This window comes from Melozone crissalis, unplaced genomic scaffold (assembly GCF_028551555.1).
Source record: "Melozone crissalis strain CALT ecotype California unplaced genomic scaffold, PUWL_Pcris_2 ptg000092l_1, whole genome shotgun sequence".
Lineage (NCBI taxonomy): Eukaryota > Metazoa > Chordata > Aves > Passeriformes > Passerellidae > Melozone > Melozone crissalis.
In genome coordinates this window covers 1602642-1881921 of record NW_026535869.1, presented here as the reverse complement: position 1 = coordinate 1881921, position 279280 = coordinate 1602642, and the positions used below count along the sequence as shown (strand labels likewise).

Below are 279280 nucleotides of genomic sequence, written 5' to 3'. Positions count from 1 at the left end.
CCCCAGCACTTCTTAAGGATTTAAGGACATACAAATACTTAAGAACATAGAAATATTTAAGAAGATAGAAATATTTAAGAACGTAGAAATATTTAAGAAGATAGAAATATTTAAGAACGTAGAAATATTTAAGAAGATAGAAATATTTAAGAAGATAGGAATATTTCTGATGCTGTTTATTGTGATCTGCCCTTGCCTCCCCCCTCCTGCTGCTCCCACTGCCCAAGCCCAGCACGGCCTCGGGGCTCTGTCAAAATGAATTTTGTGATTCCCACAAGGCTCCTAAAGCACCTGGGCTGCAAGGAGAAGGGGCAGCAGCATCTCTGTGAGTTCCCCACCTACAGCAGCATCCCCCTGGTGCTTTTCTGGCCTCCAGAGCCTCGCTCAGCACCGCACACGGGGCAGAGCCCCCATCCCAAACCATCGGCTGGGAAATCACGGGCGCAGAGCCGCCCCCAAACCAAACAGAAATGACAGAAATCAATCACAAACCACTCACTGAGGGAAAACAGGGTTAAAGCTGCCACTGAAAGGCTCTGGGAGCTGCCAGGGTTATCCCAGGTGGGAAATAAACCCAGCACAAAATTCCACCTTCCCTCTGGGCAAAGACATCCTGCGCTGAATTATCAGAAGATTTTTGCCCAAAAAAGCTTTGCTGCCTCTTTGCTGAGTCTGCCAAACCCAGCAGGATTTTAAGGGGTTTTTAAGAGGTTTTTAATGGCCTCTTTCTCCTCCCAGAGCAGAAGTGAAGGGCAGGGAAGGTGTAACACGAGCTCAGGGCTGCTTCTCACGCCCTACATTCACCGTTCGCAGAAGAGGCTTTCATTCCCAATTCCTGTTACTGCTGACACCAATTTACCTTCTGAGAACAGCACCTTTGACTGGAGCACACCAAGGCAAGGCCTGGGAGGTGTTTTAGAGCTCACGCTCTGCGTGCTCAGCTCACAAACCCATCCCAAACCCTTCCAGAAAAGCCACACTCAGCCGAGCCCTGTGGCCAACTCAGCACAGCAACCCAGGGGCTCCAGCACCTCCTTCCACACTCAGATATTGGCCCAGGCTTGCCAAAACTGGCCCAGGCTTGCCAAAACCAGGGCAAAAGCAAAATCAGGGCAAAAGTAAAATCACGGTGAAAGGTTGGGCAGCTGCAAAGGGTCTTTCAGGAAGGTTTTGACCTCTTGTGGCACTAAGGATGATTTTTGCTCATGTTCTGCTGCTCTGGATGGCACAAACTCTTGTTTCCACACAGCCCCCAGGCCTTGCCAGCCTGGCCCTTTAAACACCCAGCATTTCCTCAAGCCAAAGCTGTGATATTCCACTATCAGTTCAGAGAATCAAACTGCTTCGTTTAGCACACGAGCATTGACTCGGCCACCAAGGCAAAAGTTCAAACCCACACTGAGTCACGAGCAAAGCCAAATCCCCTTTGTCTGGCACCTTCTGGAAAACAATCACGCTGAGAGCACCCTCTGAGCACGAGAGTTTCGAGGGGGGACAGGACCCAGCAGCTTTGGCAGCATCCCCTGCCTGCCTTGCCCCAAATCCCCGCAGAGGGGTGGGCAGAGAGCTGCAGAGAACAATAGCGAGCTCAGAGTGTACACAGCAGCTCCCCTGCTTTCATTTACCTTTCTGTGGTCTCCTCCAAGGCTCTGGGAAAGCCCCCTGAGGGTGCAGCTGCTGCTGGAAGCTCGGGAGGTTTACTTTTCCCAGGACACGAGGGGTGCGAGGGCTTGGACAGCTCTGCCTGTGGGGCTGAGCCCAGAGCTCAGCTCATGGCTGCTCCCAGATCAATCTGCTCAGGCCATTAGGAGTTGGGGGAGAGGGGAAATAGGAAAAGTTTTGTGTTTTACTCAGTCCATTTGTGTTTTACTCACTCCACTGTGTTTTACTCACTCCATTTGTGTTTTACTCACTCCATTGTGTTTTACTCACTCCATTTGTGTTTTACTCACTCCATTGTGTTTTACTCACTCCATTTGTGTTTTACTCACTCCACTGTGTTTTACTCCATTGTATTTTACTTACTCCATTGTGTTTTACTCACTCCATTGTGTTGTACTCCATTGTATTTTACTCACTCCATTGTGTTTTACTCACTCCATTTTTGTTTTACTCTTTCCATTGAGTTTTACTCTTTCCATTGTGTTTTATTCACTCCACTGTGTTTTACTCCATTGTATTTTACTTACTCCATTGTGTTTTACTCACTCCATTGTGTTGTACTCCATTGTATTTTACTCACTCCATTGTGTTTTACTCACTCCATTTTTGTTTTACTCTTTCCATTGAGTTTTACTCTTTCCATTGTGTTTTATTCACTCCACTGTGTTTTACTCACTCCATTTGTGTTTTACTCCATTGTATTTTACTTGCTCCATTGTATTTTACTTACTCCATTGTATTTTATTTACTCCATTGTGTTTTACTCACTCCATCGTGTTTTACTCACTCCATTTGTGTTTTACTCCATTGTATTTTACTCATTCCATTGTATTTTACTCTTTCCATTGTGCTTTACTCACTCCATTTGTGTTTTACCCACTCCATTGTGTTTTACTCCATTGTATTTTACTCATTCCATTGTATTTTACTCTTTCCATTGTGCTTTACTCACTCCATTTGTGTTTTACCCACTCCATTGTGTTTTACTCCATTGTATTTTACTCATTCCATTGTGTTGTACTCCATTGTACATTATTTATTTACAGTATTATTTACAGTATTTATTTACTCCATTGTATGGTATTTACTCCATCGTGTTTTACTCACTCCATTGTGTTTTACTCCATTGTATTTTACTCACTCCATTGTATTTTACTCACTCCATTGTACTTTACTCACTCCATTGTTTTTCCATTTTGTTTTACTCACTCCATTTGTGTTTTACTCACTCCATTGTATTTTACTTACTCCATTGTATTTTACTCCATTGTACTTTATTCACTCCATTGTGTTTTACTCTTTCCATTTTGTTTTATTCACTCTATTGTGTTTTACTCCATTGTGTTTTACTCCATTGTGTTTTACTCACTCCATTGTATTTTACTCACTCCACGGTGTTTTACTCACTCCATGTGTGTTCCCTTCCATTTCTGCTGTTGCTGCAGCAATATTTGATCAAACCAGCAAATTCCTGGCATCAAAAAGCAGCCACAGCCCCTTCACTCACCAGTTTCTCTGCCCTGCAATAGCCATAGAGAGGAGGGCATGAGGAAAAAGGCATTTTGGTGTTTACAACAGCTCTGAGGAGAAAGTGCCATCTCCCTTTCAGGGTGGAATGTGATCTGCAGCTCCTGCAGGGCAAAGCTTCCAGCTCAGCCCAGCCTTGGTGCAGAGGTGCTCAACAGCATTTAAAGCACCCAGCTCGATTTTCTGCCACAAAAACCCCTGGGACACCGAACCCACACCCAGCACTGAGCCAGAGCATCCCCGTGACCCCAGCAAGAGCCTCCTCCTCCTCCTCCTCCTCATCCTCACTCTCACTGTCCCCAAACTCCAGCACGAACAATAAAAAACTCCAAATGACAACTAACAAACTCCAAAGCTCAAGCAAAAGCCATAATTTAGCTAAAACCAGAAGTTTGGCAGTCGGCATTTATATATTTATATATAAATTTATTTCTCTTAACGGAACTGCATTCCTTGGGTGAAGCTGCCACCTGCTGGTCCCCTCCCTGCTGCTGCTGATTAAGTCGTAAAATCAGGGGGAAAGCTCAAAAAAATAAATCAGAAACAACCTCGTTCCCCCCTCATTCCATGCAGTAAATAATGATTTGAAAAATAAAAGTGCAGCAAAGAGAAAGCTGTGATGTAAGAGCAGCATCCCGGGGCAAACAGAGAATTCTGCTCTGGTTTTTGCTCAGGACTCACAGGCAGATTTATCACACGTTGTATAAAATACCCCACAAAGCAGAAATTCCATCTGCAGACAGGAATTTTCTGTTAGCCAGCTCTGCCTGCAAACTTTTTCTTTAACCCAAATTTTTTTTTTTTTTTTTTTTTTTTAAAAAGAAGATCTAAACCACAGATGTTTAAAAGTTTCATCATCATGGCAGTAGCATCAACAGCAAGGAATGTATTTGAGAAAAATGTTCAAACCAGACATTGCCATTTAAAACTCTGATTGCTCCCTAACCATAATTTCTACACATTTTTGGATAATCTCTCTCCTCTCTTGCAGTGCAGAGAGAGATAAGGGTGTTTTCTTCTAGCCCAGATGCACAAAAATGATAAAAATAAAGGGGAAAAAAATAAAGACTTTCCCCCTGGAGGACTCAGCTGTGAAAATTCCCCACTCTCAGTGTCTGGAGCTCCCACTGGGTGAATTTTAATTGTGTTTAATCGAGGCAGAGAAACCAGCTAGAACTGAGCTGGATGATTCTGCTGCAAGAACCAATGAAGGCATTTAATTTCCCATTTAATTCTCCCCTTTGTTCGCCTGTCAACAGCTCTGCACACTCTGCAGTTATTTATTTTCCACACAATTTCACCTCTGAGGGTGCTGTGAGCCAGGGAAAGACTAATGAGGGGAGTCTGGCCTCAGGAATCCTCACCTGCAACGTGAGCTGGGGCTGCCACGACTCATTCAGCTCCTGCTCGCCTTCCTGCAACCCTGGGTGACCCAAACCTCCAAAAAAATCAGAATAAAGTCGATTATTACACTCAGTGTGAGGTGTAAATGAGCATTTAGCTGTGGCTATCACAGTTAAAAGCTCATTTGCGCTCTAAGGTGGGTGTTTTGTTGGAATACACAAGTTCTGCAAGGAGAATTTGGGGATTTCCCTTCACACAAAATGCTGAATGAGTAAAAAACCCAATGAAACAAGACTGGAACAAATCTGGCTTAAATTATTTCCTTTTTGCCCCCACTAGAAAACATCACTTCTAGCAAAAAAACCACAAATTGCAGGAATCCCTTCTGCCTTTCATGCTCAAGAACGTGTCAGATTTATAGGGATACCAGAAAATGAGGGGAAATCACAATGTAGGTGGGCAAAAGTGGAAATAAATTCTGCAGGAATTAAAAATGAGGGGTTTTACTTGTAATTCCATGTCCTGATGTCACTGAAAATTATCAACATCCAATGAAAATAACCCAGATTCTCTCTGGATGATGCTGTGACCTGGCCACTTCTAATCCAGCACTGGTTGTAACTGCAAATGTCACATTTTGGGAGACCTAAACCCAAATATTAAGACATATTTGTGGTTGTTTTTTGGATTCTTTTTCTATTCCTATTAAACAAGGCCATGTGACTTCCAAAAAAAGGATTTTAAGGTGGTTTTCTCTTTATAAAAGGGCAGAATTTTCTTATGGGGTCAGAGCTCCCTGTGGTTTGGATCACACCTTAAACAATGTTAAATATCATTTATTCCCTCCCAATTGCAGGCAGTGAGTTCAAGTGCATCACAAGTGAGGCCAGGTGAATAAATTGAGGGAAAAAAAGAGAATTTTTGGGGAGAATTTGCCAAAAACACCAACTTTCCATGACTGTCATGGAAACGCATGGAAACACAAAAATCAGATTTTTGGGGAGAATTTGCCAAGAACACCAATTTTCCTCAGCTGCAGAGAGGCTGGAGCAGAGCAGCCTTTCCTCACATGGAAAAGTGGAAAATCCCCAAAATCCTGACAGGCAGCAAAAGGAACTTTGCCTTTTTCCAGCAATAATTCATTTATCTGCAGCCTGTGGAAGGCGCAAGGTCAGGGCGCTGATATCTGCGTTCTGCTGAGGGCTCTCCAAAATTTGCATGGAGTTTTCTGTTCTGATAACATCAGAGGAAAAAAAAAAACAAAACACAAAAACCAACACAAAACAAATCAGATTGTGCTGTTTCAACCATCACTTGCTGCAAGCGAGGCAAACGTGGAATTTCCCCGCTAAATCTCTCGATATTGTAAAAATATTGTGACTCATTTATTCTGATGTTTCCTGTTCTGAAGCTTCTAAATGAAACTTCAGGAGCCAATACCCAAATGAGCTGAGGTGCTGAGTGTTTTCATCTGAGGAGAAATGTTGTTTTTCAGTTTCCCTCCCAAGCTTTGTCAACACCCGATGGATTTTCTCGGCGGCCGCAGCAAATGGAACATTTCAGGTTTTTCAGTCAGGCAGAAAGAGGCAAAGCACAGCAATAAATCCCATCCTGCCATTAAACCACTGAATGCTCAGAAAATGAATGAGCTTCTTGATTTTTCTGTCTGAAAAAAACAAAAAAAAAACCAACCCAAATAATCCAAATCAGGCCAATCAAACCCAAATTCACAGAGCATCCAGGTCAGGGCTCAGGGATGAAAGGTCCCTGCTCTTCCCACCCAATTTTTGTAATATTTTTAAATATCTGAATATTTTCGAAATTCTATCATAGATTTTAGCATCTCTCCAAAAATCTCAGGACTCGGGGAGCAAAAATTCAGCTTTTTGTGAAAATCAATCCTTTATGAGATATTAGAAAATGAAATTATTTACTCACATAACAACAATATCAGTAAAACAGCTGAAGTTTTAAAATCAGTTTGCTCCCGGGACAGAGATGATTCCTTTCCACAGAGACCTCAATCAGAGTTCAATTTTTTGGTGCATTTTAACCCAAAAAAATTCCATCCTGCAACCCTTCAGGAAGAGCCAGCGCTGCTGTGTGTGGAACAGAGAGACTGAAAGGCACCAAATTCTATTTGAAAGGCACCAAATTCTATTGAAAAAGCACCAAATCCTATTTGAAAAGCACCGAATTCTATTTAAAAAGCACCAAATCCTATTTACAAAGCAAGAAATCCTATTTGAAAGGCACCAAGTCCTATTCAAAAGCACCAAATTCTATTTAAAGGCACCAAATTCTATTTCAAAGGCACCAAACCCTATTTGAAAAGCACCAAATTCTATTTAAAAAGCACCAAATCCTATTTGCTCTCCAGAGATGCCTGGCAGTGCTTTGAGCCATTTTGTTGCAGAGATTTCAGCCAGATGCCACCTCCCAAACCTGGCACAAAGCTCCTCCTCGTTAGGCAATGAGCTAATTAAAATTAGCTCCAAAAGCTTTACAGCCCTGGTCCCCATCCTCTGTAATCAGCAGAGGTTTCTGGTTGATGCCCTGCCTTGGTTACTTTGGGAGAAAATTTAAAAGAATTCTCTAAAATTTGGGAAAAGACAGAGCCAGGCATGGCTGGGCCCTAGGAATTGCTCAGGAGGAAATTAATTTATTAATTAAACTTCATTTCAAAGCTCTGCCTGGAATTCCTGCCCAGCATCATCTCCCAGATGAGAGGAGATTTTGTATTATCCCTTTATTTTCTGAGACTTTGCATTTTCCCTGTATTTTCTGAGATTTTGTATTTTCCCTTTATTTTCTGAGACTTTGGCTCTTCCCTGTATTTTCTGAGGGAGAACAATGAATTAAACCTTGAATTAAACCTCCAGTAACATCAGCACAGCTCCCAGGAAACGCAGGAAACACAGCAAATAATCCAGTTTTAGAGCTTTTGCCCAAACATTCACCCATTGAGAGCAGAGAGGGAGCAGGCTGAGCCAGGCAGGACAGGACCTGTTTTATGGGCATTTTTCTGTTTTATGGGCATTTTTCTGTTTTATATTCCTTTTTCCTGACCCTTTGGATGTGGCTGCAGGCAGAAGCAGCTCCCGACTCACTCCGAATTCCACTTGTCCTGCAGGAAAAGTTGGATTTGCTCAATCAGGAGCAAATTACCAACTCTCTGAGAGAAGAGGGTGAAAAACTGAAATATCCCTGTGCTACTTCATCACCAAGAATTTTCTTTTTTTTCCCTCCTTCCTCTCCTTGCAACTGCTCTGGTTTATTTTCAAATTTTTGACATTTAACATTTATCTTCAAGAAGCAGCACCTGCAGTGGAGTGGGTGAGAGTATTTCTGTAATTAATTTATTTTTTAAAAAAGGCAAATACAAGGATTTCAGCTGCAGGGAAGGACTTGCAAACATGAGCTCGAGTGTGTTTGAGGTTTTAGAATAGACCACAAATATGACAAACACTGAGATTTATTTAATCTGCCAATCTCAAGGCAGGATTAATTCGTTTGGTGATTCTCCATTGGATCATAACAATTAAATTATTTCCATTAAACATAAAAACTATTTATATTAAATATAAAATTATTCATATTTAATATAAATATTTTAATAGTACAATTCTTTTATTTTTAATTACAATTATATTAAATATAAGATATAAATTTCAATTAATTAAATTCAATCAATTCAATTCAATTCAATAATTGTAATACTATAATATAAATATAGGCAATTCAAGGCAATTTTTGAGGATCAGATTGGGGATTTTTAAATATTTAAGATATTTATGTGGATTATGGCCTTGTTTTCCATGTCTGAATATCCCTGCAAATGGATATACATATATTATAGTGCTACAATTATTGAATTGAATTGAATTGATTGAATTTAATTAATTTAAATTTATAGCCTATATTTAATATAGATAATTTAAAATAATACAATTATTTATATTAAATATAAACTATAAATTTAAATTAATTAAAATCAATGAATTCAATTTAATTCAATTCAATAATCATGATGCTATAATATAAATATAGGCAATTCGAGGCAATTGCTGAGGATCAGATTGGGGATTTTTTAATATTTAAGATAATTATATGCATCATGGAATTGTTTTCCATGTCTGGCCATCCCTGCAGATGGGACCTCCCATCCCTGCACTATATATATATATATATATATACACACTTATTTATATTATAGTGTTACAATTATGGAATAGATTTTAATTGATTGAATTTAACTAATTTCGATTTATAGCTTATATTTAATCTAGATCATTTTAAAATAATACAATTATTTATATTAAATATAAACTATAAATTTAAATCAATTCAATAATTGTAATACTATAATATAAATATAGGCAATTCAAGGCAATTGTTGAGGATCAGATTGCAGATTTTAAATATTTAAGATATTTATATGTATTATGGAATTGTTTTCCATGTCTGGCCATGCCTACAGATGGAACCTCCCTAGAAATCCCCAAAATGTTGAATTCAGGTCTGGCTCCCGAGCAGTGGAAGGGCTCAGAAGTCCCTCAGTAACCTCTGCTGACTTCAGCATTTCCTGCCTGCCCGTGCAGAGGAAATGCAAATTCAGCCGGGGTTCCACAGGGCAGCAGAGAGAAATCATTTCTCTCCGAAAGGATTTCCATGAATGCAGAGTCACGAAAAGCTGTCACCCCCTCAGGTGACACCTCCCAACACCCTGATCTGACGGGGAGAAAAAACACCAGGTGGAGGTTTTTTAAATTATTTCTACATCAAAACAGGGGAAAATAAATCAGGGGGGAAAACCCCAAATATTTGTGGGTTCTTCTCACCTGGTTCTGCCCCTTTCAGGGCTTGTGGATTACTCAAAGATCTGAAAATTTCCTCCAGAAAATTCCATTCAGCACAAAATTCAGAGCATCCCCCACTCACTGGAGCTCGTGTTGAGCACTGGAAAAAGCCTTTAGGTTTTGGTGGTTTTTAGGCATAAATCCCACATAAAACTTGACCTGGAGCCAGAATTGGGGTGGGAAGGGATGGGAAGGGACTGGGGGACAATCCCAACGTTCCTGGGGTCGCTGCTCTCCCTTCTGGCTTTGTCCCACGAATTTGCTCCTCCTTCAGCTCTGATTTTTCGTCTTGGAATCACAGGAATGATAACAAAGAACCTGCATATTTAACCTGGCAATTGGTATTTCCCTCACTGGGTAAATATTGAATTCTTTGCCCTTTTTTTTTTTTTTTTTAGCCAAGATCCCCCTTGTGTGAGCTGTGTTTTCCATCGGCCTCTTAACCCTGGATAAAGAGGAGCAAATTCCAAGCGGCACCTGTATTTTTGCATTTTTCTCATTTCCCTACCCAAACTCACCCTCTGCCAGCTGCAAATCCAAGAAAATTGCATCATCCTTCACCTCAGCTGCATGATAAATGTCATTTTTTGGGAACAAGATGCTGCTTCCTGCAGGAATTCAGCACTCAGTCCATGAATTGGCTGAGTTTGCAGAGCCCTGCTGGAATCAGTGATTCCTGAATTTTAACTGATCTGTGGTTTGAAGGGAGAGTTAGGAACCCTTTTTATGAGAAGGAAACATTTTTGGGGGTATTTTTTATGGGTATTTCCATCCTCTGGCCAGCATGGCCCTAAAAACCTCAGCAATTTTAGGGCAAATTCCAAGCAATACCTGGAATTTTGCATTTTTCTCATTCCCCTACCCAAACTCACCCTCTCCCAGAAAACTGCATCATCCTTCACCTCAGCTGCATGATAAATGTCATTTTTTGGGAACAAGATGCTGCTTCCTGCAGGAATTCAGCACTCAATCCATGCACTGGCTCAGTTGGCAAAGCCCTGCTGTAATCAGTGATTCCTGAATTTTAACAGATCTGTGGCTTGAAGGGAAAGTTAAGAACTTTTTTATGACAATGAAACTTTTTTTGGGGGGGAAGTGTATTTTTTATAGGTATTTCCATCCTCTTTTTCCATCCACACTTTTTTAAATGGGTATTTTAATCCTCTGGCCAGCACAGCCCTAAAATCCCTCAGGTTTTCAGGATTGTGTTCCCATTTTTGTGTGCCTCAGCTAAAAGGATTTTGCTATAAAAAGATAAAATCTCTGATTTTAAAGAGTTAAATCTTTCGGGGCAGGAATTTTAGGGATTTAGCAGAAGGAAGTGGCGCTGAATTTCCCCAGCAAGGAAGGATGAGCTGCAGCTTTGTAGCCATGGAGAAATTAGGTCAGACTGCAGAAGACACAGAATGATTTATGCTAATGAAATATTAACTCCCAGCAAGGAGGGGAAGCTGTTGGCGCTTTCATGGGAACTGAGTGCTCGAGAAGAATAAAAATAATAATAATATTAAAAAAACAAAAAACAAAAACAAACACGTGGCAAGAAACCAACCCAAACAATGCCCAGGTTGGACTGGTTTGGGCAGAGAGGCTGATCCTCAAAAGCTGCCAGAGCCGTCATTTATTTGTTCACGGTTCAGGCAAATGAAAGCAAGAATAATCCCAAGGAAATCTCTCCCGTGGCAAAACAACACAATTTCTGTAAAATATATCTGTTTAATATAGCAATCTGCCTTTGGTGAGATGTTTCTCCTCAAATTTTGTGCCTCAGCTCAATGGAACAAAGGCCTGTCTTTTAAAATTCTGTCACAGCCCTTGGAGATCCATTGATCCCCCCACAAAGGAATTTAACGCCTCTGAATACATTTCTCAGCCTTGCTGATTAACAGGATGTACTTCCTTATTTTGAGGTAAATATCAGCTGTCACAATTTCCAAAGAAAACCAAAAAGGCAATAAAATACGCATCATTTAACAAATCAAATAGCCCAGCAGGCTCAGGAGTTTTACAGGGTTGGTTTGCAGGGTTCTGCTCTTATTCAGAGTTATTATGCAAAGATCAAATTTCAGAATTAAGAGTTAATTTTGGGTGTCATTAATTTGAATATTGACCATAAGAGGAGGGATTTTTTTCAGAATCCCAAGAAATTCCATTTCTACAGAAATTTTTTTTTGGGGTTTGCTTCGTGTTTCTCTTGAAATCAAAATTATTTATCCATTCCAAGCGACTCTCTGAGGTTGAGGATAAAGAATAACAATATTTTTCCTCCTTTTTCAGGCAAAGTGCAATAACTTTCCAAGCAATGACAACAATCCTGACCTTTCCCATCCCTGCAGGAGCAGCTTTGGGGAGCCCTCACCTGTTTTTCCCCACAAATCTCCAAATTTTATTTTCTGTGGCTTTTTCCTGTCCCCATATCCAACCACACGCAGAATAAGCAGCATTTTTATGCCTCAATAAAGTAATTTTTTCCCATTTTTCTGCAGCCATGAATTGAGTGACCTCAGTGGGAGTTGTTTCCCTGATGCTGAAGGAATTTGGATGGAGGCCACGGGCAGTGAAATCAAATCTGGGTGGATGGGAAAGGGCTCTGAAACCTGAGCCCAGATTAAACCCCATTGTTGTTTGTGACTTTCAGAGGACTCACATGGATTTAGGGCCTTTATTTTCTTCTCCCCACTTGTGTATGGCTTTAATTATTAACCCCAAAGAAGCAAATTTTCCTGCTGCCAGCTTTAATGCAGAGCAGGTGCAATTTGGCCCATCTTAATTCTGGTTTTATTCAGCTGCCCTGGCTGAGGATCAGGCTCCAAACTCTTAAAAATGCAGGTTTTTATGAACATTGCAGGTTTTTATGAACATTGCAGGTATTTTAGGAACATTGCAGGGTTTTAGGAACATTGCAGGGTTTTAGGGACATTGCAGGGTTTTAGGGACATTGCTGACATGCATTTCTGCTTTGGGATGAGAGCTTTGCTGAGGGTTTGGCTGTAGAAACAGAAAATTTCTGGCAAACACCATCAGTGATTTTTAAAGTGGTTCAAATCCCCTTCAAAAAGGAAATTCAGCACCAAGGGACTGAATTATACAGAAATAAAATTGTGAATAATTGAAATATTTCCCTCCCAGCTCAGTGTGGAAGTCCTGCTTTACTCTGGGCACTTTGGAGCTTATATTTAATATAAATATTATATATTCAACCTAAATTGATAACTTAGATTATATAGTTATAAATTATATTTATATTATTTAATTTAATTTAATTTAGGGAATTTAAATAATTTAAATTTATAGCTTATATTTGATATAAATAATTTGCATTTCATTGTTATGATCCAGTGGAGAATCACCAATTTTCTTCTTCCTGCCAGACCTGGGTCCCTGTGAAGTGCTCAGATTTTCAGGCACAAAGTCTCTGGAGAGCAAAACTGATACCAGCTCCATTCCCAAAGCTGCTGCACCAGGGAATTCCATGGAATATTTGGGAATTATTCTGTGGAATATTCAGGAATGATTCCATGGAATATCTGGGAATTATTCTGTGGAATATTTGGGAAATATTCCACAGAATATTTGGGAACTATTTCATGGAATATTTGGGAACAATTCATGGAATATTTGGTAATTATTGACTGGAATATTTGGAAATTAATCTGTGGAATATTTGGGAATTATTTCATGGAATATTTGGGAACCATTCTGTGGAATATTTGGGAACCATTCCATGGAATATTTGGGAGCTATTCCATGGAATATTTAGGAACAATTCAGTGGAATATTTGGGAATATTTGGGAATATTTGGGACTCCCAGATAGAAAAAAGTGTGAGGGTCCCAGCTCAGACTGCACCAGCTCGTGGTTAATGTCAGGCCAGCCCTGAAATTCCTGATTTAAGAGATTAGTAGTAGTAGTAGTAGTAGTAGTAGTAGTAGTAGTAGTAGGGGTGGTGGTGTCATCCAGGGGTTTGGTGCCTTATAATAACAATAATAATAAATTATAATAATGTGAAAATCCAGGGGTTTGGGGCCCAAATTCCCCATTTTGCCCACGTGCAAAACCTCGGTTGAAGCAAGGAAAGCTCTTTGAGGCCCTGAAGAGAGGAGCAGCTCCGGAGTGCTGCAGGAATCCAGAGGTGAGGGGACATTTCTTGTGCAAGAGCTGCACGGAGCCTGTTTGGCCTGGCTGCAGGCCAGGGCATTGTGTGGCAGCAGCAAAGCACAGAAATGATCCTTCAGAACAGCCAGCTGTAAATGGAGAAGCTCAAGCAGCCAGACTCCAGAAAAAATAAAGTGTTTTTGTGGCTTAATGTTAACCCTGAGCATCCTAAATTTGAGTTTATCCTCTGCTGGGCCTGGAATAGGCCTCGGCTTTGCTGAAAGTGGGATTTGGTGTGGATCGATTGAAATTAAATTTTCCAGCAAGCTGCAGGGACAGAAAAAGGGGAATTACCTGTGCCACAGGGGCCTGGTGTGTTTACATTTCTCTGATTTAAATTCCACCTTTTATGAGTCCTTTGAGCCCTCACCTGAGCTTTGCTAAACCCAGCTCTGTCCCTTCCTCCCCCTTTTGTGCCAGCTCCCAGTGGAGCTGTCAGAAACCAACACAAATGTCTGAGACATCAGCTTTGCAAGGAGGGAAAAGCATTAAAAATGGAATTTCTGCACGTGTTAAACCACAGGGAAGCCCTCACACACCATCCTCAAACATCAGATTTGTTCCAACATTAAATTTCCACTCCTTCTCCTCTGTTTCCCTTTTTGCAGGCCTTGTTTGGATTCTGATGAGGGTTTTTTGGTCTGAATCCCAGCACCATCTAGTGACACAACCCGGGATAGAAAAACATTTGATATTTCTATTTTACCTTCCTCTCGATTTTCTTGACCTCATTTTGCTTTTCACTCATCAAAAATTAAAATTCAGTTTCATTTTTACAACACGTCTCAAACCTAATTATTGCAATTTTCCCCTCTGCTTTCTGCTCCAATCTCCTTCAACCCAAATAACAGCACAGAAATTCCCAAACCACTTCAGGTAGCCTAAAAAAAAAAAGATCTGCATTTCAGAAGGAATAGAAAGTGCTGAGCTTAGAAATGCTTTCCCCCTGGTGCCCTGGAGCTGCAGTTGATGCCAGCACTCTCCAGCTGAAGGTTTTGTTTGAAAGATGAACCATCAGTGCCTTTCAGAGTCTGCAAATATAAATTAACATTTATTTCAGATCTCTTCAGTGCCCACACAAATGGATGTGGCCAATTCCTCTGCACTAATGTCTGGCTTTCACCGCAAGAGCAAAACCCCAAGGAGCCCCATGGGTTTAATTCCCATTTTTTTCTGTCTGCCTCCATGCAGCCAGTGCAGCCTGAGGAAATGAACCATTGTTCCTGCATCACCTCTCATTTCTGAGCTCAGGAGATGAGTGCATTTTGTTTCCAGAGGCATCAGGAGGAAGGGATGAAAAATAATGCCAAGAACAATCCCTGAGCCCTCTCCTGGGGAGGTGGAACTCTGAGCATTCCCATTAAAATCTAACAGGAACGTGGCCCCAGGACTTGGCAGAGTGAAACATCTCAAACCACTCAGTTCCCTCCCTTGGTTGCTAAAAATAATTGTGGCTAAAAATGAAAATATTCTGATTTCCAAGGGGCAGTGAGGTAACTGGTGTGGAGAGCCAGACTGGGCCATTCCAGCCCTGGAGGAAGGGCACTTTTATCATGGAATTATCATCCCAGCCTCTGCAGGAATGAGGAAATCTCCCCCTCTGCAGCCAGGGTGACTCAGCTGGGAAGGAGGAAGAGCTCAAGAAAAATGAAAAATTCCCTGATCACTGCAAACTCATCAGATCCAACCATTCATTCTCTGATGTGAGCCCACAATGCTGAAAATGCAGAGCAATTTCTGTAACCCAGCCCCTCCAAAAAATCAAAATTATTCCTCAACCCCTCTACAAAATCAAAGCTCGGAGCTCAGCAAAGTCCTCACTGCATCCCACAGCAGGGTTGAGTTCAGGGCTCCATTTTCCTCTGAATTTTCCTCTCCATCTCCCATTTCAGGTGCTCTGCTAAGAACCCAGCACTGATCAGCTGAGGGAGCAACCAAAGGAAAAGCCATCAAAATGCTCCAATAATAAGATTTATCCCTTTTGTCTTTCCATCCCTACTAGGCCTCCAAATTTAAACTTTTATCTGGATATTTGTGCAGTATAGATGGGTGAAAATCTCTCACTGAAATGATGAATAAAAAAGTTGATCCTGAGATATTTGGAAAGCTGGGAAGTGCTGCATGTCCTTTGGGATTGGGATGACCAATTCCATTTGGGATTAGGGGATCGATTCCATTTGGGATTGGGGGATCAATTCCATTGGGATTGGGGGATCAATTCCATTTGGCATGAGGTCATCATTCCATTTGGAATTGGGTGACCAATTTCATTTGAGGTGACCAATTTGAGGTGACCAATTCCATTGGGATTGGGTGACAAACTCCATTTAGGATTCAGTGATCAATTCCATTTGGAACTGGGGGGTCAATCCCCCATGTTGGGATGGGGTGATAATTCCATTTGGGATGAGGTTATAATTCCATTTGGGACTGGGTGACCAATTCCATTGGGACTGGGTGACGAATTCCACTTGGGATTGGGTGACAGACTCCATTTAGGATTGGGTGACCAATTCCATTTGGGATTAGGTGATAATTCCATTTGGGATGGAGTGATAATTCCATTCTGGATTAGATGATCAATTCCATTTGGGATGAGGTGACAAATTCCATTTGGGATTGGGTGACCAATTCCATTTGGGATGGGGAGATAACTCCATTTGGGACTGGGTGATAATTCCATTTGGGATGGAGTGACCGATTCCATTTTGGATGAGTTCATAATTCCATTTGGGATGAGGCGACTAATTCCATTCTGGATTAGATGACCAATTCCATTTGGGATGGGGTGATAATTCCATTCTGGATTAGATGACTAATTCCATTTGGGATGGGGTGATAATTCCATTCCGGATCTGTGGGCTCGGTGGAACAGCAGCACCCAGCGCTGGCAGCTCCTCCTGCCCAGGGGAGGTCACTGTTGCTGCACAGACGGGGCAGTTTTAGGTTGAACAGCGCATTTTAAACCTGGAACACCAGCAAACCCCTCCCACGGCAGCTCAGGGCTTCTTTCCTTCCTCATCTTTCCACAAATCCACCAAAAATCAACCCCACAACCGCATCACTCCCAGTGGAGACTGGTAATTCTGATAATTCCCAGGGCTGCACCGAGGGCAAACCAAATCCCATCCCCACGTGCCTCAAGGCATCAAAACCGGGCAGATTAAAATAATTTCTTCACCTTTAATCACCTGCAATTCAAGACCACACAGCTGAGAAGTCATCAACAATTAACTGCCTCTGATCACTGCATTAAAATTAGGAAATTATATCCCAGGGGAGAAGAGCTTTGCTTGGTCTGAAGAGGTGAAAACTGTGGAAAATTCCCCTCTGATGGGGACAGAGCCACCCCAGCAGCCCCGCAGAGGAGGAATTTCCTCACGGTGCAGCATTTCAGGGAGGTAAAAGCAGTCTGAACACGCCAGCAGGAGCTGCGGATCCAAGGAAAACATTTGGAGGTAACCATGGAGCAGCAGGAGGGATGAGTCAGGGGCAGGAAATTCTTGGAAATGGAACAATGGGGAGCACACTGCGGGGACAGGGCCATTGTCAGCCTCACCTGTGGGGTGCAGGGGCTGGAGAACCCTGGGGAGCTGGGAAGGGGCTCAGAAAAAGAGGCTCAGGAGGGACCTTGGGGCTCAGCTTGGAGAAAAAGGGGCTCAGGAGGGACCTTGGGGCTCACCTGGACAAAAGGAGGTTCAGGAGGGACCTTGGGGCTCAACCTGGAGAAAAGGAGCATCAGGAGGGATTTTCTGGCTCAGTCTGGAAAAAAAGGGGTTCAGGAGGGACTTTCTAGCTCTGCTTGGAGAAAAAGAGGTTCAGGAGGGACTTTGTGGTTTATCCTGGGGAAAAAGAGGTTCAGGAGGGACCTTGTGGTTTAGCCTGGGGGGAAAAGGGGTTCAGGAGGGATCTTCTTGCTCAGCTTGGAGAAAAAGAGGATCAGGAGGAACCTTGGGGCTCTGCTTGGAGAAAAAGAGGCTCAGGAGGGACTTTCTAGCTCTGCTTCGAGAAAAGGAGCACCAGGAGGGACCTTGTGGCTCACCTGGATAAAAGGAGGCTCAGGATGGACCTTGTGGTTTATCCTGGGGAAAAAGAGGTTCAGGAAAGACCCTGCAGCTCACCTGGACAAAAAAAGGTTCAGGAGATACCTTGTGGCTCAGCTTGGAGAAAAAGAGGCTGAGGAGGGACCTGGGAGCTCAGCCTGGAGCAAAGGAGGCTCAGGAGGGACCTCCTGGTTCAGCCTGGAGAAAAAGAGGTTCGGGAGGAACCTTATGGCTCACCTGGAGAAAAAGAGGCTGAGGATGGACCTTGTGGATCACCTGGAGCAAAGGAGGCTCAGGAGGCACCTTGGGCCTCACCTGGAGAATAGGAGGTTCAGGAGGGACCTTGTGGCTCTGCAAACTCCCTTCCAGGAGGGGAGGATTTGGGATCTCATCCCAGGGACAGGAGGAGAGGGAGCAGCCCCAAAGTACAGCAGGGAAGGACATCAGCAGGAATCTCCCCATGGAAAGCGTGGTCAGGCACTGGAAGGAGCTGCCCAAGGAGGTGTCACCCGATGAGGTGACAAACAAAACATCAGGAGAGGTTTTAAAGCTCATTCTTAAAGAGAATTGTGCATCTTTACAGGTGAACATAATCTGTGTAAATACATCCCGAGATAAGTGGATGGAGAGTGTTTAAAAGGCTGAGGAGTGTTTAAAAGGCTGAATAGTGAAGATATAATGAATATGTTTAAAATATAAATATATAGAATAATGTATAGAATAAAATAAATATCTAGAATAATGTATAGAAAAAAATACTATATAGAATAAAATATAAATATCTAGAATAATGTATAGGATAAAATAAATACATAGAATTATATATAGAATAAAATACAATTTATAGAATAATGTCTAGAATAAAATATGATATATAGAATAATGACGATATTTCAAATCCCTGGAGGTGCCCAAGGAAGGGCTGGGGGTGGCACTGAGTGCTCTGGGATGGGGACAGGCTGGGGATGGGTCACAGCTTGGGCTTGGTGACCCTGGAGGGTTTTTCCAGCCTCAGTGATGCTGGGGTTTGTCACAGTTGTGCCCCCTGTGCCCTCCTGCCCCCAGCAGGGATTTTCAGAGAAGGTTTTGTTCCTTTCTGAAGCATCACCCAGCTCAGGACACCGCTCCCAGCCACCCCAGGTGACCCCGCGCCAGTCCCGGCGTGGGTAATTAATTAACCAGGGAATTAATCGGGTGGATGTTTACTCCGAAAGCGTGTGACAAACCCCGCAGCGATGTCACAACCCCGCCGCCACCACCGCGATTGTCACATCCCCATTGCAGCGCTCCCCATGCAAATGGAGCCTCCACATCCCTGCTCTGCTTCCCGGGGGAAAATCCACCCATACCCCACTCCAATCCTTCATTTAAAATATCTCCAATATTCAGCCTTTTAAACACTCCCCATCCACTCAGCTCGGGATATATTTATAAAGATTAAATTCATATAATATATATCTTTATCTATTCACAATTCTCCTCATAGATGAGCTTTAAAATCTCTCCTGATGTTTTGTTTGTCACCTCAGCAGGCTCTGCAGAGCCTCCTCCTGCCTTTCTCCATCGCTGCAAACCAAACCCGCCCCCTCCCAAATATGCAAAGGAGGATTTTAATAAAGGAAACCTTTTGCAACAAAGGCAAAATCCAGAGGGAGAGACAGACAAACAGCAGAGGCTGTTAAAGTGGGCGTGTGCTCGGGAACATGTAGGAACAAGGGAGGAGGGAAGAGAGAGGATTCACCCTCCATCCAAAGGTAAAAAAGGAGCTCAACCCATGGGCAGCCCAGCCTGAACGTGCACAGGGTGAGAGGCTTTGCAGAGCTGCCCATTAGAAATCATCTTATTGCAAGGTTTTTTATTTTTCACTGAGAGCTTCAGTGTGCTGGCTATTTCTGCAGAGAATATTACAGCAGGAATCTGAATTGCTGCAGCAGGGTGTCAGGAATCAATCAGGAATCAATGAGGGTGTCAGGAATCAATCAGGAACCAATGAGGGTGTCAGGAATCAATCAGGGTGTCAGGAATCAATCAGGAACCAATGAGGGTGTCAGGAATCAATCAGGAATCAATGAGGGTGTCAGGAATCAATCAGGGTGTCAGGAATCAATCAGGAACCAATGAGGGTGTCAGGAACCAATGAGGGTGTCAGGAATCAATCAGGGTGTCAGTAATCAATCAGGGTGTCAGGAATCAATGAGGGTGTCAGGAATCAATCAGGAATCAATCAGGGTGTCAGGAATCAATCAGGGTGTCAGGAATCAATGAGATTGTCAGTAATCAATCAGGGTGTCAGGAATCAATGAGGTTGTCAGGAATCAATCAGGGTGTCAGGAATCAATCAGGAATCAATCAGGGTGTCAGGAATCAATCAGGGTGTCAGGAATCAATCAGGAATCAATCAGGGTGTCAGGAATCAATCAGGGTGTCAGGAATCAATCAGGAATCAATCAGGGTGTCAGGAATCAATCAGGGTGTCAGGAATCAATCAGGAATCAATCAGGGTGTCAGGAATCAATCAGGGTGTCAGGAATCAATCAGGGTGTCAGGAATCAATCAGGAATCAATCAGGGTGTCAGGAATCAATCAGGGTGTCAGGAGTGTTCAAAGGAGAAAAAAAAAATCCCCCCCAGAACAAAAATGATGTGATTTTTCCTACAGGTCAAACCTGACTTTCCTCAAAGCTCAGCTCTGTTTCTGCCCAAACCTGGCTTGATCCTCACCCCTGTCCCAGATGATTGGCACTGAAGACCCTCACCCGATCATATCCTCTTTTCTTACACCTTCAACACTTGAAATTTTCTCCCTTTTTTTAGAATAAAAGCACAGAGAGTGTTAAAAACCACAGAAAGCACTCAAACTGTGCAAGATAATGAAAATATTCCACACTCTTGTGTAAAAGACACAAGAAAGAAATCACTCAAACTGTGCAAGATAATGAAAATATTCCACACTCTTGTGTAAAAGACACAAGAAAGAAATCACTAAAACTGCACAAGATAATGAAAATATTCCACAATCTTGTGTAAAATAATGAAAATATTCCACACTCTTGTGTAAAAACCACTTTCCCCAGGTTTCACTGGGTAATAAATGAAACAGTTCAGCCCATAGGGAACTCCCTGTGGGAATCAGCACTGACTGAAGCAGCATCCACAAATCCTAGAAAGTCACTTTTGGGCTCTCCCTGTGCTTGCTGTGCAGGCTGGAGCCTGCCCTGCCCCGGTGGATAAAAGAGGACTCCATGCAGCATTATTAGAGTGTCCAAATTGAAAATTGCTCCTGACCAGGCAGGGATGGGGCTGGGCGTGGACAGCTCATGGCCAGCAGTGCCCGTTTGCAGAGCAACGCTCGTGGGAGCTGTTGGAAATTAGAGCAACAAAGGGTTCTTTCAAAATGTCAGGTGCCTGCTGAGGTTGGGAGCAGAACCACAAAATTCCCAGTTAAACAAACACAAAGCCTTGGAGACCTTGCAGTGTCCACGTTCCAAGGGGGTTTGTTGGTAGATTTGAGAATCCACTTCTCTTCTCATGGCTGAAAATTGCATTTTTGGCCCTTTCTCTGCCACAAAAAGGGCAATTCTTCACCAGAATTGAAAATCCACTTCTCATGGCTGAAAATTGCATTTTTGGCCTTTTCTGTGCCATAGAACGGTCAATTCCTCACCAGAATTGAAAATCTACTTCTCATGGCTGAAAATTGCATTTTTGGTCCTTTCTGTGCCACAGAAAGGTCAATTCCTCACCACTGCAGGTCAACACCTGCACCAAACCCAGGCCAATTCCTGCTTCACTGTGGATGTAATCACAAGTTATAAACAAGAAGATAAAACCACCTTACTAAAGATAAGGGCTGGAGGAGAACAGAAAGAGGAGCAGTCTCTGATGTGATTTACTGGCCAATAAATGCAGTGAGTCACTGCAGTCATTTCCTGTTTGCAGGAGGCCAAATTCTCCCACCTCGAATTGGAGGAGTTCCTGAACTGGTGGAGTTGGAGCTGGAGGAGTTCCTGAACTGGTGCCTCATCCTAGAGACTCGCACAGGGTATTTTCAGGATATTTTCAGGATATTTTCAGGATTACACAGGGATCTGTTGCACTGAGGGGCTGGATCCTGGCTCCAGCTCCTCCTGGACTCATGCAATCCATGTAAAGAAGGTGAAATGGAAATATTTCCCCAAAGAGAGCAGGAGGTGTCCTGTCACCCCGATTTTTTAAGATTTTCGGAGCTTTCTGATGTTTACACTCTTGTAACAAATTTTCTCACATACTTTATGTAAATAACTCGTTGTTTTGCATTCTTTTAGGGAGGATGGGAAATTTGATGAGCTGTTGGTTTGTCCAGTGGCATTGGTAGCACTGTCACCCTGCAATCCGCTGTTGCTTTTGGAAATCTATAAATGCTGGAGTCAGAAATTAAACTGCTCATTTTACCTTAAGAACAGCAGCATCTCCACATTATTTTATTTCATATAGTGAATTTATTTCCCACAGTGACAGTGCCCTTACAGGAAGGGACACCTTGTGGCTGTCTCTCTGTCAGACAGGCAAACACAATCCAAAAATTAAAATTTATCTGACAAATCCCTTTTCCTGGGACAAACTGAGGAGGGAACTCGCTGCTGGCTCCCTGTGCCTCCAGTCCCTGAGCTGCAGGAATTTCAGGAATAACAGAGGGTGCAGGTGAAGCCTTGTGGAATTTGCAGCAACCCTCATCAGGGGAGAGGGGATTAATCTGCCTCCATGTTCTCAGAAGTCTGATATATATTATATTATATTATATTATATTATATTATATTATATTATATTATATTATATTATATATTACATTATATTATATTACATTATATCATATTACATTACATTACATTATATTACATTACATTATATTACATTATGCTATACTAAAGAATATAGATAGGATACAGACAGAAGGCTAAAAGATAATAATGAAAAATTTGTGACTCCTTCCAGAGTCCTGACACAGCCTGACCATGATTGGCCATTAAGTAAAAACAATTCACCCAAGAGGATATAATTGGGTGAGGGTCTTCAGTGGCAATCATCAAATTGATTTTTAATTTTTGACCAATCAAAAATTGGTCAAAAATTGATTTTTAATTTTTGACCAATCAAACAATGACCAGTTGGTAAACAATGTCCAAAACCCATTCCAAAGCAGCAAAACACAGGAGAAGCAAATGAGATAAAATTGTTTTTCTTTTTCTCTGAGGCTTCTTAGCTTCCCAGGAGAGAAATCCTGGGCAAAGAGGATTTTTCAGAAAATGTGATGGTGCCAAAGCCTGGCCCCAGCCATGCCTCTGCCTCACCCATCTGCATTCATTAAAGGCAGCAATAATCTGTGGGGCAGGCAGCCAGGGCAGAGCCACTGCAATGCAGATCCGCTCCTGATTCCCTGCTTGTTCTACAAGTATCAAATCTCCTTTGATCAATACCTGAATAATCCTTTCGACACCCCTGAGCTGCGCTTGCTGCTCCCAGAGCAGAGAGAGCAGAAGATGGGATTGGCCAGGCCACTTTAAATCACAACACAAATGTCGTGTTGTTCTTTTAAATCTGCCCCGGAAAGCCTGGCTGCCCTCTGCCCAGGCTGATGGCAAAGATGAAAAGATGGAATTGTTTGGGATTAAATCTGAAATGCTTTCCAGGACACAGCCAGGGAAGGAGATGTAACTGATAACATCGTAATCCTTTTTTCAATCTAGCTACTTAAGAGAAATATCTGCTTGTTCAGTCGAAATGGCACAGCCCACAGGGTGAAATACATTTCCCAGGGACATGGCGATGGAGCTCAGATCTGACACTGAGATCTGGTGATAAGGAAACAGATTTCCCGTAGGAAGTGTCCCCATTTGTCACGGCTTAACCCCCGTGGCACCACACACCCCACAGTCACCAGGTCACCCCTGAGCTGGGAGCAGGTAAAAAAACCATGGTTGAGATAAGAACAGTTTAATACATGAAATAATGGAATGAAATTACCATACTTTCATTATCAGAGAGATGATTTCATTATCAGAGAGATAAATAAATAAACCCCAATTAAAACAATAAACACGAGGTCTCCCTCCAGCTGCTGCCCTGAAATTGGTGCCTCAATCCCCCAGTTTAAATATTTGGCACATTTTTCTGCAGGATGGGGTGTCCCTTTGGCCATGGCCAGCTGTCCTGGCCCTGCTCCCTCAGGGCTCCTTCTGCACCTCCTGCCTGGGAAAATTCCTTCATTTGGGGGCAGCACAGCTGGGCAAGCACTGCAGCATCAGTTTGGTACCAAATATTCTCCTGCTAAATCCAAACCATGTGCTGAGAACAAAACTCACTCTCTATCCCAGAAAAGCACTTGTGAGAACTCCCAAAACATTTCATTAAGGATCTCCTGTTACTTTACTCACTTGCACAACTCTGACTCAGAGGTTGCTTTTCCCTTCCCAGTAAATCAGAATTTTTTTTTTTTTTCCCCCCCCCCACTCTGTGAAACAGGAAAAAAAAAACAACTCAACTTGAAGTTAAGCGTTTTCTTGGGAAAACTCATTTCCTCATCAGCTGCTCGGGGTTGTAAGGAAAGAGGGTGGAGCCTTCCCAGGCTGCCATCCTCCAAACCATACCTGAGTATAAAGAGCGGGGCAGAACTGCAGCCAAGAAACGCTCAAAAGCTGCTTCCAGCGCCTGCTGGGATTCCAGCGCTGCTTTCATTCTTCCCCTGCTGGAACTTGCTGCTCCGAAGACAAGAGGGAAGCTGGACTCAGCTAATTACGTTGGAGGATTAATTACATTGTCACGGTCTCCATGTGATACTGGATTGTGATACTGGATTGACCTTTTTTTTTTTTTTTTTAACAAACAGGACGGGGGTTCTTTGCTTCCCCTCTTCTCTTTCATCTTTTTCTGCACGCACACACACGCAGAGTGGAGATGTTGCAGACAGTCTGCATGAGCCCTGAGCTGCTGCTCAACCAAAGCAAGAGTGAAAGTGAAATCTGTGGCTACAGCCCAGGCCAGGGCTCTCCCCTGCCTGGGGAAACCGCCAGCCCCAAGAGCTGCTCCCAGCAGAGCCCATCTCTGCCAGACTCGGGATTGACTGAGCTGAACGTGGCGAGCCCCAAGATCTTCCACCCTCCTCCTCCTCCTCCATGCAAGCCTCCAGGGATGCCTGCTCCTGCTGGTAAGAGAAAAATCTTTATTCCCATTCCCTGCTTTGTGCTCCTTGCCCCAGCTGGTGGGGCCTGGGGCTCTGAGCAGCACAGAGCAAGCTCAGCAATCCCTGGGATGTTCACATTCCCCCACCCAGGCTGGGCTGGATTTTGCTGTGTTCTGCTGCTGAGGTCAGAAATTCCAAAGGATGCCCAATATTCCATGCTTTCTGTCCATCCCCAGCGCTTTGCTGCTCATTTGCATCCTGAATTGCAAGTTTGGCTCTGAGCTAGCAGCAGGGTAATAGATGTGACCTTCTGAGTCATTAACATTTCAAAGTCACAGCGAAGTGTGGCTGGTGAATCAGAGTCCTTCCGTTCCTAGGAAATGTCTGATCTGTCGCTGGAAACTCTTCCCAGATAACAACATTTAGCAATCTTATTGGCTTGTTATAAAGCTTTTCAATATAACCTTTAAAATGCTCTTCAAACAGTAAATAATTCATTGCCAAAACACCAATCTATGAAAAAAATAACAATTTCTAGAACAGTCTGAGACACAAACTCTGCTTGTCGAGAGCTCAGTGTTTTGATTATTCAGTGCTGGGTGAAACACTGAGAAGTGCCAGAAATCCCAGCACAGAACAACAGCCCCATCTCCATTCCAAAGGCTCCATTTGCTGCTCCCTCCTGCTGCAGGGCTGGGAAACAAAATCACGCAACAAGAAACCACAGCTTGTGGGGCTGGTTCCCCTGCCAGGATTGCTGCTCTCTGCCATCCCAGGGTTAGGGAAATGAACCCACAAACACCAGAGGTTGGTGTCCAAAAAGGAGACAGAGGAGTCCTTTGGCTTTATTCCAATAAAGGCAGAGGCCATGGGGCATCCCCTGGGGTCTCTCCAATTTTTGGAGGGTGCAGCCTCCTTTTTATCCCAATTTCCAGCCACATTTCCCTTCTCTCTTTCCCCATTTCTGAGGTACTTGAGGGGTTCAGACTTCCCAAAACACCTGATACCAGAGATTTCCCAAAGATTTCCCTCTAACGTATAGCCCTGTCTTTTAATTTTGAATTCTTGTGGAATTTAGGGGGTTTTTCCCCATTTCTGAGGTACCTGAGAGGTTCAGACTTCCCCAATACACCTGATCCCAAAGATTTCCCTCTAATGTACAACCCTCCCTTTTAATTTTTAACTCTTACAGAATTTAGGGGTTTTTCCCCATTTCTGAGGTACTTGAGAGGTTCAAACTCCCCAGAACACCTGATACCAAAGACTTCTCTCTAATATATAACCCTCGGTTTTAATTTTTAATTCTTACAGAATTTAGGGGGGTTTTTTTTTTCCCCTAAATTGTTCCCTAAATGTTTGTTACTTTCATCTCTCAATGTCTAGTTTCATTTGCCAGCAAACCCACAGTTTATTTGTAAAAGCAAATCTCCTTTTCCATTCACCAATCAGTGGAATCCTTCCCATTGTTTCTTTTCCCTCCCAGTGCTGGTTTTGTCCAGCAGCAGCCCCACAGCTGGTTTGTAAATACAATTCCACCGTTCCTCTCACCAGGATCTGCACCATTCCCATCTGCTGAGCTCCCCTGCTTCCCCTCCTGGGCCCAGTCAGGTCCCACACTCAGATTTTGGTCAGGAATATTGGCTCTGTTGGATTTAACAGCACCAGGAGCTGCTGGCCCAATGCTCCTCTCTCATTTCAGGCTGTTGTGTTGTTTCATCCTGAGCTGTGTTTGATCACAAGAAGCTGTTTTTATTCCTCCTGCCACTGGCTGCAGTGGGAGCAGAAAGCTTCTCCTGCTCTCAGGATCCCACACTCTGCTTCCCTTGGAGCTTTCCCCATGGCTCATTTCCATATTTCATTGGGAAAACCCTGACCTGATGCATGAAATCTGTGATTTTTTTATTACTGAATGAATTTTAGGTAGAGGTTATTCCAGGCAGGGGGACACACAAGGCAAGGACGTGAATGCCAGAGTTACATAAAAGCTATTTCAAAAGCCAATGGATTTAAGCTCCTAATCTGGGCAAGTCTTTCAAGTTTGGGGATGCAGGCACCAGATGCGAGGAGACCTAACACAAACAATCACAGAGCAGCTTGTTTTGACAGAGAGAGAGCCTGTTTGGACAACGAGGTATATTCTCAAGTAACTGTTCCATTTCGGTGCAGAAAATCATTGTTTTACTTTGAAACTCACAAAACCTCCCAAACACACTGAGAGCCACGGGGCAGAGCCACTGGACAGAGCATCTCTATCTTAATTTTGATAAGATAGAGATGTTTTGAATTTTAAATTCTGCTCCTTGATGTTGCAGTGATAACAATTTCACAAACCACAGGACAGGAAAGGGCAAAGGCAGATTTACCACAGCACAGGAAAGTGAGAGTGTGAGAGGGACAGAGACCTAAACACTGCTGACACATTCCCCAAAAGCCAATCCACATTCCCCAAAAGCAAATCCACGCTCTGTGGCACGCAGGAAAACTGAGAAGGAATTCATTAAAGGAATTATTGAGCAGAGCCAAGGGAAATGTGGAAATTTCCCACAGTGATGATGAAGATGGGCATCAGAGCCCGTTCCCCAGGCTGACCTCACCCTCCCACCCTTCCCCAGCAGCTCAGACAATTGTGGTACTTTCAGCATCGTGTTGTGACTTTTCCAGACTCTGAACTTAGCTCTGATCCCCCTCAGAAGCGCTACATGGGTGTGAGAGTGAAGATGCCAGTGCGGGAGTTGCTGAGGAAAATCCGACTTTCCAAAGGCTTGGACCCAGCTCCAGGCAAGGTGAGGAATCCCCGGGGCTGGGAAGGTTCCTGCAGCATCCTGGGGCACGCTGGGTGTTCTGCAGGGTCACACCTGCAGCTGCTGCCTCCTGCAGCCATCAGTGCTTTTAAAAGTGGGGAATAAACCGAATTTCAAGCAGAACGAGGGCTGGGTAGGGGCAGCTCCCAGGCAGCGGCAGCAGAACCCATCCATGCCATGGGTGCTGAGCATCATTCAAGCAAGGCAAAGATGGCCCAATAAACAGCAAAAATATTGCTCCAGAACCTGCAAAAAGGAGCTGATGAACTGCCAGGCTGCTGTAGAGATCTTTATAAAGCTGCCATGAATTAATTACCCATGGAAATCTGTCCATCTGCAGCCCCTGCTGAGCAGAACCCATAGCTCAGGAGGCAATTTCCCCCTGTTCATGTCCTGATATTTGCCTCTGTCTCATTCCTCCTCCCTGTAAGCGCCTCACACTGAAGCTGGCTGGTTTTGTCTCCTCAGGAAGCCTCAGCAGTGAAGATGGCAGCCAAAGGATCCTCAGGAAAAACAGGTTTGGAAACACCTCCCTTGGTAACTGAGCCTCCTTTCCTAGTGGGATCATCCCTGTGGGGTACCCAAAGAGCCAAAGCGCTCCTGTCCATGCTCAGTGGGCCCTGCTGGGTCCCTTCCACACCACCCTGCCCGGCTTATCTGCCTCTTATCTGGGAATCTCTGCCCTGTGTGTGCCTCTGCTCCGCTCTGAACCTTTCCTTCCCTTTTTTTTCCTCCAGCAGAGAAGAGGAGATCTCACCCTTATACAGAGAAACAGCTTAGACAGGTATGCAGAACACCCTGAACCCCTCTGTGCCAGGCTCCTGGGGCAGAATTCCTGTTCTATCACCCAGGGAGAACAGGACACTTCATGTCTGCCTCCCTCCCCTTGCCTCCTCCTCCTCCTGTTGCCGTTTCAGAGCAAGCAGAGCGCTGGGCAAAGCCCCAGAGGCTTGGAGGACCTCGACATCCTGGTGGAGGTGCTGCAGGAGGATCTGAACCAGAGCCAGCTCGGGGAGGAGCGCCGGCAGCCCGTGCCAGACGGGTTCTGGCAGGGATTCACCCGGGAGCTGCAGAGCTGCTGCTGGCAGGGCAGGGAGGCAGCTCAAGGGGGACCAGCAGAGCTTCGCCCCCAGCCCTGGGGCAGAGATTGCCACCCCGTCCTGAGGGGACAGGCCCAGCCTTACCTCCATGGTCAGCAGGAGAGCACCCAGAGGTCCGGCTCGCCTGGGATGTTCTCCAGGACGGCCGAGGATGGGGGCAGCTGGTGGGTGCAGGATGGTGCCTTGAGCTTCCAGGAGGGCTTCTCGAGGAGTTCTCCATCCCAGGGATGTTTCCTGAGGAGTTCTCCATCCCAGGGATGTCTCCTGAGGAACTCTCCACCCCAGGGAGGTTTCTCGAGGAATTCTCTGTCCCAGGAAGGTTTCTCGAGGGATTATCCATCTCAGAAATGTCTCCTGAGGAATTCTCCATCCCAGGAATGTCTCCTGAGGAATTCTCCATCCCAGGAATGTCTCCTGAGGAACTCTCCTTCTCAGGAAGGTTTCTTGAGGAATTCTCCATCCCAGGAATGTCTCCTGAGGAATTCTGCATCTCAGGAAGGTTTTCCAAGGAATTCTCCATCCCAGGAATGTCTCCTGAGGAATTCTCCATCCCAGGAAGGTTTCTCAAGGAATTCTCCATCCCAGAAATGTCTCCTGAGGAATTCTCCACCCCAGGAATATTTCCTGAGGAGTTCTCCATCCCATGAAGGTCTCCTGAGGAATTCTCCACCCCAGGAATATTTCCTGAGGAGTTCTCCATCCCATGAAGGTCTCCTGAGGAATTCTGCATCCCAGGAATGTTTCCTGAGGAACTCTCTACCCCAGGAATGTTTCCTGAGGAATTCTGCATCCCAGGAATGTTTCCTGAGGAACTCTCCACCCCAGGAATGTTTCCTGAGGAACTCACCATCCCAGGAACGTTTCCCAAGGAATTCTGCCCCCCAGGACACGCCTGCAGTGCCCGGCTTGGCAGAGATGCTGCTGGAAGCTCCCAGGGGCTCTCCAGATGTGGAGGGACATTTGAGGCCGACCCCAAACTCCTTCACCAGGCAGGACCTCTCTGCCCTCTCCTTCTTCCAGTTCCAGCTGCACAGGGAGGAGAATTGGCTGAGGAACATCCCAGAGGAGGAACTGCTGGCTCCTGATGAAAATGGCAGCAGGTTTTACCCCTCTCTTTCTGTCCCAGTTTTTGCAGACAAAATTAGCAACTGCACTCTTACTGCAGAGAGCAATAAACCCTTAAATATCCCAAAATTTCAGCATTTTTCCAGCATTAGTATTTTATGCTTTAAAATCCACTCTCCCTGTTTCTTTTGGGGTATTTTAACTCCTCCCTTTGGGGTGTTTCAACCACTCCTTTTGGGGTGTTTCAACCACTCCTTTTGGGGTGTTTTAATTCTTCCTTTGGGGTGTTTTAATTCTTCCTTTGGGGTGTTTTAATTCTTCCTTTGGGGTGTTTCAACCCTTCCCTTTGGGAGGTTTTTATCCCTCCTTTGGGGTGTTTTTTACCCCTCCCTTTGGGGTGTTTCCACCATTTCTTTGGGGAGTTTCAGCCTCTCCTTTTGGGGTGTTTTGACCCCTCCCTTTGGGGCATTTTTATCCCTCATTTGGGGGGGATTTTAACCCTCCTTTGGGGTGTTTCTACCCCTCCCTTTGAGGTGTTTTTTACCCCCCCTTTAGGGTGTTTTAACCCCTCCTTTGGGGTGTTTTCTACCTCCCCTTTAGGGGGTTTTAACCCCTCCTTTCCCTTCTGCTTGTTCCCAACCGAGTTCTCTTCCAGGCTGCTGCACAAGGCTGTTGCCCAGGGAAGGAGGGCTCTGACTTTTGCCCTGGCCCAGAGATTTGCCTCCCTCAACAAGATCGACGAGAAGGATGCAGAGAAAAGGGTAGGAGGCTGATTTGCCACAAAAAACGTCATTTTTTATCACCTGCAACCCTCTGTCAAACCCCAGCCCAGCAGCAAGAACCCTCCCGCTGTCCTGGAAAAGGAGGGAAAATGGGAATGGGGAGGGAGTGATGGAGCACAAGTGGGATCAGAGCCCCAAAATCCCAACTCCCCACTTCATTATTTACAAAATATTGTTGTTTTAAAACTATTTTTGCCTTCTGTGCCCTTCTTCCCTTCTCAGACTGCTTTACATCTTGCTGCAGAAAAGAACCAGCACCTGATGGTGAGTGACCTGATCTCCCTGGGAGCCAATGTCAACGAGCAGGACAGCTCAGGGAAAACTCCCCTCCACCTGTGTGCACAGAACGGCTACCTGAGGGTTCTGCAGGTAAATTGGGTCTTAACTGGGTCTTTTTTGGGGCCAAAGTGGAGTAAAAGCAACTCATGCATGTTCTGGTGTTGGAAATAAGCTGGGGTGTTCCTTACATTTCTGTTCTGATGTGCTTACAGAGGGATTTGGTGTGGTGGTGCTCACAGGGGTCCCAGGAAGAGATGAGGATGTTGACTCCATGTTTCAGAAAGCTTGATTTATTATTTTATTATATGTATTATATTAAAACTATACTAAAAGACTAGAAGAAAGTATTTCATCAGAAGGGTAGCTAAGAATAGAAATAAAATAATAAATAGAAAATAATGAATTAAAATAATATTTAAATAATAAAGAAAATAATAAATAAATAAATAAAATAAAAATAAATATAAATTAATAAATAAAATAAATAGAAAATAGAAAGAAATAGAAAGAAAAGAAATAGAAAAGGAATTATAACAAAGGCTTGTGTCTGAGACAATGCAGACAGCTGGACTGTGATTGGTCATTAATTAGAAACAACCACATGAGACCAATCCCAGATGCACCTGTTGCATTCCACAGCAGCAGATAACCATTGTTTACATTTTGTTCCTGAGGCCTCTCAGCTTCTCAGGAGAAAAAATCCTAAAGAAAGGAATTTTCAGAAAATATCATGGCTTCAATTTGGGGATGGAAAGGGTATTTTTATGAGGGATTTGGGGATGGAAAGGGTATTTTTGGCAGTGCCAAGGCTCAGGAATCACCTGGATATTCCTCATTTCAGGTCCTGAAAAGCTGCAAGAACAACGGGATGTGTGTGGAGGTGGATCTGCCTGACCACCATGGTGAGAGGGCCAGCCCAAGCACGGGGCTTGGCTTAGATCCCAAATCCCCCAGCACAGATATTTTCCAGGGGTCAGGCGCTGGGTTTGACTCTGCCACGGTGTCCCACGCAGGTCTGACCCCCCTGCACTGTGCTGCCCTCGCCCACACGGGGCTGGTGGCAGAATCCCAGAGCCCCGGCGGGGACGGCAGCGCGGGGAGGCTCCTGAGGCTGCGCAGGGCCCAAACCCTGGAGGGAATCCTGTGCCTGCTCCAGATGGGAGCAAAGCCCCAGCTGCAGGTGAGGACCAGGCCCAGCAGATCTCCAGGCTGCCTTAAGTGTTCCTGTCCTTGTGCAACCACGGGATTTGCTGTCATCTGCAGGTCCTGGACTCCTGTCCAGCCTCCACCCCCTGCCTGAAGCTGGAGGAGAACACAGAGCTCATGTGTTTGCTTCAGACTCACCAACCCCAGGCACAGGATGTTCCTCAGCAGGTAACTGTGGCTGCTTTACACGGGCAGTGTCAATCCCATGATTAATTCCCAGGATTAAGCAAATATTCAGTGCTTAAAACAAAAAAAAAATGTTACATCTCTCTTGTCTTTTACAAGGTCTTTTTTGCTTCGGTCAGATAAGAGTTCCCACCAGAGTGCATGTAATAAATGTAATAATATAACGATTTCCATTAGAAATACGCATTTAAAGTCACTGAGGTTCTCCCAGAAGCCATCAGAGAAAACTGAAATCATTTTAGCCCGGTTCAAGTGGAATTTGACTGTTCTGGTCTCTCCACCTGTCCAGAGCTGCGGCCTGCTGGATGCTCCCAGAGGAATCCCCGCTCCTCCAGGTGCAGAAAACTCACCTGGACTGGGCTCCTTGTCATCCTCAGAGCTCCTTGATGTCCTTCTCGAAGGTATTTTGTGCTGGGGAGGAGAGTTCAGGTTTGTGGGGGGTTTGTGTGGCTCAGCAGCTGGAATGGAGTGGCTCAGTCCGGTCCCATCCCACGGAATCATTTGGGGTGGAAGAAAACCCCAAAATCATCAAGTTCAAACCTCCACAGCATGGAGATGCTGGAAAAGGTGCTCAGCACCTCATCCCAGCCTTTGGGTTCACTCATTTTCCTTGCAAACCTCCTTCCTCACCCAAAACCAGCCAGAAAATGAGGGAATTCATTCCTTCTTTAGCAGGAACAGCTGGGCTGGGACTGAGCTGAGATTCTTCTGCTTTGTTTCCTTGCAGGGAAATGCTGAGAGCTCTCACCACCTGCTCCTGATGGGCCACCTGCTGCAGGAGAAAAACCAGAGCACAAGCACCAAAATCTGGAATATTTTATGCTATATCTTGAATTGACTGCTGGAAAGATCTCACCTGGACCCAGAATTTAACAAACTGATATCCTCAGTGCAGGTTGTGCCAGGAATTCAGGGTTAGGTGCTCCAGGAAGAATTGCGTCTTCATTTTCTCACAAATTTGTGCTTTTCTGCTCAGGTCTGAGGTCAGTCTGAAGCTCTGATGATTTTTCATGCAGGTGTTTAGCCTAAGAAAAAGATTTTGACTATCCAGGCTTTAGTCTTGGGGTTTCAGCCTAAAACTAATCTCTACACTCCAAATTCAACATTCAGACTGAAAAGCTCAGTGATTTTAAACATGAGCTCTGGGAATTCAGAGCTTAATATTAAAAATATTTAATGTTTTCTGCAGTCTGGCCCTGAATTTGGCCAAGGCTCTCCAAAACAAAGCATCGTGCTGAGCATGTTTCTTCTACAAAAATCAAGCTTTTTATTGATGCAATCAGAATTTTGCACCCATAGTGGATTGGAGGTGAAGTCTGGGACAAAGTGTTTTGGATCAGCTCCTGTCTAACAGATCTAACAGAGGATTTTACCTGTATAAAATTGAAATCTAGAACAGCTTTTGAAATTCATTTTTTTAAAAAAAAAAGTTGGGAGAATAACAAGGAGCTGAAATAATCCCATACTGCCAGAAAACTGAGTTATTCAGTAGAATTATTATAAACTAGATAATTTTTATTTTTAATTATTTCCTCCCAGACTTACTCTCGTTCGGTTTTAACTTCTGGTTGCGAGTTTGCTGGTTTCTATGAAACTTCCCTGTTTGCTACATAGGGAGCAATTCTACTTTTACAGAACCTAAAAGCAAAACCACAACTGATCCAGCAGCTCCTCACGTGTCTCCTGTGGAGGAAAATGGGAGATTTCCACGTGAAGCCACTGCAGGATCCAGTGTTAAGTACTCAGCATCTTTGGGGAATGTTTTTAGTGAACCCTTTGCATTTGTTTCTTGTGAAAAAAGAGGAAAAAAAAATTGTTTTTGTGTTATGGGGTTTCTTCAAGTGTTAAGCTCCAAGAGCTACGTTGCACAAGGTGAATGAACTTGGAGGAGTGGCAGTGTTGAAGTGAATTCCAGTGGGGTTTGGGTCATATCCTATGATTCTGATGCCCTGAACAGCTGAAGAGTTCTCTTTTGTGTTTTCTCTAGTCTGAGATAAAATAATTCTTAATCTTTCAGTATTTCATTTAAAAAATCTATATATTATATGTTATTCTCATGAGGAGTTGCATAACTCATCCACCTCCTTCCACAGCTTTCCCTCATGTTTTAATAATCTAAGATCTTTTTTTTTCCCTTTTTGTCTCAGGTTTTATGGATATTTTTCCTCTCTGAATATTTCTCTCTGTCCCCTCACCACTGCCCATCCTTCTTTCTGTTTGTATTTTAACTCTCACTGAACTTTTTATTCATTTGAGGACGATTAAGGAAGAACTTCTGGGTTAGCTCAGCTTCCATTTGTGGGATTGAAGGGTCAGACCCAGCTCTTTATTTTCATTACAAACCAACCCAGAAATCCCACACCACGAGGGTGAAGCAGTGTGGAACAAAGAGAAGAGCAGCCATAAACATCTGCAGGGAAAAAAACCTGAATTTTCTCACAGTTTTTCTTAAAAAAGCATAGAAAACTCTCATTTAATAAAGGAACATTAATCTTTTAGTCATGGGAACCACTCAGGTGAAAGGACAGGAGTATTAAACTATTCCTATAGATATCATTTATTCAATATATTCAGAGGTGAACTCGCTTCTGCAGTGTATTCTACCACAGTTATCCATTAATTGCATTGTTAATCGCTTTACATTGTTTCATGCTCCTTCCTGTCAATAAATACATTTATTTCATGCAGTAACTTGGTTTTTTCTGTACTCTTCTATTCATCCTAAGATCACAGCAGAAAAGACATCGTGGAAAAGGCAAATTAAGCAGGGTTTGGAAGCTGAGAAGTGTGGGAAGGTTTTGTTATTATTTTGGTTTTTAGGATGGCAGAACTCCTCCAGCATCCCCCTCTCCCACCAGTAACTCCAATATTTCCCAGTTCCAGTAACTCCAGTATTTCCCAATTCCAGTAACTCCAATATTTCCCAGTTCCAGTAATTCCTGTCATTCCAAGGGGAAACAGGACCCAAATCCCTGGCAGGAGGTTCTGGAGGGATCCAGCTGCTCCCCACCCCTGGTACCTCACCCACAGCACAGACCCAGCCCCTGTTTGGTTTTCAGCCTCCCAAAAATGTCCTTGAAGCCCTGGTTTGCTGCACAGCCTCAGTTACTGCACCAAAGGCTCTTCCCCAAGAGTTGGGGATTTTGCTCAAAGAAATTTTTGCACCTCCCAGACCCCAAAATCCTCAGCTGAGGAGCACGGAGGATGCTGCCCACTAAAAGAGATTATGGGGGGCAGAGAACAATGCCAGGTTTGTAGCAAACCACAGGCAAAGAAAATAAATTATATATTTTTAAAAAACCCTAATTCCCTTAAAAATGGGTATTTTATGATTGGCTTTTTGCAAATATAAAAATGAATGTTATATGTGTTGTGTTAGAAAGTGATGCTGTGTTAATTCTCTTAAGTAGTGTGTTAAATATAGTTTTAGGTTATAATAAAATGTTAAAATAGAAACGATGCTATGTAAGATACTTTTTTAAAAGAGAGGAATGAGGCACTCTCACTGAGATAGCAGCCACAGGACACCTGAATCTTTCAGAGAAAGAGAATTTATTGCTCAATTATCAGAAGAAATGAACTTAACAATGCTGTCAGGATTCAGAGGCAGAAGCTGACACTGCCCAGCCAGAATCCTGTGTTTGAATGGAATTTATGCATCATGGATGAGCTGTATGAATATGCAACAGGCTGTTGCTTTTAAGGGTAAATCCTCTGTTCACGTGGGGCCTTTTTTGGGCTTATTTTGCCCAGAAAAGGTACCTGGACTATCCATAACTTCTTGTTTTTATTGTCTCATATTGTCCTAAATCCTAATTCTCCAAATTATTATTACTCTAGTTATATTGCTATTTTTCTAACCATTTTATTACCATTAAACTTTTAAAATTTTACAAACAAGAGATTGGCATTTTTCACAATATGTATCTCTATGACCACTGCAGGCTCCAGTCTTTCTGCTCCTTCCCTGGAGGATCTATAGCACTAAAAGGGGTTTTTTCGCAGCTCTGCTCAGGCTGCGATGAAACCATTGAAAGGATGAATTTCAACGAAGGAAAGAGAGGCTCCAGGACCAGCAGGAATGAATCTCCAGGGTTCCCGGGTTCTGTTCCACACCCAGGAGCCGCCGGGGGCTGTGACCTTTCCATGGAATGGTTGCTGACGGCGCAGGGCAGCCCCTGGTGAGATTTGATTGCTGATAAAGTTCTGCAGAACGCGGCAGGTCCCGGAGCTCGGGGCCGGGCTGGCGTTTGCTGAGTGCACGGCGTGAAACTCATCCTGGGACATTTCCCTGGGACAGAAATGTGCCTTCCCTTCCCTCGCCGCGCGCTGCTCATTTCCTCCTGTCTGCTTGAACCCAAAAACCTCAGCTGAATTCCCTCAATGAAGAAATAAACTTTCTTGTATAAAGAAATTACATCACTAAATCAACTGTGTAATAAATGAACTTTGGGGTTTAGCTCCCCACATCAGCTCCTCCCTTAGAAACAGAGCTGCAGAGAAAATAATCTATATTTTATAGTTTAATATAAATACGATCTATATATTAGATATAAATCTATATTATCTAGTTTAATATAAATACAATCTATATATTATATATAAATAATAATAATATATAAAATCTATTTACTATATATAATATATATAAAAACACAATCCATATAAATACACTGTAAATACAATCTATATAAATACAATCTATATATTAGATATAAATCTATATTATCTAGTTTAATATAAATACAATCTATATGTTATATATAAATAATAATAAATAATATGTGATATAAAATCTATTTACTATATATAATATATATAAAAATACAATCTAAATAAATACAATATAAATATAAATACAAATACAATATAAATACAATCTATATAAATACAATCTATATATTAGACATAAATCTATATTATCTAGTTTAATATAAATACAATCTATATATTAGATATAAGTAATAAATAATATATGATATATAATCTATTTACTATATATAATATATATAAAAATACAATCTATATAAATACAATCTATATATTAGACATAAATCTATATTATCTAGTTTAATATAAATACAATCTATATATTAGATATAAGTAATAATAAATAATATATGATATATAATCTATTTACTATATATAATATATATAAAAATACAATCTATATAAATACAATGTAAATACAATCTATATAAATACAATCTATATATTAGACGTAAATCTATATTATATCATTTAATATAAATACAATCTATATATTTGATATAAATAATAATAAGTAATATATGATATACAATCTGTTTATTATATATATTATATATATAAATACAATCTATATAAATACAATGTAAATATAAATACAATATAAATACAATCTATATAAATACATACATTAAAATATATATGTGTTTATATATAAATATATATAAATACAATCTATCTAAATACAATCTGTATTTTAGGTATAAATAATAATAAATATATTATATATAATCTATTTACTATATATATTATATATTATATATATAGGAAATGATAATGTTATTATATATAATACATAGATATATATTATATATTATTGCATTACACTATATTATATATATTCTAATAATATAGAATCAATTTTAAATCATGTATATATTTTAAATTTATTTTATTCTAATTATTTTAATATATATTAAAACAATAAATATTTCAATATATTTTATATTATATTTTATCTTTTTATTCTATTTTATTTTAGTTATTTTAACATATGATAAAATAGGATATAATATATCTTAAAATACTTTATATCTTAGATGTTATTTTAATTTTTAATATATATAAAAGAATACATATTTTAAATTTTAAAATATATTTCATATTAGAATATATTATTTTAATTATTTCCACATATATTAAGATAATATAGAACATATTTTTAAAATAATTTTAATATTCTATTTTTGTATTATATTTTCTTTTTATATTCTATTTTATTTTTATATTTTAATCTATCTATGAAGCATTCCTGTTTCAAAAACACAACTACACAACTACAGAGCCCAAGTGAAAATAAAGCCCTTCCAGTCACTGCCTTGTCGGTGGCACTTGGATAAATTCTGAGCTCTCTGTGGCCTCCATCCTCATCTGTTTAAATTTCAATTGTGACTCAGCTGCTTTTCAGAACTCCCTCAAAATAACCAATCTTCAGGGCTGGTTTTCGTTTTTCTAGCACAGAAATCCAACCAGGTTGGATTTTGCCAATCCGACTTTGGCTTGGTCCCAAAGTCACTGCCCAGCCTTTCCCCAGAAATTGTAAAAATTATTTCAGCGTTTATACAGCTCCTCCTCACGGGATTGTAAACAAGGGTTGTGTAAATAAAAATCTCCTGGAGCAGAGCCAAATCCTGCTCCGAGACATACCTGGAGAGGGAAGTTTATGTGGGAAAAAATAGGAGTTTGTAGGCTGTTCTTTTAGCCCATTTAATGGGGCAAAATTCAATTTCATTTAAATACAGGCTCATCAAATATTTGCACTCAACATATCCCACTTGTGGCTCCTTTTGCTGAGAAATTTCTATGAAATTTTACAGAGAAATAAGACAAAAATTTGGCTTATCTGACTTGCTAGCCATGGGTCTCACTGACAAATCAGGGCTGCTTGTTCATATGCAGTGGAATTATATTAAATCATTTCAAAAGCTGATGGCCAGGAAGGAAAATAGATTAAAATAGCTAAAATTAGCTTTAAAAAGGCTCTAAAACAGCTAAAAGTAGCTTAAAGTAGCTAAAAAATAAAAATAAAAAATGTGGAATCAAATTCCTGCAGGGAGCCAGGCTGCCCTCTGCTGTAGGAATAACACCGAGCTGCAGAAATCCTGCCCAAATTTGGGGTTGTCACCTCCAAAACCCCCCAAAAATCCTCCCAAACCAGGCCCCTGACTTGCACTGTGAATTTTAAAAACCACAGGGGGCAATCCAGCTGTGGATGATTAATTTTTTCATAGCAAATTCCAAAAATACGCTGATTTCTCGGCAGATTTTTTTGCTTTAGGCTGCAGAGGTTATGGTGAGAATATCCCAAAATCACAGCTGATCCCACACTAACTGCTGAGCCCTGGTGGGAAGGGGGATTTGTGGGGTGGGGAAAATGGTAAATGGGGTAAATGGGGCAAATAGGGTAAATGGTAAATGGGGTAAATGGGGTAAATGTGGATTTGTGGGGTGGGGAAAATGGTAAATGGGGTAAATGGGGCAAATAGGGTAAATGGTAAATGAGGTAAATGGAGTAAATGGGGCAAATGGGGTAAATGTGGATTTGTGGGGTGGGGAAAATGGTAAATGGAGTAAATGGGGCAAATAGGGTAAATGGTAAATGAGGTAAATGGGGTAAATGGGGCAAATGGGGTAAATGGTAAATGAGGTAAATGGGGCAAATGGGGTAAATGTGGATTTGTGGGGTGGGGAAAATGGTAAATGGGGTAAATGGTAAATGAGGTAAATGGGGTAAACAGTAAATATAGTAAATGTAGATTTGTGGACTGGGGTAAATGGTAAATGGGGTAAATGAGTATTTGTGGACTGGGGTAAATGGTAAATGGGGTAAATGGGGTGAATGAGTATTTGTGGACTGAGGTAAATGGGGCAAATGTGGATTTGTGGACTGGGGTAAATGAGGATTTGTGGACTGAGGTAAATGGGGTAAATGGAGTAAATGTGGATTTGTGGACTGGGGTAAATGAGGTAAATGGGGTAAACAAGGATTTGTGGACTGGGGTAAAGGGTAAATGGGGTAAAGGAGGATTTGTAGACTGGGGTAAATGGGGTAAATGAGGATTTGTGCACTGGGGTAAATGGCGTAAATGAGGTTAATGGGGCAAATGGTAAATGGGGTAAATGTAGATTTGTGGACTGGGGTAAATGGGGTAAATGAGGATTTATAGACTGGGGTAAATGGGGTAAATGAGGATTTGTGGACTGGGGAAAATGGTGTAGATGGTAAATGAGGTAAATGAGGTAAATTGAGTAAATGAGGGTTTGTGGACTGGGGTAAATGAGGTAAATGGGGTAAATAAGGATTTGTGGACTGGGGAAAATGGTAAATGGGGCAAATGGGGTAAATGGTAAATAGGGTAAATGTAGATTTGTGGACTGAGGTAAATGGGATAAATGGGGTAAAGGAAGATTTGTGGACTGAGGAAAATGGTAAATGGGGTAAAGGAGGATTTGTAGACTGGGGTAAATGGGGTAAATGGTAAATGAGGTAAATGAGGTAAATTGAGTAAATGAGGGTTTGTGGACTGTGGTAAATAAGGATTTGTGGACTGGAGAAAATGAGGTAAATGGGGTAACTGGTAAATGCAGTAAATGGGGTAAACGAGGATTTTCCAAACCCAGGGTTGCTCCAGGGACCCTGGCCCAGGAGCAAACTCCATCACCCCAAACCAGCCCTTCCCTGGCCTTATTCCACAGGAATATTCCTGGTAGGGCAGGGATATCTCTGCTCTGTGACCTGTGGGGCTCGGATAACTCCCATAAATATTTCACACCAATCTTTTCACTCTCCCTGCCATGAAATATTCAGCAGGGAAGGAAAGCTCTCCTCACCCCTCAGTCCTCACCCTCTCTGGCAGCTCAGGGCAGTAAATCCATGGCCCTTTTCCTCTTCTTTTTCTCTCTTTTTCCAGCCTTGCCTGGCATCAAGGGGGGAACACAACCTCAAAATGACGAGGAGTGCCCAAGTGGGGCTCACTGCCAGGGAGGAGAGCAGAGCCTGCCAGCCTGCCCAGCAGGTAAATGGGGATCCTTTAGCTGATTTTTTGCTTATCCATCACATATTCTGCAATAAAAATGCAGCCAGGCTGAATTGTGCTGCAATAATTCTCAGATAATTGATTTGGCTTGATGAAATTCAGGTGGTAACAGGTAAAAAAGCTTGGAGAGCAGATGCAGGGCACAGGATTTTATTGTCATAAAATATTGTCGTAAAATATTGTCAGTGTCCATCACATCTCAAAAGACCTCCTTTCTGCATCATGCAATTGAATTATGTTTAACATATTTTTATTTCAATATTTCATTGTTTAATATATTTTTATTTCAATATGTTTAACAATGTTCAATATATTTGTATTACAACATTTCAATACTGAATGTATATGAAATAAATGCAATATTTTGAAATACATTCAATATCCAATATATGAAGTATATTCTATATATATTAATATATAGAATATATATTGATAGATTCAGTATATTTTAAATATAGATTAAATTTCATATCTAATATTAGATGTTATACATTTTATATAATATGTATTTTATATATTATATATTTTTATATATCATATATCATATATCATATATCATATATCATATATATAAATTATATATAATATATAATTTTATATAATGTAAATTAATATATAGTATCTAATTATATATTATACAATTAATAGATTCTATCTATTTTGCATATATTATGTATTATATATTATATATTATATATTATATATTATATATAATAGAATTAATAATTATATATTATAGAATTCATATTATATATACAAAATCTATTCACCAGTAAATTATATACTTCAAACATCCAAACTAGGGAATATTTTGCTTGCAGCAGGATGCATTTAACTAATTTATAACAAAAACACACCTCAATATCTAGACTGCAAACTCATCTGTTCCAGCTGCTTTGCAGGGGTAAAACTGACAGGAATTCTTTGTTGTTCCCAGGGTATTTCTGCCCCGGAGGGAACGGCTCAGTGCCAGTGCCGTGCCCACCAGGGACGTTCAGCCCGGCCGGGGCAGCGGTGCCATCCCTGGGCTGCCAACCCTGCCCCGAGGGCTTCTTCAACCCCAGGGATGGACAGAGCTCCTGCCTGCCCTGCCCCGAGGGGTTCTTCAACCCCAGGGATGGACAGAGCTCCTGCCTGCCCTGCCCCGAGGGCTTCTTCAACCCCAGGGATGGACAGAGCTCCTGCCTGCCCTGCCCCGAGGGCTTCTTCAACCCCAGGGATGGACAGAGCTCCTGCCTGCCCTGCCCCGAGGGCTTCTTCAACCCCAGGGATGGACAGAGCTCCTGCCTGCCCTGCCCCGAGGGCTTCTTCAACCCCAGGGATGGACAGAGCTCCTGCCTGCCCTGCCCCGAGGGCTTCTTCAACCCCAGGGATGGACAGAGCTCCTGCCTGCCCTGCCCCGAGGGCTTCTTCAACCCCAGGGATGGACAGAGCTCCTGCCTGCCCTGCCCCGAGGGCTTCTTCAACCCCAGGGATGGACAGAGCTCCTGCCTGCCCTGCGGCTCCGGGGCTGTGCAGCCTGCAGAGGGACAGAGCACCTGCGTGTGCCTGGGGGCAGGACAGGTGTATCAGGTATGACTGAGCCCAGGACAGGTGTATCAGGTGTGTGAGAGCAGCTCTGTGTGTGCCTCAGCCCAGAACAGGTGTATCAGGTGTGTGTGAGCAGCTCTGTGTGTGCCTGGGGGCAGGACAGGTGTATCAGGTGTGTGTGAGCAGCTCTGTGTGTGCCCTGGACCAGGACAGGTGTATCAGGTGTGTGTGAGCAGCTCTGTGTGTGCCCTGGACCAGGACAGGTGTATCAGGTGTGTGTGAGCAGCTCTGTGTGTGCCCTGGACCAGGACAGGTGTATCAGGTGTGAGCAGCTCTGTGTGTGCCTGGGGTCAGGACAGGTGTATCAGGTGTGTGTGAGCAGCTCTGTGTGTGCCCTGGACCAGGACAGGTGTATCAGGTGTGTGTGAGCAGCTCTGTGTGTGCCCCAGGACCAGGACAGGTGTATCAGGTGTGTGTGAGCAGCTCTGTGTGTGCCCCAGGACCAGGACAGGTGTATCAGGTGTGTGTGAGCAGCTCTGTGTGTGCCTGGGGCCAGGACAGGTGTATCAGGTGTGTGTGAGCAGCTCTGTGTGTGCCCCAGGGCCAGGACAGGTGTATCAGGTGTGTGTGAGCAGCTCTGTGTGTGCCCCAGGGCCAGGACAGGTGTATCAGGTGTGTGAGAGCAGCTCTGTGTGTGCCCTGGACCAGGACAGGTGTATCAGGTGTGTGTGAGCAGCTCTGTGTGTGCTCCAGGACCAGGACAGGTGTATCAGGTGTGTGTGAGCAGCTCTGTGTGTGCCTGGGGCCAGGACAGGTGTATCAGGTGTGTGTGAGCAGCTCTGTGTGTGCCCGGGGCCAGGACAGGTGTGTCAGGTGTGTGTGAGCAGCTCTGTGTGTGCCTCAGGCCAGGACAGGTGTATCAGGTGTGTGTGAGCAGCTCTGTGTGTGCCCCAGGGCCAGGACAGGTGTATCAGGTGTGAGCAGCTCTGTGTGTGCCCCAGGACCAGGACAGGTGTATCAGGTGTGTGTGAGCAGCTCTGTGTGTGCCCTGGACCAGGACAGGTGTATCAGGTGTGTGTGAGCAGCTCTGTGTGTGCCCTGGACCAGGACAGGTGTATCAGGTGTGTGTGAGCAGCTCTGTGTGTGCCTGGGGGCAGGACAGGTGTATCAGGTGTGTGTGAGCAGCTCTGTGTGTGCCCTGGACCAGGACAGGTGTATCAGGTGTGAGCAGCTCTGTGTGTGCAGGTCTGGGGCAGTGTGTGGACACCAGATTTACAAATATTCTGAATTTCTCGTGGCGGCACCAACTGCGGGTCCCACAAAAGCCGTGTTTGAATTTGCAGCCCCGCGACTCTCGGTGCACCTGTCCCCCCGGATTCAGGAGTGCAGGGAGGGATGGCAACGCCTGTGCCAGGAAATCCTACCCCGTGTGCCGCGACTCGGCCTCCCGCAGCCAGGACGGGCAGTGCCTGACCAGGCGGGCATGGGCTCGCTACTGCTCACAGAAGGTATTGAGGTTTTTTATTTTATTTTTTATTAATCCCCCAAAACCAGCAGAAACACCCCAAGAATGCAAAATTCCCAAGCTCTCCCTTCACAGGCACACCCAGCGTGGTGCTCAAGGGTTATTTGTATTTTCTGAGGAGGTTTTCCCTCTTTTCTCGCTTTAGGAATCCACAAGATATTAGGATTTTTTTAATTTTTCGTTTTATAAATCCCCAAAACCAGGCAGAAAACACCCCCAAAAAGCAAAATTCCATGCTCTCCTTTCACAGAGCACACCCAGCATGGTGCTCCAGGTTATTTGTTTTTTCTGAGGAGGTTTTGCCTCTTTTCCAGCTTTAGGAACTCACAACATATTCCCTTTTTAAATTATTTTTTATTATTTTGTAAATCCCCAAACCAGGCAGAAAATACCCCCAAAAAAGCACAAAATCCCCAAACTCTCCTTCCCAGGGCACACCCAGCGTGGTACTCAAGAGTTACTTGTATTTTCTGAGGAGGTTTTGCCTCTTTTCCAGCTTTAGGAACTCACAACGTATTCCTTTATTTTATTTTATTTTTTATTTTGTAAATATCCTAAAAGCAGACAGAAAAATACCCCAAAAAAGCAAAATCCCCAAGCTCTCCTTCACAGGGCACACCCAGTGTGCTGCTCAGGGTTATTTGTATTTTCTGAGGAGGTTTTCCCTCTTTTCTCGCTTAGGAATCCACAAGATATTAAGATTTTTTTAATTTTTCGTTTTATAAATCCCCAAAACCAGGCAGAAAATACTCCCAAAAAGCAAAATTCCCATGCTCTCCTTTCACACGGCCCCCCAGTGTGGTACTCAAGGGTTATTTGTGTTTTCATAGGAGGTTTTCACTCTTTTCTCGCTTTAGGAATCTAGAAGATATTAGATTTTTTTTTTAATTTTTATTTCTATAAATTCCCAAAACCAGGCAGAAAATACCTCAATAAAGCAAAATTCCCAAGCCCTCCCTTCCAGGCTCACCCAGTGCGGTCCTCAAGGGTTATTTGTGTTTTCTGAGGAGGTTTGCCTCTTTTCCAGATTTAGGACATTCTGGCACTGCTGTTTTTCCTTCCTCTAGTTTAGTATTATATCTAATCCTAATTTACTATAATACCTAATTTATTGTAATAAATTATAATTTATTATGAGTTTTTTGTACAGAGAGAGCTCTCTGGTTGGTTGTTCATCTTCTGCAGCTTTAGCTTTGGTTTGGTTTTTGTTTTAAGGTCTAAAAGTCCCCTCTTATCTTCTTCTAGCTTGGAAGTTCACATTTTTTTTGTTTTATTTGAGGTAGTTTTGTGAGCTACAGGTTTTTTATGAGCACAGCAAATTAACAGAGTAAACAAGTTAAACAATTCAAAACAGCACACTTCCATTTGAAATGGATTTTTAATTTTTAACCTGATGTTTCAACAGGAGGTTTTGCCTCTATTCCAGCTTGGAAACTCACAACGTATTAAGTTATTTTTAATTTTTTGGGTTTTTTTTTTTTTTTGTTAAATCCCAAAGCAGGCAGAAAATACCCCTTTTGCCTCTTTTCCATCTTTAGGAAATTCTGGTTTTTAGGCTGTTTTCCCTCTCTCCCCAGGTCTGTGCTGAGCCCAGGGATTTCCGGGGCTATGACAAAGTCCTGGGGCTCTGCATTTGTCACTCGGAGAGCCTGGAGAGGATTTGCAATTCCCAGTGCAGAAAACACCAAAAATCCATTTTACAGCTCTCCTGTGCAGAGAAAAAACCTCAGCTTCTCATCACCCACAGCAACGGCAGCAAGGTGACAAAAATTCTGATTTTCGGCGTCCCTCTCTTCCATCAGGCTCTGCCCCTCCTTCCTTTCTGCTCAGAAAATCCTGGAATGCAACAACAAAAATAAATCCACACATGTTTTTTCTATTTCGCACATAAAATGCTTTTAAATTCTGGTTTAACCATGAAAAAACAGAAAAAAAAATCTGAATTATTTTCTTTCAGACTGCTGTTTCCTTGGACGGTTTAAGGAAAGTTTCTACCAAGACCAAATTTCTCTTGGAAGAATTTTGTGCTGCAGGACAACAAACCCACCCAGCACACATTGTGGAGATGAGTGGTGAGGGAAATTAATTATTGGGGTGTTTAATGGGGTTTGCTCACAAAAAGAATATTTGTGGGGTGTAAAACACAAATAACGAGAAATTTCCAGGTTTATTCCTGAGAAAAATGTAAATTTAGCACTGCACGCAAAATTTGTCCAGCTTGGTGTCAGAATATTCATTTGAAATTTGTGTATTTCATTTGAAATTTGTGTATTTCCAAAGGAAATTTGTGTATTTCAAATGGAAATTTGTGTATTTCAAATATAAATTTGTGTATTTACAAAGGAAATTTGTGTATTTACTGTAGGAAAAATATTCTGGGGTTTCCTTCCTAAATTACAATAAACAGAGCTGGAATCCCTTCTCAACTCCTTTACCTGCACTGATTTTAATAAAGATTTAAATGTAATTTTTTTTAATGTATATATTTTACCAGTTTGAATTTTGCCAAGTAAAATTCAAAGGTGTTAAAAAAATATTTCCCTCAGAATTCCAGATCCAGGCCAAAAAACAGCATTTGCACAGCCCGAAAATTGAATCCCAGCATCAGAAAAATCTCATTTCCCCCTGTGCAGGTTCATTGACTTCAACCAAAGGTTTTAATTTAAAAAAACAATTCAATTATAATTAAAATTTAATTTTAAAAGGCCCAAACATTTTCAAAACTGCCCTAGAATGTGAAGATTGTGCTGAAAAATGCTCCCGTTTGGGTGTAGGGCTTGGGGGCTTTGCTGAGCAGATGTTCTGGAAGGAAAAGCAAAATTCAGAGCAAAATTCAGGGTGAAACCCAGAAATTATTGATTTTTATTTTTTTGTACCTGTGCAGGGAAAGGATTTTTAGGGGTTTATAACCCTGACCCTCAGTTAATTCAGGACCTCCTGGTGCAGGATGAGGATTCAGCAGTTCGGGAAATGAATCCTCCCCCAGCAGCAGCGCCAGGTGAGATCTCCTGCAAAGCTCCTCAATTTGGCTTTAATAAAAATTAATTTAACAATTCATTTTTATTTTTATCCCATGCACACAGCCCCTACCCTGCCCTGCAGGGAACAGCAGGTAATTCCCTCAGAAAATGCCAAAAAAAGCAGAATTCAATGTACCCATGCTGCTCCCGAGTTCCTGCTGGGGCTTATATACATATATTATTTATTATTTATTTTAAAGTACTTAGAAATGTCTCTACTTTTCATTTTTAGATTTTAATTTTTATATTTTAAAATATTTATATTATGCATACATATATGCATAATATATATGGTATAGTATATATATATATATATAGTATAAGATATATAAAATTAAATATTTTTATTATATAGAAAGTTAAATTTGCATATATATAGGTTTTTATATATATAGTTTTATATATATAATATATTTTTATATATAGATATATAGCTATATTAATTTTCATGTATATGTAATTATATATACTATATATATATATGAAAAACTATTTATTCATATAACTATATATAATTTTTATGTAGATATAATTAAATATTATTATTATATATAAAATTAAATTTACATACATATAGGTTTTTTATATATGTAGTTATATATATGTAAAACTATATTTATATATAGCTATATAACTATATGTAATTTTTATGTATATGTAATTATATATAGTATATAAATATATATATAAAAAACTATATTTATATATAAAAATATACATATTTTTATGTATATATAATTAAATATTTTATCTACAAAATTAAATTTACATATATGTAAGGTTTTTATATATGTAGTTTTATATATAATATATATACAAAACTATATTTATATATAGATATATAACTATATGTAATTTTTATGTATATATAATTATATATAGTATATAAATATATATGAAAAACTATATATAAAACTATATATCATTTTATATATATAATTAAATATTATTATTATATGTAAAATTAAATTTACATATATAGCTTTGTTATATATAGTAATATGTATTAAAGCTATATATATAACTATATATAATTTTAATGTATATATAATTATATATAGTATAGAAATGTATATAAAAAACTATGTTTATATATATAACTATATACAATTTTTATGTATATATAGCTAGATATTATTATATATAAAATTAAATTCCCACTTTGATATTGGGTTTTTGATATATATAGTCATGTCTTTATTTATACATATATTATTTATTTACGAGTATTTAGAAATATATATTTTTAAATTTTAGTTATTTATTTTAATGTTTTTAAATTTCATGTATTTTATATATTGATTAATCGATTTTGTTTATTTATTTATTTATTTATCTATCTATTTTAATTCTAAGTTGATATATTTTTATTCATTTACGCACCCATTTATGAATATAAAATGGAATTTCTGTCTCCTGAGGCTGCTCTGTGCTCTCCCAGGTCCCCCCAGCCCCGAGGAGTGCAGGGAGCAAATCCAGAGCCCCCCGAATTCCACATCCCAGCCCCCGTTTTTGGGCATCCTGAACCCCATCACCTGCATCAGCAGCAGCGTCACCCTGCTGTTCCTCATCACCCCGGAGCATTTCCCCGTCTACGATGTGTGAGTACAGCCAGAAAATGCAGGAATTCCACACCAGCCCCCAGAAACTGCACATTTTCCTTTGTGATGTGTGAGTACAGCCAGAAAATGCAGGAATTCCACACCAGCCCCCAGAAACTGCACATTTTCCTTTGTGATGTGTGAGTACAGCCAGACCATAAAATTCTGCGCAAAAATCCACACAAATCCACACCAGCCCCCAGAAACTGCACATTTTCCTTTGTGATGTGTGAGTACAGCCAGACCATAAAATTCTGCACAAAAATCCACACAAATCCACACCAGCCCCCAGAAACTGCACATTTTCCTTTATGATGTGTGAGTACAGCCAGAAAATACAGGAATTTCACACCAGCCACCAGAAATTCTGCTCCTTTTCCTTTATGATGTGTGAGTACAGCAAGACCATAAAATTCTGCACAAAAATCCACACAAATCCACACCAGCCACCAGAAATTCTGCGCCTTTTCCTTTATCATGTGTGAGTACAGCCAGAAATACAGGAATTTCACACCAGCCACCAGAAATATTGAACCTTTTCCTTTGTGATGTGTGAGTACAGCCAGAGCATCAAATTCTGCCCAAAAATCCACACAGTTCCACACCAGCCACCAGAAATTCTGCTCCTTTTCCAGCACAGAACTGAAAGGAAACACAACAAGGAACAGGAAAATTCTCATTTTTAAACATAATTCTGTGTATTTTTACAGAGGGCTGTGCACGGTAGGAAGCAGTGTTTAAATAATTAAGAAATTCACAGTTACTTATTCCTCATTGAGAAATTCACATTTATTTATTCCTTATTAAGAAATTCGCATTTCTTTATCCCTCATCACCCCGGAGCATTTCCCCCCTTTATGATGTGTGAGTACAACCAAAACCATACAGGAATTTCACACCAGCCACCAGAAATTCTGCACCTTGTTCCAAAAGAGAACTGAAAGGAAACACAACAAGGAACAGGAAAATTCTCATTTTTAAACATAATTCTGTGTATTTTTACAGAGGGCTGTGCACGGTAGGAAGCAGCGTTTAAATAATTAAGAAATTCACATTTATTTATTCCTTAATAAGAAATTCACATTTATTTATCCCTCATCACCCCAGAGCATTTCCTCTTTTATGATGTGTAAGTACAGCCAAAAATACAGGAATTTCACACCAGCCACCAGAAATTCTGCTCCTTTTCCTTTGTGATGTGTGAGTACAACCAAACCATAAAACATCTCAGCTCATTTCATAGCAGCCATGAATTTATACATGGAACAACAAATGGAGTTTGTACATGGAATAAAAAATTGAATTTACACATGGAATCATAAATTGCATTTATATATGGAACAATAAATGGAATTTGTACATGGAATAATGAATTGAATTTACACACGGAATGGTGAATTAAATTTATACATGGAATAACAAATTGAATTTATACATGGAATAACATACTGAATTTACACATGAAATAATAAATTGAATTTACACATGGAAGAATAAATGGAATTTGTACATGGAATAACAACCTGAATTTACACATGGAATGGTGAATTGAATTTATACTGGAATTGTGAATTGAATTTATGCATGGAATAAATTTGTACATGGAATAACAAATGGAATTTTTACATGGAATGATGAATTGAATTTACATATGGAATAACAAGTTGAATTTATATATGGAATAACAAATGGAATTTGTACATGGAATAAAAAATGCAATTTATACATAGAATAGCAAATGGAATTTATACACGGAATGGTGAATTAAATTTATACATGGAATACCAAACTGAATTTACACATGGAATGGTGAATTAAATTTATACATGGAATACCAAACTGAATTTATACATGGAATGGTGAATTGAATTTATACATGGAATAACAAATTTAATTTATAGATGGAGTGGTGAATTAAATTTATACATTTACACATGGAATAACAACTCTGCATTTATAAATCTCCACCCATTTATCAGTTTTATTTTATCAAAATAGAATAAATAACAAGAAATTTTTCTATTTTCCCTCCTAGAGACAACCTGTTCAACACAAATGCAGAATTTGACTGGGGAGATTTCCGGATGCTGAGGGAGGAAATCAGAGAAATTCCCCGAAATTCCCCGAAATTCCTCCTGTTCCTTTTCCAGTTCCAGGCCCCCGGCACCTACGCGCTCCAGCTGAGCAGCAACAAGCACAAGAGGATGGTCGGTACCCTGAAAATCCTGCTTTTTATTTGGAATTTCCCCAAAATTATAAATACAATTGTAATTTAAAAAGTTGTATGTGAAATTAGAAAGCATGGAAGGCGTTTTGTGATCCAGGTGAAAGTTTGGAAGCTGCAGAAATAGCAGAGCGCATGTTTTCATAGCACAGGAATAAATGGGAGGAATAAAGAAATTCCTGCAAATCTGACCGTGTAACAGCAAAAAAAAATTAAATTATTACAAACATATGATATTACAAATAATTACAAATGGAAATAATTACAAATATGAAATTGTGATGTCGTGCAGTACCTCAGTGGGGGGACACAAAACCCTAACTGGAATTCTGGCTTTGTACCCTGAAAATCTTAATTTTTTATTTATAATTTGCCTCTTGGAAAAGCATTTGGTGCTCCAGGTCAAAGTTTATATGGGAGATAATAAATGGGAGAAAATAAATGGGAGAAAATAAATGGGAGAAATAAATAAATTCCTGCAAAAAATGAATTGAAATAATTCTAAATATAATTTTGTGTTGTCATGCAGTACTTGAGGGTGATGCCAGTGGGGGGACACAAAACCTTAACTGGATTTCTGACTTTCTACCCAGAAAATTTTAATTTTTTATTTATAATTTCCCACTTGGAAAAGCATTTTGTGCTCCAGATGAAAGTTTGGAAGTGCAGGAAGATATAAAAACCAATAATGAGTATCTTTTTATACCACAGAAATAAATGGGAGGAAACAATAAATTCCTGCAGATTGGACAGGCTAAGTGCAAAAAATGAATTTAAATAATAATAAATCTAATTTTGTGTCTCCATGCAGTACGTGAGGGCGATGCCATTGAGGGGACACAAATCCTAACTGGATTTCTGACTTTCTACCCAGAAAATCTTAATTTTTTATTTATAATTTCCCATTTGGGAAAGCATTTTGTGCTCCAGATGAGAGTTTAGAAGCTGCACAAGCAGCAGTGAGCATGAAATAAATGGGGGAAATGAGTAAATTCCTGCAAATTGTGCAGTGTAAGCGCAAAAATGAATTTAAATAATTCTAAATCCATTTTTGTATTGCCGTGCTGTATGTGAGGGTGATGCCATTGGGGGGACACAAATCCTAACTGGAGTTCTGGCTTTGTACCCAAAGAATCTTAATTTTTGATTTATAATTTGCCTCTTGGAAAAGCCTTTGGTGCTCCAGATGAAAGTTTGGAAGTGCAGGATGATACAAGAAACAATAATGAGCATCTTTTTATAGCATAGAAATTAATGGGAGGAATGAATGAATTCCTGCAGATTTGACTGCGTAAGTGCAAACATGAATTGAAATATCAATAAATCTAATTTTGTGTCTCCATGCAGTACGTGAGGGTGATGCCATTGCGGGGACACAAAGCCTAACTGGGTTTCTGGATTTGTAGCCAGAAAATCTGAATTTTTTATTCATAATTTCCCTCTTGGAGAAGAACTTCATGCTCCAGATGAGAGTTTAGAAGCTGCAAAAACAGCATGAAATAAATGGGAGATTGTTTCCGTCAGGGGGAAAACGGGGCGATTCCTGCAAACTGGACAGCGCAAGCGCCAGAAGTGAATTTCAATAATAATAATAATAAATCGAATTTTGTGTCTCCCGCAGTTGGTGCGGGCGCTGCCCGCGGGCGCTCGGTGCCCGCAGGCGGGGCCGTTCCTGCCGTGCCAGCCCCGGTTCGCGGTGCCCGCGGGCATCGCCCGGGCCCGGGGGCTGCGGCTGCGCCCGGAGCGGGCGGCGCTGGGGGCGGCGGCCGCGGGGCTGGCGCTGCTGCTGGGGGGCGCCCTGGCACTGGCGGTGAGTGCCGCAAATCCCGTTCATGCAGCCAATTTTATTAACAATTCATCCTTAACCTTTTAGAGAATTTTTGTCAATTTTATTTTGAATTTCGGGGAATTGTATTTTGAATTTTTGTCGATTTTATTTTGATTTTTTTTGTGCCTTTTATTTTGAATTTTGGTGACTTTTATTTTGAATACTTATACCTTTTATTTTGAATTTTTTGTGGCTTTTATTTTGAATTTTTGTGCCTTCTATTTCTAATTTTTGTCAATTTTATTTTGAATTTCTGTCAATTTTATTTTGAATTTTTGTTAATTTTAATTCGAATGTTGGCGACTTTTAGTTCGAATTTTTGTCAATTTCATTTTGTATTTGTGCGACTTTCATTTTAATATTTTTATGTTAATATTTTTCTAATAAATAAATAATTGAATTTTTTGTGAGTTTTAGTTTGAATTTTTGTGATTTTTATTTCGCATTTTTGTGATTTTATTTTGTATTTTTGTGCCTTTTATTTTAATATTTTTTATTATAATAAATAAATAATGTCATTTTTGTGACTTTTATATTAATATTTTTATTTTAATGTTTTTTATAAAAATAAATAAATAATGGGATTTTTGTGACTTTTATATTAATATTTTATTTTAATGTTTTTTATAATAATAAATAAATAATGGAATTTTTGTGACTTTTATTTTTAATTTTTTGACTTTTAGTTTGAATTTTATATGTTATATATGTTATATATGTTCTTTATGTTATATATGTTATATATATGTTATATGTTATATATATGCTATATGTTATATATATGCTATATGCTATAGGTTATATATGTTATATATGTTATATGTTATATATTATATATAACATATGTTATATGTTACATTTTATATGTTATATTTTTTATTAAATTTTAATTATATTTTTAATAACTTCATTTTGAATGTTCTGAAATTTTAGTTTGAATTTTGCGAAATTAAGTTTGCATTTTGTGCATTTTCTTTTGAATTCTGCGGCTTTTACTCAGAATATTTTGACTTTTACTTTGAATTTTCGTGAAGCGTATTTTGAATTTTTGTGAATTTTCTTTTGAGTTGTGTGGATTTCGTTTATTTAAATTTTTAGGGTTTTTTTTTAATTTAATTTTAATTTATTTAATTTATTTTGCATTTTCAGCGGCTGTGCCGGGGGCCGGGCTGGGCCCCGCGGGCTCTCCCCGGCCCCGCGTTCCGGCGGCGGCAGCGCCGCTCCCGCCTGCCCGGATTCCCCTGCTCGGCTCCGGCCGTGAGGAAACCTCAGCGGGCCGGGGAAACCTGCGGGGCTGCGGGGACAGGTCAGGCAGCAAAAACCCTAAAAACCAAAAAAAATCCCTTAAAAAGAACCCAAAAATCCCTAAAAACCCCCCTAAAAGCCCCCAAAAATCCCTTTAAAAAAACACCAAAATATCCCTAAAAAACCCCCAAAAATCCCTTTAAAAACCCCCCAAAAATCCTTAAAATCCCAAAACAAATCCCTTAAAACCCCCCAAAAATCCCTAAAAACCCCCCAAAAAATCCCTTTAAAAAACCCTAAAAACAAAAAAAATCCCTTTAAAAAAACCCAAAAATCCCTTTAAAAACCCCCCAAAAATCCCTTAAGAAAACCCCAAAAAATCTCTAAAACCCCCCCCAAAAAAAACCTAAAAACCCCCCCCAACCCCCCCTCCAAAAAAAAAACCTAAAAACCCCCAAAAAATCCCTTTAAAAAAACCCAAAAAATCCCTTTAAAAAACCCCAAAAAATCCCTAAAACCCCCACCCAAAAAACCACCCTAAATCCCCCCCAAAAAAACCCTAAAATCCCCCAAAATATCCCTAAAAAAACCCCAAAAATCCCTTTTAAAAACCCCCAAAAGATCCCTAAAACCTCCCCAAAAAAACTCTAAAAACGCCCAAAAAGCTCCCTAAACCCCCCCCCAAAAAAACCCCTAAACCCCCCCAAAATCCCTAAAAGCCCCCTAAAAAAACCCCTACAACCTCCCCAAAAAAAATCCCTAACCCCCCCAAAAAAACCCTAAAAACCCCCAAAAAGATCCCTAAACCCCCCCAAAAAAACCCTAAACCCCCCCAAAAAATCCCTTAATCCCCCTAAAAGAATCCCTAAAACCCCCAAAAAGATCCCTAAAAACCCCCAAAAAGATCTCTAAACCCCCCCAAAAAATCCCTAAACCCCCCCTTAAAAAATGCCTAAAACCCACAAAAAAATCCCTAAACCCCCCCCAAAAAATCCCTTAAACCCCCTAAAAAAATCCCTAAAACCCCAAAAAAATAAAAACCCCAAAACACCCCTGAAAACCAAACACAACCTAAAAGGCCTAAAAGCCAAAAAAAAATCCTAAAACCCCAAAAACCCTAAAAACCAAAAAAAACCCAAAAATCCCTAAAAACCCCCAACCCTCTAAAACCCTTAAAAACCCAAAAACCCCTAAAAAATCCTAAAACACAAAAAATCCCAAAAAAACCCCAAACCCAAGGGATTCTGCACAGACTGGAACCCAAATTCTGAGTCCAGGCTGCTGAATTCAGGGAGCCCCAGGATTTTGTGTTCAGAACTACCCTAAAACTAATAAAACATAAATAAAATTAATCAAAATGAATGAAATTAATGAATAAAAAATGAATGAAATTCCCATTTCCAGCCTGTTTCCCCAGGAGGGGGCAGCCCTGGGAGGAACAAATGGACCTGGAGGATTTTAACACCAAAATTTTCTTCGAGCTGCTGCTCAGACAATCCCAATCTGTCACCACCACCCTGGGCCACTTCAAAGAGGAGGTAAAAATTCTTATTTTCAATAAAAATTAAAATTTATCAATAATTAAGTCATTTTTTGCTGCTGCTTTTCATGTAGAAAAGCCTAAAATTGCCTATTTCTTTCTATTTCTGTGTAGAATATTTATTTCAATTTCCATCTCTGTCCTCATTTTATGAAATATTTTCTACAAGTGGGAAGAGGAGTTTTGAGTTAAGAAGAAGAGTTTTAATATAAAATAATTTGATTTTTCTTGAATTTTTGGAAAGTAAATTCAGCTTCCAGCTTTGACTTTTTATCTGTAAAATGAAAAAAAAATTGGATTTTCTGCACTGAAGAGCTGCAGGTTAAGCTGAGGAGAGATGAATTGATGATTAGATGAGTGGGTTATTTAAATTTTATTATTTAAATTCTACAGTAAATATTTTTTTTAATTTTATTTAAATTTTATTGTAAATATATTCATTTTGCTGCTGAAATCAATAGGAGAGCATCTCACAGCCCAAATCTGAGCCCACCTGTGGCACTTTGGGAAGGTTTTAAAGGCGGCAGAGGGAGCTGGATCACAGTGAGCATCTATAAATAAATGATTTTATTATTAAAAAATGAAATAAAAAGAATGAAACTATAAATAATGTGGAAGAATCATCATTCCCCAAGCTGCCATCGATGTGTTTACACCAAAAATTGTCCCCAGTTTGGGGTTCAGTGCAAACAGGAAAATTTCACCTGTTCCAAATGATCCTTTACTCCTAAAATCAGGTTTTAATTTAATTTATTTGTTAATTTTTATTGATTTTCTTTTTATTTTGTACCTCAGGCAAAGGTTGTGTATCACAGGGTAATGAATGAAATCTCCTTGCTGAAGAACCTTTGGCTGAAGGCTCTGAGCCCCCCAGCAAAGGGGGAGGAAGAGGAGGAGGAGGAGGAGGAGGAGGAGAGCACAGAGGCCAAAGAGCAGGTAGAGCTCAGCACGAGTTAGAGGTGGAATAAATGGAATTTTACATGGAATAACATTTAATTTGTACATGGAATAAATTGAATTTGTACATGGAATAAATTGAATTTATACATGGAATAACGAGTCGAATTTACACATAGAATGGTGAATTCAGTTTATACATGAAATAACAAAAAAATTGAATTTACACATGGAATGGTGAATTCAATTTACACATGAAATAACAAAAAACCCTGAATTTATACATGGAATAACAAGTTGAATTCACACATGGAATTACAAATGGAATCTATACGTGGACCAGTAAATTGAATTTATACATGGAATAACAAGTCGAATTTACACATAGAATGGTGAATTCAATTTATACATGGAATGGTGAATTAAATTTACACATGAATTAACAAAAAAAGTTGAATTTACACATGGAATAACAAGTTGAATTTACACATGGAATTACAAATGGAATTGATACATGGACCAGTAAATTGAATTTTACATGGAATAACAACTTGAATTTATACAGGGAATAAATTGAATTTATACATGGAATGGTGAGTTGAATTTATACATGGAATAACAAGTTGAATTTACACATGGAATAGTGAATTGAATTTATACATGGAATAACAAAAAAAAAATGAATTTATACATGGAAAAATAAACTGAATTTACACACGGAATAACAAATTGAATTTACAAATGGCATGGTGAATTGAATTTATATATGGAATAACAAATTGAATTTACACATGGAATGGTGAATTAAATTAAATTTATACATGAAATTACCAAAAAAATTGAATTTATACATGGAATAAGTTGAGTTTATACATGGAACAGTAAATTGAATTTACACATGGAATAACAACTTGAATTTACATATGGAATGGTGAATTGAACTTACACATGGAATAACATTTATACATGGAATAACAAATTGAATTTATACATGGAAAGGTGAATTAAATTTATACATGAATTAACACAAAAAGGTGAATTTACACATGGAATAACAAGTTGAATTTATACATGGAAAGGTGAATTGAAATTAATACATGGAACGGTGAATTAAAATTATACATGGAATTACAAGTTGAATTTACACATGGAATTACAAATGGAATTTATACATGGAACAGTAAATTGAATTTTACATGGAATAACAAACTGAATTTACACACGAATAACAAGTTGAATTTACAAACTGAATGGTGAATTGAATTTATACATGGGAAGGTGAATTGAAACTACACATGGAATAACATTGAATTTATTCGTGGAATGGCGAATTAAATTTATACATGGAATAAATTGCATTCTCTTCTAGAAGTTTTATGCACAGCCACGTAAAATGTCACTGTTGGTGCAGCAGATATTTCATATTTTATAAGCTGCAAAACATTGTCCATAAACAAGAGGTGACGCCCAAAACCTGCAGGGGATCAGAGCAAAATATCAAAAAATTTACATGAGAAAGGCGTTAAACATAAGGCAATATTCAAATCATATTTGCAACATTTTCATGAACTTGGAGGGTGAAAAAATCTGAGAGTTTGGGACAATAACCACTGGAAAAGGCTTTGAAATTGCTGCAGGATTTATTGGGTTTGGGATAAATCTAGAATTTAAGTTTTACACGAAAAGGCAGGGGATGCCAGGAGCAAAATATCAAAAAATTTACATGAGAAAGGTGTTAAACATAAAGCAATATTCAAACTATATTTGCAATATTCAAATAATAACTTGGAGGGTGAAAAAATCTGATTTTGGGACAATAACCACTGGAAAAGGCTTTGAAATTGCTGCAGGATTTATTGGGTTTGGGACAAATCTGTAATTTAAGTTTTACACGAAAAGGCAGGGGATGCCAGGAGGTTTGATTTTATAATTTAAAAGATGATAAAAGATAATCATCTTTTAATAAATTCAAATAATAGAAATAATCTTTGTGTAAATGTTAAATAAAAGGTTATAAATCAGGGCACCCCTGTGCTGTTCCAGGTGCCTCTCTCGGGGTGCCCCCGGGGATTTGGGGACCCCCAGAGCCCCAGGTTTTGTGGCATCAGCAAAATCCCAAATGATCCACGGGAATTCATCCCCCAAAAACTGATCCCGCTGCTCCGGTCCGTGCTCCAGCTGCTGCAGGAAAACAGAAAATTCAATTTATCGCCTGAGAGCCCAGGTGAGGCAGAGAAAAGCACTGCCACTCCCCTTTATTTAAGTCCTTTATTATTTGCGCTTAAAATCCACAAGATTCTCCTACAAATCAGATTTTGGTCCCGATTTGTTGAGGATCTCCTTGGGCTTAATGAGCAAATGAAATTGGGGGAAATTCACCCCAGTTTGGGGTGGGATGAGCTCCCAGCATCCCCTCTGCGGGGGAAATAAAAACTGAAATAATTCTGACTTTTCTTGCTTTTCCCACCACCCATTCACCTTGCCTACAAAATTCCCCGTGCCAGAAATATTTACTCAAAAACCACAGCAAGAGGGATTGTTTAATAAAAGAACATTTCTGGGTTTCCGTACCTCCTTTATGATTAGATTCTCTAGGAAAAATAAAATTTTAGTGCTGCTCACCAGCTCTAAATGCCACTTTTCCACACTTTGATGATGATTAGATAATCTAAGAAAAGTAAAATTTCAGACATTTCCTTCATTCTCTTTATAATAATTCACAGTGCCTCAACGGGGATTCATTGAAAAAGATTAAAATAAAGATGAGAAATGCTCAAAAAAATAAATAAAATATATAATGTACGCTCAATAAAAGTGTTTTATCCACTCATATTGTAGTGTAACCTCTTGGACCAAAAAAAGGCAAGTTTTTTGGCAAGAATTAATGAATCTAATTAAATTAATTAATCTAAAATTCTACTGTTCTTGCAGCAGAATCACACAACAAGTGGCTGATGAAGAAAAACCAGAATTTCCTTCACCCCCTGAGCAGTGGAAGGCACAGCCTTGCCCGGAAGGCCCAGTGAGCAGAATTTCCCATTATTTACCATTTAATCTCATTATTTCACTACCTTGTACAGTGAAATTTGCCTTTCATCCTGCGAGGATGAAACTTTAATACAAACTGCCGTTTCTTCTCTCACGATTTAAATTTTTCCCTGGTTTTTTTTTAGCCCTGGAGAGGAAATTGTCAATTCCTCGTCCCCTTCAGAGCTGGAGGACAAAGTGGACGCCCTGACCGAGGAGCTGCTGCAGATTGCAGAGGATGAGGAGCAGTTCTTAAACAGCAAAGGCAACGACGATCTGCTCTCTTATTACCTGGAAATCACCAGCCTGGAGAAGGAGAGCTTGGTGAAACAAATAAATGCTTTGGAAGAGGAAATAGCCCAGGGCAGGAAGGTGTGAGGCTCCAAAATCCCCGTGAGAGCTGAAATGAGGGATGTGGGACTCAGACAGCTCCTCAAAATGCAGTTTGTTATAAAGTGCAGTTTGTTATAAAGTGCAGTTTGTTATAAAGTGCAGTTTACTCCAAAATGCAGTTTATTATAAAATGCAGTTTATTATAAAATGCAGTTTATTATAAAATGCAGTTTACTCCAAAATGCAGTTTATTATAAAATGCAGTTTATTATAAAATGCAGTTTACTCCAAAATGCAGTTTACTCCAAAATGCAGTTTATTATAAAATGCAGTTTATTATAAAATGCAGTTTATTATAAAATGCAGTTTACTCCAAAATGCAGTTTATTATAAAATGCAGTTTATTATAAAATGCAGTTTACTCCAAAATGCAGTTTACTCCATCCAAGATGTCACAGCAGTCCAGGGTGAACGAGCTGCGCCCACAGCTGTCAGCTCCAGCTGCAGGCAGGCCTGGAGACCCTGAGTTTAGGTTACAAATCTACATAAAATAATATAGAAATCTATATAAAATAAATATAAAAATCTATATAAAATAATAAAAGTCCATAAAAAGGCATTTATACTTTTCTTTTAGTTGCAAATGCATTATATCCTTTTCTTTTGGTTACAATGCATTCTATACTTTTCTTTGCTGAGCATCTTCATACATTAGAACCAATCTATCCCTTAACTATTATCTCTAGCCTATCATAACTACTGTAATTACCATATTCATGTTCATTCATAATCACTAATAGTTTGTGCATTACAGTTTAAGCTAGAAGTTGTTTTTCAGTTTTCTTGCAGTAGAAAACTCTTTTTTTGACCTGCCACATTTGCTGACTTGTTTGCCTGTGCTCAGTTTCTGTTTAATAAAAATATTTCTTGTTTGAGGTGGGTTTATCCCTTGCTCTAAGCCATAAAAACCCTTCTAACTCACACACCCCTTTGCCTCCTTGGTTATCCAGTGAGACTGGCTCAGCAATTCTTTTCTTCTATATCAAAACTTGCTGTCATTTCTATTCCTTCTTCACATTGTACATTTAAAAATCTTTCTGCTAAGCACACATATCTGTGAGACTCTCTTGTCAAACTTTCATCGTTCTCAGCACTGCTCCCCTGCAACCCAAAGGAAATCTCTATTTCTGCTTTAATTCCAGTGTGTCCAACGCAAAGGAAATCTCCATTTCTGCTTTAATTCCAGTGTGTGCAACCCAAAGGAAATCTCCATTTCTGCTTTAACTCCAGTGTGTGCAACCCAAAGGAAATCTCCATTTCTGCTTTAACTCCAGTGTGTGCAACCCAAAGGAAATCTCTGTTTCTGCTTTAACTCCAGTGTGTCCAACCCAAAGGAAATCTCCATTTCTGCTTTAACTCCAGTGTGTGCAACCCAAAGGAAATCTCTATTTCTGCTTTAACTCCAGTGTGTCCAACCCAAAGGAAATCTCCATTTCTGCTTTAACTCCAGTGTGTGCAACCCAAAGGAAATCTCTATTTCTGCTTTAACTCCAGTGTGTCCAACCCAAAGGAAATCTCTATTTCTGCTTTAATTCCACTGTGTCCAACCCAAAGGAAATCTCTATTTCTCCTTAAACTCCAGTGTGTCCAACCCAAAGGAAATCTCTGTTTCTGCTTTAATTCCACTGTGTCCAACCCAAAGGAAATCTCTATTTCTGCCTGAATTCCAGTGTGTGCAACCCAAAGGAAATCTCTATTTCTGCTGTAACTCCAGTGTGTTTCTCCTCTCCTTCCCAAAGCTCACTAAATCAGGAGGCAGAGCAGTGCAGGGATTGAAGTGACAAGACTTTGGCTGCAGGAAATGACATTTCTGGCCACATCCCAGTGCTGAGAAGAAATATTGCTGCAAAAGCCCCGACTCAGAGTTTCCAGGAGCAGGAGCAGAAAATAGAACCACTCAATTCCTGGTGTGAAATAAATTATTCTTTCAACTAATGCATCACTCCACGAGGTGTTCTGAGGCCCCTGCAGCTGAGAGCTGCAGCTTTCTGATTTTATGACACAGCACAAACTGCAGATATGGTTACTTGGGTTAATTATAGCTGTTTAATTATACTCAAAGTGCAAGAAATTAATATTTTCCACCATTGAAACATCTTCTGAAGTCGCCTTATTCAGGTCTGTGGTGCCACCCACCCAGGAATGCCCCGTCCAGGCCATTCCTGCTCTTCAACCTGGGGAACCCATCTGTCCTCCCAAATTCCAGAGCCAAACCCCAAAACACGAAATATTCACTATTTCCCAATATCAGCTCAGCCTCCAGTGTAGATAAACAAGTGAGGGAAGAGCAAAGTCACTCAAAACCCTTTTTTTACCCCTATAAATACAAAACTCATGGGGGCACAGCAGAATTTAAATATTTTTGTGAGTTATTTAATACCCCAGACACTTCTGCTGGTGATATTTAGGTCTTGGCTCCTGACACCTCTGCCAGGAGGAAGCAAAGTGTTTTTCAAAGCAGCTTGGGGGTGTTTTTATCCTCCTTCACCTGCTGGTGTTTCCACCAAAAAAAACTCCTGAACACCCTCCAAGGCACCACCAGCAGCTGGCTTTGATAAAAAAACATCAGCAGATTTATTGATTTATGCATTTCCTTTTTAACTCACAAGCAGAGTCTCGCATTACATCTTCAATCTTATGTTAACATCAATTAAAAACATTTAAAACCCTGGAGGAAAAAAAAAAAAAAAAATCCCCCCAAAATATTCACAAATACAGAGTCAGAGCCAGGGATCAGACAGGAAGTGCTGTTTTTATGAGGTTTTGCAGTGCCAGCCTTCACCCCCTCACAAAACCAGGGCTCCAAAGTCCCCGAGGAGCCCTGGCTCTACCTCTTGGTGTTGATCCAGTGGTACCTGTCCACCCGGGGGCCAGCGAAGGCGGCCGTGGGTCTGTAGCTCCTGTAGCCCCTGTGCTGGCCAAGGTGGGAGCCCTCGGCCAGGTGGGGCTTCCTGTGCAGGTACTGCCACCAGGGAGCCGGGCAGAAGTCACCAAACTGGGCAGCAAAAGTGGGGAAAAGCAAGGTTAAAGTGTGCTGGGGAAGGAGGGGGAGCAGCCAGGACACCCCAATCCCACCCTGCTCCTTCCTGAGGAAGCTGGGGCATCATTGCTGTCTGCTCCCAAAGCTCATCCCACCCACAGCATCAATGAGGCTGGGAAAACACTCCAAGGACAAGCCCAGCTGTGCCCAAGTGCCACAAATTGTAAACCCTTCCAGGTGACACCATCAGGGCTGGTCACCATGGAACAATTCAGTTCTTCAAGCAGTTAATACGCTGCTCATCCCACCCACAGCACCACTGAGGCTGGGAAAGCTTTCCAAGGACAAACCCAGCTGTGCCCTAAGCCATGTCCCCAAGTGCCACATCCTCTAAATCCCTCCAGTGACTCCATCAGGGATGGTCACCACTCTATGGAACAATTCCATTCTTCAAACAGCTCATACACTGCTCATCCCAAAGCTCATCCCACCCACAGCACCACTGAGGCTGGGAAAGCACTCCAAGGACAAGCCCAGCTGTGGGCTGCTAAGCCATGTCCCCAAATGCCACATCCTTTAAACACACCCTCCAGGTGACACCATCAGGGCTGGTCACCACCCCATGGAAAAAATTCCATTCTTCAAACAGTTCATACACTGCTCATCCCACCCACAGCACCACTGAGGCAGGGAAAACACTCCAAGGACAAACCCAGCTGTGCCCAAGTGCCACAACTTGTAAACCCTTCCAGGTGACTCCATCAGGGCTGGTCACCACCCCGTGGAACAATTCCATTCTTCAAATACTTAATACATGTGGAGTGGTGTAATGAGAATTAATTGGAAAGAAATAGGGCCACAGATCCTAAGCTTTGTTTCACAAAGCATGGACAAGTGTGACACTTAAAACCAACTCTTATGGGAGAGTGACCCCACCTGCCAGGGCTGGAAAATCCTTCCAAGGATGAAATCACACCCGAACCTCCCCTGGAACAGCTCGAGGCTGTTTCCTCCCATCCTGTCCCAGGGAAAAGAGCTGACCCCACCTGCCAGAGCCCCTTGGAGGGATTTGAGGCTGAGGAGCTCCCGCAGAGCCCCGGCTCACCTGGTAGATGCTGTTGGGGTTGCTGACGGTGGGGATGGCTCTGGGCTCCCTGCTGAAGCTCTCCTCGTCCGAGGAGCTGCTGGAGTGATAGTCCAGGGCTGCCCTGCCCACGGCCAGGCTGATCTGCTGGGGAAGCTCGGGGTTCTCCTCCCCACCAAAGTGTGCCACGGTGAAGGGCCGGCTCCTCTCGCCGTACCTGCAAGGGCTCACCTGAGTGAGCTGCCACCATCACATTTCCTAAAAATCCCTTGGCCAGCATTTTCCTCCTGGGAGGCTGAGAAGCCTCAGAGCAAAAACAATTATCTGATTGCTTGTCCTGTGTTTTGCTGCTTTGGACTGCATTTGGAGATTGTTTACCCACAGGTGATTGTTTTATTAGTTTTTACTGTGAGTTGTTTTCACTCATTGGCCAACCAGTGCCAGGCTGTGTCAAGACTGGAGAGAGTCATTGGTTATCGTCTTTTTAGCATTCTGTAAGTATCCTTACTGTGTTCTTTAGTATAGTTTAGTATTTAATATAATTTAATATATAACATGTATTTATATATATTTTATATACTATATATAATATATTTAATAGATATCTATATACTACATAGAACACATTATATATGTGTATGTATATTATACACACATATATATGTGTATGTATATTATACACACATATATATGTGTATATATATTATACACACATATATATTATATAGACATACATATAATGTATAACATAATTTAATAATTATATAATATATATTTAATAAATAATATATCATCTAATATAACAGTGTGCTATACTATAAATAATATAAATTTATACATTTTTATATTTATATTATTATAAATACATTAAAATGTGTTACAGTTATATATTATATATTATGTAATTTAATATATGCTATATTACATTATAGTATAGCATGCTATATGCTGTACACTATACTATATTATAGTATACTATATATAGCATATAGTATACTATATATGTTATAGTGTGCTGTAATTTAATATAGTGTACTATATTAGAGTACAATACAGTATTATAAAATAACAAATGAGCCCTCTGAGAACACGGAGTCAGGCTCATCATTCCCCACAACCCCAGCACCAAGGCGTCCCCTGGAGCTCACCTGCAGCACACCTGGAAGGGATCCACCCACAGCGTCATCTCCTCGGGCAGCCCCAGCAGCTCGAAGGCCACGTCGCTCTGCACGCACGCCTGCTCCAGCAGCGGCTCCCGAGCCCGCTGCCTGTTGATCCTGATGCACCTGGGGACAGCAGAGATGTCACTGGGATGCCACTGCAGCCCTCCAGGGTCTAATCACGCAGAGCGCGCCCAAAATCTCAATAAATTGTCCCAGCACTTTTAACTTGTTGATGCAGGCTCTCACTCAGAGCCCCAGACAGAAACTCAGCCTCACAAGTTGATTTATCCGCTCAAACAGGATTTGATTTTAGTTCTCATCAATGAGCCAAGTCCCTGCTTTGAGTGTTTAAAACAAAATCATCCCAAAAAGTCACTCTAAGACCACCTGAATTCTGCATCCTGGGAGTCAGAGGCTACTTGAGGTGGAAGTCTTAAGACAAGTGTCTCAGTTCTCTAATCCCACATCTAGAGGTAAAAACCCCATTTCCACCTCCGTTCTCTGATCCCACATTTACAGGTTAAAAAAACCCAATATTTCCATATCACTTTTCCACCTCTAATCATACACTCACAGGTAAAAAACATTTTCACCTCAGTTTTCTAATCACATGCTTACAGCTAAAAAAAAATTCCACCACAATTCACTAATCCCACATTTACAGGTAAAAAGAAAAGATTGCCACCTCAGTTTTCCACCTCTAATCACACATTTACAGGTTAAAAAAAAACCAAAGTAATTTTCACCAATTCATTAATTTTTCCTTCAAGCTTAAGGGGTATCCTGGTGGTTCCCTCTGCATTATTTATTTCACTTTGAGGCCTCTTGGATGCCAACCTGAGCCCCTCTCACCTGAAGGCCTGGCCTCGGGAGGGGTTGTCCAGGTACCAGTGATTTTTGTACTTCTCAAACAGCAGCGTGGTCAGCTTGGCTGCAAACTTCTCCATTTTGTGCTTGCTCAGCCTGTCCTCCCTCTTCACCAGCTTGGTGATGAAGAAAACCGTGGCAGCAATTTCATCTTTCATCTTAAACCGGAGCGCAGGAGGTGCTGGAGCAGGGATGGAACAGCACAGCAGAGATTTAATAACATTAAAGCACAATCAGCTTCCAAAAACTGATGCTGCAAAATCCACACAAGCCAGGAGAGAAAAGCCCGACTGCCAAACAGCATTTTAAATTTAGTTTGGGATATTAAAATCGCTCTAATGCATTACTAGAAGGTACCTGCACTAAGCAAGTGAAGAGAAAATATTAAAAAAGAGTTTAAAAGATAATAGTTCCTATTTGTCACATATATTACAAGCAGTAGACTTTACCAAAGAGAGCTTTTAATGTAAAAAAGACCAAAAATATCACCTTTTCACCGCAGAGAAAAACTGATGCAAAATCAGTTCAGAACTGGTGCAAAATCCACACAAGCCAGGATAGAAAGGGCCTGGATAAGCCTGACTGCCAAACAGAGGATTAAATTTAGTTTGGGATATTAAAACCACTCTAATCCATTACTGGAAGATACCTGCACTAAGCAAATTGAGAAAATCAAAAAAGAATTTAAGATATAGTAGTTCTAATTTGTCACATACATTACAAGCAGCAGACCTTACAATTAGAGAGCTTTTAATGTAAAAAATCACCAAAAATCACCTTTTCACAGCAGAGACAGTAAAAACTTGAGATAAACTTCACAAACAGCCTAAAGAGGCACCAAAAAATCCAGATAAAAGCCCCCAGGGCCCTGGCTCAGCCTCACAGGAGCAACCCCAACAGCCAAAGTTTCCTCCCTCTTTCCCTGGCAGGGCTGGGTCAGGTTTTTATGGAACAGGAATCATGTGGAGCTGAGGGTTGTGAGGGCCTTCAGGTGTGCAGGAGCTGCAGGTGTGTGCTGGATTAATTACCAGCCTGTTCCAAAGATCTCCCAAATCTCCTTGGCTTCATTCCTGCATCAGCTCCTTCTCTGAGCTGACAAAATTGGTGTCCAGGGAATGTCAAAGAGCAAGATTTGCCACTTTAAAATGATGGGTGATACACATAATTTTAATTTTTAAGTTCTTCTCAGTACATTTAATCCACTCTGCATTTCCTAGACAATCCCAGACTCACAGATTGGGATTCCTCTAGGGATGACTTTGTCTTTCTGGCAAAGTCAGGATGTTAAGTCTGATTTCTTTGATTTCACATCATTTTTCCTCAATATCAGATTTTAACCTATTAAAAGCCATGACCTCTTCCTCTCACCTTTGATTTCCATTTATTCTTGAGCTGCTAAAGCAGCAGCAGCCATGGTAGGAAGTGCAGAATTTCCTCATCACTCCTCACCCTGCCCCATTTCAGCCCCAGGAATTCCTGAACCAAAACTGGCACAGCCACTAAAGAGCAGCCAACAAACTCTGCTCCCGCTCATCCCCAGCTGCATCCAAGCAGGAATTCCTCTCATCCCAGCAGATTTAGCAAAACCCAGCATGGACAGCCAAGCGTTCTGGCTGAGAGGAGGCAGGAGATAAATGAGGAGATGTTTGTGCCTTTTGGAGCATGATGCTGTTTTAATTCTTATTAGGAGCAGGGAAAAAAAACCAAACCACTAAAAACCAGTGCCTGGATATCCATGGGACTGATCCAGAGCTGCTGGAACCAGGAAAATGTGTCCAAAGGCTTGAGTGGGGCTGAAATGGGCCCCCAGCCGGGCAGGAGCATTCTCAGCCAGATTAAATGAGCTGTCCCTGGGTCAGCAGGCAAGCCCAGGCTTGAGGCAGGCAGGGCCAGACCCAGGCTCAGTTTCTGTAGTAACTGCAGCCCAAACCAAGAGCAAACACAGCTCCCCCAAGCACACTCTGGCTGGAGCCACCCTCCAGGACTTTTTTTGCAGTTTTCCTGCTTTAAAGGATTAAAAATAATGGGAATAAAGAAGCCAAATGCAATCTCCCCTCTGCACGGCGTTTGATTTTTGTGGGTGATGGATGGCAGGCAGTTCCTCCAGGTAAGCAGCTGCAGTTTGTAGATATTGATATAAAAATCAAGAAGGCTGAGTGATTTCCATAGGGAAAAGCATCCTTGGTGACAATCTGAGGGAAAAGCAGCTTGCATTTGTTTGGTCACTCCCCTGGGCACATCCACAAGCACCAATTCCATGGATTAAATCAGAGGCAGAAAAACCTCATACTTGAGGTTACAAATTTACACTCCTGTACTTAAGCCATGCAGTCTCTGTAAAAACAATTATTGTGGACTGGAGTGAACCAGAAGCTGATGCTGATCGCCACCACAAAAATTGTAAGGGTTTGAGTACTCCATATTGCTAAAATTTGATTTAAGATTTAGTGATTTAAGTAATAAAATAAACCTAAATATCCCCAGTGGTGTCGACCCAGGATGTTCTAAAATTAAACAACAAAGGAAAGACTGCAAAGCTCCCTGGGTTTATTTTATGAAGTCTAGGAGATGTTGCCATAAGTGTTTAAATTTTTTGGGTTTGCTTCCTCTGTGTGTGTGCCATGATTTTCAGAGCTGGCCAGATCCAAGAGATCCAATGGCTGGGCAGACCCCAAAAACCAAGAGAGAGGCGCAGGAGGTGGCACAGCACAGGCCCCTCACCCCTCTGAGCTCTTCTGGGGATTCCTGGTGGGAATTATACCAGGCTGGAGCCACAGGGTCACCAGCTGGGGCTGCCACCAGTGCCACCAGGGCTCACCCTTCCCTGAGACCGTTTGGGTGGAAATTCCAAACTCTGGGTGTGTTCCCCATGTTGGCTTTGCCCTTGGAAACCTCTCCTGCAACAAAGCTCCCACGGCTGGGGCCACCTGAGCTGTCCCCATGTCCCTCCGGTGGGGTGGCCATGGTGACAGGAGTACACAAAGCTCCCAGGCAGGGCTGGCCTGGGGACACTTGGAGCCAGGAGCCCCAGGGGAAAGGATGGGGGCATCCTCAGGGAAAAGATGGGAATATCCTCAGGGAAAAGGTGGGAACATCCCCAGGGAAAAGATGGGAATATCCTCAGGGAAAAGGTGGGAACATCCCCAGGGAAAAGGTGGGAATATCCTCAGGGAAAAGGTGGGAATATCCTCAGGGAAATGATGGGGGCATCCCAGGAGAAAAGGTGGGAACATCCTCAGGTAAAAGATGGGACCAACCCAGGGAAAAGATGGGAACATCCCCAGGGAAAAGGTGGGAATATCCTCAGGGAAAAGATGGGGGCAACCCAGGAGAAAAGGTGGGAACATCCTCAGGTAAAAGATGGGACCAACCCAGGGAAAAGATGGGAGCAACCCAGGGGAAAAGGTGGGAAAATCCATGGGGAAAAGATGGGAACATCCCAGGGGAAAGGGTGGGAGCATCCCCAGAGGAATTCTGCCAGGAAAAGGCTCCTGGGGAAGGGAGCAGGGAGGAATCTAAATACTAAATATATATATAAATATTTTACATAAATATATTTAAACTATATGAGAATATGAATAATAATAGAAATATGAATAGAAATATAAATATAGCTACAAATATAAATATATATTTATAGGATATTTATAATATGTTTATATATATCTAAATATGTACTTTTGATGTATATTTACATCTAATAGAAATATATATCTAATATATATATTTACCTCTAATTTTTATTGGGCATAGATGTAAATATGTGTATTTACATATAATGGAAATATATATAAATATAAATGTAAATATGAATGTAAATATGAATGTAAATATGAATAATATAAACATATCTATTTGGAATTTAGCAGAATAAGGATGATGTGACCAATATTTTGCATTATTTCCAATTCTGTATTATTTTAAGAGCATTTGGGGAGATGGAGACTATGAATATAACAACTGGAAGTTTTTTCTTTCGTTCCAGGTTTGAATTCCATGACTCCAGGAGAAGTGCTTGGTTTGCAGGCAGTGTAGTTAGCTGATTGTCTCCATCACCCACAATCACTAACTTCACTGCCACCAAAACAAGGCACAGCATTCCATTTTTCCTACTGCAAAATCATCAATAATGGGATTTATCCACAGCTTTGTTCCCAGAGTTTCACTTGCCCACAGCAGCATGTGCTGCACGTTGGTAACTTGAAGTAAAATCTTAGATTTCTTGAAGTTGGTGCTAAAATCCTCAGGAATTTTCCTGGACCAGGAATCCTGTTAGCTGTGTTATATTGGTTATATTGTGTTATATCTGTATACAGATGTGTTATATTGGTTATACTGTGTCATATTGGTTATATGGTGTTATATCTATTTATAGGTGTGTTACATTGTTAGCTGTGTTATATTGTTATGTGTGTCATATTGATTATATTGTGCTGTTCCTATATATAGCTGTGTTATATTGTTAGCTGTGTTATATTGTTAGGTGTGTTATATTGGTTATATTGTGTTATATTTATATACAGGTGTGTTATATTGGTTATATTGTGTTATATTTATATATAGGTATGTTATATTGGTTATATTGTGTTATATTGGTTATATTGTGTTATATCTATATATAAGTGTGTTATATTGTTAGCTGTGTTATATTGGTTATATTGTGCTATATCTATATATAGGGGTGTTATATTGTTAGCTGTGTTATATTGGTTATATTGTGTTATATCTATATATAAGTGTGTTATATTGTTAGCTGTGTTATATTGGTTATATTGTGTTATATCTATATATAGGTGTGTTATATTGTTAGCTGTGTTATATTGTTAGCTGTGTTATATTGGTTATATTGTGTTATATCTATGTATAGGCGTGTTATACTGTTAGGTGTGTTATATTGGTTATATTGTGCTGTATCCATATTTAGGTGTTATGACCTCTGAGAGCTCATTAGACCAGGCTGGAAGAAGGGACAGGAACAGGGACAGGCTCTGCCCTCAGCCTGGCCGCCAGGCAGTGTGGTTAGCTGATTGCCCAAAGCAACAATCACTAGCCACACAGCCAGGTGAACAGGTCTGGAACGCTGGGAGCAGGAATTGGGGAGCAGGAATCAGGCTGAGCACACCAGAGATCAGCACCAACAGACAGGCAGTGAAATAAAACATGACCTGCCCTCCTGTCAAGATAATTTTCCCAGTGATCCACCTCATTTCCATTAAAAAACATGAGGATAAAATGGATTTTTGGGTTTTTTCTCCTCCAAATTTGCAGGTTTTGACTCCCATTCTGACTGGGCTCAGCAAGGCCTCTGTTCTCACATCTCCCTCCATTTATTCTGGTGGAATAAATGAAATTAAAACCTGTGGTGGCAGCTCTTCTCCATCCTTGGAGAAGCCAGGCTGGAGTGGAAATGGCCTGAAAGGAGATGGAAACTTCTGCTGAGGCCCAATTACTGACCTGGTTAATTAGTGTGTCTCACCATATAAATAAAGCAAACTCAGATTTTCAGCCTGCCTCTGCAATTCTCCTTTTTTTTTATTCCTAATTTTAGTAAAGCACTCCCCATTTTTAGTGAAAAGCTGCGTTTGGGAACTGGAAGTGGACTGGAGTGGAAATGGCCTGAAAAAAGATGGAAACTTCTGCTGGAACCCCAATTACTGACCTGGTTAATTAGTGAGCCTCACCATCAACAGAACTCCCACAAATAAAGCAATCTCAGGCAAACCATTAAGCACAGAAATTGCATTTTCAGCCTGACTCTGCAATTATGATTTCTTTTATCCCTAATTTTAGCTCAGCACTCCCCATTTTCGGTGCAGAGCTGGGTTTGGGAGCCAGGCCAGGCAGAGCAATCTGCAGGAGGTGCTGAGCTCTGCAAACCTTTCCTGAGAGTCAGCAATCCCCCCTTCCCCATCAATAATCCCAGAAGGAATCTCATCCATCACCAGCCATTAGTCTGCTCTGAATTCTGCCTGCAGCCAGCAGCAGTTCACTGAGGCTTCCCTTTCTTTTTATTTCTTAATTTTTTTTCTTAATTCCTTGGAAGGTTGCACTTGATGGGTTTGGAGGGGTTTTCCAAGCAGGGATGAAAGCCAGGATTTGCAGCTTTGGGCAGCCATAAAGATTCATTTGAAGCAGTAAATGGTGTTACACAAATATAGGACACCCTAAAAGCATCCCATAAGTCTAAGAAAATTCAAATTAATGCAGCGGATAGAATAAGAATAATGTTCAGGTTATTGTCAGTCACGGATATTGCTTAGTGTTCAAATCCAGATTTCAGATTTGATTCAGATGTGAATAAATCCAAAGGAGCAAACCCTGGAAATTGTATAAATCTGGGAAGAGAATGTGAGTTCATCAAAAGAATTCCTTAAGCAAAGAGGATCCTGCAGGTTGGGGAACTCTGAAATTCCAGGCCAGGCACAGGAGGTAAATGAAGTTTAAGAGCGCTAAAAAAAGTTATTAAGGACAATTTTCTATCTCAAAACCACAAGAAACAAGGCAGTGAGTCTAAATTCCTCCGTTTAATATGAAAGGAATCTTGACAGCCTGGCCATTGTTATTTTTTCTATTTTTTATTTTTTATTTTTTCCATTGCTGTCTCCAAGTTTTTCCTCGCTGAAACACAAACACTCAGTTTATAACCAAATTACCAAACTGGCTGCTCCGCTCCCTAAAAAGCTCTCAGAAACTGGATTTGAGCAATAAAGCCAGAATTCCATTTGGGGATTTTTATTATTATCAGCAGTGAAATACAGATTCACTGATTTATAATGGTTTGGCCTGGCCTGGCCGGATGTTTATCAGGAGAATAAAATCCAGAAGTAAGAGGTCTGGATTCTATTAAGGCTTTTCCTTCCTCCTGCTGTAATTCCCAGGATACAAAGCAGAGACAAATGAGCTGAAGGTTAAGAACCAAATATCTGAATTAACACAATTTAATTCCTCAGTTGTACAGAGGAGCACTGAGATATTAAAGCTGATATGTGCAGAGATTGGAGAAATAAGCTGGAAAACAAGATTTCAAAAGGTACTTTCAGGAATGACGTCTTCATTTTGGACATAAAAGCCTCTTTTTTTTCCTTCCTCCTTTATTTAAGCTTTTCAGTTGGTTCCTATTAAGCACTTCCTCTTCTCAAAGTTTATTAAAATGCTGAACTAAGTCTGTCTGCTTGGCCCAAATTCCATAAACAGGGCTGGATGGAGAGCCTGGGCTGCAGGAATCAGGTGTGGAGCAGCTTCCCAAGAATCCATGCAGGAATCACAATTCCCTTGCTGTGCTTTCCCTTCCCAGGGCTAAAAACGCTGAAATTTTGGAGCCAATCCCAGGATTTTGCACTTGAAGTGATCCTTGTGGTGATCCCTTCCTACTCAGAATATTTAGAATAGTTAGATTCAAGAATACAGAATATAGAATGGAATATAGAATATGCAATGGTTCTGTAGTTAGATTTAGAGTAGTTAGCTTTAGAAAATAGCTAGGTTTAGAAAACTGGGATTGGGATGGATTAAAGAAGTCAGTGGTTGGCTGGAGCAACAGGAAACCATAAAGCTCATCCTACAGCAAATGCACATCTGGGAAAGAGAAGGAAAAACCTTTCCAAAACAAACAAACAAACAAACAAAAAAAATCTCCAGATAGTTAGATCTACAAAGCTGGGATTGGGATGGATACAATAGATCAGTGGTTGGCTGGAGTGACAGGAAACCATAAAGCTCATCCTGCTTCCCCACAGCAAATCAATCCACAGCTGGGAAAGTGAAGGAAAACCCTTTCCAAAAAAACCAACCAAACAAACAAACAAAAAAATTCCAAATAGTTAGATTTAGAAAGCTTTTCTAAATGTAAAAAAACATCAGGGATGGATAAAATAGGTCAGTGGTTGGCTGGAGTGACAGGAAACCGTAAAGCTCATCCCGCTTCCCCGCAGCAAACCCACATCTTGGAAAGCAAAGGAAAACCCTTTCGAAAAATAAATAAATAAATAAATAAATAAACAAACAAACGATCCCAACTGGCCAGCGCGGGGCCGGACCCGCCCGTGGGTGGTTCCCGGTGGGCGGGGGGGGTTCCATGGGGACATAAAGCGGGGTCGGAGGGATGCGGGCAGAGCCATGCGGGGCTCGGGGAGCGCGCTCAGCGCCGGGGCAGCGGCGGCTCCGCGGGGCCGGGACTGAGCCCGGGAGGAGGAAGAGGAGGGAAGGAGGCAGAGAAAGGAGGAAGGAAGGCAGGGAAGGAAGGAGGAGCTGTCGCTGTCCCGTCCCGTCCCGCGGAGCGATGCTGGCGGCAGCGGCGCTGTGCGCGGCCGCGCTGGGATGCGCGGCGGGGGCGCGGCTGCTCAGCGGTAAGAGGGGCTGGGGATCGCTGGGCATCGCTCCGAGATCGTGTAAGGTTCCTCTCTAACCCAAAAATATCCCTCCGGCCCCGCCACCCCCGCCTCTGTGGCTGGGAGGGTCGCGATGCGCTGTCGCGACACGGGCAGGGATGCTGTCGCCCCGCGGTGATGCAGGGAGAGGTTGGGTTCGGTCGTTCTGGGGATCTTCTCCAACTTTTCCGGCTGGTTTTCCCCGCCGCCCTGCCCCGGGCCGCTCGCTGGAGTCAGACCCCGAGCGAGGAGGAGATGAAGGGGAAGGAGCACAAGGAATCCTTTCAGGCTGGCTCGGAGCTGCGCATTCCGGCTCCCAAACCGAGCGCTGAAATCCAGCCAGAAATCAGCTCCAGCGAATTTCCTCTGCTGAAAGCAATGGCAATCGGCTGATAAGGCACAGACTTTCTTCCTCTATTTTTTTAATGAGGAAAGAATGTGTTTGTGTACCAGGGAAGAGCTGAGTGCAGTTTTTGTGAGGGTTGCTAGAGACTTGCAGGTTTTTAATGACACTCTGCTGTCTGTTTTCCTTTTGCCTCTCCCAGCAGCAGTGGACATTTCCCTCAGAAGAGGTAAGGGGCTTTGCCTTTTTCTCAGAGTGTCAAACTGCCAAGAGAAACACAGGCTGTGCTAGAAATGTATTTTTTAGTAGCGCTGTCATAGTAAAAATCCTGCTCCTGTTGTAATCCCTGTGCAAAATGTTAGCAAACTCCATTTCTGGCTATTTAACTGCTGAAAAATTCCAGTAGGAAAGGTGTTTAAACTCCCACTCCTCCAGTGACCAACATACAAGGATAAAGCAACGCCAGCAGTGATCCCACGGCAGGGTTTGTAGTGACCTGTCCTTGTATTATCCATTTGTTCCAAGCACACCACAAGTGTTGCTGAATGTTTTCCTTCTGTAAAAACATGTAGGTTAGCAGATTGTGCCTGCAAAGAAATATTTACTGAGCAAAACAAAGCTGTTTGTTTCCACAGTCTAAATATTGGGACTGCTCTGCTGAAAAAAACGCCCGAGTGCATCATTTTGGATGATGTGTCTTTTCACTTTGATCTTCCCTCGGAACCAAAATAAGCTCTGCTGCTCCTGCATGAGACAGTCCTTGGCTTGTGACAGCCTGAAAACAGACATTGTTTACTCCCTGGGCAGGCAGAAACATTGCAGAGCTGGAGATTGGGCTGTGGGAATTTAAATTGTGATCTCCAGTACAGATACTGAAAATGAAAGTTTGAGGTTGGATGTAAATCAGAAATTCTGCCCTGTGAGGGTGGTGAGGCCCTGCCTGGCCAGAGGGGATGTCCCATGCTGGGAGTGCCCAAGGCCAGGCTGGACTGGGCTTGGGGCAGCCTGGGATGGTGGGAGGTGTCCCCATGAGAGGGTTTGAAGTCCTTTCCAACCCCAAGTATTCTGGGATTCTGTGGCACTGCAATATCCATTGAAATATTGCACATAGATATATTATATCTATATTGCATATCTGTACCTCTATATTGAATATAGATATATCTATATTGCATATCTATATTGCAGAGATATAATATATATTGTATCTATACATCTATATTATATTATATCTATATTTATTGCATATAGATAATGTATATTATATCTATATTGCATATCTATATTGTATATTTATTCCATATAGATATAATATATATTTTATCTGTATTGCATATCTATATATCTATATTGCACAGAGATATAATATATTATATCTATATTATATCTATATATCTATATTATATTATATCTATATATCTATATTGCATATATATATAATTTATATTCTATCTATATTGCATATCTAAATTGTATATTTATTGCCTATAGATATAATATACATTTTATCTTTATTGCATATCTATATATCTATATTGCATAGAGATATATATTATATACATTTCATATCTATAGTATATTTATATTACATATAGATATATATTATTGCATATAGATACATATTGCATAAAAGATAAGTTCTTGCTATCTCTGCTTGTATAAGGAAATCTCTAATTTTGACCATTTAACTCCTTAAAAATAATAATAATTTTAAAAAACGTCTTGGAACCCTTGCCAGGGAACTTAGCTTTTTAAGAGGTTGCATGTGCCAGCTTGCTCTGGCACAGTGTTTCTTTGGGAGGAACTCCCAGGATCTGCAAATCCCAGAAAAATCACAAGAAGAGCAGGACATGAAAGGACCTAAACTTTGAGATTCAGCAATAAAAACTTGGAGATGCCATTTGCCAGCCTAGTAACACAAAAGCCTTTTACCCGTGTTGTATTTTCCACATAAACAGCACAAAACTCACGCAAACCGATGTTTTATTTTAATTTTGATGCCGTTTAGCGCCGTCCCTGTGACAGCTTTCTGTCCCTCCCTGCAGGGCAGACGGTGTGCAGGCGTGGGACGCAGAAACCCTGCTACAAAATCGTTTATTTCCACGACGCCTCCCGCAGGACCAGCTACGAGGAGGCTCACCTGGCCTGCAGGGCTGACGGGGGACACCTGGTCAGCATCGAGAGCCCAGCGGAGCAGAGGCTGATCGAATCCTTGATCAGGAGCCTCCTGGCCTCGGATGGAGACTTCTGGATTGGGCTCAGGAGGAGGAAGGAGGAGGGGGACAACAGCACTGAGTGTCACCGCTTCTACTCCTGGTCAGACGGGAGCTCGTCCAAATTTCGGTGGGTACATGGGGGTGCCACAGTGGGGCTGGCACGGGAATTCAGGATTTTGTCCAAGAAATCCAGGCAGGGATGTCCCAGCTGTCACTTGTGCTCCTTCGGTGTTGTGTTTTCTGAGGTCCCCATTGTTGGGAGGAATGTTACTCTGACTCCGTGTTCTCAGAAGGCTGATTTATTATTTTATGATCTATGTTATATTATATTACTTATACTAAACTATACTAAAGATTACAGAAAGGATACAGACAGAAGGCTAAAAGATAATAGTGAAAAACTCCTGACTCTCTTCTCAGAGTCTGACACAACTTAGCTCCAACTGGCCATTAATTTGATATGGATTGTTCAATTGTTCAATTCCATGTACATTGTTCAAAACAATTCACATGAAGGCAATGAAACAATCTCCAGCCGCATTCCAAAGCAGCAAAACACACGAGAAGCGAATCAGATAATTATTGTTTCCATTTTTCTCTGAGGCTTCCCAGCTTCCCAGGAGAAAAATCCTGGGCAAACAGATTTTTCAGAAAATGTGACGGTGGCACTTCTGCACCCATCCCATCACCCTCCTGGTGGTGCTCCATGGGAGTGGCTGCTTTAGGCTAAATTGATCATTTTTGGGGGCTAAAAGAGGGGAAACAACAAGTGGTGTGGCCTTAGAATCTCTGATCAGGCAGCTACAAATGACGTGAAGATTCCCGCACTGCAGATCCCATGAAGTTTGTACCTGATGTCCTGAAAAATGAAAAATTTTATTCCCCTGATGAAGATTCCTGCACTGCAGATCCCATAAAGTTTATACCTGATACCCTGAATAATGAAAATGTGATTCCCTTCCTGAGGGAATAACATTTTTTCCTGTGAGACAGCAAAATATTAGAGCTGCAGGATTTATTGCAGACATGTAAAACTAAGTTTTCACAGCACTTTTTAGATTTCTGCCTCCTTGTCTTAAGGAACCACAGGATTTGTTATAATTAAATTATAAAAGCAGCAACGCTGACACCAATTTGCATCCTTATATCAGACATGTAAAAACCACCTTGAAATTTTGACCTTTTTTGCTCTGGGAGCAGCCCATAAGGCATTTCAGTCACTCCGAAATGAACAAATAAAAGCAGGTTTTAGCATTATTTGATATCTTAAAGTCTCTCCCGTGGCTCAGATATTGGGGGTGGATAATGGGAAGCTGGAACCAGAATCTGCTGCTAAGAAACAGGCACGGCTTTGCTGCCTTCCATTGGTGAGACACTCTTCTTTCTGCTGAATGACAGAGCCAAGGAAAACACCAGGGGAGGAAGGAAGTGAGGGAGGAATAAAGCATTGGAATGGCTGGAAAAACACCATTTAAAATGGGTGTTCTCCCATGCTGAGAACCTCAGGAAATCTGGAATTATTTATGTCTTATCCATAATTTTTGGCAGGCAGAACATTGCTCGTTCCAGAATCAGTGGGGATTGAACAATTGGCAAAATCAGGGCGGTTTCAGAGGTGTTTTCTGAGCTGCATAAAATATCTCCTCACCAACAGTGATTTTACAGTGCACTGTAAAATCCTCCCTCCTGTGCATTGCCTGGAAAAGCAGCACAGGTGGCTGGTGGTGAGGTTTATTCTTGGAAAACAAAAAAAAGAAATTATCTGCAAGGCTGTGGTGGTGCATTTCTGACAGAGGAAGGCAGGTTCTGCTTCAGATTTTTAGTTTTCTTCATTAAATAGGTGCCAAAATCCCAGGCACTGAGACTGAGAGAGCAAAAATGATGATTTTTGCACAGGTTTAAAATTAAGTGTTAAAATTGAGCTCCTCTGCAAGGCTCAGTGAAGTCAGGAGAACTTGGACTTTCTCTGCACAATTGCAGCTCATTTTGAGCTATTTTATTGTTCAAGAAATGACCTTGTCTACGAGAAAATAGTGAATTCTAAACCCACATTCCTAAAGTTGTACCCAGGGACCAGAACTGAATCCTCGTTTCTGGTTTACTCCATGGTGTCCATGCTCATTGCCACTACATTTAAGAAATAAATTTGTTTCAAGATCATTATAAAAATCTGTTAATTGCACTAGCTGAGACCTTTTGGTAATGCTGACTGGGACAGGAAGGAGGGAAGGGAAATTGTGAGGAGCTCAGGCCTTTGCTCACTGATATTTGTAGAACTTGCTTGCAGGGTTTGAAAAATCTGAATTAAAAGGACAAACAACTGCATTTCATAACTCCCATTTTACATTTTCGGTGGAGGGAAATTTCCTTTCAGAGGCAATTTCCCTTCAGAGGGAGTTGCAATTGTGAGGAGCTCAACCATTTGCTCGCTGATATATGTCAAGCACTTTGCTTGTGGAGTTTGAAAAATCTGAATTAAAAGGACCAATAACTGCATTTCATAACTCCCATTTTCCATTTACAGTGGAGGGAAATTTCCCTTCAGAGGGAATTTCCCTTCAGAGGGAAGGGAAATTGTGATGAGCTCAGCCCTTTGCTCACTGATACTTGTTGAACACTTTGCTTGCGGAGTTTGAAAAAATCTGAATTAAAAGAACAAACAACTGCATTTCATAACTCCCATTTTTCATTTTCAGTGGAGGGAAATTTCCCTTCAGAGGGAATTTCCCTTCAGAGGGAATTTCCCTTCAGAGGGAAGGGAACTTCAGAGGGAAGGGAAATTATGAGGGGCTCCGCCCTTTGCTCGCTGATATCTGTCAGACTTGCTTGCAGAGTTTGAAAAATCTGAATTCAAAGAACAAACAACTGCATTTCATCCCTCCCATTTCCCCAGCGGAGCTGCAGGGTGTGCCACAACCCCTCCAGCTCTGCTTTTTTCCCCCTCCAAGCTGCTGGCAGCTGGCCCTGAGGTGGTTTTTGTGTGTTTTTCCCCAGGAATTGGTACGTGGACGAGCCGTCGTGCGGGGGCGAGGTGTGCGTGGTGCTCTACCACCAACCCTCTGCCCCCCCTGGGCTGGGGGGTCCCTACATGTTCCAGTGGAACGATGACAGGTGCACCATGAAGAACAACTTCATCTGCAAATACTCCCTGGGTGAGGAGGCCCTGTGGGGCTGCAGGCCTGCAGGAGGGGGAATGAGGAGGGTGGTGGGTGATAGGGAAATTATAGAGGGGCTTGAGGGCTGGTCTGCAAGACAAGCTGAATTAATACAATCAATAATAATTGATGATTAAATATTGAAGTGAAGGGAGACGACCCATCTTTGTTGATTCGGCATCGACTCCAATTTATTGATCAAATCAGCCACCTTTTATAACACTGTTAATTAACTTCATGCATATTGCAAAATTCGAGCTCACCATAGGTCAGAGATTACACATCAACCCCTCCTTTTGTTTTCAATACCAAGATTTGTGTTCTCAAAACTTACTTTTACTTTCCCAAAACAGCCAAAGATAGAATGTTCACCTGTTATGAGAAAACTGCCTGAGAACCCTGGTATGAAAGGTTCTCAAGGCCTTCATGTTTGTCACTTTTGCTTTCCCATACCTTATCCAAGGACAAGATATTTACTTGTTATTAAAAACAACCTGAGAACTTCTGCTGTTTACATAAACACGCCTGAGAACTCTTGTTGTTTACAGAAACAGGCTGTGAGAATTAGCTGCTTACAGCAGCCTTTTACTTTTCCATCAGCTGTATATTGTCATGGCCTTTTTCCTTCAAGCCATGTCTGAGCAAAAATCTCCAACAATTAAACAACAATTGATAATTAAATAATAATTGATGGTTTTCCAGTGTATCCATAGCAAGGAAGGAGACAAGGCTGTCAGCATGGGAACAGATTAGAAAAGATACCTGAAAATTTTTGTGATCTGGACTACGTGCATAAGTAGATGTGTATACTTGCCTTATTAAATTTCTGTAAAACTTACAGAAATTTCTCTAAGTTATACATAAATTCTGCGAAACAGAATTTCCGTTTCGCAGAATTTACAAAATTTCTGTTTTACAGAAATGCTGTAAACTTACAGAATTTTCTGTAACACTTACCAATTATATTGGCACTAATTGCCTTGCAGCAATGAATATAATCAGTTATTATGGTGTAGTTACTGATTTAAGATCAGGCTTTATTAAGAGTATATAAGCTGGAGAACAGACAGAATAAAAACTTTTTCTACTTACATACTGAGCACGTGTGTGTGTCACATCCAACCTAACAGGGACAGGAGAGCCTCCCTCAGTTTTTAATTTATTCAGCAAATCAGGAAAACATCCCAGTGTCCGTAGCTGCTTGTGGTTTGCATAAATTCCCTGGGGGTTTTCATGAGGGGTTTGAGGTCTCAGATAGGGGGAGAACACAGAAGAAATTGTGCATTTCACTCATGGGGAAATTCTGCATTTCTCTTTTCCTCCAGAGAAGCCAACGAGAGCTCCAATAGACAATTCCCGAAGAGGTGAGTTGGACAGATTTGTATGGGAATTTTTCTAAAATTATTAAAATATTTTAATCATTAAAGTAATTATTTCAATTATTAATTATTAAATTATCAGCCATTCATTGTCAAGGACACCCAAAAAGAATCTCCCCTGCAGTTTGCATTTCCCCTGTGCTGTTCCCTGCCCCATCCTGCAAGGAAAACCCCATTGCTGGTGATGCTGCAGGGATGGCAGTGCAAGAATCCCAGTGCACCTCACACATCTTTGCAGCTCCCAGCCTCTTCAATCTCCTCTCAGCCTCACTTTTTTTATTAATTAAAAAAAGAATCTGCAGAATTAATGAAGCTGCTTCTTTCCAGCTGTGGCAACAGAGGCCTGGAAGCCAAAGTTCCCAGAGGAACGCTGGAGGAAAGGTGCCAATGGAACAGCTGGGAGAGCCAGAGGTAAATTCTGCTCTCAAAACCTCATTTCAAGTGTTTGGCTCCAAGTGTGGAAGACTGAATATAGAAAACAACCTCTGGAAAAAAAACTTCCCTTAATATTTTCCAGGACAGAATAAGGAGGTTGCTCCGGAGGTAAAAATGTTCAAAATCCAAAGCTATGCCAAGTATTTTGGGTGTGAAAAAACCACTTTTATTATTTCAGTATTGTGAATTATATTATTATGTTTATTGTGAGTGTTTTACAGTGAATATTATATTATTATTGTGAATTTTATTATTATATTTATTGTGAATGTTTTGTTTGTACATCTGTGATAAACCATGAAAAACTTGCAATTTCTTCTCATGACCCTGCTTCATTTTTGCCCCCAGAACCCATTCAGGGCCTTGCCTTCATCCTGATTTCCAGCGTTCCTGTGCTGCTTCTCCTGCTGGCCATCACAGGCATCTCCTGCTTTTGGCTCTTCATGAAGAGGTGAGGGGAATTTTTGTGTTCTGAATTAGCAGTGACACCTTGTCCTGTTCACAGCTAATTTTACCATCCTGGAAAAAGCTCTGCACAGGAGCGTTTGCAGCCAGAGAAATGCTGAAAAACTGGTGTTGATGCTCTAGGCTGGGTTAATTGAGAAGTAAAATTCTATGTAAATCACATTTTTGTAGAGGAGGCCGGAAAAAATATCATCAAGATTACAATTTTGATGTGTTAACCCTTTTTAATAAAGATTTGAATTTCAGAAGTTCCCCTTCAAAAGCAAAAAATGCAGCAAATGAAAGGATAAGAATTTGGAGCAGAGAATGTTTAGCAATGTCCTCTCCTTGGTTTCTCTGTGTGCACAGCAGCTTGGAGGGGAATGCTGGCTGGGATTTTGGGAGTGTCAGGAGGAGTTTTGCTGCCCCAACCTCTGAGCTCTGCAGGTCGTGGGATTTCCCAGGAGAGCAGCCTGGAAAGGCTGGAATAAGGAATGTCCTGGGCCCAGCTTTGCTCAAAGCCCATCACCAAATCACTGTCAGAGCTCTGCTGTTGGTTTGTGTTTTCCTCTGTGTTATTTCATGGTTTTTCCCTTTTCCCTGCCCTCCCAAGGAGACGGGAGCTGCTGGTGCAGCCCTCAGTACGTCCTGGGATTTCCCAGGAGAGCAGCCTGGAATAAGGAACATCCTGGGCCCACTTTGCTCAAAACCCATCACCAAATCACTGTCAGGGTTCTGCTGTTGGTTTGTGTTTTCCTCTCTATTTTGTTGTTTCCCTCTTGCCCTGCCCTCCTCAGCAGACAGGAGCTGCTGGATGTGGCCCTCAGCAGATCCTGCCCGGAGATTTTCCAGGAGAGCAGCCTGGAAATAAGGAATGTCCTGAGCCCAGCTTTGCTCAAAGTACTGTCACAGTTCTGCTGTTAGTTTGTGCTTTCCTCTGTGTTATTTTTATATTTTTTCCCTTTTTTCCTCCTCAGGAGACAGGAGCTGCTGGTGCAGCCCTCAGCATGTCCTGGGATTTCCCAGGAGAGCAGCCTGGAATAAGGAACATCCTGGGCCCAGCTTTGCTCAAAGCCCGTCACCAAATCACTGTTAGAGCTCTGCTTTTTGTTTTCCTCTGTGCTATTTTTATATTTTTTCCCTTTTCCCCTCCTCAGGAGACAGGAGCTGCTGGATGTGGCCCCCAAGGGTGACCGGGCCTGGCTGCCCCAGCCCGGCAGGGACAGCCCCAGGCTGGACATCTCCAGGGTGCTCCACAAGCAGAGCGAAGCTGACCTGGCTGGGGCCAGGCCTGGCACGAAGAATTCCTCCTTCCGTGCCCACGAGGGGCTGCAGAGCCCCTGCAGGGACCCCCAGGACCCCTCCAGCAGGGGCTGGGTGACACTGGCCAGCACGGAGAGTGGCTTTGTCACCAACGACATCTACGAGCTCTGCGGGGACCGCGTGGGCCGGAGCAAGGAGTCCACCTGGGTGGACAATGAGATTTATGGATATTGAGGAAATGGACCTAAAAAAACCCCACTGGAGTTTGGATTTTTGGGTGTCAACGTGACTTTTCTTGCCCTTTCTATGCACTTGTTCAATAACAGGATGTGTGGTTTTGTGAGGGTCCCCAGGATGAGGGAAGAGATGAGAATCTTGACTCCACGTCTCAGAAGGCTGATTTATTATTTTATGATATATATTACATTAAAAGAAAATTATATACTAAAACTATACTAAAAGAATAGAAGAAAGGATTTCATCAGAAGGCTTGAAAGAAATAGAAAATAATAATAATAAAATCTTGTGACTGATCAGAGAGTCTGAGACAGCCAGACTGTGATTGGTCATTAATTAAAAACAACCACATGAGACCAATCCCAGATGCACCTGTTGCATTCCACAGCAGCAGATAATCAATGTTTACATTTTGTTTCTGAGGCCTCTCTGGAAAAAAGATCCCAGCAAAAGGATTTTTCATAAAATGTGTCTGTGACAGCAACGTGGACATGCAACTCTCCAAGGTAAAAAAAGAGAGAAGCTTAATTTCTGACTCCCAACATTTATAGATTTCCAAAAGTGACAGTGGACAAACCAACAGTCCATCAGATTTCTCCTCCTCCATAAAAGAATGCAAACAATCAGTTATTTACAGAAAGTGTGTGAGAAAGTTCATTACAAGAATGTAAACATCAGAAGGTTTAGAAAAACTTTAAAAAATCAGGGTGACAATGGTGTGTGTGGTGTTTGTCCCGGTTTTGCATTGTGCTCTTATTCTTCTATTTTCTGCAAGAATAGGGGTTTTTAAAGATCCAAACTGACAGGAATGTACAGATTTTGCTTTGCACCAAGGAATGACACATTAGTACCCCCCCATTCCTTTTTGTACCAAAGATATGCCTTGAAACTGAAGGACAATCCAAAATCCTTATTTATTTACAGACCTCGTCCTCCTCAAAGGTGCTACAAGTTCCCTGTCGTGTGTGATGGAGCTTTCCTGGAGATGCTGAACACGGCAGGTGGGGAAGGAACCCCTTGGTTTGCTTTGCTCGTGTGTGTGACTTTCACTGTGCCTATTAAATTTCTTTATCTCAACCCATGAGTTTGGTCATTTTTACTCCTCCAATTCCCTCCCTCATTCTGCTGGAAGGGGCAGAGACCAAGAAGTGAAAGGGGAACGACCGAGCAACCAAAGAGTGCTGGGCAGGAACACAAATATTTCACACCTTTTGTTCTGCAGGTGATGTTCTGGTTCCAGTCGAGCAACACTGCTGCAGGACAAGACTATGAAGCACCTAAATGTGTTTTGGTTGCCTAAAAGTTGCATGTAAATAAATAAATAGGAAAATTTTAAAAAATCAATTCATAAGCTGGGAGGAAACAAAGGTTTGGCAAAAAGTTGTTTTAAATGTGGCTGAAACAACAACAGCGCTGAGTGCAGGCATAGCCATGAATCTCTTCTGCCAAAACAGGCAGGAAGAAGTTTTCAGATCTCTGAGCTGCTGCTGACTGCTGCAAACACTGAAATGTTTCAGTTGTCACAGCTGCTTCTCACTTCCTAAATGTCCCAGGTGCTGTGGCTGCAGTGTCACAGCAGTTCCTCCACCAGGACATGGGGCAAATAAAGCCCTGAAAGGAGAAATCCCTTTAAAAAATAAATAATTTTCTAATTGCTTTGAAAACAGCATTCAGCGGGCAACAATTTCTCCTGAAAAGCAAAATCTTGATAGAGGAGAGTGGTCAGGGCTGGGCACTCACGGTATCTGGAGTTTCTAATGCAGTAATTAATGCAAATCAAGCAGAAGTCTGTCCACTTTTAATCCTGTGTTCCTGGCCTCCTTATTTTTTTCTTTTTGGCAGCTATCAAGCATCTTTTAGGTACTGAAAAAGAGGAAAATGAGGGGGAGAACTTGTCAGATGCTGGAGTTCAGCTGTGCAAAGCCAAATGTGTGATCCGACCTCTTGAGCCTCCGGTTGGGCTCGGGCAGTGGTCTGAACGAGCTGGGTGTTATTAAAGCGAGGAAAATTTATAAATTTTTATGGATTTTGTAAGTTTGACCCCTCCTTTGGGGCATCCCAGCTGCGGGAGGATGTGCGGGAGCAGCGACCACACGAGGGCATGTGCGCTCCACGTTGATGTCCTGGAAAATCCGCTCAGCCCCGTTTGGGAGGGGTTTGAATCCCTTTCCTTGCAGCAGAGCAAAAACCATCATCAGAAGCCCTGAAATCTGCCCTACAGAGGATGATTTTTATGGGTGAAGTTCCTCTCCTTGCGTTTTTAAGCCCTGTTTTTAAGCCCTGAACTTTCCAGCTTTGTGGTGAGGTTTCTGCAGTTGTTTTCCCTTCCGAGCACCAAAATCTGGCTCAGTCGTTCATTTCCATTAATCTGCTTTAATCATTCAAATCTGGCTTAATCATCAATCATTCACCCTCACCAGGATGAGGCTTGAAAGCGGGCAGGAAGCAAATAAATGTTTGCAGGCTAAAAAACTTCATTCGGGGTGACGTGACTGAGGAGTATTAGGTAACATTCTGCAGGAAAAAAAAGCAACTTTTGACACGCCGAGTTTGGATGCGAAGAAGAGGTGAAAGAGGAGTGAAATTTGGCAAGTGGCAGCTGGGGATGACACCATTTGCTGTTCAAAGAGGATTCTGGAAGGCTCTCTCACGTAGCCATCAATCACTGAAAGGGTGGATGTCTGACTAACCCCAGCCATCAGTTACTCACTGCCAGAACTTGTGCAGGGGATAAATCGAGCAGCAGCAGCTCCCTGCTTCTCCATGGCAGCCCGAGGCAGCAGCGTCATCCCCAAATGTCACTCCTTGGAGGGATCTCATCAGCAGTGAAGGACAAGCATTAATTTCTGCACGGAGACCTTCAGTTCCCTCTGCAGAACAGTCATCGCTGCTTGACACTCAACAAAAGGAACTTTTCACCGAGGATGAGGCAGCTTTACGTGTCAAACCTGCCTAAAAAGGGAAAGAATGACACGACTTTGTTCCTTGCGTTCTTCCACTCTTTTCCTCTTTTTTATGTTTTCTTTTTTTATCTGTGTCCACTCTGTGTGTTCATAAAGCTCCGTGGCTGATTCAACGGGCACGTGCTGTGCCACCAGCTTTGGCATGGGCCTGGTTTAGTCAGGGGAACTGAAAGATTCCAGGGGTGATTCCTGGTTCCCAAATGTCAGGAAGGCACCAGTCCTCCAGCCTGGGACGGAGCAGGGGAGAGGGAGGGACAGGCGTCAACTCAGAGAGCAAAGATTGCTGAAACAAACGGGGAATTAGAAAATGTAAGTGCATCTTGGAAATGCTCACTTAGTAAGTGCATCCTTTAAATGCACACTTACATTCTAAAGCAGAATGAGTGGACTCAGTGCTGAAAAGCAAATTCAGCACTGAAAAGCAAATCCAGCAGAAAGGGCCTTAAATTTCTTCACACATTCTCAGCTCTGATGGTCCTCAGACCATTTCAGGCCAAAGGGACCAACACAGCTCACAAATCTGCCTTTCCAAGTGTGCAGGGAATAAAAACAGAAGAATAATTCCCTGAGAAAGGACCTGCAAAAATCACCCTGCGCATCTGCCTGGCCACCTCAGGACATCACAAAAGTCATTTAAGGGCTCTATTCAAACACCCCTGAGACACTGCCAGGCTTGGGCCACTGGGAGGCTTTGAGCACTCTCTCGGTACAGAAATGCTCCATAATCTCCATTCTGGACCTCTCTGACACAGCTTTGAGCCATCCCCAAGTGTCCTGTGGCTGGGAGAAGGGCTCAGCACCTCCTTCTCCTCATCCCCTCCTCGGGAAGCTGCAGAGAGCCTGGGGTTGTTCCTCAGTATCCAAAAACGAGCTGGGCGTGTTTGGCTCACAGGAGGCTGAGGCGATGTCACCAAGGTCACCAAGGTGTACAAACAGCCCCAGAGGGTGTCACAGGATGGGGACAGGCTCTGTTCGGTGTGACAGGATGAGGAACAACGGTCAGAAATTTAAAAAAAAAACCCCAAATTCCACCCCAAAACGGGTCAGAACATCCCATGGAGGGTGGCTGGAGACACCCGAGGCACCCGGCCGCGCTGCGGTGCCACCTGCCCCAGGGACCGGGAGATGCCAGCGCGGAGGGGACGCTCCAGTGGGGACACAGCGCGGGCGCCGCGGCTGCCACCGCCGGGGCTGGTGGCACTGGCATTGTCCCCGCGCGATGTCCTGGTGCCGGTGTCACTGTCCCTGTCCTTGTCCCGGTCCCCGGTGTCCCCGGTCCCCCCGGTGTCCTGGTGCCGGTGTCACTGTCCCGGTGTCCCGGGTGTCCCGAGTGTCCCGGTGTCCCAGGTGTCCCAATGTCACTGTCCCTGTCCCCGGTCCCGGGTGTCCCGGGTGTCCCGGTGTCCCTGTCCCTGTCCCCGCGCGGTGTCCCGGTACCGGTGTCACTGTCCCTGTCCCTGTCCCCGTGCCATGTCCCGGTGTCCCGGTGTCCCGGTGTCCCTGTCCCTGTCCCCGGTGTCACGGGTGTCCCGGTGCCGGTGTCCCTGTCCCCGGTGTCCCGGTTGTCCCCGGTGTCCCGGTGCCGGTGTCCCTGTCCCTGTCCCCGGTGTCCCGGTGTCCCGGTGCCGGAGTCCCTGTCCCTGTCCCTGTCCCCGGTGTCCCGGTGTCCCGGTTGTCCCCGGTGTCCCGGTGCCGGTGTCCCTGTCCCTGTCCCCGGTGTCCCGGTGTCCCGGTGCCGGTGTCCCTGTCCCCGGTGTCCCGGTGCCGCGCCGTGCCGGGGCGGGCCGTGCCAGCGCGGTTGCCATGGCGAGGCCCCGCCCGCGGTGACGCGCGCGGTGACGCCGCTCGGTCGCTCGGTGCCCGCTCGGTGGCGGAGGGGGCGGCGCGGCCCCGGGGGCGCCGCGCGGAGCCGCAGCCGGAGCCGCCGCCGCCGCCGCCCCCCGAGCCCAGCATGGTGATGGCCGAGCCCCGGCGGCCCCCGGCGCTGCTGCCCCGCGGGCTCGGGCCCGTCCGCGTCGGCTTCTACGACATCGAGGGCACGCTGGGCAAGGGCAACTTCGCGGTGGTGAAGCTGGCGCGGCACCGCATCACCCGCAGCGAGGTGGGCACGGCGCGGGGGGCGCGGCGGGGGCCGCGCGGGGCCGGGGCCGCCGGGGCCGCCGGGGCCGGGGCCGGGGCCGCCGCTTTTGTCCCTTCCGGCACCTCCCGCGGGGACGCGGAGCCCCGGCCGCCGGCCTGGGGGGGTTCTCCCGCCCGCATCCTCCGGGCGAGGGCAGGAGAAGGCGTGCGAGGCCGCGGGGGGATGCCCGAGGATGTCACCCGCGGGATGTCGCCGTCCCCCCCTTCGGGATGTCGCCCCAACGGTGCCACCCCTGGGATGGTGGCATCGCCCCAGGGTGGTGGCGTCGCCCCAGGGTGGCACCCCGAGGATGCTCCGGTGCTGCTCCAGCAGCACTTTCTGCTCCCTGCGAAGGGTCGGACCTTGTGCTGTGCCTGCCGTGGTGCCCTGGGTATTTTGGGGTTTCCTGACCCCGGCAATGCTGGGTTATCTGTTTCAGCAGAGGAACTTGGTGTGTGTGTGTGTGTGCGCTGAATTCTTCAGCACGGCATCCTCCAACTTCACCAAATCCAACCATTTTTAGCCCCTTTGTTTCACCGCCCCCGTGTATTACCCGGTGATTATCGTGAATACCTGGTGCTTCACCTAAAACAGAAATGATTGTCAGTCTGCCTGGGTAAAAATGCAGTCGTGTTCACTTTAAAAAAAAAAAAAAGGAAAGAAAAAAAAAAAAAAAGAGGTATTTGATGAGAGTAATGGCTCTGGAGGATCAGCTTCCTCTTCTGTTTTAGGTAGTTTTAGTTGCTACACCTAGAGGTGAGCTTTTTGTAGGGCTCTCTTCTGGTCGCTTTCATTGTTGACTGAAGAGGTTCCTGCTGCTCTGTACTTGACCAAAGTCATTCAAAGCCCGTCCCAAGCACGGACTGGAAGTGAAACAGACCCGCTGTTATTCAGAGGGGCTGCAGGTATCCATCCATCACCGTGAGCTTGTGCGGGGAAATCATCCCTTGGGGAATGGGAGCATTCCTGAAATCTGGAGCTCAGCTGAGCACGGCGGTGCCCTGGCTGTGATTGATGAGCTCTGCATCGCAGGGACTGAAACAAAGTTCTCCTCTCGCCTCATTTCTCAAGTTCATCATCAACTCGGTTCCTTCTGAGCCCTTCCTTGCTCCTCGAGCGGTGCCAGCGCTGCCTTTCCAAGTTTGGGGCCATGTGCCAGAATTGCAAATGCTCCACTTGAAGATACTCGCTTGTCGTTGCTCCTCAGCCCTCGTTTCTTTGGCAGGCTTTGTGATGGAGATGAAAACTTTAATCTTCGTTTTTATGGTCGTTTTAGAGAGCCTGTTTGTTTAGCATTGTTGGAAATAACAGCAGAAAACACAGAGCTTAAAAAGCTCCCCAATTCCTGGATGGTTCTTTCGTCTGTGTCCTAAGGAACTGCTGAATTCTGGTATCCTGAATTTATTTTCACCAGTTTTTCTGTCCAGGCTGCAGCCTTTTCTCTTCCGTGGGATTTTTACAGCAAATTTGCCTGTGCTGGAGGATTTTTTAATCAAGATCTTTGATTTTTTTGAGCCAGCTCTGACTTCTGCAGCGAGAGATGCAAGAGTGTTTTTCTGGAACTGAATTGCTGACTTGGTTGCTGGAAGTATTTACACAATCTTTGAGGAAGGGGAACCCTGTTAAGATCACTTCTGGTGATGTCAGAGGAAATTAATTCCAGCCAAATACTCTTTGGAATAAGCACTTCCAGCTTGGAGCAGCTCACCTGATTGTTGGGTCCCTGAGCACCCAGAGTGGAAATCCTGCTTGGTAATGACTCCAGCCTGAAGGGTCTGCATATTTCAAGATTCATATAAACTGTTGCTTAAGTTCCAGTGGAAGAATATTCAGTTTTTAGGTCTGGAAGGGCTGTGCTGGTGCACCCTCAGGGCTGTGATGCTGCTGAGGTTTGCTAAAATCCTGTTTTAAAAGGGCTCCTTGTCAAAGTTTCTCCCGAATCTCTTGATTTGGACCCTTTAGATTCAGAACCTGTTTGTTGTTGGGATTTTCTAGCACTGGCACTTTGAAATTGTGTTTTATACGATTCTGACCTTTAAAATATTTGCTTTTTTTTAACACAACTCTGCCTAGCCAATAACCATCCAATTAAAAAAGATGGGCTCTTATTACCTTGAATGCAGCACCTATGGATTGTGTACAATCCACCCTTTCTATGGAAGGACTGCAGGTGAGAAAATAAAATCGTTGCCATAAATTGTGAGCAGAGGTGGAAATTAAATGGAAACAAACATGAAGCAGGTGAACAGCATGGAGTGTATGCAAACAAAATCAGAAATCAGAACTTGAATTTAATGCAAGTTCTAAACAACCATACAGAAGTGTGAAAGTTGGGAAACATGGGGGGATTAATAAAGATATTGAGTGATAAAGATATCATGAATAAATCAGTTAATTAAAGATATGAGGAATAGAGGTGCTGCCTGACTCTTTTTAGTGCCAGTCCACCCAGGTGTGGGACTAATAAAGATAAAAAGTGATAAAGATATCAGGAATAAATAAATTAATAAAAGATGCTAGGAATAGAACCTTTTTACTGCCAGTTCATTCAGGTGTGGGACTAGTAAAGATATTAGGTGATAAAGATATCAGGAATAAATAAATTAAATAAAGATATGTAGGCATAGAGGTGCTGCCTGACCCTTTTTACTGGCAGTCCACTCAGAGAAGGAATTAATAAACAGATGATTAAGATATCAGGAATAAATAATTCAAGCTATTAGGAATAGACCCTTTTTAGTGCCACTTCACCCAGGGGGGGATTAATAAAGATATTAGGTGATAAAGATATCATAAATAAATAAAATAAAGAAAGATTGTAGGAATAGAGGTGCTGCCTGACCTTTTTTGCTGCCAGTCCACCTGGAGGGGGATTGATAAAGATATTAAATGATAAAGATATTAGAAATAAATCAATTAATTAAAGATATGAGGACTGGAGGTGCTGCCTGACCCTTTTTAGTGCCAGTCCTCCCAGGGGAGGCTGAACCCGACCTTTGCCTGCCTTGTTTGGGCGTTTGGTGCCATTTGAGTGGAGGCCGTGTGGCAAATCCTGTGATCCCAGGGCAGCTCCTGCTCATGAGGCAGAGTGGGAATGAGCAGAGATTGTCCTGGGGAGGAGGAGGAGGAGAGCAGGGAACGGGAACAATAATGGGAAAGTTGGGAGAAGGTGGGGAGATTTGATTCCGGTGAAACGGGATGGGGATGGAATTGGGAAAAGGTTTGGAGTGTAGGGAAAAGGGAAAAGGTCTGGAGTGTAGGGAATTGGGAAAAGGTTTGGAGTAGGTGTGGAATATGGAGAAAGTTTGGAATGTAGGGAAGTTGGAAAAGGTTTGGAAGGTAGGAAAAAGGGAAAAGGTTTGGAATGTGGGGAAGTTTGGAATGTAGGGAATAGAGACAAGATTTGGAATGTAGGGAAAAGGGAAAAGGTTTGGAATGTAGGAAAGTTGGAAAATGTTTGGAGTGTAGGGAATAGGGAAATGGTTTGGAGTGTGGGGAAGTTTGGAATGTAGGGAAGTTGGAACAGGTTTGGAATGTAGAGAATAGAGAAAAGGTTTGGAGTGTAGGGAATAAGGAAAAGGTTTGGAAGGTAGGAAAAAGGGAAAAGGTTTGGAATGTGGGGAAGTTTGGAATGTAGGGAATAGAGAAAAGATTTGGAATGTAGGGAAAAGGGAAGAGGTTTGGAATGTAGGGAAGTTGGAAAAGGTTTGGAATTAAGGAAATGGGGAAAAGGTCTGGAATGTAGGGAATTGGGAAAAGATTTGGAGTGTAGGGGATAGAGAAAAGGTTTGGAATGTAGAGAAGTTGGTAAAGGTTTGGAGTGTAGGGAATAGGGAAAAAGTTTGGAATATAGGGAAGTTTGGAATGTAGGGAATATGGAAAAGGTTTGGAGCAGTGAAGGTGCTGCTTGGAAAAAGCAGGGAGTTTGGGAACCCACCCCTAAATCCTAAATTAACCCCTTCCCCCAGGATTAATCCCCTGCAGAGATTAATCAATCTCTGCTCGCTGCTCCCCAAGGGAAAATCAAAGCTGGCTCTCCTGTGCTCCCAGATGTGCCTTCACCTGGCTGCTCTTACAGGGAATTTGTGGTTTTCTCTGGAAGAAAGTCTGGAAAATGAGCCTGCAGGCCCTGGTTTGATCTGTGGCACCAGCTCAGGTGGGCTCAGGTGTTTGCAGAGTGAGTAACTCCAGCAGAGACAGCAGCTCCCTGTGCCACACAGTAAAATAAGGAGTTTTTCCAGACTGCAATAAGTTGTGTTGGTTAATTTTAATGCTTTTTATCTCTTTTAAGAATGTCCTGGGCCACAAACAACAAATCTGAATTAACATTAACAAATCTGAATTTCTGTAACCTGCAGGGACAAAGCTCTGTTTGAATGTGAATTTGTAACAGGAGGTTGTGTTGTGGTTTTGGTGGGGGTTTTTTTGTTTTTGTTTGGGTGTTTGCTTTTTGCCTTTGTTTTTCCTTTCAAGAATTGAATGAATAAAACAAAAACAATGGAAAGTGACAGTGGGAGTAGCTGAGGAGCAGAAGAACTTTCATCTTTCCTTGACAAGCATTTCATCCTCACTCCTTGGCAGCTGCAATTCCCAGATGTCAGGGGAGGATTGAGCAAACTCCCATTCCCTGGGCCCTCAGTGGAAGGGGGAAGGAAATAAGAACTAAGTGCAGTTCCTTGGGCTTTTAAATGAGAAGAAACCATTAAAACTGCAAAGTTACCTTGGATTTTAACTCCTTAAGGAGCAAAACCTGGTGGCAGGGGGAGATCAGGAATTCCCTTTTGGTTTTCCTTGTCAGGTGAAGGATGTGCTGACATTATATCTTGAAATTTGGGGGATTTTTGTTGTTTGTTTCAGACTGTTGCCAGTAATTGTTGGCAAGCTGCATGTTTAGGAACAAAACACACTTCTCACAGAGGAAACTGCTCTGTGCCTTGAAGGAGCTTCTCCACCTCTAAGAATTACAGCCCTTTTCCTGTCATCAAGAGACAGCTGAGCTCCAGAAGGAGCTGCTGAGTTCCCTGCTCCTCCCCACATCCTTGGGAAGGCTTTGCTGCATTTTCAGTACTTTCAAGTGGTTCTTCTGTAAAATCCTCCCCTGGTCCTGGCAAGATGAAGGTGCAGAATGAGCTGAGGTGTTTGATCTGCGTTTGAGTGGAGGAGCTGCCGCTCTGCTGTGGTTTATCCATTTTATGGATAATTTAATGCACACTTGGAGTTGCACATTTTCCTGGGAGTTGAGGAAAGAGACTTTTAAAGAAGGAAATTCAGAGTGATCTGAGGTTAACAAATAGTGAATTGTGAGCTCAGGTGGGCCCACAATCAGTGTTAACAGGTATATCCATATTAGCAGGTATAGCCATTTTATGGACAAATTTCATGCACACTTAAAGTTTTACATTTTCCTGAGAGTTGAGGAAGGAAAAGGGATTTTTAAAGAAGGAAAATCAGAGTGAGCTGAAGTCAATAAACAGTTAATTGTGAACTCAGGTGGGCCCACAATCAGTGTTAACAGGTATATCCATATTAGCAGGTATATCCATTTTATGGAAAAATTTCCTGCACATTTGGAGTCGTACATTTCTCTGGGAATTGGGGAAATAAAAAGGATTTATAAAGAGGGAAATTCAGAGTGAGCTGAGGTCAATAAATAGTTAATTGTGAACTCAGATGGGCCCACAATCAGTGTTAACAGGTATATCCATATTAGCAGGTATATCTATTTTATGGACAAATTTCCTGCACACTTTGAGTTGTACATTTCTCTGGGAGTTGGGGAAATAAAAGAGATTTTAAAGAAGGAAAATCAGAGTGAGCTGAGGTCAATAAATAGTTAATTGTGAGCTCAGGTGGGCCCGCAATCAGTGTCAGCAGATAATGAGGCTCACCTCCCCTGGATTTCTGTCTCCAGCCGCTCTCCCCTGTTCAAGAGTTTGTGAAATTCTGTCATCACTGGAAGCATTAGTGGGACTCTCATTGTTTGCTCCTGCTCCAGCATTAACACAGCGACATTCAGGCTGAATAAACACCATTTCTATATTCAGCATCTTTGGCATTGTTACCCTTTGCATGTGCAGGGGCTGAATTTTCACTTTCTTCTTGGTTTCAGCTTTAAATGTCTCCTATTGGAGCTTTTTAATCCCTTCAGCATCTAGAGTTATCTTCCCTTTGCATTTATTGGTTAAAACAAGGGCAGCAGGGCCAGGATGTGTTTTGTGAATTAGCTGAGATGTGTTTCCGAGGTTTGACTGATGAATTCCTCAGCAGAGTTTTTCCTCTGAAGGGATGAACTGCAGATCCCCTTCTATAACAGCATTTCAATTAATTAAACATCTCACAGCTGCAACTGCATGGATCCCCTTGGTTTGGATTGTTTGCGTGGAGCCAAGTTTTTCTCCTAAAATGTCATTTTGTGGGACTCAGATTTGTCACCTTGACTCCAGAAATGGGCATCATTAAGGTGATTTAGATCACTGCAGATTGTTGATTTAAGAGCACCTGGAGCACTGGCTTCTCTCACCTGTTCTGTGCCTTCCATTCCATGGAAAATCTGGGGGTTTTTTTCATGGAAAATCTGCTTTTTCTCATTGAAAATCAGTTTTTTCTCACTGAAAACCTGCTTTCCTTCACATGTTGCTGTGGGTGAGATCCCTGCAGCCCCTTGGAGGGACGCCAGACCCTTCCAGTGCTGCCCTGCTCTATTTTCCAGCCTGGGATTTGCATTTCAGAACTCCCCAAAAAGCCTCCAGTGACCTGGGGCTGCATTTTCCCCTTCCTAACAAGGGTGAACTCACCTTGGGGGAGTTTTTAAACCTCATTTTTTGCTCTTGGTCTGCAGGTGGCAATAAAAATCATTGACAAATCTCAGCTGGATGCTGTGAACCTGGAGAAGATCTACAGGGAGGTGCAGATCATGAAGATGCTCGACCACCCACACATCATAAAACTCTACCAGGTGGGCTTTTTTTTTTCCTTTCTTTCCCCCTTTTTTCCCTCTCTTAGCTCTGCTGAACAAAAATGAAGTTCCCTCTTAAGACCAGTTCAGCTTTAAATTAATTTTATGCAGAAGAAACTTTGAAAATATTTCAAAAATAAATAGTCTTTAATTTAATGGTCTATTTAAAAAATCAAACTGGTCTTTAAAATATTGATGTGCCAGGTAGAGATGGAGCCTAAATTTATAAATTTGCAGTTTATTATTTGATAATATCTCAGTTCCTTTCTGAATGAATGACACCACACAAAAGTGGCAGAAGAGAGGCTGAAAATATTTGAATAAAGTCTGAAGATCAGCACTTGGAGAGAGGGTGATGCTTGGGTGGTGCTCACTCCTTCAGTGCCTGGTTAAAAATGCATTTGATAAATGATTAAAATTTGATAAATTTTACTTTTAAAATTCATGTTGTCTCCCTGGTTTGCTTTTATTTGTGAGCAGTCCCTTGGGACTTTCAGGCCCATTCATAAATCAAATGCAAAATCAAATTCACAAAGTTCTTGCTGAAATGTTTCTCTGAGGTTGTTGAAATAAACCTTGAAATTGTCCTGAAATCTGAAATGACTTTTTCAACTTGGGGGTTTTTCTCAGTGAAGCTTGTGATTATTTTGTTTGTACACTTTCGAAGATTGTGAAATTCCAGGTGTGAGGCAGAACTTTCACAGCTTTAGGAGAGAACCATAAAAATAAAGATTCTTTTGGGTGGTTTTTGGCTTGTTTGGCTCTTCCCACGAGCCCTCATGTGTGATTTCTGCATCCACAGGTGATGGAGACCAAAAGCATGCTGTACCTCGTGACAGAGTTTGCCAAAAATGGGGAGATTTTCGGTAAGCAGGAGAATATTTCCATGTTCAGCTTTTCAGTGCGCTCCTGGTGTCTGTGTCAATATGGGTCTGTTCTTAGATTTCATATTTCTGTGCACCTGCAGAGTTAAAAACCTTTTGGTTTTAAATTCTATTTCCTCTGTTTCAGTGTTTTCCACTGCCTCTTGTCCTTTTGCTGGGATTTGTCTTGGGCCAAAATCCTGCTGCTTTGGCTGCGAATCCAAAATCACTTCTGGCTTCTATTTTATTATAATAAAATAAAAAATTATATAAAAATTATATACATATACATATAATGTGTATTATATGATACACATTATTATATATATTCAATATGTGTTATATAATACATATAGACTGCATATATACAATAGGCATTATATAATATATAATATGATAATTATATATATAATGTTATATACTATAATATATAATATTATAGTATATATCATATATAATATACATTATATGTATTACATAATACATATACAATAAATTAATATAAATATAATATAATCATAAATAAATATATAAATATATAATTATACTGAAATTAAGTTAATTTTTATTAAGAATAAAAAATATTTTTATTTTATTAAAACATATTTTTATTATTATACAATAGAAATATATAGACATATATTTTAATATTTTATAGAGAATCATAATAAAATTAAAAATTTATTACACAATATAAATATATATAATTATATATATCTTTATATACTTTTAAAAATAGAATTATAATAAAATTTTTAAAAACCCCAAACCCTGCTGTAGAAAAGTGTAGCCAGAGGGTGACAGCAGGCTGAGATAAATGTAGAAAATGTGGAGCTTTCCTGGCTGGGGTGGCTTTGCTGTTCCAGCCTCTCACGATGCCCAGGGCTCTGCAGCAGCTTCAGCTGTGGCTCTGTCCCAGCAGGTCCTGATGTCCCCAGCAGGTCCCTGATGTCCCCAGCAGGTCCCTGATGTCCCCAGCAGGTCCCTGATGTCCCCAGCAGCTCCTGATGTCCCCAGCAGGGTCTCTGATGTCCCCAGCAGGTTGTTGGTGTCCCCTGTAGGGTCCCTGGTGTCCCCAGCAGGTCGTTGGTGTCCCCAGCAGGGTCCCTGATGTCCCCAGCAGGTTGTTGGTGTCCCCTGTAGGGTCCCTGGTGTCCCCAGCAGGTCCCTGGTGTCCCCAGCAGGGTCCCTGATGTCCCCAGCAGGTCGTTGGTGTCCCCAGCAGGTTGTTGGTGTCCCCAGCAGGTCCCTGATGTCCCCAGCAGGTTAGCAGGTTGTTGGTGTCCCCAGCAGGTCCCTGATGTCCCCAGCAGGTCCCTGGTGTCCCCAGCAGGTTGTTGGTGTCCCCAGCAGGTCCCTGATGTCCCCAGCAGGTTGTTGGTGTCCCCAGCAGGGTCCCTGGTGTCCCCAGCAGGTCCCTGGACAGTGGCTGCTGTGCCCAGGGCTGGCACCGTGCCCATCCCTGTTTGCCCTCTGGTTAATGCACAACCCCTGGCGCTGCAGGAGGGACAGGGCTGATCCCAGTGCCAGGGGTTTGCTCTGGGTTTGGGATCTCTCAATGAATCCTGGCAGGGCCAGAAAAGCCGAGGCCAGCTTGGCTGCATGAATGTTGGGGAAGATGAAATGGGAAATATTTATCAATATGATTGTCTGGCAAAAGATTTGGAGAATATGGAAACTGTAAGTGAGATTGAAATGAAAGCAAGCTTTGAGATATTTTATTTGCTAAGCCACTGGAAAGCAATGGTGTGGCTGCTGAAGGTGATCCCCTTTTGATGGAACAACACCCTCTGCTTGCAGACAGGCCCAAGGGTCAGAGCAGACCCTGCAGCTTGGCAGAAGGGCCCAAAGAGGAGTTTTTAGGGTTTAAAATGTAACACAGGATGGTGATGTAATGATTCTTATAGGCTGCATGGAAATGCTGCAGGATTTGTATCTTGTACTAGATTGGTTAGTGAGAATTAGAATATTCAACACAGAAGAAGATTTATTGTATTGGAACGGGAATGTCGCTCTCTCTTTACCTTTTTATGCTCTTATCCTTCTACTCTCTTACCCTCTCATCCTCTCTCCCCCTCTCTTCTCTCGGGCCTGCTCTGAGCTGTGGCTGGCAGCTCCCAGCAGGGCCCTGCACTTGGCCCTTTGCAATGAACCCCAAATTCCAAGACCAGAAGAAGATTTCTTGTATTGTAACGGGAACCTCACCCTCTGATCCTCTCTTTTACTCTCTCATTCTCTCTTTACCACTCTCCTGCCTTCTTTCTCTTTACCTTGCTCTCCCTCTCTCATCCTGCTCTGAGCTGTGCCTGGCAGCTCCCAGCAGGGCCCTGCACTTGGCCCTTTGCAATGAACCCCAAATTCCACAACCAGAAGAAGATTTATTGTGTCATAATGGGAATAAACCCTGTTTGGTAGCCTCCAGCAGGGCCCTGCACTTGGCCCTTTGCAATAAACCCCAAATTCCAAGCCCTGGCTTCAAAAAATCTCCCATCTCCATCCATCCCCACCGTCCTACCCTGACACTCCTGCCATGAACTCGTGCTGCATTGCCAGCAAATGCTGGATTAACAGCTCGGGGCTAATTGAGTTTGTGCCTTCGATATCTGACTTCACCTTGCTGTCATATCATTTGTCAGTCACTCTGTGCCTGAGTGATATTTAGCTTGCAAATATTATGATCTCCCCTTACTGCCAGGCTTTTGTTTGTTCTTGTGCTTTGCCAAGTGAAACCAGCTGAGAGTGTGTGAGCTGGGGTGGGAGCTCTGGGCTGAGCTGCAGCGCCCACAGACCAGCTCTGACCACAGAGAAGAGTTGAAATGAAAATATTGCCAGAGTTACAGAGCCCCTAAATGATGTCTGCATTAAAAATCCTATGAAACACAGGCTAACAAAGACCCATAAATGGTATTTTAATTAAAAATCCTATAAAACACAGGCTAACACAGTCCCCCAAATGATATTTGAATTAAAAGTTTTCTAAAACACGGGCTAACAAAGCTCCCTAAATGATAGGTGAATTAAGTCCTATAAAATACAGGTTAACACAGCCCCTTAAATGATATTTGAATTAAAAATCCTATAAAACACAGGCTAACAGAGCATCCTTAATGATACTTAATTCAAATCCTCTGAAACACAGGCTAATAAAGCCCCCTAAATGATATCTGAATTAAAAATCCTATAAAATACAGGCTAACACAGCCCCCTAAATGATATCTGAATTAAAAATCCTATAAAACACAGGCTAACACAGCCCCCTAAATGATATCTGAATTAAAAATCCTATAAAATACAGGCTAACACAGCCCCCTAAATGATATCTGAATTTAAAATCCTATAAAACACAGGCTAACAAAGCCCCCTAAATAATGTTTTAATTAAAATCCCATAAAACACAAGGAAAAATCCCATCACCAAGGCAAGTTTGGAGCTGTGCTGGGCAAGGTGCTGCTGCTGGGATCTGATGTTGCACAAGTGCTGCAGAAGATAAAATTAATCACTATAAAATTAATCACCATAAAATTAATCCCAATAAAATCTCTGCTCTGGCTGCTCCTTGGCCATTACCCGCATTATTTTTGGGGTGTTCTGAGCCCATCCCAGCCCTGAATTTCTGATTTTTCCCCCAAAACAGGGGTTTTTAAAGCTGCTCCCTCAGCCAGCTGCTGCTGCTCCCCTTGTTTTTGTTCCTGAGGATAAATGCAGGTTTTGGTTTCAGGGCTGCCATTGGTTTTTACAGTGTAATCAAATATGAAAACAAAATGTTCTCTGTGCCTGTGACGCAGTGGAGAGGAGAGAGAGGTCGGCATGGGCACCTTTGGGCTGCTGGTTTTATTCCCAGAAATTTAAAAAAAATTACATTTATCCATCACACAGCCTCTGCTGAGGCTTCAAAGGGTGAGGTGTGATGGGAAACTTTAGAGGAATTAAAGTTTGAAGTGTTCAGGATGGTGAAGTAAATTATTCCAAGTATTCCCCATGAATTGTGGTGTGGAAATATTGTGGAAATGTTGACCAGGTAGCTGCAGAAGAAGGAGCAGAGAAGAATTTCCTCTTTTTTTCCATTTTTTTGGAGGGTTGAGTGGGAGAGCAACAAGGTGGAAACTGGTTTGAGTTCCCTTCTGCTAATTATTTGGGAGAAATTAAATTTCAGTGTTGTTGCTTGCTGCCCAGTCCATTTAAACCTGAATTGTTTGATTTATGATGATTTGAGTTCCCAGGTTGTGAAAATATTGACCAGGTTGCCATAAAAGAAGGAGCAGAGAAAAATTTCCTCTTTTTTCCCATTTTCTTGAAGGGTTGAGTGGGAGAACAACAAACTGAAAGTTGAAGTTCCTTGGTGCTGATTATTGGGAAGAAATAATTGAGTTTCAAGCTTGTTGCCTAAATCCATTTAAACCTGATTTCCTTGATTTCTGCAGTTTTATTTCTCAGATTTCCATGAGTGCTATTGTGAAAATATTGTAAAAATATTAGAAGTAAAAAAAATAATATAAGTAAAAAAATACTGAGCAGGTAGCCATTGAAGAAGGAATATTAAAATCTTATGAAAAATATGAACTATTATGCAAATGAAAATATATGAAAATATGATAAAAATATTGACCAGGTAGCTGTAAAAGAATAGAAAAATTTTCCTTATTTTTTCCATTTTTCAGAGATTTGGCTGGGAGAACAACAAGCTGGAGGCTGATTTTACTGGGGAGAAATCACTGAGTTTCACAATTGTTACTTGCTGCCCAGCCTGATTTAAACCTAATTTATTAGAGTTCTGCTCCTTTTATTTCCCAGATTACCAAGAAAATATTCTTAAAAATATGAAATATTAGGAAAATATTATGCAAATGTAAATATTGACCAGGTAGCTATGAAAGGAAAGAAAAATTTTCCTTATTTTTTCCATTTTTTCGGTGGGTCAGCTGTGAGATGAAGAGCCTGGAAAACTTTGATTTTCCTTGTGCTAATTTTTTGGGGTGAAACCATTAAAAATCAGCGTTGCTGCATGCCGTCCGGGCTGATTAAAGCAGATTTGTTAATTTGGGGTTGTTTATTCGTATTTCCCAGATTACCTGGCCAGCCACGGGCGCCTGAGCGAGGCCGAGGCGCGGCGCAAGTTCTGGCAGATCCTGTCAGCAGTGGAATATTGCCACGGCAGGAAAATCGTGCACAGGGACCTCAAAGCTGAGAACCTGCTGCTGGACAACAACATGAACATCAAAATAGCAGGTATTCCACTTGATTTTTATATAATTTTGTATAAAATCCCCCTTTGGTGCTGCCTGAGATTCCGTCGTGCTTTTCCACATGAATTTTTCCATGGTGGGTGTCAAAGTCCCTCCAAATTTCCAATATTAACTTCCAGAAAAACAAAAAAAAACAAAGAAAAATTATTTCATTATAAACATTTTATAATAGTTATATACATTATATATATATTATTAATATATATTATTATTTATATATATTATATATATATTATTTATATATATAATATATATATAATTATATTATATATATATTAATTATATATAATATATAGACATTGTAATATATATAGACATTATAATGTATGTGGACATTATAATAGTTATAGACATTATATATATATTATATTATATATATATAATTAATATATATTTTATATATTAATTATATATATAATACATACATTATTATATAGAGAAATTTTAATAGTTATAGGCATTATATATATTATTAATATGTATTGTTATATATATTAATAATATATATAACATATATAGGCATTGTAATATATATAGACATTATAATGTATCTAGCCATTATAATAGTTATAGACATTATATTTATAAAATATATATAATTAACATATATTATATAAATTATATATATAATATATAGACATTATGATATATATAGACATTATAATAGTTATAGACATTATATATAATATATATTTTATTAATATAATATATATTAGTTATATATATAGAGAGACATAATAGTTACAGACCTTATATATATATATAATATATTATTAATATATATTATATAGAGACATTATAATAGATCTAGACATTATAATACTTACAGACATTTTTTGTAGCTGTCTTCAAAGCTGCCAGATGTTCAGGTTAAAACAGAGTTAATCAAATAACTTCTTTCAACATTAAGAAAAAAAGAACAACTCAGAATGGGAGCTTATTGATTTTTTTTTTGTTCCTTTTTGCATGCATGATTTCACTTTAATTATAAATTTAGACACAGCAGATGTTGCTAGCAATAGAAATCATTTTCATTACAATTCCATGGATCCTTCCATGCTGACTTTAGCCCAGAGAGGCTGGAGATGGGTAAAATAGAGAATTTCTTGATTTGGGGGAGTGTTGAGATCCAGCCTTCAATAATAGGGGAGCAGGAAGGAAGGAGTGAAGGAAGAGAAGGAATTTCCTTTCCTCAGGCTGAGAAAGGTGAAATGATGAAACATCCTGGATTATTTTTCCTTTTCATTTCCCTGCTGGCATTTCTGGCCTGGTGGAAGGGTTGTGGAGCCTTCCCCAGGTGGGTTCAGCAGTGCTGCCATTTCTGGGGTGCTTTTCCTGTTATAGCTGAGATAATTGATCCACCAGGCCAGTTAATGCTGAATAAATCCCAAATTCAGTCTGAGGGCTGCCAGTCACCTGCCTGACACAAGAATTCAGATTTCCAGAGTGACCTCTGCTTGTTTTCCTCTCAGCTCCTGCACCCAGAGCTTTTCCTGCCCAGCATGTCCTGAGCACTGCAGGGATGCAAATCCCTTGGGAGAAATTACCTCCAGAGCATCTCAGGAGAGCCAGGAGCTGTTCTGGCATGGGGAATTCATATTTAAGTGATAATTTGGGGCAATTTTGGCTCTTTCCCTGCTGAATTCCAGGATTGAACTCCTGCCTAACACAAGAATTCAGATTTCCAGAGTGACCTCTGGTTCTTTACCTCTCAGCTCCTGCACCCAGAGCTTTTCCTGCCCTGGATGTCCTGAGCACTGCAGGGATGCAAATCCCTTGGGAGATCATCTCAGGAGAGCCAGGAGCTGTTCTGGCACTGGGAATTCATATTTAAGTGATAATTTGGGGCAATTTCAGCTCTTTTCCATAGGAAAGGCTCTGGACCTAAAGTTCTCTCTCAGGAGCTCCACCTTGGTTGCTCCCAGGTGAACCAGGGGCAATTTCAGAATTTCCCTGCACACTCACCTGATTTTTCCATGCTGGACTGAGCTCCTGCCTTGTGGAATTTGCAGGCAACCCAAAATGGGAAGAGATGAGAATCTTGACTCCATGATTCAGAGGGGCTGGTTTATTATTTTATTATATATATTATATTAAAAGAAAATGATGTATTAGAACTATACTGGAAATGGGATGAGGAGATTCCACCAGCTCTGTCCTGCTCCACTTCTCCAGTGGCACAGAGTTAATTGCAGGTGGGCTGTAAATGAGCCCATGAACTGGTTCCTCCATGGATCTCAGTCCTTATCAGGTTGATAAGAGCTCTCCATGTCCAGCCTGGCTGCTGAAGGAGCTGGGGGAAAGTTCAGGCTGCTGGGAGCTTTGCAGTGATTTGTGCCAAGTCACTTGTTGGAATTTTCATTGCAGAGGAGAAGGATGACGAACTGCCCTGGGTTTATCTGGGGCTTTTGGGGTTATCTGGTCTGTGCACATCCCTGGAACAGCCTCTTCCAGTTGTTCATCTTGCTCATGGCTCATTTATCAGGCTGGGGAAGGACAGAGGGCAGCCAGGATCCCAGCTCTGATAGCTGAGGTTTTCCTCTGGTTTCGGGTCGTGTAGGAATTGAAAAAAACAGCACAAAAACTGATAAATTCTTTTGATAAAGCTCTTCTTAGCTTCCAGTGGGCCGCTTGGTTTGTTCTGCTGCTTCCAAGGCTTTTATTGAAGCCCTTTGCTCCTCAAGAATACAACAGTGTTTAGTCAAACTAAAACCAACTGAAACATGCACAAAGTCACCTCTGTATTTCAGCCACCAGGAGAATAAACTAACATTCAAAAATGTCCCAAAACCTGTGGGTTCATAAGATTGCCACCTCTGATGCCTGAGGCTGGACTGAAATCCAGTTTTGGGTTAATATTGCTCTACAAGGACAGGGACGGGGCAGAATTTAAAGAATCTTTTCTCTCTAACTGGGCAACAAACAGGGGATGAGTAAAGAATTTGAGGTGAGAGCTTTGATAGGTTTATTTTGTGAAAGATATGAGGTAGTTTGGATTAAAGCCCTTAAATGTTAGTGTAAGTAGGAAAACTGAAGGTATCAATGAGATGAAATACCCATTGAGAATGGGGAAGGTCCATTGAGAAGTGAGTGGAATTTGTGCTTAGCATTGACAAGGCAGTTCTGCCTGGTTATTCCCAAAGTTCAGCAGCTGCCCTGGTGCTGTGTCCTTTGGTTTTGCTGCTTTTTGAGGGCATCATCTGAGGCATTTCAGCTCTCTCTGAGCTCCACCTTTGCTGTGCAGCCAGAGATCCACCCGTGAAACCCAAACCTGCCCAGAACGGGGACCCAGCTCCCGTTTTTGTCCTTGCAGCCCCAGATTGAGGTGCTGCAGGGAATTGTGGCTCCCTGCAGCTTGCAGCAGCCCAGGTAGGCAGGGACTGTTATTTTGAAGGAGGCTGGAGCTGCTGCTGGACAGGGAAATGTGCATTGACGTCAGGAGAGGCTGCTCAGCACTCGGCCCCTGAAGTGGGTCAGGTTTGCTGCTCATACCTTGCCTTTATCAGCACCTCTGTGCCCATTATCTGCCGGGCTCACATTTCTCCTCCAACAAAAGCTCCCTGTGGCTCTCTGCAAGGCAAGGCAGATTGAGTTCTGCTCCTCGTTTTAGGAGAATGGATTAATTATAGCTCCGGAGCTCCTTCTGGGAGGCTTCTGGAGGCACCAGGGAGAGGCTGTGCCATCCTGCGGGAGGCTCAGCAGGAGCTGCAGTGCCTCTGCCATTCCTCACATTGCACATGGGGCTGAAATCTCGGGCTGCTTTTCCCATTTTTAAGGGGAAAACAGATTCCGTTGGCGTGATGTGCGCTCGAAAAAATGATACCTTCGAAATTCAGGATTATTCTGAAGGAGGTAATGAGATTGAGAAACCAAATACCACAACTGTGCAGAGCCAATATTTGCAGATTGCACAAACACAGAGTTTATTCAACTGAACACAATGCTGCAAATGATGGCCTTTTTTTTGGGCTTTTTGTTGTTTGTTTTTTTTTTTATATTTTAACGTGCAGATTCAGGGAAATGTTAAGGAGATCACTCCATTATATAATCTCAGTCCTCTGGTAACGAGCCCAGTTTCAGTGCTTTTAGAATTCTGTGGCTGGCATATGTTTGTTTCATTTTGGTTTTTTTTGAGGGCTGGCACATTTTTTCCCTCGAATATCAGTGATGTTTGCTCTGGAGTGAGACATTTTTGGGGTTAAAAATGACCACTTTGGATCCAGAATGGCTGTGACAGAGCAGCAATGGCAGAAGAGGAGCAAAGTGGAAGGGGGAGAATGAGAGACTGATGATTTTTTTTGTGTTTAACTGAATCCTGGCCACTCCAAAAAAGTGGGGCAACTCAACTGACAGTGCAGTAATTAAAAATTGAGGAAGCCCCATGGAGCAAGCATCCAGGATCCTGGCTAAATCCTGATTTCTTTTTTCTTTGAAAGGGTTTTCATGGATGTTATCCATGCTGGAGTGCTTACAAATGGTTTCCCAGCCATTTGTGTGGGAGAATAATGGAGACAAAAGGGTGAGCACAAGAAGTTGTGTCCCCTAACAAATAATGCTGATCTCCCCCACCCAGGGAATTATTTTGTCCAACAGCAGAGCAGAGCTGGATTTTTTAAAGCTAAGAGCCAGTTGGTGACATACAGAACACTGGTTTAATTCCTGTATTATATGAAAAAGGAGGTGTCTGGCAGTGCTTTGTGCTGCTGAAATTCAGATCGGAAGGATTCTGGTGTTCCATTGGTCATGAAAAGGGAAGGAATTGGAGCTTTAGAGGTGCAGGGCTGAGGCAGAGTGTGGAAATCATGGTCCAGGTGCACAGGACAGCACTGCAGGCTCAGGGGCTGCTGAGGAATTCCCTCTGGCCGTGGCTGCTCCTTCTGGTAGCAATTCACAGCCTCCCATTCATGGATTTTCTAATGAAGCTCAGTCGTCTGTGCTGTCACACAGAGCCAGCCAAGAGCTGCTCTCAGCCAGTTCAGCACTGCAGATTCTGCACTTCTCCTGCTCTGAGGGGCCAGCAGCACCTCCAGGATGTGTCCTTGCTCCTGAGGTCCAGAAATCAAACCTTTACGTGTCACAAAATTCATCATCTAAAAATATTAATAACATAAACCTGGGACTTCTCTTGCATTGGCTCTGTTCTTTTTGCTGCGCAGATTTCCTCATGTTTCTTTTTGGTGACCAGAGTTAAAACCTTTATGTGTTAGAAAATTCATCCTCTTAAAAAATATTAATAACATAAACCTGGGACTTCTCTTGCATTGGCTCTGTTCTTTTTGCTGCTCAGATTTCCTCATGTTTCTTTTTGGTGACCAGAAATAAAACCTTTATGTGTCACAAAATTAATCATCTAATGATAATAATAGCATAAACCTGAGGCTTCTCTTACATTGGCTTTCTGCTGCTCAGATTTCTTCATGTTTCTCTTTGGTGACCAGAATTAAAACCATTAAGTGTTACAGAATTCATCATCTAAAAATATTAATAACATAAACCTGAGCCTTCTCTTACATTGGTGTTTTGCTGCTCAGATTTCTTCATGTTTGTCTTTAGTGACCAGAAGTAAAACCATTATGTGTAACAAAATTCATCATCTAATGATAATAATTACATAAACCTGAGGCTTCTCTTATATTGGCTTTTTGCTGCTCAGATTTCTTCATGTTTCTTTTTGGTGATTTCTCCAAAGAGGTGGCTTTAAATCCCAGTCTGGACAGGCAGAGAATGTCACTTTTTTTAGGATTTGAAATCCTTGTGCTCCCAAGCAGGTCATGCTTTCTTTAGCTGTGCTTACAAATAAATGTTCTTGTACTTGTGAATCTGATAGGAAGATTTATGAGGGTGGCACCCGAGGGAGAGCTGCAGCTCTGAGATAAAAACCTGATGTTTATCTGCACTACGAGGATGTTGAAAACCTGACAAATCCGAGATAAGTGAGGGCAGAAAGCAGATTTAAGGACACCTGCACGGGGTGGCAAAATGCTCCTGAGGCATTGTCACCGTGGCCAAGGCAGTTCTGTGGGGGGGGGGAAAGGGAATAATGATAAAAAAAAAATTCACAGCAGCGGTCTGGCTGTCATAGGGGAAAAGGGGAAAAAGGGGAAAGATGGAAAAGGGGAAAAAGGGGAAAGGGAGGAAAGGGGAAAAGAAGGGAAAGGGGGAGAAAAGGGAAAAAGGGAATAGGGGAAAGGGGGAAGAAAGGGGAAAGAGGTAAAAAAGGGAAAGGTGAAAAAAGGGAAGAGGGGAAAAAAGGGGAAAGGTGAAAAAAGGGAAAAGGGGGAAAAGGGGAAACAAGGGGAAAGGTGAAAAAAAAGGGAAAAGGGGGAAAAAGGGAAAAGGGAGAAGAAGGGGAAAGAAGGGAAACGGAGGAAAAAGGGAAGAGGGGGAAAAAAGGGGAAAGGTGGAAAAGGGAAATGAAGGAAAAAGGGAAGGGGGAAGAGGTGACGCCGTGCTGGGGGTTACCCAGAGCGATGGGGGGATTTGGGGTGGGCTCTGCTGTCCCCCCTGTGTTGCGGCAGCTGAAGGCTTTGCGGAGCTGCAGGGGGATGAGGAGGGAGGGCAGCAGGGCTGTGCTGTGCTGTTCCAGCCCTGGCTCCTGCAGGGGTTTGGAATCTGAGCCGGCCTTGGCCGCCGGGCCCGGTGACGTCCCTGGGCCGCGGTGGCGTCACCGTCGCTGCCCGTCAGGGCCCCGTGTGACACCCCTGGGCTCCGTGTGACACCCTGACCTTCAGAGCCTGCCTGGCAGCCAGCCTGGCTGGCAGCAGCCTTTGATGGTGCCCAGGTGCCAGGGTTCGCCCTGCAGGCTATCGGCTGTGCTGACCCTGGTGCACTACGGGGCTGGGACACCTCGGGTTCTGCACGTACCAGGGTTTAGGGCACTGCAAGGTGCTCAGTCCCAGCTCCAAACACCAAAACTGTCCCCAAAATGCTTCGTTTTTGAGTGGTCTTGCAGGTAGAGATGCATTAGGGGCTGCTGGGAAAGCAGCCCCCAGTCCTGTGCCCCAGAGCTCTGTGTGAGCAGCCCCAGCTCTGCTCTGCTGCCCCAAACCAACTCCAGGGTGACTTCTTCTGATTTTTTGTTAAACCTCTCTCTGTTTCTCTGCTTCTGCGGGATCTCCCGTGGTTTTCTGGCTCCTCTGAGCAGCGCAGACAGCACAAACAGGGTGTGAATGGGATGGTTCAGCAGAGCCTGTGACAACCACAGCGTTTATCAGCTCTGGGATCTGCTGGTCAGCATTCCAGCGGCCTGGGAGCATTCAGAGCTGGATCAACAGCCTGATGTCACCCTGTTTGTCACCTCCCAGGAGCCTTCAGAGCTTCACCAGCAGCCTGAGCCCTGTTTGTCACCTCCCAGGAGCATTCAGAGCTGCATCCATGATCCTGAGCCCTGTTTGTCACCTCCCAGCATCCCTGATTGTCACCTCAGAGCATCCCTGGGAACATTCAGAGCTCCATCCACAGCCTGATGTCAACCCGTTTGTCACCTCAGAGCATTCAGAGCTGCACCAACAGCCTGATGCCAACCCGGTTTGTCACCTCCCAGCATCCCTGTTTGTCACCCTCCCAGAGCCCCGTTTGTCACCCTCCCCGGAGCATTCAGAGCTGCATTCCCAGCCTGATGTCACCCTGCTTGTCACCTCACAGTGTCCTGTTTGTCACCTCAGAGCATCTCTGGGAGCACTCAGAGCTGCACCAACGGCCTGAATCCTGTTTGTCACCTCCCAGAGTCCTGTTTGTCACCTCCCAGGAGCACTCAGAGCTGCGTCCCCAGCCTGGTGTCACCCTGTTTGTCACCCCTGTCACAGCAGCACCAGCTCGAGGGGAGAAGCACCAGCCTCTGTCTCTGAGCTCCTTTTGCTTCTCAGCCCTGAATTATAAAAATTCTGATTAACATCACAGCGCAACAGATCCTGCACAAAACCATAAAAAGCAACATTTAAAATAATGTTTTATTCTTTTAAATGGGCTGCAGACAGCCCCAGTAGCAGCTAGAGTCTGTCTGTCCTTCCCAGCTAAAGTCCCCGTGCTTTCCCATCCTGTTGCTCTTGGCACAGCTCCTCCCTCCCAGCTCCAAACCTTGTCAAAATTTGTTTTGTACTCCAGGCTAGAAAGCACCTCAGGAAAGCCCAGGAAATCTCAGATTATCTCTTGGCAAGTCAATAATCTCATTTATCTGCTGGGACTGGCAGTTTGTTGAATTTCAACAACGGCTGTTTACAAATGTGCTCAAAGCTCCTCCAGGTTGGGAAGGTTTTGCAGCGTTTCAATAATTCCACAACACAAAAACAGAGAATATCCAGCATCCCAGTGTGGGATTGGGATTGTCCCCACAGAGGGATTTGGGGTGGGATCACAGTGGGATGTGCCTGGAATTATTCTTTGTGCTGCAATGGAAGCTTGGAGTGACTTTTCCTTTTCCCTTCTTTTTTTCCCCACAGATTTTGGCTTTGGGAATTTCTACAAGAGCGGGGAGCCTCTGACCACGTGGTGTGGGAGCCCCCCCTACGCAGCCCCCAGAGGTCTTCGAAGGGCAGCAGTACGAGGGACCCCAGCTGGACATCTGGGTACCAGCATCCTCAATTTGAATGCGTTCCAGTCCACCTCTGGCAAGCTGGAACCAATATTTGATTGTTCAGAAGCTGCAGATTTGGAATATTTGATTTTTCTTACCTGCAGATCTGGAGTATTTGATTTTTCTGAAACTGCAAATTTGGAATATTCAAGTTTTCTGAAGCTGCAGATCTGGAATATTTGATTTTTCTTAAGCTGCAGATTTAGAATATTTGATTTTTTTGAATCTGCAGATCTGGAGTATTTGATTTTTCTTACCTTCAGATCTGGAGTATTTGATTGTTCAGAAGCTGCAGATCTGAAGTATTTGATTTTTCTTAAGCTGCAGATTTAGAATATTATATTTTTCTTACCTGCAGATCTGAATTATTTGATTTTTCTGAAACTGCATATCTGGAGTATTTGATTTTTCTTCACCTGAGAAGGTGTTGGTATTTAAAATAAAATCACCTTCACTTGTGAGTTAAGGGTTCTGTGAAGCTGCTCAGCTTGCAGCAGTCCCCAGTTTAGGGTTTTCTTTTAAAAAAATCTATATTTAATTGTAAAATCTCAGCGTTTTTACAAAGTTTTGAGGTCAGCACCTGCGTTTTCCCCCTTGAGAGACCCAGTGCTGTGTCAGGCTGCTGTGGTTCTCTCACTGGGATTTTTTTGGCAAGACCATTCCCACTGGCACTGCCAATTCATTGCATCCTTCCAGGAATAAGCAATTGCAGCAGAACTCTTGCCCAGAATTTCCCCCTTTTGCTCACATTGAACAATCCCCCTAAATTCACTGTTCATAGAAACTCCTCCTCACAGGCTTGAAATGGAAAATATTACAGTTTTTCACTTTGAAAATATTACAGTTTTTCACTTTGATTGGCTGCTGTGTGAGGGTTGCTTTTGTTTGGGCAAGGCTGAGATTAATAGTAAATTAAATAAATAAAAAATAATAAATAATACATATAAATATAATAATACTAGTATAAAACATATAAATAACACAGTAAATAATAAATACATATATATTAATGTTAATAACAAACATATAAATAATATAATAAATAACAAATAAATATATAATAATATTAGTAATGGATATATAAATAATAGAATAATAAATAGATACTCAATATGCCATAATGTTAAATAATGTAAAGAATACATAATGTAATATAATAATAATAATAAACAAAAATAATGAATGAATAGTAAAATAAATTATAATGAAAATATCCCAAATTCTCAGCTGAAGTTGGCGTTCACTTCTCAGCCACCTGTGTGCAGCTCCCTCCATTGCATCTAAGTTCCCTTTTTCTGCAGAAAAGAATTATTTCTGCAGAAACAATTGGCTTGCACCCTCAGAGACACTGCGGGGAGCTTGGAACTGAGCAGAAAATTCCCTTTTTTTCCCCACAGAGCATGGGGGTGGTGCTCTATGTGCTGGTGTGTGGAGCCCTGCCCTTCGATGGACCCACCCTGCCCATCCTGAGGCAGAGAGTGCTGGAGGGGAGGTTCAGGATCCCTTATTTCATGTCAGAAGGTAACAGTGGAATGGTTTCACTCATTTTTGGTGTGCTTTGAATAAATTCTGGGGTAACCACAGGTGGGCAGGGGGAATGGCACTGCTGGCCATGAAGAATTTGGGTTTTTCTCCACTTTAATGTGATTTTTAGTCTTGTTTTGAGATGTTTTTATCAGCATTTCTGGCTGGTAGGTCACTAAAGTTTAAAATTCTTATATTTTTTTCCCCTTTCCAACAGAATGTGAGCACCTGATCAGGAGGATGTTGGTCCTGGACCCCTCCAAACGTTTGAGCATTGCCCAGATCAAGGAGCACAAGTGGATGCTGGTGGAGGTTCCTGCCCAGAGGCCAATCCTGTACCCGGCAGGAGAGGAGAACCAGCCCTCCCTGGGCGAGTACAACGAGCAGGTGCTGAGGCTGATGCACAGCCTGGGCATCGACCAGCAGAAAACTGTGGAGGTAAAACTCAGGTGGGGGTAAAACACGCTGAAATGGGGGTGAAACATGCTGAAATGGGGGTGAAACATGCTGAAGTGGGGTAAAACACACTGAAATGGGGGTAAAACACCTCAAATGGGGGTAAAACACCTCAAATGGGGGTAAAACATGCTGAAATGGGGGTGAAACATGCTGAAGTGGGGTAAAACACACTGAAATGGGGGTAAAACACCTCAAATGGGGGTAAAACACCTCAAATGGGGGTAAAACATGCTGAAATGGGGGTAGAACTCAGATGGGAGTAAAAACCAGTGAAATGGGGGTGAAACACCTCAAATGGGGGTAAAACACCTCAAATGGGGGTAAAACATGCTGAAATGGAGGGTGAAACACCTCAAATGGGGGTAAAGCACACTGAAATGGGGGTAAAACTTACTGAAATGGGGATAAAACTCAGATAGGGTGAAACATGCTGAAAGGGGTAAAACATGCTGAAATGGGGGTAAAACACACTGAAATGGGGGTAAAACACCTCAAATGGGGGTAAAACCTCAAATGGAGGTGAAACACACTGAAATTGGGGTACAGCAGACTGAAATTGGGGTAAAACACACTGAATGGGGGTGAAAACACGCTGAAATGAGGGTAAAACATACTTTAAATGGGGGGTATAACACTTCAATGGGGGTAAAAGACCTCAAATGAGGTAAAGCACACTGAAATAGGGGTAAAACACCTCAAATGGGGGTACACTCCTGTCCCCAGCCCCAGATGTGAGGTGAAGCCCCAAAGGTCCCATGAGGTGGCCTTGAGAAAGAAACTCCTGGGCTTTTTGCCTTTTTAAGCAGACAAGAATGATTTGGTCACTCCATCAACAGGGGGCACATTCCTACACTGTGCTTTATTATTTATTTTTTTGCAGTCCCTGCAGAACAAGAGCTACAACCACTTTGCTGCCATCTATTACCTGCTGGTGGAGAGGCTGAAGTCGCACCGGAGCAGCTTCCCGTGGAGCAGCGCGTGGACGCGCGCCAGCGCCGGCCCAGCACCATCGCCGAGCAGACCGTGGCCAAGGTCAGCTCCTCCCTCCTCACCCTGGGCTGCTCTGCCTCGTTCCCTCCAAAATCGCACCCTTCCACCCTGCAGTCCCTCTCTGCTTGGTGAAGTTTCATCCTGGAGCTTAAAATGCTCAAAATGCCGGCCCAGCGCCATCACTGAGCAGACCATGGCCAAGGTCAGCTCCAACCAAGCAGATGGTGGCCAACGTCGGCTCCCTCCTCAACTCTGGGCTCCTCTGCCTCATTCCCCTCCAAAATCCCTCCCTTCCCACCCTGCAGTCCCTTCTCCTTGGTGGGGTTTCATCCTGAACCTTAAAATTGTTAAAATGCTCAAAATGCCGGCCCAGCGCCATCACCAAGCAGACCATGGCCAAGGTCATCTCCCTTGTAAGCCCTGGGCTCCTCTGGCTCTCCCTCCTCAACCTGGGCTCCTCTGCTTCATTCCCTTCCCAAATCTTCCCTTTCCACCTGCAATCCCTTGCTGCTTGGTGGGGTTTTCATTCTGAAGCTTAAAATGTTAAAATGGTGGCCCGGCGCCATTGCTGAGCAGACCATGGCCTAGATCAGCTCCCTCCTCAACCCTGGGCTCCTCTGGCTCTCCCTCCTCAATCCTGGGCTCCTCAGCCTCTTTCCCCTCCAAAATCCCTCCCTTCCTACCTAGAATCCCTTTCTGCTTGGTGGGGTTTCATCCTGAGCCTTAAATGCTTAAAATGCTGGTCCAGCGCCATTGCTGAGCAGGCCATGGCCAACGTCAGCTCCCTCCTCAACCTGGGCTGCTCTGCCTCTCCCTCCTCAAGCCTGGCTGCTCTGCCTCATTCCCCTTCCAAAATCCTTCCCTTCCCACCCTGCAATCCCTCTCTGCTTGGTGGTGTTTCATCCTGGAGCTTAAAATGCTTTAAATGCCGGCCAGCGCCATCACTGAGCAGGCCATGGCCAACGTCAGCTCCCTCTTCACCACTGGGCTGTTCTGCCTCATTCACCTCCAAAATCTCTCCCTTCCCATCTAGAATTTCCATCTAGAATCCCTCACTGTTTGCTGTAGTTTCTTCCTGAAGCCTAAAATGCAAATATTGCATTTTAAATATTGCTGCTTGGTGAGGTTTCATCCTGAAGCTTAAAATGCCAGCCCAGCGCCATCACTGAGCAAACCACAGCCAAGGTCAGCTCCCTCCTCACCCCTGGGCTGCTCTGCCTCATTCCCCTCCAAAATCCATCCCTTCTACCTAGAATCCCTCTTTGCTTGGGTAGTTTCATCCTGAAGCCTAAAATGCAAATATTGGGTTTGGTTTTAGCGAGGATCTCGTTTCTCATCTCCTGGTGATGCCTTGGGAAGGCTGACCTGAACAGGCAGAAAAATCCTCTTGGGATATTTGGGTTCTGCTGAGGTGAAGCTCAGCTTCAGTTGTGAAAACAGGTCCAGGAGCAGCTTAGTGGCAAAGATTAAACCCAGGTTTAAGCTTGGTTCTTGTGATAGAAAGTCACAGTATCACAGAGAAAATGATCGATTTTCAGATGTATTAATGATCAGTTTTAAGATGTATTAAAAGCAGGATGAACAAGGAGGAATAAAACACCTCTTGTACTGAATTCCCTGCATTTTAGAGCCACATTCCCACTTTATTCTTCAGCTACAGCCTCCCAGTTGTCCCAAGGATAATTTGTTTTCACACATGGTGGCACCACAGCTCCTGGCTGAGGGTGATTGTTTCCTCTTGGCCAGTGCTGTGGATACTGCACTCCAGGAAATAAAGGCTCAAAACCAGGGGAAAATATCCCTGCTTTCCTAATCTTTAGGAAATTTCCCAAAAAAAGTAATTGAAACCATTCCTGAGCCTCCTGGTAGCAGTCAGGGGGTTTGAACTCAATACAAAAAAGGAATTTTAGAGCACCAGAAAGCCACAAACTCTGCCTGTGCTGCTGGGAATAAGTCAGCTTCAATAAGCACTGAGCTTGATTCCATTTGGGGTTGGCCTGGCTGGTTGGGGGTGGTAATGTTGTTTTTTTTAACAGCTTTAAAGGCTAAGAATGTTCTTCATCCTGAACCAAGAAATAAATCTTGCACTTCTGCTTTGGCACTGGCTGCACATTGTTCCAGCCGTGACTTTGGACGTGGCTCCCCACCTCAGGACTGTTCCAGTTTTGAGTTTTTCAGTTGTGTTTTGCAGGCCCAGGCCGTGGTGCCCTCGGTGAACCTGCATTCCCCAAACCCAAGGCTGCTGCAGTCTCCAGGGCTCCCCTCAGCCTCAGGAGCAGAACCTTTTCCTTCCCTCCCTCCAGCTGCCAGGGAGAGGCAGCTTTCATGGAAGAGGAAAGGGTTGAGACACCAAAGGTACAGCTTGAAATCACCCTTTTATTTGTTTATGGTTTTTTTCCAGACATCATTCCAGCTAAAAAATATTGTTTTCTTTTAAAAGCACAGCAGTGCTTCCTGAAATTTAAGTATTTAAGCATCAGGAGCTGTAGGTATTCCAAATTCTCCTTCCCTGTGACTCCCCAGAGCTGTGTCTATTTTCATCATTCTTCTGCCTCCTGTTCTTTGCTCTCATTCCATTCTCACCACACTGCTTTTGGAAAGGGGGGAAAAAACCAAAAAAAAAGTGGATTTCCTTCCCTTGTTCTTCTAAAATGTATTTTCAAGAGCTCTGAAGATTCCTTCTTACACAAAGGAGTCCTGGATGCAGCTGAAGTGTCCAAAAGGAGCTCCAGCAATTAGAGAGGGGAAATAGCTTAAAATAATTACATTTATGAAGTATGCGACTCTCATAAAACCTCTGTTGTTTTCTCTGCTGTTGCACCACGTTATAACTTGAATTTCAGCGTATTTCTCCTGCCTGGTGCCAGCTGGGGTTTGATTTCCTGCCTGCCAGTTTGAAGGGTTTATTGCTCCCTGGTTTGTTCCCAGCACCAGGAGTGGGGTCCTGGTTCTCAGCTCTTGCTCCTTGTGTGGTCTGTGGCAGCTGGAAAGCACAAACCAGTCCAAAGGCCCTTCAAAATTAACATTTCCAGCTTTATTTTGCTTTATAGCTGCACTTTGGCCAGGGTAGGTCAGCAGCTGGTGACAGCAGTGAGGTGTCAGGGCTCACTTGGGAATATTCTTAATTTTTGTAGGACTTGAGCACTAAAGATTTCCAGGCTCTGATCCCTGGAAAATCTGCAGGGAGCCAACGTGGGATGGGTTCTGCTCCTCCTTTCTGCCGCATCAGTGCCAGGCATTTCAGTGGGGAAGTCCCAAATGGGAAGGAAGGTGTTCAAAAAAATGAAATTTAGAGGTAAAATCCATTCAGTCAAAACAGAGGCAGCAGAGCCAGAGTTCTCCCATGCAGGAATCATCATTTTCCTGCTGTTTAAATTACTTATAGCTGTTTCTTGGTATTTTCCTACCATATAGTTCTGCCTCAAGACCATTTGTTAAGGGTTGCTGTCCATGCAGTGAAAGCTCTTTTCCAAACACTCCTTCTTTTCAAAATACCCAAGAACTTGGAGGAAAATTCAGGAATGGCTCCCAAAAAAAATGGCTTTACATAAAATCAGCTGCAGCAGTGCCAGCTTTTGTGGTAAAGGATTGGATAAAACATGGATTTTCCATCCATATTTTACCCAGTGTGATCCTATTTGTGCAGCAGTAATTACAGGACAGAGGCTCCAAAAGCTGCAGGACATGGAAATATTTATAAATTAATTAATTAAATATAATATAATGTGATATAATATAATATAATATAATATAATATAATATAATATAATGTGATATAATATAATATAATGTGATATAATATAATAGTATAGTATAGTATAGTATATATAATACATGTATATATATAATATTTTAATATGTTATATATATAATACTACTATAAATAAACGAATGTTAATGAAATATTTTAAATATATAAATAATAAAGTAATTGATTATATTAAAATAAATAATAAATATAAATAAATATATAAAAATAATATTTTTCCTTCAAACCCATATAATTTCATATGGCAAAGAATTTCATATGGCAAACTGGCTTGGAGAATAAAGCCAGAATTAAAATCCCAGGAGCAGTTTAGGCTGGGGAGCTGCCTCTAAAGCTGATTCAGAGCTGTGGGAGGCTGCTCAGGGCTTTATCAGGCTGGGTAAATCCAAGGAGGGAGATTCCACAGCTTCTCCAGGCAACCTGTGTTTGCAGGGGAACAACATAAATCAAGTGGAGTTGTGCTGGGAAAAGTTGCATTTATGGAGTTATTCCTGAGCACAGCCCTGCGAGGATGAAATGCAAGGCTGGGGCTTTTCCTGGTGTTTATCTGCGCCTGATAAATGAGCACAGTAGGTATAGGAAGGGGGGAACAGCAGTGTTGCACATTCCAGAAATATTTTATATTTGTGGCTAAACTGGAAAAGGTTTTAGTAACTAAAAAAAAACACCAAAAAAGAACCCAAAAAACCCCAGTCCTGGAGAGCACAGAACTGTGGGAATAAGAATATTTAGTTGTAGGGAATTGAGTGTTAAGGGAATGTAAATAGGAAATGAAGAATTGTACATGGCAAATCTTACTTTACTTAACTCAGCAGAGTTAAAGATCCCAATTCCTTCAGTCCAGGGAGTTGCTGCTTGTGGGGGTGATGCGTTGGGCAGGAAACAAAACTGGGCACAAAACAAAAGTGGGCACAAAGAAAGGTGGGCTGGGCTCAAACAAAGCTGGGCTCAAAGGTGGGCACAAACAGAGCTGGGTACAAACAGAGCTGTGCCCAAACAAAGCTGTCCCTGTGCCCCCAGGTGAATGGCTGCCTGCTGGACCCCGTGCCCCCCGTGGTGATGAGGAAGGGGTGCCAGTCCCTGCCCTCCAGCATGATGGAAACCTCCATTGATGAAGGAATCGAGGCCGAAGGAGAGGCAGAGGAGGACCCAGCCCAGGCCTTCGCTGCCCTGCAGGCAGCTCGAGGGGGCAAGAGGAGGCACACCCTGGCTGAGGTCACCAACCAGCTGGTGATGGTGCCAGGCACAGGTACAGCTCAGCTCAAAGCTCATTCTCTGATCGGCTGGGGATCAGGGTTTATGAGTGATGAGTACAAGACGCTTTGTATTTACTAGAAAAGACAAAGGAAAAAAAAAACCACAAATACCCCAAAATTTGCTGAGATAGTATAAAATCAGAGCAGTGAATTTACAGGTGATTAAACTCATACAAAACCCCAAAAGCTACTGGGAAATGTGGCAAAATTGTCTGTTTTTTCAACTGAATGTCTCCAAATCATCAAATCAAAATACTCATCCCTAAAGGTGAGCTGGCAGAGAGCAGTGGGGAAATGAAACCCTCTGGACTCCAGCACCAGTGAGGTGACCAAGCCTTTCAAGCAACAGTTTTGTCAGGATTAAAAAAGCCTAAACCCTTTCCAGTGAACATCTGCAGTGTCTGGCTGCTGCAAGATACTGCAAAACCCAGCAGCAAATCCCCATTATTGTACTGCGAGTTTCACTTGACAGTTCCTTTGTCCAAATTGATTTCTTTGGCTGTTCACTCTAAGATAGCCACTGTTGGCAGGAGTAGCTGGAGCCAGTGGTGCTGATTCTCACTCTTATCCTGGTTTTTGGGTTGTTTTGTCCCAGGGAAAGTCTATTCCTTGGATGAGAACTCCTCCCTGGGCAGCATCGACTCGGAGTACGACATGGGCTCGGTGCAGAGGGACCTCAAATTCCTGGGCGAGACCCCTTCCCTGAAGGAGATGGTGCTGAGCAGCCAGCAGCCGCCAGGGGTGACCTCGCCGTTCCTGGGGCTCAGGCCTGCCAACCCAGCCATGCAGGCCCTGAGCTGCCAGAAGCGAGAGGCTCACAACCGCTCCCCGGTCAGCTTCCGCGAGGGCCGCCGCGCCTCCGACACCTCGCTCACGCAAGGTAACTGCTCTGTGCAACACCCATCAGCTGTTTAATAATCTGGTTTAATGGCAGTGCCACCCAGGCACAGCAGGAAGTGCCCTCCCTGCTCAGCTGTGGCTCGGTTATCACTCAGTTTATCTCCTGGGCTGACCAAAAATCAGATTGTTCTGACGAGGGGTTTTTGTTCTCTTCTCTTTTCTCTTTTCTCTTTTCTCTTTTCCCTTCCCTTCCCTTCCCTTCCCCTGTTCCTGTTCCCTTTCCCTTTCTTTTTCCCTCTGCAGGAATTGTAGCATTTAGGCAGCACCTCCAGAACCTGGCACGAACCAAAGGAATCCTGGAGCTGAACAAAGTGCAGCTGCTGTACGAGCAGATGGGATCAGAGGAGGAGCCTTCCCTGACATCAGCTGCCACCCAGCTGCAGGACCTCATTAACAGCCCTGCACAGGTAATTAAAGCAGAGCTCGAGCTCCATCTCAGTGCTGTGGGACGGATAGCAGAGGATGAGGTGGTGTGGAGATCTGCGAAGAGCTGACGGACAGATTCAATGTCCCTTTCTCCTTTCTGCCTTCCCCAGACTGCAGAATTTGCAGCCCTTGCCCACCCTTGTGGTGTCAGTGAGGGGCTCTGCCAGCTTCCCAAACCCAGCAGCCACTGCTTTCAGTCTGAGGGGTGTTTGGGATCTAGCAAAGGCCAGTGACACCTTTTCTTGGTGGAGGCACAACTGCAAGGAGCAGATTGCAGTTACACACAGACTGATGCGCAGAGTGAAGGTTGAGTTGTTGAATGGTGACTCGTTTTCAGTGGAACAGGAACACAAGAGAACCTCTGGCAGGGAAAGCCCTCAAAGCAAGGCTTCAGGAAGCCTTTCTGGCCATGCAGCTTGCTCCTCTTCCCCCTGCAGGAGGAAGGCTCCCAGCAGCAGCAGCAGCAGCAGGAGGCTCCAGCTGCTTTCCCCAGTGGTGCACAGCCCCCGCTGCTGTCCCGGAGGCAGAGCCTGGAGACCCAGTACCTGAAACACCGGCTGCAGGTACCCCTGTGCTGTCCTGGGAATGCCACCCTGCCCTGGGAATGGTACACTGCCCTGCCTGGGATTGCCACACTGCCCTGTGAATGCTACAGTGCCCTCCCTGTGAATGCCACCCTGCCCTGTGGATGCCACACTGCCCTGCCTGGGAATGCCACACTGCCCTGCCTGGGATTGCCACACTGCCCTGTGGATGCCACACTGCCCTGCCCTGCACTGCCCCACCCTCCTCTGCCCTGTTGGGGGAGATGGAACAGGAAAGCCTTATCAATATGATTGTCTGGCAAAAAATTTTGAGAATATGGAAGCTATAAGTGAGATTGAAATGAAAGCAAGCTTTGAGATACCTCAGTTACTGAACAACTGGAAAACAATGGTGTGGCTGGCTGAAGGTGATCCCCTTTTGATGGAACAACACCCTCTGCTTGCAGACAGGCCCAAGGGTCAGAGCAGACCCTGCAGCTTGGCAGAAGGGCCCAAAGAGGAGTTTTTAGGGTTCTGCATCAGCACCCAAGGAGCCACTTCTTAACCCCCTGGGCCTTCCTCTTCCACACCCCCTTTATTTCAAACCCATTTTCATATACCTTTAGTTCATAAAAAACTGCTTTTTCCCCCAGTTTTCCAGCTTGCAGCATCTTCCACTTGGGAAGAAGCTTCCCATGGATTTTTATGGCGTAATCTCCCCTGCAAAAATATTGCCTAAGGGTTAGAAGCCAATGGGCAACGATATGGGTTTAGAGAGTGGCTCTGTGGACAGCTGGGCAGTTAGAGGGGTAGAAAATCTTTCTTGACTCATTCATTAAATCAAAAGGCATTTAAAGCAGCTCTGCTTTCCCTGCAGAAGCCCACTCTGCTCTCCAAAGCTCCCAACACCTGCCAGCTCTACTGCAAGGAGCTGCCCCGGAGTCTGGAGCAGCAGCTCCAGGAGCACAGGTGAGAATCCCCCAAATTCTGCACAAAAATTACTCTCAAGAGTAACAAAAGAACTGGAGCTCTCTTTGTCCATTAAGAAATAATCTAAAAAAAGCAAAGTTTCACTTCAAAACTTCTTTTAAAAGCAAGAACAAGTTCTTCCATATATTTACAAATTTCCCTGCCTGATCTTCAGCTCCCAGATTCCCCAGAGCAGTGAACAGCAGGCTTTAAAATACAGCAGGAGCACAGGTGAGAATCCCCCAAATTCTGCACAAAAATTACTCTCAAGAGTAACAAAAGAACTGGAACTCTCTTAGTCCATTTAGAAGTGATCTGAAAAAGGAAAGTTTCACTTCAAAACTTCTTTTAAAAGCAAGAACATATGTTTACAAATTTCTCTGCGTGATCTTCAGGCTTTAAAATACAAACACAAAAAATGCACCTCGTTCTTAACAAAGTGAATTAAACAATGCGTGGGGTTAGCTTAAAAAATTGATGGAGTGATCAGAGGAGATGTGTGATAGAGTCATCAGAGGAGATGTTGTGTCACAGACATTTTTTCATAGAAATCCTTCTTTGGGACTTGTTCGTTTTCTGGGAAGCAAGGGCCCCAGAAAGCGAATGTAAACAATTGTTATCAGCTGCTGTGGAATGCAATAGGATGCACCTGTGATTGGTTCATGTTCCATGTGTACAATATTAGAGCCAATCACAGGGCAAGCTCTCTGGAACACAGGGACAGAGAATTCTCTTGTTTTTAGATTCTTTCTTTCTATTCTTAGCTTAGCAAGCATCTGCAACTTCTCTCTTTATTCTATTTAGTATAGTTATAATGTATTATATATCATATATCAATAAATCCAGCCTTCTGATCAAGAAACAAGATTCTCGTCTTTCTCTCACCCCCAGCGACCTCCTCAGGTCACTGTAATATTTGGGATTGCTATGAAAAAATGTCTGCGACAATGTTTGATAACACTGGAAGGTGATAGCTTTGCTGTGCTGCAGCAGTCAGTGAGCAGGATTTCCTGGGGATTTGGGCTGTGTGAGTGGCCCAAATGGCCAGAATAACCATTTTTTCTGTCCTGCCTGCAGGCTGCACCAGAAGAGGCTGTTCCTGCAGAAGCAGTCCCAGCTGCAGGCCTACTTTAACCAGATGCAGATAGCAGAGAGCTCGTACCCCCGGGCCAGCCCGCTGCCCCTGCCCTGCCCGGAGGAGCTGCAGCCCCAGCAGCCCCAGCAGCCGCCCCAGCAGCAGCAGCCAGCCCAGTTCAGCCTGCAGCAGCCGCTGAGCCCCGTGCTGGAGCCCTCCTCGGGCCAGCTGCCCTTCGAGCCCTTCCTCAGGCAGTTCCCCAAGGTGCAGCTGGAGCCCAGCCCGTCCCCGCCGGGGCAGGCGCAGCCAGCGCAGCCCCTCCCGTTCCCCTACCAGACTTGTGAGCTGCCTGCCGTGCCCTCTGCCCCCCAGAGCCCCGGGGCAGCGCCCGAGAGCCAGAGCAGCTCTGCAGAGCCTCAGCCCAGCTACGACTCCCTGCCAGAGCTGCCCGGACTCTTTGATTGTGAGATGATGGAGGCTGTGGATCCCCAGCACGGCGGGTATGTCCTGGTCAATTAGCAGCCAGGGCGTGCTGGAAGGACAAAAGGAGAAGCATGTGAATTTTTGGTTGGTTTTTGGTTGTGTTTTTTTTTTCTTCACCCTGTTCCTACCCCACCCCGTCGAAGTTTTTCGACTCTCAGATTGACAGGGGAACTGAAAATCCACCTGGCTGGAAGGAAAATAAAAAAGCAGGAGGTGTTTGGCCCCAGTGGCAGGGGCTGGAGAACAGGGAGTTCAACAGCAGCTTCATCCCACCAAGTCTGCGTGGAAGGAGGCAAAAAAGGAGAATTTCAGAGGAAGGAAAAAGCCCCTTCTGAAAATATCCGGGGAGTTTGGCAGCATCCATCCACCATCCACTCAGAGAGGAGAGTGAGCGCACACTTCTCGTACTTCTTGGCAATAAAAGCAATAGTTTTTCACAGAAATTCAGGGTAGATTTGGGTCTGCGCTGATGGCAACTGAAATGCTCTGGAGAACAGGGGCACGAGGTGGAATCCAGGGGAAGCTGCACTTGGGTTGAGCTCCTGCTCTGGAATTCCTCTGTGGCCAGCCCTGGGCGTCTCAGGCAGCCTCCCCTTCCTGCTGCTGGCACCCAAACAGGATTTCCCAAACCTGCCAAGGAGCTCTTCACTGTCTGCTGGAGGAATCTGGACCTGACTTTGTCACAAGGAGCCTGGGACCGCGTGGAGAGACCTCTGGGTGGGAATTGGAATTCGGGAGGATCAAGGATGAGCCAGCAGAGACAGAAGGTAAGAGAGCCATGAAAGAGAGAGCAAGAGCAACAAGAAATGGCATTAAAAAAAAAAATAAAATCCATCTGGGTGGCTTTTAAAATCACCCCCTCATTCAGGAGGAATTCTGCTCGCTGGAAAGGATCCACCTGTCCCTGGGTTGCATTTTAAAAACAAACAAGCAAACAAAACTGTGTTTTGAATTTGCAGTATGTGTTGCTGGTGGTTTCTTGAGCTTTGTATATTTGGACAATTATTTAGGGTTTTAGAACTTTAAGGATAAAAAAAAAAACAAACAATGAGCTTATAAAAAGTAAAAAAAAACCACCCCTGTGAAGTGATAGTGCTGTGCCTTTTTCAGTTCTTTATCAGCCTATATGCTTTTTTCTGAAGAAAGTAGACAATACCCCATTTATATCCCTGCTGTGGCCAAAGTCCCTTCAGAGCACACGTCCCACCGTGTGGGGCAGGTTTAACTTCCTCAGTGCTTGAATGGCTCGTGTATATAGGACACTGAAAGTATCACAGCAATATTTCAGCATCAGCCTCTTGATGTGCCAGCCATTTCAAGGGATGCTCCAGCTCCACCTGGAGCTGTGTCTCCACAACTTTCCACTCATGAAATCCAAGTCCCAGGAGGGGGGAGGCTCAGGGAGCTGCAGGAAGCTGAGGTTCCACTTTGGGCTTTGGCTTTGACCCTGGGGATGTGGTGTGGGCCAGGCCAGCCCTTTCCTGAGCAAACATCAAGCACAATTGCAGCTTCATCAAAGCACAAAGAGAGAGAGAGAGGAACTGTGCTGACCACACCAGAGTTTGCTGGAAGGTTTGGCCTTTGGTACTGCAAATCCCCAGGGCAGAGGGAGGTGAAAATCAGCGTTTACAGCAATAAGATCACATTAAAGCACGGAATAGGAGGGGTTTAGGCAGTGTGTGAAGGGGAGGAGGGTTTAAGGGTGACAGAAGGCACCTGGTCCCTGTGTGGGCAGGTAGAGACAACTCTGGAACCTTCTCTGACACTGGCCCAGTCCAAAAGTGCTCAGCTTCCACCTCTGCCAGCACAGGGATCCTCAAGGCAGCACAAAGGAGAGCTGGAGGAGCAGGAATCACGAGATAAAGATGGCCAGAAAGCTGCTTTAGAGAGAAAAGGGTTTGTTTCCTTCCCTTCAGAAGGAAATCTGTGTGACACAGACCCAGTGACACCTGGAGGGAAGGAGCCTGACAGAACCTGCAGCGGAGCAGAGCAGGAGCAAACAGAGCCCCGGCCTTGCACTGCCCCTTCCCCACCCCTTGTGCAGTGTGGGATCTGCTCCTGGGCACGGAAAGCTGCTCCCAGCGCTGCTCCACGAGCTGGGGCACTGCCAGAACAACAACCACTTCCTTCCCCATCCAGCTCCAGGAGCCTGCACGTTTCAGGACTCGCAAGATAAAAATAATTCCGTTCTGGAGCTCTGCAATTCATTCACCAGGATGTGCCAAGCAGTGGGAGCTCCTTGGAACTTTGCAGGGCTGGGCAGGGGGAGCTGCAGTATTTTTTAATGTAGTTTTTAGACTGACTCCTTCCCCTCAGCCAAAAGCATATTTAACATTTCATGTAATTTCCTTTAAGCCAATTAGGACTAAAAGGCTTCTGAAGCCTTCTCATACAGAGAGGATCCATTGGGCACCGCTTCCCACTCCTTTGAAGTGGCTTTTTTGTTCCAATCTCTTCTGTTCTAACATTAGAGAACTGTGTACACTACTGTTAGAGTAATTATTAGCTTTATTATCTTGTACTACAGCCTCCTTTGAAGAGACTTTGGTGTGATGTATATGGGGTACAAATTTCATACGGAGAAAAGTGCAATATGTGTGCGTGTGGTATGTTCTTTAATGTATTTTTTTAAGGATTTAGAGGGTTTAGTCTCTGCTTTGGGATAAATGCACTAGTTTTGTGAGCTCCAGTTTGGCAAGTTCATCTGTAGTATTTACATGCAACTGATCTGCTGGACTCTGTAAAGCAGTTACAGTGTATTAATACAAAATAAAGAATATGTGCATTTCATTTTTTAAATTTCTAGTGAGCTAAAGCAGCGCCTGCCACTCTTGTCTTCCTTAGGGTCAAGTTATTTTCTCTCTGAGGCACCAAAACAATGGATGTCTGCTGCAAACACTGGATTTTCTAGATGAGCTTTGCTCCCCATGGTTCTGACACACTTGGGGTTGTTGGCACCACTGACTTTTGCCAAATGTGAATTTGGAAAGACTGGACAACCTGGTGCCACAGGGTTGGCACTTTCATTAACAGAAGGCTCGTTCAAAATTAATTAAAATGAGATCAAAAACCAGTGGAAAGATCCTCAGCAGCTCTTGTTTTAACATCACTGGTGACATTCCTGGGACTGAACTCAGTGCACACAGCTCTGCTGCTGAGCTGGTCTGGAAAATCCAAAAAGAGCCTTAAAATTGTGCCTGAATTCAGTGTACAGAGCTCTGCTGCTGAGCTGGTTTGGAAAATCCAACAGGAGCCTTAAAATTGTTTCTGAATTCAGTGTACTCAGCTCAGCTGCTGAGCAGGCCTGGGAAATCCAAAAAGAGCCTTCTAATTGTGTCTGAATTCACTGAATTCAGGCACAATTTTAAGGCTGATTCTGCTATTCAATGTACACAGCTCTGCTGCTTAGCTGGTCTGGAAAATCCAAGAAAAGCCTTAAAATCATGTCTGAATTCAATGTACTCAGCTCTGCTGCTGAGCAGGCTTGGGAAATCCAAAAAGAGCCTTAAAATTGTGTCTGAATTCAGTGCACACAGCTCTGCTCCTGAGCAGGCTTGGGAAATCCAAAAAGAGCCTTAAAATTGTGCCTGAATTCAGTGCACACAGCTCTGCTGCTGAGCTGGTTTGGACAATCCTGAAATTGAGGAATATCTCAGACTGACTATAAGGTTACAGCAGGAATTAATTTTCCTCTCCTCCCTTTCTCCCTCCACTGCTGGACAAAGTGCAAGAGTGGAAAACGAGGCAGAAATTCTGCGACCCTGCCCCTGATGGGAACATGGCCAAGCAGGTCACGATGGGGAAAGAGCTGCAGGCTCAGCCAGCAGAGGGTTTTGCTGATTCAGGTGATTTTCTGATGGGAATATTGCATTGGAGGGCAGAGAGCTCATCTGAAATGTGATGAAAAGAAACTTTTAATTGGGTGACTCCCATAGGGAATTTGAGGCAAACCCTCCAAGGGGTAAGAATTGGGAAATGAATGGGGAAATAAGGGAAATGTTTCTGCCCCCAGTGCTTTGAGGATTCTGTTGCTTGCTCCTACAGAGAATAACTCAGTGCCACTGCCTGGGGTTTGCAAGGCTAAAGGAATGGGCTCTGTGTGGGCTAAACCTGATATTCATCTGATTTTGGACAGGTTATCCTGATTCTCAGTGGTTAAAAATCAGCAGAACAAAAAGTGAATTGTGGAAAAGCCTGGACATGCAGGCAAACCAAGAAATTTGAGGTTAATTTGAGTGTGAAACCACGAGGTTAAGTGGAAGCTGAAACCAAGGAAGGAGCATCCTCTAATTTAATAGAGATGGCCCCTGATGAAAAATCATACCTGCAGCTCCAGCAGCAGAGAATTCCATCCAATGCTGATAATTGAATAACCACAGAAAATCTGTGCCTGCTGTTAGAAATCTTACAAAGGACAAGAGTTAACCCTGGGGGTGAAATAAATAGGGGGTGAGGGGAGGAACTGGAGCCTGACAGCTCCAAAAGGAGCATCCAAAGCCCACCCTGAGCCCAGGGTGACCATGGGGACACCAGCAGGGATGCCCTAAGCACAGGAAATCCCAAAAGGAGCACACACCCCATGGCAGCACGCTCAGGAATGTGGGCACAAGGCTCAGCAGGTTTTATCCTCCTTTTATCTCATTTTAGAAATTCTCTCTGCCCATTTTCCCAGGGTTTCCAATCCAGCATCCCTCCTAGGAAAGCTCCATTTTCCCCAGAGCTGTCACACTTTCAATATGGGGCTTTCAGAAGAGATCCCTCTGCTCAAAAAGCTCCCTAAAGGTGGTGATTCCCTGCCAGGGAAGTGCCATAATGTGGTTTTATGGCCTTATCAGCAAATAAAGGCCACAGGGATTTGATAAGGATCCGTGTGGGGCTTCCTTGCTGAGCAGCAGCAGAACCTCTCACACACAGGGAGCTAATGGAAGGTTTGTTCCCAAAATACCCCACAATGGACATGGAAGGAGCTGAGAGGGCCCTGCCAAGGCCAGGCACACTCTGGGAGCTCAGAATTCCCTGTGGGGAGCGGGGCTGAGTCAGGAGGGGAAATGGAACTGAATCACCTGAGCACGGGGCTGGCAGCACAGGGGCTGTTTGCATGGAAAACCCTTCAGCAGAGCCAGGCACTGTTCTCCAGGACCACCAGCCCCACCAAAATAACACAGGATGTGTATTGATGCAAAAATAAATTCCTTCAGCTTCTCTGAAAGCTCAGCTCAGGTGCTGTCACACACATTGCACAGAGCAAAGCCTCTCAGAAGGGGGGAGAAAAACATCATTTTCCTGTTCCTTCCCTTATTCCAGAGCAGGCTGTTCTGTAGATTAACAATTCACATCTTGGTCACTTGGAGAAGCTCCTGGTGTGGAGAATCAGGAGCTTCAAATTCACCAAAAAATCTTCTTTTTCGTGGCAAAGGAGCCTGCAGGAGCTGAGTCTGCCCTTCAGCAAAGCAGAACACCCAGAAAAGGCAGGTGAGGAACTCTGAACACCTATAAAGGCACAATCCTACACTCAGAAAAACTCCTGGAGCTGGAAAATGAGCCCAGCATCCCTCAGGCACCAGTTCCCAGCTTCCCCATCAAACTGGGCGTGCTGCTCCCAGAGCAGAGCTATTCCCTTTCCCCCGGACTCCCAGCCCTGGATGGGGTGAAATAGAAGCACAAACCCGCAGGAAAAGTGGCTTTAACCCCCCCTTTTCTGCCAGCCAAAGCAGGAGAACATCATCAATAAGGCAGCAAATTACCAGCCCAGCCTCGTTAGCCCTGCTGGCGTCACCGGAGGGATAATTAATTATTGCCACTAATCAGGGGCTGCCAGCAGGGCAGGGCAGGGCTGAGGTTCCCCATCCCCATCCCCATCCCCGCAGCGTTTCCTTGGAGGCGTTGCCATGGCAGCACATCTGTCTGGGCCATCCCAAATTCCAGGTAATTCCGGTTCTGAGGGGTTTTAACCCTTCCCCTTCCCCTCGGGTTCGGTCACAGAACTCTCACAGGTGCTGCTGGAAAAGGAAAGTGGTGCCTGATTTCACCTGCCAAGGGACGCACCAGCTCTGGATGCAGCAAGGTCAAAAAATACCACAAAAACACCACAAAAACACCACAAAAACCACCACAAAATCACCCAGAAAACAGGACAAAAACCACCACAACACCACCACAAAAACACCACGAAAACACCCCGAAAACACCAAAAAACCACCACAAAAACACCACAAAACCACCACAAAATCCCCACAAAAAACACCACAAAATCACCACAAAAAACCCATGAAAACACCACAAAACCACACAAAAACCCCTGAAAATCCAGCAGGAATTGCCCAAAGCCTGAGTTACAAACCAGCCACTGAGAGGGGCACTGAGGAGAAGTTTAGGTTGGATACTGGGGAGAAATCCTTCCCTGTGAGGGTTTTTAAACCTTGATTTCAGAGGGGAGCTCCTAATCACGGCTCCTTTTGGTTATCACCTCAAATGTGTGGTTATTTCCCATTTTTTATTTTATTTCTCTTTTTGAGCCTCTTCAGGAGGTCTCTGGGTCTGGAAAGGTTTCCCTCATCCCTCAGTGAATGCAGGAGCTGAGGTTGCCTTCCCCTCTTATTTTTAGGCACTTTACAATTAATTCTTTTGGAGAAAAAAGCCAAAAACAATTAGAAGCGCCATTGAGCATCATGATGAGGACCTTTCTAACTGAAAGAGGGAAAGTTTAGGTTGAATATTGGGGAGAAATCCACAGCTGGGGCTGTGCCAGGGGAGGTTTAAGGGGTATCAGGGCAATGCTCTTCCCATTGGGGATATTTTTTATTTTTTGGCTTCATCTCCGAGGGCACAGGGATGGATTTCACTTGGCCAAGCTGCAGAAAGCAATTAGGAGCAGGCTGCCTTCTCTACAGAGGAGGAGAAAAGTTTCCTGCTGCAGACAAACAACTTTAACAAATCCAGCACTGTGCCAGGGAAGATCTCTGCCAGGGAGGATCTTCAGGGCTCTTGTCAGAGAAGCAGAAAGGCAACGCTGAGATGAAAGGCAGGGCAGAAAATGTCAATTCCTCTCTGGAAAAAACATTCCTGGGGATTGCAGGAATTGCAGAAATACAGAAATTAGGTATTTCAATTATTGAAAATAGAGACCAACGATTTGCAGTGACAAAGCTCCAGGTAATGCTGCACACAAGGGGTGCACAAAACAAAAATCCTTTTGGACAGGGCTCTGGCAAAGTTTATCAGGACTCCCAAAAAACTGCCGGAAACCATCCTTGTTCCCTTCCCTCCTGGATTTTTGTGGGAGCAGGATTTCACCTTGGGGTTGAATAGATGATCCTGTGGCTTCCTCTCAAGATTTCACCTTGGGCTTGAATAAATGATCCCGTGCCTTCCCCTGCCCAAACTCCAGCCCTTTTTGAGGCAGATGGGCTGGAGCAGATGTGTTGCCATGGCAGCACATCTGTCTGGGCCATCCCAAATTCCGGGTAATTCAGGTTCTGAGGGGTTTTAACTCTTCCCCTTGGGTTTGGACACAAAACTGTCACAGGTGCTGCTGGAAAAGGAAAGTGGTGCTCGATTTCACCTGCCAAGGGACGCACCAGCTCTGGATGCAGCAAGGTCAAAAGCCACCACAAAAACACCACAAAAATACACAAAAACACCCCAAAAACACCCCAAAAAACACACAAAAACACACAAAACCACTCCAAAACCACACAAAACCCCCTGAAAATCCGGCAGCTCTGGCCCAGCAGGAATTGCCCAAAGCCTGAGTTAGAAAGCAGCACTGAGAGGGGATGTCCTGCTCTGAGCCCCACAAAAGGAGCCCCAGAGCTCAGCCCCTCACTGCCCCCCTGTCAGAGCAGGGGGTGCAAACAGGACCTGGCAGGTCCTGGAAGGCTCCCCCAGCCCTGTCTGTAGGAACTCCCCCGTGCCATAAACAGAGTGGGAGACTGGGGCAGGGTTCCAGCGAGGCAGGAGGAGCAAACACCAAAACCAAGAGAGCAGCAGCAGCAGCAGCACTTTCACAGCTTGCCTGGCACAGTAAATATTGACTGGTTAAGGGGGAAAAGCCACTCGTGCTCCTTTTGGTGGCACACAGGAGGAGCCCTCCCCAGCCGCAAGAACACGAGGAAATCCCTCAGCAAATATTTCTGGAAGGTGGTGCTGGGTGATTGACCTGCACAAGCAGGGCAGAGGAATCCCAGAGGCTGCAGCAGAGCCCAGAGAGGAGCTAAAAACACCCAGGGCATTCCCATGGCAGGGAAATGGCTTCTCCACAGGCCTGGAGGCAGAGGGGAGCACAGAGAGCTCCAGCAGAGCAGGAAACCACGGTGTGACCATCCAGGCTCCATCCAGGTTGCAGCACCAGCATTAAAAATCCCTTAATGGGACTCAGAACCTCCTCCTGCTCCTGAGGTTGGCGCTGTGATTCAGCCCAGCCTTGCTGCCCATCCAGCTCCTCCTGCTCTGTCCCAGCAGGATCAGGCTGGACCACAGCCCTCCCACCCTGCTGAGAGCTGCACCCACACCTGAGCCAACACAGGCAACCCCAGAGCTTTTCTTGTGTTGGATCCCAAACATCCAAATCTGCTCCCCAATCCCCCTGCCCAGAGCAACCCAACCACAGCCACAGCATGGTGCAGAATCTCCCCTTTGCTCCATCCCAATCCCATCCCATCAAATCAACCCCATCCCAAACCCATCCCAACCCAATCCCATCCCATCCCATCAAATCAATCCCATCCCAATCCCATTCCATCAATCCTATCCCATCCCAATCCCATCCCATTCCATCCCATCTCATCCCACCCAAACCCAATCCCATCCCATCACATCAATTCAATTCCATCCCATCCCAATCCCATCCCATCAATCCCATCCCATCAATCCCATCCCATCCATCCCACCCCATCAATCCCATCCCATCCAAATCAATCCCATCCCATCAAATCAATCCCATCTCAATCCCATCCCATCAATCCCATCCTATCAATCCCATCCCATCAATCCCATCCCATCAATCCCATCCCATCCCATCAATCCCACCCCATCAATCCCATCCCAATCAATCCCATCCCATCCCATCAATCCCATCCCAATCAATCCCTTCCCATCCCATCAATCCCACCCCATCCCATCCCATCTATCCCATCCTATCAATCCCATCCCATCCCAATCAATCCCATCCCATCCCAATCCCATCCCATCAATCCCATCCTATCAATCCCATCCCATCCCATCAATCCCATCCCATCCCAATCCCACAGAATTCCAGGGCTGTGAGTGAAAACAGCTCCCTCCATCCAGCTGGTGATGCTGCACATTTAAAAATGGAAATTTAACAAGCACAGCACTGCTCTGAGGCATGTTGGACCCACGTAACACATCCTGGCTATTCTGGGAAACAGAACTCCAAAAAAAAAAAAAAAAGGATTCATCCTTCTCCTCTCTGGATGATTCCAGAATTTTTAAGATGCTGAAGTCTAGAAGTCAAAGGATCTTGAAAAAATCATTATAAATAGCAAACACACACTTGGCTTCACAGATAACACAAACACTGATCCCATTAAACACATAATTGTCCCAGTTTGGTTTTTTCTTCCCAAAAGCAGAGGTTCATCCCTGGAAATGTCTCCTGGACAGAGCAGCTCTGGCTGTTCCTCTGTGGTGCACGATGTTCACTCCTGGACATTCAGTGCATCCCAGTTCCCTGTCAGTCAGGTGTTCTTCCTCCTTTCCCCTTGGAAAAGGAAAATTCCTAAACTTTGTTACCTGAAACAAAATTCCCTGGGTGAAAGACAGCAGGGGAGGAGAGCAGAGGGGCAGGTGGGGGAGACACAGAGAGAATTTGGGCTGGATTTTCCCTCATTTGCAGCCTGGAGCAGAACCTCAAGGTGCCACCCTGTTTTATTTTCCATTTTTCTCTTCTCTCATGTAAAGGGGGGGTTTGGGGAGCTGCAGGGATAACCCATCTCATTTTCCATTTTATTTTCCATGTTTCTCTTCTCTGGTGTAAGAGAGAACAGGGGGAGAGCAGGGATAACCCATTTTATTTTCCATTTTTCTCTTCTCTCGTGTAAGGGGAGTTTGGGGAGCAGCAGGGATACCCCATCTCATTTTCCATTTTTCTCTTCTCTGGTTTAAGAGGGCCATTTTATTTTCTATTTTTCTCTTCTCTGGTATAAGAGGGCCATTTTATTTTCCGTTTTTCTCTTCTCTGGTGTAAGAGGGGACAGGGGGAGCAGCATGGATACCCCATCTTATTTTCCATTTTATTTTCCATTCTTCTCTTGTGTAAGAGGGAACACCAGGAGCAGCAGGGATAACCCATCTTATTTCCATTTTATCTTCCATTTTCCTTTTCTCTGGTGTAAGACAGAGGAGGGGGAGCAGCAGGGATAACCCATCTTATTTTCTATTTTATTTTCCATTTTTCTCTTCTCTCATGTAAGGGGGGTTTGGGGAGCATCAAGCATAACCCATCTCATTTTCCATTTTTCTCTTCTCTGGTATAAGAGGGCCATTTTATTTTCCACTTTTCTCAGATGTAAGAGGGAACATGGGGAGCAGCAGGGATACCCCATTTTATTTTCCATTTTTCTCTTCTCTTGTCTAAGAAGTAATATGGGGAGCAGCAGAGATACCCCATCTTATTTTCCATTTTTCTCTTCTCTGGTATAAGAGGGGACACAGGGAGCAGCAGGGATAACCCGTTTTATTTTCCATTTTATTTTCCATTTTTCTCTTATCTTGTGTATGGGGGGTTTGGAGAGCATCAGGCATAACCCATCTCATTTTCAATTTCATTTTCCATTTTTGTCTTCTCTGCTGTGAGAGGGGACACGGGGAGCAGCAAGGATAACCCGTTTTATTTTCCATTTCATTTTCCACGTTTCTCTTCTGTGGTGTAAGAGGGGACACAGGGAGCAGCAGGGATAACCCATCTTATTTCCATTTTTCTCTTCTCTCGTGTATGGGGAGTTTGGGGAACAGCAGGGATAACCCATTTTATTTTCCATTTCATTTTCCATGTTTCTCTTCTCCGCTGCAAGGGGGACACAGCGAGCAGCAGGGATAACCCATTTTATTTTCCATTTCATTTTCCATGTTTCTCTTCTCCGCTGCAAGGGGGACACAGCGAGCAGCAGGGATAACCCATTTTATTTTCCATTTCATTTTCCATGTTTCTCTTCTCCGCTGCAAGGGGGACACAGGGAGCAGCAGGGATTTCCCATCCACAGGTGGTGCTGGATTTCCCGATGGCTTGAGGCAGAGCAGAGGAGCAGCGGCTGCCGGAGCCGCTCGGGGGATCTGTCCAGGAGTGCCAGCAGACGCTCTGGGTGGGTTTTGGGTTGGCCCAGGTGTGTGCTAGCCCCCCAGTTTCCTCCTGGGCTGCCTCCTGCGGGCTTTCAGGATGCTGTAGTTGGCGTAGCGCGTGTGCTGCTCCGACAGCAGCGGCACGTAGAACGCGCGCAGCAGCCGCGAGGACCTGGGGGAGCAGAGGGAAAAGGGAAAATAAAACATCCCTCAGTGCCCAACCCTCTCCTCTTGGTGCCTCCAGAGCTGGCTGGCACGGGTTTAAGAGCCCTTGTGGCATTCACGTTCTCTGGAAAAATCCCTTCAAAAAATCTCTTCGAAAATCCCTTCGCCCAGGATTTTTCTCCTGGGAGGCTGAGAAGCCTCAGAGAAAAAGGAAAACAATTTTATCTATTTATTTTCTCATCTATTTATTTTTATATTTTTTAAAAATCTATTTATTTCATCTATTTTATTTTTTACCTATTTATTTTTTTTTAATTTTACAATTTTATCTCATTTGCTTCTCCTGTGTTGTGCTCATGTGGAATGTGTTTGGAGATTGTTCACCCACGGGTGATTGTTTCACTGGATTCTGCTGTGAGTTGTTTTCACTCATTGCCCAATCAGGCCCAAGCTGTGTCAAGACTCTGGAAAGAGTCACCAGTTTTTGTTATTAACTTTTTAGCCTTCTGTAAGAATCCTTTCTGTATTACTTAGTTATTTATGAGAGGAACAGCAGATTTCTCTTTCCAAACCAGCTGTGGGGCTGCTGGTAGATAAAACCAGCACTGGGAGATAAAAGAAACAATGTGAAGGATTCCACTGATTGGTAAATGGAAAAAGAGATTTGCTTTTACAAATAAACTTTAGATTTGCTGATAAATGCAATTAGACATTGAAAGGTAAAAGAAACAATGGGGAAGGAAAACCCCTAAATTCCATAAGAATTACAAATTAAAAGGGAGGGTTATATATTAGAGGGAAATCTTGGTGTAATATTATTTTATACAATATAGTATCATAAAATAATAAATGAGCCTTCTGAGAACATGGACTCAGATTCATCACTCCTTCCTTATCTGGGGGCAACACAAATCCAACACAACCTCGTGCCCACCGTCCGTTCCCAGCAGGGCTGAGGGGGAGAGAGGGCAGGGAGGAAATTCCTGAGAGTAATTATGAAGTATTGAAATTACTGAAAGAAATTAAATTGAACTGTAATTATTGAAAGACATGAAATCCCAGACATCAGCAGCCAGGGGGTCTTGGGGGTCACACAGCCCTGTCCTTCGGGACACTGTGAAGGTGAAGGGGTCGTTTCCCCCCTGGAATCTCCTCTTTTCTATCCCATCTTTTCTATCCCATCCCTTTTCCCCCCTGGCATCTCCTCTTTTCTATCCCATCTTTTCCATCCCATCCCTTTTCCCCCACGCCTCTCTGAGGAGCAAAAAGCAGCTCCGATGGGCACTGGCATTTTGCATTTTGGCTCTTGAGCTGATCTTCTGTGGAAATATTGAATTACAGAGGGCTGGGCAGCTCTCAAAGCCACACTGAGCCATGCCCTGCCAGGGCTGGGAGCTGGCATTTCACAGCCTTCCAAAAACGGGACCAGTGGAGCACGGAGGGCTTAATGATGTCTGGGTGAAATTAGCACCTTTGATTGGGTTGCTAATTGCTGGAGCTGTGCTGGCTGAGGGCATTGTGAATGGATGTATTCTCTCATTAATGGTACAGTCCGGGTTTCAGTGTGAGGTGGACGAATAAAACCTCCTTCAGCAGCAGCTCTGAGCTTTGTGAGGCTTCAAAAACCTGAGCAACTCATTGAAATCAGGCAGAGCTTTGCTCCCTCAGCACCGCAGCTTCTCTTTTTGTGTCTTTGAGATCACCTGGATGGGAAAACCTCAACCCTTGCCAGCCACAAGTGTCACCCCAGCCACAGAAATCCTGGAAAAGCAGCAGCAGCAGCAGCAGCAGCTCTCAGACTGGCATTGCTGAGTGCCCAGGGATGGCACAGCCCTGCTGCTCACTTCACCCCAGCTCTGCTCTGCTCTGCACACCCAATTCCAGCGATTTATTTTTTTTTCCCAGCAGAAAGACGAATTGTGTTTTGTTTGCCTGCACTGGAGATCTTTCAAAAAACGCAGCAGAAAAACAAAGGCAGGAACTGCCACTGGGAGCTGCATCTCCCCTGGGGCTGCCGAGGCTCTGGCTGGGCTCAGCTGGCACCAGCAGCTCCTGCACCCTCCCAGCTCAGACACTGGGGACCTTCACCTCCTGTCACCTCCTCAGCCACCCCAGACAGCAGATGGCACATGCAAGGGGCTGGCTGACAGATGACAGGGAATATATTTAATGTTCTATTTGCATTTGCTGCTAAATTTGTCCCCCAGAGATGGAGCCTGGATCAGCACTCGGCTCCCAGCAGCAGGGCTGAGCAGGGGATGCTTTTCCAGGGATTTTGGGCTCTGAAAAAGGCAGTGCTGCAGGACTGAGCAGCTCCCAGAGCTGGAAGCACAGCGAGCCTTGGAGCTAAGCCTGTGTCTGCCTGAATTTCAGGAGAAACAGCCCAAAAACTGCTCCAGCGGTGCCAGAGGGAGCTGCTGTGGGATGGAAGGAAATCCCAAATGAAGATGTTGCAGATGTTCCCAAATTGCCAGACTAACATGGACTGGCAGCACATGGTGAGAGATCCCCCCTAAAACTGCAGCGGTGAGAGATCCCCCCTAAAAGTGCAATGGTGAGAGATCCCCCCTAAAAGTGCATTTTGTAACCTGAGTTTGGTGAGAGCAGAGCTCAGAGAGAGGCAGGAGCAGAGCAGGGAATGGTAGGAGGACACTGAACTCTGCCATGGAGCCACCTGGGCAGGTTCCAGAGCCACCTGGGCAGGTCCCAGTCACAGGGACAGGTCTCAATGCCACCTGGGAATGTCCCAGTGCCACCTGGGGGGGTCCCAGAGCCACCTCGGCAGGTCTCAGTCACAAAGACAGGTCCCAGTGCCACCTGGGCAGGTCCCAGTGCCACCTGGGAATGTCCCAGTGCCACCTGGGAAGGTCCCAGTTACAGGGACAGGTCCCAGAGCCACCTGGGTGGGTCCCAGTGCCACCTGGGAATGTCCCAGTGCCACCTCGGCAGGTCCCAGTTACAGGGACAGGTCCCAGAGCCACCTGGGCAGGTTCCAGAGCCACAAGGACAGGTCCCAGTGCCACAGGGGCAGGTCTCAGTCACAGGGACAGGTCCCAGTCACAGGGACAGGTCCCAGTGCCACCTGGACAGGTCCCAGTGCCACCTGGGCGGGTCTCAGAGCCTCCCAGCCACAAGAAGCTCATGATCAAAGCTCTCTGGAAGCCCTTTAATGTTTGCACTTCCTCTGGAGGTGAAGTTTTGTACCAACACACACGTTTCAGAAGTTATTCAGCTACTTTAAAAACAAAACTATGGAAAACAACTCGAGGAAAACACCACTAAAGGGAACAAGACAGCCTCTTATCAAAGCAGGGGAATGCTATGCTCCAGCAAGGTGACCCAATCATTAGTTTTGCACAGAGAATTTTATTTTTTTTGATGGAAAACCCAAGTGTTTGGAGCAAGCAGACAGCTCAGCCCTAAAGAGCTGGAAAATATGTGCTCCTCAGAGGGGAGCTGTGATATATTTCCCCTTTTCTGTGCCAGATTCGGAGCATTCAGCCAATATAGAATTAAATGGACCTTGGCAAAGCAGCTTCCTGAGGAGCATAATTAGCTGGTGGCTTGGAGTGCTCTCTAATTCAATTAGCAGCACCATTTATCAGAGCCAGCTGAGATTTCCATTTGCACTCGCTGACGTCAATGGGAGACTCGCAGCGAGCCCCAGAGCCTCCAGTGCAGCAGGACTGAACCGAGCTGCTGGGGTCACCGATTTCACTGATTTCATTGATTTTCACACAAGAGCTGCACTTTGGGCTGAGCTGGGGATGTGCTTGATGGGTTTGGGGTTTGTTTTTTTTTGCCCCTTGCTCTTCGACCGCAGAGCTGCAAACTTGAAACCTCAACTCGGCTCCAGAGATCGAGCAGGCGAGATAAAGCAGCTGTGAGAACACGCAAATGTGGCTTTAAAGCAGAAATGCACATTTAAGGGCAAATCCTCTGCACAAGGAGAGCCTTTGATGCCTCAATTGCCTCATTAATAAAAGTCATTGGCCACCTCCTTCTTGCCCCAGTGCAGCAGCAGGTTCTCCTGGAAAAGGCAGCTCAGGGAAGACCTTGCCAAGGAAAGCTGTTTGTGTCAGAGCCCTCCTGGGAGCTGCTCAAACACCCCCATCCCTGCCCTGCTCTTCCCCGCAGGAAGCAATCGGGTCTCTCATGGAAAACAGGAGGGCACTGAACTCTGGGTTGGTTTTTCACAGAGGTTTTTCCAGTCTCGGTCCTGGGGTGACACCTTCAGGAGCTCTGAAGGGCTAAATCACATCCTTGTGCAGCTGATACAAACGCATTCCTGTGTTTGCAGGAATGTGGGAACACCATTCCCAGCTGGACAGCCCTGATCCCACTCCCTGAGAGCCTGGAGGGGAGCAAATCCCAGCCTCTGCCTCGCACAGACGCCGCAGCAAGGTGCTCAGTGCAGAACAGGCCCCAGCAGGGATCTCCCCCAAGGATTTTCTGCTGCCTAACCAAGGTGTGGCCCTGCTGACTGCCTCCTCTCCCTGCCAGCTTCCAGAACATTCCTCGGAGCTCATCCCCTCTGGTGATTTATGCCTGTTTTGAATTTAGCTGGGACAGAACAGAGTGAAAAGTGGCCTAGGAGGAGGTGACATCCACCCCATTTCTTTGGAAAGCAACCCCAAAAACATTGCTTCAGCAGGAAGCTTTACAAAGAAATTGTTTATTTCTTTATAAAAATACTCCTCACCACCCTCCTCACAGAGTTTCACCCTCTAAAGCAACTCGGGTCATCAATTTTGCAAGCAGGAGTTGGACAAAGGCTCCATTTTGCTGGGAATTGCATTTCAAGCCGGCATTGCCCACGGATCTCTCCTCCCTGCCCACTTTTGCAACCAGAAATCCCAGAGTGCCCCCACCCCTCCCTCTCCAAAGTGCAAATCCTACCTGGAAGCATCCAGGAATGGCTTGTAGGCAATGGTGACCCACTCCTCTCTGTGGGAGGAGTACCTGGGCTCCCTGGGGCTCTCTGCTGCTGTGTCCAGGTCCACCAGGTAGTGGCATTTGGAGATGTCCATCTGCGGGGACAGACAGAGCTGCCTTTATTTCCTGTGGCTTTGGTTCTGTGCACAATTCATTTTGGGGGGGGAATCCAGCAGGAGACCACAAAAATACGGATGAGGTGGGAAGGCTTTGATTCCATCTCCATCTCATGCACCTAATTCAAGTTTTACACAGGAAAATGCTTTTCCAAGTGGGATTATCAGAAATCTGAACTATCTGCTTTAAAACCAGTCAGGTTTTACATCAGTGGAGTTTACTGGTGAAAGATAAAGAGGATTTTAAAGTGATGCAATTCTGGTGACCCATTCACACATATATATGGATGAATGTATAACTAATAATTAATTAATGGTGACCAGCAGAATTTATTCTTTCCCTTGCAGTAACAACACCCAAACTTCTCAAGGACAAACTTCTCAACAAATTATGTTACCTGCAGGACACAGGTAACGTAATTTGAAGGTTTTCAAGTGAAACCTTTGTGGGGGAATCCAGCAGGAGACCACACTATGAAACCTCCTCCTTCCTGCTGGGAATCCTGTGTCTTACCCTCCCTTAAAACTCTTCCTTGAGGGATCTCAGCTCACTCTCCCACGAAATTTTACTGCCAACTCCCTTGGCCATGCTTGAGATCCCTTTTCTGAAGCACCTTTGGGGCTTGATGTAACAATTTAGGCTGGAAACAATTTAATTAGGTGGATAGCAGATGGCTCTGTGGCATCACAGCAGAGTGGCAAATGAAATTACACCACAGGAAACGCAGCTGAGGATGCTGAATCCACTCTGTGCTCTGTGTGAGAGGAACATTCCAGGCCCTGGGAGAGGCTCTGGCTCATTAGCACAAGGACTCCCAAACCACTAACCAAGTTTTTCTGGAAGTGATGTGGAATCATTCAGAGAAAGACAAGTTGCTTCCTCAAGGACCTCACTCGTCTCATCCTAAATGCTGCCCTGACTCCAAATTCCAGGTGCAAGCCACGTTTCCCTTGTATTTTCACATTACAGTGAAGCCAAGGATGATATTCCTCCTGCTCTGCAGCACCTCTGCATTGATTTGGGGATTTACACGAGACCTGGGTGACGCCCAGACCTTGAAATGAAAGAAAGGAACGAGTTCTGCTGAACAAAGCTGCGAGGGATTTCTAAATTACATCCTCTCCTCTTCTGCTCCCCTTTCCTTTTCCTCCTCCCACTCTTTCTTTATTTGATACCACTGCTCTGCCAAGTGAGGAGAGCTGAGCTGGATCCCATCCTGGCTGACAGGAGTGGGAACACCCAGAGCTGGGGCTAAGGGCACATCTGCTGCTGCCACGGGGTCTGGAGGGTGCTGGAAGTGAAGAGAAAATGCTCAAAAACCCTTTTCACTGAAGGCAGCTGCTGTTAGCAGCTTTCAGCCCAACCTGCTGGTCCTGCTCGGATGTATCTTGGGAAGAAATAATATTCCTTATCTGTTTCTTGGCACTTTCAGAGACAAATGCACCTCCCCAGCTGGGCACGTGCAAGGTAAGTGCAGCTCGATGTGATTAAGGAAAGAGAGATTGCAAAGCAAGATCAAATCGCTCTTCCCCCAGTGTCTCATAGCAACAGGAACACTGAGGTTCCCTCTTCCATTTCCAAGCAGAGCAGTAATAGATTGTATTAGTAATAGCACTGTTTCTCACACCTGAAACAGTGAGATCGCCGCCATTAGTGCCTTTATCCATGGCTCACATAATCCTCCTGAATAATTTGTTTTCTCCCCTTTAAATCACCAACAGCCTCGTGCTATTGAGATTTGTCTCCTCTCACAGTCCCGTCCAGGTCTTGCTAATTATTCTTCTACTTTTAAAAAAAAATCTGAATATGCTCATAGTCACTAAATATAGGGAAAGATCTTGATCTCTTGGTGTAATTAGCAGGTCAAAAGCAAGAGTTTTAAGCCCCTGTTTAATTTCTGATTTCTCAAGTCCTAGGCCCTTGAGCTCGCACGAGAAAGAACAAAGTTGTAGGGTGACATTAAGGAGCAAGCATGAAACAAAAATGTGTTTTGCTCTATTAGTCACAGGCTGGAGCAGCCAGCTGTCTGTGCTAAAAATAAGCCCCAGTTAAAGATTTCATAAATTAAATGCACTGCAGCAGACAGCTCCTCTCAGGTGGGAACACGCCTCCTTCCCATTTCCAGTAACTGCATAATCAGCCCCAAAATAAGAATTTTAACCCACAAGACTGCCAAGATTGAACCTGTCAGTAATTTTAAACATGCTAGCTAGCAATAATTTTAAGACATTCCCATCTGTGTTTTGTTTAGTTCAACCAGGAAATAAATCAATAATTCCAATACACATTATCTTAGCAGATTCCCACTAATGCAATTAAGTTCCAAATTAAGTTCCTCCTCCTCAGTTGAAAATATGATGAATAGTTTTATATTTAAAAAGAAATAAAAGAGGAAATTTTCAATTCCTGCTCAATGACAAATATTTTCTGTGGGGGGACTTCAAATTACTCATTCCTGTGATCACATTAACACACTACACTAAACCCCAAACTGCAATCATTAGGAATTCTTACTTCTGCTGCTTCTTTTATTATCATTATGTCTTCAAACTGGCAGTTGAAAGGCAAACAGAAGCCACTCACAAGAATGGGGAGACTTCCAAGTGCTGCAGAGGGACCAATTTTGCTTTGGAACTCCCCAGGAAGCAGAAATGGGGAGAGGGACTGCAATAATTTTAATTACCCAGTAGAAATGGGGAGATCCACTGTGAGGCACTGCAATAATTTAAATTATCCAGCAGAAATGGGGAGATCCACTGTGAGGCACTGCAATAATTTAAATTATCCAGCAGAAATGGGGAGATCCATTGTGAGGCACTGCAATAATTTCAATTATCCAGCAGAAATGGGGAGATCCACTGTGAGGCACTGCAATAATTTCAATTATCCAGCAGAAATGGGGAGATCCACTGTGAGGCACTGCAATAATTTAAATTATCCAGCAGAAATGGGGAGATCCACTGTGAGGCACTGCAATAATTTAAATTATCCAGCAGAAATGGGGAGATCCATTGTGAGGCACTGCAATAATTTCAATTATCCAGCAGAAATGGGGAGATCCACTGTGAGGCACTGCAATAATTTAAATTATCCAGCAGAAATGGGGAGATCCACTGTGAGGCACTGCAATAATTTAAATTATCCAGCAGAAATGGGGAGATCCACTGTGAGGCACTGCAATAATTTAAATTATCCAGCAGAAATGGGGAGATCCACTGTGAGGCACTGCAATAATTTCAATTATCCAGCAGAAATGGGGAGATCCACTGTGAGGCACTGCAATAATTTCAATTATCCAGCGAGGTAAGGGAAAGGAAGCTGGAATAAATCCTTACATATCGAGAGGGCTCCTCCTTGTTCTGGTCGTTCATGTCTGCAGGAATGATCCTGGTGGCCAAGGGCCCCTTGGCAAAGGGTTTGGGCAGCTGGCCCCGGAATTCTGACAGGATGAACTGGAGCTGCCAGCTGCAGAGAGCAGGGAGAGCATTGTGTGAGAGCCCCAAAACCAGAACCAAGGACTCCATCCCCAGGCGGTCCCCAGGAACTCGTGGCCAATGTGCTGATCAAAAACCTTCAGAATCCTTTAGTTGGGTACTTTTGAGGACGAAAACCAGAACCAAGGACACCATCCCCAGGCACAGCAAGGATTCCCAAGAACTTGTGGCCAATGTGCTGACAAAAAACCTTCAGAATCCCTTATTTGGGTACTTTTGAGCACCAGAACCAGAACCAAGGACTCAATCTGCAGGCACACCAAGGATTCCCAGGAACTTGTGGCCAACGGGATCAAAAACCTTCAGAATCCTTTATCTGGGTACTTCTGAGCACCAAAACCAGAACCAAGGACTCCATCCCCAGGAACACCAGGGATTCCCAGGAACTTGTGGCCAGTGTGCTGATGAAAAACCTTCAGAATCCTTTATTTGGGTACTTTTGAGCAACAAAACCAAGGACATCATCCCCATGTGACTCCCTGGAACTTGTGGTCAATGTGCTGATCAGAACCCTTCAGAATCCTTTATTTGGGTACTTTTGAGCCCCAGAACCAAGGACACCATCCCCAGGTGATCCCCAGGAACTTGTGGTCAATGTGTTGACCAAAAACCTTCAAAATCTTTAATTTGGGTATTTTTGAGCCCCAAAACCAAGGACACCATCCCCAGGCACACCAGAGACTCCCAGGAACTTGTGGCCAGTTTTCCTGATGAAAAACCTTCAGAATCCTTTATCTGGGTACCTTAACAGTGTTTATGACACTGCTGGTGACACCAGAGATCCAAGTTCCTGAGGGTTCCCCACACCCATTACTGTGCCCCTCGTTATCCAGCTGCCCTAATTGCCCCTCTGCCAGGGCAGCACTCACTTGTCTGGCAGCAGGAAGCTGCTGGGGAACCTGTGCCACTCCTTCCCCACACAGACATGGACTGGCCTCCCCTCGGGCACCGTGTGGATGCTGGGGTCAGTGGCAATCCTGTGGAATTCAGGGTACAGGTCCAGGGGCCCGTGGTAGCCTGTGGGAGGCAGAAAACCATCATTAATCTTAGAAGGGTGTTTAATTAAAGCCTACAAAAGTTGTTTCATGTATAAATTTTTAATTCATAACTCATGAACTGGTCTATGCTAAGAAGTGGCTGCATTCAAAGCTTCTCCTCTTACCCTTTTCCCCTCTTAACAATTTTATTCACATTTCCCTGCCTGTCAATGGCCACCAAAACTCCAAAAAAATACTGATGAGGTGGGAAGGCTTTGATTCCATCTCCATTAAGGACTCATGCACCTAATTCACATTTTACACAGGAAAATGCTTTTCCAAATGGGATTATCAGAAATCTGAACTATCTGCTTTAAAACCAGTCAGGTTTTACATCAGTGGAGTTTACTGGTGGAAGGTGAAGAGGACTTTGAAGTGATGCAATTCTGGTGACCCATTCACACATATATATGGATGAATGTATAATTAATAATTAATTAATGTTGACCAGCAGAATTTATTCCTTCCCCTGCAGCAACAACACCCAAACTTCTCAAGGACAAACTTCTCAACAAATATGTTACCTGCAGGACACAGGTAACGTAATTTGAAGGTTTTCAAGCGAAATCTTTGTGGGGGAATCCAGCAGGAGACCACACTATGAAACCTCCTCCTTCCTGCTGGGAATCCTGTGTCTTACCCTGCCTTCAAACTCTTCCTTGAGGGATCTCAGCTCACTCTCCCACGAAATTTTACTGCCAACTCCCTTTTCTACAGCACAGCTTTTGCAGGCCTGAGCCCAAGAGCCAGGAGGGCAGAGGGGAAATGTGGAATACCAACCTTTGAATAAGGCAACAGAGCGTGACAGTGACAAAAGGCCAAAGAGGAGGACAGTCCCCAGGGCCAGCCAGTTGGAGGACACTGTGTAGTGCTCCAGGCGGTAGCGCTGGAAGATGAAGTGGTAACATTTCTCAGGGAAGAGATTAAAAGAAAAAAAAGAGAGACAATACGAAGTTACTCCAACTCTGATCCATTCAGCAAAATTCACATTTTTCACAAAGCTCTTACAACAGTGTGTCCCCCCAACCAAATTTTTAAATTCAGAGCCATCAAAATGCACAGAAACTCATAGAGTTTGGTCATATTTAAGTGATAATTTGGGGTATTTCAGCTCTTTTTATGCTTCCTAGGAAAGGCTCTGGACCTAAATTGTTCTCTCAAGGGTTCCAGTTTGGTTGCTCCCAGGTGAACCAGGGGCAAGGGTCCCTTTCAGAATTTCCCTGCACACTCACCTGATTTTCCATGCTGGACTGAACTCCTGCCTAACACAAGCTCCATGACCCAGATTTCCAGAGTGACCTCTGCTTGTTTACCCTGCCTGCACAAACCACAGCTTTGAAGCGAATAAAACACCACAGAGCACTTTCTGCGTCCAGCTTTGAACACAAGTCACTCTCTGAAACTCATAAAAGAAAAACTGATAAAAAGAAAAATTGATAAAAAGAAAAATTGATAAAAAGAAAAACTGATAAAAGAAAAGCCCTTTAGGTTTGGTTTTTTCAATTAAAAAGCCTTTCTGGGACAGCCAGGTGGAAATCCATCCAGTCCCTGCCTTGGTCCCTCCCTGCTGCTCTGCAGGAGTGGTTATTCACTCCCTGCCCTCAGCTGGTTTCTGTTTCTCTTGTCCTGTTTGCATTTTTCTCACAACATCCCCGTAGTTTGGAGGGGGAGAGTGACAAGCTTGTCCTGCTGGTGGGCAATCAGTTCCAGATTCTCAGCTGGATGCTCCAGACTGGGCAAAATGTCATCAAACAGTGGCAAAACATGCAAGAAATGTACAGGAAACTTTCCTCAAGTTACAATAAAAATAAATGAACATTGCTCTGTGATGTTCTGAGAGCACGGAGGAATTCTCAGTCAGAGCCAGAATATTGGTGACATTCCAAGCTGGATCCTGGTGAAGGCAAGGACTGGAACTCATCTGGGAGTGACGGAGATCCAGAGCGAGGATGAGGGACTGAGGGTGGCAGGAACAGCAGGGTGAGGCCAAACAGCTGGAACAGGCTCCTGGCTGCATTCCTGAGCCTTTTTAACAGCAGGAGATGAATAATTCTGAGCTTTGGGAAGGTTTATATCAGTCTCTATTAGTGCTTTGCTCTGTGAAGTGTTTCAAGTGATGTTTACTAAACATCCAGGTTTTGGCTCTTCCAAACGTTCAGTGCAATTCCCAACATTTAAATGAGATCCTTCTGCCTTTTTTCAGCCCAGTGAGGGAGGGATTCCTTCTGAGACACATCAAAAGGCATTTCCTACACACACACATTCCCATAGAGCTGAGCAGCCAAGGAGCCACAATTCCATCAGCAGGTCACTGAACCCTCAGCAACCTCTTGGATTTTGGGTGCTGTTGGCACTACAGCACCACAGCTCCAGAATTCCCATTTGGGACTGGAGAACAGCTCAAAGTCATCATGAAAAAACAGCTGGGAAATATTCTCAGCTGTTTATTGAACCCCACTGGAATTTACCTGAAGAGCAGAGAGAGCCACAGCACCAGAGAGACAGATGAGGGGGTAGATGGGGAAGAGGAATCTCTCTTCTTTGTGGGGCTGGCTGAAGAAAATCAGGATCCAGATGTACATGGGAGCCAGGGTCAGCCAGTAGGGACGGCCCAGGTTCTGAACTGGGAGAAAACAAAACCTCAGCAAAGGAGAAATGCAGGAATTCCTTCTCTTGTACAATCCCCTCCCACACCCAAAGCCCACTCTGGAGACCCAAACACGCCCCGTCCTGAGCACCAGTGTTGTTAAAACCCAGGTAACACACCCCAAACAGCCAGCAGGGTGTTTTCCTCAGAGGATTTTTGCACATTCCAACAACACTGACAATTCCAATGGCTTTAGGAAGAGCAAAAGCAGAAAACAAGAGTTGGTGGATCCAAAGTCCACTCTGGAGACCCAAACACCCTGCTCTGAGCACTACTGTTGCTAAAACCCAGGTAACACACCCCAACAGTCAGCAGGGTGTTTTCCTCAGAGGATTTTTGCAGATTCCAACAACACTGACAATTCCAACGGCCTTAGAAGAGCAAAAGCAGAAAACAAGAGTTGGTGGACCCAAAGCCCACTCTGGAGACCCAAACACGCCCTGTCCTGAGCACCAGTGCTGCTAAAACCCAGGTAACACACCCCAACAGCCAGCAGGGCATTTTCCTCAGAGGATTTTTGCAGATTCCAACAATATTGACAATTCCAACGGCCTCAGAAGAGCAAAAGCAGAAAATAAGAGTTAGTGGACCCAAAGCCCACTCTGGAGACCCAAACACAGTGCTCTGAGCACCAGTGTTCTTAAAAACCCAGGTAACACACCCCAACAGCCAGCAGGGCGTTTTCCTCAGAGGATTTTTGCAGATTCCAACATCATTGACAATTCCAACGGCCTTAGGAAGAGCAGAAGCAGAAAATAAGAGTTGGTGGATCCAAGGAGACACAAAAGCCACCAGGAGCTGCCAGGTGTGAGGAGGCACACAGGAGTGCTGGGTCTCCTGCTGGGCATTGTGCACACCAAGATCAGGAAGGGCCCCTCCGGAGCTGCCCTTCCCCTCCCAAATGGTTGTTTGGAGCCCGAGGTTTGCCCAGCCTTCATTGCCTCGTTACAAAAACAACACCGGGAGAGCTCTCCCAGGCGCCTCCTGCTTAACAGAGGAAATAACTGATTCAAAAATAACAACAATTACCCTGAATTTCAGTCACACTGAGGAGGGCTCTGCGCTGCCTGATAATTTTCAGTCCCTCTCCTGCCCCTTGCTACTCCCAACAGCAGAGTTAAGCAATTAAGCCAGCGGCATTTCACAGACAATAAGAACAAAGCGCTTGGCAGAGTCGCTCCTGCTGCTCAGCACAAGAACACCAAGTGAACAGCAGGAAATCTTGCATTTACAGGAGCTCCTACTGAGCTTTTACTGCTTTCTGCGAGTTTGTCACTCGCAGCCAAGGAACAGACATAAGCAAACACCCCTGAACATACATTTTCATCGAGGATTGTGTTACTGTTTGCTGTAGTCAGTAAAAAAAAACAGAGAAAGCAAAGCACTGACTGGACTGATGAATCTGGAGGCTGCTGCTGAGCCCTGATGAATTTTCCTCAGGAAAACAGCAGAAAGGAATTTACACTTCCCCTCTGGAGTCACTCACAAGTGTCATGTGCTCAAACTGATGTAATTTTATTCAAGAAAAAGCCCAGCGTGAAGTAGGGAATATTCTGGTTCCTCTTTTTTTTTGTTTGTTTGTTTTTTTAAACTCTCATATATCCACACCCACGGGGACACGGCCCAGAGCAGGGCTCAGTCCTGGCAGCTGAAAAACCCAGAGTGCCCAGAACAGCCCAGCCTCAACCCCAAAAGGTTTCTACTCATTTCCAGCTGCAGACAAGATGGGAACAACACCAGGTTCAGCTTCTTCCCCCTTCAGGATTATTGGCTGGGCCATTCCTGATGGATTAAATGTCACAATGAAGCTCAGGAACCTTGTCAGGATTGCTTTTTTTTAACACATTTTTCCTCTTGAGGTGGAGGCAAGGAACAATCCTGAACCCTAATGAGCTGCAGGAACTTTCCTGGTGCTCCAAAGGCTCTCCCTGCTCCCAGTTTCACTTCCAGCAGGGAAAAGCTGCTCTTAGGCAGGCAAACCCTGCACTCACCACGGAATTTCTGCAGCAGACACTCCATCAGACAGGTCAGGGGCAGCACCAGCAGGGCCAGCACAAAAACCACATTGAAGTTCAGAAAGCCATTGATGAAATAGAAGTACCAGGGTTCTGTACCTAAAGGAAAGGAAAAAAGAGGTTTGAAACTCAAGTATGAATGGACGGAGCAGCAGCTTTGGCCCTTCTCTGCCTGACACAGCCCACCAGAGCATCTCACACTCACACCTGCACAAGAAACTTCATTGTCTTCCTGCTCAGAAATTAATTAATTTTTCTCCTTATCTTTAATGTGAGGGTGAAAAATAGTCAGTATTACACCTGCTGCTCATGAACCCCAGAGCCAGCAGAACTCTGTGACACAGAGCTCACCCCTCCATTCAGCAGGAAAGCAGAAGTGGAAACTTCTAAAATTGGGAAATTTGACCCCAAATTCATCCTCTCTTTCTAACTGCAGAGGAGTCACACAAAACCACACAATGCCATGTAATTCTGGAGTGAGGATGTTCATTCTGGGTTGGCAGCAACAGAAAGGTACCAAAAAGGATTAAGAAGGGAAGGAGTTTGTATTCTCACTTCACCCCAACAAAGCCTCTGCCACTGAATGCTGGTTTTGGTCCCTCCTTTCACTCAGCACTATTGAAATGTCCCAAATTCAGCCTGTTCTGACACCAACAGGAGCCAGGCAGCTCTGCCTCCACACTCGGGAGCTGGCTGGAAGCTCTGCAGGATGTAAACTGAAAGAAACTCCAGTCCAACTGTCATTTATTTGGACTCTTAATTCAGGATGCTTAAAGCCCTTAACAATGAGGAACGCCAGTTCCTCTCCACACATTTCCCACTCTCTCAGTGTGATTAGCTCAATCAGCCAGTAAATGACACGCGGGGGCTTTAATCGCGGCACTGTTGTGACATGTGTCACATGCCACAGCAATTTCCTGCAATCAGAGCCACTTACATCAGGTCCGTGTTGAAATTAATCAGACAACTGAATAGCAGCAAGGAAAACCCGAGGGCTCTGCGGCTCCTGCAGCTAAAAAAAGGGGAGAAGCTGCACTGGGGGTGTCACAAACACGGCACTGGAGCCACTGCCTGGCCAAGCAGCTTGGGTTTGTACAGGAAACTCTGAGTTATCAACAGCAATTATAGAAATAAGTTCTAAATCTTTGAAGGGCAAGCCCAGGGACCATCCTGTCACCTTTGTGGCTGAGATGAGAAGCAAAGGGAATTCACCCTGAATTCACCTCTCCCTGCTCTGGCTTCAGATTTGGCAGCCTGGGGGTCAGGAGTGAAGGACACCTCATGAAACACAACTCCTCCCCAACCCAAACACAGCCCAGAGAACACTGCTAATAAACACAGCAGCTGCTCTGAAGCAAAGCTTTCACCAAAAAATAGCTGCTCGCTCACATTTTTTGCGGTGTGACTGAATTGCCCAGAAAAAAAACAAGCCCTGAGCCTCCCCTGCTTCTCCAATGAGGGATTTTCTTCTCTGTGAGAGGCTAAAAAAAAAATAAAAAGGGAGGAAAAAAGAGAACAGTGCACAGCAGGCAGAGAGCACCAGGCTGGCTCACTGGTGACGCAGCCATTCAGAGGCACTCAGGCTCAAAGCCTCCCAGGGCAAAAAGGGATTTTATTCCTCTTATCCACACGGCTCAAGGTGAACTGCAGCCTCAAAAAGGAACAACCCCACTGCAGGCAAGAAGTCCTGGCCCAGAACATCATCTTTGAAGCAGGGAGGGGCACTGAGAACTCTCCATGCTCAGGGGTTAATGGGAATGTGCTTGGAGAGAGGAGCTGGAGAATCTTCCTGCAAGGATGCACATCCCGGAGCTGGGCAGCTGTGGGATCCAGGACACAGACTGGGGAAAGCAGTGGGAAAGGAACACCCAGGCAGCTCCTGGCACGGTGGTTCCATGGGGAAAAGCAGCTGGAAGCTCTGTCAGACCCCAGTGAGAAAATGCTTTGAACTCTGAGGCCTGGGAACGGCCCCAGGAGCAATTGCAGAACTCAGGAGTGAATCAAATTTATCCACGCTGCACCCTGAGCACAGGAATGGTGGGGGCAGCTCAGGCCAGAGCAGGGGAGCTGTAAAAGAGGTTTGGGACAAGGAGCCCCACCCTGGGCTGAAGCCTGAGTGCAGGAACTGCAGCTGGCAAGCAGAAACTAAGCTGCAATAATTTGGTCATGAGTCACAGCCCTCGCTCTGATTCAGTGCTGCTACAATGAACAGTCTGCTCACTGAATTTCATTTATTCTCACTCTGCTCAAGGAGCAGGGCTCCACAGAGAAAGGAGGGACGTGAGCAGCTCCAGCACCTTCCACCCAAGCTGAACAAAGCCTCCCAAAGTGGACAAAACTCTGGTCCCAAATTAAGTACACAAAAACACCCCAAAGCCTCAGAAACAGGGATATATTCTTGGCAGCTGTTTTCCCTTGGCTGTAGAAACCAAATCACTCCAGGGAAATATTAATTGCACAGACAATATTTATGTAGAGGGAGCATATTGCTAAAGACAGAGGAAAAAACATTAATCGAACCTTGTCTCAAAAACAGTGCAGTGCTTACACTGGAGATGATCTGGGCTGGTGACTCTGCCCCCATCATGTGAACGTTGGGAAATCCCAGCTTGCAGAGCCAAGAGGGATTGGCCAGCCTTTCATCTCCCCTGGCTGTGTTATTTTTCCCCAGTGTTTTGAAGCTCTCTAAACACTGTCCTGGCCACGCTGCATTAAAGAGCAATTCCAGGCAGGCTCCTTTACTAGCCCGAGGATGTTGTGTGAATGTCACTGTGAATAAAACTCTTCAGGACAGATGGGTCCCTGGAGGCTTCTGCAAACAACTCATGCACCAGTGTGGAAAAGGTCAGGCACAAGGCCCTGCCAAAACCTATCAGAGACAGAGCCTGGAGCTCACTCACACAAAACTCCCAGCCCCACACTTCAGAGCCTTCCTGCAGAGGCCAAGAGCCCTGGCAGAGCAGCTGCTGCCCTGCTGTGCCAGGCACAAGTGACAAATCAGCACCACCCAGAACAGCCCCTCAACCCAAGCAGCAGTGCCAGCTGCCAGAGAAAGCCCTGATGCTGCTGCTGCCAGTGCTGAGCCCTCCTCAACAGCTCCTCTGGCCTCACACAGAGCACAGAGATGCTGCAGGCATCCCCTGGGCTCTGCCAGCCCTTCTAAAGCCCGGCTAGAAATCAATTTCCAGCTCTAGAAGTGCAGGATATGGCCAGAAAGCAGTCTGGATTCTGCACAGAGATCCTGCAGGCATCCCCTGCGCTCTGCCAGCCCTCCTGAAGCCCCGCTAGGAATTAATTTCCAGCTCTAGAAGTGCAGGATATGGCCAGAAAGCAGTGTGGATTCTGCACCATTCCTCACTTTCTCCAAGTTCTGCAGCCTGACTGCGAGGAGCAGCAGCCAGGAGCGGATCCAAGCTGGCAAACACACACGGGCCACTTGTGCCCAGGCAGTGAGACACCTCCTGGCAGCTTCACGGGAGTGGAAAGTGAACAAAAGCAGCACAACTCCCAGCCCGGAGGAACCGGCAGCGCATTGCCAGCTCGACAGAGACATCCCGTGTCCAGAAGCTGCAGCTGCAGCCCTCGGAGCAGGCAGGAACAGAAGCTGGCAGCTGCTTTGGCTGTAGGGCACAAAAAGCACTGCCAGTCAAGGGCCAGGGCAGCCAGAAAAGCTCGGGCTGCCTCCCTGGCTCGTTATCCCAAACTCACCGTAGAGATCAGGCCCGTGGGGGGTGAAGACATTGTACAAAACGATGTTGAGAGGTGCCACCACCAGCTTGCCATAGTAATAGCTGTCCACCACCACCAAGGGCACCTGGGGGAAAGCAGATTTTGGTTAAAGTGGAGCACTCCAGCAGATTTTCCTAAAGGAACTCATTCCTTGTGTTGCCATCCATTCCCTCTTTGTGTTGTGGCATGTCACAGCCACATTTTATGAAAAATCCTTTTCTTGGGATTTTTTATCCTGAGAAGCTGAGAGGCCTCAGGGACAGAATGTAAACAATGGTTATCTGCTGCTGTGGAATGCAACGGGTGCATCTGGGATTGGTCTCAGGTGGTTGTTTCTAATTAATGGCCAGTCACAGTCTCGGTCAGTCACAAACCTTTGTTATCATTCCTTCTTTTTCCATTCTAGCTAGCCTTCTGATGAAATCCTTTCTTCTCTTCTTTTAGTATAGTTTTAATATAATATATATCATAAAATAATAAATCAAGCCTTCTGAAACATGGAGTCAGATCCTGGTCTCTTCCCTCATCCTCAGACCCCTGCAAACACCAGCACAGTGGCAGGCACTCACCAAAAACAGGATCAAGGACACCACACACCAGTTCAGGAAACTTTTCCACCTCTTCTTCAGGATCAACAAGTCAAAGGCAATAGGAAGCCTGGAAGAGAGACCCAAATAATTGCCAGGAAATCTGCCCAACCTGAGTTTTCCAAAAGCCAGGAAGGCTGTAGCAAGGATCCAGGGCGAAGCTGGCAGCTCAGTGCCTGCTGGCTCTGCCCAGGCAGGTGCAGAGCAGCTGAGAAAGGGCAGCAAGTGCTCCTTACCCCAGAGCTGCGCTGAAGGGCCAGCCCAGCAGGGCTCCAGCAGCCACCCCCAGCACTGCCACCGAGGTCCTGTCCATGTACCAGCCCGTCATGGCCACCACCGTGGTGTACATGCAGAAGCTGCTGGGCAGGAAAGCTGCAACACAAGGGGATGAGAGGTCAGCACAGGCTCCCCACACTTCACACAATACTGCTGCAAGTCCTGCAGTGGCTGGGAGAACAGGTACAGCCAGCCTGAGGGGACAGCACACAAAGTGCCAAAGTGTCAGCTCCTGCCTTAGAGCAAGGGAAGGCAGGCCAGGAGCCTGTGTAAATGCACTGCAATACTAAAAACAGGAGGCAGCAACAGAAACAGGCCTGGGAATTGTAACACAGAGAACAAACACTGAATCAACGCTTATTCTGTCACGGGAATACAACAAAGAGCACCCGGAGATGTGATTTTCTTCCCTCTGAACCTCTGTCAGTGCCAGTGCCAAGCCAACTCACCTGCAGAAGCACAGAACATGCCCGTGCTGAGCACCAGGAAGGCCAACATCAGCCTGCTCACGTGCAGCCCAAACTTCTTGCACACAGCCCTGGGGAAGCAGCAGAGAAACAGGTACCACAAAACAGCCCCAGGGCCAAATCAGCAGCACCAAGGCATGCAGAACCACAGACAACAGCCTGAGAGCTCTGAGCTGGGGCATCCCCAACACTCAGCTGCTGCCTCCCCTGGGGTTTCAGACCCTGAGTTTCACCAGTACAAAACCCTGGGTGGGGCCTGGATTCTCCCAGCTGTGCTTGTGCAAATCTCAGGAGTTGTGGCTGCACTGCTGCACACTCCCATCCATCCCATCACCCCTCACAAAACGCCACCACGCAAAAAAAGCCACAGTTCATCTCTTTAAAACAGAACGTGGATGAGAAAATACGTGTCAGCATTCTGGTTTAAGGAGATGAACTGTGGCTTCTGACAAACAAAAAAACTCATGCAAGGTAGTGGATTAAAAATCAGGAATCAAGAGACAGCCGGTAAAAATAAAAATGCAGTTTAGACAAGATAATTGCATGTTAGGGCTACTGATTTTAGTGGCTGCAAACAGCACTGGCAGAGAGATTCCAGACAGCAGCAATCAGTGTGTTCCAGTCAAATTCACTGGGATAAGCAAACACAGCAGCAGACTCTCCTCAGTCTGCAACACTCCCACCCTGCTTGCTGCCAGCAGCGAGGAAACGAGCGGAGCCAACAAAATGCTGGAGTAGAGGTGTGGGTGGGAAATCCAGCAGTGCAATTTTGTCCTAATTGTGACATTCTGACCAGCATCCCCGTGAGTTATTACGAAAACTTGTATTTTCTCATCCACACACGAGCCTCAAAGCCTATTTCCTGTGGCAGGAGCGGTCCCTGGCACTCACACTGCTCCCACACACCCCCTGCAGACACTCTGACACTCACTTGTAGAAGTAGAGTTCACAAACACAGCTCAGGAAGGCCAGGAAGCATCGCAGGAAATAGAAGATGAGAACCTGGCAGACACAGACAGAGTCTGAATGAGGCACAGGACACAAAACGGGCTGGTAAAACATCAGGGGAAACCCACAAACCCTTGGAAATCCTTCCAGGGAGGTCAATGTTTGTCAACAAACCAGTTTTACAAACATGAAGTCAATTTCAACCATGTTTTATAAAAATGAATTGAATTTCAACCATGGTTTTTAACAATGAAGTCAATTTCAACATCAAACAGGACGGCTGTTTCCCACACTAAATGTACATTTCTTCCTCTCAAAAGCAGCTTCCACACACCAAATTTACCTTGTTGGTTTGCAGAACCCTGGCGTGGAACCAGGCTGGCAAGGCATGGAGCCACAGGTAAGCATAGGAGCGGATGGCGTAGGCAGGAGAGTACTCCCAGGTCTGAAACCCCTTCCCATAAATGAGGTAGTGTGTCTGCAACAGAGATCAAATAAATAAATTAACACGCAGCACACAAAGCAGAGAGTTTGCCACAAAGCAGAGAGTTTCCAGAGCAAAATACTTCTCATTGAAACAGAGGGATCAGCACACGGTTATAAATAAATCTGCATTTGCACAAGCCAGCTGGAAACTGAAACAGAGAGCACAAGGTCCTAAATAAAGGGGTATTTGCAAACTGCCAATCCCAAGGGCAGGAAGGGACTCACCGGCTCCCAGTAGTTAAAGGTCTCATCACAATCCGAGATGTTGCTCAGCAGAGCTGCACAGAACCTGGCCGAGATCAGACACTTGAAAGCTGTTGATCCTTCAGGGGCCCAGACGTGCCCTGCTTTGCTCCCGGATGATCTAATCCAAAAGCGGGGCAGGTAAAAAAAAAAATTACAAATATGCAGCAGGAAAACTCAGCTACAAGATCACGGCTCACAAGGTGACAGCGAGGAAAGGCTGAGGGTGCATTAGGGCAGGATGGGGATGCCAGTGCCCTCACAAGGTGACACCGAGGAAAGGCTGAGGGTGCATTAGGGCAGGAGGGAGATGCCAGTGCCCTCACAAGGTGACAGCGAGCAAAGGGCTGAGGGTGCATTAGGGCAGGAGGGAGATGCCAGTGCCCTCACAAGGTGACAGCGAGGAAAGGCTGAGGGTGCATTAGGGCAGGAGGGAGATGCCAGTCCCCTCACAAGGTGACAGCGAGGAAAGGCTGAGGGTGCATTAGGGCAGGAGGGAGATGCCAGTGCCCTCACAAGGTGACACCGAGGAAAGGCTGAGGGTGCATTAGGGCAGGAGGGATGGAGATGACTGAGGGTGGCATTAGGGCAGGATGGGGATGCCAGTCCCCTCACAAGGTGACACCGAGGAAAGGCTGAGGGTGGCATTAGGGCAGGAGGGATGGGGATGCCAGTGCCCTCACAAGGAAGCAGCAGCAGCCCCTCAGCACCCCCAAGGCAGCCGGGCCGGGGATGCTCCGGCACCGTCCCCACAGCACGGACCGCCCGTGTAAAGCCCGGCACCGGCAGCCCCGGCAACCTCAGCATCCCCGGCGGCCTCAGCAGCCTCGGTGGTGCCGGTAGCCCCAGCAGCCCCGGTAGCCCCAGCAGCCCCGGTAGCCCCGGCAGCCCCCCAGCCTCAGCAGCCCCGGCGGCCTCAGCAGCCTCCGTGGCCCCGGTGGCCCCGGTACCCTCAGCAGCCCCAGTACCCTCAGCAGCCCCGGTAGCCCCGCTCCGTCCCCGGCAGCACCCACTCGTTCCGCGCCTCCTCGCTGCCCGCGGGCTCGGGCCGCCGCCCCGCCGCGTCCCCGCCGCCCGCCCGCGGCCGCTGCCGGGCCCCCTTGGCGGCCATGCCGGGTACGGGCAGGCAGCGCCCGCCGCCCGCCGCGGCTCGGCCCGAGCAGCTGCGGCAGCGCGGCCGAAGCCGCCGCCGCCATCACGGGTGTGGGCAGCGCGCTCCCGGCGGGCGGCGGCAGCAACACGGGGACCGGGAGCGACACCGGCACCGACAGACGGACAGGGACCGACAGAGGGACCGCGACCGACACACGGACCGGGACCGACACAGGGACAGACAGAGGGACCGGGACCGACAGACGGACCGAGACCGGGACTGACAGACGGACAGGGACCGACAGAGGGACTGACAGACGGACAGGGATCGACAGACGGACAGGGACCGGGACGGACAGACGGACCGACAGACAGACAGGGACAGGGACCGGGACCGACAGACGGACAGGGACAGAGACCGCGACAGAGAGAGCGCTGCCCCGCAAACCCAGGTCCATCACCCATCTGTGTCCATCACTCCCAGGTCCGAGCCAGGGTCCATCCCCGCCCTGCCCTGCCCGCCTTTTTGGGCAGGAAAGTGAAGGAATGGGGAACGCACCGACGGAGAATGTTCTTTATCTGGTACCCGCTGTGACCAGGGGATGGGGAAAGAGCAGCACGGGAAGGATATGGAGGGGTTGGAGCGTGTCCAGGGCAGGGAACGGAGCTGGGAAGGGTCTGGAGCAGCTGAGGGAGCTGGAAAAGGGCTCAGCCTGGAGAAAAGGAGGCTCAGGGGGGCCCTTGTGACTCTGCACCACTCCTGACAGGAGGGGACAGCCGGGGGGATTTGGGATCTGCTCCCAGGAACAGGGACAGGAGGGGAGGGAATGGCCTCAGGCTGGCCTGGGCAGGCTCAGGGTGGGCACCAGCAGGAATTTGCATTAGTAAAGAGATCAAATCCACTCTCACAGGAGCCCAGGAAAGAAAAGCTCCACTTTATAAAACCAGGTTTCATCGCACAGACACAGAACAGGAGCTCCGTTAACAGGAGCTCCCACATGGAAACGTGGGCAGGTGCTCAAAGTCCACCCCGCCCTTGTGACGGGCACTGCAGTGACACAGCCTCGGGTCCAACGACGGGCAGGTGACATTTTCCAGCTCAGAAAGGGCCACAGGAGCCCCTGCAATGTTCTACCTCAGGGTCACCCCCAGGTGCTGCTGGAGTCCCTCCCGAAGGTGCAGCTGCATCTCCGCTGCCTCCCGGCTGCCCAAGGCCCTGTCACAGGACTGGAAAGTCACCCTGTAGCAGAGGCTCCTCCGTCCCGTCCCTGGCTGCTGGAAACTGTCCCTCAGCTGGATGGAAACGGCCGTTTCACCTGACACCCTCCTGGCAAGGCTGTGGAAAGCCACTTCATCAAAGTCCTGCCCGTCAGGAAGCCAGAAGCTGACATCGTGCACGTAGGAAGGTGGGTAGAGGGAAAAACTCCTGAAAAGCCTCAACTCTCCCTCAGGGAACTGCCTGAGGAAGCGCCTGTCCCACGTCCAGAGCATTCTCCAGTCGGATATTCCACACAGCAGCATGGCCAGGAGGTCCAGGTTCAGCGAGGCAGAGACAACAACCAGCTCCTGGCTTTTTAATTCAGCAGGAGCTGCCCTGATAACGCCCACACAGGAGCCTGGCGGCTCTGGCTCTGTCCCCACACAGAGGAAATGCTGAACTTCACCAAGCTGCCTTTCAAAAGCAGCAAAGTCACTGAGCTCAGTTCCAAAAGCTGGTTCCTGCAGGCTGATGCTGGGTTTGACACCAGAAACGCCCTGGTGAAGGGAATTCATGGTGGTTTTAATGTTCTCCACCAACATCTGCACACAGCTGTCCTCCGTGCCCCTGCCCACTGCGAGCACAACCAGCATCTCATGGAAAGCAGGCATGGAGTGGGGAGTGAGCCGACATTTCCTAAAAACGGGCCCAGAAAGAACCTGAAGTGTCCCTGGGGAAAAGGCTCCAGTTTTTATCATTGCCTGGGCATGAGGCAGGAGGGAAGGCCTAAGGTAAAACTGCTCTGGAGCTGGGCATCCCTCCTGCCCATTGCCACCTGTGTCGTGGCCAAAATGGGAACACAGAGCTGCATCTGCCAGTCCCTGAGGTGTTTTCCCAGTGCCTGGAGCCTCCCCTGGGCTCAGGGTGATGCAGAAGATGCTGGAGTGGCAAACACCACCGGGGTGACCTTGCTGGAGCAGGGGAAGGCAGGAGCTGATGTCCTGCAGAGGAAAAGCTTGGCCGAGCCCTGCACTGAGCTTGTCCTTTATTGTCCTTACTGGATGACTTGAATTCACCTCGAGGAAACCCCTGTGAAAAACAAAAGCGCAAATTACAGACACCATCTGTGATTTCCTTCCTGTGGCCATAATTTGAGTGCAACAATTCACCCAAAACATTCTTAAGCCAGGAACCACCTGACCAAGCCAAGCCTTTCACCAAAGGTGTTGCACATTTTCAGGGCACTGGTGTTACGATCAAGAATTCACTGCCATTTTCTGGCAAAAAAAAGGATTTCCCAGTCACCATATCCATTTATCTGACCCCACTGCTGGCCATCCCCACATTCCTACTGCCAAAGAGAAACCAATTATAAAACTCACCTGTTCATTTTATCCACGAGGACTTGTGGCACTTGAAAAGAAACTTTTTGGCTCCCCAGTTGTGTGTGGCAGCTCATGGGTGTGAAACACGGGGGTGCTGTGCTCAGTGTGAAAATGTGGTTCAAAGCACCCTCCACACAGAAGGATTTATCCTGACTCCTGAAGATACAAAAAACCAGAGCAAAGTCACCGCTAATTTCTGATATTTAATGTGTATAATATTTAATATTTAAGTAGAGAGGAGCAGAGGTCTCTGCCAGCACCAACCCCTAGTCCTCCTGTCTTTAGACTGAGATTGATATTTGTTCTGAAATGGATGCTTTTGACCTTTAAAATCCTCAGATAGTCTTATTTTTAGAGGGTGCTTTGGCAGGAAGCTTGCCTTTTAATCTTGGTTATTCTGCTTAGAGATGAACAAGAACTGCAGCTATTTTGAGGAAAATTTCAAGGAAAATTAAAAGGAAAATAAATTAAAAGGAAAATTACAAGGAAAATATAAAAAGGAAAATTAAATGGAAAATATTAAAAGGAAAATTAAATGGAAAAAATGAAAAGGAAAATGAAAAGGAGTTCCTCTCCAGCCAACAAGATGCTACAAGAATATTCTAGCACTGGGGCGTTTTAAGAGCACAAACATCAGAATTTCAGTTTGTGATGGTTACCTGTAACCTGTGCATTTGTATCCCTCGATAGTCTCTGCTTTAAAGGGATGAACGTGGCTCAGGATAAAGCCAGCTCCTGCAGCCACAGCCACGATCTGCCAGCTGTTGTGCCACTCCCTCCTGGGCTGATCCGCAGGAGTCCCTCCCTGGCCATTGCAAAGGGCCACGTGGACCTCTCCCTCCTGGGCCAGCACCTCTGCACAGCTGGAAGGGAAGCCAGAGCAGAAAATCCTGTTAGCCAGCCCCAAAAAATCCTGTTAGCCCAGCCCCAAAAAATCCTCTAAGCATAACCCCAAAAAATCCTGTTAGCCCAGCCCCAAAAAATCCTCTAAGCATTACCCCAAAAAATCCTGTTAGCCCAGCCCCAAAAAATCCTCTAAGCATTACCCCAAAAAATCCTGTTAGCATAACCCCAAAAAATCCTCTAAGCATTACCCTAAAAAATCCTGTTAGCACAGCCCCAAAAAATCCTGTTAGCATAACCCCAAATCCCCCAGCGCCCCAAAACCACCTGGAGCACAGCTGGAAAGCTCTGCCACGGCCGGTAATTAGCACGGCATTAATTAGGGTTTACTCACCTGTGGAAAAAGCCAGCGAGGAGCTGCCTGTTCTTCACCACGCCAGCCTTCCTCCCGCAGTGGGGGAAGTTGAAATAAACGCGGTCAAATTCCCGATTTCCCGGGACAAAGTGCTCCTTCAGCTTGGTGCAGTCCACGGAAAACACAACCTCGGCTCCTGCGACAGCAAAACAAGGCTCGGCTGCCTATCAGGGAGGAAATTGTAAGGAAAGGTGGGAAGGCAAATCCTCCAGGGCGTTTGGAAGTGGCTGAGAGCTGCCTGGAGAACTGGGAACGCCAGGGAGCCCTGTGGGGCTCTCTTTGCTCTCTTTGCAAGGCAGCAGAAACTTCTGAAAACAGTCGTAAATAATCGTTTCAGCACTATTTCATCCTGATCAGATTTTAAAGCGTTTCTGGGCTATTCCAGTCCCTCCCCTGAGACGCCTGGAGGGGCAGGGGGCTCCCAAGGGACAGAGCAGCAGGGGACAGCAATGCCAGGAGGGTGACACCAGGGTGGCAGCGGTGCCAGGGGGGTGACACCAGGGACAGGGATGCCATTCTGGGTGGCACCAGGGTGACAGGGATGCCAGGGGGGTGACACCAGGGTGGCAGCGAGGCCAGGGGGGTGACAGCAATGCCAGGAGGGTGACACCAGGGTGACAGCGATGCCAGGAGGGTGACACTGGAGTGAGAGTGATGCCAGGAGGGTGACACCAGGGGCAGGGATGCCATTCTGGGTGGCACCAGGGTGGCAGCGATGCCACTCTGGGTGGCACCAGGGTGACAGGGATGCCAGGGGGTGACACCAGAGTGGCAGCGATGCCAGCAGGGTGACAGGGATGCCAGGGGGGTGACACCAGGGTGCAGCGATGCCAGCAGGGTGACAGGGATGGCAGGAGAGTGATACCAGGGTGGCAGTGATGCCAGGAGGGTGACACCAGGGTGGCAGCAATGCCATTCTGGGTGGCACAAGGGTGGCAGCGATGCCAGGAGGGTGACAGTGATGCCATGAGGGTGACAGGGATGCCATTCTGGGTGACACCACGGTGGCAGCGATGCCAGGAGGGTGACAGGGATACCAGGAGGGTGACACCAGGGTGGCAGGAGGGTGACACCAGGGTGATAGCAATGCTACTCTGGGTGACGCCAGGGTGATAGCAATGCCGGGGGTGTGGCAGCGATGCCAGGGGGGTGCCAGCGATGCCAGGGGGGTGCCAGCAGGGCTCCCAGCAGCAGCCCCACGCCCACCCCAGCCCGTGCCCGGCGCGCACGCACCGCTGTCCCGCAGCCGGCGGATGCTCCGCGCCGCTCCCCCTCTCGCGGCCGCCTCCTCCTCGCTCTCGTAGCAAGTGGCCACCACGTGCGTGCCCGGGGCCCCGCTCAGCGCCGCGGCGAAGGAGAAGTTTCCCTCCCCGAGCAGCAGCGCGCGGCGGGGCCGCGGCCCCATGGCCCGGCCGGCAGCGGCGCCCGCAGCCCCGCGGGCACCGGCGCTCGCTCGTGACGTGCGGCCGCTCCGGGGGCGCTGCCGGAGCCCTTCCGGCGCCGCGGGCATCCCCCGGCAGCCGCTGCTGCTCCCCCGGGCGCGCAGGGTCCCCGTAAGGGAGGCGGCACCGGGAGCGGCACCGGGGACTGATCGGGGAGCGCTCCCCGCCCGCCGCCGAGCGACAGGAAATGGGAGTTGTTCAAAACACCGGAAAACGGGATGAATCTGAATATCTGAATCTGAATCGCAGGGTCACAGAATGGTTGGGGTTCCAAGGGGCGTTACAGCTGAGTTTTTACTGGGACACTTCTTGCACGTTGCTCCTCAAACACTCCCAGCCTTTCCCAGCTTCTCTGGACAGCGTGTGCCCGAGCCTCAGCACCCTCACAGCGTAGAATTTCTTGTTAATATCCAGTCTAACCCTGCTCTCTGTCGGGTTGGAGCATTCCCTCCTGCTCTGTCACTCCAGCCCTTTGGGAATAGCCTCTCTCCACCTTTCCCGGGGGCTCCCGTCAGGTACTGCAAGGCCACAATTAATTCACCCTGAAATCTCCTCCTTTCCAGGCTCAACAATCCCAATTCTCTCAGCCTTTCCTCATAACAGAGGAGTTCCAGCCCTGTAATCAAATTTTGTACCAAAAATTACAGGTACAGGTAAAGATCAGTTCAAAGCCTCCTCTGAACTGACTTTTACCTGTACCTGTAATTCTTAATTCTCTGACAATCTTTGTGCTGCTCGAATTCCCAAAGGGGAGAAGCAGAGACAGAAAAAGTGAAGAGGGGCCATGGAAAGGTGCTGGAGGCATCATCAGGTGTCAGATAATTGCAGACATAATCAAGGTGTAATAAGAAGGTCCCTAATTCCTCAACAGGGTGACACAAGGTAAATTAATTACCCTGCCTCACATATGTGCATGGTGCCTTTGAGAAGGAAGGAAATGATGGTCTAGAATATCTGCAACAGCCAGGCTTGGGTGTCACCTGCTCCATTTGCGTGCCCACAGCTGCCCCACAGGGCAGGGACAGTGTTTCACACAGATAATGATAGAGGGAGGTTTGAAATGGGCCCAGACTCACTGCCACCGTTTGTGAGCTCTGTGCTGGCTCCCTGTGGCCTTGAGAGAATCATTTTAAATATTTTAAATGATGTGCAGCGGCCTGGAGAGGTGTTGGGTACTGAGAAAATAGTTACCACACAACGTTCCCATTCCAGTAATTATAAAAAACCCCTCTAAACTTGTATTTAGCCATGCTAAATGTGAGTTTTCCTTTTCAGCACCCTCGCTGCTTTGGAAACAGCCTGCTCCAGATTGCAGGGAAACATCAGAGAGGGAATTTCTCTTGTGCAGAACTGGGACAACCTGCGGGATGTGAGGAGCTCCCGGATGATGTTTGTGCCTGGAGATGGCAGAGGTGTTTTGTGTCCCTCTCCCCGTGCTGGGCTGTGCTCCTGTGCCACCCCAGAACAGGAATTTCAGGTCACTCAGGGAGTGGTTCTGCATTTCAAGTATTCTTGTCTGGCTGACCTCATCCAGTTTATCCCCAGAGAGCTTTCACTCAAAATTCCCATTTCTGCTCCTGATTTGAGCCTGATTTGACAAAACCCCTGTGCTGTAAAACCCATTTCCCTCAGTTGCACTTTCTCTAAATTCTTGCTGTTTTACATTTGCTTCCTTTCAATGTTGATTCTTTTAGGATTGGAACAAAAACCTCCTTGATTTCCAGCTGGAACCTCTTTTGTGCAGCTGCACTCTGGGGCTGCAGGTGGAGAAGGACCCAGAAGGAAGCAGAAAAAGCAGCAAAAATCCCCAGGAACCAGAGGTGCTGGGATTTCCTTCCAGCCCCAAGAGCTGCCACACATGAAAGCCACGCGGGAAATGTTGTTCCTGCTTTTTAACCTCTGTGTGTGTCTGGGGTTTGTTCTTGTGTGCAGAGGTTGTGCCTGGCCAGACAAGCCCAATTAACACCTGAGCTGAGAGCTAATTAAAACCAGCTAATGGGAAACAGCAGACCTTGGAAATGAGGGGGGATTTGGGGGGTTTGACAGTGACCCTGCATCACAGAGCACTCATTTTCTTTTTCTCACCTACAGGATGTCCTCCCTGCTCAGCTGAGGGGAGCTGTGATCCCTGCTGACAGAGCTTTTGTCTCAGCAGGTGGAAGGAACACAGAAAATAGGCCAGGCCATGACTGAGCCTGATGATCTGTGCTACAGATCTGTCCTTTGTGAAGATGGGTTTTAGAAGTTCACTTCCAGCCATCCAGACATCCCTTTCTACCCCTTTGAAGAGAGGTGCTAGGCAGATGAAGATGCCTGAAAAGGGCTTTAGTAGTGGTTTGTATCACTCAGCAATGCTGGCATAAATCAGATTATTGCTGTAGACATCCGTGTTTGAAGGGCAATAACAGCAGAGTTTCAAAGGGAGGTGGTTTGCATCATCAGAAAAAGATGTTTTCCCTCTCTTTGGGTAGATGTGTGTTTACTGCAGCCCTGCAGTTTCCCCTGGAGCTGCTCTGAGCTGGCTGCAGCCCCTGGATGTTTCTCCATGGCATGAATCATTGGAGAGATTTGAGATACAGCTGTTATCAAACCCCCACACTTCAGATGGATTTCAGTTGGCGTGGAGCTGTTTTACCAGTTTAATCTGCACGGGAGAAACTCTCCTGTTGCTTGTGAAACACTCTGAAATCCTCTGGCAGCGTTGCAGGGAGAGAGAGCACAAGGGTGATGAGCAAAGTGCTTCTGAGCACCAGATAATCTGTCCTGGGCACGGACATATTTTCTGAAAAATCCTTTTGCTAGGTTTCTTCTCCTCAGAAACCAAATATAAACAATGGTTATCTGCTGCTGTGGAATGCAACAGGTGCATCTTTGATTGGTCTCATGTGGTTGTTTTTAATTAATGGCCAATCACAGTCTGGCTGTCTCGGACTCTCTGGTCAGTCACAAGATTTTATTATCATTCCTTTCTATTCCTTTCAAGCCTTCTGATGAAATCCTTTCTTTTATTCTTTTAGTATAGTTTTAATATATCTATATAATATATATAGATATATATTTAATATATATAAAAATACAAGTTTTAATATATATTTATGTATATTTATATAGTGTATTAGTATACTATATAGATAAATATATACTAAATAAATATATAATAAATATAATAAATATATATTTGTATAGTGTATATATAATAAATATATATATACACTAAATATACTATATATTTATTTCGTATATTTAGTATATACATTTATATTTATTTCGTATATTTAGTATATGTATTTATTTAGTATATTTTGTATATATATTTATTTAGTATATTTAGTATGTATTTATTTAGTATATATATTTTTTCTTTTAATATAATATATATCATAAAATAATAAATCAGCCTTCTGAAACATGGGAGTCAAGATTCTCATCTCTTCCCTCGTCCTGGCACCCTCAAACACCACCACAGCCTGCCACCCAAAAAACGATGTCACCCTGCACCTTTTATCCACCTTTCTCCACCCAAACCCCGAAACAAACCAATGCGAGCTGCTTCTCCATGGTTTTATTCGTTAGTAAACTTCCTCAGCATAAATAACAGCCGCAGCCGTTCAGCACAGCCGGCCCGTGGCGGAGGGCAGCGCTCCGGGATGTCCCTGCAGGGCTGGCTTTGGGGACACCAGCAGAGCAGGCCTCACTTCCTCTGGGCGCCCGCGATGGCGGGCTTGTCCTCGCGGGTGATGGGGATGCTGCGCTCGGGGACGTCGCTCTGCCGGCGGGGTGCACTCACGGTCAGCACCCCGTCCAGGGACAGCGAGGACGTGATGGTCAGGGGGTCCACGTCGTCCGGGATGCGGTACTTCCTGCTGAACTCCCGCGCGATGAAGCCGTGCTCGTCCTGTGCGGGAGGGATGGGAGTTTGGACAAGCGTCCCACATGTGTGGGACTTGGCAGGAAGGTATTTGGATGGAGAATCTGAAGGAGGAATTGGGATGGAAGCGAGTTTGGCTATAGAGATGGAAGCGAGTCTTGATATAGAGAGGAAAGCAAGCCTTGATATAGGAAGGAAAGCAAGCCTTGATATAGAGAGGAAAGCAAGCCTTGATATAGAAAGGAAAGCAAGTTTTCATATAGAAGAAAAGAATTGCTGAGCCATTAATATAGTGTAATGTAATATAGTAATATAGTGTAATATAATATAGTAATATAGTGTAATATAATGTAGTGTAATATAATATACTATATTATATATTGTATTAATATATAATATATTGTCACCCTGTTTTTTTAAGATTTTCTAAGCCTTCTGATGTTGACATTCTTGTAGTGAACTTTCTCACACGCTTTCTGTAAATAACTCATTGTTTTGTGTTCCTTTATGGAGGCGTAGAGAGTTGATGGGCTGTTGGTTTGTCCAGTGTCATTGGAGAGGTGGCACTGTCACCCTCCAATCCGCTGTCACTCTTGTAAAACTATAAATACTGGAGTCAGAAAATAAACTTCCCTTGTTTTCCTCCACCTTGAGAACAGTAGTGAGCTTGTGTTCTTTCGTGTCCTATAGTGACAATATATAATATATAATATATAATATATAATATATAATATATAATATATAATGTATAGTAATTATGTTATATTATATTATATTATATTATATATATTATATTATATTACATTATATTATATTATGTAATTATATATAATTACTATAATATAGTAGTAATTATTATATGATTACTATTATAGTAATATAGTGTAATATAATATAGTATAATCATGTAATTTATTAGCCTTCTGATAAGATGGAGTCCTCATCATTTTCCCCTCCTTTGTCACTATACAGGTACCCAGAGTTTACAGGGGAAGGCTTTGTGCCCACCCTGTGCCATTCCCCAGGTGCCATCCCAGCCCCAGACACCCTCAGAGCCTGATCCCACTCATTGGTTATCTTCTTATTCAAAAAAGATTCCAGAAATGGTGTCAGGATTACAGGCCCCCAGTGCTGCATGTGCTGGTGACAGGCTGTGCTCCTAGGGGTGACAATTCCAGGGACACAGCTGCTTTGGGGACAGGGAAACGCTGTCACACCCAGCTCTGGGCATGGCTTTGCGTTTCTGCCTGCCCGGTGCTCACACAGGTCTCCAGAGCCAGCAGGGAGAGGGATGGATGACAGCAGAGCACAACTTTTAAGGGTTAGAAACTGATAGCTGGACCTAGGAGAGGGCAATGCTCTGATTTTTTTATGTGGCTTAATTGTTACTTAATTTTTAGCTTGTTAGTTAATTTTTAGATTGTTAGTTAATTTTAGGTTGTTAGTTAATTTTAGATAATTAACAATTTTAGATTGTCAGTTACTTTTTAGCTCATTGGACACCTCCCTGCATTCCTGGCCTCTCCCCAGAAAGAGGGGACGCCCAAAAATGCCCATTTCACAAATGATTTTCCAGTTCAGTTCACAGCTCATGCAACATCAGCAATAAACCTCCACCCTCTTGCTGCCCTGTCTGGGATCAGCTGGGGGGGATTGCTTGGAGCATCTTGATTTAAAATAATGACAAATATTTGAGATGAGCAAGGGTTGTTCTGCAGTCCCCAGGGGTGAGGGGGTTCCCTCAGGGGTGGATTAAAGCTGGGGGTACCTGGGAGGATTGCATGGAGCATCTTGATTAAAAATAATGACAAATATTTGAGATGAGCAGGGGGTTGTTCTGCAGTCCCCAGGGTGAGGGGGTTCCCTCAGGGGTGGATTAAAGCTGGGGGTACCTGGCGCTCCTCGTGCTTGCCGTGGATCTCAATCATGTCCCCGAGCACCTTCACCTTCAGCTCCTCAGGGGAGAAATGCTTCACATCCAGGTTCACGTAGAATTTGTCCTTATCCAGTCGCATCTGCAAAGAGCAGGAGGTGATTTCAGAAAAGAGTGAAAGCAGGAGGTGACTTCAGGAAAGAGCAAAACAAGAAGGTGACTTCAGAAAAGAGCTAAAGCAAGGAAATTACTTCAGAAAAGAGCAGCTGAGGGTTTCAGCTTAAAAAACAATGCAGCAGGCCAAGACTCAGTCTGGTCTCCACACACACTCTGACCTTTATTTTGGGGTCTGATGTGAGCAGCTCTGTCCCTTGCTGGCCTTGTGCTAATGCCCATCCCTGCAGCACCTGAGATTCTCCACCTGAATTGGTTAAAACTGACTCTGGGTTTAAAGCTGAACTCTTTATTATGGCTGCTCCACTGGGCAGCCAGACAGAGGGCACTAAATCAAGATGGGCATTATGCAAGGATTAAAATAATACTTTCACTCCTGCTTGGAATAGCTCCTCAAGCTCCTTGTGAATAACAGAGTTGACTTGCAGGACAGGCAAAAGCCTCTTGGCTCAGCCCCTGGAGGGAGGAGGCGGCTGCTCCACGATTCTCTGGGTCCTGGATCTTATTAAAACTCTGTTTTTCAGGGCAGTGATTGTTTGAAAAAGGCCCCTTTTCCCTCAGCAGTGCTTGGCATCAGGACCCCACTGCCCCTGTGCTCTTCACTTCTCAGGTGGGAGTGGGATTGAAAGTTTGGTGCAGCAGACTGGGAAATCAGGGAAATCAGAGAAATTAGGGAAATTAGAGACATTAGGGAAATTAGAGAAATAGGGAAATTAGGCTTCCTTCTTTCCTCCGCCTGCTCCTAGGGTGACCTGCCATGCCCGCTGAGCTCTGTCCCCATCACTATGGCCACACTTGCTCCATCCCAAGCAATGCAGAGGCAGCACCTTTCCCCCCAGCCTTTCTCCTAATAAACCCCACCTAGGAGCATCCTCCACGCTCCCAGCTCTCCTGGGCCCGCAGCAGAGCCCAAAAGGAGCCCCAAGAAGCAAAGATTACCTCGGAGAGTCCTGTCTCTAGCCAACTGGGCATCCGAAGGATGGGGGATCTCATCAGGAAGGGGCTGAAGCTGGGGGAAACGGGGAGCAGCTCCGACTCGGGCAGGTGCTCCCCGAAAATCTGGTCAAAGATGCGGCTGGGCGCCAACCAGGAGAAGAAAGGTCTGCGGATCAGGGGGTTGTGGATGGTGATATCCATTGGAGAGCGCTGGAGGAGCCTGGCAAACAACTGTGCTGCCGTGCTGGGAGCGGGGACAGCTTTATAGGCGTGCAGCTGGCCTGGCCTTCCACCCCCCCGAGGCCTCTTGAACAGTGGTGTCAGGGATTTTATTGTCCCACTCCTGGGCTGGGCCCTTCGGCGGTGCCCGGCCGCTGTCTGAGGGATTTGAGCGCGCTGCTGAGGAGGAGGAGGAGGAGGGGGCAGGGGACGGGAGGAAGAGGAGCCCAATGGGGCAGCAAGGAGCTGGAGCGGCCGTGCCCGCCCTGCTGCCCACGTGCTGTTTACCCACAGCGCTGGGCAGGCTTGGCCCCTGGTCCAGCTGCCCGGGATGCCAGCGGGATCAATGCAGCTCCTATCTTTGGATGGCAGGAGCGGCACAAGGGGCCCTTGTTTGTTCCCAGGAGCTCAGCATCCCCCAGCAGGGCTCAGCAGCAAAGGGAGCCCCAAAGTCAGGGTGAGGGAAGGTGCCAGGAGGGCTCTGCTGGGCTCCTGGCACTGCGGCTGCAGAGTGAGGCACTCCTGTAGTTAAATCTCGTAACAATGGTTTTTCAGGCCATAGATCTCGGAGAGAGACCGAGTAGGAATTTGTGATAGGATTTGTTTTATTTTTAGGGTTGTGTTTTGTTTTGGGGGGGCTGGCATCTAACCCTTCCCCTTCTTACAGGGTGCTGGGGTTGGTTGTAGCGGCTGTTGCAGGGTGTGGTGTGAGTAAAGGATGGATCTCTCCACCAACACCTCTGGTCTTTTGCTTGGTCTTTTTCCCACATTTTTCTGGAGGGAAGAGCTCCATGCTGTGACCCCAGAGAGAACCTGGGCATGGGCAGGGCCTCCAGGGTGCTGCAGAACACCTCTGCCCTTTCACTCACCTGTTTTCCTGCAGCTCTCCCCCCAACAATTCACACATTTGCTTTAATTGCTGCCTCACCCATGAACCCAAATCTCAGGAACGGGTTCAGCCTAGCTTCTGTTGAAGGGCAAGAGCTTCTCTGCCTGTGAGAGCTCACAATTTAAACACAATTTCTGCTCAGAGGCGCTGCCAGCTCTGCCAGCCCTTTGCCAAAGGCTCTGAGCCTCTTCCCCTCGGCTTGCCTGCAAGAATAGGAGCAGGATTTTCTCTGTGCAGCAGCCCAGGCCATAAATACCCTCTCCAAGTCCCCATTACATCAGCAGCACTGCACCTGCTCTCCCACACTGCAGGGCTGAAGGAAATCTCTGGTTTCAGGCTGTGCAGAGCTCAGCACCAGCAGCCCACCAGCCCTGCCCGGCAAAGCTGGACTTAGGCAGGTTCGGAGCCTGGCTTAGCTGGTGAGGGCTGGCACCAGCATTTCTCCGTGGCATTGTGCCAGAGCCTGGCCAAGGGAAGAGCCTGGGCAGCCAGCAGGGCTCAGGATGGGGAGGGGACAGCAGTGGGACCTGGATCCCTGCTGCACTCCTGCAGCCCTTCCCCGCTGAAGGAACAGGAGATTTCAGCTCAGCTCCTGGGACAATCAGGCTCCTCATGTAGGGAACAGGAGGGGTTTGAGCCCCAAGCTCACAGTGGGCACTGGGAGTGGGCAGTGGCTTCATCACATGAGCTGAACAATCTCATCCAGCTTTTGGAAAGAATCGCTGCCTTTAGCCCACATTTGCTTCCACACTTTGTGGCTCCCCACTCCCTCAAAGCCTCATCCCTGAGGAGCCAGGAGGACCTCCAGAAGATGAAGAGCTCGTTCCTCCTGCTCTGCAGCTGTGGCTGGTACTAACGAAGCCCACCATTCTCATAATGAGTGCTGTCCAGCCATGTGGCTGCCAGAGATAAGCAGATTCCTTTTGGATCCGATGGAATTTTTTGGAGAGCAGCACCTTACAAACCACTCCGTGTGTCTCAGCCACCCACAGGGCCACCAGTTCCAGTTCAGGGACTCCCTGAGCTGCCCCAACGAGCCCTTGCTTTGGAGCAGCAGCACCTGGGATCTGTCCTGCCCCTGAACCTGGGCTGCCCACCCACCCCCTGCTCCAGGAGGGACCCTCAGAGGGTCCCCAAGGTGTCCCCTGCCCTCCCTGCAGGAATGCAGCGAGAAGCTGCCCTGGCCCGGCGTCCTGGGGCCTGTGTGGGGCTATTTTGGTCCATCTTTTTTATCACTCACTCACTCACTCCCTCCTCCCTTTGGAATCCACCCAGCTGGAGCCTTGCAGCCTGCAGCCCTCGCTCGGAGAGGCAGCGAGGGCTGGGGAGGCAGGAAGGAAAAAAGGAAAGAAGGAAGGAAAGAAGGAAGGAAAGGAGGAAAGAAAAAGGAAGGAAAAAGGAAGGAAAAAGGAAGGAAAAAGGAAGGAAAAAGGAAGGTATCTGTGCTGGACACGCCATGGCCGCCCGCACTGTGCCCCACGCTTACCCCATGAGCTCTGAGTATGAATTTGCCAACCCCAGCAAGATCTACGACCAGAACTTTGGAGAAGGTAAGGAAGGGGGTGGGATCCCCCCTTCCCTCTTTGCACCTTTCTCCCCTCTGCTGCTGCAGGGCTGGGGGATTCCCTCTGGGCAGCTCGAGCTCCAGAGGGGGAAAGCTGGAGCTGAGGGATTTTGAGAGGAGGAATCTGGATCAGATCAGGGGGCAGCAGCCAGGGATCAGCCAGGGAAAAAACAGGGAGAAAGCAGGGAAAAAACAGGGAAAAAACAGGGAAAAACAGGGAATAGCCAGGGAAAAAGCAGGGGAAAATCAGGAAAAAACAGGGAAAATCAGGAAAAAACAGGGAATAATCAGGGAATATTCAGGGAATAACCAAGGAATAGCCAGGGGAAAACCTGGAAATAGCCAGGGAAAAAACAGGGAGAAAACAGAGAATAACCAGGGAAAAAGCAGGGAATAACTAGGGAATATCCAAGGAATGACCAGGGGATAGCCAGGGAATAACCAGGGAAAAACAGGGAATAGACAAGGAAAAACCAGGGAATAGCCAGGGAAAAAATGGGGAAAAACGAGGAAAAAAATAGGGGATAACCAGAGAATATGCAGGGGAAAATAGCCAGGGAATAGGCAGGGAATGACCAGGGAATAGCCAGGGTCTGTCTCTTCATGTCCAGTTCCCCATCCATGCCCAGTGCTGCCCGTCCCTCCCTCCCTGATGCCAGCCATGCTCTGGCATTCGTGCACATGCTGTGAAAACATGGAGCTAAAGCGCCCAGGGGAGGGGGGGAAAGCTTTTCCAGCCAGGGGGATGTGGAGAAAAGCTGAGCTGGGGCGTTCAGCACAAAGCTGGGCAGTGCTGGCCAGGGGGAAGGAATGTGGGCAGCAGCAGAACCATTCAGCACCGGCACAACAGCGTGAAAAGGCAAAAAGCTCCAAGGAAAGCCCTGTGGACAATGGCACACAAAAGGCCTTTAGTCCTTCACCGTCAGCACTTTCCGTGCCCATCCCTGGCCGTGGGCTCTGCTCTGCTGAGCTCCCAGAGCACCCAGCAGGCCCTCCCAGCGCACCCAACATGAGAAGCTGGATGCCAGCCCCAGCCCGGGCAGCGCATGGCACGCAGCAGCTGGCAGGGACGCGGCTCTGGGTGGGTTTTAGGGGCACAAAGGTGGGAACTGCAGCAGACTCCACCCCTGCTTGGGGATGGGACGAAGCCAAGGTGTCCCCCAGGTCCCACACTGCTCCTGCCCGCTGCTCCGGCCCCACACTCCCCACGGGCTCTCCTCTGCAGGTGTTTCCCCATCGGAGATTTTAGCCCCTGCCCTGTACCACGGCTACTACATCCGGCCCCGCATCAACAAGCAGCTGGAGAGGGGCACCTCGGAGGTGTGCCTGAACCAGCACAAGTTCCAGGTGTTCCTGGACGTCTGCCAGTTCCTGCCCGACGAGCTGAGCGTCCGCACCGTGGACAACCTGCTGGAGGTGGCGGGGCAGCACCCGCAGAGGGCCGACCGCCACGGCTTCGTCGCCAGGGAGTTCACCAGGACCTACATCCTGCCCCTGGACGTGGACCCGCTGCTGGTCAGGGCCAGCCTGTCCCACGATGGCATCCTGAGCATCGTGGCTCCCCGCACGGGCAGGGAGGTGAAGGCCAGGGTCAACGAGGTGGAGATAACCCGGCAGGAGCAGCCCCTGGGGAAGGAGGAACGGGCTGAGGAAGGGAAGGAGAAGGACAAGTCCTAAAGGCTGCAGATCTGGGAAGGTGGGAGGGGTAGGGATGGGGAATGTGCAGTGCCAGAGCCCATGTTTGTCACCATCGGTGTTTGGCAGCCACACTGATGGCTGGGAACAAAAGGGACTTGGAACTGGAAATAAGTGGGGCTGAAGTGTGAGTGTCAGTGTGAGTGTGAGTGTAATGCAAGTTGTTTTCTAGGTCAGGTGAGCGTGCAGGGAGCTCTGCTCTCACCCAGGGTCACTCCTGCCCTTAGCTGTGAGGCTGTGACTCAATGGACTGAGCTCCAGCCCAGAAGGGCACTGGGGAGGGACAAAAGGGGATCCCAGTGCCTGGATTCTGAGATTCCTGCCTGTGCACGGTGGGTGTTGGTCTGTCAAAGTGCCTGCAGCAACCAGGAGGAGGGAGGAATAAATCTGCCTCTGCTCTTTTCTTGTTTGCCTTGGATTGGTGTTGCTGCTGTGCAGCAGGACGGGTGGGCAGTGGCACCCACCTCTGGAAGTGGCACCGGTGGGGACATGGAGGGGCTGTGGCCGCCCCTGTGCCTCACCCGAGCCCAGAGTGAGGTGACCTCCAGGACACAAAGGTGAGGAGGAGTGATGAGCCCTTGGAAGGTCCCTGAGCACCTCCGGAGCTGCAGCCGGAATGAGCCCAATTAACGGGGCACAAATTAATGCCCGGCACAGCCTGTGCCAGCTCAGCCCTTTGGTTATGGGGCATCCTTCACACCCAGCCCTTTTGGGGGGGCTGAACGCAAAACACCCAAGGGAGAGGCTCTGCTCAGCCCCCAAATGCCTGGCTGGGCAGGCAGGGAGGGGCTGCAATGGCCCCTTTGGCAGCCACTGTGAGCAATGTCCCCGTGATGGGGACAGGGATCGTGTGTGAGCTGCTGGCAGCTGCTGCCCCGGGGCTCAGCGGGTGACACTTGCCACCCTTGTGTGGTCAGGGCCAGCCAGGCACACAGAACGCTGTGTCAGTGCCTAAATTTGGGGGTGCCTGGCATGCCTGGCTGCAGCTCTCCCAACAGAGAGGAGGGGAGGCTCCAAAATCCTCAGGGATGTGAATTCCCGCTCTCCCTGTGGCTGTGCCCACCCCACTCTGGGGCAGCAATGCCAGGGTAGGGATGCCAGGGTAGGAATGCCAGGGGCAGCAATGGCTGGGTAGGGATGCCAGGGTAGGAATGCCAGGGGCAGCAATGCCCCCTCAGGCCCCCAGCACATCCCCTGGGACTGGAGCAGGGATATCAGGCTGATTTTTGTCCCCTGCCAGGCCAAGAGCAGGGCACTGCCCAGCTATTTTCAGCTCCCTTCTGCTCCCCAGGGCGCTGCCAGCCCTGGGAGCAGTCAGATGAGGAGCAGCCCTGCCAGGCTCAGAGAGGGCACTGAGTGCAGGGCAGGTGCCAACAGTGCCCGACCTCCTGCCCTGAGCCCTGAGGTAAAAGCAGATAAAGTGTCAAAATAAAAAATCACCTCAGGGCGTTTGTGCCAGTGTCACAGCGGTGTCACCGTGCAGGACAGGGCTGGCAGTGCCCAGTGTCACAGCAGTGTCACCGTGCAGGACAGGGCTGGCAGTGCCCGGGAAAGACAGGGCTGGCAGTGCCCGGTGTCACAGCGGTGTCACTGTACAGGACAGGGCTGGCAGTGCCCGGTGTCACAGCCCTGTCACCGTGCAGGACAGGGCTGGCAGTGCCCGGTGTCACAGCTGTGTCACCATGCAGGACAGGGCTGGCAGTGCCCAGTGTCACAGCTGTGTCACCATGCAGGACAGGGCTGGCAGTGCCCGGTGTCGCAGCCCTGTCTCCGTGCAGGACAGGGCTGGCAGTGTCCCGGGCTGTCCCCGCAGACACTGCAGACACGGAATGTGGGGTGGCAGCCAAGAGCTGCCGGCCCCGCCAGTGTTTGCGATGCTTTTCTGTTTCTCTGGTGGAGCTCGAAGCGGCAGCCGCAGCGTTTGTGGGAGAGGCCGATGGGAACGGGCTCCCAGCCGGTTCTCTTTGCTCCTTCCCCACAAAGCAACAAAGGCCGAGTTATCCCGGGAATCACAACAGACGCTGGCTCATTAAAACAACAGCGTCTGTGGCAAGGCACAGACACAGAGTCGGGCCGGGCTCCTGGGGACACCTGGGCGCTGCAGAACGCTGAGTCCCAGCTGTCTGCACACATCCAGCCCTGAATTCCGCGGGGTTTCTCCAGCCCCAGCAGTGTCACAGCCAGGCTGCTCGCCCAGAGCCAGCTGTGACCCTTCCAAAGCAGAATCCTTCTCCTTCTGCCACTCCTGCAGGCTTTGCTGTGTGTTGTAGGACACGAAACAACACGAGCACATGCACTGCTGCTCTCAAGGTGAAGAAGAAAGGAAGTTTATTCTCTGACTCCAACATTTATAGTTTTCTAAAAGTGACAGTGGATTGGAGGGTGGCTTTTAGCAGCACGAGCCCGAAAAAGGCCCCACGTTAACAGAGGATTAACCCTTAAAAGCAACAGCCTGTTGCATATTCATACAGCTCATCCATGCTGCATAAATTCCATTCAAACACAGGATTCTGGCTGGGCAGTGTCAGCTTCTTCCTCTGAATCCTGACAGCGCCTTCGAGGCGGGAAGAAGTTCATTTCTTCTGATAAGAGATAAATAAATTGTTTTCCTCTGAAAGATTCAGGTGTCCTGTGGCTGCTATCTCACTGCGAGTCCTTTCTTTAAAAAAAGTATCCTACATAGCATCGTTTCTATTTTAACAATTTTTATAACCTAAAACTATATTTAACTCAGCACTTACGAGAATTAATACAGCATCGCTTTCTAACACAACACATATAATATTCCTTTGTATAATTGCAAAAAGCCAATCATAAAATACATGCATTTTCCACAGTCCTGATAATCCTGGGAGAATGGCGCTTCCCAAGGCTCGGAGCCGGGGCAAGCTGGATGGTAAAACAGATGTGGACTGGAATAAACAATAAACTGGAATAAACTCCATAAACTGGAATAAGCTTATTAAACTGGAATAAACTTAATAAATGGAACAAAGGGGCAGTTGAGGGCTCGGCTGGGTCCGTGGCTCACCCTGGGCAGGGACAGAGCCGGGTTGGGGGACACGGCAGCGCTCCCGTCCCGCCGGGACTCCGGTAGATGGCACACGGGGCCAGCTCCGAAACCCGACACTGGGGACACTCCCTGGGAGCCGGGCCCGAGCAGGAACCAGGAAATACGAGCTCAGCCTGCCCGGGGAGCGCTCGGGGAGCGCCATGGGCAACCTGTGCGGCTGCGGCCGGCGCTGGTGAGTGCGGAGCGGGCACCGGGCACTGGCACCGACGCCGGGCACCGGGGGCACCGGGAATCGGCACCGGGAATCGGCACCGGGTACCGGCACCGGGAACCGGGAATCGGGAACCCGCACCGGCGCTGGGAACGGACACCGGGCACCGCGGGCACCGGGCACCGGCGCTGGGAACCGGGCACAGGGAACCGGGAACCGGTTACCGGTACCGGGCATCGGGACCCGGCGCCGGGCATCAGGAACAGGGCAACGGGCACCGGGTCCGGGCACTGGGAACCGGGAACCGGGCACCGAAACTGGGCACCGGGAACCGCGAACTGGCACCGGGAACCCAGCACTGGCACTGGGAACCGGGAAGCGGGCACCGAAACTGGGCACCGGGAACTGGCATCGGGCACCGGGAACCGGGCACGGGCAGGATTTGGGAGATTTGCACCCTTGTGCTGGGCTGGGCAGGGCTGGGCAGAGCTCTGAGCCTTGTGCTGGGGTGCCCAGGGATCTTTGGGTTGCCCAGGGCTCTGTGCCCCTGTGCTGTGCTGCCCAGGGCTCTGTGCCCCTGTGCTGGGGTGCCCAGGGCTCTTTGGGCTGCCCAGGGCTCTGTGCCCCTGTGCTGGGGTGCCCAGGGCTCTTTGGGCTGCCCCGGGCTCCGAGCCCTGCACCTGCCTGGCACGGACAGGTGGGCACGGCAGCAGCGCTGTGCAGGTGCCCGGGGCACGGGCACAAGGCGGGTTTGTCGCATCTGAGCCCGGACGGGAGCGGCAGCTCGGGGCTGGGAAGGAGCTGGGAAATCCCAAATCGCTGTGCTCAAATCGCTCTCCTCAAATCGCTGTCCTCATAAGGGGTCCCCTTGAGGGGTCCCTGGGACAAGGGGGGTTCAGCCTCCCCGTTCTGCCCTCACCCATCCCAGCCCCTCTCCCCGCGCGCGTCTGTCCGGGTTTTATCTCACAGAATCACAGAATAATGAGGTTGGAAGAGACCTCCAAGCCCAACCCGTGCCCTGACACCTCAACCAGACTGTTGCACCCAGTGCCATGTCCAGGCTTTGTTAAACACACCCCGAGCTGGTGATTCCACCACCTCCCACAGCATCCCCGTGCTTTGTGTTCCTGCTCGGGACATCCTGGGCACTTTTCTGAGACGCTGTGGCTGGCAGGGAGGGAGGGAAGGTGGCACTTGAATCCCCGCTGGCTCCTGCTCACAGAGACAGGACAGCACTCCCTGCCAAGTGGGAATAACTTCAGCTCTGCCAGGGGAAGAGCCGTGAATTTCAGACGAAAGTGCAAGAAATTCATCCAGTTTTTAATAATTCCAAGAGGCACAGCATCACCTAGTGGAGGAAGGCTCGGGAGCTGAGGACACCGAGGTTGTTCCAAGCCCTGGGCCTTGAGGAGTTTGGGATTTCAGAGCAGGAGTTGGAGGTGGGAGGTGGAAAGGCGGTCACCCACCAAAATTCCCATTTTTCATTTCAAATGAGGCACCCGGGGCATCAGGGCTTGATCAGGGCATGCCTGGGGCACAGTCTGAGATCTGGAGAGAAAATTGATCACAGCAAATTGATTCTGTCTGGGGAGTCATTGATGAAGGAATTGTGCCCTCGGGTCTGGGCCCCTCTGACCTTTAAAGTGGCACTAAGGTGGCACAGGCTGCCCAAATCCAGGTGCCAGAATTGTGTGGGGTGGGGATCAGCCCGGCCTTGGCACAGGGACAGGGCAGGAGCAGGGCTGTGGGCGCTGCCATGGAGAATCCTCTCGGGCCGGGAGCTCCAGCAGCTTTGGAGAGCAGGGCAGAGGGTTCCCCGCTCCCATTTCCCCTGCCACACGTGTCCCCATTCCTGGGGAGATGCCTGGCTGTGATTATCCTGCCGACAGGAATAGCTGCAGCCCACACGCTGCCTGCAGTGTTCCTGCACTGAGGGAACAGCCTGCAATGGCAGCCCAGCCCCTGGCAGGGCAGGGACCCTGCTGCTTGTGCCCCAAAAGGAGCTGGTTTGGTGAAATCCTCCTTTCCTGGGTGCTGGCAGGAAGGGAACTGCCCCAAAAAGGGAAGGGAAATGCCCCACAAGGCGCTGCTCTGGTGAAACCCTCACACCTGGGTGCTGGCACGAAGAAAAGTGCCCCAAAAGTGCTGGTTTGGTGAAATCCTCTGTATCTAAGTGCTGGAAAGAAGGGAAGTGCTCTAAAAGGTGCTGGTTTGGTGAAATGCTCCTTGTCTGGGTGCTGGCAGCAAGGGAAATGCCCCAAAAGCAGCTGGTTTGGTGAAATCCTCTGTGTCTGGGCGCTGGGAGGAAGGGAAGTGCCCCTAAAGGTGCTGGTTTGGTGGAATCCTCACACCTGGGTGCTGGCAGCAAGGGAAATGCTCTGCCACACAAACTGGGCAAGGAGGGGACGCTGCAGGCAGGGGAGGAGGAGGAGGAGGCTGTGAGAGCCCCACAAAGGGGCTGCTGTGAGTTAAACCCAAATTCCTGGATAGAACCCCCCGGATTTTGGCTGCGAAGGGCTGGGGGTGCCCCTGCGGCAGCGCCGGAGCCTCGGCCACCCTGCCCTGCCCAGTCCTGGTTAATCATTCCTGCCCATTCCTGCCTGCATTCCCAGGGGGGTTTGTTTTCCCTCTGCAGGGACAGGGCATGGCTGCGCTGCCTGGCAGAGCTGGCACAGGCACAGCCCTGCCCGGGGCACTGCTCTGTGCCTGCATTCCTTCCCTGGAGCCCCATGCAGGCACTGGCAGGGCAGCTGACCCCAAAAGGAGGGGCTGGTGATCCAAAATAAGGGGTTGGTGACCCCAAAAGAGAGGTTGGTGTCCCCAAAAAGAGAGGTTGGTGACCCCAAAAGGAGGGGCTGGTGCCAGCTAGGATGGTGCCCTGCAGCCTGTCCCTCGGAGCTGAGATCAGGAATGGAGGAAATGGAGAAATGCAAAGCTCCAGGGAGAGGAGCTCCCTTTGCTGGGGATGCTGCTGGGGCAGGAGGGAGAGCTGGGGTGGCTGGGGGGGTGTGGGTGTGCCCCAGCAGGAGGAAACACATCCCATCCCCTTTGGACACCTCCCCTTTGGACACCTCCCCTTTGGACACCTCCCCTTTGGACACTTCCCATTTGGACCCCTTCCCTTTGGACATCTCCCCTGCCAGGGTCACTGGGGCTCTGGTGTGGCTCTCCTGGGGTCTGTCCCACTCCCAGGTGGGGTCTGGGCTGCTTTGGGGGGCAGAGGTTTGGGATTTGCAGGGCTGATGTGTCTCTCTGCCTCTCTGATTTCAGGAAGTGCCCTTCACCTTTCAAAAGGAAGAAAGCAAAGCAAGGTAAGGACGTGTGACAGTGTGTGCAGTGACAGAGCCCCTGGGCAGGGGACATTCCTTTCCACACTCCTTCTGCACTTAACCTTCCTCAGGAGGAGTTTGAGGCAGAATTTCCTTAAATCTCAAAGCAAGGAGGGTGATGTGCAACGGGATGTGGGGAGGGAAGGGACTCAGCAGTTGTGACCGTGTTCACAGGGGTCTGAGGGTGAGGGAAGAGATGAGGATCTGACTCCATGTTTCAGAAGGCTGATTTATTATTTTATGATATATATTATAATAAAACTATACTAAAAGAATAGAAGAAAGGATTTCATCAGAAGGCTGGCTAAGAATAGAAAAAGAAGGAATGATAACAAAGGTTTGTGGCTCGGACAGAGAGTCCGAGCCAGCTGACTGTGATTGGCCATTAATTAGAAATAACTGCATGAGACTAATTACAGATCTACTTGTTGCATTCCACAGCAGCAGATAACCATTGTTTACATTTTGCTCTTGAGGCCTCTCAGCTTCTCAGGAGGAAAAATCCTAAGGAAAGGATTTTTCAGAAAACATGTCTGTGACAAGCAGTGCCTTCAGAACAACCAAATCCCTCCTCAAAACACACCCAGGAGCTCTCCAGCAGGGGCTGCAAACATCTGTCTGACAGCCCTGCCACAATCAGGGGCATTCCTCAAGCTGTGTCCTGTGGCCTTTGGACCGTGCTGGGCAGAACATTTGCCAGGCAGAGAGGAAATGACAAAGTTAAAAGTGGCTCTGACTCCTCTGAGGGCCTGACAAGGAACTCTCTGTGCTGGGTCTGTGCCTTCTGCCAAGAACTCTGTGGTCCAGAGCGTGCTGCCATCCTGGGAAACCTCATTTTCCCCAAAGAAACAAGCCCAGGCTTTCTCCTTGGGCAGCCTCAGGGCTGAGGGAGTCAGAGGAGATGGAAATCTGATTTGTGCCCAGCAGGGAGAGCCCACCCAGCGCTGCTGCTCCCCAAGGTGGAACAACAAACTGGTCCAAGCTGACCCCTAAAGTGGTGTTTCTTTTGCAGGAGCTAATGGGAGGCAGGAGGCTCAGCAGCCTGGCAGCAAGGTAAATGAATTTCCAGAGGGTTTTCCTAAGGCTGGGCTGAGGATTCAGAGCTGCCCTGGGCTGGGGGGACACAGGGCAGGATCCAGAGCCAAGAATCCTCTCCTGCTCTGCATTCTCTAACCTGGGCACACTGCCCATGGCTTTTCCCTTATTTTTGCCCCGTGTAGGAATGTGCCCCCTGTTGATGGAGTGACCAAATTATTCTTTGTCTGCTTAAAAAGGCAAAAAGCCCAGAAGTTTCTCTCCCAAATTCAGTACAAAGACACCTCACAGGACCTTTAGGAGTTCACCTCACACCTGGGGCTGAGGACAGAGGCCAAAAGGTTCAAATTGTACCCAATTGTACCCAAATTGGTACAGAGACACCTCACAGGACCTTTGGGACTTCACCTCAACCTGGGGCTGCCCAATTAGAGACCAAGAGGTCCAGCCTAGGTAATTCACCAGAAAAGGAGGAGAACAAAGGAAATAATCCCTTTTGTGAGGTGTTTTAGGAGAAGCAAGAGCCTCTCAACCCTGGCTTTGTTTTTCTCTGTAAGAGCTTTGTTATTTTGCCTTTTATGAAACCTTTTTCTGTTTCCAACACTGCCTCAGAAGCCATCCTGCTGATTTGATGCTGTTTGGGGTAGCTGGGCTATCTCAGGTGTGATGGATTTCTCCTATTCATTTCCAAGGAGAAATCTCTTTTCCTTATGAAGGAGGTGTCCTAGTTTAAAAAAGAAGTGAGTTTTTTGGACAGAATTTTTTCCTACAGTCTGGGACTCTTGCTTTCAGCTTAAACCGAAGTTCAAGTCCATAACAGGCTGTAGCTCGGGCTAAATACCATACAAACATGAAACTCAATGTAAATCAACCATATCTAAATATCAATTTAAAACAGAAGATATTGAATGCTGGAAGTTGAAAGCAAGATTCTTTTTAAATAAATACATTTCTGGACAGAATCAAACCACGACAGGAGATAAGCCAAAGTTTTTTTTATATATTTATTATGCTGAAATTATTCTTTGTAAGAGTCTTTCGGGCCAATTCTGGGAAAACTTATCTAGTTTTATTTTTTTTTCTGAGCAGGCTGTCCCATCAGCAGTGCCCATGTATGAGGATGTCCCAGACGTGCCCGTGTATGCCACGGTGAGCAGGAGGGGAGTGCAGCAGGAGGAGAGCATCCACTACGCCGACATCCAGGTGCTGTGCAGGGCCCAGCAGCGCTCAGCCGCCCAGGCGAGGAGCCTGCAGCAGCACCAGCCCACCGAGTACGCCACCCTCAACTTCCCCAGGGCCAGGCTCAAGTACGACAGCAAAAACGGGACCTTGGTCTGAGAGAAACCAGGGCCTCGTCCTGCTCCTCTGGCAGGGAAAGGAGCTCAAACCATGGACTCCTCCTTCAGGAGGAAAAGGAGCTCACCCCATGGCCTTGTCTTCCATCAGGAAAAGGAGCTCATCCCATGGACTCCTCCTTCAAGAAAGGGAGCTCAACCCATGGCCTAATTGTCCAGCAGGGAAAGGAGCTCATCCCATGGACTCCTCCTTCAGGAAAGGGAGCTCAACCCATGGACTCCTCCTTCAGCAGGAAAAGGAGCTCAGCCCATGGCCTTGTCCTCCAGTAGGAAAAGGAGCTCATCCCATGGCCTTGTCCTCCAGTAGGACAAGGAGCTCACCCCATGGACTCCTCCTTCAGGAGGAAAAGGAGCTCACCCCATGGTTTCATCCTCCTCCTTCAGCAGGGAAAGGAGCTCACCTCATGGCCTTGTCTTCCATCAAAAAAAGGAGCTCACCCCATGGCCTCATTCTGCTCCTCCATCAGGAAAAGGAGCTCACCCCATGGACTCATCCTACAGCAGGGAAAGGAGCTCACCCCATGGTTTCATCCTCCTCCTTCAGCAGGAAAAGGAGCTCACCCTATGGCCTCCTCCTTCAGCAGGAAAGGGAGCTCGCCTCATGGCCTTGTCTTCCATCAGGGAAAGGAGCTCACCCCATGGCCTCATTCTGCTCCTCCATCAGGAAAAGGAGCTCACCCTATGGCCTCCTCCTTCAGCAGGAAAGGGAGCTCACCCCATGGCCTCGTTGTCCATCAGGAAAAGGAGCTCACCCCATGGCCTTGTCTTGCTCCTCCATCAGGAAAAGGAGCTCACCCCATGTCCTTGGTGTCCATCAGAAAAAGGAGCTCACCCCATGGCCTCATCCTCCTTCAGGGAAAGGAGCTCAGCCCATGGCCTTGTCCTGCTCCTCCTGAATTCAGGGAGGTTCTGCTGCTGCCTTTGGGAATTCAGAAATTCAGGACTAAAGTGAGGTTTTGGTGCTCCCTTTGGGGAGTCAGGAATTCAGCACTAAAAGCACTAAAGGGAGGTTTTGGTGCTGCCCTTGGGAATTCGGGAATTGAGGAATTCAGCACTAAAGGGAGGTTCTGGCGCTGCCTTTGAGGATTCAGCACTAAAGGGAGGTTCTGGTGAGGGTTTTGTGTCAGTGTTAAAGCTCTGAGCCTGCAGAGTGACTCGTGGGTGGTGCTGTGAGGAGAGGAGACCTTCAGCAGGATCTGCTGCTCCTGGAGGTGCAGCCAGGCCCTGGGTGCATCCCCTTGCCCCAAAATCAGTGCTGAACAGCCATGCCTGGTGCCTGGCAGCCAGAAATGCCAGAAATGCAGAATTAGGAGGGTACAGAAGGATTTCTGTCACTGCTGGGCTGCTCAGAGGTGCATCCTCTGTGCAAACAAGTGAGGAGTGAGCTCCTGGCTCGGGCTGGAAGTGAAACAAGGGAAAATTGGCGGTTTAGCTGCAGATCAGTGCCTATTTTTAGGGCAGTTCTCTGAGTCCAGCAGCTGCCTGGGGAACTGGGAATGAACCCTGGGCAGCCTCAGACAAGACTTTGGACTTTGCCTCCACGTTTCCCTCATTTTGTGCTGTCAGCCCTGGTTGTAAACCCCAGTGACACCGAGCACACACCCCATGGGGCTGTCAGCTCCACCTCTGTTTGTGGATTTGCAATAGTGTCAATAAATCAGTGTACCAGTGGTCCAAACTGGGCAGCACTGGCACCAGGGCTCCCCAAACCCCTTCTGCAGGCACTAAAGCAAGGCTGGCACATTCTGCTCCTCGGTCAGGGCTGCAGAGCAGATTCTGGGGCAGCCCCAGATGCTCACAGCATTTAGAAATGTAGAAATGGAGATTTTATTATTAACACACAGAACTTTGCAGGGATGGTTCCTTCTATAAACACAAACAACTTTGCAGAGATGGTTCCTTTTATAAACACACACAAGTTTTCATTTTACAACTCAGCTGGGTGGGAAAAGCACGAAGGAGTTCCTGCTTGTGGTGAAAAACAAAGCTGCTCCAGGCTGTGTTTGCCAAGGTGGGAGTGTTTGAGGACCAATATTCCCATTTTTCCTACATGTTTCAATGAGTGCCCGAGCCCCTGGAATGGTTCTTATCTGCCATTTCCTGAGCAGCTGCGGCTTCCACACCACCCTTGGGCTGTTCCTGGAAGTGCAGGACAATTTTGTGCTCATCCTTAGACAATTCCATGTTCATCTGGAGACAATTCCATGCTCATCTTTGTCACTACAGGACACAAACCAACATGAGTGCACGCTGCTGCTCTCAAGGTGAAGAAAAGGGAAGTTTATTTTCTGACTCCAGCATTTACAGTTTTCTAAAAGTGACAGTGACAGTGCCACCTCTGCAATGACACTGGACAAACCAACAGCCCATCCAATTTCTTCCATAAAGGAATGCAAAACAATGAGTTATTTACAGAAAGTGTGTGAGAAAATTTACTACAAGAATGTAAACATCAGAAGGCTTAGAGAAACTTAAAAAATTAAAGTGACACATCCTAGAGACAATTTCCATACTCATCCTAGAGACAATTTCCATACTCATCCTAGAGATAATTCCATGCTTATCCTACAGACAATTCCACACTCCCATTCCGGTGACTTTTCCCACGTTTTCCGTAGGGAATTGTGGAAGCCGCGTGTTCTGCAATACAGATTTTCTTGAAGGACTTGGTTTTACACTGAACATTAAAATCTGCGCTGCCCGCGGCTGCCGAGTGTGCCCAGCGGGTGTTGATGTGCCATTAAAGATGCAATGTTCAGTTTTGAGTGAGAATTCCGCTCTTTGGGGGAGGCTTTGCGGGGCTGGGGGGACACACAGGGTCCCGCTCCCGGGGGCGGTGCGGGGCTGGGCAGGGGCATCCCCGAGCTGGCTCCGATCCCATCCCCATCCCGATCCCGATCCCGGCCCCCCGATCCCGATCCCGATCCAGGGGCGGAGCCAGCGCCATCCCGCCCCATCCCGCCCCCGTTCCCGCGGCAACCGGAGACGCGCCGGGAGCAGGTAGGGCCGGGAGTGCGGGTCCTGGTACCACCGCATCCCATCAATCCCATCCCATCAATCCCATCCTATCCCATCCCATCAATCCCATCCCATCCCATCCCATCAATCCCATCCCATCAATCCCATCCTATCCCATCCCATCAATCCCATCCCATCCCATCCCATCAATCCCATCCTATCCCATCCCATCAATCCCATCCCATCCCATCCCATCAATCCCACCCCATCCCATCCCATCCCATCCCATCAATCCCATCCTATCCCATCAATCCCATCCCATCCCATCCCATCCCACCCATCCCATCCCATCCCATCAATCCCATCCTATCCTATCCCATCAATCCCATCCCATCCCATCCCATCCCATCAATCCCATCCCATCCCACCCATCCCATCCCATCCCATCAATCCCATCCTATCCCATCCCATCAATCCCATCCCATCCCATCCCATCCCATCCCACCCATCCCATCCCATCCCATCAATCCCATCCCATCCCATCCCATCCCATCCCACCCATCCCATCCCATCCCATCCCATCCCATCCCATCCCACCCATCCCATCCCATCCCATCCCATCCCATCCCATCCCACCCATCCCATCCCATCCCATCAATCCCATCCCATCCCATCCCATCCCATCCCATCCCATCCCAACCCATCAATCCCATCCCAACTCATCAATCCCATCACATCCCAACTCCCTGATGGATTTGCTTTTCCCCTCAGGCTCAGGAGTGCTGGGACCCTCCCGTGGCACTGAGGTGACATCCAGCATGGGGACTCTGATGGGCACGGGGCCCTGTCACCATCCACAGCCTCCTGCACCCTCTGTGAGTTCCCAGCAGCCTTTTTGGTGCCCTTTCTGTTCCTTTTGGTGCCCTTTCTGTTCCTTTTGGTGCCTTTTCTGTCCCTTTGGTGCCCTTTCTGTCCCTTTTGGTGCCTCAGGAGGATTTGGGATCAGTGACACGAGTGCAGCCGTGCCTTCGGGCAGCTCTCTGGGTTCTTGCTGCATCCCCACAAACCCCACGGGTGAATTCCTGACCCAGGAATGGGGTTGGATCATCTATGTGTGATCATCTCTGGGTAATGAACAAGTCAGCCCCACAGGTCTCAGGAAATGATTTTTGCTACCAGAGAGAGAAAAGTGATGTATGAGACTGTAAATATTCCTGACCCAGGGATTCCTCTTTTGTTTTCACCCCCCAAACCCCGATTTTAGTGACCAGAAGGGCGCAAGGACAAGGGCTGGGGTCATGCTGGAAGTGGCCAGGAGATGGCAATGCCACCGAGTGCCACCAAGCCTGGGCTGGGAGGTCACTCACCCCAGGGGCAGCTGCTGGGGCATCCTTTGGGTGTCACCCCCATGGGTTTGGTGTCACTGGGCAGAGAATTCCCTTGGGAAAATTCAGGGAGAATTCTCAATTTCCTGTTAGTGAGAGGCTCCTGGCAAAAGCAGCACTGAGAGGCAGCTCCTGTGTAAAATGGACAGCAAAACACAACCCTGCCACCAGCAGCTGGAAACTTGGGAGTCAAGCACAAAGGGGGAAGTGGAATTTAATTTTTAAAAGTTATTTTTAGCCCCCACTCCCAGCCCAGCCCCATTTGTGTCCCCACAATGGGCAGGAGAATGGCTCAGCAGGTCCAGCCTGGTTTCCATTCCCTGGCATTCAGGCACAGATAAGAAACTGTAAGGATACAACGAGAAACTCCTGCAGAAAGAAATCTTTGATGAGAAAACCTCTGAGCAGGGCTGTGCCCGAGCCTAGCAGGGAAAATGAGAACATTTGGAACATTTTTGCCTTTGCTGGAGCAGGAGGGGACTCTGCAGGAGGGAGATGGGATGAAAGGGAGCCCCTGCATCCCAGATCTTCTTGGTCGACCCAAAAATCTCAAAATCCTTCCTTGTTTTATTACAAATCCCCTATAAATGTGTGTTTGCCATGTAAAAAACAGGTGGTAAATACATATAATGTAATAAATATAAAAAATTATATATAATGTAATATAATATAATATAATATAATATAATATAATATAATATAATATAATGCAATGCAATGCAATACAATATAATATAATGTAATATATAATGTATAATAATATATAATATACTATATATATTGTATATATATATATATATATATATATATATATATATATATATATATAAAATGTAATAAATTATTAGTCAAGAAGAGCATTTTAAACTCCACACTGGAAGCTCTGAGTGTGTTTTGTTGGTTTTTCCTCCAAAATTAGGTCACTTTTTGTCTCATGGGGGAACCACTTCGTTTTCCCACAAAATGCTATTGGAATTGCACAGACATAAGCTACTCAATTGCATTAAAAAAAAGGGGTTAAATATTTATTTAATGGCATTTTGAAGCTCAAAAGTGAACGGGATCAAGGCTCCAAGCCCCCAGCAGCCCCAGCTTCCGAGGCTTTGTGCAAAGCCTGGCTGTAATCTGTTGTTTTGCTGAACAGATGTGGCATTAGAACCGATGAAAACATCAAAATCTCCACTCCCGGGGAATTATGGAAAGCAGGAGAGCAAAATGAATAATTTAGAGCGGGACGAGAGGGAACCGCCTCCTTTTGGGTTGGTTACAGAGGGAACCGACCTGTTGCTTCTCTTTCTGTATTTTAGCTGTGCTGGGCTAAAATTGTGAAATTGTGCCATTGATTTTTCCTCGGGATGCATCAACACTTAGGCAGGGGGAAAAAAAAAATAAAACAAGTTTATTTTGAACCGCGTTTCACACCTAGAAATCCTGGCAGGAGATTTTGGGAGCGGAGGGTCAGGGCTGGCAGAGCCCCTGCCCGGGGGTTTCACCCTTTCCGCTTTCATTTTCCTTTTTTCCTTCCCCGGGCGCTTCCTGAAAGGTGACACCGGCTCCGAGAGGCGGCCTGGGGACACCCGATACCCATTTCTGTCCTGGGAGCACTTAGTGGTGTACGGAACGAGCTGGGCGTTGTGGTTATTGTTTGGACGTTTTCTCTCGCGTTTGGTGGTGGGTTTTTTTTGGTTTTTCTGGGGTTTTTTTTAGGGTTTTTTGGGGTTTTTTTTGGGGGGGGGTTGAATTTTTTTTGTTTTTTGTTTTGTTTTGGTTTTGGTTTTGGCTGTTTGTTTGTTTTGGGGGTTTTGTTGGTGTTTTTGTTTGGTTTGGTTGTTTGTTTTGAGGGGGTTTGTTTGGTTGGTTTTTGGGGTTTTTTTGTTTGGTTGGTTTGGGTTTTTTTTGGTTTTTTTTTGGGGGGGGGGGTTGGCTTTTTTTGGTGGGGTTTTTTTTGGTGGTTTGTTTTTTTGTTTTTTTTTTTTTTTTCATTGAAAAATTCAATGTTCAAACTTGCGAACCTCCCAGCCGTCGTGGCCTGCCTTGTGGCTTCCTGTGGCTGCAGAACCATCTCCTCTCAGCGCTCTGCTCCCCGTGCAAGGCATCACCTCCCTCCCTCCCTCCCTTCCTCCTCCTCCTCCTCCTCCTCTCTCCCCCCGCTCCACGCAGATCTCGTTTAGAAAAACCCCATTTCGGGGATGGTTTCGCGGTCTGTTTTCCCCCTTTCGCCTGGAAATGGCTTTCAGATGTTTCCCCCCCGCGCCCGCATCTCGCAAAGCCGCGGCGTCGCCGTGACAACCGAGTGACATCTCCGCCGCCTCCTCCCCCCGAGCACGCCCACAGCGGCTCCGCTCGGCCCGGCCCGCACAGATGGGACCATGAGAGCCCTTCCCCGCCGCCTCCCGGCCTTTGTGCTCGGGAGGGAGAGGAGGGAGAGCAGCGAGAGGCGGCGCCGCGGCCCCTGAGCCCCCCGGGACCATGCTGGCCTGCCTGGCCCGGGGCAGCGTGCTGGACATCCTGCAGGAGGGATTCAGCGAGGTAAAGCCGCGGCCCCCGGCTGCCCCGGGAGGAAGGCACGGCGGGGCAGTGCGGAATCGGGGGGCAGAAATGGGGGGAAACAGCGAGATTGATCAGCGGGGAGCGGGAGGTGGTGAGGAGTTTGTGGCTGGTTCTACGGGAGGGGTCGGAGCTCTTCTCGCTGCTCTGCTGCTGTCCCGGGAAATAGCACAAACTCTGGGGTTACAGTAAATAACACAAACTGTAGGGTCCCGGGAAATAACACAAACTGTGGGGTCTCGGTAAATAACACAAACTGTGGGGTTACGGTAAATAACACAAACTGTGGGGTCCCGATAAATTGTACAAACTGTGGGGTCCGGGAAATAACACAAACTGTGGGGTTACAGTAAATAACACAAACTGTGGGGTTACGGTAAATAACACAAACTGCGGGGTCCCGATAAATTGTACAAACTGTGGGGTCCGGGAAATAACACAAACTGTGGGGTTACAGTAAATAACACAAACTGTGGGGTCCCGGGAAATAACACAAATTGTGGGGTCCTGGAAATAACAGAAACTCTGGGGTCTCAGTAAATAACACAAACTGTAGGGTCCCGGTAAATTGTACAGATTGTGGGGTTCTGGTGAATAACACAAATTGTGGGGTCGCTGTAAATGACACAAACTGTGGGGTCCCAGGAAATTGTACAAACTGTGGGGTCCCAGTGAATAACACAAACTGTGGGGTCTCGGTAAATAACACAAACTGTGGGTTCCTTGTAAATAACACAAACTGTAGGGTCCTGGAGATAACAGAAACTGTGGGGTCCCGGTAAATTGTACAAACCGTGGGGTCCCAGTGAATAGCACAAACTGTGGGGTCCCATAAATAACACAAACTGTGGGGCAGCGTTTGTTGTGTAAAATCCACTCCTCTGCTGAGGGATGTGTGCTGGGGGCTGGAAGTCTCATTTATGGACTCACATTGCTTGGGAGAGGCAGCCAAAGAGCTGCTTTGGGGTTTTTCCCCCCGTCTTTTTCTGTAAAATGAATCCTCGGGGGACTGAAATGCAACTTGGTAGGGAAAATGTAATTTTTAAAGTGTTTTTATTCGCCTATTTTGCTAGGAAGGTAATGAATTGTAAAATAAGGACATGCACAAGAAACTGCAGAGATGGGGATCCCGCAGCTGTGGGGGGACAGCAGTGGGACCTCCCTCTTTGGGGGGCACAAAAATGAGTTTTGTTGGGTATTTATGGATATTTATAATGCCCGGGCAGCCCGTGCTGGGGCTGAAAAGGAAGAAAAACTGAGTGGGGATTTGCTGGAAGCCCAGAGCTGCTGCTATTTTCTCTCTCACTTTTAGGGGATTTTTATCCTTTCCTAAAGCACAGAACTGAATTCTGTTTGGTGTTGGGTGACTCCTCAGCCGTGCCGTGCCTGTTATGCACAGAAAATGAAAAATGAACCCTGGACACCCCTGCTGGGCTTCCCGAATCCGGGAAAACCAAACTGGGGGTGAAACCTGAGCCTGGCCCGGCTCCTGGGGCTGGAATGGCTCCGTTCCTCCTCCTCCTCCTCCTCCTCCTCCTCCTCCTCCTCCTCCTCCTCCTCCTCACAGTGTCAGCTCATTTTTAGCCAGCCAAGGTCTGGGTTTAGATCGAGCAGTACTTCCTGTCCTTGGGGGCAGCACATCCTCCCCAGGCACAATTAGTAACTTATTTATTAATAATTTAATCAATGATGGGAGTGAACCCCAGCGATGCTCAGCGTCTGGCCCTGGCTGGTTTTACCTCAGCTGTGGAAGAAACTTCCCTCTGCCACCAGAAAAAAGAGATTATGGGGATCTCTGCCTCCTCACACGCCCCAACAAAAGTAAAACTGAAATGGGTTTAGCAAAGGGAGGACCTGGGATTTGCCAAGGCTCTGGGAATGAGAGAGGAGCTCCCACTCCATCCTTGCTGTGATCACCAGCTCTGAGTCCTGCCCGTCTCCGTTGGCCCGTTTGGGTGTTTATTTACACAGAAATTAACGTGGAATTGTGTCGCCATGCCTGGTGCTATTTACACAGAAATTAAGGTGGAATTGTGTCCCCATGCCTGGTGCTATTTACATTAAAATTAACGTAGAATTGTGTCCCCATGCTGGTGCTGTTTACATTTACATTAACGTGGAATTGTGTCCCCATGCTAGTGCTATTTACATTTACATTAACGTGGAATTGTGTCCCCATGCCTGGTGCTATTTACACAGAAATTAAGGTGGAATTGTGTCCCCATGCCTGGTGCTATTTACATTTACATTAACGTGGAATTGTGTCCCCATGCTGGTGCTGTTTACATTTACATTAACGCGGAATTGTGTCCCGATGCCTGGTGCTGACCAGACCCAGCACAGCCAAGAGCCTCGGGGAGGTTCCTTTGTCCCTTTTTCTCCTTTTCCCCCTCCCTCTCCATCCCCTGTGACCGAGGGCTCCTCAGCAGCCCAATTATCCCTAATTAGTGCTGGAGCAGCATTGTCCTTCTGCACTGCTGCTTTCTCCACCATGTGAGGAATCCCGTCCTGCTCCAGGCACCCCGAAATTGCTGAATTGTCACTTCAGGCCCGTTTATTTCCCTTTTTCCCCTTCCTTTCAGAGCCAGGGCCCTGGTGGATGCTGTCACCTGCAGACATCTGAGGCCAGGATGGTTTTGTTTGATGTTGAGATGCAGCAAAGTCTCCCCTGGGCATTAAAGCCCCTCATTAATGGCCTGCCCTGCCTTGAAGGTGTTTCCCTGCTGTTTGTGGGGATTTCTGCGGCTCCCAGGCAGATAAATAATTCAATCCCACAGCTGGATGGGGCCCCGGGGATGTGTGGCTGCTAAAAGCAGGAGTTTATAATGAAAGGGAACCACAGAGAGGGGGCTCATCTGCTCTGACTGTGTCCATGTGGCCCCAGCCTGTTCCCTTTCCTCGGGGAAATGCAGTTTATTTATGTGCTGACACTTCTGCCAGCTCTTGCAAACAGATGGGGCACAGAGAAACGTGTCACAAGCGGGCCTGGCAGCTCCAGGCTGCATTTGAACAACACCACACCTTGTCTTTTTCGAGCTGGAGGATCATTTCCTGTGGCAAACTTCATTATGTGCCTGCCCGTGTGCAGTGAGTCATTTAAAATAACTATTTTCTTCCCCCCCTCCCCGAGATTATGCTGAACAAACAATCCATTCCAGAGAGGCCAGGGAGGCTGGCAGGGGTTGTGGGGCAAGCAGGGCAGGCTGAAATGCAGGTTTTGGGGGAATCTCCCCCATTTCTGGGCTGCAGGGAGCTGCAGGGCTGTCCTGCCCCTCACCAGCTGTTCCATGGGGCATTTCCCCTGGTTCTCAGCCCAGTGGGTGATTCCTGCATTTCCCAACCCCTCTCCTTCACCCTGCCTGGGTGGAGGTGCCATCCTGCCTGTGAGCTGTGATTCCTCACCCTGGGCAATACCCTGGCGGTGATTTGGGTTCGTTTCTCTGTTTGGGGTCATTTTCTGGCTCTGGTTCCCTTGGGACAAGGTCCTGATCTGTGACTCCTCACCCTGGAAAATGTCCTGGGGGGGATTTGGGTTCATTTCTCTCTTTGGAGTCATTTTCTGGCTTTGCTGCCCTCGGGGCAGGGTCCTGATCTGTGACTCCTTGCCCTGGGATGATTTGGGTTCGTTTCTCTGTTTGGGGTCATTTCCTGGCTCTGTTCCCCTTGGGGCAAGGCCCTGATCTGTGACTCCTTGTCCTGGGCAATGCCATGGGGTGATTTTGGTTCATTCCTCAATTTGGGGTCATTTTCTGGCTCTGTTCCCCTTGGGGCAAGGTCCTGATCTGTGACTCCTCACCCTGGGGATGATTTGGGTTCGTTTCTCCGTTTGGAGTCATTTTCTGGGGTGGGACCCCTCTACTGCCCTCGGGGCACGGTCCTGATCTGTCACCAAGAGGTCTCAGCTGGGTGATGTCAGCACAAGGAGCTGGCACTCACCCTCTCCTGCCCCAGCGCTATTTATAGGATTAATAGGATTCACCATGGAGAGCTGGTTTGACTTCTGGCTCCCTCATCCTGCTCAGCCCCAGGGCTCTCTCAGGGGCACTGAATCCCACCCCAAGCTCCGGAGGTGCTGGTTCATCACCCCAGCTCTGCTTTGGGGTGAGCCTGGCAGCGTTTCACACCTTCCCCGCCCTGCTAAAGCCTGGGGGAGGCAGCAGGGGCTGAGCCTTTGCAGGGTGTCTGGGCTGCCCTGCAACCCCTGCAGAAAACACAGCTGGGGCTCCCCACAGCTGCATGTACCCCCAGATGTGCTCTGTTATCGGTTTCCCCCCAAACCCTGGTGCCTGGCCTGCAGTGGGACTCCTCAGCAAGATTTTGCTGCTCTATGGGATTAGGGTGGAGCAGTTGGGATCAGTCCCTGCCTTGGTGGCTAAGCCAGGCTGTCCCTTGGCAGGGTGTCCTCACAGAGCATTTGCACAGGAGCACTCCCGCATTTCTGCTTTTCAAACCATTTTCTTCCAGGAGCAGGAAGATTATTGCTTTTTGGGTGGAAAGAGGAAAAAGGGGATGGCACACGGGAGACATGAGGGAATCCAAAATTTCTGTGTCCTGAATGTGCCTTTAGGGCTCTCACTCTGGGCCAGGGAGCCTCTCCGGGTGTCCTTCCAATCTGCAAAGTTTCTGCTTGCAGATTTTGGAGTCCTGAGGAGCTGAGGGTCCCCTCAGAGCTGCCTGGGGATGAGGATGGTGCTGAAGGAGGAACAATGCTCCTTTTCCCCCCCAGAGCACCAGGGGATGTGTCAGTGCTTGGAACTGCCAGCTCAGGGTGAATCATGTGCTCCGAAGTCCTCCGTGCACTCAAAGCTCAGCTCTTTGCCAGTCTTTTTGCCTTTATTTTTCGCCTGTAGCTGGCACAGAAGCTCTGCCTGGGTGGCAAAAGGGCCTCAGGTACCTGCTGAGCATCATGTGAGAGGTGCTGCTCCCTCAGGATCTTACGTTTGCATTATTAAGCCCTTTCACTCAAAATGAAACTCAAAATTAAGCTCAGAATTAATGAAATGCCAGGATTTAGGCACAGGTGGGAATGACTTCATCCTGGGTGGCTCTGGAATGGGCCATGGCAGCTTTTGGCTTTACAAGAAGTGAAAATCAAAGGGGCTGAAATAATTTAGGGAGTTTGGGTGGAATTTGTTCTTGCTGCTTACACTTAAGCTCCTCCTGTTAATGGGTAAAGAAAGAACTCAGGAAAAGGTGGAAAACTCTGCAGTCAGAAATTCCATGTCCTGCTGGAGGGCTGGGCACTCTGGGAATCAACACCTGCTTTAAATTATTACAGGTTTTATGAAGGAGAACTCCTGTGGGCGCTGTTGGTCATTCTGGCCTCACTGTGGTCATGACTGGGTGGTTTTCACTGTTGGATGCATCTGAACACATTAAAAAACCTGAATCACGTTCAAACATCAGTTTTGAGAGGGGAAAAAAAATCTTTTTCTGCCTTTGAGAGCAGAGGGAATAATTTTCTTTGCTTGGGAGTTTGTGCTTTCTGCTTCCACAAAGGCCTCCTTGAAAAGCAACAAAAAATTAATCAGCAAACTGGAGGAAGGCTGGGTGGACAATTACAGTCCCCATCTAATTAAGGTAATGTCAGAAAGCTTAGAAATCATTCAGGGCCTCAACCTGATGCAATTAGGCTGCTGCAGACCTTTGGCTCAGGGCTCTGTGGGGAGGAACAGGGAATTCTTTTCATCCTGGGCTCTTCTTGCTGCCCTCAGCAGCTCTGGGGCTTGGGCAGTGGCCACAACTGTGCCACAGAGGGAAATGGTGTGAAGAGCCCCAAAAACCTCATCCTAGAGGATGATTGAGCCCCAAAAATCTCATTCTAGAGGATGATTGAGCCCCAAAAATCTCATCCTAGCAGGATGATCCCCTAAATCAAACAGGAATGATGGATTCCAGCTCAGCAAAGCAGTGCGCAAAGGGAAATCAGTGTAAACAGCCCCAAAAACTTCATCCTAGAGGATGATTGAACCCCAAAAACCTCATTCTAGCAGGATAATCCCCTAAATCAAACAGTGAGGATGGATTCCAGCTCATTAAAGCAGTGCACAAAGGGAAATGGGTGTAAAGAACCTCAAAAATCTCATCCTAGCAGGATGGTTCCCTAAATCAAACAGGAATGATGGATTCCAGCTGATCAAAGCAATGCACAAAGAAAAATCAATGTAAAGAGCCCCAAAACCCTCATCCTAGAGGATGATCTCCTAAATCAAACAGTAAGGATGGATTCCAGCTGATCAAAGCAGTGCACAAAGGGAAATCAGTATAAAGAACCCCAAAAATCTCATCCTAGAGGATTGAGCCCCAAAACTCTCATCCTAGCAGGATGATTCTCTAAATCCAGTGGTAAGGATGGATTCCAGCTCATCAAATCAATGCAGAGAAGGGATCTGGTTCCAGAACAGAAGGAAACAGAGTCCCAGGATCTACTGGAAGGTGGCAGCGAGCAGGGCCTCCTTGCTAGAAAAATGATTTTGTCCATTTGTTCAACACCAAAAAGTGCCATATTTTGATCCCAGAGAGGTAAAAATTAACTTCATATATCCCAACCTGTAATTTACCCATGGAATTCTGTTGGGATGTCCTGTAGTCCCCGAGACCTGGGTTTAAAAACCTCCTGCCCTGCAAAGTGTTCCAGAGTAAGGCAAAAACACCAAAGAAGCTCCAGCTCCCTTCAGGTACAGCTGCTGCTCTTCCCCATGGCAAGTACAGGTAAAAGGGGCTTTTTTTGGAACACAAAGCTGTGTTAATGTAAACAGGATTAAGCTTAGCTCCACCATAATCCTGAATAATGTGTGTTCTGTGGAGCACACCCCACACCAGGCTGCTTTTCCTGTGAAAAATTCTGGGTTTGGAAGAAATGTTGGTGAGAAGCTGAGTAGTGAAGGATTTTGGGCCTTCCAGCTTCAAAAGTTGCCCTTGGGGTTTCTGCTGAGCTCGGGGGCTTTGTCCCTTCATGCATTTCACAGTACTTGGCTTTTTTTAGGTCACTTAACTTTTATTTCTGATAAATTTCCTTGGGAGGTTCAGTCACATGCTCCCCTCAGCTGCCAGCACTGACAGCTCCTCTCTGGATTTCTGAGTTCTGCAGCAATCCAGGGCTCTTGCTGAAGTCCCTCAGCCTGCCAGGATTTTGGGTACAAACTTAGGAAACGCTCTTCAGTCCAACTGTCTGAACGTCTGCAGGAAAATCTGATGTTTAATGGAAAGAACCCAAAACCAACCAAGGGAGTCTGTAAATGAGGTGTAAGTCTGCAGAATTACAGCAGCCATGGGAGTGAAACGACTCTGTCCTGGTGCCATCCCAATTCCATTGCCTCAGAAGCCTCCTTTAAATGCTCATTGTTTAAAATGTAACTGCTCTGGGATGGCTTTTTTATTTTTTACTAATAATAACAGTGACAACCTCCTCCTTCTTTTAAGAGACTAAAATCTTGCCAAAAATTCTTTTTTTTGTGAATGCACGAGGAATGTTCTGAGAGGAGGAACAGAAAACAAACTGCTTGGTGAAAGGGATTTTCCTCTAAATGAGGCAGAAGTGGAAGAGCCACAGAGACTCCTCCAAAAAGTGCAGATTTTCTGCAAGCAGGGAGGAGCTGTGTCCTTGGGGAATCAGTGCCAGTCCCTGAAATGATTAGAAAGATACAAAATAAAAACTTGTGGAGTGTAGGAGTGTCAGGGGTAGGAGGGTCAGGATGGATGGAGATGAGAGATCTCTGAAGCCAGAGCTTGGAATTTGTGGGTTATTGCAAAGGGCCAAGTGCAGGGCCCTGCTGGGAGCTGCCAGCCACAGCTCAGAGCAGGCCCCAAAGAGGGCAGGAGAGTGGTAAAGAGAGTGGTAAAGAGAGAATGAGAGAGTAAAAGAGAGGATCAGAGGGCGAGGTTCCCGTTACAATACAATAAATCTTCTTCTGGTCTTGGAATTTGGGGTTTATTGCAAAGGGCCTGGGTACAGGGGCCTGCTCTGCAGGAATGAGAGAAGAGAGAGGGAGAGAGGATGAGAGGGTAAGAGAGCGAGGTTCCCATTACAACACCATAAATCTTCTTCTGTGCTGAATATTGTAATTCTCACTGACCAATCTAGTACAAGATACAAATCCTGCAGCATTTACACACAGCCTATAAGAATCATTACATCACCAGCCTGTGTTACATTTTACACAAGCTCTTTCCTCACCAAGCCTTGCAAAGCAAGGCCAAGCCTTTCTCAGAGCCCCAGAACCTCTGTGTCCCCCTCATTCAGGGCTCTGAAAACCACTTGCTTGCCATTATCTCTCATTTGTTTGTGTACAAACTTTATATTTAACCTTGTAAGGAGAGTTAAGCCACATTACATCACCATCCTGTGTTACATTTTAAACCCTAAAAACTCCTCTTTGGGCCCCTTCTGCCAAGCTGTAGGGTCTGCTCTGACCCTTGGGCCTGTCTGCAAGCAGAGGGTGTTGTTCCATCAAAAGGGGATTACCTTCAGTGGCCACACCATTGTTTTCCAGTTGTTCAGTAACTGAGGGATCTCAAAGCTTGCTTTCATTTCAATCTCACTTACAGTTTCTATATTCTCAAAATCTTTTGCCAGACAATCATATTTATAAATATTTCCTGTTCCATCTCGCCCAGCAGTGGGGCTGGGCATTGCTGCCACCTCAGCAGGAGAAGCTGCAGAGCCCCTGCCCAGGCCAGGCCAGCTCTGCTCCAGCAAAGATGGATCAGATCTGACATTTCTGCTCCCTTTTGTGCCAGAGCCCCCAGGGCAGCCCCTTGGAGCCCCCCAGGCCGTGCTGAGTGAGCAGAGCTGCCTCCCACAGCTCCAGGCGCCTTCCTGAGCCAGCCACCAGTGATCCGAGCTGGATTTCCTCTGTCAGGATCATTCAGAGCCGGGCTGTGACCAGACTGTGACTTTGATGGGCTCTAAAAGCATCAGCCCTGCTGAGATCATATGGGATGGGGGCTTAAAAGCTGCTGCATGGGCACAGTCATGGGGAGCTTAGTGAAAAGGGAGCTAATCCCATCAGTGGATGGGTTTGTTCACCCTCCATGTGCCGCTGCACCCTGCCCAGGGGATGGCAGCCTCGGCAGCAGCCCTGCAAGGGTTACAGGGAGGGCTGCAAAGGGAAAGGCACTGGCATCTGCTCGTGGCCTTGGGGTCATTTGTGCCACATGGGTCCTCAGGGTGACCAGGAACCTGACTTTGGGTTTCCCTGGTCCAAATTTGAGTTTCCCTGGTCTGAATTTGAGTTTCCCTGGTCTGAATTTGAGTTTTCCTGTTCTGAATTTGAGTTTCCCTGGTCCAAATTTGAGTTTTCCTGCTCTGAGTTTGAGCTGTCCTGGTCCAAATTTGAGTTTCCCTGGTCTGAATTTGAGTTTCCCTGCTCTGAGTTTGAGTTTCCTTGGTCTGAATTTGTGTTTCCCTGGTCTGAATTTGTGTTTCCCTGCTCTGAGTTTGAGTTTCCCTGCTCTGAGTCTGAGTTTCCCTGCTCTGAATTTGAGTTTCCCTGCTCTGAATTTGAGTTTCCTTGGTCTGAGTTTCTCTGGTCTGAATTTGAGTTTCCCTGCTCTGAATTTGTGTTTCTGTGCTCTGAGTTTGAGTTTCCTCGGTCTGAATTTGTGTTTCCCTGCTCTGAGTTTGAGTTTCCTTGGTCTGAATTTGAGTTTCCCTGCTCTCTCCCACCCACAGCATCCCTCCTGAGCTGCTGCCCAGCCCCTGTTCCTGGCTCCCAGGCCCCAAGGCAGCCTCCCTGCATGCAGGAATAGAAACTGGGCCACTGGAAATGCTGAGGCGGCTCCCGGGCTGTGGAGGGGCTGTACAGGAGTTCCAAAGGAGCCACGCTGGGAATGGTACAGGGGGAGGCTCTTGTCTCTCCAGGAATCCTCCCCTGCTTGTCCTGGAGCTGTTAAATGAGCAGACAATCGCTAAATTGTTAAATTGTTAAATAATCAGGGTTCCCTGCCCCTGCACGCTGGGTTCCTGCTCTGGGAATGAGCAAACCCCCAAAGTGAGGGGATGACAGCGCTGGTGTGGCTCCAGTGCAGCTGAAATGCAAAACTCCGTGAGTTCAGCTCCAATTTAGATGAAATACAAAGCTCTGGGGGTCAGCTCCAATGCAGATGGTGAGAAACGAACCGTATTTATCTCACAGACGAAATGCAGAGCTCTGGGGTCAGCTCCAGTGCAGTTGAAATGCAAAGATCTGAGAGTTCAGCTCCAATTTAGATAAAATGCAGAGCTCTGGGGTCAGCTCCAATTTAGATGCAATGCAAAGCTCTGGGGTCAGCCCCAATGCAGATGGGGTCAGCTCCAATGCAGTTGAAATGAAAAGCTCTGGGGTCAGCTCCAATTTAGATAAAATGCAAAGCTCTGGGGTCAGCCCCAATGCCACAGATGCAATGCAAAGCTCTGGGGTCAGCCCCAATGCAGATGGGGTCAGCTCCAATGCAGTTGAAATGAAAAGCTCTGGGGTCAGCTCCAATTTAGATAAAATGCAAAGCTCTGGGGTCAGCCCCAATGCCACAGATGCAATGCAAAGCTCTGGGGTCAGCCCCAATGCAGACGAAATGCAAAACTCTGGGGTCAGCCCCAATGGCACAGGTGAAATGCAAAGCTCTGGGGTCAGCCCCAATGCAGACGAAATGCAAAACTCTGGGGTCAGCCCCAATGGCACAGGTGAAATGCAAAACTCTGGGGTCAGCCCCAATGGCACAGGTGAAATGCAGAGCTCTGTGGTCAGCTCCAGTGCAGCTGAAATGCAAAGCTCTGGGAGTTCAGCTCCAATTTAAATAAAATGCAAAGCGCTGGGGTGAGCCCCAATGCAGTTGAAATGCAAAGCTCTGTGATCAGCTCCAATGCAGATGCAATACAGAGCTCTGGGCTCAGCCCCAGTTTAGATGCAATGCAGAGCTCTGGGGTCAGCTCCAATGCAGATGCAATGCAGAGCTCTGGGCTCAGCCCCAGTTTAGATGCAATGCAGAGCTCTGGGCTCAGCCCCAGTTTAGATGCAATGCAGAGCTCTGGGGTCAGCCCCAGTTTTAGATGCAATGCAGAGCTCTGGGGTCAGCTCCAATGCAGATGCAATGCAGAGCTCTGGGCTCAGCCCCAGTTTAGATGCAATGCAGAGCTCTGGGGTCAGCTCCAATGCAGATGCAATGCAAAGCTCTGGGCTCAGCCCCAGTTTAGATGCAATGCAGAGCTCTGGGGTCAGCCCCAGTTTTAGATGCAATGCAGAGCTCTGGGGTCAGCTCCAATGCAGATGCAATACAGAGCTCTGGGCTCAGCCCCAGTTTAGATGCAATGCAGAGCTCTGGGCTCAGCTGTGCCAGCCCAGCACCCCTGTCCTGCTCTCTCCTCGCACCCTGAGCTGCCCCAGCAGGCAGGGCTGGCAGCCAGGCTCTGGGGTGACCCCTCTGCTCTGTGCTCCCCAGGGCAGGGGCTGAGATCTCTGAAACCCAGAGAGAAAAGCGAAATCCCTGCAATGCAAACGTTCTGGTTTCTGTTTCAGCAACAGCTGCAGGCCTATGTGGCCTGGGTGAATTCCCAGCTGAAGAAGAAGCCGGGGGTGAGGCCAGTGCAAGACCTGAGGCAGGACCTGCGGAATGGGGTCACCCTTGCCCTGCTCATCGAGATTGTAGGTCAGTGCTGCCATCTGGCCCTGCTTATCCCCCTCAGCTCTGGCTCTGGCCTGCAGGGGCTGCCCTGGCTCTGGCATCTGTCGGGCAGATGTTGCTGGGGGTGGCAGAGCTGGCTGGGAAGGAAAACAATCACAAATCAGATCACAAATGCAGTTTTATTAGAGCCCTTATGGCTCAGAGGCAGTTGGAGCAGATGGGCAAGGCTGGCAGGGGCACTGGGAGCTCCCACAGGGAGTTAGGGGTGGTTTTTGGGAAGAGTGACCTGTGTGCTGATGGCATTGGGCAGGGGGACAGGGAATGGGGCTGCAGTGAGTTCATTGTGCTCACTGCTCCTTCCTGCTCACCCCCAGCCCCTGCCCCAGTGGGGGACGGCTCTCCAAACTCCCCCCAGGTGGGTCTGTCCCATTTGGCACCAGCTGAGCCCTTCCCATGGAGCTCAGTCCTTTGGGAAGAGGCAGCTCCAGCGTGGGTCCCTCAGGGAGCCACAAATCCTGCCAGAATCCAGCCCCAAAACCTTGTCATCATCCCAACACAGCCCCAAACCCAGTGACTGCTGGGGCTGGTTCCTGTTAAACTGGACCAGTCACTCCTGGTGCTGGTCCCTGTTAAGCTGGACCAGTCAGTCCTGGTGCTGGTTCTTGTTGAGCTGGACCACTCCTGGTACTGGTTCCTGTTAAACTGGACCAGTCACTCCTGGTGCTGGTTCCTGTTAAACTGGACCAGTCACTCCTGGTGCTGGTTCCTGTTGAGCAGCACCACCAGCCCCATGCAGCACCAGCCATGAGACCAGAGCAGTGCCAGCGATTCCCCTGGCAGTGCCCAGAGCTTCAGCTCTCCTCTTATAAAGCTTTTTCTCTCCCTCCAGCTGGTGAGAAGCTGAGTGGCATCGAGCCCAACCCCAGCAGCCAGCAGGAGATGAGGGAAAATGTGGAGAGAGTCTTGCAGTTCGTGGCATCCAGAAAGATCCGCATGCACCAGACGTCAGCTAAAGGTGTGTGGCCCTTGGGGGGATTTCTGCTGCTGAAATTCTGTTTCTGGCTTTGTTTTCTATCTTATGAGTGAATTCATGTGTCAGTTTGTGGGGCAGTTGGAAGTTTTCTCCCCCTCTGGTTTAGTGACATTTTTGGGTTGAAAGATGGGGAATGCAGAGAAAAAAAAAAAGTGACTTTTTTCCTGCTACTGAGCACTCAGAAGCCCAGTCAATGGTGTAATGAAAAATACAAGCCTGGAATCCTTCACCAAAAGGACACATAAACCTGCTAGAGTGAAAGGAGACGTGGAAAAAATATTTGTGGTTCACTGGAAGCCGTGGGCTGGAAACAGAGAGGAGACACAACACACAATCACATGTCTGTGGCGTGGCTTAGTCGGGACTTTGAGCAGCTCTGACTGAATTGTTTTGGGAAATCTTGGTCTGGGAGAGTGGCTGATCTTTGCCATGACATCAGTGTGCTGGAAAACACTCGTGTGATCTCACTGAATGTGATTCATTTACATTTGCAGGGTGCTGCAAACAGCTGATGGCACAGGATGCCACCACTGGAGAGATGCATTGCTGTTTGCCTTTAGTGTTTTAAAAAAGAGAATTCTCTGCCAAGAAAGTCAGTGGCAATCCTCAGTAACTGCTGTGCTCCTCAGTGAGCACTCAGTAATTACATGTCCAGTAATTAACTGCTGGAAATGGCCATGAAGGGAGGCTCAGGGCTGTGCTGTGGAGGTGGCAGCACTTTGCAGTGCCCTGCACCACCAGGGCTGAGCTGTGGCCCCTAAATGACAGCACTGGTGTGGCTCCAATGCAGCTGAAATGCAGAGCTGTGGGGTCAGCCCCAATGCCACAGATGAAATTCAAAGCTCTGGGGTCAGCTCCAATGCAGAGGAAATGCAGAGCTCTGGGGTCAGCCCCAATGCCATAGATGAAATGCAAAGCTCTGGAGTCAGCTCCAGTGCAGATGAAATGCAAAGCTCTGGAGTCAGCTCCAATGCCACAGAGGAAATGCAAAGCTCTGGGGTCAGCTCCAATGCAACTGAAATGCAAAGCTCTGGGGTCAGCTCCAATGCACATGGGTTCAGCTCCAGTGCAGATGCAACGCAAAGCTCTGGGGTCAGCCTCAATGCCATAGATGAAATGCAAAGCTCTGGAGTCAGCCCCAATGCCACAGATGAAATGCAGAGCTCTGGGGTCAGCTGTGGCAGCTCAGGCCTCCTGTCCTGCTCCTCCTCCCACCCTGAGCTGCCCCAGCTGCCTTTCCCTGTCTCCATTTCTCCTGCAGCACCCGCAGCTCTGCCAGCACCCCCGTTAACCACCCAACCATTTGCGTTTCGCAGATATCGTCGAGGGCAACTTGAAATCCACCATGAGGCTGATCCTGGCCTTGGCTGCTCACTTCAAGCCGGGCTCTGGCAGGGCTGGCAGCGCCGGCTGGGGGGGCAGGGGCTGGGCAGCCCCCCCGGGCCGGCCCCGGCCGCGCTCGGCCGCCGCGGTGGCGCAGGGCGCGGCGGCCGCGCTGGCCGACGTCCGGCAGGACGTCCAGCACTCCGGCCGGGACCTGCTCAGGCACAGGCACAGGTGAGGCTGCTCTGGGGATCTCTGCTGCTCACAGCTGAGGCAGAGGGGAAGTTTTCCAGGGTGGAAATCTGTTTTGGTTTAGGTGGAATGTGCGTCTTTAAGTGTGTGGCTGTGACAGTGGTCACAGGGGTCTTCAGGTGAGGGGAGAGACGAGGATGTTGGCTGTATGTTCAGAATGATTTACTATTTTATGATATATACATTACATTATAACTATACTAAAAAGAATAGAAGGAAAGGTTTTCTCTCAGAAGGCTAGCTAAGGATAGAATAGAAAAGAATGATAACAAAGGCAGCTGGCTCGACAGAGAGCGAGAGCCAGCTCTGCCATGACTGGTCACGAAATCCAAACATCCACAAGAGACCAATCACAGATTCACCTGTTGCATTCCACAGCAGCAGATAACCATTGTTTACATTTTGTTCCTGAGGCTTCCCAGCTTCTCAGAAGAGAAAAAATCCCAAGAAAGGATTTTTAGTGAAAAGATGTCTGGGACGTAGCTTGCGGTGTATTCTGGCTGCAAAAGCCCAGGCTCAGAGAAACTGCTTCGGTGAAGGACAGAGATAAGGGAGAGAGAGACAGAAAGTGATAGAGAGAGACAGAGACTGCTGTGAGAGCAGGTACCCCTGACCTAGGAATTCCTTCTGATGAAGAAGAACTAGCAGCAAATGTCACACAAAATTCGTAAAAATGAATATGTATGAACCAATTGTGAAATTGTATGCAACATGATGAACAAGATGAACCAAACTCCACAACTCCAAAAGTTGTGGAGTTTTGTTCATCTCTGCAAAACACAGTGACCCCCAGATGTGTTAGAAATTCTCTTTTCCCAGCCCAGCAGTTGAAAAAGGAGTCAGAACTCTTCAGTTCTCATTCTCCAGGTTGTTTATTGTTCCTTGTCTATAAAATTCTTTTGCTGACCTGCCCAGGTCTGTCTGGCAGGTTGGGTTGAAGCACTCTGGTGTTATCTTTTATACTAAAAACTACCTGTACAATATTTACCATAACTTCCCAATAGCTATCACCTATGTTGGACAGTGAGCTTCTACTCTAAACCAATCCAAAAGTGCCACCATCACAGCAGAAGATGGAGGCCAAGAAGGAGAAGGACAGGATACACCCAGATTCCTCCATCTTGGGACCTCGAGCCCCCATTCTAAAACCCCCAAAAATCTATTTTTCACTCTGTGACAAACTAACTATTATTCTACTTAAACTCTCTTGACTTGTAATTCTCCATATAAGGTTGGTAATTGTTTTTTCCAAGGGCTCAATCAAAGGCACAGGGGGCTGGGGCTCTGTGCCAGGGTCTCTGAGCCCCCCGAGCAGGGGCTGGAGCCCTCCAGGGCAGCCAGAGGAATTTCCTGGGTTCCAACACCTGGGAAGGTGCTTTGAGCTGTTTTATTTTCCAGCATCAGCTTCATTCCATGGTTATGACAATGGGAAGATGCCACCAGCTCACATCCCAGGCAGCAGACAAAAAACTTAATGTTACAACTCACTTTATAAGTTTTTTGACCAATCACACAAAGCAAAAGCACATTGACAGTAGTTCCATCCAACCACCATAAGCACAGGTACCTTTGGTTAAACAATGCTTGCTTATTTCAAATACAATACCTGCTTGTAAGCCTTAAAACACAACACACAGAGCTCCATTATTAAGCTTAGAACTCCCTAATATCTCACTTTAGATAAACTTTTCTGTAGCTTAGGGAGTTATTCTAGCCAAGTGTTAATACACAGACCATTGTTCTATTTGTCCTTACTTTCTACTTCTCACATAATTTTTCTTCTGACCAATCGCATGGTACTGCTCAGCTCCAATCACAGTTCTGCTGTCTCTGAGGCCTTTTGCAGCTTTCCCAAACGCCTCTGATTTTAAGGACTCCCACATAAATGTATCTTTGCCACTTCTCCAGGTGGCTGCTGAATCCTGGGGTGCTGAAAATCCACACACACACAGGGAATAATGCTGAAAATCCCATTTTCCCCTTGCCAAAGGTGCTGTGGGGGTGACAATAACAATAATAGCAGTGACATTTAGCTGGGAGCCAGGTGCTGGGGCTGTGCAGGGTTTCATTTACACAGCTGAAGGTCATTCCCCATTTGATACTGGCTCGAGGGAGCACCCATGAAACAGCCTGGAAAGGAGGCTGAGATGGTAACTGTGGTTGGAAAATGAAATGTTAAAGGTTTCCCTTGCAGTTCTTCAGGAAAGCCAGTCCTTGTGATGTCTCCTTGCATTCTCAGAACTTTTGTAGTTTTATAGTCACAGAATTAGGGATGAGTTTAAAACAACAAGGCCTGTTTGCCTGTTTTCCCTTAACACCAAGAAGATGGGGATCCCTGATGGGAAAATTGGCATTTTTCTGGCTCTCTCCTCCCTCCTTTTTTTGGAGAGACAAGATTTCCAGCAGCACCCAGGTGAGGCTCCCCTCATTTTGTGCCTGTCACCCCCAGGAGCAGCAGCGTGGACGAGGAGATTGAGAATCCCTGCTGGAGCGTGCGGGCGCTGGTGCAGCAGTACGAGGGGCAGCAGCACGTGCCCCTGGAGCCCCACCCTGCCAGGTGAGCAATTTTACTGCCAAAGTGTCTCCTCTCCAAAATGTCACCCTGCCAGGTCAGCAGTTTCATTGCCAAAGCGTCTCCTCTCTGAGATGTCACCCCGCCAGGTGAGGAAATTAGGAATTTTACAAATAAAATGTCTCCGAGATGTCACCCTATCAGGTGAGGAATTTAGGAATTTTATAGCCAAAATGTCTCCGAGATGTCACCCTGCCAGGTGAGGAATTTAGGAATTTTATTGCTGAAGTGTCTCTTCTCCAAGATGTCACTCTGCCAGGTGAGGAATTTAGCAATTTCATTGCCAAGGTGTCTCCTCTCCGAGATGTCACCCTGTCAGGTGAGGAAATTAGGAATTTTATTGCCAAGGTGTCTCCTGTGCCTGACATTGCCTATAGTGCCTGTTCTCCTCACCAAAATCCACTCAGTTCTGATGGAAAAGGGCATCCCTGGCTGTTTCTGGAGGGTGAAAGCTCAGGAATCAATGTGAAGCAGTTTTCTGTGAGAAAATGCAGCCAAAAAGGGCTTTTGAAGGAAAATTGCTCCAGTGAGGGAGCTGATCCAGCATGGAGAGCTCTGTAGTAAAGGGAAGCCGCTCCCTTTGCCCCCAGAGAACCAGAAACCACTCGGAAGAGCCAGAGCTGAGTTACTGAACAACTGCACTCCCTCTGGAAATGGAGCTGTGCTCCAGTGCATCTCATCTGGAGCAGATTCCAGGGCAGGGCTGCTCGTGGGGAGCTGCAGCTCTTTGCCTCAGAGCCTCCCACTGCCCCTGGAAGCCCCAGCTCTGATTTTCCGTGTCCTTCCCTGCCTGGGCTGTTCCCCGAGTGCCTCCTCCCGTTTGTGAGGGAGTGAGGAGCTCATTTGCCAAGGACAGATTGCCGCTGACAGCCTCTCAGCAGGCACGACGTTCCCCCAGCGTTTCTCAGGCCAATTTTTACACTCCACAGCACCGATAATTCTCCGTGTACCTGGAAATTAAGGTTGCTTTGCCCAACAGAGGAGAAAAACACAAGAGTTTGTGCTTATCCCCCGATTGCGCTGCGTGTCATTGAGGGCGTGTTTATAAATAGACTTTTGGAGGAGCGTGGGGCTCCCGGGGAGGCAGTGCTGGAGCGGTGCCTCCACATGATGTCAGCAGTGTGCTTTGGAGGCCAGCCTGCCAGGGGGGATGTAAAAATCTGCTCTTGGCAGCAGCATTGCATGGATAATGCCACAGGAGCTTGGCTCTTGAGCAGGGAGCTCAGGAGTGCCACATGCTGCTGCCCGCTCCCATCCCTCCCTTCAAGGGAGATGCAATATTTGATGTATTCTCCTGCCCCATCAGGTGGCTGCTGTTCCCTTATATTTTAATTTTTTAAATATTTTTTATTCTTTTATTCTTTTATTATTATTATTTATTGTTTTTATTCTTTTATTCTTTCATTATTATTTATTTTTATTATTTTATTATTTTTATTATTCTTATTTTATTTTTTTTTTCTTTTATTTTTATTATTTATTTTTATTATTTTATTCTTTTAGTATTATTTATTTTTAGTATTTTTATTATTTTTTTATTATTATTGCCCTTATTTTCGTGGTAAGCAAAAATCTCTCCGCACATCCTGCGTTTCTATTTTATTTTTCCCCACAATGTCACGGATTCTCTGGTGATATTATTGCTGATAGGGCAGAACACAGCGAGAATCTTCCCAAAATGATCAAAACCTGGGAGAGTTCTTCCCCTGCAGCTGCTGGGGGTGTCTGTGCTGGCACGATTCTGCACGATGGAACCGAGATGCTTTGAGATGCTTTCCCTTTCCTCGCAGGGAGGAATGGGCTTGGCTCGGTTTGGAGAACAGGCCGGGAGGAACGAGATGCATTTTTAAATGGTGACAGACGTTGCTGAGTGCAGGGACCCCTCCTCCTGCCAGCTGAGGTGTCCCAGGGCAGCATCCCCGGCTCTGAGCCCTCCCGATTGCCAGGGAGGGCAGCGCAGGCTGCCGAAATGATTCATGGAGAAATCTGCCCAAAATCAGCTGATCCCCAGGCTGCCGAGCCCCTCACCCATCCCTCTCCGTTTCCCCTCCCCTTCCAGCAGCATTCCCTCCCCCACCGCCGAGCCAGGCATCTCGGAGAAAGGCTGTGCCTGCACAGCCCGAGTGACAGCAGCAGGGACGGGGACGAGGACAGGGACAGGGACAGGGACAGGGAGCCGTGCCTGGGCTGGGAGAGCCTGGGCACAGCCTGCATCCCCCTAAAGCCGGGGAGAGCAGCCTGAGCACAGCCTGCATCCCTCTGGAAATGGGGAGAGCCTGGGCACAGCCTGCATCCCCCTAAAGCCAGGGAGAGCAGCCTGAGCACAGCCTGCATCCCTCTGGAAGCTGAGAGCATCCTCAGCAAAGCCTGCATCCCTCTGGAAACCTGGGAGAGCCTGGGCACAGCCTGCATCCCTCTGGAAGCTGAGGGCATCCTCAGCAAAGCCTGCATCCCTCTGGAACCTGGGAGAGCATCCTGAGCACAGCTCACATCCCTCTGGAAACCTGGGAGAGCCTGGGCACAGCCTGCATCCCTCTGGAAGCTGAGGGCATCCTGAGCAGAGCCCACATCCCTCTGGAACCTGGGAGAGCATCCTGAGCAGCGCCTGCATCCCTCTGGAAACTGAGAGAGCCTGGGCAGAGCCTGCATCCCTCTGGAACCTGGGAGAGCAGCCTAAGCACAGCCTGCATCCCTCTGGAAGCTGAGAGCAGCCTGAGCACAGCCTGCATCCCTCTGGAAGCCGGGGAGATCAGCTTGAGCACAGCCTGCATCCCTCTGGAAGCTGAGAGCAGCCTGAGCACATCCCGCATCCCTCTGGAAGCTGAGAGCAGCCTGAGCACAGCCTGAACCCTCTGGAAGCTGTGAGAGCAGCCTGAGCACATCCCGCATCCCTCTGGAAGCTGAGAGCAGCCTGAGCACATCCCGCATCCCTCTGGAAGCTGTGAGAGCAGCCTGAGCACATCCCGCATCCCTCTGGAAGCTGAGAGCAGCCTGAGCACATCCCGCATCCCTCTGGAAGCTGAGAGCAGCCTGAGCACAGCCTGAACCCTCTGGAAGCTGAGAGCAGCCTGAGCACAGCCTGAACCCTCTGGAAGCTGAGAGCAGCCTGAGCACATCCCGCATCCCCCTAAAGCCGGGGGAGCATCCCGAGCCCATCCCGCACCCCCCGGCAGCGCGCGGACCCCGCACCGGCCGCAGCTCCTTCTTTCCCTCCCTCCTCGGATGCTCGGCAGCGCAAGGAGGGCGGGATGGGATGAGAAACACCCCCGGCAAGCCCGGAGCCTTGTGATGAAAACAAGCGGCTGTGCAGCGGAGCAAAATGCAGCAGCAGCAGCGGGAGGCGAATAACGAGCGAGGGAAAGCAGCGGGAGCCGCGGGCAGGCTGCACAATTCCCCCCCGGCTCCCGAACCCAGCCCGTTCCTGCAGTTGCCTCTCGGCCGGAGGAGCCCCTGAGCCGGTTTTGTGTGTGTGTGTTCGTGTGTTGTTCCTGCCGGGAATCTCCTCGGCGCTCGGGCTCGCAGAATTTGCCCCGGAGTTTGGCAGGAGCTGAGCCCCGGGCGGTGGAGAAGGGAAGGAGGAATGAGCAGAGCCGGGATCCTGCGGATTCTGTGAGGCCACAGCTTCACGTGGGATCATGGGAGGGAAGCAGGTCAAATGGTGAGCGAATGTGTGCATCGTGATGGGTGTTTGTTAGAATCCGGGGCATCCAGGGGCTCGTTGTTCTGAAGCTGGGCTGTGCTGGAGGATCGGGGGCTCTGGGGAGGCAGGATGTGGGTTAAGGAACCAAGTGGTGGAAGGAATAAAGTGGAGCAGTTTGCATCATAAATCTCTCTTGGAAAGCTTTCATTTCCCAGCCCTGGTTCCTGCATGCTTGAATAGGGAATTGTTGTGCACTTTTAAAGGCGTTGCATCAGAGGCTGTTTCACTCTCTGATGGCTCAGATTGATACAGAACCTGGGCAAGTGTTTGCAGCATTAATTGGGTGATGCAGAAAGCAGTCTGACCTGTGCTGCTGCTTCAGCTGCCTCTGGCCCTGTTTGGGCACTGTTTGCAGTGTTTGGGAGGAGGTTGTGGATGCTGGCTGAGCCCAGGGGCCTTTGGAAATAGAAAAACCGCCTGGAAATGGTCTGGGGATGTGGGAATACCTCAGGAAATGTAAAGCTGTCTGTGCTGGGGGGACCTATCCCCACTTGTGATGCCTTTTCTCGGCATTGGGCTGTGGATCCCGTGTTGGGAGAAGCGGATGTGGAATGTTATTTCCAGGCTTGTTTTTCACCCTGCTCATCCTTTTCCCTTCCCCTGTTTCACCACCTTCTCTCCCATCTGTGCCTGGTGGTGTTTTTCTGGGACAGTTTCTGCATGGATGAGGACCAGCAGTGCCTCGGGGTGAGGGCAGGTTCAGAGCATCAGCTGGGAGCAGGAGGGAGGGAGGGAATTCTGAGATCTGTTCCTAGAAAGAAGTGAAATCCCTCCTGGAGCTGCTGGCCATGTCAGACCAGCTGGGCTTCCTGCTGGCGTCTGTGTGGTGTGAAAGTCCCATCCTTTCTTCTGGCCCTTGTTACGTAATGCAATCCCAGCAGAACTGCCAAATCAAGTCATAAACAGCATTTTTAAAAACCCCATAATTTTATGCCATGCCCCCATTCAGGAATAAGAAGGAGCAGGGGCTGGTTTGATATTAAATTGATATTAAATTTGATATTAAAAATATGTCTAATGAGGGACTGCTGTGATGGATTTGGAATTCCTGGAGGTAAATCCTGGAGCAAAGCCAGGAGTCCTTTAAGCATCAGGGACACACCTGAAAGGACTGGCACTGTCCCTGTGGGACATTTCTATTGGACATTGATTATTCTTTCACTTTAACTCAGGATGAGTCTGGGCCACAAAAATCTGGCCTCAGGTCTGTAATTTGAATGAGGAGAGGCTGTCCTGGCCGTGGGAGTGGGGCAGGCAGGAGCAGCAAGTCATTTCCATCTCTATTGCAGGGCTTGGCCCATTCTGTGGGAGCTGTGGGAGACGAGCAGCAGTGCTGGGAAGATGCAGGGAGGGAGCTGCTGAAGCCTCTTATTTTTCTAAACCTATTATATTATTTCCACACTGTTTTTTTTTTTTTTGTTCCCTGCCCTTTGCTTCTGTGTTGGGGGAGAATGAAAAATTAACTCCTGCTCGCACTTGCAAGGATTAATCCCTGCGACTTTCGGGGTACATTGAATGGGTCAGTGAGCTTCAGCCACCTTTTGATGTTGTCTGGGAGATGCACTCAGGAAGAATTCCTGAGAAAAAGATTGCTTGAACTTCCCAGTCAGCTGAGATGGCTCCTGTGAAAATATGTGGGCACTTCCAAGAAGTTTTAATCGAAGAACACGAGTGAGTGGAATCTGACTCTCAAATATATTGGGATTTAAAGTTGGAAAGATTAATCTGAAAGCTCTGGAGCAAGAGATGAAGCCAGGATGGATTTTTGTCCAGCATAAGGCTGGCAGTAAATGACTCCTCAGTGTAGTCCTACCCCAGTGTGAGAGTCTGAATTCAAGAAATTACATGTCCAGGCTGGGTTGTTGAAGGTTCCTCTGGGATGCAGATAATTCTTAGATAAAAGTGAATATGGAGAAATGCTTGTTCAAAATTCGTGTTGATTACCATAATCTCCAGCATCTAAAAGAGCTGTTCCTGCCTTGCTCTGCAGCCTGACCTCACCCAGCCCTGTGCACAGTGCAAAGAGTGAATCCACTGTAGCCCCCTCCGAGGAGAAGGAGAGGCTGGTGATCCTCCAGGCTGAAGAAACGGAGCCTAAACCAGGTAAAACCTTGGCATTGTTCTCTGTGACAAACTGGAAACGCTCCCCAGGGGCTGCAGTGGGTCAGTGCTGCCTCCAGGGTGTCCCTGGGCACCGAGGGATGCTCTGCAAAGCCCCCAGTGCTTCTCCCCCTCTGTCACCGTCCCCAGTGCTGAGCGTGGAGATCTCCTGAGTGCAGTTATAGATGAACTGTGTGTAGGACAGCCGGGATGGCCTCGGGAATGAGGCAGGGATCCTGGGGCAGCTGAGCTGTCCCCCTTGGCTCCGGCAGAGCAGCAGGGCCCCCGGGGCTGCCTGCAGCACACCCAGCCCCTCTCTCCTGCAGAAGAGGCCGAGGCTCACTTCCAGCCCGAGTGGCAGCCGGGGAGCTCTGGGTCCTACCTGGAGAGCTCATGGGAGGAGCAGCTCCTGGAGCAGCAGGACCACCTGGAAAAGGAAATGGAGGAGGCAAAGAAGATGATTTCGGGTCTGCAGGTGAGAGATTTCTCTTCTCAGAGAGTGCTCCCTCCCAGGGTCACCCAGCCCTGCGTCAGTCAGTCTGTCAGCTTGGATGAGCCTTCACTTTTGGCACGTTCTCCCCACAATTCATTTCTGGGGTCTTTCCCTCACTCCCCTCCCTGCCCCTCAGCCCGGTGTGTGTCTGGTGTGCCTGGGGAACAGAGCCCCTTGATCCATATGGTGAAGGCACTGAACTCTCTCAGAACATCCCTTTCTGTTTGTGCTGGGAACCACAGTGGCTTTGAATTGTAAATATTTATGTGGCAGTAAACAAAGCAGAGATTGTGTGAGGAGCACAGGCAGCTGGGCGGGCACTTTCCCCAGGGGACAATGGGCAGGACACAAAAGAGTCACCAAAAAAAAAAAAAAGAAAAAATTCCTTGGTTGACTGGTAAAATCCCTGCATTTTGTGCCCACTGGGAGCAGGGACTGGCACTGCTGCCCCCTCGTCCCCTGGGAGTGGGGAGAGGCAGCTGATGTGGCCAGGCAGGAAATTGGATTTGGTTCATCAATTTTCCTCCTCTTACTCAATAATTGGGAAGCTCCAGATTGTGACAGTTTGGTTGAAATGTTGGGGATCTGATGCACACACACCCTATAAGGTGCCGAAGCTGAGACTTCACTCCCTGGAAATCTGAGTTGTCCTTGTTTGGTTCTTTCTGTGGGGAAGAGCATGGGCTGACAGACCCCTGGGAGAGTTTGTCAGGGGATAAATCTTCTTGTTCATTCCTGAAAAATAAAAAAAAAACAACTCATTTTACTCATTTTTGAGGGGAACAAATCAGCAGAAATGGGAAATAAAGCTGGTTAGGAACTGTTGATAGGAGTGAAGCTCACCTCTTTCCCTTTGAAATCTCTGAAAATGAGATTTATTTTTTTGCCTTTATCTCCCCAGGCTTTGTTGCTCAATGGGTCTTTACCTGAGGATGAGCAGGAAGGATCCTTTGAGCTTTCAGAGCGTGGAGCCTGCCCTGAGGAGCAGCTGGTGAGCACAGCCCTGGACCCACTTTCCCTGCTGCAGCTGCCTCTGGGCCTGCCCTGCCCCTGCTGCACAATAACCACATTAATGCTGATGTTTTGCTTTCAGATCATCATCCGGAGCCGCCTGGACCAGAGCGTGGAGGAAAATCAAGATCTGAAGGTCAGAGGGTGACAGATTGTCCCACTTGATTTTTTTAGAGGAAAACAGGGTGGGGATGAAGCAGGGTGGGCAACAGGATGGATAAAACTGGAAATATTCAGGGTTATAGTTGAGGGATCCAACTCTGGAGGCTTGAGACCGGTTCTGATGCTGGGGAAGTGTTTGATGTTGGCCTGAAGGACAGATCTGGGGGACTGGGAAATCATTATTTTCCTCAGGACTTTAATAACAGAGCTCAGCTCTTTGTCATGTTTGTAACTCATTAAAGTGTCTCAGGCTCTAGGATCTGTGGCAAGAGGAGTGATGTGCTTCCTCCTGCAGGGAAAACACCAGCTCTGCTTGGTCCTGAAGGGGTTAACAACACAAGGTGCCGTTTAACCAAATTGTGTTGCATTTGCAGAAGGAGCTGCTGAAATACAAACAAGAAGCTCGGAACCTCCAGGGAATAAAGGTGAGGAAAGGGGCATTGCACCAAAAATGAACAGTAGCGCTGTAGGTGAGTAGGGCCAGCAGACAGCACACACCTCTGAGGAACCTCAGATTGTGGAAGGAGCAGTATTGGGGGATCCTGTGGTTTATTTCTGAATTTTTAGGCAGGTGCAAGGAGCTGGGTTTCCAGTTTTCTGCTCTGTCTGTAAGATTGTGGTCAAATATTCCCCTTTTTCTCTATTTCCCCCTGTTTCTCCTGAACAAAAAGAGGCATAAATTGGTTGGCTGGCTCTTTTATTCCCTTCTCTCTTGGAGTACCCACCCAGCAGCATTGGCCCAGTGAACTCATTCCTGGCAGCACAGGAAAAAGAGCCTGGGGTGTCCCTGTCCTGGCCAGAAACAGCTCAGTTTGTGCCTCTGGAGTGCCAGCACTGCTGATCTCCTCCTGGCAGGGGTATTTTTAGAGCTGCCTGTCAGAAGGGAGCAAACAGCAGTAGCTGTGCAAGGTGCAGCTCTGGGTGAGTGAAAGGTGCAGAATTAGTGCTGACTTTGGCCTCTGCCGAGAGGATTTCACTGCACAACTGGGTCACACTCAGGCCTTAAGGCTCCTTGTGTCCTGGGCTGGTCTTGGCCTCTCTGTGCCCTCGGGGTGAGTGGCTGGGGCAGGAGCCGCGGGGCTCAGCGCCCTCCAGAGCTGTTCTGTCCATCACAGCCAATACTCATCACTTCTGGAGAGGGAAATTCAGGCCGAAGCAGAGAAATCCCTCTGTGCTGGTGGCCAGAGCGTTGGCAGGGAAATCAGTTTTGGCTAAGGGAGAGGCAGGAGGGCTGAGAGCCCCGGGCAGCAGCTCAGGCCTGGGTGGCCACGGGGTGTTGTGGCCCCTGAGCCCCAGGCAGGGGTCCCTGTCCCCCCTGCCCTCCTGCAGAGGTCACCTCTCCCCAGGACGCCCTGCAGCAGAGGCTGCTCCAGCAGGACGCTGCAGTGCTGCAGCTCAAGCAGGAGCTGCTGAGAGCCAGCATGGACAAGGAGGAGCTGCACAACCAGAACGTGAGTCCCTGCTGCTGCTGAGGCTGTTTGGGGGGGTTGGTGGCCCCAGGGGTGGCTGCAGCAGAGATTTCAGGGCCGTGGGATAGTGAGCGAGCAGCCAGAGGTCTCTGCACAGCACAGGCTGCTCACAGGCCAGCTCTGGGGCTGGACATTCCTGGCCTTCACTCCCGCTTCCTGTCCTCCAGGACCTTCAGCTGGGACAGGGAGGGGCTTTCCCTGAGGTTTCCAGTGCTGTTGCATTTGTCCCTCCTCGTTCCCTGGCTCAGCAGGTGGCACCTGCCCTGTGCAGGTCTCTGTCCAAAGGTGCCACCCTAAACAGCAGCTCCCTTGCCCTCTGTAGGTTTCTGCTCACCCTTCAGCACAAGGGGCAGAGGTTTTCACTGGGAATGTCTGCCTCACACCTGGCTGTTACTCCTGCAGGTTGATCTCCAGAGGAAGGTTGAAGAGAGGAACCGGCTCCTGGCAGAGTACAAAGTAATGGAGCCTCTTCCATCGGGGGTTTGGGTGGATCTTCAGTTCTGGGATGGGATTGTTCTTTCCCTGGCACTTGGACAGCCCTGGGGAGGAGCTGTGGGAGCCAGGGGTGTTTGCAGTGAGGTGGGGGGATCAGAATTCTTTGCATTCCCCCCACGGCCTCCTGCAGATCTTTTATTGTTGGGTGTTGGTGGTGGCTGCTGTGTCCAGCGCTTGTGCAGATGAGGGTGGGTGCCCTGTTTGTGTCTGATCCCTGGGGAATCTGTGTGCTCTGGGACAGCTGTGTGACCTCAGCAGCGGCTCTTCAGCCAAGGGGACTTTGGGCAATAAAAACCTGATTGATCTTGTCCAAAAAAAGCTCTGACCCTCAGCTGTGACATCTGGCAAAGCACACCCTGTGCGAGCCACCTGATCCTGGCAGAGGACAGGATTTTCCCTGCCATGGGAAGATGACAGAGCCTCCCTCCTGCCCTGCTGACTCCCTGGCTCCCTGTGTTGCAGAAGGAGCTGTGCCAGAAGGAGCGGCACCTGCAGCAGCAGCAGAGCAAGCTGGATGAGATGCTCAGGCAGCTTTCTGAGGCCAGCTACCAGCAGGTAGGGAGGGCTGGGCTGGGCTGGGAGCTGCTCTGGCTGGCCCATGGGGTGCTGACTCCTCTGCTGCCCCTCCACAGGTGGATTTGGAGCGGGAGCTGGAGCACAAGGAGGCCCTGCTGGCTCACTGCATGAAGAGGGAGGCTGAGGAGGTACGGGAGCCTTGCTCTCCACCTGGGCTGGTGTTTGCCCAGCACCCTGCAGGGTCTGTCTCCAGGAACCCTCCCCTCCATCCCAGAGAGGTCTGGCTCTGCTTTCTCACTGACCAAGGCAGGCAGAGCCCCCAGCACTGAGCACTCTGGCTCAGCCTCTTGCCTCAGAATCCTCAGGGATGACAACAAGAGGCTTTCTCAGCTTCCAGCTTCACCTCTGACCATGCCAGTGGTTAGACCACAGCTCAGTTTACTTCCCCCTTTTCCTGCCGACCCTGGTATTGAGTCTTTCCACCTTTATGTGAAGAATCAGGTCTGTGCTGTGAGCAGGAATTCCCTGCACGCTTTAGGGAGCGTCTTTATCTGGGAGAAGATGGGAGCTTCATCCCTGATGTGGAAAGCTCTCATTCCCTCTCACTTTGAAGTGCATAAATGAGGATTTTTGGGGTGGTCCTGACCCTCACACACCTTCCCCTGCCCAGGTGATGGCTTTCAGCAGTCACAGTGCCCAGAGCAATGGCTTTCTGCAGCCAGCAGGAAAAGGAGCTGCTCCCCCAGCCCACCGAGGGGTAAGTGCCCCTTAGGGCTGCATTCCCAGCCACATATCCTGGAATTTTTCTTTCATTCCGAGAGGTTTCCCCTTGCTGGGGAGGCAGCCCCGGGCTGGGGTGAGCTGTGCTGTTTTGGGCAGACCAGCGACCTGCAGCTGGTGCGGGACGCGCTGCGCAGCCTCAGGAACAGCTTCAGCGGGCACGACCCGCAGCACCACACCATCGACAGCCTGGAGCAGGGCATCTCCAGCCTCATGGAGCGCCTGCACCGCATGGAGACGCACAAGAGGCAGGACAGGAGGGTAAGGGCTCCCCAGGGGACGCAGCTCCTGCCCCTCGCACCCCAGCCTGGCCCTGCCGCGGAGGTGACGCGCTGTTGTTTGGCTTTGTGCGCCAGGTGAGGGGGAAATCGCCAGCAAGCAGAGCAACCAACGAGTGCAGAGACTCCTGGCCCCCCAAATCCAGTAAGTGCCTGGCAGATCCTGCCCTTCCACTGGTGTAGAATCCCCCTGGGAATCCCAAATCCACTGCTCAGTTCCCAGGTGTAGAATCCCCTTGGGAATCCCAAATCCACTGCTCAGTTCCCAGGTGTAGAATCCCCCTGGGAATCCCAAATCCACTGCTCAGGTTCCCAGGTGTAGAATCCCCTTGGGAATCCCAAATCCACTGCTCAGTTCCTGGGTGTAGAATCCCCATGGGAATCTTCCCCTCCAGGATCCTCCCTGGAGCAGAGCTCCTGCAAAGGGAAGGGACTCATGTTTATGGCTGGTTTTCTGTAAAAAAAAAAATAAAATCCACCATCACAGTGCTGCTCTGGGCCTCTTGGGCAGTGCTGCAGCAGGAATAATAAGCATGGCAATCACTGGGAAAAGGGATGTCATCCCAGCGCTCTGCTGCTGTGCACCATCTAGTGGGGACAGAGGAGTGTTCCCTGCTCAGTGTTTACTGCATTTCACATCCACAGAATGAAACACCACATCTCCTTTTTAAACACCCCATTTCTATGTGTGCAAAGTACTTTCTGCATAAAAGGAGCACTGAAAGTGTGGAGTTGAGTTCCTCTGTTTCAGCTCTTGGGGGGAAGCAGGAAACAAGGCAGGAGCTGCGGAGAGAAACACAAATGGGCAAATTAAAATCCACGCACCACCGTCCATCCTGGCCAGCAGGGAAGCGAAGCTGGGGAGGGATAATGATGACAAGGGATGATAATCAGGGAGTTGCTGCCTTGCAGAGCTGCCTCACTCTCAGAGCACGCCCGTGATGAGCACCAGTGCCTGCACCAAAGTGTTGTACTTCACCGACCGCTCCCTCACCCCCTTCATGGTCAGCATACCAAAGAGGTGAGCCTGGCCTTCCTAAGCCTCCTGTGCCCCTAAAACCAGCGCTCTGCTTTCCTGGGCATGCTCCCAGCCAGCACAGGTTTGCTGTGCTTTAACTGGATTTCATGCTGTTGGCTGGGGAAGATTATCTGCAGTGGTCCCTGAGCTTTGTTTTTGTGTTTTGCATTTGCATTTATTTCCCTTGCAGGTTAGGGGAAGTGACTCTGAAGGATTTCAAGGCAGCCATTGATAGGGAAGGAACCCATCGGTACCACTTCAAAGCCCTGGACCCAGAGTTTGGCACAGTGAAGGAGGAGGTAAAAGTGGGACTGGCCTTGGGATCAGTGTCAGCACACAGCCCTGGGGACCATGGTCACCTCACTTTTAAATTCATGAAATAGTGGATGTTCCCCCAAACAAAAGTGTCTGCCTTCCCAGCTGTGGGTTAAGCTCCTGTTGTGCTAAAATATTTTCATCCTCAGCAAAAGCAGCTCCATGGATGTGGCTGTGACTGCCTGGGAGCTGCAGAGCCCCTTGGGCAAAGCCAGCCTGTGACACAGCCCAGGGACACAGCAAAACTCTGGGCTGCAGGTTTAATAAACCCTATTGCAATGGGAGAGCCCGCATTAAGCATACAATCTCTTCCTTTTCTCTGAAGGTTTTTCAGAGAGAACTCTGTGTGTGTGTGGCATCGTTCCCTTTGTGTGCTGCAGTGCAGCCTGTTGTGCTCAGGCTGGTGTGGGTGTGGATTGGATTCATCTCAGGTTGTTGGGACAGTTCTTGCTTCACAAATTGATTAGGGCAGGGGCAAAGGGCCACCCTCTCTGGGGACAGGCAGCAGCAGCAGCTGGAGGTCGTGGTGTGGCTCAGAAAAGGCGTGATTCCTGTCTTTAGTTTACCTTTAATGTCAAAAAAACCAGCCGATGATAACCCTGATATTCATTGGTTAATGAGGCCTGGTCTGTTATTTACCTAAATTGTGAAAATGTGACTCATACCTCAGCCATCACTGCCATGTGTTCCCTGGATTATTTTGGGAAATCTGAGCTAGGGTTTGACTTCATGCCCCTGATGCCACTCACACTGCAGAACCCTGTCTCCAGACCCCAGACATGACTGAAATCCTTTATTTCTTTAATTTTTTTTTTTTTTTGTAGGTGTTCCATGACGACGACATCATTCCTGGCTGGGAGGGGAAAATCGTGGCCTGGGTGGAAGAAGACCACGGGGAGAATTAATGGAGCTTTCAAGCCCTGTTTCTATGGAAACCTGTGACTGTCTGCAGAGCTCAGAGAGTGACCAAGGAGCCCAAGTGCTGGGAGGAGGCCAATTCAAGCTGCCAAAAAAGAGCCTCTGTGCCAGCCACGGGTGGTGCAGGCTGTGTGCATGGACAGCTGGCACCTGAGTGCCCGTGCCCGAGGGCAGCTGCTGTCCTGAGGCTGCAGGGATGGCTCTGTGGGACAGAAACACTCGGCTCAGCCCTGCCAGCAACGTCCTGGAGGCCTTAAGGATGCTTTGCCCCCTTCTCCTCCATCCCTGCACCGTGTGCCGTGGGCTCAGCTGGGCATCTCCTGTGCTGCTGTCACAGAAAACTGCACTGATGGTGAAAATGCGAAGCTTTGCCTTCATGGAGAAGAGGTTGCTGGATTGTGGGAGCTGAAGCTGGACCAGCTGTTGTCCTGCAGGAGCAGAGTGACTCTGTGGACATTGCAGGCTGACAGGACCTGCTCTGGGTGGGGGAAGAGTCCTCTGGAGGATTGATGCATGGTCTGAAACAAAGCTCACCAACCTTTCTCCCAAACTCAGGCTCCCAGCCCTGCTTTCCCCACTTCCCAAAGCTGTTCCCATTTCCGAGCCCCTCGGGGTTTGCTCTGCAGCTCTGGGGACTGTGGGATGTTGGAGCTGTTTGTTTGCTGAAGGATTTCACGGGTGGGGGAGCTGCAATCAGCTGCTCCCTGAGGTCTTTGCACCACTGTCCTTGCTGAGCCTCCTCGCTGCTGTCACCTCCTGTGCACAGGCATCCCCTGCTGCTGTCCCCGCTGCCAGGGCCACCAAGCACTTACCCACACCAGTTCCTGGCTATGCTGAGTCCTGAAGGATCAGGAGAGAACTGCTGGGGGAATAACAAGCCCTACAATCCCCCAAGGGACGGGTTTTCCCTTTGGTTTTGTGGTTTTGTTTCTCTACATTGCCCGTGGGCTTGGGAGGTCAAATGGGCTCTGCTCCTTCCCAGCTCCTGTGGGACTGTCTGTGTGTGCTGTGCATGAGGCTGGGAGAGGGGGCAACCTGGTTTTACTGTTTTATATTAACATGTCCTTTTGTAAACCTGTTCTTGAAATTATTTTGTACCGATTCACATTTGTCTGAGGACTGTGGATTATTTTTATACTAGTGCAAGTGCTCTCTGTATATTTCTGCACGCATTATACTGTGTTTTACTCCTTTCCTGGTGGATGCTGAGATGTTTTGTATCGTCTTCTGTTGACATAACACTGGCCTTGTAATTTTATCTTATTATGGAAATCCAACTGGTTGATACTGGGTTTTATATCAAGGTTCCTACGTGGTTTTGTGCCACATTGGCACAACACAAGCTGCCTCCTGTTCTGGACAATTTGTGTGACTTTCTGCTTACAGACAGCGGGAGGAAAGTTCATCCATGAACAGGTTAATTAACGAGGGAAATACATCCCTTTGGAAAAGAAACAATGATTTTCTTTCTCCCCTGGACACAGTTTCTCTGTTGCATGGTCTCTAGTGAAGAGGGCATGGGCTTGTGATACTGAGATCAATTGTATTTGAACTGCAAACTTCTCACGAGTGTTTCATTCTTTGGGTTTTACTCATCGGTTTTATTCCAGCAACAGCCACACACCCGGGCTGGACTTTCATGGAGCAAATTTAAAAGCTTTTCAAGGTCTGATGTTGGCCAGCCTCGTGTCCTTCTCTCCTATCCAGAGGAGCAGTTTGCTTTGGTGAGGTTTCTCCCCCATCAAAGCAAAAGGTGTCAATTTTAAATGAGTTTTAACAGATGTCAATTTAAAATAACTTGAAGAGATTTTGCTACAAGATCAAGTTGACAAGTATAGGAACAGGAAAGTAACTCTGAGGAAATTGGCAGAAATAAACCAATTGTAAACAGTGAAACAGACAAGCCTGGGATATGGCAGCGAGAGCACACCTCAGAACAAACCCACCCTCGTGGGAAGAACTTGCTTAGCTTGAGGTAGAACTTGGTATGTTTTAGTTTAGGACTGAACGGAGCCCTGACTCTGGGTGTATTTAATGTGTTCTGCCCCATCCACAGCCCCTTCCTTGGCCCAGCCTAAGGGCCGTTCCCGGGGAGTAGAGCCGATCCGCGGCTGTCCCTCTTTCAGGGAGCTGTGCAGAGCCAGAGCGTGCCCCATATCCCATTTTCTGCCGTCTGAGCCCCGTGCAGAGCCAGAACGTGCCCCATATCCCATTTTCTGCCGTCTGAGCCCCGTGCAGAGCCAGAACGTGCCCCATATCCCATTTTCTGCCGTCTGAGCCCCGTGCAGAGCCAGAACGTGCCCCATATCCCATTTTCTGCCGTCTGAGCCCCGTGCAGAGCCAGAACGTGCCCCATATCCCATTTTCTGCTGTCTGAGCCCCGTGCAGAGCCAGAACGTGCCCCATATCCCGTTTTCGGCAGGCTGAGCCCCGTGCAGAGCCAGAACGTGCCCCATATCCCGTTTTCGGCAGGCTGAGCCCCGTGCAGAGCCAGAACGTGCCCCATATCCCGTTTTCGGCAGGCTGAGCCCCGTGCAGAGCCAGAACGTGCCCCATATCCCATTTTCTGCCGTCTGAGCCCCGTGCAGAGCCAGAACGTGCCCCATATCCCGTTTTCGGCAGGCTGAGCCCCGTGCAGAGCCAGAACGTGCCCCATATCCCGTTTTCGGCAGGCTGAGCCCCGTGCAGAGCCAGAACGTGCCCCATATCCCGTTTTCGGCAGGCTGAGCCCCATGCAGAGGCAGAACGTGCCCCATATCCCGTTTTCGGCAGGCTGAGCCCCGTACACTGGCCGCTCCGGGCAGAGCGGCGCCGAGGCGGTGTCTGAGGCGGGGCCTGAGGCGATTCTGAGGCGGTGCCGAGGCTTTGCTGAGGCCGTGCCGAGGCGGTTCCTGAGGCGGTGCTGAGGCGGGCCGGTTCCCGCCCGCCGCCGCTTTACGGCCGCCCCAGTGTCGCGCCGCGCCGCCCGCACGGAGGTCACCGAGCGCCGCCGGCCCCGGTGCGCCCGGCCCAGCCCAGCCCGGCTGCAGCCCAGCCCCAGCCCCAGCATGTGGCGGGTGTTGGCGCGACGCGTGTCCCGGGGCGCGGCCGGGCCGCCCGGCCTGGTGCGGCCCCGCCGAGCGCTCGGGGCCGGGGTCGGGGCCGGGGCTGGCCCGGCCCGGCGCGGCCCGGTCTGGGGCGGCCCCGCGCCTCGCCCGCTGCTGCCGCCACCGGCCTGGCCCCGGCTCGTCCCGCGCCGCTGCTGCAGCCTCCCGGCGCACCAGAAGGTGAGAGTCACCCCCGGAGCCTGCCCCGCCTGTCCCCTGTGTCCCCCTCGCTTTCCCCCTCACTTTCCCCTTCCCTTGCCCCTTCGCTGCCCCCTCGCTTTCCCCTATCGCCCTGCCTCTTCGCTCTCCCCCTCCCTCCTTGGCTTTCCCCTTCCCTTTCCCCCTCGCTTTCCCCCTCGCTTTCCCCGTCCCTGCTCCTTCCCTTTCCCCTCTCCGTTTTCCGTCCCCTCCCCGTGCGGCTCACTTTGCTCACTTTGCCCCGGGGATTGAGTTATGGGATCATCGAGGTTGATAAAGTCCTTTAGGATCAGCGAGCCAGCGCTGCGCTGGAGCCCCCCACCCGCACGGCTCTTGGATGCCCCCGGGGATGGGAATTCTGCCGCCTCTGTGGGTAATCCTGTTCCAACGCTTGGCCGCCCAAACTGGGAGAAAATCGGTGGTTTTTGTGTCTTTGGCACCACTTAGCCTCAAGTCCCTGCGTGGCTGTTGGGTGCTCCCTCCATCACCTCTGTCCTTTATCCCAGCTCCCTGTTGGCCCTTGGCAGACCCGGGCCGAGCCCTGGCTCTCTGTAACCCTTTCTTGGGGGAATCACGGAGTGCTAAGGGGTTGGAATGGACCCTAAAGCCATGTGCAGGGACACCTTCCACTGTCCCAGGTTGCTCCAAGCCCCACCCAGGCTGACCTTGAACACTTCCAGGGATGGGGCAAGCACAGCCTCTGCCCTCAGCACCCACCGTGGCTTTGCCAGGGTCCTTCACCGGCAGCTTGGGGCAGTGCTGGGGATTTGCAGCAGATCTGTGCCCCACATCCAGGCTGAGCTGAGGATTTGTGTCTGTCCCCTGTGTGCTGCCTGGCTGTGACACTGCCCTGTCCCTCACAGGTGGCACTGCCAGCGCTGTCCCCCACGATGCAGATGGGCACCATCGCGCGCTGGGAGAAGAAGGAGGGGGACAAGATCAACGAAGGGGATCTCATAGCAGAGGTATCCTGGGGACCAGGCTGTGCTGAAGGGGATCTATAGCAGAAATATCCTGGGGACAAGATCAATGAAGGGGATCTATAGCGGGGCTATCCTGGGGACAAAGCTGAGCTGAAGGGGATCTCATAGCAGAAATATCCTGGGGACCAGGCTGGGCTGAGGGGGATCTATAGCAGAAATATCCTGGGGACAAGATCAATGAAGGGGATCTATAGCGGGGCTATCCTGGGGACCAGGCTGGGCTGAGGGGGATCTCATAGCAGAAATATCCTGGGGACCAGGCTGGGCTGAGGGGGATCTATAGTAGAAATATCCTGGGGACCAGGCTGGGCTGAGGGGGATCTCATAGGGGATCTCATAGCAGAGCTGTCCTGGGGACCAGGCTGGGCTGAAAGGGATCTATAGCAGAAATATCCTGGGGTTAAGTCTGAGCTGTCTCTCTTGAGCTGCATGTCTGGCCTGGGGGCTGTCCCTGGCTGAATGCAGATTTTGGATCCCAAGGGATGCTGGTGGGAAGGAGTGGCTGTCAGCCTCTCAGAGCTGGTTTGAGGGCACACTTCCCTAGAGCTGCTGCCTCAGAGTGATTTTTCCAGAACTGTGACCCTCCAACAGACTGGGAGGCTCTGGGCTCACCATTTACTGTTCTCTCTCAAAGGTGGAGACAGACAAAGCCACGGTTGGCTTTGAGAGCCTGGAGGAATGTTACCTGGCCAAGATCCTGGTGCCTGAAGGAACAAGGGATGTTCCCATTGGGGCTGTAATATGTATCACAGTAGAAAAGTATGTATTTTCCTAACCCTTGATGTGAATTCCCCCTCTTGGGGCTTCTGGGATGCCTTGAGTGAAGGACAGACCATCACCTGATGGGCTTTGGGGCTCTGTGTGTTCTTCTAGGCCTGAATACATTGATGCCTTCAAAAACTACACCCTGGATTCTGCAGCAGCTGCTGCCCCCGCAGCCTCAGTGCCTCCCCCTCCAGCTGCAGCCCCCTCCCCACCACCTCAGCCTTCTCCTCAGGCCCCTGGCAGCTCTTACCCTCCTCACATGCAGGTAAGAGAGCACTGCTCCTGCTTTAAGGCTTCTTGCACTCTTTTTCTGCCCCAGCATTGCTGCCTGTGGGGCATTTTGTCATAGAAACTGTCTGGAATGGGAATTTATTGACTGTGCCACTTCAGTTGTGGTGTGCTTAGAGCAGGTGTTGGGGGACACCCCAGAAAGCTTTTTTAATGAATTCATTTCAGCATCCCAGCTGCTGGTGGAGGAGAGACTTGTGCCTCCAGAGTTGTTGCTTTGAAAAATGTGCCAAATTTGCATTTTTTGGACAGTTGTGGTGTAAAAATTCCTTGTGCTTAGTGTGAGTAGGCTCTGCTCATATCTCAGAGCAGAACTCCAGCCTGTGGTGCTCTGGTGACCACACCAGAAATGTCCGTGGGTGACCAATAATGAATTGTGTTTGTGGGTAGAACCTTTTTGCTTTGCTTGGGTTTTGAAGTGTATCCACTGATGGAATTGAGCATTTTGTACAGGGGGTTGCTTTGAAAAGGAAAATTTGGAATATTGAACCCTATCCCACAGCCAAAGCATGGGGGAACTGATTTGTGTGAGATGTCACTCAAAGTCAGGCATAAAATAATTAATGGATGGCTTCTCAATGTGTGTTTTGGCTACTAAAGTTGCTTTCTTCCCTCTGATTACCCCCTGTGCCCAGTTGTGTGTCACAGTGACAAAGGGACCAAAGGGACTTGCTGCAGCCTTCCTTGGCCTTGCAGTGATGATTATTGTGATTGATCCATTCCTTGCCCTCTGCTCTCGCTGGCTCTCCTGCTCAGGCCTTGCTAACAGAAGCCAAAGCAGCACAGAGGGACAGAGGAGCCAGACTGGGAGTGCATTAAAGCTGCTTCCTTAGGCTGGCATCATTCTCAGGAGTCCAGGCTGTGCTGCTGAGCCCTGTGGTGAGCAGGGTCTGACTGTGCTGTGCTCTGTGCCTTCCCAGATCACCCTCCCTGCTCTGTCACCCACCATGACAATGGGCACCGTGCAGAGGTGGGAGAAGAAGGTTGGGGAGAAGCTGAGTGAGGGAGATTTGCTGGCTGAGATTGAGACAGATAAAGCCACAATCGGTGAGTGCCCAGCCGGGGTGGGTGAGGTGCCCTTGGCCACAATCGGTGAGTGCCCAGCCGGGGTGGGTGAGGTGCCCTTGGCCACAATCGGTGAGTGCCCAGCCGGGGTGGGTGAGGTGCCCTTGGCCACAATCGGTGAGTGCCCAGCCGGGGTGGGCGAGGTGCCCTTGGCCACAATCGGTGAGTGCCCAGCCGGGGTGGGCGAGGTGCCCTTGGCCACAATCGGTGAGTGCCCAGCCGGGGTGGGTGAGGTGCCCTTGGCCACAATCGGTGAGTGCCCAGCCGGGGTGGGTGAGGTGCCCTTGGCCACAATCGGTGAGTGCCCAGCCGGGGTGGGCGAGGTGCCCTTGGCCACAATTGGTGAGTGCCCAGCCGGGGTGGGCGAGGTGCCCTGGGAGGGTCCTGAGCAGCCTCTGCCAGCTCCTCTGGCTGCTCAGGGGGTGGTGCTGTGGGACAGGTTTTGTTAACATCCCATCCCACTGCAGAGCTCCTAAAAACACTTCTATTATCTCATCAGTCCTTCTTAGCAAGTGCCTGGAGAGGTTCCCTGCTGGAGAGGGTTCTCAGTCTCCAGCAGCAGCAGCACTTGGAGCAGCCCTTCAGCTCCTCAGTGTTGTTTGTTTCTCTCCCCTGCAGGCTTTGAAGTGCAGGAGGAAGGCTACCTGGCAAAGATCTTGGTGCCTGAAGGAACAAGAGATGTGCCCTTAGGAACTCCTCTGTGCATCATTGTGGAGAAGGAGGCTGATATCCCAGCCTTTGCTGACTACCAGGCTGCTGCAGTCACTGACATGAAGGCACCGGCTCCTCCTCCCCCTCCTCCTCCTCCCCAGGTAAGGAGAACTCATGGGCACCACTGAGGAGCCTGACTGAGCTGTTGTTGACAGCGTGAAGCCCAGGCTTCAGCAGGAGTGTTCTGATTTGTGAGTGCGAGGCTGATCCTTGTGCTGAGAAGTGATCACTGATTTGCCCTCCAAGACCTACAGCAGGTTTCATTCATTCTGAATTTTTCCCAGCTTGTTGCTTGTGCCAGTTCTGATTCCTCATCCTTGAAAATGTTCTGTATTTTATTTGGTTTTTTATTCAGCTGACCTCCTTCCCAGCAAGTTTCTGATTTAATTTCTGGGAGCCTTTGTGCACACGAGTCATTATCTCTTGATTGATAATTAGGTGGGCCACTTCTCTTGCCGTGGGTTCCACTGATGGCTTTGATTCTCTGTTAAGGTGATGGCAACTCCTGCAGCTGCTCCTCCTCCTGCCCAGCCTGCTGCTGCTCCTGCTCCTGCAGCCCCCTCAGCAGGGCCACCCCGCAAAGGAGGAAGGGTCCTGGTCAGTCCCCTGGCAAAGAAGTTGGCAGCAGAGAAAGGAATCGACCTTACCCAAGTGAAAGGTACCTTTCCTTTCCACTTCTTTGCTCTCACTGTCAGTTTTCTGTCCCTGTAGAGCCATATCCTCCTGTTCTTCCTGACTGTGCAGCTGTGAACCAGCAGTTGTGTTCAATGATTCTCTCTGTTGAATAAAACTGAATAAAACTTTGCTTTAGAAGCAAAGCCACGCTGGAAATAATCAAAATCCTCTCCCGTTTTCCTTTGTCCCTTTCAGGCACTGGACCAGATGGCAGAATCACCAAAAAAGATGTGGAGTCATTTGTGCCATCAAAGGCTGCACCAGTGGTAGGCTGGAAATCTGTGGGAAGGGATTTTACAGGCATGGAAAGCTCTGTGGAAGGGCAGTTCCTGCATGGAACTGGCATTGCTGGATTCTGTGGGTGGTGGTGACTGTAAGGTTGTGAAATTTAACCTGCCAGAAGCACTGGTGAAGCCTTCTCCCTTTGTTTGTCCCTTTGAAATTCCACTGAGAACAAAAATAGTGTGCTCCCAACCCTTCCTCTGGCTGTTAAATCCTCATGGCTGAGGGCACCCAGTCCCAGCGGGGCCAGATTGTTGGGGACAGGGGGTCAGAAGGAAAGGCAGACCTAGCCAAGCCCAGCCTGTCAGTGCTGCCCCAGAAGTGCTCTGGTGCTGTGCTTTGTGCTGTCCCTGGGCTGATGGAGGTGTTTCCTGTGTGCTGCAGTTCGGGAGAGCCCCCAGCACAGCTCTGCTGTCTGTGCAACAACCAGAGCAGGACTGGCTGGGCTGGAGCTTCACAGCCGCACACCTCAGTGCTGAGCTGCTGAACACTCCGTGCTGCATTTAGTAACCAAACAGAGGGGTTGGAAGGAGCTTGGTGGGCACTGGAGAGGTGGAAATGGCTGCAGCTCTTCCCAAGGGGCAGCCTGGCCTCAGCACTGAGCTCCCTTTGGGCGTTTCTGGGGTGACGCTGGTGTTCCCTGCAGGCTGCAGCTCCGGAGGCAGTTCCTGTGGTGGCAGCAGCACCCGAGGGGACCTTCACAGACATCCCCATCAGCAACATCCGCAGGGTAAGGGCTCAGTGTGTGCCAGGGCTCCGTGTGTGCCAGGGCCGCTGTTCTGCCTGGGAGGGCTCCAGGCTGATCTGTGCTCTTGCTCTGCACACCCCAGGTCATTGCTCAGAGGCTGATGCAGTCCAAACAAACAATACCTCACTACTACCTGTCCATCGATGTCAACATGGGGAAAGTCCTGGTGCTAAGGAAGGAGCTCAATCAGGTGAGTTCTGGCGTCTTGCCTTGGGAAAAAACCATTCTTGTCAGTGCTTTTTGTGGGTCAGTTCTGGACTGTCTGTGATAGAATGAGATTTTCCTCATATCTGCTCCTTCCTGACTTCCCTAAGGGGCTGTTCTGAGCTCTGCTTGGTGGTGATTCATTATTTCAGGTGGAAAATAAAAGGATAGAAAGATTTTTAATAAAAAGAAAGGTAAAAGAAATAGGCAGAATAATAATTCCAAGCTAAGTTTGAGAAAAACTAAACATTAACAAAACCTACGTTCTTAAATTACAAAGGAAATACTTTCACCTTCTAAATTATCCTTGAATTTCAATGCTTACAAGTGGTGTAATTGTTTTCTGATGTTTCCTGTGAACTGCAGTGACTGCCCTTGTTAACTGGGGGGATGTGCAGGGGACAAAGTGACACCTGGGATCTCTTCATTTGCAGGAGGTCTCGGAGAACATTAAGCTTTCTGTCAATGATTTCATCATTAAAGCTTCTGCGTTGGCATGCTTGAAAGTGCCTGAGGCAAATTCTTCATGGATGGACACAGTTATTAGGCAGTAAGTTTATGGCATGGTCACAGCCAGAAACTTCCTTTGTTCATGGCAAAACAGAACTTCTGGGATTTGAGGGAGGGGAAAAATACGATGTGAAGGTGAGAGGTTTTGTTAAAGTGATAAAATCTTCGAGTCTAAGGCTGATGGAAAAGGTGAAATAATTGTCACAAATTGATGTTAATTTTGGGTTGTCTGGCCTGTTTTTATTGTTCCTGTTTGCTGCCTTGCTGGAGGTGTTTCAGCTGCTGTGTGTGTTGCAGGAATCATGTGGTGGACATGAGTGTGGCTGTCAGCACCCCCGCAGGGCTCATCACCCCCATCGTGTTCAACGCCCACATCAAGGGCCTGGCTACCATCAGCAAGGACGTGGCTTCCCTGGCAGCCAGAGCCCGGGAGGGCAAGCTGCAGCCTCACGAATTCCAGGTCAGACACCCCAGGTGGTGTTAAACTCTGCTGCTCTTGACTTGTCTGAAAGGAGCAAAGGCTGGTTTGTGATGTTTGAGCCTTGTTCAGTAGTCACAGAATGTCCTGAGTGGGAAGGACCCACAAGAGTCATGGAATGCAGCCCCTGGCGCTGCACTGACACCCCAAATCCCACCCTGGGCATCCCTGGAGTGCTGTCCAACCCTCCTGGAGCTCTGGCAGCCTCGGGGCTGTGCCCATTCCCTGGGGAGCCTGGGCAGTGCCAGCACCCTGTGTGGGGAAGAGCCTTTCCCTAATCTCCAACTCAGATTCCCCAGCTCTCCCTGGATCCTGTCCCTGCTCACCAAAGAGCCTCCCCTCCTCAGGAAGCTGCAGACTGGAATGAGGTCCCCCCTCTCCTCATGTTCCCACTTTTTGTGAGTTTGCCCCTGAATGTGTTTGTTTTCTTTCAGGGTGGTACTTTCACAATTTCCAATTTAGGAATGTATGGGATTAAGAATTTCTCTGCTATAATCAATCCACCTCAAGCCTGCATCCTGGCAGTGGGTTCCTCAAAAGAAATACTAGTGCCAGCTGATAATGAGAAAGGGTGAGTTTCCATCTGATCCTGGACTCAAACTCTGAAGTCATGCCTAGTTTCCTAACACCTACATTAGATAATAATTTTAAAAACCTTAAAATGTATTGTTGACACAGTGCTTTCAGTACTTGCTTCAGTTTGCACTTCAGGAAATCCTCAAGGATGGATCCTGTATTAATATCCCCTTGCTTGGAGCTAAAATGGTTCTTTTCCTTTGTGTGGGGGCAAGGAGAGCTGAGCTCCCTGCCCTCAGGGGAGCACACAGAGGTGTTCTTAGTGCCTCTGGGAAGTTCCTTCCTTGGTTTTCCTAGAGAAGGAATGAACATGATCTGCTCCCCAGTGCAGCTGGGGGAAACATCTGTCACCAGGCACCAGCTGCTATTCCTGGCTCTCCCAGTAGCTTTCCTGCTCTGTAAGTGGCACTGCCTTGCAGAGGGGTGTGTTAACCCTTTGTTTGTTGTTTTTCTCCCAGCTTTGACGTGGCCAGCGTGATGTCTGTCACCCTGAGCTGTGATCACCGTGTTGTGGATGGAGCAGTTGGAGCACAGTGGCTTGCTGAGTTCAAGAACTTCCTTGAAAAGCCAGTAACCATGCTGCTATAATTTAACCATGCAAAGCAGAATTTTCATGGGTCACACTGTTGTGTTTTAAACAAGCTATTTAGACTTTAGTGTTCAGACTTTGAGAGAGTTCCTTTTTTTATTTAAAAAAATGTATTATATTATCTGGTAATGTTATTTACCAGTCTGTACAGAAAAAAAAGTTTGCAAAAGTGCTTTTCAGAGCAATATTACAGCTACACTGTATTTTTATACAGTTAGTTAACTTGCAAACTCTTCCAAAACAGAGTTAAGCATCCCAGATTTTAAATAAAACAAAATTATCCTGGCATTGTGCCAGCTGCTTCTGAACTCGGGTGCCCAGGGGCTGCACACCAACATTTTCTTTCATGACCTCGGTGTCGTCAGAGCCTGGAGTTTCAAACATCTCTCGCCAGGAGCGCAGGTGCGATGGCCACAGAAGGGACAAGAGGAGGGAACTGCCCCATTCTGGGCTGGGAGGTGGCACAGCAGGGCTGGGGACAGTCTCAGAGGCCAGCACTGCTGTTCCAAAATTCCTGTTTGGAATTTGGCTCTGGCCGGGACCTTCTGAGCTCCCTGAGCACTTTGAGGTGAAGGAGCTCTGCTGGCTGTGGGTCCCAGCTCTGGGGCACCAAACAACATGCTGTGCGTCTCCCATGGACTCTCACTGCCATCTGCTTCTGCTGTGGGACCCCTGCAGCTGCTGTTCCTGTGGCTGAGCTAACCTGGGCTCTGGTGCCATGGAAGTCACTGGTTTGCAGAATGTTCAGCGTGTGTTGGAAGGCAGTGTAGGCAAATCACACACGCTGATAACCCCAGCAGGGGAAGGGAATCATGTGAGGACTGGGGTGTTTGGGATTTTTCATTTCAGGCGTTCTAACACAGGAAGCTCTGACTTTATCCACTGGAATCGCAGACCTTCCCTGGATTGTCCCTGTTGTCCAGCCCCAGTGAAGCTGCAGAATGTGCTCTCCATGTACATATTGTATGTAAGGTGCTTCTCTAGTCTGTTGGACTCGTGTCCAGTTACCCCAGGCATTGTATCCTGCGAGGGCTGCAGTGCTGAACATTCTGAAATTCCACTTTCCACATGGAAATGTTCGTGTAAAAAAAGGACACACGTGCAGTAATGACAGAGTGACCAGGAGAATTAAATAGGGGGGCAGAGTTGGAAAAAAAAGGAAGAAGTTGTTCAGGCTGATCCTGTTATTCTGTATATTGCATTAAGTACTGTCTCCTGTAAAATTCTACATCATTCACTAAAGATACTGAAAGAAAATACTGTGGAAATTAAATATTTTTGTGGGAACTGTTTAGTGTCTGGTTGCTGTGATGCCTTGCTTAAGCGCAAAAAAAAAAAAAAGAGTGCATTAAGATTTTGGATTTTCTTGAATGACCTGAAATACCCTGATTCCAGACTGGCTCTAGTGAACCCATGTTCCATTAAATGTTGGGAATTGACAACTACTAAACCATGTCCCAGTGCTTTTCTCTTCAGCTGTGTGTGGCTTTGCTGCTGTGGCTCAGTGCTCTGCAGCCTCTCACCCTGTTAACCTGAGATTTAATCACAGATCTTTTGCTTTTTGCTGTCTGCAGCTTCCTCTCAGCTCTGCTCACCCGTGGGGCTGTGTGGGACAGGTTGTTCCAGCATTAAATACGTGAAGAGAGCTGCTCTAACCATGGCATCCTGTCCATTTATTTATTTAACAAAAACACATCACCACTGTTCCTGCTGTCCCTTCAGTAAAGCATGTGGGCACTGGTGGTTCTTTACTACAGCACATAACAAATTCTGTAACTCAATATTCAACTATTCTTTGAATATTTACAGTCTTTACTCATTTTTGTGCTATTCCTCCAGCCTTCCTTTCCTGCTTGCATCTCTAAAGGCATTTCAGATATTCACCTCATGAGTAAAAAGGGAATTAAAAATGCCCTTAACCACACTCCTACCAAAGATTTTCACTTTGAGCTTTTGTTGTGAAATCTGCCAAAATTTCAAGAAGTTTCAGTCGTTTTCCCAAGCTGTGTTTGTGCAGATGTATCTTACAACAGCTTTGCTAAATGCTGGCTAAGCATATCCACAATTATGGAAAACAATTAATTAAAAGGCAATTAAAAATAAATTATAAATAAGACTCAATTTATTAAAACTATTATTTAAAATGTTATTTAAAACATTACTTAAATTTAAACCATTACTTGAAGTTGAATTTAAGCCATTCCTTAAAATTGAATTTGAGCCATTACTTAAAATTGAATTCTACCCATTACTTAAATTTTATTAGTTAAGTAATTGATTCAAACTACTAACGAGTTCTATCGTTTGCAGCATTACCCAGCCACAGTGTTTCTGGCAATTTCTGCGTTAGTTTGGGGTATTTTTTCCCCAAAAAGAATTTCTTTCAAGCAGCCACCGGGGGCCAGGCGGTCGGAGCCAGGGGGAGCAGCGCGGGGCTGGATCCGGTGCCGGGCCGGGCGGTACCGGGGCGGTACCGGGTCCATTCGGGCTGGTTCGGTTCCGTTCGGGGCGGTCCGGGTTCGTTCGGGGCGGTTCGGGGCCGTTCGCCTCCGTTCAGGCCGCCCGGAGCCCTCACGGCCCTCACGGCCATGGCGGCGCCGTTGCCCCGGAGACGGCGCCGGAAGCGGCGCGCGCGCGGCCCCGCGCGTTTCCGCGTCCCCCGCCCGGCCCGGCCCGGCCCGGCCCGGCCCCGCCGCCACAAACAGCGCCAGCCCCGGCACCGAGCCCGGGCCGGCCCGCGGCAGCGCCCGCAGCATGTCCCGCGTGCCCGTGGGGAAGGTGCTGCTGCGCAACGTCATCCGCCACACCGGAGCGCACAACAAGGTGAGGCCCGGGCCGCCCGCGCCCGGCGGGGCCTGCGGGGCCGAGCGGGGCGGGCCGGGCTGCGGGCGGGACACCGTGAGGATGCGGGGACACCGGGAAGGACATCCCGGTGTGCGGGGACACCGTGAGGGACATCCCGGTGTGCGGGGACAGCCCCGGGCTGCAGGGGGGACACCGTGAGGGACATCCCGGTGTGCGGGGACAGCCCCGGGCTGCGGGGACACCGTGAGGGTGTGGGCTCATCCCGGGCTGCGGGGACATCTCTGTGTACGGGACATCCCGGGCTGCGGGGACATCCCGGCGGTGCCAGCCGGCGATGCGGGAACACCCCGGTGTGCGGGGCAGCCTTCGTGCCCCGCTGCTGGTGCTGCAGGGCAGAGCGGCAGCGTTGGGCAGAAACCAAAGGAGTTTGGTAAATCCGCCACATCCTCAGGGTCACTTTTGGTTTAACGCCGTTCCGGTTTTCCCCGAGTTTCGGTTTCACCCCGATATGTCTGGCTTTACTTAAAAAGTAGCAGATCTCGAATAGGTGTTGTTGTATTTTATTTGTTGCCCTGCGTATGTGCTTTTTATTGCATGAAACAATTTGAACTTTGTTTGCACAGGCAGGATTTTAGTGCAAGGTTAAGCAACTCCATTAAGTTTAGCAAACTGTTTCATGAATCATAATTCAGCAGGTCTAACCAGCACCAGGAAGTTCCGTTTGGGATGCAGATGTGTGTAAATAATCCTTTGTTTGGGGATGGTAGGAAAGGTGGCTGTGAGTTTCCTTACCAGGAGTGTTGAGGTGGGTGCTGCATAACTGTGAATTTCCCATGATGTTCAACTCATTTCCCTTCCTGTGACTTTCAGCTTCAGGAAGAGACAGAAATGTGGAAAATAAGGGAGTGGGAGAAGCAGACAGAAGAGACTTACTGGAAAAGGCAGAGCAGAATGCTGTCAGACACCTCCAGGTGAGATACACCACAGAAATATTGATTTTCTTAACGACTCCCTGCAAAGAGCTCAGGCCTCTGCTTGAGCCTGATCTCAGTGTGTTCATGGAGATGTGACATGCTGGAGGTGCTGGGTGAATGAGGGGGTGAATGAGGGGGCTCTGGGGGTTTTGGGGGGCTCTGGGAGGTGCTCCCCACCTGAAGGAGCCGTTCCCTCTCCAGCAGCCGCATGCGCAGCGACGGCTTCGACGAGGAGGGGCACAGGGCAGACTGGAAACCCAGGAACCCACAGCTCCTTGACCTGGTGGAAGACGATCTCCTCAGGGCCAGATCCTGGAATAAAAAGCTGTATGAATGTGAAGCCAACATGCCAGACAGGTGTGTGGGGGAGTTCTGCGTTCTGGGGTTGTGATTAAAACATCTTTTTGGAGCCCTGTACAAAAAAATGACACGTTTCTGTTTGGTGTGTGCTGTGATGAAATAGAGCTTCAGCTCATTTTGAGAATTATTAACATGTACAAACTTCTGCCATGTCACAGAATAACCAATTTGAGCTCATCTGTGGAGTTTCTAAGACACACTAAGCAGCAAAAGCCCAGCCCTAAGCTTAATATTTATTACTCTGCCCAATAAGCTTAAAGAAATCTCAAGAAACACCATTCCAGGGTTGGATTTAAAGGAATCAGAGTTGTGCTTTGAGAATATAAGGTGTATTTAAATAGCACCAAGCAAATCAGTCCTATTTCCTTCCTGTCTAAACTCAGATTCATTCTGTGGCTCTGCCTTTTCAGAATTGCATTTTAATCATCAAACACATTGTCTGTTTTTAATGGATGGTTCTGCTTTCTTACAGGTGGGGGCACAGTGGATACAAAGAGTTGTACCCTGAAGAATTTGACACAGACAGGTAAGGCAGACACCTTTACTGATGGATCCAGAATCTGCCTTCTGACAAGTTCTGCAGGGAATTTTACAAACTGAGTTTTGAATTTTGAATACAAATCAACCTTGACTGCAAAGCCTTACTGTTAAACTCAAATCCATTAACATGGTGTGAGTCTTCAGAGAATCTTTTGTATTAATTAAGACATTCATGTTTAGCTGGAGTTACCAAAATCGATGAGTTTGGGAGGTAAATAAATTCTTGCAGCATCCTGGACAGTGGAAAAACAAGATTTTAAGAATTAATTATTTTTAACCTACACCCAGCAGAATCATCAATATTTTTCAGGCTTACAGATTGGATGTAAATGAGTTTCATCACTCAGTGGCTTCCAGTTCACCTCCTCCTGTTCTTTTTCCAGTGATCAGCAGGAAGGAGAGGAGCAAAATGCTGTCAATGGGAAGAAGAGATCCCACCTGGGGAAGCAAACAGCCCGTGAGTCCCACAAAAGGAAAAAAAACAAGAAATCCCACAAGAAGAAGCAAAAAAAGCGCTCGCACAAAAAGAGGAAGAAAAAGAAAAAGGAGCAGGAGAGAAGTTCCACAGATTCCTCCCGGGGGGAGAGCGAGGGCTCAGGAGAGGAGACTCCGAGCGCCCGCAGAGGAAAACACAAGCGCAAGAAAAAGCCCAGGAAAGTGCCTGCCAAGGAACCTACCTCTTCTTCTGGGCAGGAGAGTGACTTTTGCCATGCAAGCAGCTCCAGCACCAGCAGCTCTGAGGACACTGAGTCCGAGGGGAGGAAGGAGAAGCGGCCCCCAAGGAAGAGGAAGAAGCGGCACAGCTCCGTGCCCGAGAGGCCGAGCGAGGTGCCCGAGAAGAGGAGCAAGAGGAAGAACTGGAAGGTGGCGGGGGATGAGAAGTCTGAGGACAGCTCTGATGAGGACTGAGGGGTCTGGGTGCAGCTCAGAGCAGGAGGGGAGGGCACAGGCAGCTCTGTGGCACTCAGCACTGCTCCAACACTGGTTTACACGCACGCTGCCAGCCCACAGGGAGCAGGGCTCGCCAGGCAGCACTGCAGGACAGCACCTACCTGCCCCACAGGTGGGCTCATCCCGCCAGCTTGGCTGTGATCAGGTTGTTTTGTTTCTGAAATTATGTTTGAACAGATTGCTCTTTGGCTCACCAAAACAATGGCCAGTAGGAGACAGGACAGGCTGGTAAATCAGGCTGGTAGCAGAGGAAATGTCACTGTAACCCCCACGGCAGTTTTGTCTTCCCATCCTCCACCAAAAGCATATGGGGGCGTGCACAGGGTCAGCTGGACACGGAGGGGAACTGAGGGAATATTCCCATTCCAGCTGAAGGGCAGTGACTACTTCTCTAATGGTGAAAAAAGCCAGCAGTTTGCTTGGTTTAGACTCCTGTCCAGAGCCTGCTGTGGGCTGGCCACCGTGTCCACCTTCCTTCCTCCTCTGTGGGGATGCTGAAAGCATTTGTGCTGACAGAGGGGCCGTGGTGGGTGTTGTGTCCTGTCTCTGCTGTGCCCAGTGTGTTACTGGAGAAACTGGTACCAGGCCGTTCTCCCTGCAGCGAACAGCCAAGCCTTTTAATAAAACAAATAAATCCAGATGTGTTTGATGCTTTAGTCATTGTTCTGGAGCAAAGCCCGGGGCCAGAGCACAGGCCTGCGAGTCTGGGTGGTGCCTGTGTTCTCTCTGTGCTGTTTGTTGCTGCCTGACCACACTTGCAGGAGATGAAATCAGGGCAATGGGGAATGTGTGGGGTGATTGTTGTCTCCTGGACAAGCACAAAACAGTGCCAGCGGCCCTAAATCCTCACTCCAAGCCGTGACTGCTGTTCCTTTTTCCCCTCCAAACGGAAAGAAAAACAGGATATTCATGGATGTGTTTATGGTGTGTACCAAGCTGTTGCACTAGTGAACACACCGATAAGGAGCACCTGGGTCTGTTGCGGGGTTTAAGACAGAATTACAGATTGGTTCGGGCTGGAAGGGAATTTAGGGATATTCCAGTTCCCTGAGCATCACACCTTCCACCAGGATGCTCCAGCCTGTCCTTGGGCGCTTCCAGCGATGGGGCAGCCACAGCTCCTCTGGGCAGCGGTGCCAGGGCCTGCCCGCCCTCACAGCGGAGGATTCCTGCCCGGATCCCACCACGGCCGCCTCTGGCGTTCGCACCCTCCCCGCGGAGCTCCGCGATCGCTCCGGGCCGTGCCGGTGCCCCGGAGGCGGAAGCGGCGGCGGAAGCTCGGGCGCGGTTCCGGGTCCGGGCGCGGTGCCCTTGGAGCGGACATGGCGCTGGCGCTGCTGCGGCCGCGGCCCCGCGGGGCCGCCCTGGGTCAGTGAGGCCGGGGCGGCGGGGCGGGGAGCGGGACCCGGAGGGAGCGGGGCGGGGAGGGAGCGGGACCCCGAGGGAGCGGGACCCGGGGGGTGCGGGATCCTGGAGGGAGCGAGGCTCCGGAGGTAGCGGAGTTCCGAAGGGTGCGGGATCCTGGTAGCTGCGGGTCCCCGGAGGGTGCGGCATCCAGGTGACTCATGGCCCTCAGAGGATACGGGTTCCTGGCGGCTCCGGGTCCCCGGAGGGTGCGGGTTCCTGGCGGCTCCGGGTCCCCGGAGGGTGCGGGGCTCTCACGCCGCTCCCCCGTTGTCCCCGCAGCTCTGCTGGGCTCGGCCCTGCTCCGCCGCCCCGCCGCGCTCGGTGCCGCCGCCGCCCGCTGCGCTCCGGCCCGCGAGAGCCACGGCCCGCCCCGCCAGGGACACGGTACGGCCCTGTCTGTGTGTCTGTCTGTCTGTCCGTGCTGGTGTGCGGGGGTCTCGTTTCCCCGGGATCGGGACCCCTTTTCCCATCCCTGCTGAACCCGAGCACCCGGGTCTATCTCAAGGCATCCTGCCCATGGCAGGCGTTGGGGTTCGGTGATCCTTCAGGTCTATTCCGGCTTCTCAAAATTCTGTGATTCTGCCAAGAATGGGCTGTAAAGGACCAGATTTTGGCTGCTTTGGGTCCTTCAAGGCACCAACAGTGGTGCACGAACAGAGGTGACAGAGATAGTACCTGATGGCCATACAGGGACTTAAAACAAGATGAGCTTTAAGGTCCCTCCCATCCCTAACCAGGCTGAGTCTATCATTTTTTTGGGCCACTCTAGGAGATTTTAACTGGCAGCTGTAACAAAGAACAAAAGATATTTACACATGGTGCAGTGGTTTTCTTGGTGTCCTGTTGTGTGATGTACAGTTAGGGGTGTTACCAGCAAAGGAAAAAACAATCCTAAATTCCCGTTGGTTTAAGGGAAAAGCTGTGAAATGCTGAGCGTTGTTAGGTAGGGCAGTAACCGTGCAGAGATGTTATTTGTGGTAAATAATGGTGCAGTTGTGGTGCCTCAGGCTGTGAGGAGTGTGTACCCTCCCCTTCAGCAGCTCTGTTACCAGTTAATAGCACTTCAGGTTGCTCTTTGCCCAAGTCCAAACTTCAGATCCTTTGCTTTCCTTGTCTTGTTGCTTTCTAAATTTCTTTTCTCCGTGCCAAAACGAAGGAAATCATTTGCATTTTGGTTTAGGTGATGATACCTGTGTGTTAGTTGAGCACTTTGGGGGTGTTGCATTGATAATTTCACAGAGTCAATTCTTGATGGTCTCAGCCTGGGCCGATGCTCCCGTTGTGTTGCCAAGCATTGCTCAAGCAGAGTTTTGGTTTGCAAACTCCCCAGATGTGACAGCCATCCAAGCCAGCCGTGCAAGGGCTGCAGAGCCCTTGGCAGAGGGGCTTTTCCCTGAGGATGTCTCTCCCTGCAGGCGGTTCCAAGGCTGCATCTCTGCACTGGACAGGGGAGCGCGCGGTCAGTGTGCTGCTGCTGGGGCTGCTCCCCGCAGCCTACCTGTGCCCTGGACCAGCTGTGGACTATTCCCTGGCTGCTGCCCTCACCCTGCACGGCCACTGGTAAGCACAGCAGGGCTCAGCTCGCAGCCAAGGAGCTTTGGTGCCTCCAAACCTCATCCTGGGCTAGTGCAAAACAAGGAAAAAGTCCTTGGTTTCTGCCTTCGGTGGCAGGAGTGGCTGTACTTTGGTCTTCCTTTCTCACACTGTCCTCTCAGTCAGAAAAAGAATCCATAAAATCTTAACCTTAAGAGCATTTCCTTGCCCCTGGAGGTGCAGAATCCTGGAGGTTTTTAGCCCGTGCAAGAACCAGTGTTGTGTGAACAGAGGGAACAGAAAGAGGACAGATCTGTATAAAAATAATACAAAAATATTCTGCCTCTAAAGCTCCGTGCAGTGGCTTTGTACATCTCAGTGGTGATGAGATGGTCATCTCATCCATCTCAGTGGTTCTGCATCATAAAGAGCTCACTGCAAATATTCCACTAAGGAGACCTGGATGATTGTTTCCTTTATTCCTGGATGGATGTTTGCTCAGTGTAGTTCTGCTGCGATCCTTAATGAGAGCAGGGACAGGGCTAATTAGGAGTGGATCCAGCTACGTGGTTGGCCAGGCTGGCAGCTCCCACCTTCCTGAGGTGATCCTGGTTTGGGAGTTCCTTGCCACAAGGATAAAGCAGATTTTTGTGGTACTTTGGGGGTGCCAGGTTTTCTTAAAGCTCAGTTTTGCCCTGAGGAATTTGTGCCAGGGATTCTTGCACTGTCCTTGCTCTGACTGGGAGCTTTTTCCCAAAACAAGCATCCCGTGTCTCGTGTTGCTGGATAGTTCAAATCTGGACAGCAGTTCACTTCCAGATGTAGAAAAAACTAAAAATATACTAATTTCTTTGGTTGCCACTCTTCTAATCTAAATGAGTACCCAGGAGTGTTCTGTGTCTTTGTGACAATGGCTGGTCCCAGATATTTCCTTGCTTTTCCTCTTTTCCAGTCCTTGGAAGTCAGATAAGAAGGCAGATCCAAGGATTCTGTTTGGAGAGCTGTGGTCAGCGCTTGTTTTCCTCAGGAAAACTCTGAGCCAGTCTGTGTATTTTCAATAGAATCTGGAATGTTTTGGTTTGTTTTTGAAATAGATTTTTCCTCTTTCTGTGTGGGAACTGAGCATTCTGCAGGAAAGGCTGATGGCAGCAGGGGGAAAAAGCCCAGCTGGCAGAACGGGGGGCACCAAGAGGATGGATTTCAGTGAGTGACCTTTGCTGATTTGAGCTTTTCTCTCTCGTTTAGGGGTCTGGGCCAGGTCATTACTGATTATGTGCACGGAGATGTCCCCATTAAAGTGGCCAACACGGGGCTGTACGTCCTGTCTGCCCTGACCTTCGCTGGCCTCTGCCACTTCAACTACCACGACGTGGGCATCTGCAAGGCTGTGGCCATGCTCTGGAGCCTCTGAGGAGCCCCAGCCCCGACACACACGATTGTCCTCTGCTGCCTCTGCTTCACCAGCTTGTGAGCAACATCCTGCACCCCACAGGAGCAGCCAAGGGTCCCCAGTGAGCCTGCAGGGGGCTCACAGCTAGTTTAGGATATATAGAGAAAAAAAAACAGGTTTAAATTCAGATTTAACTGGAAGATGTCCAGTGAGATGAGTGGATTCAAGCTGCACTGTAAATTGGGAGGGATGGAAGAGTGAATTACATCAGTGGCAGGTTTGCGTAGCTAAAGGGAGCTCTCCTTGTAACAGCAGCTTTAATGAGTGTTTTTCTAACTGTTGGTTGGTTTCCTGTTCTGTAAAACAAGCTTGCCTTGTGGAAAACTGAACTGTTTCTTCTGACATCAGTGTGTAAGGCAGACCCTGTAACTCTTTGGACCCTGGGAGCTGATGTAGAAAAGGGAATTCTTTTTTTCAGATTCCATGCAATAAAGAATTTACAGAAATTTTGTGTGTGCTTCTGAACCATTTTTACTGCTTTGGGTTGCCTGAAATGTTTTCTCTGCTGATAGGTCTGCTCTGCCTTACTTCATAAAATGAAGAATATTTGTATGAATTAATACTTAGAGGTGACTTAGACTTGACTTAACACAAGGATAATTAATGTCCCTTAGAAAACACAGCAAGAATAAAAATACTTCTGCAGATTGACTTTAGGAACATTTGACTTTTAAGGTTTTTATGTTCTTTTTTGAGGTTTATTTTCTAAATACTCTCTTGTCCTGTGTGACAGAAAAGACGATGAAGAGGAGGCTGAGGGAATGTTCTGTTCTTTAAGGGATTTTTTAGGGGGGAACTGAGATTGTGGTTTTTAACTTTTGCTTCATCCTGTCTGACTTTCACATTGCCAAGGAGTGGAGAACACTTTCCACACTCTCATGGTACTTTTGTGGCACTATTAATAGTGAGAGGAAGAGAATTTGTGTTACCATCGGTGACTCTGCAATGAACAGAACAACCGAGTCACTGTTTGGATTCTGCAAGACTTTGAGGGTTTTTTTCTTTTTAATGTGGAGTGGAAATTGTATTTATTAGCAAAAGCAGGTAGCTGGCCATTTTTTTGATGGTGTTGTGGCCAGGATGGAGCTGTGGGCTGGTTTAAATGCCGGCGTGTGGTACTTCAGAGCCAGGAGGAGCAGCAGGCAGATGGTGAGTCATGGGGAAGTCCCTCTGGGCAAGCTGAGGGTCTCTCATGGAAAGTGGCTGAGATTTCCTCACACAGGATGCAGCTGGATGTGGTGGTTAGGCTGTTTGGGTGGGAAATTCATTATCGGAGAGGTTTGGCAATGTAGAAGTCCAAACCTAATGCAAAAGCTGTTGGGTTGATGTTAAAGATTTTAAGGATTTAGGCATTAAAGATTTTAGGGATCAAATTCTATAGGACTATATTGACATTATAGATATTCTTGTTTCTTCAGTGTGTATTTCTCTTCTGTCTGTCTGGAAAACATGCTTGGCCTTTTGCCAAAAACTTGCATTTATTTTTTTAATGAGTACTGACAGTAGTTAAAACATAAAACTGACTTGTTTAGGATAAAGAAAGACAAAAGTTTATTTTATATAAAAAAAGAAACTGTATTTTAAAACTGTTGAAGTGTTCCATCATAGGTTGTGATTTTCATTTTGACTGAACTTACATAAACTTATCTTCATGGTTTCATCCACTTCATCTTCTGACAGTTTCTTAAGGATTAATTTTCTCAAGTAGCCTTCTTCCTCAAAGGCCAAGAACATTCCCTGCTCCATGGAGTATTCAAACTTAAATGCTTGGGAGCAGCAAGATGTAAATGTCTTTTTGAAAAAGATGAAGTTGCTTTCACCAGGAATTTCTTTGGGCACTTCTCCTTCCTGAGGAGGGAAAAAGGGAGCAGGTTAATCCCAGCAGGAGCCCTGAGCATTTCATTGCAGCTCTGAGTTGTTAATTGTGCCTGTTGGGTTTGTGCAGATGAGGAGAGGGCAGCGGATCCTTACCTTGAACCTGACGATCATTTTCCCACATTCCCTCTCACAGCACATGTAGTAACTCTTGTTTTCCACTTGGACACTGAAGGCCACGGGCAGCCCAGCTAAGGGCGTGGTGGTTTTGTAGCAGTGGATGCTGAAATGCATCCCCTTGCCTGGAAAGAGATGGGTTATTGCTGATAACCTGCTCCAAGGGAGCTGCAAGTGATGCTTTGCCATTCCCCTGGCAGCTCTGGCTGGCTCACCAGGGTGTTCTTCCTGACAGAAGAGCCAGGACCTGAATTTTTATGGCTTCTGGTTGTCCTTTATGCAATCAGGCAATAACCAGGGTGCACCAAGGTCACCAGGCAGGGTCAGACCCTTTCATGTGCATGCAGGAACTGAGACTGGCACGTGGAACTGACTGTCTGTAAATCAGAGCATGGCTGGATGCACGTGATCCAGAAATACATATGGGCAATAAACACAGTTGTAAATAAATTGCTGAAGCACCCCAAGAAGTCAAAGCCAAAACTGTAAGTTTATCGCTAGTATTATTAGAAGAAAGTAAGACCTTTTAGTGCCAATAAACTGTTTGAATTTTAAAGTGATTTTTTGTAATCCTACATAAAAAAGGGGGAAATTAAGAATTTTGTGATCAGAGCCAAGCAAAAATCTTAACAGCACTTTTCCTGCATGTGACATTCACCAATGCCCAAGACACAAAATTTCACTCTCAGCTTAGTTTTCTTCTTTCAAAGGAAGTTTTAAGTCGTTCGCCTCAGTCCCATCGCTGAGTGGATGATCACAAAGAACAAAACCACCTCCAGGATACAGCAGCAGAGCCGTGGGATGGTTTGTGCTTGTTTGGAAATTACCAGATTGCATCTCCTGGTCTGTCACGTCCTCAAAGGCCGCCACGTTCAGGTCGGGGCGCACCACCAGCAGCTGGCTGTTCACGTTCCTCAGCACTCGGTGCAGGGTCTTTTCCTTGCACAGGGCATCACACTCCAGCTCTGCAGGAAGAATCAACCAAAATCCTGCACATTTTAGCTGTTGTCTCCTCACATCCTGACAGTTAATCCTGGCATTGTGGATGTCACGTGAAAGGAGTTCTGAGAATGACGTCAAACTCATCATCTTTTACACCTCTGCTTGAAGCAGATTTCCAGAATCCGAAATTTAGTTATATAAGCAGAAATTTATTTATAACAGAAATTTATTTATAGCAGAAATTTATTTATGTAAAATTATTTATAGATATTTTATTTCTAAGAAAAGCTGTGTTTGCTAATGAGAATTCAGAAGCATCAGCTCTCTTCTGCCCAGCAATTAAAGTGCATTGAAAGGTGCTGTCAGGGAAGCCACCACCCTGTGTTTTAAGAGGAATCAAAGCAACGTCAGCACCACAAGTAATGAGCTGTAGCTCTGTGTTTTTTGCAGCCACTCTCAGCGTGAAACTTGTCCTCTCTGGATTAGCAGGTATGAAATGAGTAACAAAGCCATAAAAGATGAGTTCTCAGCTTACCATCGTCGTCTTGGTTCCAAGCGAGCAGTGAAAAAAAGGAAAGAAAAACAACATTAAGCTCTGCCCCCGCACAAGAAGTCACTTTGTGCCCAGGCAGCCACCTACACGTTCCCAGTGCCACCAAGGCTGAGCTGCTCACTACAGACAGGATTTATCTGTCAGCAAAACAAATGACAGCCCAGTCATTTGAGAACTGAGTCACCACCAAACCAGAGGTATGCAAAATGCTTTTTTAGGGTTATTTAAGGGTGAGAAGGTCACTCTGAGCCTAAAACTGAGGAATAACTGCATGCAAATTTTTGGTTTTATCGGTGCCTTCAAGTGAGCTTGACTCATTGCAAATTGCTTTTAAAGAATAAACTGTTTCCCAACTGACTTTTTTCCTCAAGATCGGGAATTACTCACTCACTCCAGGTCCAACGCTTCTGAGCGTCCTTTCCCAGAGCTTTTTGTAAACAAGTATTGCCCTGACTCAGCCACTTGGCTAGCAACACTTAAAACTGAAGCTTATGTGGGAAATGAGGTGAAATCAGACTGACAAAGGAATTGTGTTAAATCAGTATTCAAACAGAAAAGGTCATCAAATGCTCTAATTACCTTCAAAATAGAGGCAGAAATTTTTTCCAAGTTCTACTGCATACACCAGAATCTCTTTGGCACTCATCTTCACCCTGCCCACAGCACAGGGAGAGGAATCAGAGTTAACCCCGATGCTTCTTACCCCATAAAGGGATAAAAGCTACGTCTGCACACACTGATCTTACCAGTTTTCCCCTAGAAAAGCATCAGCTTCCAAAATACCCCAAAGTTAGAACCCATTTCTGACTGCCCCTAGGCAGGTCATCCCTTGCACTAAAGATAATAAATGTCTTAAAACCAGGCGAACAATGGGGAGATCTGCCTCTTGCACGGGGATTTGATTGTGCAATCAAAACACGCAGCTCACTCCAAAGCTTTTTCACCAGATGAAAATGACCTTTTATACAAAAAGTGAGCAATATAAACATAAGTAAACATGCACACCCAGAGGGATTAGGGTGGGAATCACTGTGGTTTTCTCTGTCCCTGTAGCAAAGCACTTTAATCAATGATGTTTTTTAAAGAGTGATTTTTTTCTCTGTATTTCATATGGTTTTTATGTAGCTGCAGCTGTGCAGAAGAGACAGCAGGCTCCCAGCAGCATCTTTGTTTGCAAACGTGCACATTCACACCTTGGAAACGAGACACCACAACACCCAACCGCGCACGTCTCATTCTTAGCACATTAACCTCAAAATCCTCTGTTTTTCAGAGGAAAAAAACCCAGGGACAAGCAGAGGCAGAGGACTAAAGGAAAAAGTGGCCCTTGGTTTAATGGGTCAAAAAAAACCGACTGTGCCTCTCCCCTTGATCACAGAATCAAAACCGTTGGAAAAGACCAACGCCAGGATCATAAAACCCAGCCCTGAGTAATAAAAGATGCTTGTTTAGACCTTTTACCGAGGACCGTTTTCAGATTACCCTTCGAAAGGAAGGAGCTCCAAGGAGTTCCTGACTCGGTCGTGGACTGACTCACCCCGGGAGGCCGCAGGGATGCGGGGCGGGAGCAGAGGTGGCTCTCGGTGGCCCTTTCTGGCTCTCGGTGGCCCTTTCTGGTTCTCGGTGATCCTTTCTGGCTCTCAGTGGTCCTTTCTGGCTATCGGTGGTCCTTTCTGGCTCTCGGTGGTCCTTTCTGGCTCTCAGTGATCCTTTCTGGCTCTCAGTGGTTCTTTCTGGCTATCGGTGGTCCTTTCTGGCTCCCGGGGAGCTGCAGCCGGGCGATGGGAGCCGGGAGAAGCACAGGATGCAGGATGGGAGCAGAGGTGGCTCTCGGTGGCCCTTTCTGGCTCTCGGTGGCCCTTTCTGGCTCTCAGTGGTCCTTTCTGGCTCTCGGTGGTCCTTTCTGGCTCTCGGTTATCCTTTCTGGCTCTTCGGGAAGCGCAGCAGAGCGATGAGAGCCAGGAGAAGCGCAGGGTGCAAGGGCGGTGGCTCTTGGTGGCCCTTTCTGGCTCTTCGGGAGTCCTTTCGGTCTCCTCTGGAGCTGCAGCCGGGCGATGGGAGCAGGGAGAAGAGCAGGATGCAGGATGGGAGCAGATGTGGCTCTCAGTGGTGCTTTCTGGCTCCCGGTGATCCTTTCTGGCTCTCAGTGGTCCTTTCTGGCTCTCAGTGGTGCTTTCTGGCTCTCAGTGGTGCTTTTTGGCTCTCGATGGTCCTTTCCGGCTCCTCGGGAGTCCTTTCTGACTCCTGAGGAGCTGAAGCTGGGCGATGGGAGACAGGAGAAGTGCAAGATGCAGGGTGGGAGCAGAGGTGGCTCTCGGTGGCCCTTTCTGGCTCTCGGTGGCCCGTTCTGTCCCCGGGGAGCTGCAGCCGGGCGATGGGAGCCGGGAGAAGCGCAGGATGCAGGACGGGAGCAGAGGTGGCTCTCGGTGGTCCTTTCTGGCTCTCGGTGGCCCCTTCTGTCCCCCGGGGAGCTGCAGCCGGGCGATGGGAGCCGGGAGAAGCGCAGGATGCAGGACGGGAGCAGAGGTGGCTCTCGGTGGTCCTTTCTGGCTCTCGGTGGCCCTTTCTGGCTCTCGGTGGCCCCTTCTGTCCCCCGGGGAGCTGCAGCCGGGCGATGGGAGCCGGGAGGAGCGGAGCTGCCGGGTGAGGATCGCAGCTGTGCCAAGGCCGGCCCGGGTCAGTGCCCGGGGCTGCCCCAGCCGGAGGGAGGCCGGCGCTGCCGCAGCGCTGCCGGGAGGGGTTTTATAGCGGCCGGGGCGGCCGAAATCGGGACGTTTTCCCAAGGTCTGTGCCTACGTCCGCATTTCTCGCACGACATTTCCCCTCCTCGCTGCAGGAGCCAGCGCCTTATGCAAATCTGGGGTTCCGAGGGTGGCTTTGTGCCGCTCGCTCGGTGTCGCGCTGATGTCAGCGGGCTCGTCCCGTGGCTCCAGCACTCTGTGTGCCTGCCGGCTCCCTGTCTGTCGGAAAAGCCGCTTCGGGATGGATTCCCGGCGCTGCTGCTGCTCCTCTGCTGGTGGCAGCAGCGCCCAGGAACGCCGGCCTGGGCGGGGAAATGTCCCCGAGTGCAGGAGCGGCCGCGTGGGAGGAGTTCATGGACGGGGAGAGCGCCCCGTCCGCGTCCCGCTGCCTTCGGGAGGAGCGCTGCCACTGCCCTAAAACCCGGGCAGCCGGCTGGGGAACGAATTATTGCCCAATGTCTTGGTTTAGGGCAAATCTGGGGGAAAACCTCTGAACGGGTTTTCTCTAGAAAGCAAATTTAAGTGGCCTTTCTCCTTTTTGGTTTGGGAAAAAATATTTATTTGGAGAAAAGTGGGAAAAAAAGTTTATTTAACAGGCAAAGCATTCGCTAGCACATAATATGAACAATATTAAACAATAAAACTTGCTACTCCAAAAGAGATGACAAACTCAGGAAGTTTCTCTGTGGGCTGTAGCTTGACTCACTCAGTCTCTTGTCAGTGTCTTATCAGTGTCTTATCAGTGTCTTATCAGTCCCCCCGGTGCTGGAAATGCTGCTACCCAGGCCCAGCCTGGTGGGCTATAGCTGTTCTGGCTGTTGAATCCAGAGCGTGTTTAAATAGTTCTGAAGAAAAAGAAAAACCACATTCCATGGAATTCCTCTCCCTCAGATAGCTAAAAAAGTGACAGAAAACAAAGGAGAGCTCTGTCCTGCTGTCTGTCCGTGCTGCAGACAGCACAGTCCAGGAGCCGGAATGTGGAGGAGTGCAAATTCTGAAAATAATCTCTGCGTTTCTTCTCTCCCCCCTCCGCTCTCAGAACCAGCCTTAAAGGTGGTTATTTCTGGGCTAAACAGAGAATTGGGGATACGAGCACCATAAAGTCCCCCCCAGTTTGTTACGTCTCCGTGCCTGGATTTGCTGTTTCTGTGGCTGGTCACAATTCAGGGCACTCAGCCCTGCAGCTTGGGGGGTAAACTGAAGAGCCCCAGCTTGTGAGGATTATAAAAACACCCCCACAAAATCCCACATCAAACCCAAACCTGAGTTTCCAGGACATTCTCTCAGCTGCTCACATGCCTTTTACTGCTCCTGGGGGCAAAAACAAAAAAACCACCAAACTTTACAGGGATGCTTTAATATCTGTATGATAAACATGAGGTGGTTTTGAGATTAAAAGCTGCCTATTTTACTAATAACCCTGGATTTTGGCTGGTCTAGCCAAAAACATTTTTCAAAAATTAATGCTGTACTACTAATTCATCATTTCAGTTTAAATATACATTCAGATAATTATTTATTTTGTATTAGCTGTTGGCACTGATATTTTTGGCCAATTGATATTCCATACAAAGCTATCAGGAAGAAGGACTTTGTCTTTCATGTCAGACTTTGAGAGCCTTAAAATTCCATTAGTTCACTGAGCACATTGAATAAAAGGCATTTCCTTATCCTTTGTGCACATATTTGCATTTTTCAGGACCAGATCTAACTCATACAATGGCTTTTGTGGTACAGTTTAGACTTTTCATTTCTCCTGGAATTTAATATCTCCAATTTTAGAGGAACTGCAACTACTTTTAGAGTAATGGTTTCGATCATTTTGCTCCAGTTTGAAAGGAACTGCAACTCCAGTAAGAGTGAACTCTCTCCTCTTAGATAATTTTCTTTTAAATGTTTTAATGTTACTTTTAGTCCTAGTTTTATTTATAGACTATTATATCCATAAGAAAATGGAAATGAAAATTCAGATGTGTAATTTGTTTTACTCCAGGTGGTCTATTAGTAAAAGCTATTACCATGACACAATGAACATCTTAAGAATATTTTCCTAACATGTTCTGTCATATCTGTTTATGAATGTTTTGATAGTAATGCTTATAACATAATTATATATGAGATATCTGATTATTAAATGAAGTGGGCTATGGCTGCTTATTAAAAGTTGTTTTTACTTTGAGGAAGTATTTAGGTCTTGTTCCTTCAGGAGTTTGATTTCTCATGCTGATATTTTAATTTCTTCTGTGGATGATGTATGTGAGATTCAGGTCCTTTCCTGTCTTCAAAAGAGAAAATAGAAAAAGGAAGAAAAGAAAAAAAGGAAAAAAGCACAAGTCAGAGGCAAACTGTACATAACCTTACATGCCATAACTTTAATATATCATAATTAAGACACATAATATAGCATAACATAATCATAAATTCCCATCATGCAATGATGTATTTTGGTCCAGTGAACAAAGACTTGGTTCACCTACAGCAGTGAAGCACAGCCTCGGGAAATCTACAATTTTATTCTCCGCTTATTAGAGAGAGAGAGAAAATATGGTCTTGGCAGCCCTGTGTTGTGGTGGTGTTAACCATTTTAGTGTTACTCATTTTAGTGTTTTTATGCGTTTTTAGATTTTACTCATTTTCGTGCTGTTAGTAATTTTAGCGTTTTTACTCATTTTAGTGCCTGGTCGCTCCAACTGCGCTCATTTCTCGCTCGTTTTTTGAGGCAGATCCATGGCGCGTGAGACGCGTTCCAAGGATTTCGTTGAGAAGGTGAAATTTGACGGGAAATTTGAGGAACTTCTCAAAGTTTTAATTAATCGAACGGCCCGGGCCGGAGCCGCTCTCTGGGCCCTCAGGGCGCGCCTCGGGCCGCTCCTGCCGCTGCCACCGAGGGTGGCACCGAGGTGCTGCCAGCCCTGAGGGGAGCGGGTGTCCCTTGCGTCCCTTGTGTCCTTTCTTGTCGCTTATTTGTCGTCCCTTGTCCCCTTTCCCTTGTCGCCACAGTCGCGACCCGTCACGGCCATTGCCCGCCTGCCTGAAGGGGAAGCGGCGAGGCCGGGGCGTCCTGGGCGCCTCGGTGCCCTCAGGCTCTGGGGGGGATCAGAAAGGTTTAAATCCCCTCGGATATCGAATTTAAATCCCATCGGATATCGAATTTAAATCCCCTGGGATATCGAATTTAAATCCCCTCGGATATCGAATTTAGGCCGGCCCGGGACTCCCCGCCATTCCCCCGCCACCTCCAGCCCTTTGAGGCGCTGCCTCCCCCGTGAGAGGAGCGCCCCTGCAGAGAAACCAGCTGCAGGTTTTACAGGTTTTTATTTAAACATTCTTCCCAGCGTGACCTCTCAGCAAACATCTCGTGCTTTTCGTGAGGCAGCCATGGCGAGCAACTCGCAAGAAGCAGACAAAAATAGAAATAAAAGCAAAAAGATGGAGGTGAGCAGTGCTGTGTGAGGGAGGACCCCCCTTCCCATGTCCTCCTCTGGACTGAAGGAACAGACATCCACGGCACCTTAGGGAGGTTTAGGGGAGCAGAAATTACTTTTTCTGTGTGGGGAAACCACAGTTTCTCTGAGGGCTTGAAGCCCAACAAAATCGGGTAAGCACTGGGATATATTTATGTAGAACTTCTTGAGAACGAGCTTCTGAAGTGCACCAGCTTTTACTGAGCTACATATATCAGTATATAGATATAAATGTGTGTGTATATATAAATAAATGTGTATATATAGAGACATCTCAATCTGGTACTTCCACCCACTCCCCAAGATGTTCACGATACTGTGAACCCACTTTCATTTTCTCCAAAAACATCCTCAAGGTCTTTTTAAACCTTTTCTTTCTCTCAGTTAAACTCTGTGCAAAGTTTGTTTTAAATCCCAGAACTGTGTTTTTCCTAATGTGCTCTGTTGTTAGAATGAAGCTTCAGAAAATCCTCCATTGTCTGACAAAACAGATTTGGCTCCTTCTGAGGACTTGCAGTCCCTTTTCAAGACTGAACCACTGGAAAAGGTTTTAAATGGTGATGTAGTAAATATAGTGGAAGTAAGTATGGAATGACCTAATTTCATCTTGAGATTCATCCAAATGTTTAAATAAAATTATCTTTTTCTTTCTTAACAGAGATCAGCAAAGAAATTAATAACTTGCTGTCAAAATATGCTGACACTTTAAGGCAAGTTAACTTTGTGTAATTTGCACAGAAATTTTTAAATTCTCTAGATAAGATGGATGGGTGGCTGCAGTTTAGGGAAATTAACACTGAAAACTGTCAAGCAGATCTTGACAGAAAAATGGTGGCTTTTATTACAACAGAGGATTAATTTGGTCAGAAACTGTGTATTGATAGATGGCCAATTTTTAATAAAGACATAAAAGTAGTGAGAAAGTTAATGGCATTAGCACTGATTTTAACCACAGATTTCTTCACTTTAGTGCAAGAATAGCATTGGATTCCTCTTATGTCCAGGAACTTGATGAGATCCTAAAAGAAGCCAGGGCCATAGAAAAGCATTTGAAGCAGAAAAGGGAGAAGCTGAAACAGAGATTCGCTGTCATTGCCAATAGTCTGCAAAGCTAAATGGAGTTTGTTATGAAAACGTAGAGCCAAAGTTTTGTTCGTGTATGAAAACAAATCGGGATGAGTGTTGTGATGTCTGTTTCTTGTATAAATATTTCTGTCAGTTCAGGAAACTTCCAACAAGTTAAGCAGCTACTTAGTGTTTAAATACATAGTGTAGTGGTGGTTAATAAAACCAGTTCTGAATACCTGTTTTAAATCCTGTCACTCAAGGGATTAAGACATTAAGCTATGTTAACCCATTGAACATAGCAAAAAAACCATTTCTATGAAATATAGAAATTTATGATGTAAGTGGAAAATTACCTCAGATTATTTAATGTTAACCATTTTCTGGTTATGAGTTGTTTTTTTTTCCTTTCTACTTTAAAAAAAAAGGTGTTTTTTTGCTAAAATCTTAGTAGAATATACTTGCAGTGTTATTTCCATTTGGCCTCAGAATGTAAACAGGCTGAAAAGATCAGCTAAGAAATAAGAGTTCTATAAAGAACTTTGAGAAAGTATAAAGTCTTAATTTCAAATGCATTGCAATACTGGTAATATGTGTTATATTTCAAGGCCATGTAGTTATAAAACACAATCAAAGCCTTGCTGTTGATGTCAATAAGTAAATAGATAATGTTAACATGATCTAGAATTACAGTGTTATTTTATTTAGCTTCATGAATGTTGTTTGTTCATATTCAGTCCTTCTGAGAACACTGAGCCCTTTTTATTTCTTGTCATTCTACTCTTGTTAAAAAAAAAGATGAAAGATGGAATGTACAAAGGATCACTTGTACAAGGTGTGGGGCTTATGTAATAAAGAGAAGTGCTGAAACAAGATATATTTCCATCTCTCCCCCAGTAGTGTGCAGTGATTTCCTCTCTAAATCCTCTCAGACCTAATCCACCCTCCTTTCCCCCTTTCCTGAGCTCCCAGCCAAACGTGCTACGTGTCACAGTGACACGATTTACAGCAAAGAATGAGAGGAGCTGGACATGCAGGGTGAGATTTAGATCCCTAAAGATGCAAGATATGTCCTTAGCAGGATTTTCCAAGTGCCTAAGCGTGGTGTAAGCGCCTTACCCGCTTAGGAATTTTGGAAAATCCCATAAGGTGCCTATCTGCATCTTTAGCATCTAAAGGCTTTCCAAAGTCTCACCACTGCTCTGCTATCATATTTAGCAGTCTCCTATTTTTTCTCTGATACTCTCAGGCTGCTCTGTTTATACAGAGAAGATTTAGGAAGTGACATTTCTTAAAATATTGTGCTGGGTGTTTCTGAAACCCTGGCTCATCTGCAGTGATGACACAACCCGGAGTTTCCCAATGACGCCTGCCAAGGGCCTGAACACAGACATTTACCCACGGTTATTTATGAATTATAAGGAAAACTTACACAAATCTAATTACTGAGGAGCATCTGCCTGTCACTGCATTTGAGCCGTTTGCTCTTGGGGAAATGGTGCAACCACTTTAGAGCATTTGGGTTTGGAGTATCTCCATTAGTTTATGTGGCCAATATATCTAAATATCATTAAGCGCCAGAACTTAATTTTGGGATAAAATAATTTTATAATATTTTTCCCATGGGAAATCAACTGCTCCTGATGCAGAAGTTTGCTCTATTTAAAAACTTCATAAAATCCAACAAAAATGAGTAAAGTCCCACTTTTAAAACAATGAAGGACTGCTTAGTGCAGTTCAATCCAAGATATATTTTTAAAATTATGACTCTCGGTTTTTTTACAGTGATTTCTTATAGAGTTGATTGTCATTCCAATGAATAACCTTTAATAGAGTGGGATTTCTGGGATAATAAGAGAAATTTAGAATTTGAGGAATAAAGTCAGTGAGTATGGCCATAGTAACCTAGGTGAGCTTATTATTGGTTATGAAATTTTTTAAATTACTAAGAGCAACAAAGCTTCTGGTTTTGATGCTTGAATATAGGTGAGGATACATACATATATATATATGTATATAAAGTAAAATGAATTCAACATCTATTTTATAGAGTTTAGACTTGAAATGGTGAGTTCAGAAAGTTTAAAACACCCATTGAAAATGTCAGCCTCTCCTCTTGTGAAGATAAATAATATTTCAGTAATGGAAATACTTCCTACATTGGAAATTGAAATTGAAAATGAAAATGGAAATCAATCTTACATTATTTCTCCCTGTTTGAAGAGAACTTTCCATAATTATTTTGCTGGTCAGAAATACAGAGCACTTTTCTGCTGGCTGCTCTTTAGTGTTCCACTAAGTATCTTAATATATGAACACAGTCATTGCACACTATTATCCTTCTAAACCATTAAAAATAAAAATTGATCACTTTCCGATTTGACTAAAACTCATCCACCCTGTTGATTGCCCCCTTTATGGATTTCAGTGTTTATTGGGAGAAACAAAACAACTTTTCTGTTCAGATCTGACACTAAGGGCTCCTTCCTGCCCTCCCTGAGGAGTGAGCTCCTTGTGAAACCCACCTGGCACCCATCCCATCCCTGTCTGCTGTCCAGTTTTACTGCAGGAGGTTTGGACAGAAAATTAATTGGCTTTAAAGCTGCTAAACCTGATCAGCAAAGCTCAGCTGGTAACTGCGTTTTCTTTTAAGCTTCTCCCCTCCTTGTTTAAGCTCCAGCCTATAAATTAACAAGAACGTCTAAGATGACAGATCAGTAACAGAATATAAATGGATTTTTTTTTTTAAATCTTGAAGCATTTTAGATGAAGTTCTGACACTTCTTGGAGTCAAGGGGATCTTGACACTGAGCCTTTGCATTTCTGAGCTTGCTGTGAATTTCTTCACAGGCTGGAAAGTGTAAGTGATGAAAAACTCGGTTTCTCTCATTGCTCTTCTATTATCTAAAAGCTAAAAGTGGGAAATAACAGATAATGCAGAGAGTTTAGATAATCAGTGATGAGAATTCTTTCCTGAGAAAAGGCTAATCTTGATTGTTTACTTAAAATGAGATCACCTTTTAGAATAGAAAAAAATAGAATAGAAAAAAAAATAGAATAGAAATAAATAGAATAGAATAGAAAAAAACCACCCCAAATCTAGTGGAACTAGAGGTGTTTTAGGCTCAGGACATTCTGTCCAGAACTAATCAAAATTCAATTTTGTTAATGGTAAAAAGCTTGACCTTTGAATTGGCTTTGAAGGTGGCACTGGAAAAGAACAGAGTGAGCATTTTGCATCAACAGGGGAGCAGCCAGGGAAAAAAGGAGGGCAGGGATCCACAGCTCAGTCACCCTAAATCCCATCCTGGAGAGAGGCTGGAGGAAATTTCTTAACTATGACTTGGATAACAATAAACTAAAAAAAAAAAAAAAAAAAATCATTTATGAGAAAAGCTGGCTTAATATGGAAAATTACCAGTGGGTACAGCTTGGTGTAAGGTCATTGACACCATTGTGTATGATGATATAGAAAATAAGAGCAATCAGTTAGGGCAAATAAATGAGTTTAAAAGTAAATGAATACTCTTTTTTTTTGGTCATAGGTCAGCCTATAGGGTATAGTGATCTGCTTCCAGCTTTGCTAATTCCACATTATCCCAACTGATTTAGAAAAAAACCCCAGAATTAATATAAAAACAGAAAAACCAGAATTAATATAATTTTTTTTTAAAGAGCAGCCAACTAGAAGTCACAAATGCATCATTAACATACATTAAAAATTCATGGTAATCTCAAAACCATGAAGGGTTCAGTGGAAATCAAGATTTCCAGAAATGAGAAATAATAAAGAGCTGAGAAAAGATGCTCTGTGGGAAAAGGCTGAAGCAGATGGATTTGTTGAGAGAAGGCACAACTCAAGGGAGGGAATAATAAGAGAGGAGTTTTAAAAGTGCAGGAAGGACAGGGAGAAATCAGCTTAATTCTCAGCAGGTTTCAGATGAGATTTAATCTGTCTGCGGAATAGGGTCCCTGGCGTGCTGTGCCTGCTGCCCAGCTCCCTCTCCAGGCACAGCACAGCTTTAAGAGCAGATTAATGACATGAAACCAATGTTCCATCACAAATCCAAAGCGCTGGCAGCTCGCTCCTGGCATCCCCAAGGGGAAGGCTCTGCCCCAGGTGCAGCTCAGCAGAGCACAGCCCATCCTGCTGGGTTTGGTGGGGAATCTGCCGTGGCAACCAGTATTCCCAAAACCCTGAGATTCATTACGGTGCAAAATGGCTCCTCGGGTTTTGAAACACAACTATTTTGCATCCCAAGTATTTCTGGGAGCTGAACATGAAGGCGAGGTGACTTCCTGGAATCACCTGGAAGCCTGGCTGCTCTGATACACACACGCACGTCCTGTTCTTGCCTGTCTTTCCATCTCTCTGGCTGGCACAGAGTGATGGAACATTTTTCCCAAGGCGCTGCAGTGCCCTGGCAGCAGCAGCAGCAATGCCCTGAGAGCAGCAGCAATGCCCTGGCAGTGGTCACAGTACCCTGAGAGCAGCAGCAATGCCCTGGCAGTGGTGGCAGTGCCCTGACAGCGGCAGCAATGCCCTGGCACCGGCAGCAATGCCCTGAGAGCAGCAGCAAGGCCCCAGCACCGGCAGCAATACCCTGGCAGCGGCACCAATGCCCGAGCAGTGGCAGCAATGCCCTGAGAGCAGCAGCAATGCCCTGGCACCGGCAGCAATGCCCTGGCACCGGCAGCAATGCCCTGAGAGCAGCAGCAATGCCCTGGCAGTGGTGGCAGTGCCCTGAGAGCAGCAGCAATGCCCTGGCACCGGCAGCAATGCCCTGAGAGCAGCAGCAATGCCCTGGCACCGGCAGCAGTGCCCTGAGAGCAGCAGCAATACCCTGAGAGCAGCAGCAATGCCCTGGCACCGGCAGCAATGCCCTGGCAGTGGTGGCAGTGCCCTGAGAGCAGCAGCAATGCCCGGGCAGCGGCAGCAATGCCCTGAGAGCAGCAGCAATGCCCTGGCACCGGCAGCAGTGCCCTGAGAGCAGCAGCAATGCCCTGGCACCGGCAGCAATGCCCTGGCAGTGGTGGCAGTGCCCTGAGAGCAGCAGCAATGCCCGGGCAGCGGCAGCAATGCCCTGAGAGCAGCAGCAATGCCCTGGCACCGGCAGCAGTGCCCGGGCACTCGCAGCTCACCTGGCCCAGGTGCACGGAGCGCTCGGGGCCGGCAGGACCCGCCCCGGCCCGCGGGACGCGGCGCTGCTGCGGGCAGGGCGCTGCTGCGGACACGGCTCTTATTGTGAAAGGATGATGAGAGGCAGCGCTCACCTCTCCCGACCATCGCTGCCTCCCTGCTCGCTGCCCTGGCACCGCTACCCCCGCCCGGCCGCTCCCAGCCGATGCTTTCTGCCCGCCGGAATATGTTCGCCAAAATCCTTCTGTCCGCCGCCAGCCTTCTGCTCGCTCACCTGCTGCATTTCCTCTGCTCCTTGATGCAATTCATTCCAGGTAAAACGCGTTAAAATCCCTTTCATCCCGTGCCCTCGGAAAGGGGCTGCTGCTGCTAACACGGGTCGGGAGAACGATTCCTATTGTCAGGCATTCGCGACGGAGCCATTTGAAGTCTTTGTTAGGTGGCACAAAATGCCTGTTGTTTGCTGAATGGATAAAGGGCAGAGGCAAGGATTACAGCAGATACAGATGGTCTAGAGCTGGAAAAGCAGCACACAGCAGATTCTCTGTGCGAGGGAGCCAGCTGGAAGCGGGCAGGGAGAGGGTTCTTCGGAGCCGCATCGTTGCCGAGGCTTTAACCCGACCGTGCAAACGGTGAACTGCCCCAAAGGATTTGTATCACAGCTCTGTGTCATCATTGCACCGCTTGAGCTGCTTTTTGTTGGGTTTTTTCCCCCCTTCGTTTTATTTTGTTTATTTGTTTACTCGTTTTCTGAAATTAGGAACCAATAAAAATCATGGCCGACCTCACGGGAATTTCTGCTGTTTGATGGTAGTGGTAGTGTTGTGCCCTTTAAATTCAAAGCGTTGCTTCCCAGGTATCCAAAGAGCTGAAAAAAAATCTCAATTCTGCCTTGTTGTGCCATGAAAAGACCCCAAAGTGTAAGCTCTAATTTTTCCGGGAAATCAACAGCTATTTCATGTGCTGGAGTTCACTGTCGCCTTCCTCCTTCCCTTCCTTTGAGCTCTTTTTCTCCATTTATTTTTTCCCTGTGTTTTCTGTCTTTTCTTCTCTGTTTTCCTTTGCTCCTCGGGCTGTTAGAGAGGAAGTCGGTGCCTGAGCCCCTGGCCATGGGGAACCAAGCAGCTGCATGGAGCAAGGAGCCCAGCACGGGCACATCCCGGCACTCGCCAGGCAAGTGCTGCACCTTCCCCTCGGAAATCCCACTGGGAGCTCAGGGCTCCGACCCTGGGGATGGCTGGAGTCCAGAGGGCACAAATCCACAGCTCTGGTTCGGCCTGGGGTCGGGGAGAGCTGCTTCCCTTCCATGTTGTGCCGCTGTTTTCTATGGAACAAAACACAGCCTGTGCTGGAGGAAAATTCCCAGTTCGAATGGTCCTCGGGGAGAACAGAATTCTTGCCTCATTCTCCCTACTTGAAGAATATAACGAGCATTCTGTTTGCTAAATTTTGCCCTTAATTCTGGAGTCAAGCAATTAGAGTGTGCATGGAGAGGTGGATCCTGAGCCTTGGCTTTGAACGTGTAGATTAAAATCAAAAGGGCGTTGCCCATGTAGCAAATGGCTCCCATGCTTCCATCATCCACCATTCCAGATTTCGTGTCCCACCCACTGCTGTGGAAATGCAATTTAATGTGTGATTTGTGGTGGCTGCACCCACAGCAGCTTTCTCTTCAACAGCCTGCTCCTTCATCCCACCATATCTGCATAGAAGCAATCAATAAATAATCAATGCTGGGCTGTCAGTTTGTCCGGGTCAGTGAAATCATGGCACACTGTGCAGGGAAACAGGAGCTGAGCAAAGGATAACTCTGCTGTGGTTGCCTGTTTGTTAAGAAAATATTGGAGGAAAGTTACACCTCCGTGTCTGGCACTGCCTCTGCTTGGATATGCCAAAGACCTTAAGCGTGTTTTTAAAAGTCTGAGGTAGGATGGAAAGGAACTACAGTGGAGAAATGAGGGTTCTGTGATCTTGTGCCGATTTTCAAGTGTTGAAGCACACACAGAGAGCCCCGCTGGGACTGTCGAGTTTTAATTGTGGATTCAAGTTCTTCCATCTCGGACCGTGGCCAGAACTGAAGGAATAATTTTATTTATGCATTCTTTAATATTAAAAACCGGCCTATCTTCTGCCTTCCTCAGAGAGAGATTGGTCCATTCTTGGGGAGCTGGATGTTTAAAAAGGGTTTTTTTATGAGTGAGTTTTCCCCTGAAGCTGAAACGGCTTTTTTGAAATTACTCAGGAACATTGTGTCGAGCAGGAGTTTTCCGTGCATTCAAAGTTCACTTAAAGTTAGCAGTTATTACTCACATCTCTTTTTGTTTAATAGGAAAGATATGTTGGTTTGGTTTTTTTCTTCTTGCATGCCTTCCCTCCCACTAGCTGTTCAGAATTGTCTGCAATGACTTGTCTTGTTTCTGGAAGTTTCTGTTTTGGCTCATGTTGGTGTTGGGTTCACTCCCATTTTGCCAGGGAGCGAATTTCTGCCAGGATCTTCAGCTCATTTGAGTGATGCTCAGAAGAAAAAAACCAATCCATTCTCTTGCTGTGCTTCTTTCTCCCTTTCTGGCCTGGGTTTGGGGCATTCCCTTAAATATTCTTGTTTATAGTCCATTCTATTGAACTCCAGTTTGTAGGGGATGCCTTGGAATGAATTCTAATGAGATGAGTTCTAACTAGATCAGATTTCAAGGATTACTGAGATGACCACGTGGATGGTTATCACAGGACAGGAAAAACAAAAAGAACTTGTCTTACTTAGCTTAGGAAGTGATATGATTCTTCACCCTAAATACAAGACAAGGAAGGGAAAACTACTAAAACCACACACCAGAGCTGCCAGAAAAACAAGAATAATACCCTTTGGTAAATTGGAAGTATTTTCCTGATGATCTGGACAAGGAGCAGTTATCAAAAGAGGGAATAAGTGCATGTAGACATAATAATTTTTAAGACAAAATTCTTATATAAGAATTTCTGGGGCAGCAGTTGGGAGGGGTGAACTCAGGAGGTCTTTTCCAGCCCTGGTCAGGCTCTTTTGTGGATTGTATCTTTGCAAAATTTCCATTTACAGTGCTCTCCAGGAACTTTCAATGTAGTGCTGTCTTGAGTCATGCCAGCTTTGTTTCTGCTTGGATGTGAATTATTTCTTTATGGATGTGTTCCTCTCATTCTTTAATGCGCATTTTGCACCTTTGCAAACGAAATCTTCTAAATATCTCCTTATGGATGTGTTTCTCTCGTTCTTTAATGTGTATTTTGCATCTTTGCAATCCCCATCTGCATTTCTGTAAACACTTCAGAGATCTAAAGGGGGATTTGAGGATTGGCAGATTGGAGAGCTAGATTGGATCCTTGCATTTTACCTTCTTGCAATCCTAACACACAGCCTGTGGGTGTTTTTGTGTAGAGAAACAAGCTCAGCAGAGTTCTGCCTGCCAGCTCAGCTCCTTTGCAGATAGTCCAGATAGTAGATTTCCTCTGGAGATGTTGAGCAAAAGGTTTCAGAGGAGGGAAATTGGGCAGCAGCTACGCTTGGTCACCTGGATTAAAGGATGTAGGCCAGAAGCAGCGGTGGCGAAAGGACAGAAAATCAGAGTGAATTCTGTGACAGCCCGGACTCCCTTCAGTGTGTGGTGTCTGAGCAGCTCTGGGTGATGGAGCTCTGCCTGCCATGTGCCCTTTTTGGTCAGCATTTCCCCCAGCTCAGTGCTCAGCAGTGCAGGCTGGCTCCGTGTCTCGGGGAGAGCACAGAGCGGCTGCACTGAGGGCAGCATGGGCAGGTGCCAACCTGGGCAGGGAGGCACCCCCGGCTAAATCCACCTCTGCAGCTAAATGGATTGCTCAAACAATCCTTGTGTTGATGAGGCTTTGCAAACCAGGCTGTGGGAGCCAATCACTGACATCACTGGTGGCTCGCAGCATTCCAATCACTTCATGCTCTCCTGGGGCTTTTGTTCTCCAAAATGGGTGGTTGCAGCCAAACCAGAGGCTTCATCATAAATTATCCTTCTCTGCTTATCTCCCTGCCAAATAAAAGTTGCAAATATATCTTGTGCTGTAAATGGGCTTGGGCTCAGTTTCATTGGTCTTCTTCCATTTTTGCAGGTTATTTTCTCTTCTCTTAATTATTTGCAAAATTAAATCTAAATATGTATTTCTTTGATTAAAAGAAAAGTCATTATCTTTTCTATCATCCTATATCCTTTGCCTCCTTTGGGCAGCAGAACTAGTGTTTCTTGTGGATTAACTAGAGCAGAGTATCTACAAGATTTTCAGCTCCCTGTGGATATGTTGGGTTTTGTGGCTTTACTTTGAGTATCCACCACAACATGGCTGCTTGCTGAATGCTCTTCTCCCTGACATCCAATCTCAGGATCTAGCATTTGTCACTCAATTCCAGTGAAAATCTCAATTCCCTGTGCTTTGTGTTCCCTGCTCTCTTTGCAGGTTTCAAGCATTACCTGCCCAGCCCATCCAAGGAGCAAACCCTCTGCCACAGACCCCGGGGGCTGCAGTGCATCTCCCCCTTAGTGCAGAGCGTGGAGGAGACCCCCGAGCCCATCCCAGCCAAGATCAAAGGACAGATTCCCCAGTGGATTAATGGAAATCTCCTGAGGAATGGCCCTGGCAAGTTCGAGTTTGGCAATGACAAGTAAGTCTCTTTTAAATGAATTTTTAAATGCTTCTGGCCAGAACTCTGCCTAAGCCTAAAGGGGACCCCCCTCATGACTATTTAGAACATCTTTTAGTTTCTTTTTATGTAAGGGAAGGAAGAAATACCGATGTCACTCTTCTGAGAGCAGTTGCTCCCTCAGTTGGGAACTCCCATTTTCTGCAGAGAGGAGCTGAATCACCCAGGCTGGAGAATCTGAGTCACAGAGAACATCTTGCCCACTCACCGTGGTGGGGTGAGGGATAAAACATGCCCAGCTTTGTCCTCTGTCCTGAGCAAAATCCACCCCTGGCCACTCTGAAATAAATCCAGGGCAGGAGTTTGGAGAGTTGGTTGCACCAAATGGCGTGAACTGCTTTAGAAGCAAATCCACCCAGTTATGAGAATAATATATTAAAATACCCCCAGAAGGCACTGACTCCCTGTGGCTTGGAATGTGCCATTGCAGTAACTGACAGCTCAGCTGGTGTCAGTAACTGGCCAAAGCTGATCTCCTCCTCGTATTCCTAGAGTGAGACCATCAGGTGTTCTGGGAGTCTCACAAACCCCTTGGTTTGGAGACAGTGACATCCTGCAAGAAGCTGAGAGCTAAACACCTCTGGGTTTGCAGTAGTAATTTATATTGTTGTACAGTACAGCACAAACTCCATTCCCTCTGCAGAGGTGGGTGGTTTATCTATATAGATTATTCCCAAAAAACCTTAGAGCGTTTGCAAACACCACATCCCACAGCTATGAATATACTTGTTTCGATTGGGTTTGATTTGGTTTGATTTGGTTTGTTTGATTCAGGGGTTTTCCCAAACAAAGCTGTGGTTAATAACTCAAGGGATCTGGGAATCAGGTTTTGCAAACATCAATAAACCTAAAAAGAGGGTACTACACAGCATCATATAATGCCCAACTCTTCTTCATCTCTTTTTTTCTCCCTCCTGGAAGGTTTAACCACTGGTTTGATGGCATGGCCCTGCTGCACCAGTTCCAGCTGGCCCATGGCACGGTGACCTACAGGAGCAGGTTCCTGCAGAGCAGCTCCTACCTGAGGAACAGCCAGCACAGCCGCATTGTGGCCTCAGAGTTTGGCACCTTGGCCATGCCAGACCCGTGCAAGAGCCTCTTTGAGCGCTTCCTGTCCCGCTTCGAGCCGCCACGTACGAGTGCTTCTGTAAAACCTGAGGGGCTGCTGAGATCTCCTTGGAGGAACTTGTGGTTAGGTGGAGAGGGAGGGGTGAGGAAGTCTGGCAGACTTTCTGTGAGCCCGTGTTTTTCTTAGAATATGGCCCAAATTCCAAAATTATGCAAATTGGTGTCAGCCTCAGCGGCGGGAGGCAGAGTTTAATGTTTTAATGCCACTTCAGCTCGCTGAATCCTGGATCTTTCTGCAAATTTCCCAAAGAAAGCTCTCCCCGAGAGAACATCCTGTGCAGTGCTGATAATGAGCATTACAGCCTGATGTTCTACCTGAGACACAGCTTTGCCCTCAGAACACCTTGCCTTGCTAAGCTTGTAGGGTAAGTGGGCTAATCCCTCCCTTCCTGGACTAAGGGGCAGGAGATTATTGGGTAGGGTGAGGGATGGAGCTGCACAGGAATGGAAGTTCCAGTACCTGTAGGATTCTGTGTACGTCAGGGAAGAAAGAGGCTTAAATGCAAGCAAGGTGTTCCCCACTAAAGCCAGCGCAGGGCTGAAGTTTGCAGCTTGTTGCTGATGCTGTGACCGTCCTCTGTTTGTCCTCTCCCCTCCTGCCACATCGTCTGTCCTTTCCCGAGGTGCTCACACCTTCACTCGGGGTGACACCCCCCAAATCCCCACCCCAGCTCCCTCAAGGCATTCCAGACCTCTCCACATTCCTCACCTGCCTCTGCCCAGATCCAGCAGTGATTTCCATCTCTGTCCTTGTCCTTTTCACCCAGCTCCACCTGCACAGTTTCCCTGTGTAGATTATCAAGATGTTTCCAATCAATCAATCTCCCAGGGATTAATGCCACTGCAAATGGGTTTATTTGTTTAAACATGTCTGACTGGCCATAATTCAACACGAGCTGCACAGAGCTGCGCACAATGCCAGGATTTCTGTTTCAGAGCCCAGTGACAACTGCAATGTGAACTACGTGCTGTACAAAGGGGATTACTATGTCAGCAGCGAGAACATCTGCATGCACAAGGTGGACCCAGAGACGCTGGAAACAAAGGAGAAGGTGTGGGCAGGTGGGATAGGGGAACTGGGGTATGGTGGTGCAGAACCACACCTTGCTGGCTCAAGGGGAATTCCACCTCCGGAGGAATTTGTCTGTGCCTGCAGCGTCTCCATGCCGAGTCCCTGGGCAGCTCTCAGGGGTGGAGGTGCAGTCACTGCCTGGCTGGGCACAGCTATCAGTTCTCCTCTGCTCTCCCTGCTTGCCTGGGCTTGTCTGCACCTCTCAGCAGAACAGGAAACAGCTTTTTTTCTGTGCACAAGAAAAAGTGAACATTGCTGGTCTCACATCTGCCTTTTCCCTGCTGCTTTGCTTTCATGTTCTCTTGATCTGCTTTTTCCACCTCAAGCTTTGCACGCTCCAGAGCTGCCCCTGATCAAAACCTGCTGTAAAGGGGTGGTTCAGCTGCCACTTGATTTTCTCCCCCTTGCTAGGAAATGACCAAAACATCAGAGAAGTTTTTCCCTGTGACAGAAGAAGGTGACCTGTGACAGCACAGCACAAGTTATGTAGGGCTGTCCTGAGTCGTGCCAGCTTCGTTTCTGCTTGGATGTGAATTATTTCCTTATGGATGTGTTCCTCTCATCCTTTAATGCATATTTTGCACCTTTGCAAATGAAATCTTCAAATTATCTCCTAATGGATGTGTTCCTCTCATTCTTTAATGCATATTTTGCACTTTTGCAAACGAAATCCCCCCTGCCTGCACCCTTAGAGGGGATTTGGGCTGGACAGCTGTGGGAAGGGCTGAGGGAGGATTCTGCCCTTTCTAAGTCAGTATTTACTGCTGGGCCTGTTTGACACCAGAAAATGCCAGCTCAGAGCATCCCTCAGGTTGTGAGGGAGCCACTTCAGGAATTCTGTCTGCAGGATCAGTAGTGAGTCATGAGTAAGCTGTGTGTAAAGCACAGCCACTGAGCTGGAGCTGTCCTGGGTGGTTTGCCAGCTGACCTGTTTGTAAACCAGACTGCAGTCATGAAAAGACACGTGGGGATTTTCAGGTTCAGCTCTGTTGAGCCATCTTGTCATAAAATGAAAAGAATTCCCCTCAAGTGTTTTTTTTTTTTAGCTGCAGACTGTTATTTTTTTGGGTAAGTGAAGAAATGGAAGGGATTATCTCACATTTAAACTATCCAGTTTGTGATGCCTTAATAGGACCTGGTTTTCTGAGCTTGCAGTGACAAAACTCTTGGTGATTTCTTGGGGCAGTGACCATCCCTTCACACACCTGCCTGTGCTTGTTATTGGCATCATTCCCACTGCACCTGTACCCTAAGGACATCTGTGTCCTCCAAGGAATGTCTACTGCTATTAGTCCTGCTTTACTGATAGAGAAATATCCTTATTTTCAAGGATTTGCAGGCAGAATGAAGGCTGGAGTCCAGATCCCACCTTATTAATAATGAATAAAATCTGCTCTTCTTCCTCAGACTTCCACAAAAGCGACCCTTGGGGAAGTTCTGCACTGACTGAAAATCTCTGGCATTTGCAGGTGGACTGGAGCAAGTTTATTGCAGTGAATGGGGCCACAGCTCATCCCCACTACGAGGCTGATGGGACAACCTACAACATGGGCAATTCCTATGGGAAGCACGGTGAGGAGGGCTTGGCCAGGCTGGTTTTTGGGCAGGGGGTGCAGGATCTGCTGCTTCAAGGAGCAGCTGTTGGAGAAACACCCAAAGAGACCTGAAAATTGCTGTTCCTCAGTCAAAATGTCAGTGTCAGTCTGTCCCATAAAACTGGCTCCTCTCAGGATTTACTTTCAGATGCTTCTGACTTTGGCCTGTGAATGTCCAGCAAATTCTCCTCTTGCTCTCTCAAGCTTTGCTGGAAAACAGGAGAATGGTTTTTTTTTAAAGTCCCCTCCACTGTTAAAGCCTCATCTGAAGAAATTTAGCAATTCATGTTTTTCACTTAGAATAAATTGGCTTTTGATGAGCACCATAAGGGTTTTTGCGGGAGGGAAGACAGAATTTATTCTGGTCACCTGGCAATCTTCCAGCAAAGCTGAGTTTTATGGGATATTTTTCTTCTTCTCAGAACTCTGAGCATCTTGATAGGATCCTGTTCCATCCGCATGGCTGCTCAGAGCAATCAGTCCCTGTCAGCTGTGTGAAATCCTTCTTTTCCAGAGGCCTGTGAGAACAGCCACTGCCCTTTATTGTGATCCCTTGTGATTTTCCCAGTTCTGACCATTTTCCATTCTTTCTGCTTTCATTTCCTTTTGGCCTCAGCAAAGCCCAGCTCTGTGCCACGTGCTTTTTCCAGCTGGACATACCAAGCTCTAGATCATTGTTATTCAGAAGTGCCATCCTTCCCTGCTCATATGCCAGATTTATTAAATGAGCATTACTAAGGCTCAGAGTTTTCATTTCCTGTGGGCTTGGTTTTCATCCTGCCCATGTTATCACAGGGCAGCACTTCAGGCAGAGCTGGCATTCTCCCAGGCTAAGATCCCTCTATTTCCTTTCAAGCATCCTCTTTTCGTTGTTCTTTTGGTAGATAAATCCTCTGTAGATGCTTTACTGCCTGTTGCGAGATGTTTAGGAGAGGTTGTTGCAAGTATTCCTGGAGGACAGGAAGGAGCAGAGCCTGAGTTTGGTTTGAGCACCTTCTCCCCTTTCCAGGATCCAGCTACAACATCATCAGGGTCCCCCCACAGGAGTCAGGCCACGGGGACACCTTGGCGGGAGCCAAAGTTCTGTGCTCCATCCCTCCCAGGAACAGGGCAAAGCCATCCTACTACCACAGCTTTGGTAAGATTCCACCCCAAAACCAGGGAATTTGGGAAAATGCGATGCAGAAAGGGCTGGCCAGCTCTCTCTCTGCCCCTTGAGATGTTTTCTTTTCAATTTGGGTGATATTCCTCCCTTCTCTCCTCAGGGATGACTGAAAACTACATCATTTTCATCGAGCAGCCCCTCAAGCTGAACCTGCTGAAGATCATCACCTCCAAGCTCTGTGGGAAAGCCATCTATGATGGGATCAGCTGGGAGCCTCAGCACAACACCTACTTCCACGTGGTGAACAAGCACACTGGGGAGGTGAGGGGCCCCTGCAGCAGCTAATCTAAAACTTCAGTTCCAAATTTCCACTTTTTTTCCCAATTTTTTGGGAACTTTCATTCCCAAAAGTGCTACGTAGCAGCCATGGGGATTTCAAGAACCAATCCAGAAGTTACTGCAATAAACACTTTAAAGTTTATTGTAATGTAGATTTACACTACGATGTTTATTTGTAGATTTGTTAAAAATGGGATTTCTTTGTGCATTTTCCTCTTTATTCATTCATTTCTTTGCCAGCCCTAAAAGGACAGGCAGGAAGAAGCAGTTTGGAGGGACAGGGACTAAAATGCAGGTCCCAGGTACTGCAGGGTATAAAAAGGTCAGAACCTGGGAAGGATGCACAGCAAGGGGCTAATTGATATTTTGGGTTTTCTTCTTCCAGTTTTGCTCCTTCGTTGCTTGAAGCAGTCCTTTTGTGGTGACACAAGGACAGAAGGCAATCCCCAAGGGATGAGAGGGGTTGCAGTGGGGGGCAGAGTGTGGTATTTGCAGGGATCTTCAACAAGGGGAGAGAATGATGCATCTGACTCCATCTTATCAGAAGGCTAATTAATTACTTTATTATAGTATATTCTCATGACTGTCAGCCAACAGTCCTAACACACACACACACACACACACCTGGCCCTGCTAGTCCAAGGAAACAAAACCCCATCACTGTGGGTAAACAATCTCCACATTGCATTCTGCTTTGGCACATACACAGGCACAGCAAATCAAACAAGAATTGTGTTTCCTTTCTCTGAGGTTCAGAGAATGTGAAACCCAGGAATATTCTCGGGAAGAACTGTGCCTCGCTTTTCTCTGCCAAGAGAAAAGCGGGGCTGCAGGAGAGAGGAGGAGGAGGAGGAGGAGGAGAGGCAGGAGCTTGCAGAGGAGCTGAGCTGTGCCCTGCTCCCTGCAGGTGCTGCCGGGCTCGTGGTGCTCCCAGCCCTTCGTCAGCTTCCACCAGATCAACGCCTTCGAGGAGCGCGGCTGCGTGGTGCTGGACCTGTGCTGCCAGGACGAGGGCACCAGCCTGGCCCTGTACACGCTGCAGAACCTCCGCAGGAGTGGGCAAGGGCTGGACCAGGTGAGAGCCCTGCCTCCGCTCCCCCAGCAGCTGCTGCAGGAGTTGATTTTCTGCGGCAAAGCTCAGGTTGGGAGAATAGGAACACTGTGGGGACAGCACAAGCACAGTCCATGAAAAATTAAATTATCATCTCTTGATGCTTTCTCTCTTTTTAAATCTCTCTCCATGGAGCATGCCCTTGAAACTCTTCAAGCCCCGTGTGTGACACAGAGCTCCAGAGCCTGGCAGAATTTATTTCTGTTTTAAAACCTTGGTTTTAATGACATTCATTTTCCCTATCCTTGTGTAATGCAATTTTCCCCCCAGAAATGATGCAAAATAAGTTGTAGCATAACTTCTAAATGGAAAAAGAAAAAGGAACCCCGCTCTTTAAGACATTACTTCATAAAAGGATCAGTTTTTATGAAAATCACAGAAACACAAATACCACAGAAACCCCTGCCCTGTTCCCCACAGACACCTCACAACAGCACATTCAAATAAATTATTTATTGTGCCCAGCTCTGTGAAAAGCCCCGTTTCAGGCTGTGTGAGGGGCATTATTTTGCATAGGTCACACATGGGAAAAGTGGGGCTGCTTTCAGTTTCTCACCATGCAGATGTGTTTGTTGGAAACCCAGCGTGCGGGGGGGGCTGCTGCACGTCCAGACAGGGCTGAACTTCCTCTGTCTGTCCTGAGCTGTCTAGAACCAGCTCAGCTCCGGCCTGAGAGGGGCACAGCTGTGTCCCTTCGGGTTCTGCTTTCTCTTGGCATCTATTCTGGGCGTTTCTCAAGCGTTTTCTGAGCATATTCAAGCACAGCAGATTGTTAATCCCAGCTTTTTATTTTGTCCTCCTCTGAGCACAACCCAGGTGGAGTTGGATGTGGCTGGAGGTGTCCTGGTGTCAGCGCTGGGCCTGTGTTTCCAGCAGGCGCATTCTTCAAGTGACAAGTGGCATCACCAGCACACTTCACCCACGCACACACAGAGGAGTCATTTCAGAACAGAACCTCAAACTTCACTGCAGCAAAAGCCTCAGGAGTGTCTGGGCATGGCTTGTCTCCTTTGCCCAAATTTGCTGGCTCACTAACCCTGGCAGAGTATTCTGTCTGGCAGAGTTCCTCAGCCAGATGACACAAACCAGTAAAGTTTTGAAAACAAGGTTAACACGTAATTAAAGTGAAGTTTCACAGCTGAGCTGGTGGGTTGTGGATTGAAGTAACTGAGACACACCAAAACAGGGTCCTTATCTATTTTACTTAAATGGGAATATGAGGGGTTGTGAACTTGGCTTGAGCAGAGCTTTAGTGGCAGTGGTGGAATTATCCTCTCAATGTGTCTGCCACACTGGGGGCTGCACTTTGCTCCCCAGGTAAACCCACCATCATTCCCTGCACCTCCAACCATGAATCCACAGGTACCTGAGCATGGAGGAGGGAATCCTGCAGGAGAACCTCAGGCACTGAAGGCACAGTGCTCTCCTGCTTCTCCTCAGAGTGATGTGAAGCAACACAAGCCTGTTCTAACTGAATAAAACACAATGCAGTGTCTGTCCCATTGCTGGATTTGGTGATAATGGTTTTTTATTGGGCTGATTTGCATACCCAGCTCAGCATTAATTACTGTGAGAGCAGTGCTGACCCTTTTAATTCATGTGGTTTTGGTTTCTGCTGTAAATTACTGGAACATGCAGGAACTTCTTCTTTCCATTATGTGTTTTACCTTACCAGAACTTGGTCAAACACGTAAGGAAAAGAAGAAGAAGAATTCAGGGGTGTCTAAAACTTCAGAATTGTTCCCTAAAAGTGCATTTAAGCTGAAATGTGTGTCCTCTGTCCATCACCATCACTCTCTGTCTCTCTGACAGGTTTATGCCTCCGTCCCCAGAGCTTTCCCTCGCCGCTTTGTTCTCCCTCTGGATGTGGGTTCAGACACACCCGTGGGGAAAAACCTGAACCCACTGCCTTACACCCAGGCAAAGGCTGTGAAAGGTGCAGATGGCAAGGTGTGTACCAAACCATAAATGCATTTATGCAGCTCCTGGAGCTTTAACCACCTTTGGTAGTGTGATGGTTGGTGGGACCAGCCAGCTCTCCTGCCCTGCCCAGGCTGAACCAACCCTGCACATTTCCTGGAGAAATTACCCTGCAATTTTCTTTTTCTCCCAGGTGTGGTGCACACATGAAAATCTGCACCCTGAGGGCTTTGAGAAAGTCGGGGGCCTGGAGTTCCCCCAGATCAATTACTCTGGGTACAACGGCCGCAGGTACCGCTACTTCTACGGCTGCGGCTTCGGGCACCTGCTCGGAGACTCCCTGATCAAGGTCGATGTGGAGACCAAGAATTTCAAGGTGAGGTGAAGTCAGCTCATCGAGTCCTTCCCCTGAGCTGGATTTGAAGGTGTGACATTTACTGGGGGTTTTTTAGGGCTTTGCCCATATGGGTCTGGGATGAGATTCCCAATGTCATCCCTCACCTGGCACCTTATGAACGTGGCACAGTCACCACACAGGGGAGGATGGCACCAGCACACTCCTGGAATGAAAAAAAAGTTCATAAAAAGTTGAACTCTTAAGTTTCTCGGAGCCCAGAGTATTTCCAGGTGCCTTTGTGGGGAGCATTGTAACTCTGCTCAGTGCAGCAGACAAGTATTAATGCAATGAAACCCATCCATATGTCCCTGAAGCTCATCCATGTGTTCCTGTGCTTGCTAGATCTGGCAGGAGGAGGGAAGCTACCCATCAGAGCCCGTGTTTGTGCCAGTGCCTAATGCCACGGCAGAGGACAGCGGAGTCATCTTGTCTGTGGTGGTCTCCCCTGCTGAGGTAACTTGCTGCCTGCAGTTCGTCAAAGTCACACAGCATTAATTCACTTTTTCAACCTCCCAGCCGAGCTGGAGGCTCCTGGCAGGTGGTTCTTGCTCCCCAGAGTGCCTGGCCGAGCACAGGCAGTGCAGGCAGGAGTTCTCCCCAGGCTCTTGGTGTGTCCCCAGTGGAAGCTCAGAGCTGAGTGAGGCTCAGAGCTCCTGCCCTGCAGGTTTGCTCTCCGTGGTTTGCTCTGTGCCTTTGTGTGCAGACAGTGCGAGAAGTTCAGCCTGGCCACTCGCTCTGCCTCTCTGCTCCTCCTGCAGGACCAAAGTGCTTTCCTGCTCGTGCTGGATGCAGAGACCTTCCAGGAGCTGGGACGAGCAGAGGTCGGGGTGCCAGTGCCTTACGGGTTCCACGGCGTCTTCAGTGCCCACTGAGGAGCTCCTGGGCACCTCCTGGGACTCAGGGCCGGGCCAGCCCCACGAGGAACCTCTGCTGCCTTCACCTCCCACCTTTCCATCGTGTCTGGGATGAAGGAGCTGCTTTTTCTCCACCACAACCTCCTGTACTCCTAACAAAACACAGCCAAGGAAGGCAGGAACCCCTTTGCTCCCACAGCCCACTGCTTTATCTGCATTTTTTTTACTATCTTGCTAGACCAGCTAGAGCAGCAGTTCACAAAGGATGCCAGGGTGAGGCTTGCAAGGCAGAAAATGGAAGCTGAGGTGATAAAACCCTTTCTTTGGTGCCCTGAGGGGAAAAGAACATCAACATTCAGGGCTGTGACTTTGGCTGAAACATTTAGAGCAGAAGAGAGGAGTAAAAGCCAGCAGGTGACAGGTGGGCCCAGTGAGGGGGAATAAATAAATCCCCCCTTGCATCCAGGTTGCCTTCAGGGGGCTCCAGGGGGTAGATGCAGACACTCACAGAAGCTGTGCTCGTGCTTTTTTCTGTACCATAGCAGTGCCCTCCAATAAAACCTTGGGAAGTTTTTCCTTTCTCTGCCTGCCCTCAGAGTCTTGTAGATGTGGGGGACACATCTGCAGAGCAGGACACAGCTCTGCTGGCTGACAGCTCCTGCCTCCCTCCCAGTTCCACCAGTAGGAAACACCAGTGGGAAACACAGAGAGCTCCAGTGTGGCCTTAGTGTCCCTCTGGGGTTGAGCAGAGCAGAACAAACTCCAGCCCCCTGTGTCATCCAGGCTTCTCCAGACCCTCTGGGTGGGTCTACAGTGAGGACTTCTAGTTGTACTTTTTCATTGTGAGGAATTATTTGAATCATTTCCTTAAGTAATAAAGGAGCCCTTTCGCCCTTGGGGCTTTTCCTCCTCTGAGCTTCCTTCACCTTCCTTACAGGTCTGGGGAAAAGAAAAAGGATTTTACCTCAGGGAGAGGCAGAGGAGGCTCAGCCAGAGCTGGTGGAAGCCACTAGATGGCAAACAGCTCCCGTTGCTGCCGTTCAGCAGCCTCCGGTCATTGTCACATCCTGCTGGAGCCTGTCCCCGCGGGACCAGCCCCAGCACGGGCAGCAGAACGGTGCCCAGAGGTGTTTGATGGAGTTCAGCCACCACTGGTTCTCTTTTTTAATTTTGCTTTTTTCTCGTTGAGGTGAGAAACGAAAAGGAGCGTCCCGAGGCCAAACACGGGGGATTGGAGCATCCTGGGGCTGAACAGGGGGAAATTGCAGCATCCTGGGGGTGAACATGGGGGAATTGGAGCATCCCGGGGCTGAACATGGCGGATTGGAGCATCCTGGGGCTGAACATGGGGGATTGGAGCATCCCGAGGCTGAACGGGGGGGGTTTGCAGCATCCTGGGAGCGAACAAGGGGATTGGAGCATCCAGGGGCTGAAAACGGGGAGGAATTGGAGCATCCCCGAGTCCGACATCGGCACCGGGGGATTGGAGCATCCCCGCATCCAGCACCGGCACGGATGGACCGGAGCATCCCCGGGGCCGAACAGGGGGAGGAACTGCAGCATCTCCCGGTGTCGGCGGGCGGATCCCGCGGGCCGGAGCCGCCCCCGGGGCCGGGCTGGAGCCGCCCCGCTCCGGCCCCGCCGCGTCCCCGCGATGTCGCCGCGCTCCGCCCGCCTGGCGCGGCTGTCGCGCTCCGTCACCTTCAGCGCCAGCCACCGCCTGCACAGGTGAGCCCCGCACAGGTGAACCGCACAGGGGAGCCCGCACAGGGAAGCGGCACCGCAGAGGTGAACCCCGCAGAGAGCCCAGCACAGGGGAGTCTCGCATAGGGAGTCCCGCACAGAGCTCCGCATAGGGGGGTCTGCACAGGGAGTCCCGCACAGGGGGTCCCGCACAGAGCCCCGTATAGAGGGGCCCCGCACAGGGAAGCCTGCACAGGGAGCCCCGCATAGGGAACCCCGCACCGGAGGACGCTCCGAGCCCCGCACCGGAGAACGCTCCGAGCCCCGCACCCGAGGACGCTCCGAGCCCCGCACCGGAGGGCGCTCCCAGCCCCGCTGCGTTTCCCGGTTGTGTCCCCGGCCCGGCCCCTTCCCGCAGCCAGCCCTCCGTGCCCGCCTGCAGTTCCGTGTTCTGACAGAGCCGGCGGCGCTTTCGCTTTGTAAACATCGCCCTGCGCCCCCCCCATCTGGTGGTTTTCCCCCCAAACTGATAAATTCCTTGACCTGAAGCTGCCTCAGTTTTAGGATCGGCCTCTTCTCCCAGGCTAGGAGCGGTAGGACGAGGGGAAGCAGCCTCGAGCTGTGCCAGGGGAGGTTTAGGCTGGCTTTTCTCCATGGAAACGGTGGCCGGGCCTTGGAAGGGGCTGCCCGGGGCGTCCCCATCCCTGGAGGTGCCCGAGGAACCCCGGGATGTGGCACTCAGTGCTCTGGCTCTGCTTGGACCCCAGGATCTCACGGTTCTTTCCAACCTCAGTGATCCTGGGGTTCTGTGATGTTCCCAAAATGTGCCTTGACCTGAAGCGCTCAGAGCAGGGCCCTGCATTGCTTCAAAGGGAACATTCAGAGAGAAATCCTTTGGGCTTCTTTGTTAATCAGTGATAAACCCAAATGTGCAGCTTGCTGCAGGCCGAAGGGATTTTGGGCCCAGATGTTGAACATTTATCCAGCAGTGAAACAGACACAAAACCACAGCAGGGAGAGATTCAGTGCTGTCAACAGCATCTTTTCATGGCCCAGACACTCTGTCTGTGTTTGTGCCTCCTGGGCTGGTTAAATGTGGGAGAGGGAAGAGATGGAGAGCTGGAGAGCAGAGCTGAGAGAATCCATGGAGATGTGGAACAGATCCATGCCTGCCTTTCCCACAGCAAATCCCTGAGTGATGAGGAGAACCTGAAGCTCTTTGGGAAGTGCAACAATCCCAATGGCCACGGACACAACTACAAAGGTGGGAAACTGATTTCCATCCTTGCTCAGGGTGGGGAGGGCTGGGCCACTCACTCTCAGCAGCCTGATGCAGCTTTTTTCCTCCTAATTCTTAATAAAAACACAAACCCAGCGGCTGGGTTTGTGTTTTTATTCAGAATTAGGAGGAAGTTTCAGCAGCAGGGGGTTGAACCGTAGCATGGGTTTGCCATTTTTCAGCTGAGTAGATAATAAATATTTATTTTCAAATGCCAGTTTTTGAATCAAGTCTGCTTGTTTACGCGCTGCAGAGTCATTGTGATTGGAATGGAGATTTTTCTAAGCAAGAGCCATGCAAATTAAACAGCCTGTAAACATTATTTGAATGGGTTTTTTCACAAGTTCTCCCATCTGAACACCCCGAGGGCGCAGAATTAGATCTCTCCAGTTCCTGGAGTGGCTCCCTGTGCTGTTGGCACCCTGAAACCTCTGCTGAGGAGCTGCTTTATCCGGGGAGACAGGCTTATCTCCAGCCTGCTGTGGCACCAGCCCTTGGGGAGGGATTTTTGTGCCTCTGAGTCGCTGTTTTTGTGGAGCATCCCCTCATTTTGTAAAAGCAGTCCCACTCCTGAGTGCAGCCCGTGGGTGAGCAGGGCTGTGTGTCCCAGCAGAGCAGCAGATGTGGTTTTGGGTTCATGGGCACCACAGTGACCTGATCTTTTCTGTTTTCCAGTTGTGGTCACCGTGCGTGGAGAGGTGAGTGCTGCCAGCGTCCTTTCCTGTCCCTCAGGGTGGCAGAATCCCCACAGTTCTGGATTTCCCAGAGTATTTCAGAAACTCTGTGCACATCACTAGAGGAGGAGGTTTTCTGTGCCCACTGTCCTGTTCACAACAAGGATTTGCAGTTTAATGCTGTTTTCATGCTTGAAGACTCTTCCAGAGCGTTGTTTCTGCCTGGTGTCAGCTTTTAGGAGAGAGTGGAACCTTTGGAATTGTTTCCAGGCTGTACCAAGCCCTTGGGAGCATCCCAGAAGTGCAGCTGGAGCCCTGTGACAGCGGGGAGATAATTTCCTTGTGGCTCAGATGAGCTGAGCACAGATATTCCTGTCTGGTTTGTGCTGCCACCAATGTCCCTTGTGCTTCCCTGCAGATTGACCCGGTCTCGGGGATGGTGATGAACCTGACAGACCTGAAGGAATACATGCAGGTAAAAATAGCCCAGTTTTCCTCCTAATCCCCTGGGAGAGATGATTAGAGCTTGTCTGGTCCCAGCATGGGGACGTGGAGAGCTGCTGAAGGCAGCGCATCAAAAGGAAATTAGGCAATAATTGAAGAATAAATGCCTTAGCTGTGTTCTGTGAGGCAGAGCCACGTCTCCAGCTGGGAATCTCGCTGCTGCATCTGGGGCTCTTTCCCTTTATTCCTTTATTCCCATCCTGGCTGTGTGGGTTACCTGGGCCTCAGGCCAGGCAGGGACAGGGACAGGGACAGGGACAGGGACAGGGCTGTCACTGTGCTCTCTCTGCAGGCAGCGATCATGGAGCCCCTCGACCACAAAAACCTGGACAAGGACGTGCCCTACTTCTCTGAGGTGGTGAGGTGGGTCAGGGGGCTCCTGGGGGGGCTCATCCTGCCTGGGCAGCAGCAGCAGCAGCATCAGCCTGTACCTGTGTGCTGAGCACACCTGTGTCCAGCCCTGCTGCCCCTCCTACATCAGCCTGGACAGGCAGGACCTGCCCATCCCATCCCATCCCACCCATCCCACCCATCCCATCCCACCCATCCCACCCATCCCATCCCATCCCATCCCATCCCATCCCATCCCATCCTATCCCACCCATCCCACCCATCCCATCCCATCCCATCCCATCCCATCCCACCCATCCCACCCATCCCATCCCATCCCATCCCACCCATCCCATCCCATCCCATCCCATCCCATCCCATCCCACCCATCCCACCCATCCCATCCCATCCCATCCCACCCATCCCATCCCATCCCATCCCATCCCATCCCATCCTATCCCACCCATCCCATCCCATCCCATCCCATCCCATCCCATCCCATCCTATCCCACCCATCCCATCCCACCCATCCCACCCATCCCATCCCATCCCATCCCATCCCATCCCACCCATCCCACCCATCCCATCCCACCCATCCCATCCCATCCCACCCATCCCATCCCATCCCATCCCATCCCATCCCACCCATCCCATCCCACCCATCCCATCCCATCCCATCCCATCCCATCCCACCCATCCCATCCCATCCCATCCCATCCCATCCCATCCCATCCCACCCATCCCACCCATCCCATCCCATCCCATCCCATCCCATCCCATCCCATCCCACCCATCCCACCCATCCCATCCCATCCCATCCCATCCCATCCCATCCCACCCCATGTCCTGGCAGTGCCACCATCCCCACGTGGCACAGGTGTCCCCAGCTGCCCCTCAGCATCCCCCAGCCCACCCTGGCCGCAGATTTTGGTGTCAGTTCTGCCCTCTGAGCCCTGCCCCTGCTGCTGTTCCCCCTCAGCACCACGGAGAACGTGGCTGTGTTCATCTGGGACAGCCTCCAGAAGCTCCTGCCCCAGGGCGTCCTGTACAAGGTGGAGGTGCACGAGACGGGGCAGAACGTGGTGGTTTACAAGGGAGAGGAAACAATTGTCAAGTGAAATCAGCCTGGCCTCAGCTGCTCCGCAGAAATCTCATGATATATTATATCATCTCTGTGGATCCCTGCCCAGCATTTCCTGCAGCCAGCCCTGGTTCTGTGCTTCAGCAGGATGAGGGCAGGTGTTTCACCAGGACCCTCCCATCTGGCTTCTCACAATGGGTTGGTTTCTCTGCTTTTCCTCAAGACCTTCCTGTTTTTCCAGCTGATGTGAGATTTAGAGTTGTGCCGTGGTAAATAAAGCAGCTTTGGGGAGAGGAGGTGGCCTGGCAAAATCACAAAAGTCTTTGATTTCTCTCTGATTAAATATTGAATTAATTTATTTGATAATGTGAGCTTTGGTGTTGCTTTGCTCCTTGATCAAACAGAGAAGCATTTTTGAGGGTGAGGACGACACTATCTTTTCTTTTTTTTGCTTCTTATCAGTTTATTTCCTGTGCTGCAGGCACGTTTCTTCCTGTGGCCAGCAGATCTTTCTCTGTGTGTGGAACTGCTGTGGTGGGCAGTAAAAAAAAAGCGTTTCTGACCCAAACTGGAGAGCCAAAGGGAGCAGGGTGAGAATGGGAAACTGAGGAAACTGCAAGGGGGAATGTCACAGCCCCAGTGCTGGCAGAGCCCTGGGGAGGGAGTGCAAGGATAAACCCTTAAATCAACCCTGAAATCAACCCTTAAATCAACCCTTAAATCCACTCTTAAATCAACCCTTAAATCAACACTTAAATCCACCCTGAAATCAACCCTTAAATCAACCCTTAAATCCACCCTTAAATCAACCCTTAAATCAACCCTGAAATCAACCCTTTAATCAACCCTTCACTCAACCTCCCTGGGAGAGCTTCAGAAAGGGAATTGGGAGAAAAATGAGGGATATTCCCTTTGGAAATTCCAAAAGGGAATTGGGAGAAAAATGAGGGATATTCCCTTTGGAGCTTCAACAGGGAATTGGGAGAAAAATGATGGATATTCCATTTGGAGCTTCAGAAAGGGAATTGGGAGAAAAATGATGGATATTCCATTTGGAGCTTCAACAGGGAATTGGGAGAAAAATGAGGGATATTCCCTTTGTCAGGGCAAAACCTCTGCCCTGGCTGCAGCAGCTTTGGGGATTTTTTTCCTATTTAAAGGCGGTGCTTTGGGGGATATTTGGCTGCAGGTTCCTTGCAGTGTGGGCCGGGCAGGGAGTGCTCAGTGCAATGAACACTCAGCTGCCACATTTGCCCCTTTTCCCTGCTTTTTTCCCTCCCCAAATGTGGAATCAGCAGTTTTTACTCAGCGTGGGGGTTTTGCAGCTGCTGTGACCCCTCCTGCTGCCCTGCAATGGTGTAAATCCAGAGCTGGTGCTGCTGATTCACAGGGCAGTGACTCATGGACACTCAAACACATGATGTGCTCTCTTTATCAGAGCAGGAATCCGCTCAGCTGCTGGCAAAAACCGAGCAAATAAACGTTACATCTGCACAGCACAGCCCACTGCTTTTATTGGCATGGGGGCAGAAAAGGCAGCCCAGACTGCTGAGGATTTCTGCAGCCCTGACAAAGCCCCTGAGTATTTATTTATATTTTTATATATTAAATATATTTTTTTATTTATCTATATATTTTTATATATAAATATATAAAATATATTTTTATATTTATTTTTATATATATTTATATCTAACTTTATATATAAAATATATATTTATATGCAAATTTCTGTAGCCCCATAGCCCTGACAAAGCCCCTGAGTATTTATTTATATTTTTATATGTAAATATATATATTTTATATATTATATATTTATATATATTTATATATATTTTTATATATACATATTATATACATACATACATACATACATACATATATGTGTGTGTGTGTGTGTATATATATATATATATATATATATATATATATGTATGTATATATATATTTGTATTTATTGCTGTGAAGATCGATCTGTGCCAATTATTCTGATTTCTCAGATTTCAATGACTGCAGCTCTGGGGAAATGGGAATAAATTGGGTGCCTGGGCAAGGGGTTTGGGTGAAAGGGGCTGGAAACAGCGGGGCTGGCGTTGAAATTGGGATTTCAGTGGTGTGAAAATTGGGGTTTCAGTGGTGTTAAAATTGAGGTTTCAGTGGTGTGAAAATTGGGATTTTAGTGGTGTGAAAATTGGGATTTCAGTGGTGTTAAAACTGGGGTTTTAGTGGTGTGAAAATTGGGATTTCAGCGGGTGCTGTCCCCTCGTCCTGCTCAGAGGGAGCCCTGCAGGGAATTCTCTGCGGGATTCCAAATTCCCAGCTGAGGGAGGGAGGGAGTGGACTCCCAGAATTAAACATTGAACATTAACCATTAAGCTCTGCCGGAGTTACTGAGTGATGAAATGCTGTGAGGACAGTTCAGGTGACAGAGGGGACAGCCCTGAGAGGCCACAGCTGATCCCAGCAGAGGCTGGAGGAACAGGATTCCAGCTTTGGTGCGTGGAAATGAGAATGGCAGGGAAATAATGACAGGAAATGTCATTTAAAGCCCCCAGTTGTGTTTAGTGGGACTGAAAGACCCAGCCCTGCCTTTCTGCCCCATGCTAAAATCAAATCAGGGTTTGTGGAAGAGCCGGACTCAATAAATAATTTATTTTAACGTGCTGTTGTGAGGTGCCGGTGGGGACAGTGCAGGGGTTTCTGAGGTATTTGTATTTCTGTGATTTTCACCAAAACTGCTCCTTTCCTGAGCTAATGTCAGGCCAGGGGCTGCCTGTGCCAGCAGCTGATGGAGTTCAATGCCTGTGGCACCGTCTGCTCCTGTCAACCAAAAGCAAAGGTTGAGGCCGCCCAGGAAATCTGTCCAACAGCAGCTTTCCTTTTAATTTCATTTATTTTCATTTTTCATTTTTAGTTCAGGGAGGCTTTCCCCAATTCTGCCTCACTGGAGGAGGAAAAAATCTCAATTTTTTCCCTGTTTTTGAAGCGCGGTGGCCAAGGGAGGACAGAGGGTGCAGCTCTGGCATGGAGCTGATCCTGTTCCTGTGACACCTGGGGACATGGAGAGCCCAAAGGGAGCAGCAGAGAGAGAGGAAACTCCACCAAGTTCTGCCACTCCTCGGGCTGGTTTTTACAGCCCATTGTAGCCCAAACAATGCAGGAGTTAATAAATAATCCACATATGGAGGGATGAGAGGCTGCTCCCCTGAGCTCAGCTGCGCCTCCCAGTTCCCCACTGGGATTCCCCTCCTTAAAGTGCTTTTATTTCTCTCCTTAAGGTGCTTTTATTTCTCTCCTTAAGGTGTTTTTATTTCTCTCCTTAAGGTGCTTTTATTTTCCTTCCTTAAGGTGCTTTTATTTTCCCTCCTTTAGGGGCTTTTATTTCCCTCCTTAAAGTGCTTTTATTTCTCTCCTTAAAGTGCTTTTATTTCCCTTCCTTAAGGTGCTTTTGTTTTCCTTCCTTAAGATAAAACATCTTAATTTTCCTCATTAATTTTCCTCCCTTAAAGTGCTTTTATTTCCCTTTTTAAGGTGTTTTTATTTTCCTCCTTAAGATAAAACATCATAATTTTCCTCATTCATTTTCCTCATTAAGATGCTTTTTTTTCCCTCCTTAAGGTGCTTTTATTTCTCTCCTTAAGGTGTTTTTATTTTCCTCCTTAAGATAAAGCATCCTAATTTTCCTCATTAATTTTCCTCATTAAGGTACTTTTTCTC

The 279280-nt window shown here is 47.0% G+C and overlaps 16 protein-coding genes and 1 long non-coding RNA gene across 21 annotated transcripts; 11 read left to right on the top strand and 6 right to left on the bottom strand.

Moving 5' to 3' along the window:
• Window positions 1-62625: 62625 nt before the first annotated feature.
• Window positions 62626-66050, bottom strand: BTG4 (BTG anti-proliferation factor 4). Its single transcript, XM_054291505.1, has 4 exons — window positions 65878-66050; window positions 65011-65148; window positions 63884-64079; window positions 62626-62793 (listed from the first exon to the last, which is right to left on the bottom strand). Exons 1-4 carry the CDS (start codon window positions 66048-66050, stop codon window positions 62626-62628), a joined length of 675 nt encoding a protein of 224 aa, XP_054147480.1.
• An 8108-nt stretch (window positions 66051-74158) lies between these two features.
• Window positions 74159-83729, top strand: LAYN (layilin). The gene is made up of 7 exons (XM_054291488.1): window positions 74159-74237; window positions 76647-76944; window positions 79812-79969; window positions 81298-81336; window positions 81679-81762; window positions 82135-82237; window positions 83388-83729. The coding sequence occupies exons 1-7, from the start codon at window positions 74171-74173 to the stop codon at window positions 83725-83727; spliced, it is 1089 nt and encodes a 362-aa protein (XP_054147463.1). The 5' UTR covers window positions 74159-74170; the 3' UTR covers window positions 83728-83729.
• Window positions 83730-88638: 4909 nt separating this feature from the next.
• Window positions 88639-124613, top strand: SIK2 (salt inducible kinase 2). Its single transcript, XM_054291491.1, is given in 18 exon segments — window positions 88639-88794; window positions 95651-95767; window positions 96570-96633; window positions 101695-101856; window positions 110312-110385; window positions 110387-110437; window positions 111843-111966; window positions 112187-112407; window positions 113309-113393; window positions 113396-113460; window positions 115610-115697; window positions 115700-115773; window positions 118208-118436; window positions 119039-119323; window positions 119587-119750; window positions 120207-120332; window positions 121171-121262; window positions 122340-124613. Coding segments are annotated over 18 exon segments (2688 nt in total). The 5' UTR covers window positions 88639-88644; the 3' UTR covers window positions 122857-124613.
• Window positions 124614-133577: 8964 nt separating this feature from the next.
• On the bottom strand, window positions 133578-156460 carry ALG9 (ALG9 alpha-1,2-mannosyltransferase). The gene is given in 16 exon segments (XM_054291496.1): window positions 133578-134290; window positions 139183-139313; window positions 142671-142800; window positions 143699-143846; window positions 144647-144776; window positions 146335-146489; window positions 148505-148627; window positions 152237-152342; window positions 152827-152914; window positions 153081-153216; window positions 153570-153658; window positions 154519-154589; window positions 154879-155013; window positions 155247-155385; window positions 156278-156409; window positions 156411-156460. Coding segments are annotated over 16 exon segments (1884 nt in total). The 3' UTR covers window positions 133578-134169.
• A 1025-nt stretch (window positions 156461-157485) lies between these two features.
• Window positions 157486-161615, bottom strand: FDXACB1 (ferredoxin-fold anticodon binding domain containing 1). The gene is made up of 5 exons (XM_054291497.1): window positions 161431-161615; window positions 160177-160333; window positions 159599-159802; window positions 158937-159095; window positions 157486-158643 (listed from the first exon to the last, which is right to left on the bottom strand). Exons 1-5 carry the CDS (start codon window positions 161600-161602, stop codon window positions 157488-157490), a joined length of 1848 nt encoding a protein of 615 aa, XP_054147472.1. The 5' UTR covers window positions 161603-161615; the 3' UTR covers window positions 157486-157487.
• A 3679-nt stretch (window positions 161616-165294) lies between these two features.
• CRYAB (crystallin alpha B) lies at window positions 165295-168826 on the bottom strand. The gene is made up of 3 exons (XM_054291499.1): window positions 168494-168826; window positions 167400-167522; window positions 165295-165534 (listed from the first exon to the last, which is right to left on the bottom strand). Exons 1-3 carry the CDS (start codon window positions 168689-168691, stop codon window positions 165331-165333), a joined length of 525 nt encoding a protein of 174 aa, XP_054147474.1. The 5' UTR covers window positions 168692-168826; the 3' UTR covers window positions 165295-165330.
• Window positions 168827-171054: 2228 nt separating this feature from the next.
• On the top strand, window positions 171055-172839 carry HSPB2 (heat shock protein family B (small) member 2). Its single transcript, XM_054291498.1, has 2 exons — window positions 171055-171148; window positions 172388-172839. The coding sequence occupies exons 1-2, from the start codon at window positions 171055-171057 to the stop codon at window positions 172837-172839; spliced, it is 546 nt and encodes a 181-aa protein (XP_054147473.1).
• A 3231-nt stretch (window positions 172840-176070) lies between these two features.
• Window positions 176071-181783, top strand: CUNH11orf52 (chromosome unknown C11orf52 homolog). Its single transcript, XM_054291500.1, has 4 exons — window positions 176071-176102; window positions 179352-179392; window positions 180423-180463; window positions 181535-181783. The coding sequence occupies exons 1-4, from the start codon at window positions 176071-176073 to the stop codon at window positions 181781-181783; spliced, it is 363 nt and encodes a 120-aa protein (XP_054147475.1).
• Window positions 181784-185546: 3763 nt separating this feature from the next.
• DIXDC1 (DIX domain containing 1) lies at window positions 185547-219455 on the top strand. 3 transcript variants are annotated; one of them, XM_054291493.1, is made up of 20 exons: window positions 185547-185633; window positions 200183-200312; window positions 201178-201303; window positions 202638-202878; window positions 205346-205453; window positions 211159-211271; window positions 211595-211743; window positions 212663-212752; window positions 212855-212908; window positions 213309-213359; window positions 214281-214385; window positions 214806-214859; window positions 215361-215453; window positions 215531-215602; window positions 216085-216171; window positions 216294-216455; window positions 216551-216617; window positions 217385-217493; window positions 217681-217789; window positions 218630-219455. In XM_054291493.1, the coding sequence occupies exons 1-20, from the start codon at window positions 185577-185579 to the stop codon at window positions 218708-218710; spliced, it is 2058 nt and encodes a 685-aa protein (XP_054147468.1). In that variant the 5' UTR covers window positions 185547-185576; the 3' UTR covers window positions 218711-219455. The 3 variants fall into 3 exon arrangements, with proteins under 3 accessions (XP_054147468.1, XP_054147467.1, XP_054147469.1); XM_054291492.1 differs by lacking the exon at window positions 185547-185633 and adding an exon at window positions 188492-188672; XM_054291494.1 differs by lacking the exons at window positions 185547-185633; window positions 200183-200312; window positions 201178-201303; window positions 202638-202878; window positions 205346-205453 and adding an exon at window positions 208559-209126.
• LOC128947263 (uncharacterized) lies at window positions 207628-208507 on the bottom strand. Its single transcript, XR_008484039.1, has 3 exons — window positions 208050-208507; window positions 207854-208010; window positions 207628-207813 (listed from the first exon to the last, which is right to left on the bottom strand). It is a non-coding gene; the product is annotated as an uncharacterized LOC128947263 (long non-coding RNA).
• A 2315-nt stretch (window positions 219456-221770) lies between the features above and the next one.
• Window positions 221771-231543, top strand: DLAT (dihydrolipoamide S-acetyltransferase). The gene is made up of 14 exons (XM_054291483.1): window positions 221771-221989; window positions 222871-222972; window positions 223625-223749; window positions 223864-224020; window positions 224964-225090; window positions 225727-225920; window positions 226312-226477; window positions 226690-226760; window positions 227423-227506; window positions 227607-227714; window positions 228163-228278; window positions 228536-228698; window positions 229151-229287; window positions 229751-231543. Exons 1-14 carry the CDS (start codon window positions 221771-221773, stop codon window positions 229878-229880), a joined length of 1899 nt encoding a protein of 632 aa, XP_054147458.1. The 3' UTR covers window positions 229881-231543.
• Window positions 231544-232573: 1030 nt separating this feature from the next.
• On the top strand, window positions 232574-236143 carry NKAPD1 (NKAP domain containing 1). 2 transcript variants are annotated; one of them, XM_054291469.1, is made up of 5 exons: window positions 232574-232704; window positions 233557-233657; window positions 233865-234017; window positions 234493-234546; window positions 234944-236143. In XM_054291469.1, the coding sequence occupies exons 1-5, from the start codon at window positions 232636-232638 to the stop codon at window positions 235467-235469; spliced, it is 903 nt and encodes a 300-aa protein (XP_054147444.1). In that variant the 5' UTR covers window positions 232574-232635; the 3' UTR covers window positions 235470-236143. The 2 variants fall into 2 exon arrangements, with proteins under 2 accessions (XP_054147444.1, XP_054147443.1); XM_054291468.1 differs by having other exon boundaries at window positions 233862-234017.
• A 690-nt stretch (window positions 236144-236833) lies between these two features.
• On the top strand, window positions 236834-240347 carry SDHD (succinate dehydrogenase complex subunit D). The gene is made up of 4 exons (XM_054291404.1): window positions 236834-236879; window positions 237198-237302; window positions 238334-238478; window positions 239697-240347. The coding sequence occupies exons 1-4, from the start codon at window positions 236834-236836 to the stop codon at window positions 239860-239862; spliced, it is 462 nt and encodes a 153-aa protein (XP_054147379.1). The 3' UTR covers window positions 239863-240347.
• Window positions 240348-241496: 1149 nt separating this feature from the next.
• IL18 (interleukin 18) lies at window positions 241497-245116 on the bottom strand. Its single transcript, XM_054291462.1, has 6 exons — window positions 244926-245116; window positions 243968-244041; window positions 243371-243379; window positions 242721-242858; window positions 241873-242018; window positions 241497-241749 (listed from the first exon to the last, which is right to left on the bottom strand). Exons 2-6 carry the CDS (start codon window positions 244032-244034, stop codon window positions 241504-241506), a joined length of 606 nt encoding a protein of 201 aa, XP_054147437.1. The 5' UTR covers window positions 244035-244041; window positions 244926-245116; the 3' UTR covers window positions 241497-241503.
• A 4366-nt stretch (window positions 245117-249482) lies between these two features.
• TEX12 (testis expressed 12) lies at window positions 249483-250861 on the top strand. The gene is made up of 4 exons (XM_054291429.1): window positions 249483-249564; window positions 250045-250150; window positions 250252-250303; window positions 250564-250861. The coding sequence occupies exons 1-4, from the start codon at window positions 249508-249510 to the stop codon at window positions 250706-250708; spliced, it is 360 nt and encodes a 119-aa protein (XP_054147404.1). The 5' UTR covers window positions 249483-249507; the 3' UTR covers window positions 250709-250861.
• Window positions 250862-255944: 5083 nt separating this feature from the next.
• Window positions 255945-270859, top strand: BCO2 (beta-carotene oxygenase 2). Of its 2 annotated transcripts, XM_054291427.1 has the most exons (13): window positions 255945-256112; window positions 256879-256971; window positions 260248-260452; window positions 261413-261624; window positions 262556-262671; window positions 264161-264263; window positions 265296-265424; window positions 265552-265712; window positions 266638-266805; window positions 268654-268791; window positions 268955-269137; window positions 269501-269611; window positions 269917-270859. In XM_054291427.1, exons 1-13 carry the CDS (start codon window positions 256004-256006, stop codon window positions 270028-270030), a joined length of 1842 nt encoding a protein of 613 aa, XP_054147402.1. In that variant the 5' UTR covers window positions 255945-256003; the 3' UTR covers window positions 270031-270859. The 2 variants fall into 2 exon arrangements, with proteins under 2 accessions (XP_054147402.1, XP_054147401.1); XM_054291426.1 differs by lacking the exon at window positions 256879-256971.
• A 780-nt stretch (window positions 270860-271639) lies between these two features.
• Window positions 271640-275749, top strand: PTS (6-pyruvoyltetrahydropterin synthase). The gene is made up of 6 exons (XM_054291428.1): window positions 271640-271740; window positions 272880-272959; window positions 273650-273672; window positions 274067-274123; window positions 274445-274515; window positions 275462-275749. The coding sequence occupies exons 1-6, from the start codon at window positions 271667-271669 to the stop codon at window positions 275598-275600; spliced, it is 444 nt and encodes a 147-aa protein (XP_054147403.1). The 5' UTR covers window positions 271640-271666; the 3' UTR covers window positions 275601-275749.
• Window positions 275750-279280: the final 3531 nt, after the last annotated feature.

Excerpts from the sequence above, each read along its gene's own strand:
- BTG4 (XM_054291505.1), bottom strand. The coding sequence starts at position 66,050 with ATGAAAGATGAAATTGCTGCCACGGTTTTCTTCATCACCAAGCTGGTG. Across the intron at positions 65,149-65,877 it reads TCCCGAGGCCAGGCCTTCAG|GTGCATCAGGATCAACAGGC; the intron begins GTGAGAGGGGCT and ends TGCTGTCCCCAG. Across the intron at positions 62,794-63,883 it reads ACCCCAACAGCATCTACCAG|TTTGGTGACTTCTGCCCGGC; the intron begins GTGAGCCGGGGC and ends TTTGCTGCCCAG.
- LAYN (XM_054291488.1), top strand. The coding sequence starts at position 74,171 with ATGCTGGCGGCAGCGGCGCTGTGCGCGGCCGCGCTGGGATGCGCGGCG. Across the intron at positions 76,945-79,811 it reads GGGAGCTCGTCCAAATTTCG|GAATTGGTACGTGGACGAGC; the intron begins GTGGGTACATGG and ends GTTTTTCCCCAG. Across the intron at positions 81,337-81,678 it reads AATAGACAATTCCCGAAGAG|CTGTGGCAACAGAGGCCTGG; the intron begins GTGAGTTGGACA and ends GCTTCTTTCCAG.
- FDXACB1 (XM_054291497.1), bottom strand. The coding sequence starts at position 161,602 with ATGGGGCCGCGGCCCCGCCGCGCGCTGCTGCTCGGGGAGGGAAACTTC. Across the intron at positions 160,334-161,430 it reads CCGCCGGCTGCGGGACAGCG|GAGCCGAGGTTGTGTTTTCC; the intron begins GTGCGTGCGCGC and ends TTGCTGTCGCAG. Across the intron at positions 159,803-160,176 it reads CTCGCTGGCTTTTTCCACAG|CTGTGCAGAGGTGCTGGCCC; the intron begins GTGAGTAAACCC and ends CTTCCCTTCCAG.
- CRYAB (XM_054291499.1), bottom strand. The coding sequence starts at position 168,691 with ATGGATATCACCATCCACAACCCCCTGATCCGCAGACCTTTCTTCTCC. Across the intron at positions 167,523-168,493 it reads TAGAGACAGGACTCTCCGAG|ATGCGACTGGATAAGGACAA; the intron begins GTAATCTTTGCT and ends TGCTCTTTGCAG. Across the intron at positions 165,535-167,399 it reads GCAAGCACGAGGAGCGCCAG|GACGAGCACGGCTTCATCGC; the intron begins GTACCCCCAGCT and ends CCTCCCGCACAG.
- HSPB2 (XM_054291498.1), top strand. The coding sequence starts at position 171,055 with ATGGCCGCCCGCACTGTGCCCCACGCTTACCCCATGAGCTCTGAGTAT. Across the intron at positions 171,149-172,387 it reads CGACCAGAACTTTGGAGAAG|GTGTTTCCCCATCGGAGATT; the intron begins GTAAGGAAGGGG and ends TCTCCTCTGCAG.
- CUNH11orf52 (XM_054291500.1), top strand. The coding sequence starts at position 176,071 with ATGGGCAACCTGTGCGGCTGCGGCCGGCGCTG. Across the intron at positions 176,103-179,351 it reads TGCGGCTGCGGCCGGCGCTG|GAAGTGCCCTTCACCTTTCA; the intron begins GTGAGTGCGGAG and ends CTCTGATTTCAG. Across the intron at positions 179,393-180,422 it reads AAGGAAGAAAGCAAAGCAAG|GAGCTAATGGGAGGCAGGAG; the intron begins GTAAGGACGTGT and ends TTTCTTTTGCAG.
- DIXDC1 (XM_054291492.1), top strand. The coding sequence starts at position 188,613 with ATGCTGGCCTGCCTGGCCCGGGGCAGCGTGCTGGACATCCTGCAGGAG. Across the intron at positions 215,603-216,084 it reads TGAAGAGGGAGGCTGAGGAG|GTGATGGCTTTCAGCAGTCA; the intron begins GTACGGGAGCCT and ends TCCCCTGCCCAG. Across the intron at positions 216,456-216,550 it reads ACAAGAGGCAGGACAGGAGG|GTGAGGGGGAAATCGCCAGC; the intron begins GTAAGGGCTCCC and ends TTTGTGCGCCAG.
- DLAT (XM_054291483.1), top strand. The coding sequence starts at position 221,771 with ATGTGGCGGGTGTTGGCGCGACGCGTGTCCCGGGGCGCGGCCGGGCCG. Across the intron at positions 225,921-226,311 it reads CCCCTCCTCCTCCTCCCCAG|GTGATGGCAACTCCTGCAGC; the intron begins GTAAGGAGAACT and ends TTCTCTGTTAAG. Across the intron at positions 227,715-228,162 it reads TAAGGAAGGAGCTCAATCAG|GAGGTCTCGGAGAACATTAA; the intron begins GTGAGTTCTGGC and ends CTTCATTTGCAG.
- NKAPD1 (XM_054291468.1), top strand. The coding sequence starts at position 232,636 with ATGTCCCGCGTGCCCGTGGGGAAGGTGCTGCTGCGCAACGTCATCCGC. Across the intron at positions 232,705-233,556 it reads ACACCGGAGCGCACAACAAG|CTTCAGGAAGAGACAGAAAT; the intron begins GTGAGGCCCGGG and ends TGTGACTTTCAG. Across the intron at positions 233,658-233,861 it reads ATGCTGTCAGACACCTCCAG|CAGCCGCATGCGCAGCGACG; the intron begins GTGAGATACACC and ends TTCCCTCTCCAG.
- SDHD (XM_054291404.1), top strand. The coding sequence starts at position 236,834 with ATGGCGCTGGCGCTGCTGCGGCCGCGGCCCCGCGGGGCCGCCCTGG. Across the intron at positions 236,880-237,197 it reads GCCCCGCGGGGCCGCCCTGG|CTCTGCTGGGCTCGGCCCTG; the intron begins GTCAGTGAGGCC and ends TTGTCCCCGCAG. Across the intron at positions 237,303-238,333 it reads CCCGCCCCGCCAGGGACACG|GCGGTTCCAAGGCTGCATCT; the intron begins GTACGGCCCTGT and ends CTCTCCCTGCAG.
- IL18 (XM_054291462.1), bottom strand. The coding sequence starts at position 244,034 with ATGAGTGCCAAAGAGATTCTGGTGTATGCAGTAGAACTTGGAAAAAAT. Across the intron at positions 242,019-242,720 it reads AGACCAGGAGATGCAATCTG|GCAAGGGGATGCATTTCAGC; the intron begins GTAATTTCCAAA and ends ATCTCTTTCCAG. Across the intron at positions 241,750-241,872 it reads AAATGATCGTCAGGTTCAAG|GAAGGAGAAGTGCCCAAAGA; the intron begins GTAAGGATCCGC and ends TTCCCTCCTCAG.
- TEX12 (XM_054291429.1), top strand. The coding sequence starts at position 249,508 with ATGGCGAGCAACTCGCAAGAAGCAGACAAAAATAGAAATAAAAGCAAA. Across the intron at positions 249,565-250,044 it reads ATAAAAGCAAAAAGATGGAG|AATGAAGCTTCAGAAAATCC; the intron begins GTGAGCAGTGCT and ends CTCTGTTGTTAG. Across the intron at positions 250,304-250,563 it reads AAATATGCTGACACTTTAAG|TGCAAGAATAGCATTGGATT; the intron begins GCAAGTTAACTT and ends TCTTCACTTTAG.
- BCO2 (XM_054291427.1), top strand. The coding sequence starts at position 256,004 with ATGCTTTCTGCCCGCCGGAATATGTTCGCCAAAATCCTTCTGTCCGCC. Across the intron at positions 256,113-256,878 it reads CTTGATGCAATTCATTCCAG|AGAGGAAGTCGGTGCCTGAG; the intron begins GTAAAACGCGTT and ends TCGGGCTGTTAG. Across the intron at positions 269,612-269,916 it reads TGGTGGTCTCCCCTGCTGAG|GACCAAAGTGCTTTCCTGCT; the intron begins GTAACTTGCTGC and ends CTCCTCCTGCAG.
- PTS (XM_054291428.1), top strand. The coding sequence starts at position 271,667 with ATGTCGCCGCGCTCCGCCCGCCTGGCGCGGCTGTCGCGCTCCGTCACC. Across the intron at positions 271,741-272,879 it reads GCCAGCCACCGCCTGCACAG|CAAATCCCTGAGTGATGAGG; the intron begins GTGAGCCCCGCA and ends CCTTTCCCACAG. Across the intron at positions 274,124-274,444 it reads ACCTGAAGGAATACATGCAG|GCAGCGATCATGGAGCCCCT; the intron begins GTAAAAATAGCC and ends CTCTCTCTGCAG.